The sequence below is a fragment of the Heterocephalus glaber genome, unplaced genomic scaffold (assembly GCF_053883595.1).
Source record: "Heterocephalus glaber isolate CG9 unplaced genomic scaffold, H.glaber_assembly_v1.0 deba00001790, whole genome shotgun sequence".
NCBI lineage: Eukaryota > Metazoa > Chordata > Mammalia > Rodentia > Bathyergidae > Heterocephalus > Heterocephalus glaber.
In genome coordinates this window covers 3,796,945-4,085,302 of record NW_028258473.1, presented here as the reverse complement: position 1 = coordinate 4,085,302, position 288,358 = coordinate 3,796,945, and the positions used below count along the sequence as shown (strand labels likewise).

Genomic DNA, 288,358 nt, shown 5'->3' with positions numbered 1-288,358 from the left:
ATGCAGTCAGCAGTAGGCTTGTCTTAAATGGCTTTTATCAAATTTGAGATAAGGTCTTCTTATTTTCTTCAGAGTTTTTATCAAAAATGGATGTTGGGTTTTTTCATAGGCTTTTTCTGCATCTATTGAGAGGATCGTGTTATTCTTGTCATTGCTTCTGTTATGCAATGTATTACATTTATTGCTTTGAGCATGTTGAACCCCTTGTATCCCTGGGATGAAACCTAGTTGGTCATGGTGCATGGCCCTTTTGATAATTTGTTGCATAGTTTTGATTTTCTCTTGTTGAGGATTTTTGCATCTATTTCATTAAAGAGACTGACCCCTAGTTCTGTTTTTTTGGTTGTGTCTTTGTCTGGTTTTAGAATAAGGCTAATGCTAGCTTCCAAGAATGACTTTGAAAGTACTCTTTCCCTTTCAATCACATTAAGGATTTTGAGGATTGTTGAGGTTAGATATTCCCTGAAGATTTTTTAGAATTTAGCAGTTATCCCATCAGGTCCTAGGTTTTTCTTTGCTGGTAGGTTTTTTTTTTAAATCATTCTTTCAATTTCTTTGCCTGTTATTGGATTATTAGAAGTTTTTATATCTTCTTGATTCAGTGTTTGTAATTCATATATATTTAGAAATCTATCCATTTCTTCTGAATTCTCTAGTTCATTGGAATACAGGTTTTTGAGGCCATTACTAATCATCTTGATTTCAGCAGTGTCCTTGTGATTTCAAACTTTTTTCATTTCTAATTGCATTTTTGGGGGTCTTAAGGGGGAAGACAGGCTAAGATTTGTTTCTTATTTTAAAGGACCAACTCTTTGATTTCTTGATTATTTTAGTCACAATCTCATGAATTTTTGCTCTGATCTTTTTAATTTCCTTTCTTTTCACTAGGTTTGCATTTGCATTGTTCTTGTTTTGTAGGACTTTGAAGTGCATAATTTGGTTATTTATTTGCACTTCCTCTGTTTTTTGATGTGGGCATTCACAGCTATAAACTGGAAACAGTTTTTATTGTGTCCCATAAGTTATGGTATGTTGTACTGGCATAATCATTTGATTCTAGGAACTGTTTAATTTTTTTCTTGAATTCTTCTGTGATCCCATTGATTATTCAAGAGTGTGTTGTTTAATTTCCATGTGTTTGCATAATTTTTGTGGTTTATTTTGCCATTCATTTCCAGTTTCATTGTCCTATGATCTGGTAATAGGAATGGGATAATTTCTCTTTTTTTTCTTTTTTATCTTTTTAGTTCTTTTATTGGGATATTTTAGGTATACAATTCGTTTACATTTATCATTGGGTGTTTGTACCTGTACACGATATATCTTGGTTCTTATTTTTTTTCCCCATTACCTGTGCACGGCCTGGGATAATTTCAATTCTTTTGCATGTACTTAATCATGATTTATAGGCTAGTATATGGTCTATTTTGGAGAAAGTTCCGTGTGTTCCTGAGAAGAATGTGTATTTTGTTGCTGCATGGAACACTGTAAATATCTATTAAGTCCATTTGTTCGAAAGTTTGTTTCAACTTTTATATTTCCTTCTGATTTTTTGTGGAGTCAATCTATTTGTGAAATGGGTATTGAGGTCCCTCACCATAGTTATGTTTATCTTATCTTTTATATGCAGTCATTTTTTTTTTATGAAGTGGGTTGTGCTGGTGTTTGGTGTGTTTATGTTTATAATTGTATCCTTTCTTGTTTAATTGTTTCCTTAATGAACATGTACTGACTTTCTTGGACTCTTCTAGTCAGTTTTGGCTTGAAGTGAAATTTTTCTGAAAATACAGTAGTTACCTTTGCTTGTTTGTGCATTCCCTTTGCATGGAATATTGTTTTACATTCTTTGGTTTTTTGTTTATGAATTTTTGGATTAAACGTGTGTCTCCTATACAGCAGATCATTGAACTTTATTTTTTTATCTTTTCTGCTAATCTCTGTCTTTTGATTGAGGAATTGAGACCATTCACTTTGAAAGTTATTACTGACAGTTAATGACTTATTCCTGTCATGTTATTATTCTCCTGTTGCTGACTACCTATATTCCCTTCTGCTTAACTCCTCACTTTGCCTGGTATATTCATTCTATTAGCAATTCTGACATTAGAAGCTTTATTTCTCTTTGAAACATATCCTTGATAATTTTTTGAAGTGCTGGTTTGATGGTCATAAATTTCTTAAGGTGTTTTTTGTAATGAAAATTACTTTATCAAATTTGAAAGACAATTTTGCAGAATATACCAGTCTGGGTTGGACCCAAATTTTCTAAGTATATAGAGAATCACTGAAATCCAAACAGAAGTTCAACTTTTCTCAAGGCAAAATGACCAACCAATAACTGATTTGGAACTGATTGCTTACTATAGAAAGGAAAGCCAGCAAGGTCAAAAGAGCAATCAAGAGACTCTGGACTTCCATGCAGATGCCTATAATTTCTTTTTGCTTAGATGTGATTTGTCCAATCTCCTATTCATATATTCCCACCTGCCACAGCCCCAGTATAGAACACATATGGCACTCTTAGCCAGTTAACTGAGTTGATTTCTGGCCCATTCATCTGCATCAGTTCCCCGTAAAGCACTTCAATTTTCTTTCATGTTCATTTTCTCTTCTATCTGGTGGAAACACGTAAGAATACTGAAGGGCTTTACTGTGTGTGTGTGTGTGTGTGTGTGTGTGTGTGTGTGTGTGTGTGAGAGTGTGTGTGTGTGTGTGTGTATGTGTGTGTGCTACAGGGAATTGAAACCAGAGCCCTCACACTGAACTACATCCTCAGCCTCTTTTATGTTTTATTTTGACACATGGTTTTGCTAATTTGCCTAGGCTGTGCTCGAACTTGCAATCGTTCTGCCTCAGCCTCCTAGAGACTTGAAATTACAGTATTACACCACTGCACCTGGTTTAATTTTTGGAGTGGATGGAAAAACTAAAGTCCTAGGGAAAGAAAGGATTTACCTAAGGCCACTCAGTAGAGGCAGAATAAGAACTCAAATGAAGTATTTTGAATATTAAAAGTCCTTTCTGCTGACACAGTGAAACAAGAGCCTTCATTGCTGTATTTAGAGGCTGGGTTAACTGCCCAGCCCTCACCCAGGTGGTGCTGTCAGACCTACTCTATCCATCACTCTAAAGCCTGGAATTCTCTGAGACAGTATACTTTTCTAATATTTCACTTTTTGAGAGTCTTTCTAAGTAATTTATAGGTCTGGGGACTGTTCTAAGAACTGAGGATCCTTGTCCTCAAGGAGATTACAATATTCATAATGTGGAAACAACAAAAATGGACACAATAAATTATACAGTATTTTAATCTTTCTAAACCACTAGTTTCTCCTTTGTAAAAGAAGGAATATTCAAAATAATGATTGTAAAATACCAAGAACAGAAGAAGTTGGTAAATGATAATTACTGTGTTAGTCCATGACTGCATGATGGTTTTGATAAACTTATCTTTTAAAGTCTTTTCTTACATTCTGGCCTTTCAGTTTCTCCCAAGTTCAATTTACAAGTTTTCTAAACTTGTCCTAGAGGAACAGTAATATAGCTGATTTAGAAAGAGCAATAACAATTGGATTTGGAGTCAAAAGACTGACTTTGAGTCTCAGTTCAGTCAATTCCTTGTTATTTTACCTTCAGCAAGTGATTGAAGTACTAATACTCCCTTATAGTGTTCCATAGGAATAAATAAGATCATAGTGTCAGGTACACAAGAACAAGTATGGTGAGGAAGAGTGCTTAAAAACCTCTTTTAACCATAATATTTAACCAGAAGAGTTCATACCCTGTTCATTTACCCTCATTTTCAGAGTCTTAATGTTCATTAAATAAATATTCCTGCATTAGTCAGTTATCAACTCAGCCTTTGTTTTTGCATTGAAATCACCCAAAAACAACCATAGTTGGGGGCTGTTTCTCACTTAAAACTAACAGTTAAATGGTCTCAAATATCAAAAAAAGCCTGTTTTTTACATCCATGAACATGTTCTCCAGGGGGCTAAGATGGTGAAACTATGCCTCTTCCAAAAGCCATTTATCAACCTGGCTTTCCACCTGTCTACCTCCTATATTCATGCATTCACTCTCTATACATATTCAATTTCATTTTTTTCCAGGGAACATTTATGTCACAGCAATGGCACTATTCATGGAGCAGAGGTTGCTGAGAAATAGTCAAAGGAAAACAGCTAGAATTATAATTTGTAAGTAGACATTATAGGTAGTTGGTGAGAGTTTGCCTATCTTTGTTCACTGAGAGAAAGAGAACAAGCATAAACCTGGAACTGCTGTGGACAGAGAGTGAGTATTTTAATATAATATACCTATAACTACTAAAGAGACCTAAGCAACCAAAAGTGGTTGCAATCATGCTCTGTGTGATGGGACTGGATGTATATCTCTCTTTCTTAAACTATTACTCCTAAAGCCAAAGTTGAGCCAATGCATCTGATGTGTTGCATAGAGACCAAAAGGCTATGAAACTTTTGACCTATGTATATAATGGAGATAAAGGGCCTCCAATGAAAAGATAAAAGATTAAGGAATATCAGAGTTATAGCAGCCATTTATTGCATTGGTGGATTAGCTCTGTGGTTGTTTTTGATTGGTATCACTGAGATTTTAGAAAACCCTATAAATAGTGTTGGACCATTTGCCTTCCAATCTCTGTTAAGGTTTCTCCCACTGTCCATGATTAAGAAAGACAAAACCAAAATACTTTTCTCAGCATGCTAACACTACCACAATACCAATCTTACAACCACATTACTGAAAGGATCTATATAGTCTCACTTTCCATTTGCTTACCTTTTTGTTAAATAGATATTCTGGTTTAATTTTAGTTATTTCTCTCTCACCTTGTTTTTTCATGGCCACCACTTCACATTTGTGCATCTTTCCATAAGTGTTAACTTCTCAAAGACAAAGGAAATAGATGTGAATTCCTCTATTAAATTTCTCTTTATTTCTTCAGCATTGAAATATGTGGATCTGCAAGTTAGTTTACTTGGTTATCATAAAGTAATCATTTCTCCAAAATACAGACACAAATTTGATTTACTCAAGCTCAATGTGGTCTAAACTGACATGGAGGAATGAAAAGTACAGGTTCAGACATACCCTTGAAATGCATTAGTTACAACTATTGTTCAGAGAATCTCTGGTCTTCCTTTCATGATTCACCCTAAGGGCTTCAGAATTTGCACAAAAGTTCCATTGTACCTGATGGGAATATCTCCCTCTGATGAGGAACAGCAATTATTCCTACTAATTTATTTATTCAAGTCTATTTCTATTATCTCCTAGAGAAAGGAAAGAAGCTTTTTTGATTGTCTTTAGACAGGAAAATGATGGTAGATATAATTTCCACACATTTTGGCTGTGCATGGTCTTACAAAATTCCACATATGAAAGACACAGTGAATAAAGTCCAAAGTGGAATGGAGACTCCACAGTCTGTCTGTATGGGTGAAAGTCATGTGTTCTGCAGTTAACAAAAATCAGTAAGCACTAGGCTGTAGGGATACATTGATCATGGGAGAGAGGAACACAGGCTAAGAGACAGATTTTAGAGCATATGCTAATCAAAGATAGTAGATGCTCATTCATTCAGTTATAAATATTTACTGAGGACCTATTCTGCATTGAGCACTGTTGTAGAAGTTTATGAAACAAAAGAGAACAAAATAGACAGAAATATCTGCCTTTCTGGAATTCACATCTCAGTGAGGAAGAAAGACAAGCAGTAAGTCTATAAAATAAGCATGGTATATCATTTAAGTGAAGATGATAAGTTATATGAAAACAGGAAAAATTTAGGGGATGGTAAAGGGCATCAGAAGTTCTGGATGTGGAGTCAATTTTCAGTATTAAATAGGGTGCTTAAGTCTGAGCAATTCATTTGAACAAATACTTGAATGAGAGGAAGAGGTGAGCTGCAAAGCCGTGTGAAGGAAGAATATTTTACAAAGAAAGACCTCTCGTGGCTAAGTTATGATTATGCCATTGTGTTAAAGAAATGAGGAGCAGGCCAATGTGGCTAGACTGGCAAGATTTAGGAAAATTGTACAAATCAAAAGAGCAAAGTAGGCAGGCATGGAAGCACATGCTTCAAATCCCAGCACTCAGGAGGCTGAGGCAGGAGGATCATCATGAGTTTGAGGCCAGCCTGGGCTACATACGACTGCAAGGTCAGGCTGAATGGCATAATGAGACTCTGTCTAAAAAAACAAAAAACAAAAAAAGTAAAGTAATGACAAAATGAAGGAGTGGATTTTGCCTTATATTCTAAGATGGGAGCCCTTACAGATTTTTGGGTAGAGGACTGTCTTCATGTGGGTTTTTCCCTTGAACCATTATGTGATCTTAGGTCATACCAGATCCATAAATTAAACTCATTTTCTTCACTTTTACAATGAGTGAGCTAGACAAAGCCATTTTTTTAACCTTTTCAAGCCCAAGAAATGTGTTTTATAACAGTTCCCTTTCCTTGTTTCTCAATTCACATGCAATAGAATATCAAAACCTTTAGTAGAAGTGTAGCACATAGAACAAGCAAAACTACTCTGGTTGAAGCAATGTGGAAGAGTGGAGGTGGAACATCACTTGCCCTTAATTCCAAAGGTACCTGGAGGTTATTTTCCAAAACTCAAAGATGTGAGGGTTGCAATTTTAAAAGTGTTATCTTACATCTCTGGCTTCCAAATAGTGATTATTAAAGGTTCATATCCAAAGAAGTATTGCAAGAGATTTACAAATAATTTGTTTGGGATCCTTTTTAAAAAAAAATACAGTATGTTTATAGCTATTTAAAAACTAATGACAGGATGAGCAGGCAGATGGTGAGGACCTCGGGCGCATGGAGCCCTGCTCCCTCCCCGGGCCCAAGCCCCCAGCTACCAGCTTAGCCACGTGGGAGCCTGCAGCCCCCCACCTCACGCCTCTGGTCTCCTGGCTGTCCAGATAACTGGTTCCACACTACAGAGGCACAGAGGGTTATAAAGGCCATTGTCCTGAGCTCCAGAAGATAGAGGAGAAGTGAACAACAGAAAGAGGACCTCTCTCAGGCTCCTTGGTGAAAATTGCAGCCCACTGGAAAAGTGAAGAGAATCTCTGCAATAAAGGCACACCAGACCACCGTATTTGGTAAGTTGAAGGGATCTTCACCTCCCATCAGAACCTGGACTAAGTCCAGGGGAAGGGCAGCTGAAACCTGCAGTAGAACCTTGCAGAGTTCAACCCTGCAGAAGGACAGGGAGTTCAACTTGGGACTTGCAGCCAGAAATCTGCCTGACTCTCACAGGTCTGCTACTGGCTTGCTGAGACTCATTGACTAATATCACCACCCTGCTGCCCACACTGTCTATTGTGACAGCAGAAGCATATCCTGAAGGAGGCCCTTCATTTTTATTTTTTATTTGTTATTTTCAAAATTATTTTTTTGTTCTTATTTTTAATTTTTATTTTTTTCTACTCTTTTCAAATTTTTCTTCTTTCTTCTTTTTTTTCTTTTCTCTTTTCTTTCTCTCTCCCACTCATTGCCTTGATGTCCTACATTGTTCTTCATCTCCCTTTTTGTTCCTGTTCTGGCCCTAATTCAGATTTCTTCTTTATTTTTCTTTTCTTTTCTTTTTCCTTCTCTTGACTGTCATTAACTTTAAAGGAAAGTAAATACAGTTCCTAGCCTCCCTATTGCTGTTAGGTTGTTCTGTTCTCATCTTTGTTCTTGCATTCTGTCTTTGCCTCTTGTCTTCAATAGTTCCTTAGAGTTTGCATTATCTTCCTGTGTCCTCTGGCCTCACTGCTAACCTTGCCCTATCCTTCTGCCTATCTATCCCTCCCTCCCTCCCCAACTTTTTCTGACTCCCTATCCCGAAGGGTAAATTTGCTATATTGAAGAGTTTATTCACTAAAAACATATGTTGGGCTGGTCCTCGATTTTGATTTAATTCACACAGTTAAAGGTAAGAGATCAATAACTACAACAAATTGTCATTTACTAAGCTGTGCTTGATTCTATGGTGTTGCTGATTGTATCACTTGGGCTAAGGTGTTGTGATTGATCTAATCAGTTGTCCTTCCTGGTATAATGAAAATGAGATAGCCTCAGAGTCCTTAGAGACTCAAAACCTAAAGAACTGCTATATCTGGAAGATACCTCTGAGAAATAATCATTCCATAAGGGTTCTAAACACAAGCAATAAAGATATTTACAATAAGTAATTTTGAACTATCATCCCAGGAATTAAACCAAGGACAGTACCAAAAACAAAAATGAGAAGACATTTAAACAAGGCACAACTCAGACTACTACCCCACCAAAGGAAAATTCTTGGGAAAACGAGGTGGAAAAGTCTGGTAGTCAACCACCTGGACACCCAGAATTGATAGGGCAGGAAGTAACAAAACAGATGAATGAGGCCCTACAAAAATTCAAAACAGAAATAATTTCCCAGATAACTACAAACATGGTGAGCAGAGTGAAAGACATGATTAGAGGCTCTAGAACAGAAACATAAAAAATAGATGAGCTCAGAAACTTGCTGGTAGCCATGAATCCCCAGCATAAGAAAGAAATGGAAACCATCATCACCCAACAAAAGAAAGAAATGGAATCCATAAAACAGATTCAATCAGATACCTAGGAGATTAAAAACAACAATGACATACTAGAACTGAACCAAACTTTTGAACAAATGGACTTAATAGATATTTACAGGGTGTTCCACCCCTGTATATTATCAGACCATAGTGCAATAAAATTGAAGATCAATAACAAAAGAAACCGCAAAACCCCCACAAACACATGGAAATTGAATAACACTCTCCTGAACAACCAATGGGTCACAGAGGAAATTAAAGAAGAAATTAGACAGTTTCTACAAGAAAATGATAAATCCAGGACAACATACAGGAATTTATGGGATAAAATGAAAGCAGTTCTAGGAGGGAAATTCATAGCAGTGAATGTCCATATTAGGAAAACAGAGAGAGTTCAAGTGAATAACCTAATAGTGAACCTCAAGCTCCTAGAAAAAGAAGAGCATGACAAACCAAAAGCTCATACAAGAGAAGAAATTTTAAACATCAGAGCAGAAATCAATGCAATGGAAACTAAGAGAATGATACAAAAAATCAATGAATCGAAGAGTTGGTTTTTCGAAAGATTAAAAAAAATCAATAAACCCTTAGCCAACCTTATCAAAACAAGGAAAGAAAAGGCTCAAATCCACGCAATTAAGAATAAAAAAGGTGAAGTCACAACAGATCCAGCAGAAATCCAGAGGATCGTGAATACCTACTTCGAGAACCTGTACTCTAAAAAAATGGAAAACACATAAGAAATGGACAGATTCCTAGATACATATGAATTGCCAAAGTTAAATGAAGAAGATATAGAAATTCTAAACATTCCAATTAAAATGAAAGAAATTGAAAACCCAATTAAAAATTTACCAACAAAGAAAACCCCAAGTCCTGATGACTTCACTGCTGAATTCTACAAGATATTTAAAGAAGAACTATTACCATTTCTCTTTAAACTCAAGAAAGAAATTGGAAGGGAAGCAATGCTTCCATATTCATTCCTGGAAGCAAGTGTTACTTTGATTCCAAAACCAGGAAACGACCCAACCAAAAATCAGAACTACCAGCCAATCTCCCTAATGAACATAGATGCAAAAATCCTCAACAAGATATTGACAAACAGAATACAGAGAGGGTCATCAAGAAGATTGTACACCCTGACCAAGTCGGATTTATCCCAGGGATGCAAGGATGGTTCAACATTCGTAAATCAATAAATGTAATGCACAATATTAATAGAGCCAAGGACAAAAACCATATGATCATCTCAAAAGATGCAGAAAAAACATTTGACAAAATCCAACACCATTCATGATAAAAACCCTACAGAAAATTGAAATAGAAGGTCTTTATCTCAACCTGATTAAGGCTAAGAAATAGCAACAACCAACATCATACTAAATGGTCAAAAACTATGCTTTCACGCTAAAATCAGGAACAAGACAAGGATGCCCACTATCAGTAAACCTATTCAATATATTTCTGGAAACCTTAGCCACAGAAATTAGAAAAGAGAAAGAAATAAAGGGAACAAAGATATTAAAAGAGGAAGTTAAACTGTTAAACTGTCATTATTTTCTGATGATATGATACTTTACATAGAAGACCCAAGAAACTCTTGCCAAAAGGCAAGACTTAATTGACAGATTCAGTAGAGTAGCCAGATACAAGGTTAACACAAAAAACAATAGCCTTCTTGTTCACGAATAACAGACTCACTGAGAGAGAAATTAGGGAAACAATTCCTTTCACAATAGCATCCGAAAAAATGAAGTATCTAGGAATCAATATAAGAAAGGAAGCAAAAGACCTCTACACAGAAAACTATAGCACTCTGAAAAAACAGATCAAAGAGGATATAAGAAAATGGAAAGGCATCCCTTGTTCCTGGGCAGGAAGAACTAATATATTGAAAATGGCCACATTTCTAAAACTGCTATAGAGATTTAATGCAATGCCGATTGAAATTCCTACAATATATTTCACAGAAACAGAGAAAACAATCCAAAAATTCATTTGGAACTAGAAGAGACCTAGAATAGCAAAAACAATTTTAGGCAACAGAGACATGGCAGGTTGTATCACAATTCCCAACTTGAAGCTATACTACAAAGCACCTGTGATAAAAACAGCATGGTACTGACAAAGAGACTCTAGGATCACTAGAATAGATTAGAAGATGCAGAAACAACTCCAGACATACTCAGCCACCTCATTTTTGACAAAGGAGCCAACCAACCTCATTGGATGAAAGATAGGCTATATAATAAATGGTGTTGGAAAAACTGGATTTCAACCTGCCAAAGATTAAACCTAGACCCATATCTATCACCATGCTCTAAACTAAGATTGAAGTGATTAAAGATGCAAATATTGAAACAGAAACACTAAATTTGTTGGAAGGTAAGTTCGGTACAACTCTTGAAAATATTGGCATATGAAAAGACTTTTTGAATAAAACCTCAGTGGGATGGGAACTAGCACAAAGAATTAGCAATTCGGATCTCATTTTATTAAAAAGCTTCTGCACTGCAACAGAAGCCACCAACAGAACTAAGAGACAACCTACAATGTGGGAAAAAATGTTTAGCAGCTGTACCTCAGACAAAGGACTACTATCTAGAATATATAAAGAACTGAAAAAAAATGAGACCCTCAAAATTTAAACACCCAATTCAAAAATGAGCATCTGAAATGAACAGACATTTCTCAGAAAAAGAAGTAAAAGCAGCAAATAAACATATGAAAAAATGTTCAACATCACCGGTCATTGGAGACATGCAAATGAAAACAACACTGAGATTCCACTTCACCCCAGAAAGAATGGCTTCTATCAAGAAATCAACCAATAACAAATGCTGGCAGGGGTGTCAGGAAAAAGGAACCCTTCTCCATTGTTGCTAGGAATGCAGGCTGGTGCAACTACTGTGGCAATCAGTATGGAGATACCTCAAAGAACTAGGACTAGTGGTCCCATTTGACCCAGCTATGCCCCTGTGTGGTATCTTCCCAAAAGAATTAAAGGAATCATACCACAGCGATATATGGTAACCCATGTTCATAGCAGCACAATTTGTAATAGCTAAAATTTGGAATCAGCCCAAATGCCCATCAACTGGAGACTGGATAAAGAAAAAGTGTTTTTTTAATATATAAAATATAATACTATTCAGCCATAAAAAATGAGAAATTAGAGATATTTATAGCTAAATGGATGCACATTGAGGCGATACTCTTAAGTGAAATAAATAGGACACACATATGTAAATACCAAATAGTTTCTTTGGTGTGAGAATCTGAAAGTGCAAATAAGGAATATAATGATTAGAATGAATAAGTGATAATTTGAAATAGGCAGAACAGGTCCAAAGGCGTATGGGAAGTGGGAGGGGAATGGGAAAGGAAAGAAGGAAAGGAAAAATTATGAGAAAAGGGAAAAATGGAAACAAAGTCTTTGTAAATAGGGAGGGGTGGAGAGGGTGAAGGGAGGACAGGTAATGGGGAAAAAGGAAGAACCAAGATACATCATGTAAAGGTACAAGTACCCAATGATAAATGCAAATGTATTGTATACCTAAAATGTACCAATAAAAGAATTTAAGCAAGAAAAATAAATAAAAATAAATAAATAAAATAAAAACTAATGACAATATTAAGCAAATTCAAATTTTTACATTCTCACTTTATTCTGCAACAAAAGTTTTTTTTTTAAATGTCAGAACTCTATTCTATTTGTTTCTGATCATTCTGGCATGAGTTCTCACATGTTTTTTGTTAAAATCAGCTACCTTACTGTTCCAGTGCTCTTTAACCACTTCTTGGAGTCTCAGCTAAGAACGCCTGTCTCAGCTTCCTTGGAAATCTACCGGAGGAGCTTGCTGCCCCTGAGAACACCTTGGGTACAACTGACACCCCAAAGCATCAATAATCAGGCTGTGGCTGGGCGAGGTGGCACATGCTTTTCATTCCAGCACTGGGAAGGCTGAGGCGGGAGGATCACCACAAGTTTGAGGTCTGCCTGGGCCATCTGAGTTCAAGGCCAGCTCTTGGTTTTCCAAGGAGGCTGTCCTTTTACATTTCACTTGGACTTCCATCTCTGGCATGTGCTGCTCTGTAGTTCTTCTCAGGTGTAAGCGATCCCTGGCTCGCTCCCTTTCCTTGCTGCCTGCTTCTCACTGCTCGGTGCCAGGCATCCAAATGTTTTTTCTAATTGATTGACTTTATAATATGTAAACATTATCTATTTGAAATTAAGTGTGTGATAATAAAATGCCATTTTATATTTTCATGTATCTATTGGGCATCTTTATAATAATAATTTTATAAGGGATTTCACTGCCATAAAAACAAAAACAAAACAAAACAACCAAACTTAATCTTTGCATTTATTTTCTCACTGGATTCTTTCAGTTCTTATAAAAAAGCAATAGAAACAATAATCAAAGTTATATCTCACTAGTGACAGGCAGTGGGCTCAGTACTTTACATCCTTCAGGCCAAATAATTACCAGAGTTCCCTGCATTTGGTTAGTGAATAGGTGCAAATGAGATGTAAATAATGTGTCAACATGCTGAAATGATAATTAGGCCCACAGGTCCCAAAAGATCCTTTGTTTTGATCCTGCTTTGATCCTCTCCTTGAAGTAGGTGAACCTTTCTGCTTTATCTTTCCTCTATACTGCCAGCTCTACAGCCAGGAAGATTTTCATCTGCAGCCACAGAAGACCAGCTATTATGGAGAACATCCCCTTTTCCCTCATAAGTACTTCTTGTTTGTGAGCATAAGTGTCATTCTTTCCTTTCACCAGGTTGTTTCTATAAAATGTTCTGTTTGTTGTCAGATTCTTGCCAGCTGCTTTAGTCATTCTACCTGCCTAAAAGACTACTTCTAGTCTCACAGGTGGGAAGCTCTCTTTCTTGGGAGCAAAAAGGCCAAATTGGCTGCTTCTGGGCGGCAGTGCCTAGCTATAACAGGAAGATTAGTAATGAGACATACTGGAGGTAGGAAAACAGGTTATGGTTGATTTTGATGACTTTGTAGATACCTCAAAGGCCATCAACATGTTAACACTTCTTGCTTGCATATTATCTTAGTACCACCAATGACCCTCCCATCTCATTCAGCAAAATTCAAAGGTTCTACCCTATTGATCTCTTTTTTTTTATTAGTACATGATTGCAGTACATGGAATCTACAATCATATTGGGGAGTGGGTACATGTACATAATACAACTTGTTACTTTTTTCAGTTCCCTTCCCTTTCCTCTCCATTCCCTCCCTCCTCCACTAATTCCCCTTTTCCTATTTTCATTTGTGTTGATAGCTCACGTTTATGGCATGTAATGTTTACACTCACTGAGATTATTAGATTTCTGTACATGTCATATCTATATTCTACTTATTTCTCCTTCCCCTCCCACTCCTCACCTGTAGTCTCTTCAATCCCTTCCCATTGACAAGGGAATTTCCTTCTACCCATTCTTTATTAATCTCTTTGTTTATCCTTTCTCTTATTCAAATTAGAGATACAATATGGTATTTAAGCTTAGGTGTCTGATTTTTCTCACTCAACATTGTATTTTCCAGGTGCAACCTACAAAAGTTTCCAAACTGTCCTTCTTTATAGCCAAGTAGTATTCTATTATGTATAGAAACTACATTTATTTACCCAGTTATCTGTTGATGCCTACCCTATTTGTATATTTTACCAACTTATCTCTCTAGAGTTATCTCCAAATTCTTTCTCTTTTGCTCCTCCCCAGTTACTGCTTTTCTATCTGTTCTTCAACACTCAAGACATGTTCTCATCTCATGCAGTCAGGGTTTTTCTCAGGTATCCACTGATACCTTACCACTGCTTTGTAAATTCTGCCTTTTTGCTTAATCCACTTAAAATTGAAATAAACCACCCACTAGAACTTCTTATCTGTTTCCACTTTATTTTTCTTAATCACATTTAAAATCAAATAACATACTTTTATTCATTTATGTATTGTTTTTTTTCAATCAGAATGTAGACTGTATGAAGGCAGAAACTTTGTTTTGGTCAGTGCTCTTTTCTCAGTATATATTAGTGGAGATATTTTGGGTTTCATAAGTAAAGGATCATGTCATCTGCAAATAATGATATTTTCATACATCCTTTCCTATACATATCCCTTTTATTTTTTTTTCTCTTGCCTAAGCATCCTTGTTTTTTCCTGATTTTAGAGGGAAGGCTTTCATTATTTCTTTATTTAATATGGTGTTATCAGTAGGTTGGTCAGAAATGGCTTTTATCATGTTGATATAAGGATGGGCTCTATTATTTATGACTTTTATCATGAATGTATATTGCACTTTGTTAAATGCTTTTTTTGCATCTATTGAGATGATCATGTGATTTTTGTCTTTGCTTCTATTTATGTGATCAATTACATTTATTGATTTGTGTATGTTGAGCCATCCTTACATCTCTGGGATGCAGCCTATTTGGTGAGGTGTATGAACTTTTTGCTGATTTGTTGCATTCTGTTTGTCACTATCTTGATAAGGATTTTTGCACCTATGTTCATTAGAAAAATTGTCCTATGGTTCTCTTTTCTGGTTGAATCCCTTTCTGATTTCAGGATCCAGATAATGTTAGCTTCTGAGAATGAATTTGGAAGTACTCCTTCCCTATAAGTTTCATTAAAAGATTAAAGACTGTTGGTGTTAGGTGTTACTTAAAGTTCTTGTAGAATTCAACTGTAAATCCAACGGGTCTTGGGTTTTTCTTAGTTGGTAGTTTTTTGTATTACTACTTCAATTTCATTGTCTGTTATTGAATTGTTCAATATTTCTAAGTCTTCTTTTTTTAGTTTTGGTAATTCATATGTGTCTAGGAATCTTGCCATTTCCTCTGAGTTCCCTCATTTTTGACATACATGTTTGTGAAGGAATTGCTAATTAATTTCTGGATTTTGGCAGTGTCCATTATGATTTCAACTGTTTCAAATCTAATTTCATTAATTTTTGTCTCTTCTTTCCTTTTTTGGTTAAGATTGGCTAAGGGTTTGTTGATTTTGTTTATTATTTCAAAGAACACTGCCTTTGGTTCATTGATTTTTTATGTTTGTTTAGCCTCCATTTTATTAATTTCTAATCTTACCTTTCCTTCCCTGTGCAAACTCTGAGTTTGGATTGTTCTTGTTTTTCTAAGAACTTGAGATCAGTATTAGATTATTTATTTGGGTTTGTTCTATTTGTTCCATGTGAGGATTCACTGCTATAAACTTCTCTTGTAGGACAGTTCTTATCATGTCTCATAAGTTCTAGTATGTTGTACTGGCATTACAATTTAATTCTAGCAATTCTTGTAATTGTCTTACTTTTCTTAATGTTCTCTGTGACTCATTGATTATTCAAGAGTGTGTTGTTTAACTTCCATGAATTTCCATAGCTTCTGTGGTTTCTTTTGCTACTAATTTCTAGTTTAATTGCACTATGATCTGATAATACACAGGGTAAAAATTTTGATTATTTTGAATTTACTTGGGCATGCTTTATTAGCTAGTATGTAGTTTATTTTGGAGAAGTTACCATATAATGTTGAGAAGAATGTGTAGTCTGTTGTTGCTGGGTAGAACACTCTGTGTATATCTATTAAGTTCATTTCTTCAGAGGTTTGGCTCAACTCTGATATTTCTTTGTTGATTTATTGTTTACTTACTCTGTCTATTTGTGATAGTGAAGTATTGAGGTACACAAGTATAATTGTATTGATGTTTATCTGATCTTTTTTGATCCATTAGAGCTTATTTTATGAAATTGGGTGTATCATTGTTTGGTGTATATATTTTCATAATTGTTACATCTTTCTGTTGAATAGTTCCATTAACCAATATGTGTTGTCTTTCTGTACCTCCTTTGATTAGCTTTGGTTTGAAATACATTTTGTTTGAAAATAGGATAGCTACACCTTTTTAATTTCTGTCTCCTGTTAAATGGAACACTGTTTTCCATCCTTTGAATTTTAATCTATGAATTTTCTTTTGGTGTTAAGTGTGTTTTCGTACATAGAGTACAATTGGTTTTTGTTTCTTGATATACTCAGCTAGTTGGTATCTTTGAACTAGTTAGTTGAATCCCATTTACATTGATCATTATAGTTGATAGGTATTGACTCACTCCTGTCATTGTATTTTTTTTTGTTGTTATTTTGCTTTCTTTCCCTTTTACTTGTCAGCCCTATCTGATGTATTCATTTTATTAGGGTTTTTGGCATATTTAGCTTCACTGTCTCCTGGGATATTGAGAATTTTTTTGAATGATGGGTTGGCGGCCATGAATTTCTTTAAATTTTCTCAATCATGGGTGTAACTTATTTCTCCATCAATTTTGAAAGATAATTTTGCAGGATATAACAATCTGGGTTGGAAGTTGTTTTCTTTAAGGGCCAAAATATTTCATCGCATGCTCTCCTTGACTTTAAGGTTTTGATGAGAAATCTGTTGTAATTCTGATGGCGTTTCCTTTATAGATGATTCATTGCTTTTCTCTAGAAGCCCTTAAGAATCTGTTCTTTTGTTTTATTTTTGGTGTTTTTATTGTTATGTGCCATAGACTCATATTTTCTGATCATGGCTGTTTGTGGTTCTATAGGATTCCCTTATTTGTATGTTAAATCTTTTTTCATATCTGGAAACTTTTCTAATCTTACTTGTGTGAAAAGGTTTTTTTAACCATTTGTGTTGTCTTCTGATTTTTCACTAATTCCAATTTCTCTTGTACTAGTCCTCTTGGAGTCAACTAGGAGTGTTTGGATTGAGTTTTCATGTTGCTTTGTTGCTTCTAAGGCATCTGTAATTAATTGATCACTGACCTTAGCCCTGTCCTCTAGGTCAAACACTTTTCTTCCCATTAGCCACTTCTGCTACTTATACTTTCAATCATGACTTTAATCTCCTGAATTTCTCTTTGGACATCTCTTATGGACTCCCATTATTTTCTATGCTGGGCATGCATGCTTTGCATCTCTTTCTTTAGCTCCACTAACTATTTCTTAGTTTCTTCTCTAGACTTGCTGATCATTTGTTTCATTAGGTTCATTATCTGATGTTATATCTTTTATTTCAAATTTCCAGTACATTATTGATCAGTTTTCCCTCCGTTTGTACCTTCAAATCTATCTCCTGTGTTGATTATGATTTCTTCTTCCTCAATGCCCCCTGAATTGGCTTTGGAGGAGTTAGGAGTTCTTGGAGGCATTTTGTTACCTTGTCTTTTCATGTTTATGTTTTTCTTTGTTTTTGTGCTGGGGTTTGCAAAGTTTTGGCCCACAGCTCTTTTATTCAAAAGTGAGCAAGACTATTATTTATAATGCCTAGGCAATGCAGATATTGGCATATAGAGAAGACCAATTGCCAGCCACTACTGTGTTTTGTCGATTATAGTAGTAAATTCAATGAGGGCAAGGTCATCAAACTGCAACTGGATATTGTCAAACCCTAAGAACCACTCATGAATACTCCTAACCAAAACAAACTGTGATTTAATTGAAGACATTTATCTGCCTCCTTTTATGGACCTACGTAGTTCAGACTACTAATTGCTGCTGGATGTCGGTAGCAGTGTCACAGTGCAAATATACCACTAGGCTAAATGTCTTTTGCTTCATGACTGAACTATCTGGGGATTATTCCCATTGAACCTAGCCTCCCACATCATAATTAAGGCCCTGTGATCTCACTGGTATGATTTTAGACCTTCCAGGGGATGTCAGAAAATGCTTATTTAGCTGTCACCATCTCCAACCCTATCTCCCAAGGCTGTCTATCACCTGGTCTCTGAAATAGGATATCAGTTCAGTCCTTAAGTGAAACTCTCCTCCTGGGTGTTGGTCTCTTCTTAGATCAAAAGTGTTGGTTGTCACTTCTGTAACCCTGTGCAGTGGAGAACCCAGGGGCTGGAGATACAGAAAGACTTTATCTCAATTTGATAAAAGCTATTTATGACCAACCTACTGGCAACATCATATTAAATGAGGAAAAATTGAATGCTTTCCCTCTATAATCAGGAACAAGACAAATATCTCCACTATCACCTTTCCTGTTCAATACAATCCTTGAAATTTTAACTAGAGCAAGTATGTTACTTTTCTCATGCTGCTGAGAAAAAACACCTGACACTCAAAGTAAGAGGAGAAGGGGTATATTTGGCTTACAGTTAGTAGAGGTTTCAGTCCATAATTTGGTGGCTCCAAGGCAGGGATGACAAACATGCATTGCAGAGGAGAAACAACATGGCACCCACACAGTATGAAAGGCAGTGAGAGACCTTCACTGTATCTTTCTGCCTCTATTATTCCCATCCAGACTACCTGAATTAGGGCAGTGCTAAACCACTCACTCACATGCAGTGGTTTAGTAATCCCACACCCTTTATCCCAGCATCACACATTCCAGATTCAGCTACCTCTGATGGAATGAGGCTTTGAGGGGGTCATCCAGACCCAAACCATAACAGGAACTAGACCAGAAAAGGAAATAAGAGGGATATGCCTAAGAAAGGAAGAGGTCAAACTACCATTATTTACAGATGACATGATCTTTTACTTAGGAGACCCAAAACATTCTACCAAAAGACTCCTAGAATTAATAAACAAATTTAGCACTACAGTAGGATACAAAATAAACACACAAAAAGCTATAGCATTTCTATACACTACTAATGACCTCAGTGTGAAATAAATTTGGAAAACAATACCAATCAGAATAACATCCAGAAAAATTAAATATTTAGTAAATAATCTAACCAAGGAAGTGGAAAAACCTCTACAATGAAAATTACATCACTATGAAAAGGGAAATTGAGGAGGACATCAGAACATAACAATATATTCCCTCTTCATGGATAGCTAGAACCAACATATTCAAAATGGCTATGGTTCCAAAATTGATATCTAGGTTTCACACAATCCCAATCATAATACCAACAATATTTCCCACAGATTTAGAAAATCAATCCTAAAATTCATATGGAACTAGCAGAGACCCAGAATAGCAAAAGCAATACTGTGTTTTAAAAAAAAGCAGGCAGCTCCCAGCACAGAGGGGTCTTCCAGGTCAGTGTGCCAAGCTCCCAGCTCAGAAGAGGCTTCTGGGTCAGCATGCCACAGCTCCCAGTGCAGAGGAGGCTTTTGGGTCAATGTTCCACAGCTCCCAGCTCAGAGGAGGCTTTTGCATCAGCATGCCACAGCTCCCAGTGCAGAGGTGGCTTCTGGGTCAGCATGCCACAGCTCCCAGCACAGAGCAGGCTTTGAGGTAGGCATACCACAGCTCCCCGTGCAAAGGAGTCTTCTGGGTCGATGTACCACAGCGCTCAGTGCAGAGGAGGGTTCTGGGTCAGTGTGCCACAGCTCCCAGCACAGAGGAGGCTTCCAGGTAGGTATACCACAGTTCCCAGTGAAGAGGAGGCTTCAAGGTCAATGTGGCACAGCTCCAAGTACAGAGTAGGAGGCTTCTGGGTCAACCTACCACCACTCTCAGCAGAGAGGAGATGAGCTGCATGGGCACCAGCAGCACCCCCCTACCCCTTGGAAATGAGAAGACATGTAAACAAGCCTCAGAACCAGACTTCCAGATCACCTGCAGCAACCCGAAAGGGAAATGAGATGAAACACTCTGATACTCAACCACCTGGTCTCCCTGAACTAGTAACCAAAAGAGGATCTGGAAAAAATGAAATCAGAAATAATTTCTCATATAACAGCAGTGACTGTGCCCATGGTGCAAGACATGATGAATAAATCTAGAGGTGACACAGAAAAAAAATAGAGGAGCTGAGGAACATGATGGAATCCCAACATAGGAAACAAATGGAATCCATAAAACAGATGCAAACAGATTTGCAATAGATTAAAAACTCTACTGAAAGTCTACACAGCAGAATGAGCCAATGTGAAGACAGAAATTCAGATATACAAGATAAGATCACAATTAGTGAGCAGGAAAAGAAAAATTATTTTAAAATTATAAAGGACCATGAGAAACCAATCCAACAGCTGCTAGAAGATGCAAAGAATAACATAAGAATGAATGGAGTCAATGAAGAAATAGGAGAGAGTGAAGATGACCTAAAAAACTCTTCACAGAAGTGATGGCAGAAAATTTCCCAAGCAGGGGAAAAGAACTTGACATACAGATAAGTGAGGCATATAGGACTCCAACTAGCCTTGATCAAAAAAATCTACATATAGGCATATAATTGTTAAAATTCTAGAAACCCAACAGAAAAACAAATTTCTACAAGCAGTTAGAGAAAAGAAAGAAATCATATACACAGGATAGCCCATCAGAATCACAGCACATTTCTTGACACAAACCCTCAAGGCCAGAGGAGCTCGGAGTGATGTGTTTCAAGCCTTAAAGGAAAACAAATTCCAACCCAGATTGATGTACCCTGCAAAACTATCTTTCAAGATTGATGGTGAAATAAGGGACTTTCATGACAAAGAGAACCTTAGGAACTTCATGAATACCAAACCAGCACTCCAAAAATTTTAGACAATATCCTAGGAAAGGACAATGAGGATCATAACCCCAGGAAGCCCAGCAGAATGAATCCATCAGGCAAGACAAGAAATTAAATGCAAATGGGGAGAATCCAAAAAAAGAAAAATTCATGACAAGGATAAGTCAATATGTATCAGTTATAACTATCAATGTTAATGGTCTCAATTCATGAATCAAAAGAAATAGACTAGTACAATGGGTCAAGAAGCAAGACTCAACAATATGCTGCACACAAGAAACACACTTAATTCAAAAAGAAACTCATAGAGTGAAAGTTAAAGGGTGGAAAACAATACTCCATGCGACAGAAACCTGAAAAAAAGCAGGAGTAGCTATTCTCTTTGCAGACAAAGTGGATTTCAAACCCACATTGATTAAGAGAGACAAAGAAGGGCACTACATCCTTGTAAAGGGAACGGTCCAAGAGAAAGAGATGACAATCATAAATAGCTATGTACCAAACACTAGTGCACTCAACTATATAAAACAAATACCAACAGACATGAAAAATTATATAAGCGCTAATACAGTAGTAGTGGGGGACCTCAATACCCCATTGTCACAAATAGATAGATGAACTAGACAAAAAATAAACAACAAAATACTAGAACTCAGTCAAACTCTTGAACAAATGTACTGAACTGATGTGTACATAATGTTTCACACCACAAAATCAGAATACACATTCTTTTCAGCAACACATGGGTCATTCTCCAAAATAGACCATATACACACTCATAGAATATATTTAGGTAAGTGCAAAGGAATTGAAGTTATCCCCTGTATATTATTGGAACATTGTGTGATGAAATTGGAGATCAAGAGCAAAAGAAACCACAAGAATTTCATAAACACATGGAAATTGAACAACAGACTTCTGCATAACCAATGGGTCACAGAGGAAATTAAAGAATAAATGAGACAGTTCTTCAATTAAATGACAATGACAGTACAACATATCAGAATCTATGGAACACAATGAAAGCAGTCTTACAAGGGAAATTCATAGCAGCGAATACTCACATTAGGAAAACAGAATGAGCCCAATTAAACAACCGGATGCTGAACCTCATGCTTCTAGAAAAGGAAGAGCAGGACAAACCCAAAGCTCATAGAAAAGAGGAAATTATAAAGATTAGGGCAGAAAACAATGCAATGGAGACTAAGAAAACAATACAAAAAATCAATGAAGCCAAGAGTTGTTTCTTTGAAAGAATAAACAAAACTGACAAACCCTTAGCCAATTTTATCAGATAAAGTAAAGAAAAGGCCCAAATCCATGCAATTAGGATGAAAAAGATGAAATTACAACAACCAGAAGAAATCCAGAGGATCATCAATACCTACTTCCAGAACCGATATGCCAATAAGAACAAAAACACAGAAGAAAAGGACAGATTCCTAGATATGTATGAATTACCAAAGTTAAACAAACAAGACCTAAAAATTCTAAACAACCCATTATCAACCAATGAAATTGAAAATGTAATTAAAAACTTACCAACTAATAAAAGCCCAGGTCCTGATGGCTTCCCCGCTAAATTCTACAAGACATTTAGAGAGGAACTACTGCCACTACTCTTTAAACTCTTCAATGAATTTGAAAGGGAAGCAATACTCTAGAATTCATTCCTAGAAGCAAGCATCACCTTGATCCCCAAAGCAGAGAAAGACCCAACCAAAAAAGAGAATTATAGGCCAATCTCACTAATGAACATAGATGCAAAAATCCTTAATAAGATACTGGCAAATAGAATGCAGATGATCATCAAGAAGATCATACACCCTGGCCAAGTGGGATTAATCCCAGGGATGCAGGGATGGATCAACATATGCAAATCAGTCAATGTGATATACTATATCAGTAGAGCCAAGGACAAAAACATATGATCATCTCAATAGATGCATAAAAAGCCTTTGACAAAATCCAACATCCACTTATGATAAAACCCTACAAAAAATTGGAATATACAGTCCCTACCTCAATCTGATAAAAACCACCTATGAAAAACAATCAGCCAATATCATACTAAATGGTCAAAAACTTAAAACCTTCACACTAAAATCAGGAACAAGACAAGAATGTCCAGTATCACCACTCTTGTTCAATATAGTTTTGGAAACATTAGCCATGACAGTTAGACAAGAGAAAGAAATAAAAGGAATAAAGATAGGAAATGAAGAAGTCAAATTGTCATTATTTGCAGATGACATGATACTCTATACAGAAGACCCCAAGAACTCCACCAAAAGTCTTCTAGACTGAATAACCAAGTTCAATAAAGTAGCTGGATACAAGGTCAACACACAAAAATCAACAACTTTCCTCTACACAAAAAACAGACTCATTGAGAGAGAAATAGGGCAAACAATTCCTTTCACAATAGCATCCAAAAACTGAAATACTTAGGAATCAACCTAACAAAAGAAATCAAAGACACCTTCTCTGAAAACTATAGCACTTTGAAAAGATAGATTGAAGACAATATCAGAAAATGGAAAGACATCCCTTGCTCCTGGGTAGGAAGGATGAACATAGTGAAAATGGCCATACTTCCAAAACTGCTATATAGATTCAATGCAATCCCAAATGAAACCCCAGTAGCATACTTTAAAGACCTTGGGAAAACAATCCAAATATTCATTTGGAACAGGAAGAGACCCAGAATAGCAAAAGCAATTCTAGGTAACAGAGACATGGAAGGGGGTATTACAACCCCCAACTTGAAAGTATACTACAAAGTTACTATGAAAAAAACAGCATGGTGCTTGCAAAGAAACAGACCTAAGGACCAGTGGAACAGATTAGAAGATGCAGAAACAACTCCAGACACACTCAGCCACCTCATATTTGACAAAGGAGCCAAACACTCTCACTGGAGGAAATATAGCTTCTTCAATAAATGGTGCTGGAAAAATTGGGTTTCAACTTGCCAAAGGCCAAAACTCCACCTATATCTCTCACCATACACTGAACTAAAATCGAAATGGATTAAAGATCTAAATATTAAAACAGAAACACTGAACTGGCTGGAACAGGGTTTAGGTAGAGCTCTTGAAGACATTGGTGTAGAAAAGATTTTATGAACAAAACCTCAGTTGCCCATGAACTAGCATAAACAATCAACAAGTGGGATCTCTTCTTACTAAAAAGCTTCTGCACAGCAAGAGAAACCACAAGCAGTGTGAAGAGACAATCCACAATGTGGAAAAAAATTTTCACCAGTGATCCCTGAGACATAGGTCTAATATATCAAATCTATAAAGAAATTTAAAAAATCAGACCTCCCAAATTTAAAGACCAAAATCAAACATGGGCATCTGAAATGCACAGACATTTCTCAGACAAAGAATTAGAAATGACAAATAAGCATGTGAAAAAATGTTCAACCGCACCGGTCATTTGAGAGATGCAAATGAAAACAAGGCTGAGATTCTATCTCATCCCAGAGAAAATGGCTGCTATCAAGAAATCAACCAATAAAAAATGCTGGCGGGGCTGTGAGGAAAGAGGAACACAGCTCCAGTGCTGGGCAGGAGTGTAGACTGGTGCAACCACTGTGGAAATCAGTATAGAGATACCTCAAAGAACTAGAATAAGATTTCTCATTTGACTCAACTATTCCCCTGCTGAGTATCTTCCCTAAAGAATTAAAAGAATCATACCACAGTGATATATGTGCACCCATGTTCATAGCAGCACAGTTTGTAATAGCTAAAACTTGGAAACAGCCCAAATGCCCATCAACTGGAGACTGGATCAAGAAAATGTGGTTTTTTAAAATAAAATGGAGCACTGCTCAGCCATAAAAAAATGAGAAATTAGAGACATTTATTGCTAAATGGATGCACCTTGAGGCTATACTCTTAAGTGAAATAAATAGGACACACATGTGTAAATACCGAACAGTTTCTCTAGGGTGAGAAACTGAAATTGTAAATAAGCACTAAAAGTTATAATAGATAACGTGAAATAGGAAGAAAAGGGGCAAAGGGGAAGTGGAAGGGGTAGGGGAAAAGAAAGAAGGGAATGGAATTAATATGAGAAAATGAAAAAAGGAAACAAAGTCTTTGTAAATAGGGAGGGTAGGGGAATGGGGATAAAATAAGAACCAAGAGAGATTATGCAAAGGTGCAAATTTCCAATGATGAATGTCATTATACTGTATACCTAAAATGTAGCAATAAAAGGATATACAGTTTTTAAAAAAGGAAAAGTCATAAAAATCCTAGGTTTGAGGTTATACTACAAAACCATGATACTGGCACAAAACCAGGCATGGACATCAATGGAGCAGAATCAAAGGAGCAGAAACAACCCCAGGTACATTCAGATATTTAATTTTTTACAAATGGTCAAAACGTACACAGTGGAGTAAAGATAGCCTCTCTTTAAAATATGGTTCTGGGAAATCTTTGTAAGGTGTAAAGTAAAAATAAATGATAGGGCTGACTTCATCTAGTTATTTTTTTCTCTCACTGTTTATGTTTTACTCTTCATGCTCAGAGTTTTTCTCGCTCTTTCACATATGAAACTTATAATCATTTTGCTTTTTTTCTCCCTTCTGTTAATTTTAGCTCTCTTTAAATTCCATGATTCCCCTTTTTGTGTGTGTTTTTGTTCTTCTCTTCTTCTTGAACTTTTCTTCTGATATAGTTTATAGATTGTTATACAGATTCAATGCACTCCCAATCAAAATACCACAACATAATTTACAGAATTAGAGAAAACAATACTAAAATTTATAGAGACTCAAAATAGAAAAAGCAATTTTGGGCAACAAGAGTGAAGCAGGAGGCCTTGTAATACCTGACTTCAAGGTATACTTCAAATCAATAGCAATACTGACAGCATAGTACTGGAACAAAAATAGTTACATGGATCAGTGGGACAGAATGGAGGATACAAAAACATCCTCAGATACATTCAGCTATTTCATCTTTGAAAAAAGTGAAAAGCATACATTGGAGGAAAGTCAGCCTATTATTCAATATGTGGTGCTGAAACTGGTTATTTGTTTACTGAAGATTGAAATTGGACTCTTACCTCTCACCATATACTACATTAAAATCAATATGAATCAAACATCTAAACATTAAAACAGAAACATTAACCTACTGGATGATAGAATAGATAAAACAGTTGAAGACATAGGTGTAGGAAGGACTTTCTAAACAGGATATGAATTGCACAAAAAATAAAAAAACTCATGGAATTATATTAGATCAAAAAGCTTCTGTAGAGTATATCAGTCAGTTGAGCAAAGCTGCAACTTATAAACTGGAAAAAATATTTACACGCCACTCCTCAGACAGAGGACTATTATCTAGAATATATAAAGAACTCAAAAATATTAAACCACCTAAAATTAAAGACATGGAGAAATGAACAGACACTTCACACATGCAAATGTTCAACAAATGTATAAAAAAATGTTCTGCATCTCTGGCTATTAGAGAATTGCAAATAGGAGCAATGCTAAGATTTCTACTCCAGAAAGAGTGGCAATCATTTACAAATTAAACAATGACAAATGTGGGTGTGGCTGTGCTGAAAAAAGAAAAGAAATTCCTCCATTGTTTGTGGGAATATAAACTAGTACATTCATTACAGAAATCAGTATGGAGATTTCTCAAAGAATTGAAATTAGAAATGCCATATGACCCAACTATTCCTCTGCTAGATATTTTCCCCAAAGAGCTTACACATACAGCAATATATGCATACAAATGTTTATAGCAGCATGATTTGTAATAGCTGTAATCAGCCTGTATACCCATCAACAGATGATTGGAAAAAGAAAAAGTGGTATCTATACATAATGGAATACTACTTGATTATAAAGAATGACAAATTTGAGACATTTACAGGAAAATATATGCATATTAAAATATAATATTTAGTGACATAAACCAGAGACACAGCTTAAATATCATATGATATTTCTCATTTGAATGAAGCAAAGTACAAAGAGAATAATAAAGGATGGATAGAAAAGGACAAGGGGATGGATCTCTTGCAGTAGAAAAGTGGGCCAAAGGAAAAAGAGTGAGATGTTAGGAGGAAGGGCATGGAAAATGAGTAGAATAAAGATGTGCCATGTACAGCAACCTAATATTCTCAATGAATGTAAATATTATATGACATAACATGAACTAAGATTAATAATAACATGAATGAAAATTGGATAGGGGAGTTAGAGGAGAAGGGAGGGAGGAGAGAGAGAAGGGGAATGAGATTTTTAAAAAGTAACAAGCTGTAGTATGTATATATGCCTGCAAGATGATTATCAACTACATGCACTGCCAATTTGTACCAATAAAATAAAATACCTGAAGGTGTGTGGCGAGAAAACTGGAGGTCGAAAAATCTGTCTTTCAGTTGAGTCCTTAATGATGAGTAAGGAGTTCACATTGAAAGGAAAGGAACAGATTTGTGGCAGAGACATGAAAAGACTTGGAACATCATGAGTTGAGTGATAATTTCAGTGTGGCTGGAGGGTAGGGAGTGTGGAGTGAAGGAGTGGTAGGAGATGAGTTTGACAGATAAGTTGGAACAAATTATGAAAGGTCTTACATGACATGAAGTACAAACTAAGGTCTCATGTGCCTGAGTTATATCTACAATATTTGTGTGTGGGAATAGGCTTGGAGTTGAGACTTGGGGTAGTGCAGAGACAGGAGTTAGATATTGGGAATGAAGAGAAAAGAATAGCTTCTGAATACCTGGAAAACAAAAGTGTCATATTTCATATCAGGAGGAAGAAAGAATTCCCTTCTTTTTTTGTTTTTAAGATTCCAGCAATCTCTGTCTTTTTTTAAAAAAGTCAAAAATAATTAAGTAAATGCCAACCTATTGATTAGTCAGAGGGAAAACCCTACCTATTCAACAGGGAAGTGGAGGCTATCACAGAAAAGTATTAGTGCTGAATAAAATTTCAACCCACTGAGCTTTGAACAAACTCCTCAGGCATACTATTGAATATACTATGAAAACTTGCACACATGCTTAAAGATATAGCATGGTGGAATTAAACAATCATGGATGCAAAATTTTAAAATTCCAGGGTTGAATCCTGTCTTCTCATGTCTCCAAATCTGAATTACTTCATTAAATTTTCAATTAACAAAATATTTGTACATATTTAGAGGATACAGAATGATAACTTCATATGTGTATACAATGTATAAGGACCAATAAGTATAATTATTATTTTAAACTACTCATATTTATAATTTCTATGTGTTGGAAAACTTCAGACTTCTAGTTATTTTGAAATATATTATAAATTGTTGTAGACTATGCTTATCCCACTCTACAACAGAATCATAGTCTGCCTCTCTCAATCTCCTTGGAATTCTGGTGAATATAGTTTGTTATTTCTTGCTGTAAAACTTGTTACCTTTTCCTCCCTTAGAAAGAAGAGTTTGTAGTTTCTGAGATGAATAGAGTGTTGATTAAACTTAAACAAAGTGATGGTAAGTTACAGTCATGCTAATACTAAGACGAATTGGGAAAAGCATCTCTGCTGGCTTAAGCTATTCCTCTCTCTATTTATTCTGTTCTTCTCAGTATAGCAAAGAAATTCTAGTGATTGAGATAAACACATCAAGAAAAATATGCATATAGTGTGATAAGTGAAAAAATGAAATTAAGTATAACATCTTATGAGACCATAATTAAACACAGCCCAGAGTCAATGGAAGAGAAAGAAGAATGATGTATGAGTTTCAGGACTATTTGAAGGAAGAGAAAAAATTAACAAATCATGAGGGCTGTTTCAAACTAGGTTGGGGTACCAGCACACTAGCTTTGGTATAGACTAAGCAAAGGGATATATCAAACAGATATTCTAGAGTTAAACCAATGGGAAGATGAAGTAAGAAGAGACCTGGAGGAAAAGAATATCCAGATGAAGTAAATAATTCTAAGTTATGCCAAGAAATCCAGAGCTATAAGGAACCAGAATAATCTGTTAGAAGTATAGTATGTATAGCTGTGAGAGAAAATCAACAGCAAGGGAATTGTTTTTTCATTAATTTTTAAAAAGTTTTTTATATATTGTGAATAGTAAACCTTTGACAAGTGTATAGTTTGTGAATATTATTCCCATTCTTAGATTGACTCTTCACTCTATCAATTGTTTCTATTTTTGTAGAGGGGCTTTTTGTTTGATGTAACACTACATTTCTTTTTTCTTTTGTTTCTTGCATTTTTGGGATCTCATTCAAAGTTTCCTTACCCATTCCCATATCCTGAAACTTCTACTAGTTTCATAGTGAGGGGCATGTATTTTAGTACTGAATCTGTTTTGAACTGATCTTTGTAACTGGTAAGATACAAGTCTATCAGGGGCTGCCTGACCACCTGATTGAGGACATGGTGAAGGATAAAACATAAAGACAAACAAAGAGAAAAGATTGTTTTTTATGGGCATCTAGAATGGCCTAAGCTCTTATCCAGCTAAGACTGTGAGGCTTGGACTTGTCAGTATTCACTGATTGCACAATATAGCAGGGGAATAAAGGCAGATGTAGGGAACAGTGGGACTAAAGTGCTGATGAAAGCCAGGCTTGTAAAACAAAAGAATGATGCAGTCCTGCAGGTTGTAATTAATGAGTAACCTGCGTTATCTTTTGTTAACATTTAATCTGGGAGAATGCACAAGAGTCATAAATCCTCAGCTACAGCATCATCTTGCTTTCAGAGGCATCACAATGTTACTGAACATTGAGATCTTAATTGTGACCATTGGCATAGAGAGTTCTGTTCCCTTATGCCAGATGAAGGTTCATCTAGCAAGTCACATAGGCCTAGGATAGACTTACAGTTTTCATCAATAGATAATTCATAAGCCAATTTAATATGTTTTAGCTTGCCCATTGCAGTTTCAAGTTGGTCTCATGAACAAATCTACTTTCATTTTTCTGCATTTGAATTTCTTTTTAAAAATTTTATTAGTATATGTTTACAGTTCATGTATTTACATTCATCCTGGGGAATGGTTACATATACATACTACAGTTTGTTTTTTTAAAAAAAACCTCTTCCCTTTCCCATCCCATGCTCACTCTCCTCTCACTTCTCCTCTAACTGTCCCATTCTGATTTTCATTCCTGTTTACATTATTTTTTTGTTTTGTTTGTTTTTTTTGGTACCAGGGATTGAACTTGGGACCTTGCACTTGCAAGGTAGGCGGTGGAACCACTGAGCTAAATCCCTGGCCCTCCTGTTTATATTATTAATCTCAGCTCATGTTATTGCATATGTTTACATTAATTGAGGTTATTAGGTTCTTGAACATGTCATATCCCTAACTCCTCACCCCTTGCCCTTCTCCCCTTGGACCACTTCCCTATTGGAAGACATCCATCCACTTCTCCCTTTCTATAAATCCTTTACCATTCTCTTTGTTTTTACTTTGCCTCACTCAAATAAGAGATACCATATACTATTTAAGCATGTGTGCCTGGTTTATTTCACTAAACATTACATTTTCCAGATAATGGAGTGTTCTGTTTTCACTACAGCCATGCCAGCATTTGTTATTGATTGATTTCTTAGTGATTGCTAATTTTTCCAGAGTCAGAGAGGATCTTAGCATTGTTTTAATTTGCACTTCTCTAATGACCAGAGATGTTGAACATTTTTTCATGTATTTGTGGACCATTTATATTTTTTCCTCTGTGAAGCATCTGTTCATTTCTCTTGCCTATTTCATAACTGGATATTCTCCATTTGAATATACAACTTTCCAAGCACTATACATGTTCTTAGCACCTTTATTGAAAATGAGTTGTAAATGTGTGAGTTCACTTCTAGGTTCCCAATTCTGTTCTATTTGCTTATGTGTCTATTTTAGGCTAATACCATGCTGTTTTAATAACTATCATTTTGTAGTATATTTTGAAGTCAGGTAGTGTAATACCTCCTGTGTTTTTCTTTTGCTTATGATCACTTTAGCTATTCATGGCCTCTTGTATGCTACATAAAGTTTAGAATTGTTTTTTCTAGTTCTGTGATATTTTGATAGAAAAAATGGATTCTTATGATCCATGAAAATGGGATATGTTTCTACTTCATTTTTTATTCTTACATTACTCATATGTTAAAATGTTCTGGAACTTTCCTCAGTAGAGTCTTCAAATATATTCTCACAATTTTAGATGCCTCTCTCAGTGAAGACAGTTTTGCTAACACAAAGCTTGACTGTAAGACTGAATTAAAACATTTAGATAAAGCTTGTTTGTGTTGGCTGCAAAACATTCTGTACCCATCCCTGAACTTGCTTCTTACTACACACTTTTAACTATGACTGTCTGGGATTTTGGATTTCTTGCTTTTTTTGTAATTATTTCCTAATCTCCCTTGATTCTAGTGAGCCAGCTTTTGAAACAATCACGAGATTTTGAACCTGACTAACCTTTCCTTGAATTTGTGGATCCAGTCTGAAGCTATTGGAACTTCTTCCCTGCCCATCTCCATCATATCTATCATTTGAGGAAAGAGGCTGTTTACTGGACAAATTCTATTTTAAGGTGAACTTCAGAGGTGGCAGTACCAGGTTTTTGAAGTGTTATGGTTTGGGTCTAGATGTCCCCCCAAGTCTCATATGGTCATAGGATTGATCTAGAATGTGTGAAGCTGGACTTGATTCATGATGTAATGCTAGGCTCAAGGGCACTAGGATTAAGGGTGTGTGTGCTATCCACCATAAGTAGTCTGGATAAGATTAAAGGGGCAGACAGATACTGTTAACTCTCTTGTTACCTTTGCTGCCTTGTGTATACCATGTTGTTTCTGCTCTGCCATCCTTGTTTGTTGTCCCTGCTTGGAGTTGGCTAATTATGGACTGAAATCTCCATGAACTGTAAGCCAAATAAACCTCTTCCCCTTTAACTTTGTGTGTCTGACATTTTGTCTCAGCAATGAGAAAAAAGTAACTAGCACATGAAGTGATCTTGGTATGTATATTTCTTAATTTAGTCATTTTTCAAAAACTTATTCTAGGGCTGGTGATTTAGCTCAGTGGTTCTCCCGCCTGCCCCGCAAGCACAAGGACCCGAGTTCAATCCCCGGTACCAAAGAAAAAAAAAAAAGAACAATTTATTCTACATTGGGCACCATTCTAAACTCATTAAAAATTAAGTTATTTAATCTGAACCACAATCCTCTCTAATAAGTATCATAATTTCAATTAAAATAACTGATACAGGTTAATTAGTCTGACTATGTAACTACCAGGTAACAGAAATGAGATTTAAATCCAGGAAATTATTAGCTTCTTTTGTTATCCTCTCAGTGACTATGCCATGTTTCTGCCCATAAGACTTTATGATATGAGAAACATCTACTCAATCTATAAGGCCTACTTTAAATAGCGCCTCCTGGGCTATAAACATTCCTTTAGCTAGGCTTCTAAAGCTTTATAGTAAACCACTGGAGGATTTTGAATTCAGAAGTTAGTACTCTGTTTCTCTCACTTACAATTTACGTGTCGTTTGGCAAATCTGTTCAGTTATTTGTGTCTCAATTTCCTTATCCACAAAATTGAATGCAAAATCATTGTAAGTTTGTTGTAAAGATTCAGTGAAGTCACACCTGGCCCAGCATAGGTATTTAAACACCAGTTCTTCACCTTGTGTAATATTTGCATGATGTGAGGGAGGTTCATAGGAGAGGGAATATGAATGTCTAGGCCTGATTACAGATGGATTAAATCAGCATTTCTTGGGATGAAGCCTAAATACTTCTAGTTTCTCAAAATCTTTAGAAGATTCTGACAGGCATTCAGTCTTGACCATTACTGACATAATATATGTATTTAAGACTGACTCCAATATTGTGTTACTAATTTTGGCTAAAATTTTGAATTCATATTGGGATCTTTACTAAGAATATTAATTTTAGCACCTTTTGCTTTCTATTTTTGGTCACTGTAGCCTGGCAATGTAGATGCTGAAGTTCATGATGTGAGTGGTTGGACTGAGATCCTACTAGGCAGGAATTAGGACCAAGAGTGGCAGGCCATATGTTTCTTCATCTTTTCTTAATATCTTCATCCTTTTTTTTTCATAATATCTTCATCCTTTTTTTCATATCCTTGTCCTAAGTTTTACTATCAATTTTTCCTCAGGGCTGGCCCTGCCTATCCCCTCAACTGGATAAAAATGTTAAAACTTCAACTTCCCAACTAGGGGTTGTCAAATAGTACTATCTCTTTCCAAGAGAGTAAAACTGGGGATTACACAATTACAATGATTTCCCAAAGCTACAATGTGAGGAAATACCAAAGCTGAAATTTGAGACCAGATATATATGACTCAAAAATTTTCAAGTTACTTCTATTTTTTGGCACTGTACTATATCACCAAAAGAAAACTGAAAAGGAAGAGCTTCCTAGTCAACAAACATTTATTAACCGCATAGTATAAGCCTTGCATTTGGACTGTTTTACTTATATTTTTAGTGTTCATGAAAACTGAAGTGAGGAAGGTGCTATCATTTTCTACCTTTAACAAGCAAGGTAATTGCTTCATTTTATTCAGTCACTCTAATTTTCTTGTTGACATGACTACCAGAAATTAATTTCCGTATTTGTTAAAGGTGTAAACCACTCAAAATATTAAAGGTATCACCAAGGGCCAATCTCACCTTTACTCTCCCTTGCTTAAAACATTTCAGTAGCTCAACATTCCCATTAAGATTAAGACTGTACTCTTGAATGTGGTTTGCAATGTCATTGAATATTCAATCCCTGTCTCATTTTCACTCACCCTTGTTTTCACAGTAACATGCTATAGTGAAATGGAACTATATGTAGTCCACTCAGTGTTCTCTTTCATATCTGGGTCTTTGTAAGTGCTGCTTCTGTTACTTGGATACTTTTTTCAATATTTTTTTACTAGTTCCATCATGTCTAAAATTCATCCATACATCCATTCATTCATACATTCATTCATTCATTTGATAGGTAAGTACTGAGGTCTAAGGATATGGTACTGGAATAGACTGATATATTAATCAATTTCATTCTACATACATAGAAACATATTTGCAAAATGTATAATAATGTAAATATATGATATTATTACATGTTATGAAGTTAAGTGAGACAGGAATCATGTAAAGAAAGTAAAGTTGCAATTTTAGATAGAGGTCCTGGGAAAGGCTTTACTTGATAAAATGGTATGTTCATAAACAGTAGAAGAAATTGAATGGGCAAGCTTTTGCAGATATTTGAGGAAAAAACATTTCAGGTAAAGCAGATAACCAAGTGGAAAATCCTTGAGTGAGGAATTTAATTGGTGTGTTGGAGAACAATCAGACTAGTGTGAACAGTTTCAGGACATGATCTTGAAGTAGAAATAGGAGACTGACATCATGCAAGGATATATATGAGAGTATAAAGACTTTAGCTTTTACTCAGAATAAGATGAGAAAACATGTCAGCATTTAAAGCAGAGGAGTGACAACCTGAAAACTTAATAAGATCCCTCTATTATTGGTTGATTTCTTGATACCAGCCATTCTTTCTGGGATGAGTTGGAATCTCAGTGTTGTTATAATCTGCATCTCTCGAATGACCAGTGATGTTGAACATTGTTTCATATGTTTATTTACTGCTTTGTCTGAGAAATGTCTGTTCATTTCGGATGCCATTTTTGAATTGGGTCTTTGAATTTGGGGGTCTGATTTTTTTCAATTCTTTATATATTCTAGATAGTAGACCTTTGTCTGAAGTACAGCCGCTAAAAATTTCTTCCCATAGTCCACCAGCCACCAGGACAGGATGAGGAGGACCCCCTGGGCAGGCTCACCAGCTGACCGCTGGGCTGAATGGAGCAGGCATGGCCTAGTGGGGCCGCACGGTTTCAGGATGACCAGGACCTGCTTGCTCCGGCTTGCTCCACCAGCTTTCCACCAGCCACCAGGACAGGGTAAGGAGGACCACCCCCCCTCAGCAGGCCCACCAACTGAGGGATGGGGCATGCGTGCGCCTCCAGCAATACAATCCCCCCCACCCAGACTCTGGCCTTTTGACTATGCAGCTCCTTGGTTACACACTGGAGGGGCACAGGGGGACAAAAGCCATTGTCCTCAGCTCCAGAAGTGAACAACAGAGAGAGTGCCTGTCTCAGGCTCCCTGATGAAAACAAGCCCACTTGAAAATTGAAGGGAATCTCTGTAATAAAGCCACACCAGACCACCGTGATTGGTAAGTTGGAGGGATTATCAGCTCCCATCGGAAACTGGACTTTGCTCAGGGGAAAAGCAGCTGAAAACTGCAGTAGAAACTTGCAGAGTTCAACCCTGCAGGAGGACAGGGAGCTCAACTTGGGACTTGCAACCAGAAATCTGCCTGAATCTCACAGGTCTGGGACTAGCTTACTGAGACTCATTCACCTATAACTGCACACTGCTACCCACGTTGTCAATTGTGACAGGAGAGACACACCTTGAAGGAGGCCCTTTATTTTTTAAATGTGATAGATTAATAACTACCACAAATTGTCATTCTTTAAGAGGTATTTGATGCTATGGTGTTGCTGATTGTATGACTTGGGCTAAGGTGTCATGATTGATCTAAACAGTTTTCCTTTCTGGTATAATGAAAATGAGACAGCCTCAGAATCATTAGAGACTCAAAACCTAAAGACCAGTTATATCTGGTAGACACCTCCGAGAAGCAATCATTCCATAAGGGCTTTAAATTGATCAACAAAGATACTTACAATAAACAACTTCATAATATCAACCCAGGAACTAAACCAGGGACACTACCAAAAACGAAAATGAGAAGGCATTTAAGCAAGTCACAAACCCAGACTCCCACCCCACAAAAGGCAATTTCTCAGGGAAATGAGGTGCAAAAGTCTGATAATCAACCACCTGGACACCCTGAACTGATAGCACAGGAAGTAACAAAACAGATGAATGAGGCTCTAGAAAAATTCAAAGCAGAAAGAATCTCCCAGATAACTACAGAGATGGTGAGCAGAGTGAAAGACATGATTAGAGGCTTTAGAACAGAAACTGATCAAAAAAAAAAAGATGAGCTCAGAAACATGGTGGAAGCCAGGAATGCCCAGCATAAGAAAGAAATGGAAACCATGATTGCCCAACATAAGAAAGAAATGGAATCCCTGAAACAGATTCAAACAGATATTCAGGAGATTAAAATCTCCACTGAAAGCATGCAGAGCAGATTAAGAGAATCTGAAGATAGAATATCGGATATAGAAGACAGGATTGCGGTAAAGGACCATGGAAACAGAGGTTTCTTAAAAATAGTAACGGAACATGAGAAATCAATTCAACAGCTGCTAGATAATGCAAAGAAGAATAACATCAGACTGATAGGAGTCCACGAAAAAACAGGAGAAAGTACAATTGACATAAAAAAACTGTTCACAGAAGTAATAGTAGAAAACTTCCCAGACAGAGGAGGAGAATTGGACATACAGATAAGCCAGGCATATAGAATTCCACCCAGCCATGATAAAAAAAAATCTACACCTAGACATATAATAGTCAAGATCCCAGAAACCAAACAGAAGAAGAAAATCCTACAGGCAGTTAGAGAAAAGAAACAAATCACCTATAAAGAAAAGCCCATTAGAATCAGAGCAGACTTCTCAACACAAACCCTCAAATCAGGGAGAGCCTGGAGTGAAGTATTTCAAGACCTAAAGGAAAATAACTTCCAAACTAGACTCTTGTATCCTGAAAAATTATCTTTCAAAATTGATGGGGAAATTAGATACTTCCATGACAAAGAACACTTGAGGAAATTTCATGAACACCAAACCAGCACTCCAAACAATTCTAAACAATATCCTAGAAAAAGGCAACGAAGGTCAGAACTCCATGAGGCTCAACAGAGGGAAGCCACCAGACAAGGTAAGAAACTAAAGGGAAAGGGGGAAAAAGAAATAAGAGCCAACAACAGAAAAACATCATGACAAGGATGAGTCAGTATCTCTCAATTATAACTATCAATGTTAATGGGCTCAATTCACCAAGCAAAAGAAATAGACTGACAGAATGGATAATGAAGCAAAATCCAGCAATATGCTTTATACAAGAAACACACCTAATTCAAAAGGAAATTCAGACTGAAAGTAAAAGGATGGAAAACATATCTCCATGCGACAGGAACCCAGAAAAAAGCAGGCACAGCAATCTTATGTGCAGACAAAGTAGATTTCAAACCAAAACTAATTAAGAGAGACAGAGATAGTCACTACAACCTTGTGAAGGGAACAATCTAAGAGGAAGTGATGACAATCCTAAATATATATGCACCAAATATGAATGCCCCCAACTATACAAAACAAATACTAATGGACATGAAAAATCAAATAAGCACTAATACAGTTGTAGTGGGGGACCTCAATACCCCACTATCACAAATACACAGATCATCTAGACAAAAAATTAACAATGAAATTCTAAAACAGAACCAAGCTATTGAACAAATGGACTTAATAGATACAGAGTGTTCCACCCCACAAAATCAGAATACACATTCTTTTCAGCTGCACATGGGTCATTATCCAAAATAGACCACATGCTAGCTCACAGGACATGTCTAAGCCAATGTAAAAGTATTGAAATTACCCCCTGTATATTTTCAGACCATAGTGCAATAAAATTGGAGATCAATAACATGAGAAACTGAAAAACTCCCACAAACAACTGGAAATTGAAAAACACCCTCCTGAACAACCAATGGGTCACAGAGGAAATTAAAGAAGAAATTAGACAGTTTCAGCAAGTAAATGATGATGCCAGTACAACATTTAGGAATCTATGGGACACAATGAAAGCAGTTCTACAAGGGAAATTCATAGCAGTGAAAGCCCATATTAGGAAAACAGAACTCAGATAAATAATCTAATGCAGAACCTCAAACTCCTAGAAAAAGAAGAGATTAAGAAACCCAAAGCCCACACCAGAGAGGAAATTATAAATATCAGAGCAGAAATCAATGCAATGGAGACTAAGAGAAGGATACAAAATATTAATGAATCAAAGAGTTGGTTTTTTGAAAGAATAAATAAAATTGATAAAACTTTAGCCAACCTTATCAAAAAAAGGCAAGAAAAGACTCAAATCCATGCAATTAAGAACGAAAAAGGGGAAGTCACAACAGAACCAGCAAAAATCCAGAGGACCATTCATACCTACTTCAAGAAACTGCACTCTAATAAAATGGAAAACACGGAAGAAATGGACAGATTCCTAGACACATATGAATTGCCAAAGTGAAATGAAAACGATAAAGAAATTCTAAACACCCCAATTACAATGAGTGAAATTGAAAGTGTAATAGAAAATTTATCAACAAAAAAAAGCCCAGGGTCTGATGTCTTCACTGCTAAATTCTACAAGATCTTTAAATAAGAACTAATGCCATTACTCTTTAAACTCATCAAGGAAATTGAAAGGGAAGCAATACTTCCAAATTCATTCCTGGAAGCAAGTGTTACTTTGATTCCAAAACCAAGAAAAGACCCAACCCAAAAAGAAAACTAGATGCCAACCTAATGAACATAGATGCAAAAGTCCTCAACAAGATACTGGCAAACAGAATACAGAGGATCATCAAGAATATCATACTCCCTGACCAAGTCGGATTTATTCCAGGGATGCAAGGATGGTTTAACATTCATAAATCAATAAATGTAATACACTATATTAACAGAGTCAAGGACAAAAAACATATGATCATCTCAATAGATGCAGAAAAGGCATTTGACAATATCCAGCCCGATTCATGATAAAAACCCCACAGAAAATTGGAAGAGAAGGACTTTATCTCAAGCTGATTAAGGCTATCTATGAAAAACCAACAGTAAACATAATACTAAAGGTCAAAAACTGAAAACTTTCACTCTAAATTCAGGAACAAGACAAGGATGCCCACTATCACTACTCCTGTTCAACATAGTTCTGGAAACATTAGCCATAGCAATTAGAAAAGAGAAAGAAAGAAAAGGAATATAGGTAGGAAAGGAAGAAGTTAAACTCATTATTTGCTGATGATATGATACTTTACATGGAAGATCCAAAAAGCTCTACCAAAAGACTTCTGGACTTAATGAACAGATTCAGTAGAGTAGCTGGATATAAGGTCAACACTCAAAAAACAATGGCTTTCTTATACACAAATAGCAGACTCATTGAGAGAGAAATTAGGGAAACAATTCCTTTTACAATAGCATCCAAAAAAATGAAATATTTAGGAATCAATCTAACAAAGGAAGCAAAAGACCTCTACACTGAAAACTACAGCACCTTGAAAAAGGAGATTGAGGAGGATATAAGAAACTGGAAAGACATCACTTGTTCCTGGGTAGGAAGAATCAGTATAGTGAAAATGTCCATACTTCCAAAACTGCTATATAGATTTAATGCAATGCTGATTGAAATTCCAACAATATACTTCACAGAGCTAGAGGAAACCATTCAAAAATTCATTTGGAACCAGAAGAGACCTAGAATAGCAAAAGCAATTCTGGACAACAGAGACATGGCTGGGGATATCACAACACCCAACTTGAAGCTATACTACAAAGCTACCGTGATGAAAACAGCATGGTACTTGCAAAGAAACAGACCCAAGGATCAGTGGAATAGATTAGAAGATGCAAAAACAACTTCAGAATACTCAGCCACCTCATTTTTGACAAAGGATCCAACCACCCTCATTGGAGGAAAGATAGCCTATTTAATAAATGGTGTTGGAAAAACTGGATTTCAACCTGTCAGAGATTAAAAGTAGACGCATATTTTACACCATGCACTAAACTGAGATCTAAGTGGATTAAAGATCTAAATATTAAGACAGAAACACTAAACTTGCTGGAAGATAAATTAGGTAGAACTCTTGAAGATATTGGCATAGGAAAAGACTTTATGAACAAAACCTTAGTAGCACGGGAACTAGCAGACAGAATCAACAACTGGGATTCCATCTTATTGAAAAGCTTCTGCACTGCAAGAGAAACCACCAACAGAGCTAACAGACAACCTACAATGTGGGAAAAATTTTTTAGCAGCTGTAACTCAGACAAAGGGCTGCTATCTAGAATATATAAAAAACTGAAAAAAATCAGACTCCCCAAATTCAAAGACTCAGTTCAAAAATGGGCATCTGAAATGAACAGACATTTCTCAGACAAAGAAGTAAAAGGAGTAAATAAACATATGAAACAATGTTCAGCATCACTGGTCATTCAAGAGATGCAGATGAAAATAACACTGAGATTCCACCTCACCCCAGAAAGAATGGCTGCTATCAAGAAACCAACCAATAGCAAATGCTGGTGGTGGTGTAGAGAGAAAGGAACCCTTCTCCATTGTTGGTGGGAGTGCAGACCGGTGCAACCACTATGGAAATCAGTGTGGAGATACCTCAAAGAACTAGGGCTGGAGGTCCCATTTGACCCAGCTATTTCCCTGCTGGGTATTTTCCCAAAAGAATTAAAAGAATCATACCATAGAGATATATATATACCCCTGTTTGTTGTGGCACAGTTTGTAATAGCTAAAGCTTGAAACAGCCCAAGTGCCCATCAACTGGAAACTGGATAAAGAAGATGTGGGTTTTTTTTTATAAAATGGAGTACTACTCAGCCATAAAGAATGAGAAACTAGAGTCATTTATAGCTAAATGGATGCATATTGAGGCCATACTATTAAGTGAAATAAATAAGACACACGTGTAAATACTGAATAGTTTCTCTAGTGTGAGAAACTGAGAGTGTAAATGAGGACTAAAAGGATTAGTAACTAGTAATTGATACTTTGAAATAGGAAAAGGTCCAAAGGGGTAAGGGTGGTGGGAGGGGAGGGGGAAAAGAAAGAATGGAAAGGAAGTATTATGAGAAAAGAAAAAAAAATGGAAATGCATTATGTAAATAGGGAAGTGTTTAGGGGTGAAGGGTGCACAGGTAATGGGGAAAAATGAGATCCAATATACATCATGTACAGGTACAAGCACCCAAAGATAAATGTAAATGTATTGTATTATACTCAAAATGTACCAATAAAAGAATTTAAGAAAAAAAATTTCTTCCCATAAATCTGTATGGAGATACCTCAAAGAACTAGGACTAGAGGTCCCATCTGACCGAGCTATTCCCCTGCTGGGTATCTTCCCCAAAGAATTAAAAGCATTGTACCACAGCGATATATGTTCACCTATGTTTATAATGGCACAGTTTGTAATAGCTAAAGTTTGGAAACAGCCCAAGTGCCCATCAACTGGAGACTAGATAAAGAAGAAGTGGGGTTATTTTTGTAAAATGGAGTACTACTCAGCCATAAAGAACAAGAAACTAGTCATTTATAGCTAAATGGATGTATATTGAGGCCATACTCTTAAGCGAAATAAATAGGACACACGTGTAAATACCGAATAGTTTCTCTAGTGTGAGAAACTGAAAGTGTAAATAAGGATGAAAATGATTAAAATCAATAATTGAAAATTTGAAATAGGAAAAGGTCCAAAGGAGTAGCGGTGATGGGAGGGGAAGGGGCACGGGAAGAAGGGAAAGGAAAAATTATGAGAAAGAAAAAAAATGGAAACAAAATCTATGTAAATAGGAAAGGTTGGTAGCGGTGAAGGGCACATAGGTAATGAGGGGAAAAATAAGAACTAAGATACATCATGTTCAGGTACAAACACCCAATGATAAATGTAAATATATTGTATACCTAAAATGAACCAATTAATCTATAAATAAAAAAGATCCCTCTAGCTGTTGCTATACAATGGATTTATTAAAGAGCAAGAGTGAAACACAAAAACCAGACAGTAGGCACAGCATCCAGTTGGTAGCAATAGTGGTAATAAGAAGTGATCAAGGAGTCAGGAAGTCAAGATGGTGGATTGAAAGAAGGCAGCACTTTCAGCCTCTCCAGGGATAGTAATCAAAAGAACTAGAAAGCAGTTATTCAGTGAAGTGGGTGTCAGGAGGAATGCCCTGAAGTTCATGTTGTACAGTCAGAAATCAAGAAAGCTCAAGTGATCCTGGTCATTAGAAAAGAATCTGAGGAGAAACATGTAAGTGCTGAGTCTATGGCAGTGGCGTTAATACAGTGTATTAAACTGATTGATTTGTGTATGTTGAACCATCCCTGAATCCCTGGGATGAATCCCACTTGGTCAGGGTGTGTGATCTTCTTGATGATCTTCTCCATTCTATTTGCCAGTATCTTATTAAGGATTTTTGCATCTATGTTCATTAGTGAGATTGGCCTATAGTTCTCTTTTTTGGTTGGTCTTCCTCTGCTTTTGGGATCAAGGTGATGCTTGCTTCCAGGAATGAATTTAGGAGTATTGTTTCCCTTTCAATTTCATTGAAGAGTTCAAACAGTAGTAGCAATAGTTCTTCACTAAATGTCTTGTAGAATTCAGCAATTGGGACCTGGGATTTTTGCCATTGGTAAGTTTTTAATTACATTTTCAATTTCATTGATTGATATTTGGTTTAGAATTTTAGGTCTTCTTTGTTCAACTTTGGTAATTCATATGTATCTAGAAATCTTTTCATTTCTTCTGTGTTTTCTATCTTATTGGCATATAGGTTCTTAAAGTAGGTATTGATGATTTTCTGGATTTCTGCTGGGTCCTTTGCAATTTCACATTTTTCATTTCTAATTGCATGGATTTGGGCCTTTTCTTTTTTTTTTTTTTTTCCTCATAAGCTTGGCTAAGGGTTTGTCAGTTCTTTCAAAGAACCAACTCTTTGCTTCATTAATTTTTTGTATCCTTCTCTTAGTCTCCATTCCATTTATTTCTGCTCTGATCTTTATAATTTCCTCCCTTGTATGAGCTTTGGGTTTGTCCTGCTCTTTTTTTACTAGAAACTTGAGCTTCACTATTAGGTTGTTTATTTAAGCTTGCTCTGTTTTTCCTGATAGGAGAATTCACTGCTGTGAATTTCCCGCTTAAGACTGCTTTCATTGTGTCCCATAGATTCTGATATGTTGTATTGGATTTATGATTTAATTGTCAAAACTGTCTTATTTCTTCTTTAATTTCTTCTGTGATCCATTGGATGTTCAGGACTGTGTTGTTCAATTTCCATGTGTTTATGAATTTATTACAGTTTCTTTTGATATTGAACTCCAATTTTATTGCACTATGATCTGATAATGTACAGAGGATATCTTAAATTCATTTGCACTTACTTCAACATGTTTAATGAGCAATTATTTAGTCTACTTTGGAGAATGATCTCTGTGAAGCTGAAAATAATGTGTATTCTGATTTTGTGGAGTGGAACACTAAACATCTGTCAAGTCCTTTTGTTCAAGAGTTTGGCTGAGTTGTATATTGTTGTTTATTTTTTGACTAATTAATATATCTATTTGTGATAGTGGGGTATTGAGTTCACCCAATACTATTGTGTTATTGCTTATTTGATTTTTTGTGTCCATTAATATTTGTTTTATGTAGTTGAGTGCACTAGTATTTGGTGCATATATACTTGTGATTGTCATAACTTCCTCTTGTATTGTTCCCTTTGCAATGAGGTAGTGGCCTTCTTTGTCTCTCCTAATTAGTGTTGGTTTGAAATCCATTTTATTTGCAAATAGTATAGATACTCCTGCTTTTTTGGGGTGTTCCTGTCCATGGAATATTGTTTTCCAGCCTTTAACTTTCAGTCTATGAGTGTTTTTTTAAATTAAGTGTATTTCTTGTATGAAGCATATTGTTGGATCTTGATCATTGACCCATTCTGGCAGTCTATTTCTTTTGATTGATGAATTGAGACCATTAACATTGACGGTTATAACTAATATGTATTGACTCATCCTTGTCATGACCTTTTCCTGTTGTTGAATTCTCCCTCTTTGCATTTAGTTTCTTGTCTTTCCTGATGAATTCATTCTCCTGGTCTTCATGGTGATGTGACCCTTATTGTCTTTTCCTAGGATATTGTTTAAAATTTTTTGGAGTGCTGGTTTGGTATTCACAAAGTTCCTCAGGTGTTCTTTGTCATGAAAGTATCTTATTTCTCCACTGATTTTGAAAGATAGTTTTGCAGGGTACATCAATCTAGGATGGATGTTGCTTTATTTTAGAGCTTGAAATACTTCACTCCAGGCTCTTCTTGACTTGAGGGTTTGTGTTGAGAAGTCTGCTGTGATTCGGAGTGGTTTGTATGTGATTTTTTTCCTCTTATCTGCTTGTAGTATTTTGTTATTCTGTTTGATTTCTGGAATATTCACTGTTATATTCCTATGTGTAGATTTTTAAAAAATCATGGCTAGTTGACATCCTATATGCATCACTTATCTGTATGTCAAATTCTTTCCCCCTGTTTGGGAAGTTTTCTGCCATTACTTCTCTCAACATGTTTTTATGTGGTTAGCACTATCTCCTGTTTCTTCATAGATTCCAATCAGTTTTATGTTATTTTTCTTTGCATAATCTAGCAGCTGCTGGATTGATTTCTCATGGTTCCTTACTACTTTTAAGAAATCTTTCTTTTCCTGTTCTCTAATCACAATCCTGCCTTCTGTAGCTGATATTCTGTCCTTACATTGGCTAATTCTGCTGCATAAACTTTCAATAGTATTTTTAATCTCCTAGATATCTGTTTGCATCTGTTTCATAGATTCTGCTTGTTACCTATGCTGGGATTCCATCATGTTCCTCAGTTCCTCATTTTTTAAATCTATGATTGCTCTAGAGTTATTAATCATGTCTTTCTTTTTTTTTTTCTTGGATGCTGGAGACAGACATCTTTATTAAAGATACTACCAAAATTTTGGCAAACATTTCAAAACAGATTTGTAAACATAATGCTTCCCTTTTCAACTGGCAGCACTTTGAAAAGAATATGATAAGACAACACAACTTGAATCAACATTAGTTCAAAATCCTTTTGTTTTGACCACATAACTTATGTTCCCACATGATAAAACAAGTGATAGTTTAAATCAGCGTCAACAGATAAACTCCATGAAATGAAAGTTTGTGCTATTTGATGAATCACAGGCTGCTTCTCAGCCTTTTGGCTAAGATCAAGTGTAGAATCACAGTATGCTATGGTTAAATATATCCACTTTTTAATATTCCTGGCAGCCAGGATGAAAAAAAATCTTTAAATTTACATCTCATGTAGATAATAGCTTCTTTGCATATCTCTCTTCAAAAAATACTTTATAGCAGTATATAAATAGGTTACCTACACATTTAATTTTATAATTTTGCCTCAAAACTATAGATCTGTTTCATTTCTATAATATCAGTTTTTGTCCAACATTTATAAAGCTGACAAACTGTTGAAATGGAAATGCTTTTGTCTTCCATAATAGAAGTAGCAATTGACAGGAAAAAAAAAAAAAACCTACAGTAACACTCGTCAGTTGTTTAACCTGAGCGTTTGGCCTACTGAGAGTAGCAGCTTTGTCCTTCATACACGCTCACATCCACATCACCTCTGCACACACATAGGTCGGGCACATGCTTTCAAACACCGGTAGGCCACAGTGTGCTTCCCATTGCTCAACTCACAGGGAAGCATTTCAGCTAATAATTAACCACACTATGTACATGACTAGCAAACACCTTAAGGCAACCATTGCAATGGGGGGTTAACTTACAGGGTGGATTTAATAGTCTAGATCAAGTCAGCCTATATATACATATACATAGAAAAATCTATACACATACACAGTCATACGACTATTTTTAACCCTCCAAAACAATGTTTTAATTTTTTTTTGTATTTTGGGCACATTTCTAAATATTCTACCATTTAAGGCAAAGAGTTTGCATTAAGAAAGGTCAGAAAATAGGCTTATGTTTATCCAAGAGCATTGCACCTTACACATTACATTACTGTTTTTTTTTTCTAAACACATACAAGTTTTAAGTGTGGACATTGGATCCCCAATATCTAAAAAATCATTTCTAATGACAAACACAAGTTTTTAAGGAAAAAAATGATTTGAAGTATATAAACACTGAATCTCCAATATCTAAAAAATTATTTCTATTAACAAACACAAGTCTTGAGAGGAGGAAAAAAAAGGACCAGCCAAAGCAGCTTCAAAATGCAGGGGAGCAAAGTAAAATGAAAAAAAAAAGGAACTCAAATTTACTAATACTGATACTTCCAACAGGCAAAGTTTCATCTTTTTAGGATCTAGAGCAACTCATTTGGAATTTTAAATAAATAAGCTTAAGTTTATTCACATTTTCTGGTCCAAGCAGAGTTTTAATGCCATGATTCTGCTTGCAGTTGGTCAAATTCACCTATTAGTCTTTTGATGTGAGCCAGCTTGTTATGAAGATACTCGCATCTGTATTTTTCTTCATGGTAATTGGGCCTGGACTGCATGATCTTCTGATATTCTTGTAAGATTTCTTCATGAACATTCTGATCCTCTTTAGAGCCTGGAGAAAGGCATTTTCGTTGTGCATCCAGTTTGATAAATCTTTGAGCTACAGTCTCCATTCTGGCGTGCAAAGCCCTGTATTCATCATACTCAGCATTGAAGTCATCCATGGAATTCTGGCGGTGCTCATAGGAGACAATAGTGATATGTTTTATCAAATAATCTGGGAGTTCAATTGTTGAAGACAGCTCCATGGAGGCAGTGCAACCCTCTTTAACTCCTTCATTGGAATTCAGACTGGAGTTATTCAGCTTGGCAATTTCCTCTTCTCTTTGAATGTCTTCTTCCTTTTCCTCAATAGTCTCAATGTCATGCTTTTTTATTTGGTCCTTTTCCTTGTGTTTTTTAGATTTCTTTTTGGACTTTTTGTGAGACATTGAATGGTTTTCTTCCATAGGCTTTGGACACTTTACTAGAACTGAACCAGGGGATAAGGTTTCCAGAGAAGTCCTAGAGGTATATTTGTCTTGCTGGTCCTCATAGATGCTACCATTTTGACTAAAACTGTCAACAGGTAGGTCTTGAGTTTCCTCACCTTTTGGAGTGCTAGGGGAATTGGAGTAGAGTTTACAGTCTGCGGAGGGTTGGAGACAGGCAGGTGGGTCAAAGGCAGCGGTGGAGGAGTGGGGATGGCAGTGGCTATGGGGAGTGGAGGGAGGCCAGCAGTGGATTTCTCACTGGTGGGATTCAAATGACCATTTAATATCGGGGGCACTCTACTGGTCAGGTGAGATATGCGAGCTTTTTTATTCTTTAAAGGATCAACAAAATCTGAATCCAAAGGCCGTTTCTGAGGAGAGGAGGCAGCATCTCTACTAGAACATACGGGAGATTCTGAACGGCTGGTGCCAGCAGAATTCTGAGATGGATTTAGTTTTCTAGCAAACACCGACTCTAATGACAGCCTGTCTGTTTCACTGTAGCCTGACCAGTCTCGCTGTAGCTCCTTGAACACATAATCCTTTAAAGTATAGGACAGGTCCTTAGGTTTCAGATTGGCTACCTGCTGCAGAATCGCTCCCAGGGAGTTCTTGTCTTTCTGATTGACACCATCTCTCTGCAGTCGGGCCAGCAGCTCAGGTTTCTTGTAGGTCTTGAGAGCCAGTAAGTGACTCACTCTGTCCCTATAAGGCCGCTGAAAAACACTGCCGCTGCCATGTGTCTTTCGAATTGTATTGGCAGGGTTCATGGGGGTTGACCTTTTCCTCTCAGGCACTGCATCTGAGATGGCTTGAGGTGCTTTCCGAATCTGCACTCTTTTCCCTACATGTGGTCCACCGGGTTTGATAACTTTTGTGCTTCGGTTGCGGGATTCCTCCTATGCCTCGGTCATTCTTTCTCGTGTCATCTGATATGAGTCGTTTGTTGCACACTGTAATTTTATCTTGGATAAATCCCAGGCAATTGAGCTGGGAGGCTCCAGAGCTGGAGAACGTTTGCTGGATGCAGTCAAAGCTGCCCTGAGGGTTGTCTTTGCCCACATTTGACAAATAGAAGTTAAAGTTATGTACCTCATTGAGGGGATCATTTTTGGGAATTTTGACAAGCCCCTGAAGCCCTTGGAACTGAACTGAAGGTCGGAAAGGAATTAAATTCTTGTGGCTCTGGTAAGTCTCGAGCGCCCGGATCGCCATCTCGGTGGGCTTCACATGCAGCACTGTGATGTTGTCCTGCCCCAGCCACCTGCAAGACAGTCCATAGCCCTGCTCCTCCCGCAGGCCCACTGTACCCCCTGCCTCCGTCTTAAACTCCCAGGGGTGCCGCCACCGACTCTGCTAGGGCTCTAGCCTCCACTGCGGCCGCAGCTGTTCGGGCTTCTGCAGCTGCCACCACAGCTACGGCCATCCCGCTGCTGACGTACTGCCATAGACCTTAATCATGTCTTTCACTATGAACATAATCTTTGTTGTTATCTGAGAAATTATTTCCAATTTTATTTTTTCTAGATCATCTTTTGTTGGCATTTCAGGGACACCAGCTGATTGAGTTTCAAATCATTCTATTTCATTGCCCCTTAGGGTTGTGTTTGTTGATTTGTAAGTCTGGTTTTGAGTCTTCTTTAGGTGTCTCTTCTGATTTAAAGCAATGCAGTCTGCTGCACCTTTATTGAGTTGACTTTGCTCTCCCATTGAGCTTCAATTCTCAACAAGCCTCAGAGATAGATGCCTTCTCTCTACTGCTCACCACTGTACCAATTCTGATGGTATCTGGGCAGGCATCTAATTTGGGCCTGCACATTTTGGCCACTGTTGTCCTGGTAGGCTTCTGGCTGGGGCCAGCCTGCTCAATCCACTGGTATCTGGACAGGTTACTGCCTGGGTCCTGTGGGCCCACATTGCTTCTGGATGAGGTCTGCGTGCACTTTTACATAATATCTGAGTAGATTTCTGGCTGGAGCCTGTGTGTACCTGCACTACTGTTGTCTGGGCAGGCTTCTCTGCATGTACAGTTTTGATTCTTTTGCATTTACTTAAGCATGGTTTATGGGCTAGGTTGTGGCCTAGTATTAAAAAGTCCCATATGGTGCTGAGAGGAATGTGTAGTGTGCATCTTTTTGATGAGACACATTGTAGATATCTGCTAAGTCCATTTGTTCAAGTTTTGATTCAACTCTAGTATTTTCTTTTTTATTTTCATCTGCTTGACCTGTGCATTTGACAATGGAGTACTGAGTTCCCCCATTATATATATATTTTTTTCTAATCTCATTAGTTTTTGCTTGAAGTCTACTTTGTCTGAAATTAATATAGTTACTTCTGTTTTCCTAAGGTTTCTATTGCATGGAATATTGTTTTCCTCCATGTGATTTTTATACCATGGATTTCTTCTTGAATTAAATGAGCTTTGTCTTTAATGCATAACGTTGGGCTTTCTTTCTTGATATATTCTGTCAATCTGTGTTTTTGTATTGTGCCATAGAGACCATTTGCATTAAAAGGTATTATTGAGAGTTATGTACTGGCTCCTGTCAGAACTTATTTTCGTGTTACTCACATTGCCAGGTGTAGGGGACAGGGGAAGGGGACGTTACCAGAACCTCTGCAGTGAGTCCTGGTCTCCTGCAAGCCACGGCAGCACACGGTGAATTACAGGAAAGGTAGAAAAATGAGACTGAGAAGAAGCTGAGCTCTGGGTCTGATCAGTGCTGCTCTGGGCAGCAAAGACCAAGCCCCCAGCTTACCACACCTTTTATTCAGTACATCAGGAGAAACAAATGTAACAAATGACTTGCAGAGAGTTCAATAGTTCACATTGGGATAAACAAGGTGTAACGGAAGGCTTGCAGAGAGTTCAGTACATCTCCGGCAAACAAGATGTTAATCAGTCCAAGAACAATGAGGAACTGAGCAGATGTTTGTTCTCCCAGGATGTTTCTTGTCCTGGAGAATCACAGCATCACTGGATCACTGAAGTCTCAGTTGTGACTGGAGGCCAAACTGGAGTTATTCTGTAGCTGGGCTGTAGGCAAGAGAACTAGGCTAACCAAATGATTTATCCCTAGAATTATGTAGCATTGCTCCCAACATATCTCCCTTTCTTTTTGTTTTATGTGAAGGAGTTTTATGAAAAGCAAGCACACCCAACAATGGCTTGTCCCTATGTTGTGTGAGGATCTATAGTTTGACTGGCTTAGCTGTCTACAATAAGCATAATTTTTCTTAATTGGGCTTGTAAAAGGATTTAAAAAAATCTAACAATTTGTTTTTAAACATTGGGTTTAAAAACTTAAAACTTTTGTTGAACTCAAATAACTATTGTCTTTAGTTATACTTTTCTACTGGGTGTTTAAGACCAAGTTACAATGAGACCTATATTGAATAAAATCAATCTCTTGTTATCTAACAAGGTCAATTAAGTCTCCACAGGCACTATCTCGGAACCATGCATAGAGCCTCTTAGCTCCTCTGTCAGTGTCACCCATCAGGATATGTCACGGCCTTGCTTGACCATGTTGCTTCCTGCGAAAGCATGGGAGATTTTTTTTCCTCCCGGTGACATTCCTTTGGCACACTTTTTGTTGGATCTTTACTGTTTTGGTGTTCAGCAACCTCCCTGCTCAGGAGGTTGGATGACTCACCAAAAATGCAGGATCTCAGAGATGGTTCCCTCATGTCCTGGATCTTTTTGTTATTGTTGTTGACCTTGGAGGGCCAGGGCCAAAATATTGGCTGCCTTCTTAGCCCAAATACCTCTTCAGTTTTGGTCTCTAAACTTTGGTTGTTGAACACCCAGAAGAGAAGATCAATAACATTAGCATTTGTAAGAGGAGTAGTGAACTCAACTATTATAATTTTACCTGGATATAAGCATTTTGGAATAAAAATATAGTTAAACTGTTATTATTGCTAATGATAGTTGCTGTTGTGGTTGGATCCCTGAGTAGCTATCCTTTTATAGGATGTCATCTAAGGAAAATATATCAGCCTACAAGTGTGCCTATTTTCATAGGTGGCTGGAGCATAAGAGAAGGGCAAATACCTGAATCAAAAGGTTATTACCATAAACAATGTTAGAAGACCCATACAATTAGAGGGCATGAATACATTTTGTACACCAGAAAAGGAGCAGTAATAAATATCACAGTTACATAAAACCTTATGTTCTTCACTGTGATTTGGTACCAAAACCATCTTTCTAATAACACTCTTGTTTATGACACAGAAATTAAGCTTTTGAAGATGACCAATGCGGACATATTACAATAACATATTCAGAACGTAACCAATGTAAACATTTTACAATCACATATTTAGCGCTTAAACATCAATGATAACCAATGTAATCAATTTATAACATATTTAGAATTTAAACTTCAGTGATAACCAATGTAATCAATTTATAATAACACATTGAGACAATATTTGTTGTGGTGTGTCTCCAATAAGATTATAAAAATTACTAGGGGGTCCCTTTAGTGAATTAAGATCAGAATAATTATTTTCTGGGTGGCCACTTCTTTATTCACCAAAGGGAGTACCCACAGTCTCTATTTTGACAAAGAATAAGAATATATATATCTTCCTATTTTACAACTGCTTATTGCAATTTGATTATTGCATGTAGGTGACAATATACATTACTTTTATAAAATAAATCTCGGTGGCACTTTGATCAGTTAGCAACCTGGGAAGGAAGGCATGCCTTTAATTTAATAACATTTATCTGTAAGCGAATTTAACAATAGGTGAATATCTTTTTAAAAAAAAGTTTTTTCAAAAGGTGAAAAGGAAAAGAGAAAAAAAAATTGAGCTCAACTGTACAAACAAACAACAGACAACAGACAAACATATAAGACAATTTATAAAATTAGAGTGCACTCAAATATATTTAGCCAAATTGAATCGTAATATCCTTTTTATGATTATTAGATTTATAATTGTATGACTGGTCAAAAACTTTGGAATAGTCAATTAACAGAGATCTCGAGATTAGAATCAGAAGGAATGAAAGCGTTTTTATACCTGTAAATATAAAAAGAGCATTTTGAAGTTGTCCCCCACCTTTATAAATTTTTTTACCATAAATCTATAATTATCATTCCTCTGGGGGCATCATCTCAGTCCTGGACCCTGCCATGGATTTGTTGGTTGTCGCTGGTGAGGTGGGTCCCTGAGGTGTAGCTGGCTCATCGCTTTCAGCCAGGGTGCTATCACTCATTCTGCGAGATGTTGGCGGTTCCACCAGTGTGACCCACGGTCTCACGTTCCGGGAGGGTAGCCATAAGGTTTTCTCATTATCTGTTAGGACACAGGCGAAACCTCTCCCCCAAGTTATTAAGGCAGTGGGGCCATTCCACTTACCTGTTTGGACATCTTTCCAAAGGACTTGTGGTTTTTGAGTCTTAATCATGCCATCCATTTGCCAATGGAGCATAGCAGGTGGTTGTGTGGAACCTGCTACAGGATTTAAAAAATTGAGTACAAAAATGGCTAAATCTAAATGAGCTTGTGGAGGCAGCTGATTTCCTTATGATTGTTTAAGCAATTGATGTTTGAGGGTGGCATGGGCCCTTTCTATTATGGCTTGTCCTTGTGGATTATATGGGATACCAGTACTATGCTTAACATGCCAAATAAGAAAGAATTTTTGGATAAATTTATTAACATATGATGGACCATTGTCAGTTTTAATATTTTTGGGCACTCCCATGGCAGCAAAGGCAGACAAGCAGTGTTGTTGAACATGGTGACCTTTCTCACCAGAGTGACACGTGGCATGTATCATGTGTGAAAATGTATCTATAGAGACATGTACAAATCGAGACTTTCCAAAAGAGGGAACATGTGTCACAACCATCTGCCAAATCATATTGGCGGCTAGGCCTCGAGGGTTAGTTCCCTCAGGGGGAATGGGCCGTGGAATCTGCTGGCAACTAGGACAAGCCATAACTATCTGTCATGCCTGAGCTCGAGATAGCTGAAAATCATGTTGTAGTGCCTTGGAGTTTTGATGGAAATAACTATGTGATTCCTTAGCCTGATCAAAAGCAGCAAGGAATCCTATAAGCTGATCTGCTTGTGCATTGCCATAGGAAAGTGGCCCAGGAAGGTTCGTATGTGATCGAATATGTCCAATATAAAAGGGAGCAGTTCTTTGACATATGGCCTTTTGTAATCTTAAAAACAGGTTTAAAAATTTGGGTTCTAAGGTAGAGCGGACCATAGCTCCTTCCAATCTTTGAGTCAAGCAAACTGCATAAAAGGAATCACTTAAAATATTGAGAGGTTGGGAGGGAAAGTTTTCAATCACAAATAAAATGGCTAGCAACTCTGACCGCTGAGCAGAGAGACCAGATGTAGGCAACACATAACTAAAGGAAGAGCTCCAAATTGCTGCTTGGCCCTTAGAGGAGCCATCAGTGAAATAGGTTGAGGCACCTTGCAATGGCTGAAATTGAGTAACCTTGGGGAGAATAAACTCATGTCGTAAAAAAAGCTGAAACAGAGGATCACTAGGGTAATGATTATCTATATGTCCAATAAAATCTGCAAAGGCTACTTGCCAATATAAAGCAGTCTGTAGCAGCATCTGCATTTGATCCTTATCAATTGGGATAATGATGAAATGAGGGTCAGCACCAAATAATTGTCGGGTATGATTACGTCCCGAGGAAACTATTTTTGCAATTTGTTCTAGATATAATTGTAGAGATTTCACTAACTGGTTAGATAAAAACAACCATTCCATGGGAAAGACCTGTTTTTCATACCATTGCCCTATTAAGCCTGTAGGTGAGTGGGGGGTGTTAAGCATAAACAAATAAACTGGATAATTAGAGTTGATACGAAAAACCTGATGGTTATGTATGCTTTGTTCTATTAATTGTAGCTCCTTTTGTGCCTCCAGAGTTAATTTTCGAGGGGAATTAAGATCAGAATCTCCCTGTAATATTTTGTATAAATTTTGCAATTGAAAAGTTGCTATCCCTATCTTAGGCCTAATCCAATTAATATCACCTAATAATTTTTGAAAATCATTTAATGTTTTTAATTTGTCTGTCCTAAATTGTATCTTTTGTGGCTTAACCGATCATTCTGATAACAAGGTACCCAGATAAATATAAGGCTCAGATAGTTGAACTTTTTCAGGTGCTATGCACAATCCAAAACGCACTAAATCCTTCTTTGCAACAGCAAAGGCCTTTAAAATAGCTGTTGTGTATTTGCAGAGATTAGTATGTCATCCATATAATGTGTTAAATATACAGTAGAGAATAATTTACGAGTAGCTTGAAGAGCCTGTGCTACAAAAAGCTGACACAATGTGAGGCTGTTAGCCATTCCTTGAGGCAACACAGTCCACTGAAAGCGCTTCATTGGTTCTTTAAAATTTGTGCTAGGTACCGAAAAGGCAAATCGAGGCCGGTCACTTGGCCACAAAGGAATGTTAAAGAAGCAGTCTTTTAAATCTATAATTATAAGCAGCCACTTCTGGGGGATTGCCACTGGGTTCGGTAAGCCAGGTTGCAGTGCCCCCATTGGAATGAGGCTTGCATTAACTGCACATAAGTCCTGAAGCAAACGCCATTTGCCTGACCTTTTAGGAATAACAAAGATAGGTGTGTTCCAAGGGCTCACAGATGGTTCCAAATGCCCCTTGTTAACTTGTTCTAATATGAGTTGTTGTAGAATGGTTTCTCCTGTGGTAGGGGCCATTGATTAACCCAAATGGGATCATTTGATTTCCATTGTAAAGGCAAGGCTGCCTTGGGTGGAGAAACTTCCTCAATAGCCCCAACTAAAAATTTTGATCATATCCAATTCCAAAGCGATTATTTTTTTGTTTCTGTTCTATAGGCTGTGTTGTTCCCTGAAGTTGCTTGCCCAATCCTTTTCCTGGTTCATATCCCATTTTAGACATCATCTGTTGGTCCGGTGAAGTTTCAGGTGGCAAAGTAGTCACTACAATTCTCCATTCTTCCAACAAGTCTCTGCCCCATAAGTTTACAGGTATGGGAGCTATGTAAGGACAAATATATCCCAATTGACCATCAGGCCCTTCATAAGGCAGAGGAATGGAGCTTTGTAAAACTTGATGGGGGGTACCAAGGCCTACCAGAGATGTTTTAGTTGGGTTTTCCCCCCAAGATGATGGCCAAAAACATGTGCCAATCACAGACACATCTGCACCTGTGTCTATCAATCCTGTAAAGAATTTGCCATTCAATTTAATTTTGCACATGGGGCGGTTTTTGGAAATCTCTTGGGTGAAATAAATTTCTTTTTGAGGAATTTCTGGCTGAGGACCCTCTTGGGAATTTTTAACGCTAACATTATTTAATTGTGGTTTAGGCAAGAGCAACAATTGTGCAATATAATCTCCTTGTTCTATTACCCAAAGTCCTGTGGAGCTAACAGGAACACACAATTCTGAGGTACAATCAGAATCAACAATAGCTGGAATAACAGTAATGCCTTTCAAAGTTAGAGAGAATTTTCCAAGTATCAAGCCAATGGTTCCGGGGGGTGGGGGGGGTCCATGAATTCCTGTGGGGACAGATACCGGAGTCTCACCTCCCAGCAGGTGAACTCTCTGAGCAGCAGAAAGATCTATTCCTGAGCTTCCCAGTGTTCCCCTGAGGAGGGAAGAAATGTCCCTCTGGACACCCTTGCTGTCTGATTTTGTACTTGTGCACGGGTCTGAACTGGGTACTGCTGACTCAGGGGGACTGGGGCCCCCTGGCCCTGATCCCCTATTGTTTCCCGAGCCCGGGGAAGGGCTCGATTTCCGTTTCCCGGCAGCAGTGCACCATCCCTATCATATTTGGAGCGGCAATCTTTAGCCCAGTGAATGCCTTTTCGGCATCGAGGGCAAAGGCCAGGCGGTACCTTGTTTTCTCTGGATGCCTGACTCAGTGGCCCTGGTTCAGCTTGTAAAGCCACTTTTATTTTACAGTTTTTTCTGAGATGCCCCATTTCTCCACAATTAAAACATTTTAAATCACTGTGTGTACCTCGTAAATGTTGGGAGATGGCTTGAGCCATCAGAGTTGAATTGTATAAAGGAGACCCAATATTCTGGCATGCCTTAATATAGGCTCCAAGATCTTTAGAGGAGCGAACAGGATTTATTGCCTGTTTGCAATCCATATTAGCATTTTCATAGGCTAACTGTAAGATCAGGATGTCTGCTGCCTGGGAATTAGAAATCTGTCTCCTAACAGTTTGTTGTAATCTTGCTACAAATTCTGTGTAAGTCTCCACCGGCCCTTGCATGATTTGAGTAAAAGATTTCATTGGCGCACCCTCAACTGGCACAGAAGCCCAAGCCCTCCGCAGGAGGTCCTCTAGCTGGTGGAAGAGTAACGCTGGGCAACAGGCCTGCCTGCTTAAATCCGAAAAGTCACCTGTGCCCAATAACATGTCCATAGTAACTTCTCTCGACTGAGCATCTCCCTGAGCATTTTTATGAGCCTGTTCCCTGATTAAAGAACGAAGTTCCACCTCAAAGTGGAGATACTGAGCTGGGGATAGGCACGTTTTTGCAAGATGAAAAACATCATGAGGAACCAGAGAATAAGTCTGAAGTACATTGTCCAACAAACCTACTGTATAGGGGCTTTGGACACCATTCGTTAGCACGCTCTGCCTGAGGTCCTTTAGAATATTAAAATCAAATGAGGCATGAACATACATGTCCACCTCTGAGTTGTCAGGATCAGGCAAAACTGAGACAGGAAAGCACAAAGGGTCTCCCATTGCCTTGCCTGATGTCATAGCCTTTTGCAAGGCACGGTGACAGGGAGTGGCCCCAGAAGAGGGCTTTACAAGAGGGGCAGCTAGACCTCTGCGAGATGGCTGAGGGGCTAGAGAGTTAGGGTCTTCCTCAGCACGCTGTGGCGGTGGAGCAGAAGCCGCAGTGAGATGAAAGCAAACCGAAGAAGCCGAACAAGCGGAAACCTGGACAGAAGGGTTGGTAGGGGGGAGGGGTAGCCAAGGTTTCCTGAACTGACTGAGAGAATTTGAGAGCAGAGTGGACTAAGGCCCAAGTGGGGAGTGTTCGGGGGGAGAGACGATCACCCCTTCGCTGAGCCTCACGGAGAACGGTACCTACACGTTCCCATGCTATTAAGTTAGTTGTCCCTTCCTGGGGAAAGGATGGGACATATATTTGCATGTCTTTTACCAAATCTATCACAGCACCCTTAGGTACTGGGTACATAGCTTGTTTTAATAGCGACTTAAGTAATTTGGCAAAGTTACGCTGTTCTGTTGACAGAGACTGACCCATAGTTATAAATCAGCAAAGATAGAAAATTACCCCCAGCTGGACACACCACCAGTATCCCTCGTCCTAGTCCGGAAATCGTCCTGGGAGATCCGTGTGCTGTCTCTCTTACTCCAAGTTTGTCTCACAGGCGAGTTCACCCCTGGATCCGATTCACATCCACGTTGGGCGCCAAATGTAGGAGACAGGGGAAGGGGACGTTACCAGAACCTCTGCAGTGAGTCCTGGTCTCCTGCGAGCCATGGCAGCACACGGTGAATTATAGGAAAGGTAGAAAAATGAGACTGAGAAGAAGCTGAGCTCTGGGTCTGATCAGTGCTGCTCTGGGCAGCAAAGACCAAGCCCCCAGCTTACCACACCTTTTATTCAGTACATCGGGAGAAACAAATGTAACAAATGACTTGCAGAGAGTTCAATAGTTCACATTGGGATAAACAAGGTGTAACGGAAGGCTTGCAGAGAGTTCAGTACATCTCCAGCAAACAAGATGTTAATCAGTCCAAGAACAATGAGGAACTGAGCAGATGTTTGTTCTCCCAGGATGTTTCTTGTCCTGGAGAATCACAGCATCTCTGGATCACTGAAGTCTCAGTTGTGACTGGAGGCCAAACTGGAGTTATTCTGTAGCTGGGCTGTAGGCAAGAGAACTAGGCTAACCAAATGATTTATCCCTAGAATTATGTAGCATTGCTCCCAACAGCCAGGTGTATTCATTTTATTTGACTTACTGACATTTTTGGCTTCATTGTATTTTTCCAGAATAGCTTTGAGAATTTTGTGTAATACTGGTTTCTTGGTCATGATTTTTAAGTGCTCTTTTTCATGGAAAAGACTTATTTCTCCATCAATTTTGAAGGATAGTTTTGCAGGATATATAAGGCAGGGTTGGATGATCTTTTGAGGCTTGAAGCACTTCATTCCAAGTCCTTCTGGAATTTAAGTTTTGCATTGATAAATCTGCTCAATTCTAATGGGTTTAGCTTTATAAGTGATTAACTGCTTTTCTCTAACAGCTTTTAAGATTTTTCCCTCAGTTGGACTTCCTGTATGTTAATTGTAATGTGATGTGGATGTTCTTATTGATCACGACTTTGTGAGGTTCCATATGCTTCACTCATCTGTACGTTTATTTATTTACCTATACATTTGGCAAATTTCATGCTATTAATTCTGTAAAGTTGTTATGTCATTTGTGGTGGCTCCTGACTTTTCATTTATTCCAGTTAATTTTAAATTAGTCTTCTTTGTATTGTCTAGTTTTCTATTGGATGCTTTTTCATGTTCCCCTGTTGTTTATGCATTGTCTTTGAATACTTGACCATCGAATGAATCTCTGTCATTTCATTTTGAAATTCTGTCCTCATATTGGTAGCTTCTGCCAACCAATACTTTTAATATAATTTTTAGTTTCCTTGATTTATTATTCAAAGATTTCCCAGACTCTACATCTTTGGAAAAACTGGTAATTTCCATTTGGTATTATTTTTTAGCTTACTTAGCTTTATATTAGAGTCTTCTGAAAGTTCCTTGAGTATTTGATTACTTCCATTGTCTGTTTAGTTATACCTTTCGTGATCCTGCAAAGTACCTCTTTCATCTATTTTTTTAATTACTTAAATTTTTTTATTGGTACATTTTAGGTATGCAACACATTTACATTTCTCATTGGGAACTTGTACCTTTACATGATGCATCTTGGTTCTTAATTTATCCATATCCCTGGCCCTCCCTTCATCCCTTTCACCCTTCCTTATTTACAAAGACTTTGTTTCCATTTTTTCAATTTCTTATAATGTTTCCATTCCCTTCATTCCTTTCCTCTGCCCCTCCCACTAACCTTACCCCTTTAGACCTTTTCTTCCTATTTTGAAATATCAATTAATCATTCAAATCATTGGTACATTTTAGATATACAATATAATGACATTCGTCATTGGAAATTTGCACCTTTACATAATCCCTCTTGGTTCTTATTTTTTCCTCATTCCCCTGCCATCCTTTCAACTGCTCCATTCCTCCATATTTACAAAGACTTTTCTTCCATTTTTTCATTTTCTCATATTAATTGCAATCCCTTCTTACCTTTCCCCTACTCTTCCCACTTTCCCTTCCCCTTTGCCATTTTTCTTCCTATTTCACATTATCTATTATACCATATAGTACTTATTTACACTTTCAGGTTCTCACACTAGGGAAACTATTTGGTATTTACACATGTGTCCTTATTATTTCACTTAAGAGAATTGCCTCAATGTCCATCCATTTAGCAATAAATGTCTCTAATTTCTCTTTTTTGATGGCTGAGTAGTACTTCATTTTATTAAAAAATATATTTTCTTGATCCAGTCACCAGGTAATAAGCAATTGGACTATTTACAAGTTTCAGCTATTACAAATTGTGCTGCTATCAACATGGGTCCCCATATACCACTGTGGTATGATTCTTTTAATTTTCTGCCAAATATACCCAGCAGGGGAATAGCTGGGTCAAATGTTCCTCTTTTCCCACAGCCCCACCAGCATTTGGTTTTGGTTGATTTTATGATAGCAGCCATTCTTCCTGGAGGGAAGTGGAATCTCAGCATTGTTTTCATTTGCATCTCTCTAATGATCAGTGATGTTGACCATTTTTTCATGTATTTATTTGCTATTTCTACTTCTTTGTCTGAGAAATGTCTGCTCGTTTCATATGCCCATTTTCAGATTGGGTCTTTAAATTTGGGAAGTCTGATCTTTTTAAGTTCTTTACTGTTTTGAGATAGTAGACCTTTGTCTGAGGAGCAGCAGTTGAAGATTTTTTCCCACATTGTGGGTTGTTTCTTTACACTGTTCATGGTTTCTCTTGCTGTGCAGAAAATTTTTAATAAGAAGAGATCCCATTTGTTGATTGTTTGTGCTAGTTCACAGGCAACTGAGGTTTTGTTCATACAATCTTTTCCTACACCAATGTCCTCAAGAGTTCTACCTAAACTCTGTTCCAACTGGTTCAGTGTTTCTCTTTTAATATTTAGATCCTTAATCCATTTCGATTTTAGTTTAGTGCATGATGAGAGATATAGGTCTACTTTTAATCTTTGGCAAGTTGAAACCCGATTTTTCCAGCACCATTTATTAAAGAGGCTATCTTTCCTCCAAGGAGGGTGTTTGGCTCCTTTATCGAAGATGAGATGGCTGAGTGTGTCTGGCGTTGTTTCTGCATCTTCTAATCTGTTCCAATGGTCCTTAGGTCTGTTTCTTTGCCAGTACCATGCTGTTTTTATCACAGTAGCTTTGTAGTAGAGTTTCAGGTAGGGAATTGTGATACCTCTGGACATGTCTCTGTTACCTAGAATTGCTTTTCCTATTATGGGTCTCTACTTGTTCCAAATGAATTTTTGGATTGTTTTCTCAAGGTCTGTGAATTATGCTGCTGGGATCTCAATTGGAATGCATTGAATTTATATAGAAGTTTTGGAAGTATGGCCATTTTCACTATATTAATCCTTCCTACCCAGGAGCAGGGAATGTCTGTCCATTTTCTGATATCATTTTCAATTTTTCTTTTCAGAGGGCTATAATTTTCAGAGAAGAGGCCTTCCATTTCTTTCATTAGGTTGATTCTTAGGTATTTCAGTATTTTGGATGCTATTGTGAAAGGAATTATTTGCCCTATTTTTCTCAGTGAGTCTGTTATTCATGTTTCCATGTGTTTATGAAACTTTTCCAGGTTCTTTTGCTATGGATCTCCAATTTCATCCCACTATGGTCTGATGATATACAGGGGGTAACTTCAATTCTTTTGCACTTACTTAAACATGTTCTATGTGTGAGTATGTGGTCCATTTTGGAGAATGACTCATGTGCAGCTGAGAAAAATGTGTATTCTGATTTTGTGGGATGGAACACTCTGTAAACATCTGTTAAGTTCATTTGTTCAAGAGTTTGATTGAGTTCTAGTATTTCATTACTTCTTTTTTCTCTACTTGATCTATCTATTTATGACTGTGGTGTATAGAGGTCCTCCATTACAATTGTATTAGTGCATATATGACTTTTCATGTCCATTAATTTTTGTTTTATATAGATGGGCGCACTAGTGTTTGGTGCATAGATATTTATGACTGCCATCTCTTCCTGTTTGATCATTCCCTTTACAAGGACGTAGTGCCCTTCTTTGTCTCTCTTAATCAGTGTTGCTTTGAAAATCTACTTGATCTGCCAAGAGGACAGCTACTCCTGCTTTTTGGGGGGTTCCTGTCACACGGAGTATTGTTTTCCACCCTTTAACTTTCAGTCTATGAGTTTCATTTTGAATTAAGTGTGTTTCTTGTATGCAGCATAGTGATGGATTTTGCTTCTTGACCCATTCTGCCAGTCTGTTTCTTTTGATTGGTGAATTAAAACCATTAACATTGATGGTTATAACTGATATATATTGACTTATGTTTGCCATGACTTTTTCTTTTTGTTGAGTTCGCTCCCTTTAGATGTAATTTCTTTTAGCACCCAATGGGTTCATTCTGCTTTGCTTCCTGGGGTTGTGATCCTCATTGTCTGTTCCTAGGATATTTTCTAAAATTTTTTAGAGTGCTGGTTTGGTATTCATGAAGGTCCTATTTTGCTCTTTGTCAGGAATGTATCTTATTTCTCCATCAATTTTGAATGATATTTTCACAGGGTACATCAATCTGGGTTGGAGTCTGTTTTCCTTTAGGGCTTGGAATACATCACTCCTAGCTCTCGTTGCCTTGTTGCTTTGTGTTGAGAAGTCTGTGATTCTGATAGGCTTTCCTTTGCATGTGATTTGTTTCTTTTCTCAAACTGCTTGTGGAACTTTGTTCTTCTGTTGAGTTTTTGGAATCTTAACAATTATATGCCTATGTGTAGATTTTTTTTTGTTGAAGGCTATTTGGAGTCCTATATGCCTCACTTCTTTGTATGTCAAGTTCTTTTCCCTGCTTGGGAAGTTTTCTGCCATTACTTCTGTGACCAGTTTTTTATGTCATCTGCACTTTCTCCTGTTTCTTCTTTGAATCCAGTCAGTCTTATGTTATTCTTCTTAGCATTGTCTAGCAACTGGTGGATTGATTTCTCATGGTCCCTTACAATTTTGAAGCACTTTTTCTTTTCCTGGTCACTAATTGCAAACTTATCTTCTAAATCTGAAATTCTGTCCTCACATTGGCTCATTCTGCTGTGTAGACTTTCAGTGGAGTTTTTGATCTCTTGGAAATCTGTTTGCATCTGTTTTATCGATTTCATTTATTTCCTATGTTGGGATTCCATCACATTCTTCAGCTCCTCTCTAGATTTATTAATCATGTCTTGTACTACAAGCAGAATCTCTGCTGTTATCTGAGAAAATATTTCTGATTTCATTTTTTCCAGATCCCCTTTTGTTGCCAGTTCAGGAGGTCTAGGTGGTTGAATATGAGTGTTTCATCTTATTTCCCTTTGGGTTTGCTTTAGGTGATCTGGAAGTCTAGTTTTGAGACTTATTTATGTATCTTCTCATTTCAACCCGGGGTGGGCGGGTGCTGTTGGCATCTGTGTGGCTCACCTCCTCTGAGCTGGGAGTGGTGGGTCAGCAGCCCAGAGGCCCCTTCCTCTGGGCCAGGAGTGACAGGATGCACAGCAGCCCAGAAGCCCATTCCTCTGGGCTGGGAGCAGCAGGACAGGTGGTGCCCCAAGCCCCTTCCTCTGGGCGAGGAGTGGTGGTACAGATGGTGGCCAGCAAGTCCCTTCCTCTGGGCTGGGAGCAGTGGGCTCTTTCATCTATTTTTATCCTTCTGTTATTATTTCTAATAATTCAAGTGTGTATCTTTTGCTGTTATCTCCCTCATTCCCCCCTAGATTGGCTTTGTGAAATTTGAGAGTTTGGGGAGGCATTTATGCCTTGTCTTGTCAAGTTTCTATTATTTTGTTCATTTGTTTGTTTGTTTGCTGATGTTTGTGGACATTTAAAATGAAGACTTTTTTGCTAGTATGGAGGTCTCCTTCATCTGTTTTCAGTGAAGTAATTTTGCTGTGACTAACAATAGTTCTTTCCCTCTGCCCCAAGATCCAACACCTGTATCAATCTGAGAGGAATGGACATAGTGCAATTGCCCACTCAGTGATCTGGAAATAGATTTCAGTATTGTTAATGTCACAAAGGTAATCTGGATATTACCTTGGCAATATCTTGTGTGACCTTGGCAATATCAAGCAAACCCTCTACAATAATATTTTGCAAGACAAATTGGATATTAGCATACTATAACAACTAATACTCTACCTTAGCCATAGAAAAGGGTTCACCAATTATATCATGAATACTAAGACAAACTAGAATTGATATACAGCTAATATATACTGAGTCCCACATCTGTATATCTACTAATGTTAGCAAATAATTTAATAGTAATTATATGAATTAAATAATTACCTAAAGATTAATAATGTTTAATGGTTATACTGTTAAAGATATGGGCATTTGAGAATGGGAGAGTGCAAGAAAGAAAATTAGAAAATTTAAACTATAGGAGGTGAGAAAGATGAGAGAGAATTCAGAAAAGAATCCTTTAAGGGAGTAGAAACATATTTATAAAATTAGAAAAAGGTAACAGAAAAAAATAACAGAAATAAGGAAAAATAGAAGAAATAACATGCAGAATAAAATAAAAATAATTAAAGGGAAAAAAGAAAGGAAAAGAGAGGATAAATAAAGAATTAAGAAGAAAGAAAAATAATAAAAAATCTAAGGAAAACAGATGAAGGACATTATCCCAAACCCCCATAAACAAGTGAATGAAAAGAGTAAAGAAATAAAAGGTCAAAAAATTTTATCTGTGTTTTTCATGGAGTGACTTCCTTCCAGGGTCCATAATTTCTGAGGCTAGCAAGTCTTGGTTTTCTCTACTTAATGTTAAAGTCTGTGGGTTTTCAATGCATCCCCTTGCATTCCACAGGCCACTCTGTTTATGTGTGCTATGGCAATGTCCAAACCAAGACATGTCCCAGCTCATGCCAGTAGATAAGGAAGGTAGTCAAACTCCAGGTCCATGCCAAACGCTAGCAATAATGTTAGGGCTTGAACATTCAATGATAACACTTTCAAATCCAATGCAACTGAAGCCTGGCCTCTGGCCATGGGGTGGATTGGGCTTGTGTTCTTCTTGGATCATCTCTTTCCAGCTTGCTCCCTCTCTATGACTCTCTCCTAAGCTGTCCCTCACCCAGTTAGTGTGAGAGGGTAACACTGGGAAACCTGAAGTGAATTTCATAGATGTCCTGAGTACCAGGTTAAAATGCTCAACCCTTTCCTGGAATGGCACCCAACTCCACACTGTCTCTGGAGATATAGTGGGCACTTGCACTGGATCCATATTCAGCTGTTGCATGTGGAAGGAATCCCATAAGACTGATACCTCATGCCATCCCTCCAGATCATAACAACTGCTGGCTCACTCCACTGTTGATTCTTCCTGGAGTCCCATGCAGACCCCAGTACTCACCTGCATCAGCAGAGTCAGGCTGGGGAGAAAGTCCAGACTATTTTATTCTCTTCTCTTCATTGTGGTCTATCTTATCAACTTCTCTGTATCTTTTAATTTTCCTGTCAGTTCCTTCACAATTCCCAGGGGTCTATGTCTCTGTTTTAAAAATCTTCCTCAAATTGATATTTTCCAGTGTTTGAAGTCCAAACTTCAGAGAGGTTGAACTGATGCCACTAACTACTCTGTCATTTTGAAAACTCCTGATGCACATGATATTGATGGTTCATCTGGCTTTGAAATTCTGACAGATAATTTTCAAGGCATCGTGTGTGATTGGCTGTGTTTACTCCTAGAACTGGGCCTGCTTCTTGACCATGCTTTCTCCCACTATCTCTTTACATATTTTAAATTAATTTAACTAATGTTATCCCTGTCTGCACAATTACTTTTTGTGATGGTGTAGTCATATATTGCCACCCTCAAATCCCATGTGTTCAAAAGTGAGACTTTTGGAAGGAGATTGGATCATGCAGGCAGTATACTCATCAGTGTGTTAACCCATAACTGAATATGGTGTTAGGAAATGAGGCTCAAAGGGAGGAGGTGGACCACTGAAGGTATGCCTTTAGAGGGTATATCTCTCACTCTGCCTCTTCTCTTTCTGCTTCCTTGCTGTAATGAATGGTGATTTCCTCTACTAGGTCTTTCTACAATGTCATTTATGCATTGGAGCCAGCTGATCATAGGCTGAACACTAAAACTATGGGCCAAATCAACCTTTTTGATTTTTACTTGTGGCTCTTGGGTGAGGGTGCAGCCCTAGCAGTGAATATGGTGATTAATACACTGTTATTTTTCTTACTGTTAGAGTTGTGGATGTCACGGTTGGTACTTGGTTTGTATCTTATTGCTGTAACTGTCTCACTGCTATGTTATTGTAACTGTCATTTATTTCCTCCTTTTTACATAGTGTCCACACTATGTATAGCATAGTATAGTACAACATTTTAAGAATATTGTGTAGATATTGTATATAACTAGAGAAACAATTTATATGTGAAGTAGATCTCACTAAATTACAGAGCCAATTCCAGGAAGTACTAAAGCCCTTTAAAAATTATCTGTACAATGAATAATGGACTCACTGAGAGAGAAATGGGGGAAACAATTCCATTCACAACAGCATTCTCAAAAAATGAAACCCCTAGGAATCAATCCAATGAAGAAAGTAAAACACTACTACTTTGAAAACTACAGCATGCTGAAAAAAAAGATTGAAGAGAACATCAGAAAATGGAAAGACATCCCTTGCTCCTTGGTAGGAAGAACCCACCTAGTGAAAATGGCTATACTTCCAAAACTGTTATATAGATTCAAGGAAGTACCAATGGAAATTCCAACATCTTTCAAAGCACTAGAGAAAAGAATCCAAACATTTATTTGAAACAAGAAAGGACCTAAAATAGTAGAAATATTTCTAGGCAACAAAGACAAGACAGGTGGTACCACAATCCCTACCTTGAAACTATACTACAAAGCTGTTGTAATGAAACAGCATGATACTATTAAAGAAAAAGACCCAAGAATCAATAGAAAAGATTAGAAGATGCAGAAACAACTCCAGAATACTCAGCCACCTCCTCTTTGATAAAGGAGCCAAGCACCCTCACTGGAGGAAAGACAACCTCTTTAATAATTGGTGCAGAGAAAACTGGGTTAGAACTTGCTAAAGGTTAAAACTAGACCCATATCTCTCACCATGCACTAAACTAAAATCAAAATGGATCACCCAAGTTTGATCCCCAGTACAAAAAAACAAACAAACAAAAATAGATCAACGATCTAAATATTAAAACAGAAACACTGAACCTGCTGGAAGGTAGGTTAGTTAGAACTCTTGAAGGCACTGGTGTAGGAAAAGTCTTCATAAGCAAAATTTCACTTTCACATGAACTAGCACAAAAAAATCAACAGCTGGGATCTCATCTTATTAAAAAGCTTCTACACAGCAAGACAAACCACCAACAGAGTGAAGAGTCAACCCACTATGTGGGAAAAATTTTTTACCATCTGTTCCTTAGAAAAAGATAGCTGTTCTACTATCTAGAATATATAAGGAATTTAAAATATTCAGACCCCCCCAAATTTAAAGACCCAATTCAAAAATGGGCATCTGAAATGAACAGACATTTCTTAGACAAAGGAAGTAGAAACAGAAAATAAACATATGAAAAAATCTTCAACATCACTGGTCATTTGAGAGATGCAAATGAAAAGAACACTGATATTCCACTTCACTCCTGAAAGAATGTCTACTCTCAAGACATAAACCAATAATAAATGCTAGTGGGGTTGTGTGGAAAAACCAACACTTCTCCACTGTTGGTGGGAGTGTAGACTGCTGCAACCACTGTGGGAATCAATGTGGAGATTCCTCAAAAAACTAGGATTAGAGGTCCCATTTGACCCAGCTATTCCTCTGCTGGGTATCTTCCTGAAAGAATTAAAGCATCATAGTACAGTGATATATGAGCACTCATGTTTATAGCAGCACAGTTTGTAATAGGTAAATCTTGGAAATAACCCAAATGCCCATCAACTGGTGACTGGATAAAGAAGATGTTTTTTGGGTTTTTTTTTTTGTAAAATGAAGCAGATCTCAGATATAAAGAATGATAAACTAGAGACATTTATAACTAAATAGATGCATATTCAGTCCATACTCTTAAGTGAAATAAATAGGACACACGTGTAAATATCAAATTGTCTGTCTGGTGTGAAAAACTGAAAGTGTAAGTGAGGACCAAAATATATACTACATAATGTGAAATAAAAAGAAAAAGTTCAGGGGGAAGGGGAAGTATGGAGGATGGGAAATGGTAAGAAGGGAAAGAAAAGAATGTGAGAAAAGAAGGAAAATACAGGAAGAAAGCTTTTGTAAATAAGGGAAATGGAGAGGTGGAAGCAGGGGAAGGAGAATGGGAAAAAAGAAGAACTAAGATATATCATGTACAGGTACAAATTCCCAATGATGGATGTGATCATAATGTAAACCTAAAATGAATGTACCAATAAACTTAATTTTTAAAAAAGTATTTGTACAGGTCTATTTCTCTATAGCCAATTCTGGTACCAAAATGTGTATGTGTCAGTGGTCACTGGAGATTTAATGTAAGATATATGAATATGTAAGAATTGATAAAATAGGCCTATAATGGGATCCCACAGAGTCATGTGTGGAAGAATGTAAAAGAACCATCTGCTCACTTGAGAACCAAATGATCCAGTTAGAGGTTGAAAGCTTAGAATTCACTGTAGTGTCCTGTCCAGGTCTGTATCTGGAGGCCAAATGGTCTGTGATGGAAGACTGAAGGGTCTGTGTGAGAAGGCTCAAGATTCTGTGTTTGAAGCCAGGAGACAGGTTGTAGTGGCAGTTAGAGGAAAGTATAGGTAGGGATGATATAGGACACCTGGGTGGATGATTATTTTATATTTACCATAAACTTATTGTACAATATGCACTTGAGGAAGCTAGTTCTTGTGAAATTATGACATGTACTCACTATATGCCCCTTTAGCTCCTTGACCTTTCTTCAACACAGAAACAAGAGGCTAAGACCCTTATTGGCTTAGATTACACCAATCAGTGAAATGGTCATTTTAGAAAAGAGTTTACCCCTGTAAGTATGAATATAGTGGTCCCCTGACCATTCGGAAACTGAGAATAATTCCTCCTGCCTTGTAGCACTTCCTGTTGCTTGGCAACTGTTTCTTGCATTCATGCCCTTATAAATAAACTGCTTCACTTTACTTTTGCTTCTGACTTCTTTCTGTGCAGGACCTGAGTTCCTCCTTCTCTGCTGGGGTCCTTTAGATTTGGGTCAGCCTTGCTTCACTTTCCTCTTCACTGAAGTGAAGGTGAAGGACCCAGAGATACCTTGGGAGACACGAGCTCAATGAAGACCCTTGGCCCCTGAAAGACCACCTGCCTGATGCTACAGTGTGAAGACTGTAGCTCCTACTAAGAAACAGAAACAAGTTAGGCTATAAGCCTATTGGTTGGTGCCACTCAAACTCAGGTTGAATCTTATGTCTTCAGTAAATCATTTCAGCCACACAAGAACTATGCTAATCTAATTTAGTTGGGTCTTTCTTACTCATCTTTACACAATCAGTTAAGTATCACACTCACTCTGCCAGTGAACTACAATCCCAGAACATCTTAGTGACAGTACACCTTTCTCCACACACAACTGCATCCTACATAAACTTTGGTGAATAATTTAACTCAAAGAAGAAGGGAGGTTGAATTCCCCTGTTGATGATCGAAACTAAGTAGAAATGGCTAAAAAGTACCTGAAGACTCATTCTTGTACATATACCACTACAGCAAATATAATGTGCACACCACACCTATGTGGTTTCCTCCTCATAGGTTGAACACACATCTCTGCAAAATATATATTGTTGACAGTAATAAATGAAAAATCAAAGAATGTGTACCTGATTGTATTAGTTTTCCCTTTGCTTGATAAATTACATAAAAATCACAATTTAAAGGAGAGAATATTTACTTTTGTCTCACAATATCTGAGTCCATGATGAGCAGGCTCCAACACAGCAACATTATGTGGGAAGAGCATGGTGGAGAAAATCTGCTTATTTCACTGTGACCAGGATGCAAAGAGAGTAGTAGGAGGAAGACAGAGAGAGAGAGAGAGAGAGAGAGAGAGAGAGAGAGAGAGAGAGAGGAGAGAGAGATCTTCTAAAGGCATACCACCAATGACCTACATCCTCCAACAGCACATTCAGCTATGAACTCATCAAAGACTGAACCACTTTTGAGTGTAGTGTCCCAGGATACAGTTGATACAGTCACCTTCTGAAATCCTAACTTCTGATATATAAGACTGTTGGTGAGCATTTTAGATCTAAACCACAACATTCATATATTCTACTCTCCACAACATAATTACTTGATGCACTATAAGGACTCCATTTTCAGGAAAACTAGAGAGAAAGTAAGACTCTCAGGTGCTGATGGTACACAATGTGTAAGAATCCAATAATCACCACCAAAAAAAGGAACAGAAAAACTATTCAACAAATCTCACTTGAAAATATATTCAAAACTTTGAAACAATCCAAATAATGCAGAACACAAGGGTGTTCCCTAGAAAGGTCCTCAAGTAAAAATGGAAGAGATATATAACAAAACAGATGTGTAAATCACAGCATAAGGATACACAAAATATGAAAAGGCAACATGACTTCTACAGTAGTTCATATTCATCTAGCAACAGACTCTAAAGACATTGAAATGAATAAAATACTAGATAAGCAATTCAGAAGAATAATGATAATGAATTTCTTGAGATCACAGAAAAACAACTGGACAACTTAAGAAAGACAACATAGGACATAAATGAAAAATTCAATAAAGAGAGATTTTGAAAGAGAACTAAACAGGTTACAAGAATGGCAGGCCATTGTAAAATTTCCCAAAGAGTTTTTATGAGCAGTCCACAGGGAAAACATTGTGTAAAGGAACTGAAGTAACGCTTGGATACCTTTGAGTTCTCACCTTCACACCGATTCTCCACACCTCTTAGGCATGAAGTATCATAGAATTCTGAGCCACAGAGAAAGGTTAATAACACAGTGCCAAATTTCTTCATGGCTGCTCAGAGGCAGCAGTACTTAGAAATAGTGGAGGGGACAAATAAAGACAGGAAACAGGAAGTAGAATCTGTGAAGATGTGAAGGAGATCTGGGAAGGAGAGAGAGGGAAGGGAGGGAGGAAAATTGATCAATATGAGATATGTACAGTACATGTATCAATTCCTCAAGATGAATACAATTATTATGTATAGCAAATATATACTAATAAAAAGCAAAAGAAGGAAACAGAAATCTTGGAAGAAAAAGTCACAGGAGGTCAAATAAAAAAACCTCACTGAAAAACCTGAATATGATCAAGCACAAGGTAGAATTTCAGAACCCGATGAGAAGGTTGGTGAATTATCATATTCAGGCAGTAATGAAGAAAAAAATAAGAAGTTAGGTATATAATATAAAAATAGTACAGCCCAGTACCAAAAAACTAGGTGGTAAGCTAAACAGGCTGCAAGCTTTCATCCCTAATAAAGAGAAGAGGTAGAATCCTGAAACAGACTCAAAGGTCAAAACCCAACTATGCCTAGAAGACATATCTAAAAAGCAGTCATGACATAAGGAGATCTCCATACTAGTAATACGTCTACCTACCATAAGCAATTTACATGCCTCAACACAGAAAACAAATAAACAAAAAAAAGAAAAAAAAGAAAATTAGAAAATACAGAAGCAAGATACATCCCCAAATCCTTAACTCACCCAAAACAAATCCAGGGGGCATTGAGATGAAAGAAATCAAGTCATTCAGCTGAGCTTTCTGAAATGGTAGCAGCAGAAGTAACAATGCAGATGAATAAGTCTCTTGACAAAGATAAAACAGAAATAATTCCACAAGTAATTAGATGATGACTATAAAGAAGGAAACGATTATTGAATCTAGAGTAGACAAAGATAAAAAAAAGAGATGTTTAGGAAAGACATGAAAGTCCAATGTAGAAAAGAACTAGATTCTGTAAAACTGAATTAAACAGAAACTCAAGAGATTAAAAATTTTATTGAAAGTATACACAGCAGATTCAACCAATCTAAAGATAGAATATCAGATCTAGAGTATAAGGTTGTGGTTGGTCATCAACCAAAGAAAGATTTCTTAAAAATACCAAGGGGTTAAAAAAAAATCAATCCAGCTACCACACAATGTAAAAGATACTAATATAAGATTAATTGGAATCAGTGAAAAATGAGAAGATAGCACAAAGCGCATAAAATATTTGTTCACAGAAGTAATACCAAAAAACTTCCCAAGCATGGAAAAATAATTATACAAACATATAAGTGAGAAATATAGTACTCCAAATAAGTATGATCATAAAAAATCTACATGAAGGTATATAATAATTGAGACTCCAGAAATTCAACACAAGAACATAATATTAAAAGGAAGATATTAAAGAAAATAAACAAATAACCTGTAAAGGAAAAAGCCCATTAGAATCACAGCAGACTTCTCAACACAAAAATCTAAAGTCAAGGAGAGCTTGGAGTGAAGTATATCAAGCCTAAAAGAGAACAACTTCCAACAGTGATTGGGGTACCCTCCAAAATTATTTTTCAAAATTGATGGAGAAATAAGATTTGTTTACATACTGACTATTCCAAGTGTTAGGCAGGTTTCATTTCACTTAGTTGTCTCTTGTATTGAATAAAATTGATAAAATTGTCATTTTTATATTTCCATTTGTATTATTTTATAAAACTAACAAAAATGAAATTTTTGGTCATCTTGTATTTAAATAATTAGATTGTTAAGTGACTAAATAGAAGAGGAAACAGAGGGAACCAACAACAGGAAAATAATATAATGACAAAAATATGTCAATAAATGTCAGTTATAACCATCATTGTGAATGGTCTCAATTCACTGATGAAAAGAAATAGATTGACTCAATCAATCAAGAAACAAAATCCAACAATATACTGCATACAAGAAACACATTTAACTCAAAAATAATTCATAAACTGAAAGTCAACAGGTTAGAAACAATTTTCCATTCAACAGGTACCCAGAAAAACCAAGAGTAGATACTTTAATTGCAGACAAAGTGAATTTCAAACCAAGATTGAATAGAAGAAACAAAGAAAGTAACTACGTACTTAAGGGAATAATCTAAAAGGGACAGATAATAATCATGAATATATATGTGCCAAATACCAGTGCACCCAATTATATAAAACAAACACTAATGCATATAAAAATAGATAAACATTAATACAATTGTAATGAGGGACTTCAACACCCCACTGTCACAGATAGATCAACTATAGAAAAACATAAACAAAGACGTATGTGAGTTGAACCAAACCTTTGAAGAAATGCACTCAGTAGGTATCTAGGGGCCGGGGATTTAACTCAGTGGTTCCGCAGCCTGCCTTGCAAGCGCAAGGGGCAAGGTCCCGAGTTCGATCCCCATTACCAAAAAAAAAAAAGGTATCTACAGAGCATTGACCCAAAAACAGAGTATACATTCTTCTCAGCAGCACGTGGCACTTTCACTAAAAGAGATCACATGCTAGCTCATAGAACAAGCTTAGTTGAAAGCAAAAGAATTGAAACTTCTGTGAACAGTTTTTTATGCCCTTTGTGCTATCTTCAGATTTTCACTGATTCCAGATAATCTTAGATTAGTCTTCTTTGCATTGTCTAATAGCTATTAAATTAATGTTTCATTGTCCCTTTTATTTTTTTTATTTTTTTTAGTTCTTTTATTGGTACATTTTAGGTATACAATTTGTTTACATTTATCATTGGGTGTTTGTACCTGTACATGATACATCTTGGTTCTTATTTTTTTACCCATTACCTGTGCGCCCTTCACCCCTTCTGCCCATCCCTATTTACATAGATTTCATTTCCATTTTTTTTCTTTTCTCATAGTTTTTCCTTTCCCTCTTTTCTTTCCACTTCCCCTCCCTTCACTCTTTTGTCTTTGGACCTTTTTTCCTGTTTCAAATTATCAATTATTCATTTTAATCATTTTAACCCTTCTTTACACTATCAGTTTCTCACACTAGAGAAACTATTCGGTATTTACACATGTGTCCTATTTATTTCACTGAAGAGTATGGCCTCAATATGCATCCATTTAGCTATAAATGACTCTAGTTTTTCATTCTTTATAGCTGAGTGATATGCCATTTTATAAAACAACCACGTTTTCTTTATCCAGTTTCCAGTTGATGGGCACTTGGGCTACTTCCAAGCTTTAGCTATTACAAACTGTGCCACTATGAACATGGGTGCACATATATCACTGTGGTATGATTCTTTTAATTCTTTTGGGAAGATACCCAGCAGGAGAATAGCTGGATCAAATCAGACCTCTAGTCCTAGTTCTTTGAGGTATATCCATACTGAGTTCCACAGTGGTTGCACCAGTCTGCACTCCTACCAACAATGCAGAAGGGTTCCTTTTTCCTCACAACCCTGCCAGCATTTATTTGTTGATTTCTTGATAGCAGCCATTCTTTCTGGGGTGAGGTGGAATCTCAGTGTTGTTTTCATCTGCATCTCTCAAATGACCAGTGATGTTGAACATTTTTTCATATATTTGTTTGCTGCTTTTACTTCTTTGTCTGAGAAATGTCTGTTCATTTCAGATGCCCATTTTTGAATGGGGTCTTTGAATTTGGGGGGTCTGATTATTTTCAATTCTTTATATATTCTAGACAGTAGTCCTTTGTCTGAGGTACAGCTGATAAAAGTTTCTTCCCATATTGTAGGTTGTCTGTTAGCTCTGTTGGTGGTTTCTTTTGCAGTGCAGAAGCTTTTTAATAAGATGAGATCCCAGTTTTTGATTCTTTCTTCTAGTTCCCATGCTGCTGAGGTTTTGTTCATAAAGTCTTTTCCTATGCCAATGTCTGCAAGAGTTCTACCTAACTTATCTTCCAGCAAGTTTAGTGTTTCTGTCTTAATATGTATATCTTTAATCCACTTTGATCTTAGTTTAGTGCATGGTGATAGGTATGGGTCTAGTTTTAATCTTTGGCAGGTTGAAATCCAGTTTTTTAAAAAACCATTTATTGAATAGGCTATTTTTCCTCCAATGATGGTGGTTGGCACCTTTGTCAAAGATGAGGCAGCTGAGCATGTCTGGAATTGTTTCTGCATCTTCTAATCTACTCCATTGATCCTCAGGTCTGTTCCTTTGCCAGTACCATGCTGATTTTATCACAGTAGCTTTGTAGTATAGTTTCAAGTTGGGGATTGTGTTACCCCCAGCCCTGTCTCTGTTGCTTAGAATTGCTTTAGCTATTTCAGGTCTCTTATTGTTCCAAATGAATTTTTGGATTGTTTTCTCTAGTTCTGTGAAGTATATTGTTGGAATTTCAATTGGCATTGCATTGAATCTATATAGTAGTTTTGGAAGTATGGCCATTTTCACTATATTGATTCTTCCTACCCAGGAGAAAGGGATGTCTTTCCATTTTCTTGTATCCTCTTCAATCTCTTTTTTCAGAGTGCTCTAGTTTTCAGTGTAGAGGTCTTTTGCTTCCTTTGTTAGATTGATTCTTAGATATTTCATTTTTTTGGATGCTGTTGTAAAAGGAATTGTTTCCCTAATTTCTCTCTCAGTGAGTCTGTTATTTGTGTACAAGAAGGCTATTGATTTTTGAGTATTGACCTTGTATCCAGCTACTCTACTTAATCTGTCATTTAATTCTAGAAGTCTTCTGGCAGAGTTTTTTGGGTCTTCTGTGTAAAGTATCATATCATCAGCAAATACTGACATTTTACCTTCTTCTTTTCCTATCTTTATTCCTTTTATTTCTTTCTCTTTTCTAATTGCTGTGGCTAATGTTTCCAGAACTACATTGAAGAGCAGTGGTGATAGTGGGCATCCTTGTCTTGTTCCTGATTTTAGCGTGAAGGTTTTCAGTTTTTTGACCATTTAGTACGATGTTGGCTGTTGGTTTTTCATAGATAGCTTTAATCAGGTTGAGATAAAGACCTTCTATTCCAATTTTCTGTAGCGTATTTATCATGAATGGGTGCTGGATTTTGTCCAATACTTTTTCTACATCTATTGAGATGATCATATGGTTTTCGTCCTTGACTCTGTTAATATGGTGTATTACATTTATTGATTTATGAATGTTGAACCATCCTTGCATCCCTGGGATAAATCTGACTTGGTCAGGGAGTATGATCTTCTTGATGACCCTCTGTATTCTGTTTGCCAGTATCTTGTTGAGGATTTTTGCATCTATGTTCATTATGGAGATTGGCCTGTAATTTTCTTTTTGGGTTGTGTCTTTCCCTGGTTTTAGAATCAAAGTAACACTTGCTTTCAGGAATGAATTTGGAAGTATTGCTTCCCTTTCAATTTCCTTGATGAGTTTAAAGAGTAATGGCATTAGTTCTTCTTTAAATGTCTCATAAAATTCAGCAGTGAAGCCATCCAGACCTGAGCTTTTCTTTGTTGGTAAATATTTTATTACATTTTCAATTTCTCTCATTGTTATTTTGATGTTTAGAATTTCTATACCTTCTTCATTTAAGTTTGGCAATTCATCTGTATCTAGGAATCCGTCCATTTCTTCTGTGTTTTCCATTTTATTGGAGTAGAGGTTCTCAAGTAGGAATTGATGATCCTCTGGATTTCTGTTGGATCTGTTCTGACTTCAACTTTTTCATTCTTAATTGCATGTATTTGTGCCTTTTCTTTCCTTTTTTTGATAAGGTTGGCTAAAGGCTTATCAATTTTATTTATTCTTTCATAAAACCAACTCTTTGATTCATTGAGTTTTTGTATTGTTCTCTTAGTCTCCATTGCATTGATTTCTGCCCTGATCTTTATAATTTCCTCTCTTGTACGAGGTTTGCATTCGTTATCCTCTTCTTTTTCTAGAAACTTGAGGTTCTGCCTTAGATTATTTATCTGAGTTTTCTCTGTTTTCCTAATATGGGAATTCACTGCTATGAATTTCCCGCATAGAACTGCTTTCATTGTGTCCCATAGATTCCTATATGTTGTACTGGCACTTTCATTTACTTGTAGAAACTGTTTAATTTCTTATTTAATTGCTTCTGTGACCCATTGCTTGTTCAAGAGGGTGTTATTCAGTTTCCATGTGTTTGTTGTGGTTTTGCAGTTTATGTTATTGATCTACAATTGTATTGCACTATGGTCTGATAATATACAGGGGGTAACTTCAATTCTTTTACATTTACTTAGACATGTCCTATGAGCTAGCATGTGGTCTATTCTGGAGAATGACCTGTGTGCAGCTGAAAACAATGTGTATTCCAATTTTGTGGTGTGGAACATGCTGTAAACATCTATTATGTCCATTTGTTCAATAGCTTGATTCAGTTCTAAACTTTTGTTGTTAAGTTTTGGTCTAGATGATCTGTCTATTTGTGATAGTGGGGTATTGAGGTCCCCCACTATAATTGTGCTAGTGTTTATTTGGTTTTTCATGTCTATTAATATTTGTTTTGTGTAGTTGTGGGCATTCGTATTTGGTGCATATATATTTAGGATTGTCATCTCTTCTTCTTGGATTGTTCCCTTTGCAAGGAGGCAGTGACCATCTTTGTCTCTCTTAATTAGTTTTGGTTTGAAATCTACTTTGTCTGCAAATAAGATTGCTACCCCTGCTTTCTTCTGGGTTCCTGTGGTGTGGAGAACTGTTTTCTATCTTTTTATTTTCAGTCTATGAGTTTCTTTTTGACTTAGGTGTGTTTCTTGTATACAGTATATTGTTGCATTTTCCTTTTTATCCATTCTGCCAGTCTATTTCTTTTGATTGGTGATTTGAGGCCATTAACATTGATGGTTATAATTGATAGATATTGATTTATTCTTGTCATGATGTTTTACTTTTGTTGGCTCTTTTATTTCTTATTTTTCCCCTTTCCCATTAGTGTCTTACCCTGCCTGGTGGCTTCCCTTGGTTGGGCCTCATGGAGTAGTGACCTTCATTGCTTTTTATCTAGGATATTGTTTAGAATTGCCTGTAGTGCTAGTTTGGTGTTCATGAAATTTCTCAGGTGTTCTTTGTCATGGGAGTATATAATTTCCCCATCAATTTTGAAAGATAATTTTGCTTTTAAGGCTTGGAATATGTCACTTCAAGCTCTTCTTGCCTTGAGAGTTTGTGTTGAGAAGTTTGCTGTGATTCTGATGGGCTTTCCTTTATAGGTGATTTGTTTCTTTTCTCTAACTGCTTGTAGAATTTTGTTTTTCTGTTGGGTTTCTGGGATCTTGACTATTATATGTCTAGATGTAGATTTTTTAAAATCATGGCTAATTTGAGTTCTATATGCCTCACTTATCTGTATGTCCAATTCTCTACCTCTGTCTGGGAAGTTTTCTACTATTACTTCTGTCAACAGTTTTTTTTATGTCAATTGTGCTTTCTCCTGTTTTTTCATGGACTCCTATCAGTCTTATGTTATTCTTCTTTGCATTGTCTAGCAGTTGTTGGATTGATTTCTCATGATCCCTTACTATTTTTAAGAAATCTCTATTTTCATGGTCTCTAACCATGATCCTGTCTTCTATATCTGATATTCTATCTTCAGAGTCCCTTAATCTGCTGTGGATACTTTCAGTGGAGTTTTTGATCTCCTGAATATCTGTTTGAATCTGTTTCATGGATTCCATTTCTTTCTTATGTTGGGCAATCATGGTTTCCATTTCTTTCTTATGCTGGCTATTCATGGCTTCCAGCATGTTTCTGAGCTCATCTATTTTTTTATCTGTTTCTGTTATAGAGTCTCTCATCGTGTCTTTCACTCTGCTCACCATCTCTGCAGATATCTGGGAGATTCTTTCTGCTTTGAATTTTTCTAGAACCTCATTCCTCTCTTTTGTCACTTCCTGTGCTATCAGTTCAGGGTATCCAGGTGTTTGGTTACGGGACTTTTCCATCTCATTTCCCCCAGTATTTACCCTTGGTGGGGTGGAAGTCTGAGTTTGTGCCTTGCTTAAATATCTTCTCATTTTTGTTTTTTGTACTCTCCTTGCTTTAACTCCTAGGTTGATAGTTTGAAATTGCTTATTGTAGGTATCCTTGTTTCTTGTAATTAGAACCCTTATGCAATGATTGCTTCTCAGAGGTGTCTTCCAGATATAGCTGGTCTTTAAGTTTTGAGTCTCTAATTACTTTAAGGCTATCTCATTTTCCTGGAGGTTCATTGACTAGATTTTTTTTAATCATTTCTGGATTTTTAATTTATTAAAAGTCATGTTCACAGCACACTCCAAGCAACGTGTTGCTGCTTTTTGTCAAACAGCGTATGTCAGAAAACAAAACAAACAAGTTTTAAATGATTGTTTTAAAAATTAGTTCTCTGAAATTTCTATCAATAATTACCTGCCTTGTAAATCTGTTTCAGAGTCGTCACCTTAGCCCGAATGTTACAATCAGCAACACCATTGCATCAAGTACATTTTTGAAAATGACATTTTGTGGTAGTTATTAATCTATCACCTTTAGCTGTGTGAATTAAATCAAGATGGAGGACCAACCCAATATATAGTGAATAAACTCTTCAATATAACAACTTTACCCTTTGGGATGGGAAGTTAGAAGGGGTTGGGGAGGGAGGGACAGACGGGAAGAAGGATAGGGGAATGTTAGCAGTGTGGCCAGAGGACACAGGTGAGAAGGAAAAAGAGAATAATAGGAAAATAAAGAAGAAAGCTGAATGAGGACCAAAACAGGGACAAAAAGGGAAGATGAACAATGTGGGAGAGCAAGAGAGTGAGTGTAAGAGAGAGAGAAAAGAAAGAAGAAAAGAAAAGAAAAGAAATGAGAGAAAAACAAATATTTACAAAGAGTAGGAAAAAAATTAAAGATAAGAGGAGCAAAGGAAAAGAAAAGAGAAAGAAAAACAAACTAATGATACTAATTTTGGGAATAAAAAATAACAATGAAGACGAAGGGCCTCTTTCAGGATATGTCTCTGCTGTCACAATAGAGAATGTGGGTAGCAGTGTGCCGATATGTCAATGAGTCTCAGCAAGCTGGTCGCACACTCATTAGATTCAGGCAGATTTCTGGCTGCCAGTCCCAAGTTGAGCTCCCTATCCTCCTGTAGGGTTGAACTCTGCAGTGTTGTATTGCAGGTTCCAGCTGCCCCTCCCCTGAAGATAGTCCTAGTCCTGATAGGAGGTGAAGATGACTCCAACTTACCCAGTACAGTGGTCTCCTGGTCTGGTGTCCTCTGTGTCTTTGTACTGTGGAACCAGGTGGCTGTACGGAGAAGAGGCCAGAGGAGTGGGGGGGTGTAGGGGGTGTCCAGTAGATTGCTGCTGGGGCGCAGGTTGGTTCAGCATGTTCTGCATGACTCGCATCCTTGTTATGGTGTTCGCAGACCTGCCTGTCTGCAGCTGGCTGATTTGGCGTGTTCCGCGCTACTCGCAACCTTGGTATGGTGTCCACAGACCTCATCCCTTTTTATTTTTTAAAAATATCTTAGTTGTTGATCACCAGCCACAACCCTGACTTCTATATCTGAAATTATGTCTTCATATTGGTTGACTTTATTGAATATATGTTCAATAGAATTTTTAATCTCCTAGATTTCTGTTTGGTATTGTTTTATGGAACCCAGTTGTTTTCTCTGTGGGGTATTCATGCTTTCCACACTGTTCTTTAGCTCTCCTATTTTTTTTTATCTGTATCTACTCTAGATTCACTAACAATTTCATTATGATCATCTCTTTAATTATCTGTGTAATTACAGTGTTACTTCAGTTAATGAATGCTTTTGTTTTGGAATACTTTGTTTTGCAAACAGAAGCATTTGGCAAAAGTTATTTTATTAGTACATGTTTGCAATTCATGCAGTTTACAATCATCTTGGAGAGTGGTGACATATACATATTACAGCCTTTTTTCTAATCCCCCTTTTTCCCCCTTCTCCACCTCATCTGGTTTCTCTATCACCTCTTTCATACTTGTTGATAATATTTGTCTCAGCACATGTTAGGGCATATAATGTTTACATTTATTGGAGTTACTAGGATACTGTACTTGGTATATTGTTATTCCTCTCATTTCCCCTACCACTCCTCATCCTCCTTGTTCCCTTGGACCACTTCCCCTTTGGACTAGATCTGTCAACTTTTCCTTTTCTATCCATCCATCACTTTTTGATTGTACTTTGCCCCACTCAAATAAGAGTTATTATATGGTATTTAAGCTTATGTATCTGATTTATTTCACTCAACATAGTATTTTAAATGTGCATCCATTTTCTTACAAATGCCTCTTATTTTTCATTCTTTACAGCCAAATAGTATATGTACTAATATACAGATACCACTTTTTGTTTATTCAATCATCTGTTGATGGGTACACAAGCTGCTTCTAGAATTTAACTAGTATTAATTGTACTGCTATAAATATTGGTAAACAAGTAACCCTGTAGTATGCTGATGTAAACTCTTTGAAGAAGATACCTACCAGGGGGATAGCTGGGTCATAGGGAATTTCTAATTTCAATTCTCTGAGAACTTTCCATACTGATTTCCATACTGGTTGTACTAGTTTGCATTTCCACCAACAATGCAGGAGGATTCCTTTTTTGCAACACCCATGGCAGCATTTATTATTATTTGATTTCCTGATCATTGCCACTCTTTCTGGAGTAAGGTGGAATCTTCATATTGTTTTAATTTGCATTTCTCTAATGGCCAGAAATGTTAAACATTTTTTCATACATTTTTGGACCATTTATATTTCTTCCTCTGTGAAGTGTCTGTTCATTTCTCTAACTCATTTCTTGACTGACTCTTTAATTTTTGTGGTTTAATTTTTTTTACTTCTTTGTATATTCTAGATATTACTCCTCTGTTTGAGGAGTAGTTGGCAATTTTTTTCACATTCTGTAGTTTGTCTGTTCAGTCTACTGATTATTTGCTGTGAAGAAGCTTTTTAGTATAATTCCAGTTGTTGATTCTTGCATGACTGTTTAAAATATTCTTCCCTACACTTATGTCTTCACATCTTTTATCTATTTTATCTTCCAGAAGTTTTAATGTTCAGATCTCTGATCCATTTTGGTTTTATTTTACTATGTAGTGAGAGATAAAGGTCTAATTTCATTCTTCTACAAACAGATAACCAGTTTTTCTAACACCACTTGTTAAATAGGCTGTCTTTCCTCCAACATATGCTTTTGGCTGCTTTATCATAAATTAAATATTTGAATATGTCTGGGGAAGTTTCTGCATCCTCAATTCTGTTCCATTGATCCACATATCTGTTTTTTTCTAGTACTATGCCATTTTTATCACTATTGCATTGTAATATAGCTTGAAATCTGGTATTGCTATGCCACTTGCTTTGTTATTATGGGCCAAGATTTCTTTTGCTATTTGGGGTCCCTTCTGCTTCCATATCAATTTTAGGATTGTTTTCTCTAGATCTGTAAAGTACGCTGATGATATTTTAATTCAGACTGCATTGAATCTGTATAACAGTTTTGGAAGTATGGAAATTTTGACAATATTTATTCTCCCTATACAGGACTAAGGGACATCTTTCCATTTTCTGATGACCTCTTCAATCTTCTCCAGATTACTGTAGTTTTCTTTGCACAGGTATTTTACTTCCTTGGTTAGGTTAATTCCTAGATATTTCTTTTCTTTCTTTGAAGTGACAGGATGGTATTGTTTTCATAAATTCCTTCTCATCCTGTTCATTGATTGTGTACACAAATGCTAATGATTTTTGTGACTTTATCTTGTATCCTGCTACTTTGCTGAAATTGGTCGTCTAACAATTTTTGGTAGAGTTGTTTGGATCTTCTATGTAGACTATCATGTTTTCTGCAAATAATGATAATCTGAGTTCTTCCTTTCCTATATGTATCCATTTATTCTATTTATTTTTTTCTCTTGTCTAGTTGCTTTGGCTAATATTTCAATTACTATGTTGAATAGTAGAGGTGAAAATGGATATCCTCATCTTGTTCCTGATTTTAGGAGGAATGCTTTTAGTTTTTTCCCATTTACTATGATGGTGGCTATAGTTTTGTCATAAATACCCTTTATCATATTCAGGTAAGGTCTTCTTATATGTGTTTCCTGTAGGTTTTTTTTTTTTTTATCATGAAGCAGTCAAAAGCCTTTTGTCAAAAGCCTTTTCTGCATCTTTTGATATGATCATTTTATTTTATCTTGCTCATATTTATGTGATGTATTACAGTTATCAATTTATGTATGTTGAAATACCCTTGAATCTTTGTGATGAAGACTATTTGATTATGGTGTATGAGCTTGGTCTACAGTTTCCTATTTTGTTGGGCCTTTTTCTGGTGAATTTAGGAGCACTCCATCCCTTTCAATTTCTTTTAAGGGCTTGAGGAGCATTGGTGATATAACGTCCTTAAATGTTTTATAGAATTTAGTATGAATTCATCACGTCTTGGGCTTTTTTTTGCTAAATTTTTTATTACTGAGTCAAATTCATTGCTTGTGATGGGGTTGTTGCATATATTTGTGACTTCTTGGATTCATTTTTGTAGCTTATATGGGTTTAGAAATTTTTCCAATTCTTTAAAATTTGCTAATTTTTTGGAATATAATTGTTTGAAGTCATTACTAACAATATTCTGGGTTTCAATCATGTCTGTTGTGCTTTCAACTTCGTCATTTCTTATTGCATTGATGTGAGTTTTTCTCTTTCTCTTGGAGAATCTTGCTAAGGGCTTTTCTATTGTATTTATTCCTTCAAAGAACTATCTCTTTGATTCATCGATTTTTAAAAACATTTTTAGTCACAATTTCATTTATCTCTGCTCTCATCTTTATAATTTCCCTTTTTAGTTTTGATTTGGAGCTCATTTGTTTTTTTTTTTTTTAATATCTTAAGAATTCCCATATGATTATTTGGGATTGCTCTAATTTCCTAATGTGAGCATTGGTTGCAATGAATTTTCCTTCTAAAGCTGTTTTCAAAGTATCCCAGTGGTTTTGTTGAGTTGTACAGTCATTGTCATTAACTTCCAGAAATTTCTAAATTTTTTGTTTGATTTTTTCTGTAGTATATTTGTTATCTAGGAGTATGTTGTTAATTTTCCCCAAGCTTTTGTATTTTTCAAAAAAAATTTTGTCATGATTTCTATTTTCATTGCAGTGGTTGGATAATATGCATGGGGTTATTTCAATTCTTTTATGTTTATTTAAACAGACTTTGTGGGCTACTATGTTATTTATTTTTGAAAAAAGTTCATGTGTTGCTTAAAAGAATGTACAGTCTGTTGTAGAGGGGTCGAATACTCTGTATATATTTATTAAGTCATATGTTGAAGTGTGTGGTTCAGCTCTGAGATTTCTTTATTGTTTTTGTGTTTAGTTGATCTGTCTGTGAAAGCGGGGTATTAAAATCCCCTACTATAATTGTGCTGTTTATTTGTTCTTTTAATTTCAGCATTTTTAATGAAGATAGGTGCTCCAGTATTTGGTACATATATGTTTATCAATGTTATCTGTTCTTGTTGGATTGTACCTTTATGCAGCCCTTCTTTGTCTCTTCTAATCTGTTTTATCTTGAACTTTACCATGTCTGTTATTAGAATTGCTATTCTTGCTTGTTTTGGGGGGTCCTTGGTACATGAAGTGTTCTTTTCCATCCTTTAGTTTTAGGCTGAGAATATCTTTTTGGATTATGTGAATTTCTTGAATGCAATAGATTGTTAGATTCTGTTTTTTGATCCAGTATTCTAGTCTGTGTTTCTTGACTGGAGAGATGAGGCCATTGAGAGATATTACTGAAATGTGTTGTTTATTTATTATCATTGCCTTCTTTATCTGTTGCTATATCATTTAATTTTTCCTGATGTTTTTAGTTGTTGTTTACCTACTGACCTCACTAGTTTCCCTGTGTTCTTAGGTGTGCTCAACCCTATGTTTCTGTGAAGAATATTCTTGAGTATTTTCTGTAGAAAGAGTTTAGCACTCATTTATCTTCTAAGCTGGTCTTTTCATGAAAATAACTTATTTCTCCATCTATTTTGAAGGATAGCTTTGCAGAGTAAGTTAGTTCTGGTTAGAAATTACTTGCTCTTAGGGCTTGAAATACTTCACTACAAGCTCTTCTGGCTTTCAGTGTTTGTGCTATGAAATCTGCTGTGATTCTAATTGGTTTACATTTATATGTGATTTTTTTTCTCTGGCTGTTGTTGAGATTCTGAGTTTTTCCTAGATATCTATGGATTTAAAGAGGACATGCCTTGGTGAACTTCTCTTTTCATCATTATCATTTGGAGTACTATAAGCATTCCTTACTTGTGTTTTAAAATCTTTTCTTATTGGCAAAATTTTGTTGTTGTTTGCAAATTCTTCTTTGAGTGATGAACATGACTGTAGCCATCTTGAACACATAAACATTAATGTGGCCATCTTTTCCAGAATCATGGAATAAATTATTTGTGAACAGAGGTACCACTGTATGTTTTCTTTGAATTCATCAAGACTGTTATTCATCTGTTTTGTTACTTCTACTGCTACCATTTCAGAAATGTCAGCTGTGTGACATTTGTTTCATTTCTCCTGAATGCCTCCTGGATTAGCTTTGTAGGTACTAGGAGTTTTATGGTGCATTTTCATTAACTTTTTTCCTCATTTTCTGTTTTTTTGTTTCCTTTCTGTGTTGAAGCTTACGAACTTCTTATGATGAGTAGCTATGTTACTAATATCAAGACCTCTTTAGGTAATGACTACTTTTCAGATATGTCTTCTAGGCAAGGCTGGCTTTTGGCCACTGAGACTGTGCCAGAACCCTACCACTTTTGTTTCTTAGGAATGAAAGGTTGCAGCCTGTTTGGCTGAACATCTAGTTCCTTGGTACTAGACTATAATATTGTTTATAACCCTCAGACAATATAAGTTTTGACATACAAAGAAGACTGATTGATCACAACAAATATGTCACCTGGCTAAAATAGTAAAATCAGCAATAAGAATAGAATCAAGTACTAACTGGATAATGTCAAACTATAATGACTAACACTTTGCCATAAATACAAGATCTATAGTTATAGAACAAAATTTAAGACAATTCAAATAATTATAAATGGTTAACATCTAAAGAAGGTAACTACCTCTTTTCATCATAAAGCATTTTTTCAGCTATAGAAATACATACTGTAGTTAACTACCTACAGATATATGAGGGTAAAGGAAAAGGAAATAGATTGTGAAAAAATAAGCAATGGAGGAAGATGTGAAGAATGGAGTGAAATTGATGTAAAGGTTCCTATTAATGAACAAACGGAAATTAGTAGTAGTAGATAACAGTAGCAGAGAAACTGAACTAGGAAAAGGATAAAAAATAGGGAATGGAGATTAAACTAGAAGTAAACAAAGTAAGATAATGTACTAAAAGAACAAGTTAGAGGAGAGAAAGTACAAAAAAGGGAGAGAGAAAGGAGAACAAATTAAAAAAAAATAAACAAAGTAATATTACAAAGGTCAGTGGAATAAAAAAAATGGGTGGTAAAATTCCAAGGTCCACCAAAAGAAAATAAATGGTAAAAAATGAAAAAAGTTTCAATAGAGAAGTAAAGAAAGAAACAAAAAGATTGAATTGAATGGATATAAAAAGGAGAGAGAAAAAAGTTCTTATGCATTTTTAGAAGTGTTTTCTTCCATGCTCTGTAGTATTAACTCTACAAGTTACATTTTTCTTTGCCTCTATTTAGTCTGTGAGTTTCTATGGAGGTTACTCAGTTCATGGGAATCCCTCTCCATAATTTCCTTTTTGTGGCAGCTGTTCAAACTGGGGTATCAGACCAGGGCAGGTGTGGGACTTTGGGTTCTTAAGCTCCTGTTGTGAATTTCTTCTGGTTTGCGAATAATCCTGGGTACAGGTTGTACATTCCAGTGTCCATGAGACACCAGGCAGAGGCTCATGTCACCTTTGGGTCCCCAGAGGAGACCCATGTGTGCCCACGACTAATGTGGGGAGATTCCACCAGGCCAAGTAAGGGACCAGGACATAGGTGGTTCTTATGGGTGTCTGGAACATAATACAGATGTTTAGCCCTTGCTGCCAACCAAGAAAAAGACTGGCCTAATGCACTGGATAGGGACTCTGCCAGGTCTCTGATGATGTTTAGGGTAAAGACTCTAGTGCACTCAGTGTATCTAGTACTGAATGGGTGCCAATGGAATTTAGGTCCATCAGGCAGAGACTCACTTGAGATTGGAGCTGCTTGGGAATCCCAGGCTGCCCAGGACTGGCAATAGGCATTAGACATACTTTCTGGAAGTTTACAAATGGTGCAGGGCCATGGGAGCTGGGAGTGTACTCAAGAGACCCCAGGATGCTGGGCATGGTTGAAAATCAGACCAGTATTAATACTGTGTGCCAGATGAATGTCCTAGTTGGCATGGGACAAACTTGAAGCACTTGGTGGTAACTCAGGCATGCCCTGGGTCTTATAGTGATAATTTCAGAAACAATCAGCTTTCACTTATTTATTCCTTGAGATCAGGTGGATGGGAAGGGAGTAGGCTGCTGCCCACTCCATGTTTGGAGAGAGGGAAATGAGATGAGAAGAAGTCTCATAAATTCCCAGTCAGTCCTGTGAGGCTAGACTCTGCCTCACTGCTTGCATCCCTCCAGCTATGCAGAAAGTTTTCAAAATGGCTGTTCCCAGGATATGTGAGAGTGAGGATGCAGTGGACTGACCTTAACATACCAATTCCTCTCTTTTTAACTCCTATGTTAAAGAAGATCTACAGGTATCTTCTTTCAAATTGATTCTTTGTACCAGGTTGTATTTCCCTCTCCTGCTTAAGTTACCTGTGTTTCCAGTTGATGTTCTCTCTGCATGGCTCTTTCACTCCTAAACCATGGTGGATCTCTAATGATTTATTATCTTGATTTTGTATCTTCCTACTTTATTGAATCCATTTATAATTTCTAACTGGCCTTTGATGGAGTCTTTATGCTTTTATGTGTGTAAAATCATATCATCTACAAAGAGTGATAATTTGATTCCCTCATTTCATATTTGTATTCCTTTTACTTCTTTCTGTTGCCTAATTTCTCTGGATAGATTTTATAGTAATATATTAAATATAAATGTTGAGAATGGACACCCTTATCTTTTTGCTCAACCTAGATGATAGACGTTCAGTTTTTTTCTATTTACTAGGCTGTTGTTAATATTTACATTGAGAATGTCTTCCAAACCATCATGTACTCATGTGCAGAGCTTTGAAAGAGTATTGGACCATGGGGGAGCTATAGTTTACTTGCTATTAGGAGGTAGGGCCTGATTAGAAGAGGAAGGTCACCAGGAGCACAATTTGTATGGGCATATCTCCCTCATCAACTCCTCTTTTCTCTATCTGCTTCTTGGCTGCAATGATGTGAGCAGCTTTCTTCAATTTATGACCTTCCACCATACCAATTCTGGGTTTCAACCTGACAAACAAAGACTAAAACTTCTAAAATAAACTTCAAAATAAACCTCTCCTCCTCTAAGTTGTTGGTGTTGGGTATTTGTCTCAGCAAGGAAAGTGACTAAAAGATTTTGATAACAGGAGTAAGATTGTTGTTGTGAGTACCTGACCATGTGGCTTAAAATCGTGCGGAACTGGTTTGTGGGAGGAGTTTGGAACATTTTGGGAATGTTATATGGAGAATGCTATAAGCTGAATTTCATGGGAGATTCTGGTTGGAGCTCAGAAAACCAGAATGCTATGGTAAATATCAGGCTCAAGAGGATTCATTTGGGAATAAGTACTCCATTGGAAGTTAGACTTGAGAAGATATGTGTTGTGGCTTATGTCTAGATGTCCCCTCCAATGGCTCATGCAGTCTTTTTCAGTGATGGTTGAATCTGGAATGTGTGATGCTGAGAGTAAGGGCATGTGATTACTAAACCACTACACATGAGTGATTGGTTTGGCACTGCTCTAATCCCGGTAGTCTGGAAGAGCTAAAAGGGGCACAAAGACATTGTTAAGGTCTCTTGTTTCTTTAGCTACCTTCTGGTCACCATGAACTCTTTCTCCTCTGTCTGCCTCTCTGCCACACCACCTTACCTTGGAGCCAGCCAATTATGGACTGAAACCTGTACAAAGAAAGCCTTTGGGTTTATTTAACCCCTTCCTCTCTAACTTTGGGTGTCATGTTTTTTCTCAGCAGTGAGAGAAAAGTAACTAACACAATATGTGTTATGCTCGTGCAGAAAAATTGTCCTCATTTTGCTCATGTCCTGAGTATTTGTGAGAGACTGAGATTAAGAACTGTGGACTAATTAAACTACTGGAGGAAATTTCAAGGCTGCCCAGGGTTCAGGTAGTGACATGTGTACTGTTGACACCTTTTAGCCAGCTCTACACTGAGAATCAAGAGCAAACAGCACAGCTGAGTTTATTTTTTTCATTTTATTTGAAAATTTTTCTGTACAGATGTATGTCATAACTGACTCTTTATCAGGAATTCAGAAGCTAGTACCTTTCTTCTTCCCTTGTACTCTGCCTTCCTTGCCCCCTTTCATCCTTCCTCCTTCCTCCCTATTTCCCTGTCATCTTTTTTCTTTCTTTTTTGTTTTCTTTTTTTATTAGTACATATACTTTACATTCAACTTGGGCAGTGGGTACATTTACATAACACAGTTTGTTTATTTTAAAATCCCCTTTCTTTAATCGCCTCCTTTTGTATATTAAATCCCCTTCCCCATTTTCATTATTATTATTGATTTTTAGACTTAGCTAATGTTTATGGCATGTAATGTTTATGTTCATTGAAGTAATTAGGATCTTGTACATATCACATCTTAATCTTATTTCCTCTTCCCCTCCTACTCTCCCCTTGGGCACCTTGACCCCTTTTCATTTACAAGAGAACTATTCCTTTGTTTCCTTCTATTCTTCCTTTATTTTGCTCTTTATTTGTTCTTTGCCTTACTCAAATGAGAGATATCACATAGTAGTTAAGATTGTGTGTCTAATTTAATTCACTTAACATTATATCTACCAGGTACATCCTTTTTTCTACAAATATATCAAACATATTCTACTTTATAGCTGAATAGCATTGTTATGTATAGATACCACATTTTTTAAATCATTCAGCTGTTCATGGGCATACAGGTTGCTTCCAGGATATAGCTATTTTGAATTGTGCTGCTGTAAATATTGGCATGCATGTATCACTGTAATATGATGTCTTTAATCCTTTTGGAAGATCCCTAGAATTGGAATAGTTTGATCAAATGGAGTTAACAAATTTAGTTCTTTCAGAAATCTCCAAACTGATTTCCAAAATGATTGTACTAGTTTTACATTCCAACCAACAAGAATGAGGGTTCCTTTTTCACTGTAACCATGCTAGAATTTACTTGATTTCTTGATGATTGCCATTTTTCTGGTGTCAGAATAAATCTTAATGTTGTTTTAATTTGCATTTATCAAATGGCTAGAGGTCTTGAACTTTTTTTTTCCACATGCTTATTGGCCATTTTTAATTCTTCTGTGTATTCACTTCACTTGCCCATTGTTTATTAGATCTTTTATTTTGGGTGGTCCACTAATTTTGAGTTCTTTATATATTTCAGATATTACTCTTCTGTCTGAGAAATTGCTGGCAAATTTTTTCCCATTCTGTAGGTTGTCTTTTCACTGTACTGATTCATTTGATGTACAGAAGCTTTTTAATTTGATGTAAACCCATTTGTGGAATCTTGTTATTAATTCTTGTGCAAATGGATTTCTGTAGAAATTATTTGTCTATGCCTATGATTTCTAGTGTTTTACCTACTATGTCTTCTACTGGGTTGAATATTTCTGTTGTAGTGTTTAGAAACTTGTTCCAGTTTTGACTTTAGTTTAGTCCATGGTAAGAGATATGAATCCTGCTTCAGTCTTCTGCAAAGAGGCACTTTTCCCAGAATCATTTTTTTGAATGGACTATCTTTTCTCCAACATATATTTTTGGCTCCTTTGTTAAAAACAAAATAGCTGAATGTGTCTGTGGATATTTTTGTGTCCTCATTTCTATTCCATTGATCCACATGTCTGTTTTTGTGGCACTACCATGCAGTCGTTATCATTGTATTGTATTATAGATGGAAGTTACATATTTTGATGCATCCTACTTTGAACTTGTTGCTAATGATTGCTTTTGCTATTCTGGGTCTCTTTTGCTTCCAAGTGATTTAGGGAATTGTTTTCTCTAGTTCTGTGAAGAATAATGTTGGAATTTTGATTGAGATTACATGAGTCTGTGTAACAACTTTGGGAGTATGACCATTTTGACAATATTGGTTCTTCCTGTCCAGGAATAGTGGACGTCCTTCAGTTTTCTGATGTCCTCTTCAATCTTTATTCAGAGTACTATAGTTTTCATTGTAGGTCTCCTTCACTTCCTTAGTTAGGTTAATTCCTAGGCATTTAACTTTTCTTGATGCTACTGTGAATAGTACTGTTTTCATAATTTCTTTCTCATTGAGTTCATCATGGTATGAACAAATGCTATTGATTTTTGTGTATTGAATTTGTATCCTGCTCCATTGCTAAATTTGGTTATTAATTCAGGGTTTTTTTGTTGAAAATCTTTCAGTCTTCTATTTAAAGTATCATGTCAGCCCAGGGATTTAGCTCAGTGGTTTTGCTCCCTGCTGCGCAAGAGCAAGGACCCGAATTTGATCCCCGGTACCAAAAAAAAAAAAAGAAGTATCATGTGATCTGTTAATAATTATAATTTTAGTTATTCCGTTCATATATATGTGTATGTATATATATACACATATATATCCCATTTATTTTTTTCTCTTGCCTGATTGCTCTGGATTTTGTTTCAAGTACTAGCGTAAATAGAAGTTTTCAGAGTGGACATACTTGTTTTGTTCCTGATTTTAGAGAAAATTACTTCAGCTTTTCCCCATTTAATATGATGTTGGCCATTGGTTTGTGATAAACTGTTTTTATCAATTTCAGGTATGGTCCTTCTGTAACTCTTTTCTTGAGGGTTTTTATCATGAAGGAGTGTTGCATTTTGTCAAAAGTCATTTCTGTGTCTACTGTTATGATCATGTGCTTTTTTTACTTGCTTCACTTTAAATGGTTTATTGCAAATATTAATTTGCATATGTTGGACCATTATCACTCCTCTAGAATAAAACATATTTGGTTATGATATAGGATCTTTTTTATGGTGTGTTATATTCTATTTAGTGATATCTTGTTGGGGATGGTTGGATCTATGCTTATTAAGAAGATTGGCCTGCAGTTTTCTATTTTACTTAGATCTTTGTCTGCTTTGTTGATCAGATTGATGCTAGCACACAGGATTGAGCTTGGAAACACACCAGCCCTTTCAATTTCAATTTTGAAGAGCTTGAGTATTAGTGATATAACCAGCTTAAAAGTTTTGTCGAATTCAGCTGTGAATACTTCAGCTCCTGGACATTTTTTAGTTGGTACATTTTTTATTATTGTCTCAGTTTCATTGCTTGTTATTGGATTGTTCAAATTTTTATATCTTCTTGGGCTAGCTTTGGTAATTTGTATTGGTATAGGAATTTGTCCATTTCTTCAAGATTTTCTAATTTATTGGAATACAATTTGTATAATAGTAAACAAATATCATCTGGATTTTGATGGTGTGTGTTGTGATTTTGCATTTTTCATTTGTAATTGCATTGATGTGAGTTTTTTCTCCTTCTCTTGATGAGTTTTCCTAGGAAGTCTATTTTGTTTATTCTTTCAAATAATCACATTTTTTTTTTTTTTGGTGCCGGGTATCAAACTTGGGTCCTTGAGCTTGTGCAGCAGATGGCAAAACCACTGAGCTAAATCCCCGGCCCAACATTTTTTATTCATTGAGTCTTTGTACTGTTTTTTAGACTCAGTTTCATTGATTTCTGTTCAAACTTTATTATTTCCTTCCTAATTTCGATTTGTGCTTTTATTATTGTTCTTCCCAAAGTGTATATATATATATTTTATTTTATTTTATTTTATTTTATTTTATTTTATTTTATTTTTTGTACCAGGGATCAAACTCGGGTCTTTGTGCTTGTGCAGCAGGCAGAGAAACCACTGAGCTAAATCCCCAGCCCTACCAAAGAATTTTAAAGTTCCACATTACTGTATTTACTTGAACTGGCTCTATTTTCCTAATGTGAACTTTGGTTGCAATGAACTTGCCTCTGAGAACTGCTTTCATTGTGTACCATAGTGTCTTAATTACTTTTCTCATTGTGGAGACCAAATACCCAACACCCAAAGATAAAAGAGGAAAGGTTTATTTGGAAAGGTCTCAGTTTGTAAAGGTCTCAGTCCATAGTCAACTGGGTCCAAGGCTGGGTGGCATGGCAGAGGGGCACTGCAGAGGAGAAATAGTACATGTCACTCAGTTGGGAGCACATTAGCACTCTTTGGTCCCTTATATTTTAAGCAGGCTACCCAACCTAGGGTGGGTATAGCTTTCACATCCTTATAGCCAGAACTATATGCCAAACTAATCAGTGAACTGATTAAGTAATTACACACCCTTGGTCCCAGCACCACACACTCTAGATCCAGCCAACTCTGAAAGGCTCCTTCTCATGACTGCATGATGATTTGGGGAGACATCTAGACACAAGTCATAACATTCCACCCTTGACCCCCAGAGACTCATACACACCCATTTATGCAAAAAGCATTTAGTCCATCTCTAAGAGCTTCTAAAGTCCTAACATTTTCAGCATTGCTGAAATGACCAAGTCCAAAGTATCCTCTTAGATTTAAGGCAAACTCTTTGCTGCAAGCCCCTGTACAAATGAAAAGAAAGTTAAATATTTTCAACATTCAATAGTACAAGATAGATATTTCCATTCCAAAACATACTAATACAAAGCAATGAGACCAAACCAAGTCCAAAATCCAGTGGGGGTACACATTAATTCCTGGAGTTCCATGTCCAGAATTTGAGTCAATCCATGGCAAGATGCAAACTCTAAAGGGCTTGGGTGACTCTGCTTGTATGTCATTGCCAGTGGTTGTAGCTCCCATGGGTTTTCTCTTGGACTGGCTCTGCTCCCTCCTTGCAATTTTCCTCAGACTGTCCTTGTTCCTGGCTTCTCCAAACTTCTAGGGTCTCCACAGCACCTTCAGCTTCACACTCATAGCTTCATACACTGCTCTCTCAGGGGCACACTGCCTAGCCTCTCAGGACTTTTTTTGAAATCTGGATGGAAGCCTTCCTGACCCAACAACTCTTGTATTCTACATGCATCTAATACCAGCATCACATGGATGATGCTAATGCTTTCTTCTGTTTTGGCTGTAGGGTTTGAGTGCCTGTGAACCAAATCCTGAGGAAAAACTACCATTGGCTGCCACCATTCTGGACTATGGTGCTCTTGAGGCTCTCTTCTCAAAGCAAAATCTTTCACCTTTGCAACTGAGGCTGCAAAGGCTGGAGTGCTGCTGGTGCTTGTGATGTCCTCAGGTTATTTTTTCTACGGTCTTCTGCTGAAATAATTGGCATTTTTTACTAGTCTTTTCAGTGACCAATTTCTCCTTTATTTCATCTTTGTAGGCTGCAACTTTATCGGATCTTCTTTTCTGTCCAAACTCAAAACATTTTAAATCATTCTGATGGGCTCTTTGTTCTTGATTCTCAATATAAATCTGGCTAAAAGCCCCCAACAGTAGCCATGCCACTGCATCAACATTACACTGCTTTCAAATTTCTTCTGTTAGATTAATTAGTCTGCCACCCTTAATCTTAGTCTCAGGCAGTCTCTGGAAAGGAGCAGAATGCAGACAAACTTTCTTCCAAGGCATAACACACATCATCTGCAGTACAACAGCCAGTGTGGTCCTTCTTCCCTCAGAAACCTCCTGAGCCTGGTCTTTACCAGCAAAATTTCTATCAGCATTCTTGCCTTCTGATCTCTGAATATAATCTCACATAAAGTATAGTTTAAGGTGTCCCAGTCTTACTTTTTCAGCCAGTATCTCCAAATCTTTCCTAACTCTTCCCCTTTCCACAAGCTGACTCCAAGAGTTCTCAAGCCACATGGTCAGGTACAGTCACACCAAAGAGCCCGCTTTTCTTGACCAGATTCTGTCTAAGTTACTTTTCTTATTGCTGAGAGAAAATACCCAAAACCCAAAGTTAAAGTAGGAAACATTTTTTGGCTCACAGTTTGTACAGGTTTTAGTGCATAGTCAGCTGGCTCCAAGGCAGAGTGGCATGGCAGATAGGAATCCCAGAGTAAAAACAGTTCATGGTGGGCAGAAGATAGCAAAGCAAGCAAGGAAGGACCACAGCTCTTTGTGTCCTTTATAGCTTATTCAGGCTACTTAGGGAAAGTAGCACTCACATCCTTATTACTAATGTCCTTGATCCTAGCATTGTACCATGAATTAATCCCAGTGTCACACACTCTAGATCTAGCGAACTCTGAAAAGGGCTTACCTATGACCTCATGAGGCTTTGGGGAGACATCCAGACACAAACCATAGCACATAGGTCTCAATGTGTTGTACCAGCATTGTCCTTAACTTGCAGAAATTGTGTAACTTCTTCCTTCATTTCTTTTATGACCCATTGGGTATTCAAGGGTGTTTCATTAAGTTTCTAAGTGCCTCTAAACTTCCCATGGCTTCTTCTGTGGTTGATTTATATTTTCATTATTGGATAGTAAGCATGTGGTGAATTCAATTCTTTTATATTTATTTAAATAAGATTTATGGACTAGTTTGTGATCTACTTTGGAGAAAGTATCAAGTGCTGCAGAAAATGCATACTCCCCTTTAGTAGGATGTAATACTCTGTAGATATCTATTAGGTCCATATGTTCAAGGGTTGGTTCATCTCTGATATTTCTTCACTGATTCTTTTCTTAAATTGATCTATGATTTTGTAAAGGTGGAGTACTAAGATCCCCCATTATGATTGTGTTAGTGTTTATTTGATCTTTTATGGTCAGTAGTATTTGTTTATGAAGATAAATGTTCCAGTATTTAGTGAATATTTATAAATGTTAATTGTTCTTGTTGTATTATTCCCCTAACTAGTATGTAGTGGCCTTCTTTGTCACTTCTAATCAGTTTTATCTTCAAGTTTTCACTGTCTGTGATTAAAACTGCTATCCCATCTTATTTTCAGGGGACTGGTTCATGAAATATGTTTTCAGTCCTTTGAATATTAGTCTATAAATGTATTGTGAGATTAGGTAAGGTTTTGAATGCAATTGAAGCTGGATTATGATTTTTGATACAGTCTGCCAATCCATGTCTTTTAATTGGAGATTTGAAGATATTAACATTGAGAGATATTATTGACAGATGTTGACTAATTACCATTGTTGCACTCATTGTTGGGGCTCCTTTTCTTTTTCTTTTTCTTTTCCTGACATTTTTCTTCCTGTTGTTTATTCTTTGACATTGCTTGGCCTTTTCATTCCATCTAGATTTTTGGCTTTAGTACTTCACTGTTTCTGATTAGGATATTTTAAATATTTTCTAGAGTGCTGAATTAATGTTCATAAATCTCTTGAATTGTTCTTTTTCATGAACTGTCTTGATTCCATCAGTTTTGAAGGAAAGTTTTGCTGGGATATGTTAATCTGGTTTGGAAATTGTTTGATGTTAAGAGTTGGACTACTTTAATCTATTTTGGTCTTCAACATTTGTGTTAAGAAATCTTCTCTAATTCTAATGGTTTACCTTTATATGTGGTTTTACCATTATTTTTGTTTTTCTCTGACTTTTAAAATTCTGGTGGTTTTGTTGCTTTTGGACACTTGGTAATTTAAATGTGATATGTCCTTGTGAGCTTCTTTTTTTATCATAGTTATATGGTGTTCTGGAAGCCTTGTCTACTTGTATTTTGAACTCTTTCTTCATATTTATAAAACTTTCTTTAATGATTTCTGTAAATAAATTAATAATTACATCTATGTTATTTCTAGTTTTCCTATAATTCCAGTTTCCTTCAGTTGGTATTCTTGGTGTCGTCTAGTAGCTGTTGGATGATTTTTTTCTTATTCTCTTGTCTTTTTGTGACTTTTCTCAGTATTTTATCATAATTTACTATTTTGTCCTCAATTTTAGGCACTTCATCTTCACATTGGTCATTTCTTCATTTTATAGACTTTATACAGTTTTTTTTTCTGGTATTTCTGTATAATATGTATTTGTGGATTCCATACCTTTGGTGAATTTGTCATTCATATTTGGAACTGTTTTGGTAAACACTTTTAATTTTTTATTTGTTTCCCCCATATACACATTGGGCATTTTGAATGATAATTCCATAAACAGTTTGGTCAGGTCCTCTTTAAACTCACCAAATTTATTTATCTCTTCTTTAAACATTTTTGTAGTGTTCTACAACCTGGATTGTTCTTTCCTCTTAATTTGTGTCCCCTTGATCTGCCTTAGGAGAGTAGGGAAAACTTGAGAGTCTTCTGTTGACTTCTTTTCCTATGATCATGGGTATGTATAACTGTTATTTTAAAAATATTTCCCCCATTTTTTGTTTTTGGTAATGTAGGTTGAGATCTCTTAGGTTAGGGAGAGCTTATAGTTTATATGAAGATAATTAGTAAGATACTATATTTTTATTATGTGTTTTCTGATTTATATGTCCAGAGATAGTATTTACCCCTTCAGTTATTTAATTTAAGTGATTTAGACTTTGTACTTATATTTTGAGGCTCAGATTATTTTTGTCTATAACAGCATCAACATCATAATATTTTTTATTATAAAATATACATTGCACTTACATCTTTATTCTTCACCAATAATCTACATAGCCTGTGTTCAATTATTATTAGCAAGTATTCTGCAATTTGTCGGGAGAATGGGAGATAAGAGATTAACTGATGTATAAAAGAGGAGTTTAAATCAGTAAGTAGGGGGAGCTGGTGGAAGGATAGTTATAAGTTAAAAAAAAAGAAAATTTGACATGGGGTCAGATTCTGTTGAGTACATTTGGTTGGGTTGAATGGTTAATGTTGAGCATTTAAAAAATCTGTGGGGTAAAAATGTTATATAGGAGGAGAGGGTGTACTTTGCAATTAAGAAAATCTATTATACATTTAGTCCTTATTTACACTTTCAGTTTCTCACACCACAGAAACTATTTGGAATTTATTGATGTGTTTCCTATTGATTTCACTTGATAGGAAGAAAAGGGGCAAAGGGGAAGGAAGAGGGAGGGCTAGAGGAAAGGATAGAAGGGAATAAGATTAATATGAGAAAATGGAAAAATAGGAACAAAATCTTTGTAAATAGGGAGGAATGGAGGGGTTGAAGGGAGGGCTGGGCAAGGGTGAAAAATAAGAACCAAGAAGATTATGTAAAGGTGCAAATTTCCAATGATGAATGTCATTATATTGTATACCTAAAATGTACCAATGATTAGAATGAATAATCGAAAATGTAAAATAGGAAGAAAAGGTCCAAAGGGGTAGGGGTAGTGAGAGGGTCAGGGGAAAGGAAAGAAAAGAAAGGAAAAATGCTGAGAAATGGAAAAAATGGAAATAAAGTCTTTGTAAATAGGGAAGGGTGGAGGGCATGAAGGGAGGGCTAGGAATGGGGAAAAAATAAGAACCAAGATACATTATGTAAAGGTACAGTTCCCAATGAGAAATGTAATTGTGTTGTATACCTACAATGTACCAATAAAAGAATTTAATTTAAAAAAAAGAAAATCTATGTGGTAGTTGGAACATTTTGGTACATTGATATGCCTGTAAGGTAGAAAAGAAATATGAGAGGATAGGGATCTAGTTAAGAAACAGAAACGGAAAAGGAATATGATGAGAAGGATAGAAGGTTAATATAGGAGAAGATAGGAGTGACTGGGAGAGAGCAGAATATAGCAAATTAAGAACATGAGAGGAGGAGTTTAAAAAGTGGAAAAAAGAAATAAGAAATGGGACATTAATATGGCTATGGGAGCTTGAGTTCACATGTAGGTGGGGAGATGAGAAGAGAGAACATAAAAACCAATGAAATCAAAGCAAATAGAAGAAAAAATAACCAAAACCAAACCAAACCACCACCACCACCACCACCACCACCACCACCAACAACAACAACAACAACAACAAAACCCACAAGATATCCAATATGAACTCAGTTCAAATATTCCAAGAGAATGTATATGTGATTCACACAAGACTACTTTGCCAAAAAGCCTGGGTATTTACACAATTCCTTTCTTGTATTGATTGTAGCATGATTATCTTCAGCCTAACCAATATCACCTCTGATATTTCTACAGCAAAACTAGTTAATCCAGTCCCAGGACTTCATTTTTCTGGCTTGCAGGCATACAAGTAGAGTCTGACACTGACCTAGTTCTTGGATTAGAAACTCTTCCCTCCCTATCCCCTAGGCATGATGGCAAATTTGGCAGTTGGGTTTAGTGGCAACTGAGGGATCACCAAGTCAGGGCTAGGCTCACTCTCTGGTCAGTGTTCTCAGGGGTCTGCAATTGCTTTCACACAGCCACTTGGAATTCTCCAGGTAATGTCAATCCCTGGAATGCAACCACTTAGCTCTTTGCTTAAAGTAGAAGTCTGAAGATTTGTTAGGGCATGTGTGTCCAACCTCTGAAAGCTGCAGTCCCTGCCATTTCATGCAAGGTGTAGGTGATATTCCTTTACCCTTAATGAATACTGGTGGAGATTCTGCAAGGGATGGCACAAAGCACAATTTCTTCTTGGCTGCTATGTCATAACACCTATGTGTCTGCACAATTCCCTTCTTGTCTTAGTTGCAGTCTGGTTGTATGTGGCCACCTGTGTTCTCCATAGATAGTCATATGCTCTGGTGACTGCGGTGGCACAGTAGCATACAAAGCAGGAACAGAGGTGAGTCAGCCTGTGGTTGGGTGTGGTTGCCTGTGACTTGGTGGTGCAGCAGACATACAAGATTCCTTCTAGGTGGTTCAGATGCACTGCCTATGACTCTGCTGAATAGTAGTTGTGCAGAGCTAGCACCAGGTGGCCTGGGTGTGCTTTCCTGTGACTCAGCAGTCAATGTGAACAACAGGTCTATTTAGGTGAGTTCTGGGCCTGTACATGCACATGCTGGTGAATCAACTAGTGATCTGGACAGGTAAGCTCCTGGACTTCATTTTCAGAGAGGATACCCTTTGCTTGTGTATCCTCTCTTTGAGCTGAATTTGGTAGAGGAAGGGATCCCCAGCCTGAAGTACATGTTGGAGTGGAGAACAAAGGAATTCAACATTTCTCAGAGTTTAAGAGGGGGCTATGTGCTGGAGGGGCATGGTGAATGCAAAGTCTGTCCCAAGAACATGATCCCTGCAGCACTAGACCAGTGCCTCAGGCTTTTACCCTTATTATCAAAATGTCTGCTCCGTGGTGCAGTGGCGTGTGAGGTGGGCATAAGTGCTGCAGCCACCAATTCTTTTTCAGTTGTATGTTTGATTTGATCTATATACATAAGAATTCTTATTAATTTTCTCTTTCAGTATGAAAGCCTCTCCACCCTTCAGAATACATACTTTCTTTTCAGTTAATCTTCTCTGAGGTTCTCTGATGTGACTTCTCCTTTAGTTAGCCAGTCTGAATCTCCCCACAGCTGAGTAATTTCAAAAGTTTTCAGTTTCACCAAGAAGGAAGCTCGTTTAGAGTTTAATACTCTAAAGTTTAGGCCAGGTAAATCTTGGTTGCTGAAAAGATTAGCATTTAAAAGAAGCCCAGTACCTTGTATTGTGACAATAGGTAATCTTCTTGGAAAGCATCCAGGGAATCAGAAAGACCCCTAACTACCAGACACAGGTTCCAATATTGAAAGCCTTTGTTTTGAGAAGAGATTTCCATAGAATTCAACTCATTAATGGCCAGGTAGGAAAGAATTTCCTGGAGTTCAACAATTGAGGCACTCAGAGGCCTTTGCAGCCATGATCAAATAGAGCTTGGTTACACATTGAGCTGGTTGGAGACCTTGGAATCATCTACATTTTGCTGGTTTAACAGGCATACAGAATACAAGAGTTGTGGTGCTGTGAAGGCTTCATTTGTGATTTCAGAAGAGGGCCTGGGAGATCAGGTAGTGTGGCTCTGAGGGGATAGTGTAAAGCAGTAAGAGTAAATCTGGAAGTACAGTGGAGACCCCAGGATTTTGGAAATTTTAGGAATATGGAACACTGACTGAGCAGCAGAGGGTGAGCATATGTCTTGCAACCATCAATTCTATAAAGGTTTGGCCACCCAAGACATTTGGAGTTAATATCTTTCCCTCAGATTCTGGACACAAAACCACATAATTTAATGTTTGTCCTGTTTCATTTCAGTATTACTTTAGTCACATTGTTTTCTACCCCCTTATTTTTCTCCTTTGGAATGAAAATCTTTACATTGTGCCATTTTATATTAGCAATGTTTAACTTTCTGTGTTAGTTACTTTTCTATTATTGCTGAGACAAAATACCCAACACCCAAAGTTAGAGGAGGAGGGGTTTATTAGGTTTACAATTCATGGATGTATTTACAATTCAGTCCATAATCGGCTAGCTATGAGGCAGAGATGGCAAAGCGTTATCACAGAGGAGAAACAACATGGTTTGCACAAGGTAGTAAGGCAATAAGAGAGCTTCACTGCATCTTTCTGCCTCTTTTAGTCCAAACTACCCCAATTAGGGTGGTGCTAAACCACCCACTCATGTGTAGTGGTTTAGTAATCAGATGTCCTTAATCCCAGCATTGCACATTCCAGATTCATCTACCTTTGACCAAATGAGGCTTTGGGGGAACATCAAGACCCAAACAATAGCATTCTGACCCTGGCCACCAAAAGACTCATGCATATACCTTGATGCAAAAGGCATTTAGTCCATCTTTAAGAGTTGTCAAAGTCCTAACAGTTTCAGCATTGCTGAAAAGTCCAAGTCCCAAGTCTCCTCTGAGATGTAAGGCAAATGTTTAGCTGCAAGCCCCTGTAAAAATGAAAAGAAAGTTAAACACTTCCAAATTTCAATGGCCCGAGATAGACATTTCCATTCCAAAAGGTACAAATAGGGGGATACAAAGGAATGGGAGCAAAATCCAAAATCAAGCAAGATGTCTCTCATTTGAGGTAGTCTGTGGCAAGTGGTGAACTCCAAAGGGCTTGGGTGGCTCTGTCCCCAAGGCACTTCTGGTAGTTGTAGCTACCATGGCTTCTCTCTTGCAGTAGCTCTGCTCCCTCCTTGCAGTTTTCCTCAGGCAATCCATGCTTCTGGCTACTCCAAACTTCTGTGGTCTTCATTGCACCTTTGGCTTCACCCTCACATTTTTACAGACTTCCGTCTCAGGGACAGACTGCCTGGTCTCCCAGGCCTTCTTCTGAAGTCTGGGTGGAAGCCTTCCTAACCCCACAATTCTTTCATTCTGCATGTACCTAAAACCAGCACCATGTGGATGATACCAAGGTCTGCTGGGAGCTGGAGCAGTAGTATCCAAGCTTCCTTCTCTCCTGGCTGTATGGGTTCAGTGCCTGGATCACTGAACACTCGGAACCCAATCGTGAGGAACAAATTCTCTAGGCTGCCACCATTCTGGAACATGGTGCTCTGAGGCTTTCTTCTCAAAGCAAAATCTTTCACCTTTGCAACTCTTAAGACCGCAAAAGGTGGAGTCCTGGTGCTTCCTGTGATGTCCTCAGGCCATCTTTTCTAATCTCCTGTTCCTTCTCAGCAATCAAGATCTCCTCTGTTCTATCTTTGCAGTCCACAGATTCACTGGAGCTTCCTTTCTGGCCAAACTCAAAATATTTTCAATCATTCTGTGGGGTTCCTCACTCTGGATTCTCCATATAGATCTGGCTAAAAGCCCCCAGCAGTAGCTACACCACTGCCTCAATATTCGACTGCCTTGAAATTTCTTCTACAAGATTAAGTAGTTCACTGCCCCTAATCTCAGTCTCAGGCAAAGTCTCTGAACACTAACAAAATGCAGACAAACTTTCTTCCAAACCATAACACGCATCATCTGGAGTTCAACTGCCAATGCAGTCCTTCTTTCCAGCAGAAATTTCCTGAGCCTGGTCTTTACTGGCTTTCTGGTCTTCTGAGCTCTGAGCAGAATCTCCCATACAGAACAGCCTAAGGCATTCCAGCTCTACATTTGTAGCTAATATCTCTAAATCTTTCCTAACTCTTCCTCTTCCCACAAGCCAGTTCCAAAGGCTGTTGAGCCACATGGCCAGGTAATGTCACAGCAGCAACTCCACTTGTCTGGTACCAAAATTCTGTGTTAGTTACTTTTCTCTCATTGTTGAGACAAAATACCTGACATGCAAAGCTGAAGGGGAAAGGGTTTGTTTGGCTTACAGCTCATAGAAGTTTCAGTCCATAATTGTATGGCTCCAAGGCTGGGATGGCAAACAAGCATCATAGAGGAGGAAAAAAATGGCATGCACAGGCAGCAAAAATAACAAGAGAGAATCACCATATCTTTCTGTCACTTTTATCCCATCCAGACTCCCGGTATTGGGACAATGCTAAACCACTCACTCATGTGTAGTGATTTAGTAATCACATGCCCTTAATCCCAGCATCTTACATTTCAGATTCAGCTACCTCTGATCAAATGAGGTTTTGGGGGTGACACCGAGACCCAAACCATAGCACTTTCTTTTGATATTTATAGGTCCTCACTGCTAAAAGTTGCCTTAAATCTTTGGACTTGGACTTTTCAGCAAAGCTGGTATTGTTAAGACTTTGGCGACTCTTAGAGATGGAGGAAATACATTTTGCATAAAGACATGTAAGTGAGTCTTCTGGGGTTCATGGATAGAATATTATGGCTTATATCAAGAATGTCCTGCAAAAGCCTCGTGTGCTTATAGGCAGTTCTTTTGGAAAAAGATTGAACCATTAAGGTGCTATAGGCGACATGTTAAAAGGTGGGTCTTCCAAAAAACTCTGCCAAAATACTTCTAGACTTAATTGACAGCTGCAGTAGAGTACCTGGATACAAGGTATCACTCAAAAACAACACTCAAAAAACAACAGCCTTCTTGTACACAAATAACAGATTCACTGAGAGAGAAATTAGGGAAATAATTCCTTTTACAATAGCATCACCCAAAAATAAAATATGTAGGAATCAATCTAACAAAGGAAGCAAAAGACCTCTACACTGAAAACTGGAGCACTCTGACAAAAAAGATCGAAGAGAATATAAGAAAATGGAAAGACATCCCTTGTTCCTGGGTAGGAAGAACCAATATAGTGAAAATGGCCATACTTCCAAAACTGATATATAGATTTAGTGCAATGCCAACTGGAATTACAACAATATATTTCACAGAACTAGAGAAAACAATCCAAAAATACCTTTGGAACCAGAAGAGACCTAGAATAGCAAACACAATTCTAGGCAACAGAGACATGGCAAGGGATGTCACAACTCCCAACTTGAAGCTATACTACAAAGCTACTGTGATAAAAACAGCATGGTGTTGGCAAAGAAATAGACCTGAGGATCAGTGGAATAAATTAAAAGATGCAGAAACAACTCCAGACATACTCAGCCACCTCATCAATGACAAAGGAGCCAGCCACCCTCATTAGAGGAAAGATAGCCTATTTAATAAATGGTGCTGGAAAAACTGGATTTCAACCTGCCAAAGGTTAAAACTAGACCCATACCTATTATCATGCAGTAAGCTAAGATCGAAGTGGATTAAAGATATAAGTATTAAAACAGAAACCCTAAACTTGCAGGAAGATAAGTTAGGTAGAACTCTTGAAGACACTTGCATAGGAAAAGACTTTATGAACAAAAGCTTAGTAGCATAGGAAGTAGCACAAAGAATCAACAGCTGGGATCTGATCTTATTAAAAAGCTTCTGTACTGCAAGAGAAACCATGAACAGAGCTAAGAGACAACCTACAATGTGGGAAAAAAAAATTAGCAGCTGTAACTCTGACAAAGGACTACTATCTACACTATATAAAGAATTAAAAAATCAGAACTCCCAAATGTAAAGATCCAATCCCAAAATGGCCATCTGAAATGAACAGATATTTCTCAGACAAAGAAGTAAAAGCAGCAAATAAACATTTGAAAAAATGTTCAACATGACTGGTCATGCTAAAGATGCAGATGAAAACAACCCTGAGATTCCAACTCACCCCAGAAAGAATGGCTGCTATCAAGAAATCAACCAATAACAAATGCTGGCATGGCTGTGGGGAGAAAGGAACACTTCTCTGTTGCTGGTAGGAGTGCAGGCTGGTGCAACCACTGTGGAAATCAGTATGGAGATACCTCAAAGAACTAGGACTAGAGGTCCCATTTGACCCAGCTATTCCCCTGCTGGGTATTTTCCCCAAAGAATTAAAAGAATCATACCACAGTGATATATGTCCACCCATGTTGTAGTGGCACAGTTTGTAATAGCTAAAGCTTGGAAACAGCCCAAGTACCCATCAACTGGAAACTGGATAAAGAAGATGTGTTTTTATTTTTTTATAAAATGGAGTACTACTCAGCCATAAAGAACGAGAAACTAGAGTCATTTATAGCTAAATGGATGCACATTGAGGCCATCCTCTTAAGTGAAACAAATAGGACACACATGTGTAAATACTGAATAGTTTCTCTAGTGTGAGAAACTGAAAGTGTAAATAAGGATTAAAATGATTAAAATGAATAATTGATAATTTGAAATAGGAAGAAAAGTCCAATGGGGTAGGGGTGATGGGATGGGAAGGGGAAAGGAAAGAAGGGAAAGAAAAGTTATGAGAAAAGAAAAAAATGGAAATGAAATCTATGTAAATATGGAAGGGTGGAGGCGGTGAAGGGCGCACAGGTAATGGGTAGAAAATAAGAACCAAGATACATCATGTACAGGTAAAAGCACTCAATGACAAATGTAAACATATTCTATGTCTAAAATGTACCAATGTACCAAAGAATTTAAGAATAAAAAAAAGTTTTTGCATTTATAACCATTAGGTATGTCAGGCTATAATTTTTGTTCTTCTTGTGCACTTGACAAGTGTCGATGACTGGTTTATAATGAGGATGAATAGTATATAGGATGAGTATGAAAAATGTCTCACACATTCAGCTCTACAAAATAGCTTGAGATGCATAGATATTAGTTCATATTTTAAAGTACAGAAAAATTTAGCAATGAAATCCTTAACTGCATAGGACTTTTTTATTGGAAAATATTTTATCACTAAACTTTTCTTTACTTGTAATTGGCATGTATAGTTACATTAATATCTTTGTAGCTCAGTTTTGTTATGTCATATGTTATACAAAATTTTGTCCATTTGTAGGTATTCTATTTATTATATAATTTTTCAACATATTCTCTGTTGATCTTTCAAATTTCTGTGATACCAATTGTTATGGGTCCTTTTTATCTCTTATTTTATTTTCATCTTTTCCTAGTTGGTTAGTCTAGGTAAAACCTTGTACATTTTATCTTTTGAAAGAGCAACTTTTTGTTTTATTGATTCTTTGTATTGCACTCTTAGTCTTTATTTCACGTAATTTCATTCTGATGTTCATTATTTCTTTCCTTCTACAGAGGTGTTCTTTATATTCTATAAGACATTGTGATGCATGATTAGGTTTTTGTTTTAAATATTTCATTTTAAAATGTAAACACTTATTGCTGTAATTTCCCTCTTAGTTTTCCTTTAAACCACAGGTTTTGGCATTATATATGTTTATTTTCTTCTTCTTTTGTGTCATTGTGTTACTGGGGATTTGGCCTTTACACTAATTTCTTTTGAGATAAGATTTCCTAAAGTCACTAAGTTGCCCACGCTCAGCTCAAACTCTTCCAGAGTACTAGAATTGTATGCATGCAACATCATTACCAGGTTCCATTTTCATTTTATTCATGGGATTTTTATTTTTAATTTCATTTTAATTTAATTCATTTTATTTTATGTTAACAATACATGCATTTTACAATTATCTTAGGAAGTTAGTACAGGTACATAATACAGCTTGTTTCTTTTTAAAATTTTTTCCCTCCCTCCTTTCTCCCTCCTCCTCTAGTTCTCTCCCCCTTTTCATTCTTGTTTGTATTGTTAATCTTAGTTCATGTTTATGGCATATAATATTTACATTCATTGAAGTTACTAGGACTGTATGACTATCTGAAAGAGATCCATCCCCTTGTGTCATTCTATCATTCCTTTATTTTTGTCTCATATTTAAATATTGCATTGTTTCTCTGATGTGAGAAACTGAAAATGTAAAGAAGGACCAAAATGTATAATAGATATTGGGAAATAAGAAGAAGAGGTTTAAACAGGAAGCAGAACAAGGGAGAGGGAGGGGGAAAGTAAAAGGAAAAAAGAGAATAGAAGGAAAGATGGAAACAATGCTTTTCTAAATAAATAGGGGAAGAGGGATTGAATGGAGTGCAGAGGATTGGGGAAAAAAGAATCAAGATACATTATGTACAGTTACAAATTCACAGTGATGAACGTGATCTTTATGTATATCTAAAATGTACTAATGAAATTAATTTTAAAAAGAAAGAGAAGCCTTGGGCACTACAAACACTAGAAGTGCCATAGGGGCAGAGCCTCCCAATCACTTTGGAGTTCAAAGCTTGCCACAGATTGCTGGGGATGCTGAATGTGCCACTACAGTATTTAGTGTTGGGTCTGCTAGAATTTGGTGCCAATTTATTGCCATTCCTTTCCATCTCCCTATTTGTACCTTCTGGAATGGTAATGTCTGTCTTGTGCCATTGTATGTTAGAGGTGTTTAACTAACTTTCATTTAATTTGTACAGGGGCTCACAGGTGAGATTGCCTTAAATCTCAGAGACTTGATTTAGACTTTTTAGTAATGCTGAAACTGGCAGGACTTTGGAAACTCTTAGAGCTAGAGTACCCAGCATAATGGTGCATGCCTGTAATCCCAGCACTTGGGAGGCTGAGGCAGGAGGATTGCCATGAGTTTGAGGCCAGCCTTGGCTACATAATTCAAGACTAGCCTGAATTTTAGAGCAAGATTCTGTCTCAAAAAAAAGGAGCTAGACTAAATGCCTTTTGCATAAAGGGATGTTCATGAGTCTTTAGGGGGCAAAGGGTAGAAAGTTATGCCTTGTGTGAAGATGTTCCCCCAAAGTCTCCTGCGGTCCTAGATGGTGTTTTTCAGAGATGGTTAGATCTAGAATTTGTGCTTCTGGGGTCAGGGAGTGTGATTACTAAATTAGTCCATGGATTGGTTTGGCATAATTCTGGGAATGGATAGTGTGAAGGCCCTCCCTGTGTGTGAGTGCTACCAACCCTTAAGGTGGATAGCACAGATAAAACATAAGGGACAGAAAGAGGGCTGCTGTTGTACGCTTGCTGCTTGCTACTTCTATGCTTTGCTGCCTTCTGCCTGCCATAAACAGTTTGTTCTCCATGACGTCCTTCTGCCTTGATACCCTGTCTTAGACCTAACCAACTATAGACTGAATCTTCTACAAACTGAGTTATAATAAAACTTTTCTCCTTTAACTTTGGGTATCAGATGTTTTATCTCAGCAATGATAAAATTAACTAAGAGATTTAGTCTGCTTTTGAAGCTTTCAATTGATTTTTTGACAATTATAACACTGTGTAGTTCAGGCTGGCCTTGAACTCACTATGTAACCTCAAACTCATGGTCAAACTCATGGCAATCCTTCTACTTCAGCCTCCAGAGTGCTGGGACTACAAGTATCAGCCACCATGCCCAGCTTTCAACTGATTTTTATTGTCTGACTTCTTGAGCTCTTTATTTATGAAATTTCTGATAGGTTCTTTCTCAAAATCTCTCACTATGCTAAATTTCTTATTCATATCTTTCATTGCCTTCCTAATTTCATTTACTTGTTTATCTGCATTCTATTGGGATTATTAAGCTATTAAGTATTATTCTGTTGTATTCTCTAGCTGGTCTTGCATCTGCTTCAACATATTTAATATTTGTTATTAAAGTAATGATCATTAAAAGATATCACATTAGTTTTTCATAATTCTTGTGATTCTATGCTGAAATTTGTGTATCTGGTGAAATGGATATCTCTAACATTTTTATGGTATGGCCTTCTGAGTAAGTGGTTTTCTCCTAAAAGTGTGCATGTTGTTGATCTTTTTTGTTAACACCTGGGAAATTAGTAAAGCACACTTCTGGGTTTTTGTCTGTGAGGATGTTTCTAGGGATGAATGGCTGTAGGATAAATAGCAAACTGTTGGTAGAGGCGATTTGTCTTGAAGCCAGATGACACCACCCAATGTCTCACAGACTGGGGTCCCAGATAGAAGAAAATCACAAGAGAAATGCCCACCAGCAGCACAAGAAATATCTCTTTCTCTCTCTCTCTGTCTGTCTCTGTCTCTCTCTTTCTCTCTTTCCATGTCTCTTTCATTCTCTCTGTCCTTTTGCCTACATCTATATCTATGTTTGTATCCTTTTTCTCTCTTTTTCTGACTGTTTTTCTACCTGTCTCTCTGTCTCTGTCTTTCTCTCTCTCTCTCTCCTCGCCTTCCTGGTTGCCATGGAGTGAGCATGCTTATACTGCCATGCATTTTTAAGTGATATATTGCCACACCACAGGCCCAGTAACAATGGAACCAGCAGATCATGAATGGAAATTGTAGAAACTATGAGCCAAAATAAGTCTTTTTTTTTACAATTATTATTCCCAGATATTTTGTCACAGTGATGGAAAGCTGAATAATACAGTGTATTTTACAATATTAATTTGTTATGTAATGTTGAGTTTATTTCCAACTGGGCAACATATTGTAATCTTGGTGTAGCTTCTATAGCTGTAATCAGTGAGTTTGGGCACACTGCACACTGCATTAGAGTTAGAGAGACTTACTGTTTCTGTGGGTAACAAAAGAGAGGAGACATTCTAGCAGAACAGGGAAGTGTGGTGAAGCCAACAGTGTGGTGTTCACCTTGTGTGTTTACTCTTACAATGAGAGTCATGACCCAAAATCAAGTAATAGGCATTTCCTATGATACTGTTGATTTTAGTTCTGTTACTTGAAGGGATCTCTGACTCTGGTTTCTCCCTCTAGTAGTGGTAAGGGAAATGTTGTACTTGTCTTCTGATTAAACACTGGTGTAGGTGCAAATGTTTCATAGGGAGAAGGGCTCCAAGCACCTCTAGTGTGGCATTCACATCACATCTTGTCAGCAGTGCATGATCACTCAAGGTGCAGGAGTGAATTATGCAAGAGACTTACATACATGTAGCTGTGATTAAAACTGTGTGCTTCCTCTCTGCTGTTACTATGGGAATGCCTTCACAGAAATAATACTTCAGACTCCCAATCCAGCTGTGCACATCTAAGGATGAGGCTACAGCTATGGGTTTCCCCCATTTCTTCCAGTTCATGGCTGAACCTGGACAATATTCTTCTCAGTTGAGATGTTCACAGGAAACAAGTCAGAGCAGATTAGAGATGGCATGGAGTCAATTTTCTTGATGGATCTTATTCTGTTAACTCCAGTGATTGGCTAACAGCCAAAGTTTTGGTAGTATTACTTCTGTCCATCCCAGCACAATTCTGAGGTGAAGGATCAGTGGAACTGCAGAGTTCTGTCTTCACAATGTTAACAAGTGCCCATGTGTAGTGCTTCAAGAGGAATGACAGGAACATTGTGGGTATCTACCTTGAGTCCTGGCACCCAGGCAAAGCTGGAAACTGTTGGCAAATCATTCAGTCCTGGAGAGAAAACCCCTCAATCCTGTGGTTCTTGAGGATTGTACCCTCCACTCTCCTCCATTTCACAACACCTATTTCCCACATTGTAGTACTTTGAGCCAGGATTTTTTCAGTTACTCTAGTGAGACAAATTTGTTTTGTGAAGCCGCTATCGACTGAGACAGTGCAATGGAATGTGTACAGGGTCTATGGCATGTGAACATGCAGGGATTTCTGGCTTCTAGAGCAGTCAAATTCAAATAGTAGGTTTCTTCTGAAGATGACATCTGGCTATAACAGCTTGGTGATTCACTGAGAGATGAAGTAAATTTTTTTCCAAAGCCAGGCTACCGTGTAGATTTCAAGCCTCTTATCTATTTAGGCTATAAGCCTATAAAAGTTGTGAAACTTCGCAATAGCTAGGATTGCCAGTTCTGAGAATTTTGGGGCCTCTCTTTCTTTTACCTTTACCCCTGCAGAAGGGAGACACCCTCTCTCCCAGCAATGTAGCTGACACAACAGGTATTAGGATAATTTGTTTCTCTGGCTATGCTGCTGCTCCAGATCTCTGTATTTTAGGTAATATCTATTTCTTGCTGTTGAATTTCAATGTTGTCCTGAAGTCTCTATTCTCAATATGTAGCTATAAAACATTGTTTTGTTTCTTTTTAAAATAAACAGGTGAGAGGTAGACACCTATATTCAGCCATATTGGTGATCTTTCCCTCTTATTTATTTCTGTTGCTTAATTACTTACCTAGAATATCCAGTACTACTCTAAATGGAAGTACTGAATGTGCATATCATAGTCTTGTTACTGACCAAAAAGCAACAGTATCTAGTTTTTCATCATAAAATAAGTTACCTGTGAACTTTTCATAGTTATCCATATCAGATTGAGGAAGTTCCCTTCTCTTCCTATGTTTTAAAGTTTTTGTCATGAAATAGTGTTAATTTTTTCCAAAAGCTTTCTCAGAAACTACTGGGATGATCATATAATTTTTGGTTTTTATTCTATTTTAGTCTATTGAAATAATGTACTACAGTTTTTAGATGGTAAGACAACTTTGCTGAAATAAATCCCATTTGATTATGACATATAATACTTTATATGTTCTTGGATTCCATTTGCTAGTGAAATTGCGAGTAAATTTTATTTTTATAATCATAGTTTTGAATTTCCATTTCAAACTCTTTTTATTTTTTTGTCTTTAAATTTGGGAGGTCTGATCTTTTTAAGTTCTTTATGGATTGGAGATAGTAGGCCTTTGTCTGAGGAAGAGCAAGTGAAGATATTTTACCACATTGTGGGTTGTCTCTTCACACTGCTGCTGGTTTCTCTTGCTGTGCAGAAGCCTTTTAATAAGAAGAGATCCCACATGTTGATTGTTTGTGCTAGTTCACAGGCAACTGAGGTTTTGTTCATAAAACCTTTTCCTACACTGATGTCTTCAAGGGTTCTACCTAACCTCTGTTCCAACTGGTTCAGAGTTTCTATTTTAATATTTAGATCTTTAATCCATTTTGATTTTAGTTTAGTGCATGGTGAGAGATATAGGTCTAGTTTTAATGTTTGGCAAGTTGAAGCCCAATTTTTCCAGCACCATTTATTAAAGAGGCTATCTTTCCTCCAGTGAGGGTGTTTGGCTCCTTTATAGAAGATGAGATGGCTGAGTGTGTCTGGCGTTGTTTCTGCATCTTCTAATTTGTTCCCCTGGTCCTCAGGTCTATTTCTTTGCCAGTACCATGCTGTTTTTATCACAGTAGCTTTGTAGTAGAGTTGCAGGTTGGGGATTGTGATACCCCCTGCCATGTCTCTGTTACCTGGAATTGCTTTCGCTCTTCTGGGTCTCTTCTTGTTCCAAATGAATTTTTGGATTGTTTTCTCGAGGTCTATGAAGTATGCTGCTGGGATCTCAATTGAAATTCCATTAACTCTATATAGCAGTTTTGGAAGTATGGCCATTTTCACTATTAATCCTTACCCAGGAGCAGGGGATATCTGTCCATTTTCTCATATATCTTCAGTCTCTCTTTTCAGAGTGCCATAGTTTTCAGAGAAGAGGTCTTTGATTTCTTTCATTAGGTTGTTTCCGAGGTATTTCAGTTTTTTGGATGCTATTGTGAAAGGAATTATTTGCCCTATTTCTCTCTCAGTGAGTCTGTCATTCGTGTAGAGGAAAGCTATTGATTTTTGTGTGTTGCCCTTGTAACCAGCTACTTGACTGAATTTGATTATTAAGTCTAGAAGACTTTTGGTGAGTTCTTGGGGTCTTCTATATAGAGTATCATGTCATCTGCAAATAATGACAATTTGACTTCTTCATTTCCTATCATTATTCCTTTTATTTATTTCTCTTTTCTAATTGTCGTGGCTAATGTTTCCAGAACTATATTGAACAAGAGTGGCAAGAGTGGACATCCTTGTCTTGTTCCTGATTTTAGTGTGAAGGATTTCGGTTTTTGACCATTAAGTATGATATTGACTGTTGGTTTTTCATAGATGGCTTCTATCAGTTTAAGGTAGAGATCATCTATTCCAATTTTTTGTAGGGTTTTTATCATAAATGCATGTTGGATTTTGTCAAATGCATTTTTGTGTCTATGGAGATAATTATATGGTTTTTGTCCTTGGCTCTATTGATATAGTGTATTACATTGATTGATTTGCATATATTGAACCATCCCTGCATCCCTGGGGTGAATCCCACTTGATCAGGGTGTATGATCTTCTTGATGATCTTCTGTGTTCTGTTTGCCATTATCTTATTAAGGATTTTTGCATCTATGTTCATTAGTCAGATTGGCCTATAGTTCTCTTTTTCAGTTGGGTCTTTCTCTGCTTTGGGGATCAAGGTGATGTTTGCTTCCAGGAATGAATTTGGGAGTACTGCTTCCCTTTCAATTTCATTGAAGACTTTAAACAGTAGTGGCAGTGGTTCCTCTCTAAATGTCTTGTAGAATTCAGCAGTGAAGCCATCAGGGCCTGGGCTTTTCTTAGTTGATAAGATTTTAATTACATTTTCAATTTCATTGGTTGATATTGGGTTGTTCAGAATTTTTAGGCCTTCTTCGTTCAACTTTGGTAATTCCTATATATCTAGGAATCTGTCCATTTCTTCTGTGTTGTCCTTCTTATTGGCGTATAGGTTCTGGAAATAAGTATTGGTGATCCTCTGGATTTCTGCTGGGTCTGTTGTCATTTCACCCTTTTCATTCCTAATTGCATGGATTTGGGCCTTTTCTTTCCTTTTTCTGACAAGTTTGGCTAAAGGTTTGTCAATTTTGTTGATTCTTTCGAAGAACCAACTCTTGGCTTCATTGATTTTTTTGTATTGTTCTCTTAGTCTCCATTGCATTGATTTCTCCTCTGATCTTTATAATTTCCTCCCTTGTATGAGCTTTGGGGTTGTCTTGCTCTTCTTTCTCTAGAAGCTTGAGGTTCAGCATCAGGTTGTTTAATTGGGCTCTTTCTGTTTTCCTAATATGCATATTCACTGCTGTGAGTTTCCCTCGTAAGACTGCTTTCATTGTGTCCCACTGATTCCGATATGTTGTATTGTCATTGTCATTTAATTGAAGGAACTGTCTGATTTCTTCTTTAATTTCCTCTGTGACCCATTGGTTATTCAGAAGTGTGTTGTTCAATTTCCACGTGTTTATGAAATTTTTTGAGTTTCTTTTGCTATGGATCTCCAATTTCATCACACTATGGTCTGATAATATACAGGGGATAACTTCAATTTCTTTGCACTTACTTAAACATGTTCTATGTGTGAGTATGTGGTCTATTTTGGAGAATGTCCCATGTGCAGCTGAGAAGAATGTGTATTCTGATTTTGTGGGGTGGAAAACTCTGTAAACATCTGTTAAGTTCATTTGTTCAAGACTTCGATTAAGTTCTAGTATTTCATTATTATTTTTGTCTAGTTGATCTATCTATTTGTGACAGTGGGTTGTTGACGGCCCCCACTACAATTCTCTTTGTGCATATATGAATTTTCATATCCATTAGTATTTGTTTTATATAGTTTTGTGCAGTAGTGTTTGGTGCATAGATATTTATGATCGTCATCTCTTCCTCTTGGATTCTTCCCTTTACAAGGATGTAGTGTCCTTGTTCATCCCCCTTAATCAGTGTTGGTTTGAAATCTACTTGATCTGCCAAGACGATAGCCACTCCTGCTTTTTTTTGGGTTCCCGTCACATGGAGTATTGTTTTCCAACCTTTAACTTTCAGTCTATGAGTTCCTTTTTGATTTAAGTGTGTTTCTTGTGTGCAGCATATTGTTGGATTTTTCTTCTTGACCCATTCTGCCAGTCTATTTCTTTTGATTGGTGAATTGAGACCATTAATGCTGATGGTTATAACTGAAACGTATTGACTTGTCATTGCCATGACTTTTTCTTTTTGTTGGGTTCTCCCCCTTTACATTTAATTTCTTGTCATGCCAGATGGGTTCATTCTGCTTTGCTTCTTGGGGTTGTGATCCTCAATGTCTGTTCCTAGGATTTTGTGTAAAATTCTTTGGAGTGTTAGTCTGGTGTTCACGGAGTTCCTAAGGTGCTCTTTGTCAAGGAAGTATCTTATTTCTCCATCCATTTTGAAAGATAGTTTTGCAGGGTACATCCATCTGGGTTGGAGGCTGTTTTCTTTTAGGGCTTGGAATATGTCACTCCAAGCTCTTCTTGCCTTGATGGTTTGTGTTGAGAAGTCTGTTGTGATTTTGATGGGCTTTCCTTTGTATGTGATTTGTTTCTTTTCTCTAACTGTTTGTAGAACTTTGTTCTTCTGGTGAGTTTCTGGAATCTTAACAATTGTATGCCTATGTGTAGATTTTTTTGATCAAGGCTATTTGGAGTCCTACATGCCTCACTTATCTGTATGTCAACTCTTTTCCCCTGCTTGGGAAGTTTTCTGCCATTATTTCTGTGAAGAGATTTTTTATGTCATCTGCACTCTTTCTTGTTTCTTCATTGAGCCCAATCAGTCTTATGTTATTCTTCCTTGCATCATCTAGCAGCTGCTGGATTGATTTCTCATGTTCCCTTATAATATTGAAGCAATTTTTCTTTTCCTGGTCACTACTTGCAATCTTCTCTTCTATATCTGAAATTCTGTCCTCACATTGGCTCATTCTGCTGTGTAGACTTTCAATGGAGTTTTTCATCTCCTGGAAATCTATTTCCATCTGTTTTATGGATTCCATTTGTTTCTTATGTTAAGATTCTATCATGTTCCTGAGCTCCTTTCTAGATTTATTAATCATTTCTTGCACTAGGGTCACAATTTCTCCTGTTATCTGAGAAATTATTTCTGATTTCATTTTTTCCAGATCCCCTTTTGTTGCCAGTTCAGTGGGTCCAGGTGGTTGAGTATCAGAGTGTTCCATCTCATTTCCCTTTGGGGTTGCTGTAGGTGATCTGGAAGTCTGGTTTTGAGACTTATTTATGTGTTTTCTCATTTCAACTGGGGCAGGGGTTCTGTTAGCGCCTGCACGGATTACCTCCTCTGAGCTGGGAGAGGTGGGCCAGGGGCCAGGAGCAGCAGTAGGGATGGTGGCTCAAAAGCCCTTTCCTGTGGGCTGGGAGCAGTGGGAGTGATGGTGGCCAGGAAGCCCCTTCCTCTGGACCAGAAGCAGTGGGATGGCAGCTCAGAAGCCCCTACCTCTGGGCTGGGAGCGGTGGCAGGGATGGTGGCCTGGAAGCCCCTTCCTCTGGGCCAGGAGCAGCAGGACTGAAGGTGGCCCAAAAGCCCTTTCCTCTGGGCTGGGAGCAGTGGGAGTGATGGTGACCGGGAAGCCCCTTCCTCTGGACCAGGAGCAGTGGGACGATGGCTCAGAAGCCCCTACCTCTGGGTCAGGAGCAGCGGGAGTCACTACCGTGGTCTGGTGGTCTGGTGGTCTGGTGTCCTCTGTGTCTTTGTAGTGTGGAACCAGGTGGTTGTCCGGAGGAGCCGGGGCGGGGTGGGGGTGGGGCTGCTTCCAGTGGATTGTTGTGAGGGTGTGGGCTGATTCCGAAAGTTAGTTTCTTTGGTCTGAATTTTTTTCCTTTGTGTATGGACATACTAACTCTACTTCTTTGTCAGACATTGCTGGCTGAGGAATTAGATGTGACTGGTTAATTAAAATATCCTATGGCACATGGAAAGAACAGTTCCCAAAGGCTTGCCCATGGACTTCTCATGAAAGCTTTTCAATAGATTGTCCCTGACCTGATGTTAGCCTGAGGAGTGGGTGATACAAAAATGAAAGTTCAATTTGAGATTTTGCCACTGTGTCCAATCTTGCACTGTGGCCCACCTTTGCACGGTAGGGTCTACATTTTTTCCTACTTTTATTTGGCCCAAAGTGGCTCTGCAGAGCCTGCTTTTTTCCCTACCTTTAATAAAAGTTTACTACTATTTATGCTTATCTTGACCAATTCTTTTCACAGGACAAAAAGAATCTAGAAACTACCTCCAGAAGGAGACTCCAATATCTCAAAACCCAGTAATATAATTCATGAGCCAGCCAGAAAATCAGGTAAGGACCTTTGGAAACATTTCTTTGTTTCTCTTTCAGCTATTAAGAGGCCTACAGGTCTGCCTCAAGTTTCTTTCCCCTTTCCTTTCTTTTTCTCCTTTGTGGCTACTTTGTGAGTATGAGTTAAATAGCCAGAGACCCTGTTATTATGCCCTTTTGTCCTCATATTTTTAAATAGACTTGTTCTTTGTGATACTTTGCTCAGCTTTCACATTCTTTGGGGGAAAATAGTTGTTGGTAACTTGGTACTCTGCCTGAATAGCCACTTATGCCAAAGGTTTGTCTGTGCTTTTCCCTTAGACGGAGTTTTCTTTCTCAGGGCATTATTGTATCTCAATTCCATTTTGGTTTGTTGCATGAATCAGCCAGGTGGTTTCAACCATCTTTGTTTTCAAGTGGCCTGATGGTCACCAGAAAATCTCACCCATACAGATAAGAGTTAAACCTCTGATTTAAATGAACATGTGGGCTTCCCCCTTCTTTTCTTTTGAGTTAGGCTCGATCTTTCCCTTACTTCATCTAACAAAATGCAGGTAGTTGAGTAATGTATACCTGACAGCATGTGTAGAACCAAAGAATAGCCAGTAAAGCTTAATTCAAGTGACAGTGAATCAAAGGTAGAATAATCCTTGTTTTTAAGATTTTTACTTCATTTTTTTTAATGAAAAGAGACTTTTCTGTCTTCATTGCCTTAAACAAAACACCAAAGTTTTTACTATTGGGGTAAATGCAAGAGATACTGTTTCTTGAATGGCTCCACCTTGCTTAAGTAGAGCCATCAAGTGGCTCAAAGTGCCCAAGGCAGTCACAAAATACTGTTTCTCAAGTGGCTCCACCCTGCTTTAGTAAACCATAAAGTAGCTCTACAGTTGCTAAAGGAATCCCAGTTGTGAGGGATTCCACCTTGATCTCATGGCAGTTTAAAGGACTAGATAGAACATTAATTGGCTCAACCCCCATCACTAAGGAGGCAGAGGGCTCTACATAGAGGCAAAAAAAAAACCCTCAGTAGGGCTTTCTTTATGCTTCTATGCAAGATTCTGTTTTCATTCTAACTTCAATGAGAGACATCTGTCTAGTGAATACTTAAGTCTCAGATGAAATGCTTTGTGGGCTCCCAAGGTCTCCTTCTGCATGGGACACCATATTTACCACCTGAATCCTAGTTGTGTCTCTCTATAGGCCTCAAAACAACCTCATTAACCATGCCATGCAGATTTCACTAACTTCACTACTTGATCAGTGGGAAAGGTTTGACCCTGCCAATTTAAAAAGGAATGGCTTATCTAATAATGCAACACAGTTTGGGTTCAGTATTAACTAGGAAATAGGTTGAGATGAGTACACAGGTTAGCAGTTTAATTTATGATACCACTTTTCATTAAAATGTTTCTGCTTTAAGCATAGAAGTTGAAATGAAATCCATTATATTAAGGCTTTTGCGACTCTTTATCTCAGGAAAAGCCAAGAAATTATGCTATTTAGAGTGGGGCTCAAGGAAGAGAGAGATATCATTGATGATCCTGTCCTCAGACCCACATCTGTCTCTCCGGGCTATATGGTTCTCTCCTATCTGTTTAATGAAACTTCAGATGTGATCCCAGGCAAGTATGACTCAATTGCTCTACATGGCCTTTTCCATGCTCAACAATTGATATCTGTAGGAGGATTATAAAAGCTAGAATTATAGCTGTTGCAACTGGCAATGCTTTAAACTCACCCAGATCATCTAAGAGAAAACCTAATGATGATCAAGGACAAAAAGACTGAACACTGGGCATGTGATTTCATCAAGCCACTGCCTGGGTCGTGCTCTGTGTGTGAGGCAGCCAATGTGCCTGACTCATGACAATAGATGTTTGACTGTCCCTGCCCTGAAAGAGGGGCTAATCCAACCAAAACCCTCATTTTCTCCTCTGATGAGTCCCAAGGGAACTTACAGTGCCTTGCCTATGGATATTACCATCCCTTACATGGAACACTTGGTAGTACTGGATGTCTTGGATGAGCCGATTCAATTACTTCATTCTAGTTTGACTTACTTCTCTGGAAAACCTGTCTCTAGGTTTCTAGCCATAGTTGGATTTGAGAGAATCCATAGTAAGAAATTCTTTACTCCTGCTCTGACATGTCACTTTAAAGGTCAAATGTTTAACCATGTGTTTCTAATTGTTCTACAGTGTCCTAATCTTTTGTTAGAAAGACATTTACTAGAAAAATTGGGGGTAATTCTCAAATTAAGGCAAAAGCCAAAATGGATATTACCTGTTGGGACTACACCAGGTCTCTCTGCCCAAATTAACCAAGAGGTGGATCCTGCTGCATGGTGTAATAAAATACCTGATTTAAGAAAATCTTTCTTCCTCTACATATAAAAAAAGAGAAGAATTGTTTTGGTTGCTTTTACCCAGAGGCTAGGCCAGGAGTTCTGCACAGTGGCATACTTTTTAAAAGTTAGATGGAGTGGCTGCTACATGAACACCCTGCCTGAGAGCAGTAGCAAATATAGCTATGTTTACAGTGAAAGCTGCAAAACTAATTTTAGGACAGAAACTAGAGGTCCTAACTCCCCATCAGGTCACAGCATTTCTTGAGACCCAAAGGTTACTTGTGGTTAACAGAGGAATGGGTTTCCAAGTATCAGGCTATTCCCCGAGATACCCCAAGAATATTTTTAAATGAACTACTCTTAATGCTGCCTATCTGACTGCTACAGGCACAGAAGTTGGCCACTCTTGTGAACAAATGATTTCCAAGACCTAAGCAAGCATGAAAGACATCAGTGATATGCCCCTCCAAGACTCTGAGGATGTGTGGTTCACTAATGGAGAAGCTTTGTTCAAGAAGGACATCAAAAGGCAAGTTATGCAGTTGTCAATTCACAACAGGTCATTGAGGCTAGTTTTTCCAAAGGTTCTTCTCTCAAAAAGGCAGAGCTCATAGCTTTTACTCAGGCATTGATACTTAGAAAAGGCAAGAAGATATATATCTATACAGACACAAAATATGCCTTTCTGGTGCTACATGTTCATGAGGCAATCTGAAAAGAAGAAGCTTGCTGAATAATAAGCACTACAACCCTTAGAAATAGTCTATCTTCCCAAGCTGGTTGCGGTCATTTATTGCAAGGGATCCCAAAGAGACATATCTAAAGTCTCCTTGGAAAATGAAATGGCTGATAGGGTTGCAAGAAGGGCAGCTCTACAGGCTCTAAAGACCCTAGCCTTATTCCCATTTCCTGAGGAACCATTATGGTCCTCCCTTCAAGAGACATCCTGACACCTTAAAAATTCTACATGAAAAATAGTCACCAGAATTTTCAAAAGAATAGGAATAAAGCTATTTCTGAGGACCTCTGGAAGACCTGAGGATTCTCTTTAGAAAGCAAGACTCCAGTATTTCTATAGGTAAAGATAAGTGGAGTCCAGTATGTGGGTAATCTTGCAAAGGCTATGATTCTCAGGGTCTACATAATTTATCTAACCATACTCTCTGGCATACTTTGTTCTCCAATAGATACATGAAAATCTGGCCTCCTCCTCAGATTTTGGTTCTACATCCCCAACACAATAGTAAAGTTGCTTTCTTTCTCTCAATAGTCACTAACTTATTCCATTGTCTTCTCTTTCTTTTTCACTTTCTTAAATTCTTTTATTGGTACATTGTAGGTATACAACACAATTACATTTCTCATTGGGAATTGTACCTTTACATAATGCATCTTGGTTCTTATTTTTTCCCCATTCCTAGCCCTCCCTTCACCCCCGCCACCCTTCCCTATTTACAAAGACTTTATTTCCATTTTTTCCTGATAGGTTTATTTTCTTCAACCCAGTCAGTGAGCCACAATACCACAAAGTAGATGGAGACCACATGATCCCCAGTAGATAGTGTCTACCTTCCCTTCCATCCAGAATAATCTATTGAAGACAGAGACCTCTATTCTCTCAGCACTCCATCAAGTATTATGGGGCTATATGTCTCTCAGGGGGAAATGAGACAGTGTGGCAAACCTGGCTGGGGTAGTAGGCATGACGAGCTATTTACAAAATCCCAGGACATATGCAGAGAATAGTTCCCAAAGCCTTGCACATGAAATTTTCATGAGAACTTGAGCAAGTTTTCAACAGAATGACCTCAACCTGATGTCTGGCTGAGGAGTGACTGATACAAAAATGAAAGTCCACATTGAGTTTTTGTCACTGTGTTCAAACTTGCATGGTGCCACACTCTCACACTGTAAAGTGTACTTCTTTTACTACTTTTATGTGGCCCAAACTCACTCTGCAGAACTTGTTTCTTTTCCAAACTCTAGTAGAACTTTGCTACCATTTGCACATTTCTTGACCAATTCTTTGCTCAGGACAGAATGAGACTCTAGCACACTGAAACTCAGTACATTTGCATATAACTTTTATTCTTTTTGCTTAAATTTGGGGATAATAGTATATTAACTAACTCTAAATACTGACCTTAGCCAATATACCCACCCTGGTTATTGATTATTTATTTTTTGTCATTTAGTTGGTAGTCAGTTGAATCACTACCCTTTAACATTAGATCTGTGTTTGTTGACTGGGGGTTTCTATCATAATTCAGAACATTTATGTGAATATTTGTTGTTTCTCTTTTTGCCCCTCATTCAACCAGGAGATTATAGCTAGAAGGTTTTATTTCTAGTGTCTCCAGATGGAGTGCAGTCTTGGACTTGCATATAGTTTTTCATACTGCCAGTGATAAATGTTATGTCATTTTCAGCCTTAATTCTTAGGAGTCCTTTCTAAAGAGTAATTTCTTGTTCATTAAATACTTTTTCAGAAGTTTCATTTGTGACAATGAAGCATTTTCCCTGTATTGCCAAGAAATGAATATAAGTTGGGCAAGTTAGTCTCATGTCCTGCTCTGATTGCTCTTATATGTTGTAGCATAGAGTATGCACATAGTCTTTTTAACAGAGTTGACTAGTCTTTGAGAAGCATAGTTCTTAATGACTTCTTTCTCTCATTCTGCTATTCTTCTGGCTCTGTTATTTTTCTTTTAGTAAAGGAGCTTCCAGCCAGGTTCCTTTTAATTGTTCATCAAATACGTATTGAAAGTATTATTTATCGTTTGACCTTTAGATGACTTTGAGAATGATTGGTATTAGTTATGTAAATGTGTTGTAGAATAGAGCAGTGAATCCATCTGATCCTGGGATTTTCTTCGAGGGAAACTAAATCATGTATCAGTCTCCTTATTCTTTATTGGTCTGTTTAGATGTTGTTTCTTTATTATTCAGCCTTAGTAGCTTGTATATATATATATATATATATATATATATATATATATATATATATATAAAATTATATATTATATATTTTATATATTACTATATAGTATAAATTATATATATATATATTATCCATTCTTCTAGGCCATTCAATTTGGTGATGTATAATTGTTCATAATATTCACTTATGCATCTTTGTATTTTTGTTGTATCTGTTGTAATATTTCCTAACAAATTCTAATTTTAATGAATTGAACCTTTTTTCATTTTTAAATTAATCTAGCTGAAGGATGGTTAATGTTTTTTTATCTTTTAAATAAAATAAATTTGCATTTTATCACTTTTTTTCTAGTCTTCATTTCATTTATTACTGTTCTGATACTTTTATTTCCTTTTTTTTGCCTAGTTTTTCTTCAGTTGTTCTTCTTTTGCAATTTTGCAAGTTCCTTGAGTTATCAGAAATAGGTTGTTTATCTGAGCTCTCTCTCTCTCCATATATACGTATATATATAATATATATATGTTTTTTACCCAGTACTGAATATGTGTATATATATATGTGTGTGTGTGTGTGTGTATGTATTGTTACAGAAATCATAATAGAAAACATTGTAAATATGAGAAAAGTGTTCAAAATACAAGCAAATCTTACACACCAACTAAATACAATGAAAAAAAGAATCATCCAAGAACACATTAAAATTAATATTCCAGGTGTTCAACAGAGGAAATAAAATTATAAAAGTGGCCAGAGAAAAGCAAAAAAGCAGAGATAAAGGTAGATAGATAAAAATTACTGTGAATTTCTCAACACAAAATTTACAGGCCAGAATAGCTTGGAGTAAAGTATTTTAACCTTAAAAGCAAACAATATCCAACACTAATTAAGATATCTAGCAAAATTTTCCTTCAAAAACAGATGGAGAAATAAGGACATTCTATGAGAAGGAACAATTGAAGAAATTTATAAATAGCAAACAAGAACTCCAGAAAATACTCAAGAATATCCTAGACAGATATAATGAAATCAACAAAACCAAAAATTCAGATGGAATGAGTAAACTAAGCAATCAGATAAACAAGAAAGGAATAGAAAAACAAATGTATAAAGAGAGAAATAGTGCAATGTTAGGGATAAATTAACACCTCTCAGTAATAGCTCTCAATGTTAATGCCCTTGATTCCCCAATTAAAAGACACACACTGGTAGACTGGATCAAAAAATACAATCCAACAATCTGTTGCATTCAAGAAACACATCTAATCCAGAAAGATATTCATACTTGTCCACAAAGCCTCATTAAATAAATATAAAACAATCAGATCACCCATGTTTACTATCAGACTATTGTGCAATGAAACTAGAAATCAATCACAGAAGAAAACACAGAAAATTTGGAAACACACAAAAACTTAAACATCAAATAAGAAATTAAATAATTTCTGGAAGCAAAGAAAAATGTCAGTGCAATACACCAGAACTCATGGGACCCAATGAAAGCATTCTTAAAATGAAAGCTCATTGAGATCAATATTTACATTAGAAAATAAAAGAGTGGCCAGACACCAGCACCTTGGGTGCACAGGACCCAGACAAAGGCCAACCTGGAAAACAGCTGAGCAGGTGTGTAGGACCCAGCCAGAAGCCCACCCAGACAACAGCCCAGTGAGGAGATCCAGAAGGCCATCCTTCTGAACCCAGGAATTGATGCAGTGGTGAGCAGTGGAGAGAAGGCCCCTCTGAGGCTTGTTGAGATTTAAGCCTGCTGGGAGAGCAAAAAGTCACCTCAATAAAGGCACAGCAGACTTCATTGGTTCAGATGAGAAGACACCTAAACAAGACTCAAAACCAGAATTCCAGATCACCAAAGGCAACTGAGGAGACAGTGAGATGGAACAATCTGAAATTCAACCAGCTGGACACACTGACCTGGCAACGAAAGAGAATCTGGAAAAAATAAAATCAGGAAAATTTCTCAGATAACAACAGAGATTCTGTTCATAGTGAAAGACATGATTAGAAAAAAAGAGTGAGCTCAAATAAATAACCTAATGAAGAATCTCAATAAACTTAAGAAATAACACTAATCCTAGCCCAAACTGCAATTAAGCTCAAACTGAACTCACAAATATTGAGGGAAAATTAATGAAGTTGAGACCACAAAAGCAATACAAAGTACAAATAAAATGAAGAGGTTATTCTCTGAAAGAATATACAAATAGATAAACCCTTATTCCATTTACCAAAAGAGACAAAAGTCTTACATCAATGCATTTAGAAATGAAAAAGGTAAATCAAAGAAAACACCATCAAAATCCAGAAGATAGTTACTACAAGAAAAATTATATTTCAACAAACTGGAAAAACTTAAAGAAATGGACATATTTCTACACTCATACAGATTACTCAAACTAATTCAAGAAAATGTAAAATACTGAATAATTCCGTAACAAGCAGTGAAGTTGAGAAAGTAATAAAACAGTGTATCAGCTAAAAAAAGCCAAGGACCTGGTTGATTCACTACTGAAATCTACAAAATATTTAAGAATGTTATATCACCAATACTGCTCAAGCTACTCAATGACATTGAAAGGCAAGGAGATTTTCCAAACATTTCTGAAAGCCAGCATCACTCTGATCCCCAAACCAGACAAACACCAAACTAAAAAAAGAAAACTACAGGCCATGCTCCTTAATGAACATATACATGCAAAAATCTTTAAAAAGATATTAATGAATAGAACACAACATATCATCTAAAGGATCCTATATCATGACCAAGTAAGTTTTATTCCAGAGTTGCAAGGATGGTTCAGCATACACTAATCAATAAATGTAATATTCCACATAAACAGAAACAAGGTTAAAACCCACATCATCATTCAATTAGATGCAGAAGAAACTTTTGACAAAATTAAAAAACCTGTCATTTTAAAAACCCTGAAGAAAGGAGGTGTAGAAGAAATTTACCTGACTCTGATACAAACTGTTTATGACAATAGCATCATACTAAGTTTCAAAAAACTGAAAGCTTTCCCTCTAAAATCAAGAACAAGATAAAGATTTCCACTGTCTCCACTTCTGTTCAACATACTACTTGAAACATTAACAGAAATCAGGCAAGGGAAAGAAATAAAAGAGATTCATATAGGCAAGGAAGAACTCAAATTATCATTATTTGCAGATGACATGAAGAACCAAATACATAGAAAAACCAAAGAATTCCATTGAAAACTCTTAGAAGTAATCAAGATACAAAATCAACACACAAAAATCAATAGCATTTCTTCATACGAATGATGAACTTAATGATAAAGGAATTAGGAAAAAATACCACTCATAATAGAATCAAGAAAAATGTAATACCTCGGAATTAACCATATGAAGAAAATGAAATACCTCTATAATGAAAAATGCTGTGCTCTGAAAAAGGAAATTGAAGAGGACATTAGAAAATGAAAATATGTCCCCTGTTACTGGATAAGCAGAACAAATATTGTCAAAATGGCCATGTTCCCAAAACTGATATATAGAATCAATACAGTCCCAGTCAAAATACCAACAGCATTTCTCACACAGTAAGAGAAAAAAACCTTCACATTCATATGGAGCCAGAGAAGACTAGAACAGAAAAAAAGAGTCTTTGCAAAAAGAGCAAAGAAGGAAGCATTAAAATATCAATAGAACAGAATAGAGGATACATAAATATCCCTAGACACATTCAGTTACTTGATCTTTGACAACAGGCTCCAAAAATACATTGGAGGAAGAATAGCCTATTCAACAAAAGGTGCTAGGAAAATTGTCTATTTATATGCAGAAGATTAAAACTGGACTCATATCTTTCACTATGCACTAAACAAAAATCACAATGAATCAAAGATCTTAACATTAAAATAGAAATATTAAACCTAAGGGAAGGTAAATTGGTAAAATATTTGAATTTATATGTGTAGGCAAGTACTTTCTAAAGAGAACTACAATTGCACAAGAAATAAATGCAAGAATTAATAAGTGGAATTATATAAAGGTAAAATGCTTCTGTATGGCAAAGGGATCTATTAGTAGAGTGAGGAGACAACATACCCAACAGGAAAATTCTTTACCAGCTATTTCTCAGAGGACTAATATATAAATCATGTAAAGAACTATAAAACTCAGACCACTCAAAATAAAGAACAATCAAAAATTGGGCAAGTGAAATGAATAGGCACTTCTCAGAAGAATTGAAAATGACTGACAACATGAAAAAATTTTCAATATCTCTGGCCATTACAGAAATGCAAACTAAAACAATGCTACTCTTTCATTTTAAACCAGAAAGAATTTAAATCATTAAATCAAATAGTAAAATGCTGGCTTGACTGCTTTGAAAAAGGACACCTCCTACATTGTTGGTGGGAATGTATACCAGTACAACTATTATGGAAATCAATATGGAGATTTCTCAAAGAACTAACTTTAGAAATTCCATTTTACTCAGTTATTCCCCTTCATGGTATCTTCCCAAAAGAGCTGAAGACATTGTATTACAATGACATCAACATGTGCCAATATTTATAGCAGCACAATTCATAATAGCTAGAAACAGCCTACACGACCATCAACAGACATATTGAGAAAGAAAACGTGGTATCTATGCACAATGGAATTTTACTTAGCTATAAAGAATAAGTTTGAGACATTTGTAAAAAAATGGGTGAACCTGGAAAATATAAATTTGAAATAAATCAAACATACTAGTTTAAATATCATATGGTATCTCTCATTTGAATAAGGCAAATTACAGATGATTAGCAAAATAAAGGATTTATTGAAAAAAAACAGAGAGATAGAACTTTTCTCAAATGTAAAGGGGTCCAAGAGAGTGAAGGCAAGAGGAGGGAGGTCAGGGAAGTTGAAGTAAAAATATTTAAGATGTGTCATGTGCATGTACCAAATATCTACAGTGAATGCAAGCTTTATATATCATAACCATGAACTACAAATAATACTAGCAACAATGAAAATAAAAATAAAAAGGGAGATTTAGAGATAGAGGGTGGGAGGTGGGTGGGTAGAATTAAGGGATTAAAGAAGAAGACATATCATGGGCATGTACTTACTCCTTCAAATGAATGTAAACTTTATGTACAGAGAACACATACTAATAAATTACAAGTTTAAAAAATATTAACATTATTTTAAACTTCTAAAATTTGTTAAGACTTACTTATTGTCTTAACAAATATAGTCTGCTTTAGATAACATTTTGTATGGACTGGAGAAGAATGTGCATTCTGCTGTGGGTATATTGTTATTTATGTCTGTTAAGGCCATTTTTTCTAAAGTATATCACAAGTTCAATGTGTCTTTATTGATTTTCTTTCTCAATTATCTGTTCATTGTTGACAATACAATAATGAAATTCATGAATACTATGATATTTCAATCTGTTTCTCCCTTCAAACTCATTTTAGTACATTTATCTGCTTCAGTGTTGTGTACACATGTTGTTATAATTGTTATTTCCTCTTGAAAAATTGATCTTTTAATCATTTCACAGTTTTTGACTTAAGATCTATTTTATCTAAATTTAGTTACTCCTGCTCTTTTTTGGTTTCCACTTACAGAGCGTATACTTTTCAAATGTCCTTATTTTTAGTCTATGCCTTCTCTGACAGGTAAAATCAGTCTCTTATTAATGGCATACTCTATATGGTTTAGTATTCTTGTTTATCCAGGGTCACACTATGCCTTTTGATTGAATAATTCAATCTATTTACATTCTATGCAATTGTTGATATTTAAGAATTTACTACTGCTAGTTTGTTAGTTTCTTTTATGTTTAATTGAGCCTTTGTTCATTTATTCCTCTCTTTTTGTCTTATTTGGAAATTAACTGATTATCAATATGTCTTGATTATTTTGTAACCTTTTGTATTTACTATCGCTTTTTCTTTGATTAATATGAGGCATACAGAAAATATCTTAATTTTAGCACTGTATTTTAAGCTAGTAATGGAATTTTAATCACATACACACCCTCTGTACTGTTACTATACCATTAAGCTGCAAATTTAAGTGTCAGTTATAGCTATTATTATTTTTCATATTTTGTTTTTAAAATTTCATACTAAAGATATTATTATAATATTAGAGCATTTTGAATTTGACTGTGTGCTTATGTTTGTCAGTAAGTTTTACGCTTTTATATGTTTTAGTGTTATCAATTACCATCTTTTTTTTCTCAGCTTGAAAACTGTAACACTTCTCATAGGATAGTTCTGGTGGTTTTGAATTCTCTTGCTATTTCCTCATCTTGGAAAACATTTAAAATATTTTTCTATCATTTCTGAAGGACAGGTTTTCAGGAAGTATACTTGGTTGGAAATTTCTCCTCAAACATTTTGAATATCATCCCATTCTCCCCTTGCTTATATGATCTCTGGTGAGAAATCCATTGCTAGCCTCATTGCAACTACTTAAATATTATTGACATCCGTATATTTACCGATTTATGAATACTCTTTGTTCGTGAGTTTTGACAATTTGATTTATTATGTCTTCATGTAGTCATGTTTGAATTGAATCTGATGGAAGAATATTTGACCCCTTTGTACCTAAATATTTATAGCTTTCTCCAAATTTGGAAAGTTTTGTACTACTATTTTTTTAAATGAACTTTTTTCTCCTTTGTCTTTCTCCTTTCCTTTATGAACTCTTACAACTTAAAAATTCTTTTTATACTGTCCCAGAAACTTCACAAACATTCTTCAGTTCTTCTCATTCTTTTTTCTTTTCTTCTCCTCTCTCCATATATTTTCAAATAACCTGTCTTTGAGTGCACAGATTCTACATTCTGCTTGATTTATCCTGTTGTAAAGGTACTATATTGCATTTTAAATTTCATTTATAATTTACCTCCATCTGAATTCCCACTTCCAGTGGGGCTATATCTGGAGTAAGGAAATAATTAAGGTTTTGTGAGGTCATAGAGATAAGGCTTTCAGTTGATAAAATTAGTTTTCATAAACAAAGACATCAGAGAGCTCACTCCTCCCAAAACTCCCTGTTTTAGCTGCTGTCTGGTACTGTAGCAGAATATTCCAGATTGGGTAACATAAATATACAAAATTTATTTCTCATAGTTCTGGAGGCTAATAAGTCCAAGAGTACATTGATGCCATCTGGAGGAGAGTCTTCTTACAGTATCTTCAAATGCCAGATGAAAGAAGAGAGAACGAGAGAGAGAGAGAGAGAGAGAGAGAGAGAAAGAAAAGAGGTTGAATTCATCCTTTTATAGGGAAATAACTCCTGTGATAATTGACCTTCTTCTGCAATAATCATCTTCCTCCTTTCATCAAGGCAGTGCCCTCCTTACCTATTCTTCTCTGAAAGGAACCAATTACTAGTATTACAGTGCCTATTAAATTTCAACATGAGTTTTCAGAGGACAAACCGTAGAACCTCCCCATCTCTCCCATGTGTTTATACTCTGAGGAAAGTCCATAAGAGGACATTATGAGAGGATGCCAATCTGAAGGCTAGGAAAAAAGCCCTTGTCAGATGTGAAAAACCCCGGCACCCTGATTATGAATATATAGCCTAAGAGAAAATAAACTTCTATTGTTTAATTTACTCATTCTGTAGAATTTTGTTAATGGCAACTTGAATACACTAATATACCACCTTATTCAATTTCTTCTGTGTGGGCCTCAGCTTGTGTCTCTCTTAATATGTGAGATCTACAACTATTCCTATGTTGTGGATCTGGTGAAGAGAAAAGAGAGTCAGATTATCCGTTTTGGTAATTAAATATTTTTGATATTTTATTGGTACTTAATTCACAGTCAGCTTTCCTGACACATTTCAACATGTCTATCCTAAATGGCCACCACTTTTCCCTTTTCTAATTCAAAGATAGCTATGCCACTCCCTTCTGTGTTCTACTCCTACTCCAGTAGTTTAAGAAATATTTTAAAAATATTTTTGCAATAAATATTATTATATGCCAGGCAGTACTCTGGGCACTTGAGATAGGATCCTGAATAAGGCAGACATTTTGCTGTTCTGCTGGACATATACACTAGTGGAAGGAAATAGATAATGAAAAGCTATTTTCTTGCCTACTGACAAGGAACAAACTAATACTTGGCTGAACATAGTCTCAAACAGAAGGCGCAATACTCCTACCTCAGAACCCACCCTAAAAAAGAGTTCTTCCCAGATTTGTAGGAGCCAAGGTTTTCCCTGCCCCCAAATAACTTTGAATTTTCAACGGGGCTACAAAGTAAGGGATAGAAGCCAGAGTTCTGCAGGAGCCACAAAAACTTTGTAGAGCTTAAGGTTTGGGGAAAACCAGGCTAATAAAGTGAGCATGAGCCTCGTAGGAGTTTCTCATAAAAGGCTCCAAGTCTTCTGGGATGGAAGCTCCAAAGCAAAATGTTGCTATTGTTTTCATTAATAAAACAGTACAATAAATTAATTAGAGACATTCCTGGCCAGCTCTGGTGTTTATGGAAAATTTTGACCTATTTTCCAAATGTTTGGGGTTCAATGTAAGCCAATCTCTTATCCTCAGTATTTTACTCTGTATTTGTAAGTGGAAAGCAATGCTTATGTATTTTTGCAAAATGCAACACACATGATGTTGAATTCATCTGCATTTAAATAATGGAGACTAGTTTATAAGACTATTTTGGTTCCAGAATCCTTTGAGCAATTTAAACAAGGTTTTTGAATATCTTTTCCTTTTCTTTATATACAAGATCTGTCCTCAACTGGGGACCAGTACTGGGATAGTGTGAGTGGGAATGAGAAATGTTACTATATTTTGAAACTTGACCCTGAAGGAAAATAGGAACTCTTCTTCCTGTTAAACTTCGAGGAGCCCAGGGCTGCCCACACCCTACTGAGGTCCCCAGTCACTCAGAACACACGCCAAATCAGCCCACTGCAGACAGGCAGGTCTGTGCATGCCCTACCAAGGTCCTGAGTCATGCGGAAGACACCAAATCACCCCGTTGCAGACAGGCAGCCACCTGATTCCACACTACAAAGACGCAGAGGACACCAGACCACCAGACCAAGGTACTGAGTCCCTCTGTTCCCGGCCCAGAGGTAGGGGCTTCTGAGCCATTGTCCCACTGCTCCTGGTCCAGAGGAAGGGGCTTCCCGGTCACCATCCCTCCCGCTGCTCCCAGCCCAGAGGAAAGGGCTTTTGGGCCACCTTCTGTCCCGCTGCTCCTGACCCAGAGGAAGGGGCTTCCAGGCCACCTTCCCTCCCACTGCTCCTGGACCAGAGGGAGGGGCTTCTGAGCCACCATCCCACTGCTCCTGGTCCAGAGGAAGGGCTTTCCTGGCCACCACCCCTCCCTCTGCTCACAGCCCACAGGAAAGGGCTTTTGAGCCACCATCCCTACTGCTGCTCCTGGCCCCTGTCCCACCTCACCCAGCTCAGAGGAGGTAATCCGTGCAGGCGCTAACAGCCCCCTGCCCCAGTTGAAATGAGAAAATAGGTAAATAAGTCTCAAAACCAGACTTCCAGATCACCTACAGCAGCCCCAAAGGGAAATGAGATGGAACACTCTGATACTCAACAACCTGGACCCACTGAACTGGCAACAAAAGGGGATCTGGAAAAAATGAAATCAGAAATAATTTCTCAGATAACAGGACAAATTGTGACCCTAGTGCAAGACATGATTAAGAAATCTAGAGAGGAGCTCAGGAACATGATGGAATCCCAACATAGGAAACAAATGAAATCCATAAAACAGATGCAAATAGATTTCCAGGACATGAAAAACTCCATTGAAAGTCTACACAGCAGAATGAGTCAATGTGAGGACAGAATTTCAGATATAGAAGAGAAGATTGCAAGTAGTGACCAGGAAAAGAAAAATTGCTTCAAAATTAGAAGGGAACATGAGAAATCAATCCAGCAGCTGCTAGATGATGCAAAAAAGAATAATATAAGACTGATTGGGCTCAATGAAGAAACAGGAGAGAGTGCAGATGACATAAAAAAATCTCTTCACAGAAATAATGGCAGAAAACTTCCCAAGCAGGGGAAAAGAGCTTGACATACAGATAAGTGAGGCAAATAGGACTCCAAATAGCCTTGATCAAAAAAAAAATCTACACATAGGCATATAATTGTTAAGATTCCAGAAACACAACAGAAGAACAAAGTTCTCCAAGCAGTCAGAGAAAAGAAACAAATCACATACAAAGGAAAGCCCATCAGAATCACAGCAGACTTCTCAACACAAACCATCAAGGCAAGAAGAGCTTGGAGTGACATATTCCAAGCCCTAAAAGAAAACAGCCTCCAACCCAGATTGAAGTACCCTGCAAAACTATCTTTCAAAATTGGTGGAGAAATAAGATACTTTCATGACAAAGAGCACCTTAGGAACTTCGTGAATACCAAACCAGCACTCCAAAGTATTTTACACAATAGCCTAGGAACAGACATTGAGGATCACAACCCCAGGAAGCAAAGCAGAATGAACCCATCTAGAATGACAAGAAATTAAATGCAAAGGGGGAGAACCCAACAAAAAGAAAAAGTCATGGCAATGACAAGTCAATATGTTTCAGTTATAACCATCAGCATTAATGGTCTCAATTCACCAATCAAAAGAAATAGACTGGCAGAATGGGTCAAGAAGCAAATTCCAACAATATGCTGCATACAAGAAACACACTTAATTCAAAAGGAAACTCATAGACTGAAAGTTAAAGGGTGGAAAACAATACTGCATGTGACAGGAACCCGAAAAAAAGCAGGAGTAGCTATCCTCTTGGCAGATCAAGTAGTTTTCAAACCAACACTGATTAAGAGAGAGGAAGAAGGACACTACATCCTTGCAAAGGGAAGAATCCAAGAGGAAGAGATGACAATCGTAAATATCTATGCACCAAACACTAGTGCACCCAACTATATAAAACAAATACTAATGGACATGAAAAGTCATATATGCACTAATAAAATTGTAGTGGGGGACCTCAACACCCCACTGTCACAAATAGATAGATAAACTAGACAAAAAATAAGTAATGAAATACTAGAACTCAATCGAACTCTTGAACAAATGAACTTAACAGATGTTTACAGAGTCTTCCACCCCACAAAATCAGAATACACATTCTTCTCAGCTGCACATGGGACATTCTCCAAAATAGACCACATACTCATACATAGAACATGTTTAAGTAAGTGCAAAAGAATTGAAGTTATCCCCTGTATATTATCAGACCATAGTGTGATGAAATTGGAGATCCATAGCAAAAGAAACTCAAAAAAATTTCATAAACATGTGGAAATTGAGCAACACACTTCTGAATAACCAATGGCTCACAGAGGAAATTGAAGAGAAAATCAGACAGTTCCTTCAATTAAATGACAATGACAATACAACATATCGGAATCTATGGGACACAATGAAAGCTGTCTTATGAAGGAAATTCATAGCAGTGAATACGCATATTAGGAAAACAGAACATGCCCAATTAAACAACCTGATGCTGAACCTCAAGCTTCTAGAAAAAGAAGAGCAGGACAACCCCAAAACTCATACAAGGGAGGAAATTATAAAGATCAGAGGAGAAATCAATGCAATGTAGACTAAGAGAATGATACAAAAAATCAATGAAGCCAAGAGTGGACATCCTTGTCTTGCTCCTAATTTTAGGGTGAAGTTTTTTTTTTTGACCATTTAGTATGATTTTGGCTGTTGGTTTTACATAGATAGCCTTTATCAAGTTGAGATAAAGATCATCTCTTCCAATTTTCTCCAGAGTTTTTATCATGAATGGGTGTTGAATTTTGTCCAATGCTTTTTGTGCATCTAGTGAGACGACCCTATGGTTTTTGTCCTTGACTCTGTTAATATAGTGTATTACATTTATTGATTTACTTATGTTGAATGATACTTGCATCACTGGGATAAATCCAACTTGCTCAGGATGTATGATCTTCTTGATAACCCTCTGTACTCTGTTTGCCAGTATCTTGTTGAGGAATTTTGCATCTATGTTCATTAGGGAGATTGGCCTCTAGTTCTCTTTTTTGGTTGAGTCTTTCTCTACTTTTGGAATCAATGTAATACTTGATTCCAGAATTGAATATGGATACATTGCTTCCCTTTCAATTTCATTGAAAGTTTAAAGAGTAGTGGTGACAGTTCATCTGTAAATATCTTGTAGAATTCAGCAGTGAAGCTATCAGGACCTGAGTTTTTCTTTGTTAGTAAATTTTGAATTATGTTTTCAGTCTCCTTGATTGTAATTGGGCTATTTATAATTTCTGTATCTTCTTCATTCAACTTTGGTAATTCATATATATCTAGAACTCTGTCCATTTCTTCTGGGTTTTTGATTTTATTAAAGTACAGGTTCTCAAAGTAGGTTTTGATGATCCTCTGGATTTCTGCTGGATCTGTTGTGACTTCACCTTTTACATTCGTGATTGCATGGATTTGAGCCTTTTCTTTCCTTTTTTTGATAAGGTTGGCTAAGGGTTTATTGATTTTATTTATTCTTTTGAAGAACCAACTCTATGATTTATTGATTTTTTGTATCATTCTCTTAGTCTTCACTGCATTGATTTCTGCTCCGATCTTTATAATTTCCTCCCTTGTATGAGCTTTGGGTTTGTCTTGCTCTTCTTCCTCTAGGAGCTTAAAATTCAGAATTAGGTTGTTTATTTGAGCTTGCTCTGTTTCCTTCGTGTGGGTATTCATTCTTATGAATTCCCTCATAGAACAGTTTCATTGTGTCCTATAGATTCCTCTGCATTATACTAGCATTATCATTTAATTGTATAAATTGTCTAATTTCTTCTTTAATTTCCTCTGTGACCCATTTGTTATTCTGGAGATTGTTGTTCAATTTCCAGATTTTTGTGATGTTCTTGCAGTTTCTTATGGTATTGATCTCTAGTTTAACTGCACTATGATCTGATAATTTGCACGGGATAATTTCAATTCCTTTACATTTACTTAGACATGTTCTATGAGCTAGTATACAGTCTATTTTGGAGAATGACCCATGTGCAGCTGAAAAAAATGTATATTCTGATATTGTGGGGTGGAACACTCTGTAGACATCTATTAAGTCCACTTGTTCAAAAATTTGGTTCAGTTCTAGTATGTCATTGCTTTTTGTCTAGATGATCAGTCTATTTATGACAGTGGGGTATTGAGGTCCCCTACTACAATTGTATTAGGGCTTATTTGGTTTTTCATGTCCATTAATATTTGTTTTGTATACTTTGAGACATTATTATTTAGGGCATATATAATTATGATTGTCATGTCTTCCTCTTGGATTGTTACCTTTGCAAGGTACTGGTGATCTTTTTGTCACTCTTTATTAGTTTTGGTTTGAAATCTAATTTGTCTGCAAATAAGTTTTCTACCCCTGCTTTTTTGTGGGTTTCTGTTGCAGGGAAAACTGTTCTTAATCCTTTTACTTTCAGTCTGTTAGTTTCTTTTTGAACTAGGTGTGTTTCTTGTATACAGGATATTATTGGATTTTGTTTCTTAATCCATTCTGCTTAGTCTATTTCTTTTGATTGGTGAATTGAGGCCATTAACATTGATGGTCATAACTGATATGTATTGACTTATCCTTGTCTTGTTATTTTTCATTCTGTTGTCTCTATTTTTTATTTTTTCCCCTGTCTAATTTCTTGCATTGCTTGATTGGTTTGTTCTCTTGAGCCTCATGGAGTTGTGACCTTCACTGTCTTTTTCTAAGGTACTGTTTAGAATTGCTTAGAGTGCTTGTTTGTTATTTGTGAAGTTCCTCAGGTGTTCTTTGTTATGGAAGTATCTTATTTCCCCATCAACTTTGAAAGATAATTTTGCAGGATACATCAGTCTAGGCTGGAGTGTTTTTTTTTTTTTTCTTTTAGAGCATGAAATACCCCCTCCAGGCTCTCATTGACTTGAGGGTTTGTGTTGAAAAGTCTGCTGTAATTCATATGGGCTTTCCTTTGTATGTGATTTGTTTCTTTTCTCTAACTCCTTGTAATATTTTGTTCTTCTGTTGGGTTTCTGGGATCTTCTTTATTATATGTCTAGGTGTAGATGTTTTTATCATGGCTAGTTGTAGTCCTACATGCCTCACTTATCTGTGTGTCAAATTCTTTTGCTCCGTTTGGGAAGTTTTCTGTAGTTCATTCTGTGGAGAGTTTTTTATGTCATTTGTACTTTCACCTGCTTTTTAATGGACTCCTACCAGTCTTATATTATTCTTCTTTGCAACATCTAGGAGCTGTTGAATTGATTTTTCCTGGTCCCTTACTATTTTTAAGACACCTCTTTCTTCACGGTCACTGATCGCCATCCTGTCTTCTATATAGGATATTCTATCTTCAGATTGGCTCAGTCTGCTGTGTATACTTTCAGTAGAGTTTCTAATCTCCTGGATATCTGTTTGAATCTGTTTCATGGTTTCCATTTCTTTCCTATGCTGGGCATTCATGGCTTCCAACATGGTCTTGAACACATCTGTTTTTTTTTGTTTTTTTTTTATCTGTTTCTGTTCTAGAGTCTCTAATCATGTCTTTCAGTCTGCTCACCATCTCTGTAGTTATCTGGGAAATTATTTCTGTTTTGAATTTTTGTAGAGCCTCATCCATCTGTTTTGTTACTTCCTGTGCTATCAGTTCAAGGTGTCCAGGTGGTTGATTATCACTTTTCCACCTCATTTACCCCAGAAGTTTCCTTTGGTAAGCTGGAAGTCTGGGTTTGTGCCTTGTTTAAATGTCTTCTCACTTCTATTTTTGTTTTTGATACTGTCCTTGGTTTAATTCCTGGGTTGATACTTTGATATTGATTATTGTAAATATCTTTGTTGCTTGTATTTAGAACCCTTATGGAATGATTGCTTCTCCATGGTGTCTTCCAGATATAGCTGTTCTTTAGGTTTTGAGTATCTAATAACTCTGGGGCAATCTCATTTTCATTATACTGGGAAGGGTAACTGGTTAGATCAATCACAACACCTTAGCCCAAGTGATGCAATCAGCACCAACATTAGCATCAAGCACAGCTTAGAAAATGACAATTTGTGGTAGTTATTAATCTATTACCTTTAACTGTGTGAATTAAATCAAAATCTAGGACCAGCCCTAAATATGTTTAGAGTGAATAAACTCTTCAATATAGCAACTTTACCCCATTGGATGGGGACTTAGAAGGAGTTGGGGAAGGAGGGATAGATAGGTATAAGGATAAGGAAAGGTTAGTAGTGAGGCCAGAGGACACTGGAAGATCACACAAACTCTAGGGAACTGTTGAAGACAAGTTGAAAAGATAGAATGAAAGAACAAGGACAAGAACAGAACAACCTAACAGAAATTGGGAAGCTGGAAACTATATTCACTTTCTTTTGAAACTAAAGACAATTGAGAGAAGGAAAAAGAGAAGAAAAGATAAAGAAAGAAGAAATCCAAATTACAGCAGGAACAGGCACAAAAAGGGAGATGAACAATGTGGGAGAGCAAGAGAGTGAGAGAGAGAAAGAAAGAAAAGAAAAAAAAGACATACAAGGATAAAAACATTTTAAAAGAGTTAAAAAAATAAAAAATAAGAGAAAAAATAATTTTGAAAATGAAAATTAAGACCCTTCTTCAGGGTATTTCTCTGCTGTCAAATGGACAACATGGACTGCCATGTGCAGATCTAAGTCAATTATTCTCAGCAACGCAGTAGAAGACCCCTGAGATTCAGGCTGATTTCTGGTTGCAAAGCCCAAGTTGAGCTCCCTGACCCCCTGCAGCATTGAACTCTGTAAGGTTCTACTGGAGGTTCCAGCTGCCATTCCCCTGAAGATAATCCAGGTTCTAATGGGAGGTGGTGATCCCTCCAACTACGGTGGTCTGTTATGCCTTTATTGTAGAATTCTCTTTACTTTTCCAGTGGGCTTCAATTTTCATCAAGGAGCCTGAAAGAGGCCCTCTTTCTGTTGTTCACTTCTGCTCTATCTTTTGGAGTTCAGGACAATGCCCTTTATGACCCCTTGTGCCTCTGTGGTGTAGATCCACTTACCAGGGTAGCCAGTAGGTCAGAAGTGAGGGGGGGCACTGGGGTGGTTCTGCAGGCACCCATGCTGCTCTATTCCTGGCTGGGAGGCCCAGGTGCAGAAACCATGTGATTTTTAACTTTCTGTATCTGACATTTTTTTTTAACATATGGTCACAAGATCTATGAATTTTGCTACAAATGACTCAAATTCATCCTTCTTTATGACTGAATAAAATTTCATTATGTACCACAATTTCTTTATTCATCCACTGATGAACATGAGCTTAGCTATTGTAAATTGTGCTGCTATAGACATAGACATGGATGTGTAACTGAGCATATCTTTAACTCTGAGTATATCAGAGTATATCTTTAACTCTTTTGAGAATACACCCAGGAGAGATATAATTGGATCAAATGGCAATTTAACATTTAGATTTTTTGGAAATTTCCATACTGATTTTCATAGCAGTCCCCATCAACAATGTAGAGTATTCAATTATTGCCCACATCCTCATCATCCTTTGTTGTTTTTTGCCTTTTAAATAACACTCATTCTGGCTAGTGTAAGATGCATTTTGATTTGTTTTAATCTCCATTTCCCTTATGACTAAAGATAATGAACATTTTTTCATGAACTTATTAGAGATCTGTATCTTTTCCTTTGGTAACTATTCCATTCATTTTGTCATTTTTTTTGCTTAAATTCTTTTATTGGTACATTTTAACTATACAATACATTTACATTTACCATTGAGGATTTGTACCTGTACATGATGTATCTTGGTTCTTATTTTTTCCCCATTACCTGTACGCCCTTCACCTCTCCAAAACTAGAAACTAGAGTCATTTATAGCTAAATGGATGCATATTGAGGCCATATTCTTAAGTGAAATAAATAAGACACACGTGTAAATACCGAATAGTTTCTCTAGTGTGAGAAACAGAGTGTAAATAAGGATTAGAAGGATTAATAATAATAATTGATACTTTGAAATGGTCATTTCTTATTGGGTTGTTAATTTTAGGGGATTTACTTGTTTTGAGTTCCTGATTTCTTTCTTGTTTGATTCATTATTGGTATACAAGAATTTCATTTATAATTTTGCATTGACTTTGTTTCCTATCACTTTCATGAATTTGTGCATAAGTTCTAAAGATCTTCAGATGGGGATTTTTTAGTCTTCTTATAAAGGATCATATTATCTGTAAAGTCAGTTTATTTATTTTTTTTCTGTTCTATTGATATCTGTGCTATTCTCTTGCTTGATTTCTTTGGCTAATGTGTCATGTCATTTGAACAGGAGTGATGAGAGTGGACACTGTTTCCTCATTCCAGACTTTTGATGGAATTCTTTCCATTTTTTATCATCAGTTTGATAGATATTGGCTGTGGATACAGCACAGTGGTACCCCTGTTCATGAACACTTTTGTTTAAAGACAATTTGTTTCACAAATAGAAGCATTTGACAAAATTTTGTTTTCATTTGTGAACTCTGCATTGTGGTGCCAAACACAACCATGGCCATCTTTCCCACATGAACAGAAATGTGGCCATCTTTTTTGCATAAACACAAATGTGGTCATTCTCCCCAGAATAGGAAGAAATGCAGTTCATGAAGCAAGATACCAGTGTATATGGATTTTATCATTTTGAGACAAAGAGCTTCTATACCGACTTTCTTCAGAGTTTTTATCATGAAGGGGTATTAGATATTGTGATATGCTATTACTACATCTTTTGAGATAATTATGGAATTTTTATCCTTGATTCTTTTTATATGGTATATTACATTTTTTAAATTAAATTTGCTGGGCTGAGGATTTAGCTCAGTGGTTTCGCCACCTGCTGCACAAACACAAGGACCAGAGTTCCATCCCTGGTAGCAAAAAAACAAAAATTAAATTTGCTGATCCCACCTTGCATTTCTGGTATGATATGCAGCTAAATTAGGAAGAAATTACTATATAGTCAGAAAGGGACTGGACTCTCAAAGAAGTCAGTGAAAATACAGATATCATAATTGTGGCTGGAGGCACATCTGAAAAAGGCAGAGCCTCAAGATAGTCACAATGACCAGATTTGCACACTTTCCTAAGGGATAAGCGAAACTTGAGACTGCACTATATATACTTATAGACCACCCAGTCTATAAGTCCAGATATGCATCAGACATCCAGGTGGGTGACCAGAGCATCCAGACTAATCCCTTCCCCAAAATGCCTTTATTATTTCCATGTACCATCACTATGTGACCCATTTTCATTTTGGATTAACATTAGCTAAGCAGGTATGCTTGTAATCCTGTAGGTTAATTATAGTTTGACTCAGGTTGTACCCACATTTTGGCTTTGCCGTATAAATTACCCCCCAAAAAGGATCTTGGTGACAATCCACTTCTACACCTCTTATCTCTCAGGAGGTATTTCTCAGTAAACCTTTCCTACTCTTAACCTCCTTTAACTTCTGTAATTCATAATTTGATTTCAGGGGGCATGAACTTAGCACATCTGACATCTAGCAGGTTGGGGGTTACATTTATCCTATAGCACTGTGATGATGCTATCTTGGTCATTGTATTTTCCATTACTGGAACAAAATACTGACACCCAGAACTTAAAAGATGAGAGTATTATTTGGCTCACAGTTTCGAGTAGATTCAGTCCAAAATTGGCTGACTCCAAGACAGAAACTGCATGTTGGAAGGGCCTGGTGGAGGACAACTGCTCACTTCATGGTAGCCAGAAATCATAGAGAGAGAAAGAGCTGGAGGAAAGAATACATCCTTCCAGGTCACACCCTGAATGACTACTCTTCAAATAGGCCCCACCTTCTAAAAACACATTTAGATACTGACTTGATCAATGAGTAAATTTACTGATGAGTATAGGGCAACCATGCTCAAATTGGTTTCCCAACACATGAGGCTTTGGAGTATATTTTATGTCTAAACCATAATTATCATGGTGTGATATCTTTATAATGATTTGTTGAATGCTGTTTGGTAGTATCTTATTGAGGATTTTTGCATCTATGTTCATCAAGGATATTGACCTGTAGTTTTATTTTCCTTCTTTTGAGTCTTTATCCATTTTTATTATCAGTATAATTCTTTTTTTCATAGAAATATTTTGGCAGCATTCTTTTCCTTTCAATTTTATGGAAAAGTTTAAGGATTATTATCATCAGCTCCAAGTTTAATGGCAGAAAGTCCTGGTAGTTATGGACTGGATGTAATTCAAAGGAAGAAAACCAAAGGAGTTGCAGAGTATAACAAAATAATGCTGAAAGTTAAACTAGGAAACAACCATTCTAGCAATTCTTATGCAACTTTTGAAAAGAATGAATCAAATTTATATATGTGCAGACATGACAAAAGTTAAAAAATATAATTTTGTTAATGAATTATGTCACAGAACAATGCATAAAATGACTCCAAATATAGATTAGATTTATATAGTACTATAAACAAAATGCACAAAATGCTGCAAAAGAGTACTTGTTAAGTTTAACACTGTTAAAATTAAAATACAATAAAACTTAAAATACACCTCAAAATACAATAGTTGATTAGGATGGAATTTGTAAGGAAATAATGGACTGGGAATTAGAATTGTCTGGATATTAATCTTAGATCCCCTGATAATTCAGTGTGATTTAAAGCAATTCCTACCTTCCTTCTAGAGTCAGTTTTCCTGACCTGTAAAAAGAGGGGTTAAGCATATTTCAATGTAAACTTCTTTCCCACTCCATTATTCTTACTCTATCCTGGAGTTTTCTACTTCTTTAACTTGTATAAGTAAATATATAGGCTAAATTTGAAAGTTAACATGCATGACTTAAATTTCCATATTTCTTAATTTCTTATCATTCTGGTCTATTATTTGAGATAATTTTAAAATCATGAGTATTTATTTTATGGCATTAGCTTTGGGTTATCTGGAAAATATATATGCATTTCTTCTTTGACATTATTTTCTATTTAAAAACACTAAACAAAACACGACTTAGTCGATTCTTCCACATTGAATAAAACTAGCACTCAGTACAGCTTTGGACAGCCCAGTTCTCTAAAAACTTACCACAAAATACTCTCATTGTGTGCTTCTTTCAATATTGTACCCAGTGAAAATAGTATAGTAGGAGAATTTGACAGGCATATGGTTGAAATCGAGATGACAAATCCCTTGATATATTGAATACATTTGTAAATCAGACAATTAAAAAACTAACAACAGATATTATAGCAGCACATTTCAGAATGGCATGGCAAAGGATGCTAAGACAAATCCTCCAGCTACCCTTGAATAATTTCAGTTGCTTTCAAAATCCATAGTTACTTGGAAGCATTCCCTTTGTCACAAAATAACTCTTATAATCCCTAAGAGCAAATGCTCCAACTGTTAGGGAATGAATTGTGATGTACCTCCCTCTCATATGGGCAATTCTATATAGCATGTTCTAGGAACTTCAGAGATTTGAAATAGAATGAAAAAAGTGATCTATAAAGAACTTTGTATCAAAGTTAAAAATTATAGTTCCTTATTAATCATTATAAATGAAAGCAATAATATAAATCTGGAAATGATTATTTTATTGGTTCTATTAAAAATTTTAACAAGGTTCTTAATATCTCAGCAACACCAGTTAAAACAGTAATAAATATAAAAGTTAGACACAATGCATCAAAAACTCAGCAAAAGCACATAAACTATTCACTATAGAATATTTTCTATATGGTACATATTTTTTCTGATATTGCTCATCTGGCAATCTTGGTGGCTCATTTAAGTAAACACATGCAGACTAACTTCAAAACAGACAAGAGTGAAACTACCACCTTATTGAATACTGACACCTTTAGAAGAAGGTTAAATATGAAGTGCAATCATGACGGGCTTTATTCCAATGTCTACATGAAAAAACGTGTTAACCTCACATTCCAAATTAATACATAACTATTGTGGAAGACTCCAAATTTAGTATGTTACATATTTACATACTTTTGTATAAATTCTATTTTTATTATAGTTATTTGAAACACTGTATTAGTCAGCCTACTCATCACTAAGACAGAATACTCAACACACAAAGCTTGAAAGAAGAAAGCTCATGCTTTCATGAGATTCAGTACATGGTAACCAGGCTACAAAGCAGAAACTTTATGGAAGATTGGAATGATGAAGCAGAGCTTCTTAGCACGTGGTGGCTGGAAAGTAGACCAGGGGAACAGTACCAGGAGAAATGGGGAAGGGACTACATATAGTACCGAAGATCATGCCTCTATGTTCCACCCAGACACTAATTGCATGCTTTAGGGGTCTGCTAAGCATTTCTTAATCCAATGAGATTGACATAATAGGATTTATAGTCACAATACATCTGTTGTCATTTTAACAGCAAAATATAGCTCCTTAAACCATACTTAATCTCCCAATAAAGACAATAACAAGTTCAACATTTCATTGAACATAATTAATGTATCCTACATGCAACTGGAAATGCAATAATCCCTTCCCCCAAAGCCTCAACAGTTTCAGCATTTCTCAAAGGTCCAAATACCTTCTTATACTCAAGGCAAACCTTGGTGCAAACCAAAAGCAAGCCACATAATCTCATTGTACAATACATCAGAGTGAACATTCCCATTGTAAAAAGGGAGAGATGAGGGATAAAAAAAAATCAGATCAAATCAAGACCAAAATGCAGCAGCAAAAACATTAAATTCTGCAGCTCCACTCTTGGTTTCAGCTTTCCTTGGCAAACACTCCATTTTCCAGGCATCTCTGACTTCCTAGGATCCTTGCTGCACAGCTTCATTCACTATCCTCTCAGGGGCTCCTTGCTTGGTATTCCAAGCCAAATTCCAAGGCAGTCCTTGTCCCAAAATGAAATGTCCTAATTTTAGCTTTTACTGTCCACATTCCTATCAGAATTCTGGTCTTCTGAGGACTAAGCAAAATCACTCATCAGGTTCTGTTTAATGCTTTCCAAAGCATTTTTAGCTCACATCTCCAAACTCTTTCAAACTCCTCCAGCAACCCAGTTCGAGTAGCTTCCAATGAAGTGAGCAGGTTCAGTTACAGCAATGTCTCTACTCCCTATAGCAATTTTCCATGTTAGTTAACTTTACTGTTTCTCAGGTACAATACTTTCCAGCCATAGATTAATCCAAGAAAGGTGTAATTTAGCTGACAAAATTAAGAGATTCATTATGTGGTAGCCTGTCTCTAATGCACAAACCTCATGGAGGAAGGCCATGGCATAGCAAATTTGCTTAGTTCGTGACTCTGGGAAGCAGAGCAAGGAAACAGTGCCAAAGAAGAATGGGCAAGGGACCATATATAGCACTCAAGTTCATGCCTCCATGATCCACCCGGACACAGTCAGGAGCATGATTTAATAATCTTCTAGATTTTTTTAATGCAATGAAGTTGATATACAAAGATTAATGGTTCAAAACACCCTTAAGATATACTTTTAGCATGAAACTAATATCTGTGGATTTTTAAAAATAGTTCCTTATAAGCTTAAAAAGTAAACAGTGATGGCAGAAATGATCTCACATCCTTTAAATGAGTGCTTCTCAAATTGTGGTTAATCATTCAGGAGAGATGAAATTAACTTAATGAATATATTCACACCAATAGTGTGACACATATACATAATCAACAGTATGTATATATTCCTATATAAGTATATAACTATTTGTTATATGTAAATATATTAAATATACATATATATGTCATTTATACCCATCTATCTATGTCCTATGTATCAGATTACATCACACCATTAAATCTTTAAAGTAAAATGTTTTGGGACCGGGGTATAGAATAGTGATTATGCACTTTCCTAGAATGTGTAAAAGTTCTGGGTTTCAGCCCCACCACTGTTAAAATTTTTGTTTTGAAAAATTTTGGCTTGGATCATACAAACACACACATCACTCCAAATACTTTACTGTGGGCCTCAGACAAAATGACTTGAAAAAATTTACCTGAGCTTCCCCTTTTTTTGGTATGCAGAAGAACTTCAAAAGTCCTCATTTGTTTCTTAATCTTTTTCCTTCTGTGTTGAATTCATTAGCCACTTTATTTTGATCTTTTTAAAACTAAAACTATCTCAAAATTTTTGCTTGAAAGACATTGACTGGGTTCATTGTCTTTGGGCTGCTGATCAGACCCAACCCCACACAAAACATAATACTTTCTACTTTTAAGGCTTTTGCTTCTCCAAGTTCTCTTGTTTTTAGTATCATTTACTTTTTCTGTACCTATCCAATTCCAATTCCTATTTGAAGATACAGAATAAGTGAGACTGCTCCTATGAAGGTATCTCAGATCCTCCATTCCTATTGGCATTAACATTTCTTTCCTGTCTTTCTGCTTTGACCAAAATACTTATATTTCATGCCTTATATGTCTATACTTGAAGAACAGTGGGAATCTCAGAACTAAGAGTGATTTGAAAAGATTTTAATTGTTCACTAAAGGTGATGCAAGCCCAAACTATCTGCCAAAACCCTCTCAAGAGTGTATTCCAGGAAGTGAACCTTCAAGCTGCCATACCAATGCCCCAAGTGCAGAGGAGCAGAGCTGCCCCCAGTCCAGAGGAGGTGAACCTTCGGAGCCCCCATACCATTGCCCTGAGCACAGAGGAGCAGAGCTGCCCCTAGTACAGAGGAGGTGAACCTTCCAGGGCATCATACCACCACCACAAGTGATGTGGAGGTGAGCCACATGAGCGCCAGCAGCACACATTCTCCCTGCCAGTGAAATGAGAAGACACATAAACAAGGCTCAAAAACAGACTTTCAGATCACCTAAAACAACCCCGAAGGGATACAAGATAGAACAATCTGATACTCAACCACATGGACTCCCTGAACAGGCAACAAAAAAGGATTTGGAAAAAATGAAATCAGAAATAATTTCTCAGGTATCACCAGAGATTGTGTCCATAGTGCAAGACATGATTACGAAATATAGAGAGGACACAGATAAAAAAATAGAGGAACTCAGGAACATGATGGAATCCCAAAATAGGAAGCAAATGGAATCCAAAAAACAGATGCAAATAGATATCCAGGAGAATAAAAACTCCATTGAAAGTTTATGCAGCAGAATGAGCCATTGTGAGGACAGAATTTCAGATACAGAAGATAAGATTGCAATTAGAGACCCAAAAAGAAAAATTTCTTTAAAGTAGTAAGAGACCATGAGAAATCAATCCAGAAGCTGCTAGATGATGCAAAGAAGAATAACATAAGACTGATCAGAGTCAATGAAGAAACAGGAGAGAGTGCAGATGACATAAAAAACTGTTCACAGAAGTGATGGCAGAAAGCCTCCAAAGCAGGGGAAAAGAACTTGACATACAGATAAGTGAGGCATATAGGATTCCAAATAGCCATGATCCCCAAAAAATCTGCACATAGGCATATAATAGTTAAGATTCCAGAAACCCAACAGAAGAAGAAAATTCTACAAGCAGTTAGAAAAAAGAAACATATCATATACAAAGGAAGCCCATCAGAATCACAGCAGACTTCTCAAAGCAAACCTTCAAAGCAAGAAGTGTTTGGAGTGACATATTTCAAGCCCTAAAAGAAAAGAACCTCCAACCCAGATTGATGTACCCTGCAAAATTATTTTCAAAATTGATGGGGAATTAAGATACTTTCATGACAAAAAGCACCTTAGGAACTTCATGAATACCAAACAAGCACTCCAAAAAAATTTGGAAAATATCCTAGGAAAAGTCAAGGAGAGTCACAGCCCCAGAAAACCAGAAGAATGAATCCATCAGGCACAACAAGAAATTAAAAGCAAAGGGGAGAATCCAAATAAAAGAAAATGTCATGACAAGGATAAGTCAATACATATCAGTTAAAACCATCAATGTTAATGGTCTCAATTCATCAATCAAAAGAAATAGACTGGAAGAATGGGTCAAGAAGCAAGATCAAACAATATGCTGCATACAGTAAAAGCACTTAATTCAGAAAGAAACCCATAGACTGAAAGTTAATGGGTGGAAAACAATACTCCATGTGACAGGAAAACAAAAAAAAAAGCAGGAGTAGCTATCTTCTTTTCAGATCAAGCGAATTTCAAACCAACACTGATTAAGAGAGACAAAGAAGGACACTACATCCTTGTAAAGAGAACAATCCAAGAGGAAGACATGACAATCATAAACAAATATGAACTAAACACTAGTGCACCCAACAATGTAAAATAAATACTAATGGACACAAAAAGTCAAATAAGCACTAATACAAAAGTAGTGGGGGGAAAAGCTGGCTACCAGTGACTGGCCCTGGTGAGACAAGGCAAGCAGCTTGAGGTTCCTGCGGCCGTCCAGGTCCAGGGCCACGCCCACAGCACAGTGAGGTCTGCTTAGCTGTGCAGGCGCCTCCAACGCTCAGTGTCCCCCCCCCCGCCCCCGCGTGCACCGCCTATCTTCTGGCTTTACTGGTACCTGGTCCCACACTACAGAGGCACAGGAGATTTTAAAGACCCTTCTCCTGAGCTCCACAAGATAGAGCAGAAGTTAGTAACAGAAAGAGGGCTTCTCAGGCTTCTGGAAGAAAACTGAAGTTCAGCAGAAAGTAAAGAGAACCTCTACAATAAAGGCACATCAGACCACTCTACTTGGTCTGCTGCTGGCTTGCTGAGACTCATTGACTTGTGTATGTACAGGGATTCCTACGTTGCCTACTGTGACAGCAGAGACATACCCTGAAGGAGGCCCATAATTTCTATTGCTATTTGCAAAAAAGAAAAAAAAATTCTTATTTTTAATTCTTAATTTTTACTTTTTTTCTACTCTTCAAAGTTTTACTTTTCTTTCTTTTCTTTCTTTTGTCTTTTCTTTCTCTCTCTCTGTCATTCTCTCACTGTCCCAAATTGCCCCTCATCTCCTCATTTGTTCCTTTCTGCACTGAATTCGGATTTCTCCCTTATTGTTCTTTTCTTCTGTTTTTCCTTCTCTTGATTATCATTAGGTTTAAAGGAAAGTAAATTTGGTATCTAGCCTCCCTGTTGCTGTTAGGTGGTTCTATTCACATCTTTGTTCTTTCATTCTGCCATTTTCTCTTGCCTTTACCAACTTCTTAGAGTTTGTGTGATCTTTCTCTGTCTTCGGGCCTCACCACTAATCTTACCTGTTCTTTCTACCTGTCCCTCCCTCCCCAACTCCTTTTAGTGCCCCACCCCAAAGGGGATAGATGCTATATTGAAGAGTTTATTCATTATAAACTTATGCTGGGTTGGTCCTTGGTTTTAATTTAACTCACATAGTTAAAAGTGATAAATTGATAACTACCACAAATTGTCATTTTCTAAGCTGTGCTTGATGCTATGTAATTTGGGCTAACATGTTGTGATTGATCTAATTAGTTCTCCTTCCTGGTATAAGAAAAAATATAATAGCTTCAGAGTGATTAGAGTCTCAAAACCCAAACACAAGCCATATCTAGAACACATCTGAAAAACAATCATTCCACAAGGGTTTTAAACACAAGCAACAAAGATAGCTACATTAAGCAATCTTGAAATATCAACCCAGGAATTAAACCAAGGACAGTACCAAAAACAAAAATGAGAAGACACTTAAGCAAGGCACAAGTGCCAGCTTCCATGAAACAAAAAAGAAATTCTGGGGGAAATGAGGTGGAAAAGTCTGATAAGCAACCACTTGGACACCCTGAACTGATAGCACAGGAAGTAACAAAGCAGATGCATGAGGCTCTAGAAAATTTCAAAACAGAAATAATCTCCCAGATAAATTCAGACATGGTGAGCAGAGTGAAAGACATGATTAGAAGCTCTAGAGCAGAAACAGATAAGAAAATAGATGAGATCAGAAACATGCTGGAAGCCATGAATGCCCAGCATAAGAAAGAAATGGAATCCATGAAACAGATTCAAACAGATATTCAGGAGATTAAAAACTCCACTGAAAGCATGCAGAGCAGACTAAGAGAATCTGAAGACAGAATATCAGACATACAAGACAGGTTTGCAGTTAAGGACCATGAAAACAGAGATTTCATAAAGATATTAAGGGACCATGAGAAATCAATCCAACAGCTGCTAGATGATGCAAAGAAGAATAACATAAGACTCATAGGAGTCCATGAAAAAACAGGAGAAAGTACAACAGACATAAAAAACTGTTCACAGAAATAATAGTAAATAACTTCCCAGACAGAGGTAGAGAGTTGGACGTACAGATAAGTGAGGCATGTAGAACTCCATCCAACCATGACAAAAAAAAAAAATCTACACCTGGACATATAATAGTCAAGATCCCAGAAACCCAACAGAAGAACAAAATTTTACAGGCAGTTAGAGAAAAGAAACAAATCACCTATAAAGGAAAGCCCATCAGAATCATGGCAGATTTCTCAACACAAACCCTCAAATCAAGGAGAGCCTGGAGTGAAGTATTTCAAGCCCTAAAAGAAAAAATTTCCAACCTAGACTGTTGTATCTGGCAAAATTTTCTTTCAAAATCAATGGGGAAATTAGATACTTCCATGACAAAGAACACCTTAGAAATTTCATGAACACCAAACCAGCACTACAAACAATTTTAAGCAATATCCTACAAAAAGACAATGAAGGTCCCAACTCCATGAGGCCGAGCAGAAAGAAGGTACCACACAAGGTAAGACACTAAAACAAAAGGGGGGAAAATAAGAAAAGAGCCAACAACAGTAAAACATCATGACAAGGGTGAGTCAATATCTCCCAATTATAACTATCCATGTTAATGGCATCAATCCACCAATCAAAAAACATAGACTGACAGAATGGAGTAAGAAGCAAAATCCAACAATATGCTGTATACAAGAAACACACCTAACTCAAAAGGAAATCCATAGACTGAAAGTAAGAGGATGGAAAACAGTTCTCCATGCAACGGGAAGCCAGAAAAAAGCAGGCGTAGCAATCTTATTTGCAGACAAAGTAGATTTCAAACCAAAACTAATTAAGAGAGACAAAGATGGTCACTACATACTTGTGAAAGGAATAATCCAAGAGGAAGAGATGACAATCCTAAATATGTATGCACCAAATACAAATGCCCCCAACTATACAAAACAAATATTAATGGACATGAAAAACCAAATAAGCACTAAAACAATTATAGTGGGGGACCTCAACACCCCCCATCACAAATATACAGATCAATTAGGAAAAAAGTTAACAATGAATTTCTAGAACTAAATGAAGCTATTGAACAAATGGACTTAATAGATGTTTACAGAGTGTTACACCCCACAAAATCAGGAAACACATTCTTTTCAGCTGCACATGGGTCATTCTCTAAAATAGATCATATGCTGGCTCATAGGGCATGTCCAAGTAAATGTAAAAGAATCAAAGTTATCCCCTGTATATTATCAGACCATAGTGCAATACAATTGGAGATCAGTAACATAAGAAACTGCAAAACTCCCACAAACACATGGAAATTGAACACCCTCCTGAATAACTAATGGGTCACAGAGGAAATTAAAGAAGAAATTAGACAGTTTCTACAAGTAAATGAAAATGCCAGTACAATATACAGGAATCTGTGGGACACAATGAAAGCAGTTCTATGCGGGAAATTCATAGCAGTGAATGCCCATATTAGGACAACAGAGAGAATTCAGTTAAATAAGTTCATGTAGAACCTCAAGCTCCTAGAAAAAGAACAGCATAACAAACCCAAAGCTCACAAGAAAGGAAATGATAAAGATCTGAGCAGAAATCAATGCAATGGAGGCTAAGAGAACAATACAAAAAACTCAATGAATCAAAGAGTTGGTTTTCTGAAAGAATAAATAAAATTGATAAACCTTTAGCCAATCTTATCCAAAAAAAAAGGAAAGAAAAGGCTCAAATACATGCATTAAGAATGAAAAAGGTGAAGCCATAACAAATCCAGCAGAAATCCAGAGAATCATCAGTACCTACTTTGAGAACCTACACTCTAATAAAATGGAAAACACAGAAGAAATGGACAGATTCCTAGATACATATGAATTGCCAAAAATAAATGAAGAAGATATAGAAATACTAAACACCCCAATTACAATAAATGAAATTGAACATGTAATAAAAATCTTACCAACCAAAAAAAGCCCAGGTCCTGATGGCTTCACTACTGAATTTTACAAGACATTTAAAGAAGAACTATCACCATTACTATTTAAACTCATTAAGGAAATTGAAAGGGAAGCAAGGCTTCCAAATTCATTCCTGGAAGCAAGTGTTACTTTGACTCCAAAACCAGGGAAAGACTCAACACAAAAAAAGAACTACAGGCCAATCTCCCTAATGAACCTAGATGCAAAAAATCCTCAACAAGACACTGGCAAACAGAATAGAGTGTCATCAAGAAGATCATACACCCTGACCAAGTCAGATTTATCCCAGGGATGCAAGAATGGTTCAACATCCATAAATCAATAAATGTAATACACTATATTAACAGAGTCAAGGACAAAAAACACATGATCATCTCAATAGATGCAGAAAAAGCATTTGACAAAATCCAACACCCATTCATGATAAAAATGCTACAGAAAATTGGAATAGGAAGTCTTTATCTCCACATGATTAAGGCTATCTACGAAAAGCCAACAGCCAACATCACACTAAATGGTCAAAAACTGAAAACTTTCACGCTAAAGTCAGGAACAAGACAAGGATGTCTACTATCACTACTCCTGTTCAATATTGTTCTGGAAACATTAGCCATAGCAATTAGAGAAGAGAAAGAAATACAAGGAATAAAGATAGGAAAGGAAGAAGTGAAACTGTCATTATTTGCTGATGATATGATACCTTACACAGAAGACCCAAAAAACTCAGTCTAAAGTCTTCTAGACCTAATTGACAGATTCAGTAGAGTAGCTGGATACAAGGTTAACACTCAAAAAAACAATAGCCTTTTTATATGCAAATAGCAGACCCACTGAGAGAGAAATTCGGGAAATAATTCCTCTTACAATAGCATCTAAAAGAATGAAATATCTAGGAATCAACCTAACAAAGGAAGCAAAAGACCTCTACACTGGAAACTACAGCACTCTGAAGAAGGAGATTGAAGAGGATATAAGAAAATGGAAAGATATACCTTGTTCCTGGGTAGGAAGAACCAATATAGTGAAAATGGCCATACTTCCAAAACTACTATATAGATTCAATGCAATGCCAATTGAAATCCCAACAATATACTTCACAGAACTAGAGAAAACAATCCAAAAATTCATTTGGAAACAGAAGAAACCTGAAATAGCAAAAGCAATTCTAGGCAACAGAGACATGGCTGGGGGCATCACAATCCCAAACTTGAAAGTGTACTACAAAGCTACTGTGATAAAAACAGCATGGTACTGGCAAAGAAACAGACCCAAAGATCAGTAGAATAGATTAGAAGATGCAGAAACAACTCTAAACATACTCAGTCACCTCATCTTTGACAAAGGTGCCAACCACCCTCATTGGAGGAAAGATAGCCTATTTAATATATGGTGATGCAAAACTGGATTTCTACCTGTCAGAGATTAAAACTAGACCCATACCTATCACCGCACACTAAACTAAGATCAAAGTGGATTAAAGATCTAAATATTAAGTCAGAAACACTAAACTTGCTGGAAGATAAGTTACGTAGAACTCTTGATGACACTGGCATAGGAAAAGACTTTATGAACAAATCTTCAGTAGCACAGGAGCTAGCACAAAGAATCAACAACTGGGATCTCATCGTATTAAAAAGCTTCTGCACTGCAAGAGAAACTATCAACAGAACTAACAGACAACCTACAATGTGGGAAGAAATACTTAGCAGCTGTAGCTCAGACAAAGGTCTACTATCAAGAATATATAAAGAACTGAAAAAAATCAGACTTCCCAAATTTAAAGACCCAATTCAAAAATGGGCATGTGAAATGAACAGACATTTCTCAGACAAAGAAGTAAAAACAGCAAGTAAATATATGAAAAAATGTTCAACATCACTGGTCATTCGAGAGATGCAGATGAAAACAACACTGAGATTCCACCTCACCCCACAAAGAATGGTTGCTATCAAGAAATCAACCAAGAACAAATGCTGGCATAGGTGTGGCGAGAAAGGAACCTTTCTCCATTGTTGGTGGGAATGTAGATTGGGGCAACCACTGTGGAAATCAGTATGGTGATACCTCAAAGAACTAGGACTACAGGTCCCATTAGACCCAGCTATTCCCCTATTGGGAATCTTCCCCAAAGAATTAAAAGAATCATACCACAGCGATATATGTGCACCTATGTTTATAGCGGCACAGTTTGTAATAGCTAAAGCTTGGAAACAACCCAAATGCCCATCGACTGGCAACTGGATAAAGAAGATGTGTTTTTTTTATAAAATGGAGTACTACTCAGCCATAAAGAATTAGAAACTAGAGACATTTATGGCTAAATGGATGCATATTGAGGCCATACTCTTAAGTGAAATAAATAGGACACACATGTGTAAATATTGAATTGTTTCTCTAGTGTGAGAAATTGAAAGTGTAAATAAGGATGAAAATGATTAAAATGAATAATTGATAATTTGAAATAAGAAAAGTTCCAAGGGTTTGGGGATGGTGGAAGGGAAAGGGGAAAGGGAAAAAGGGAAAGAAAAATATTATGAGAAAAAAAAATGGAATCAAATTCTATGTAGATAGGGAAGGGTGGAGGAGGTGAAGGGTGCACAGGTAATGGGAATAAAAATAAATCTAAGATGCATCATATTCTGGTACAAAGACTAAATGTAAATGTATTTTATACCTAAAATGCACCAATAAATATATATATTTTTTTAAAAAAGTAGTGGGGGACTTCAAGACCCCAGTGTCACAAATAGATACATCAACTAGACAAAAAATAAGCAACAAAATACTAGAACTTAATTAAACTCTTGAAGAAATGAACTTAGCAGATGTTACATAGTGACCCATCCCACAAAAACAGAATGCACATTCTTTTCAGATGCACATGAGTCATTCTCCAAAATGGACTACATACTCACTTATAGAACATGTTTAAGTAAGTGCAAAGGAATTGAAGTTATCCCCTGAATATTTTCAGACCATAGTGTGATGAAATTGGAGATCAATAGCAAAAGAAACCACAAGAATTTCATAAACACGTGGAAATTGAACAACACACTTCTGAATAACCAATGGGTCACAGAGGAAATTGAAGAAGAAATCAGACAGTTCCTACAATTAAATGACAATGTCAGTACAACATATAAGAATCTATCAGAAACACTGAAAGCAGTCTTACGAGGGAAATTCATAGCAGTGAATACTCATATTAGAAAAATAGAGTGAGCCCAATTAAACAATGTGATACTGAACCTCAAGCTTCTAGAAAAAGAAGTGCAGGCCAAACCCAAAACTCATACAAGGGAGGAAATTATAAAGATCAGAGGAGAAATCAGTGCAATGGAGACTAAGGAAACAATACAAAAAATCAATGAAGCTAAGAGTTGTTTCTTCGAAAGAATAAACAAAATTGACAAACCCTTTGCCATCCTTATCAGAAAAAGGAAAGAAAAGGCCCAAATCCATGCAATTAGGAATAAAAAGGATGAAATTACAATGGACTCAACAGAAAACCAGAGGATCATCAATAAACTACTGTGAGGACATATATGCCAATAAGATGGAAAACACAGAAGAAATGGACAGATTCCTAGACACCCATAAATTACCAAAGTTGAATGACAAAGATCTAAAAATTCTGAATGACTCAATATCAATCAATGAAATTGAAAACATAAATAAAAAATTACCAACTAGGAAACTCCTGGGTCTGTATGGCTTCACCAGTTAATTTTAAAAGACATTTAGAGAGGAATTACTGCCACTACTCTTTAAATTCTTCAATGAAATTGATAGTGAAGCCATACTCCCCAGTTCATTCCTAGAAGTAAGCATCATCTTGATCCCCAAAGCAGAGAAAGACCCAACCAAAAAAGAGAGCTATAGGCCAATCTCACTAATGAACATAGATGCAAAAATCCTTAATAAGACTGGCCAAGCCCATGACACAGTGGTGATCCTCTTAGCCCAAGAGAGAGAGAGAGGTCCTGAGTTGTTGGGACCCCCACTCCATCCAGCCAGTGCAACACACACTGGAGGGGACCAGCCAGAAAGTTAGGACCCCTCGCCACTGGCCACACCCAGGGCAGTGATCCACTTAGCTGCTCAGGCACCTGCAGGACACCTCCCCACACTTCTCACCTCTGGTCTCCTGGCTGTACTGTTACCTGGTTCCACACAACAAAGACATAGGGGACACCAGACCACCTTACTTGGTAAATTGGAGGGATCATCACTTCCCACCAGAGCCTGGACTATCTTTAGGGGAAGGGCAGCTGGAACCTGCAGTACAGCCTTCCAGGGTTCAACCCTACAGGAGGACAGGGAGCTCAACTTGGGACTTGGTGCCAGAAATCTGCCAGAATCCCACAAGCCTGCTACTGGCTTCGTGAGACTCACTGACTTATATCTGCAAACTGCCACCCACATTGTCTATTGTGATGGCAGACACATACCCTGAAGGAGGCCCTTCATTTTCATTTTTATTTTTTATTTCCAAGATTAACATTATTGGGGATTTTTATCTTATGTTCAATTTTTTTCATACTATTTTCAAATAATTATTTTTCTCTTGTTTTTTTCTTTTCTCTCTGTCTCTCTCTCTCACACACTCACTCTCTTTCTGTACCCCATTGTTCTTCATCTCCCTTTTTGTTACTGTTGTGGCCCTTATTCATATTTCTTCTTTATTTTTTATTATCTTTTTGATTCTCTCATCTGTGTCCTCTGGCCTCACTGTGAACCTTCCCCTATCCTTCTATCTATCCCTCCCTCCCCAAATCCTTCTAACTTCCCATCCCAAAGGGAAAAGTTGCTATATTGAAGAGTTTATCGCTATAAACATGTGTTGGGTAGGTCCTCTATTTTGATTTAATTCACACAGTTAAAGGTGATAGATTAATATCTTTCACAAATTGTCATTTTCTAAAATGTACTAGATGCTATGGGGTTGCTGATTGTATCACTTGGGCTAAGGTGTTGTGATTGATCTAATCAGTTGTCCTTCCTGGTATAAGGAAAATCAGATAGCCACAGAGTAATTAGAGACATAAAACCTAAAGACCAGCTATATCTGAAAGGCACTTCTGAGAAGCAATCATTCCATAAGGGTTCTAATTACAAGCAGCAAAGATACTTACAATAAGAAATTTCAAAGTATCCACCCAGGAATTAAACCAAGGACAGTACCAAAAACAAAAATAAGAAGACATTTAAGCAAGGCACAAACTCAGACTGCCACCCCACCAAGAGTAAATTCTGGGGGAAAAGAGGTGGAAAAGTCTGATTATCAACCACCTGGAAACCCTGGACTAATAGCATAGGAAGTAACAAAATATATGAATGAGGCTCTAGAAAAATTCAAAGCAGAAATAATCTCCAGATAAGTACAGAGATGGTGAGCAGAGTGAAAGACATGATGAGAGGCTTTAGAACAGAAACTGATTTAAAAAAAAAGATGAGCTCAGAAACATGCTAGAAGGCATGAATGTCCAGCATAAGAAAGAAATGGAAACCATGATCACCCAACATAAGAAAGAAATGGAATCCATGAAACAGATTCAAACAGATATTCAGGAGATTAAAAACTGCATTGAAAGTATGCACAGCACATTAAGGGAATCTGAATATAGAATATCAGATATAGAGGACAGGATGGTGGATAAGGACCATGAAAACAGAGATTTCTTAAAATAGTAAGGGATCATGAGAAATCAGTCCAACAGCTGCTAGATGATGCACAGAAGAATAGCATAAGACTAATAGGAAGCCACAAAAAACAGGAGGAAGTACAATTGACATAAAAAACTGTTCACAGAAATAATAGTTGAAAACTTCCCAGACAGAGGTAGAGAATTGGACATACAGATAAGTGAATCATATAGGACTCCAACTAGCCATGATCAAAAAATATCTACACCTAGACATATAATAGTCAAGATCCCAGAAATCCAGCAGAAGAACAAAATCCTACAAGCAGTTAGAGAAGAAAAAAAAACCAAATCACTTACAAGGAAAGTCCATCAGAATCACATCAAACTTCTCAACCCAAACTCGCAAGTCAAGGGGAGCCTGAAGTGAAGTATTTCAAGTACTGAAAGAAAATAACTTCCAACCTAGAGTGTTGTATCCTGCAAAATCATCTTTGAAAATCGATGGGAAAATTAGATAATTCCACAATAAAGAACACCTGAGAAATGTCATGAACACCAAACCAGCACTCCAAGCAATTCTAAACAATATCCTAAAAAAAAAAAACAATGAAGATCACAACTCCATGAGGCCCAAGAGAGGGAAGCCATCAGGCAAGGGAAAAAACTAAAGGGAAAAGGGGGAAATAAGAAATAAAAGAGCCAACAAAAGTAAAACATCATGATAAGGATGAATCAATATCTATCAATTATAACTACCAATGTTAATGGTTTCAATTCACCAATCGAAAAGAAATAGACTAGCAGAAAAGATTAAGAAGCAAAATCTAACAATATGCTGCATACAAGAAACATACCTAATTCAAAAAGAAATTCATAGTCTGAAAGTAAAAGGGTGGAAAACAGTTCTCCATGTGACAGGAACCCAGTAAAAAACAGGGGTAGCAATGTTATTGCAGACAAAGTAGATTTCAAACTAAAACTAATTAAGAGAGAAAAGATGGTCAGTACATCCTTGCGAAGGGAACAATCCAAGAGGAAGAGCTGACAATCATAAATATTTATTAACCAAATATGAAGGCCCCCAACTGCACAAAACAAATACTAATGGACATGAAAAAGCAAATGAGCACTAATACAATTTCAGTTGGGGTCCTCAATATTCCACTATCAAAAATAAACAGATCATCTAGACAAAAAATTGACAATGAAATTCTAAAACTGAATCAAGCTATTGAACAAATGGACTTAATAGATGTTTACAGAGTGTTCCATCCCACAAAATCAGAATACACATTTTTTTGGCTGCACATGGGTCATTCTCCAAAATAGACCACATGCTAGCTCATAGAACATGCCTAAGTAAATGTAAAAGAATTGAAGTTACCCCCTGTATATTATCAGACCATAGTGAAATAAAATTAGAGATCAATAACATAAGAAACTTCAAAATCCCAACAAACACATGGAAACTGAATAACACCCTACTGAACAACCAGTGGATCATAGAGGAAATTAAAGAAGAAATTAGACAGTTTCTACAAGTAAATGATAATGCCAGTAAAACATAGAGGAATCTATGGGACATAATGAAATCAGTTCTACACAGGAAATTCATAGCAGTGAATGCCCATATTAAGAAAACAGAGAGAACTCAAATATATAACCTAATGCAGAACCTCAAGCTCCTAGAAAAAGAAGAGTACAACAAACCCAAAGCTTGCACAAGAGAGGGAATTATAAACATTTCAGCAGAAATCAATGCAAGGGAGAATAGGAGAATGATACAAAAAATCAATGAATCAAAGAGTTGGTTTTCCAAAAGAATAAATAAAATTGATAAATCTTTAGTCAACCTTATCAAAAAAAAGGAAAGGAAAGGCTCAATTCCATGCAATTGAGAATTAAAATAGTGAACTCACAATAGATCCAGGAGAAATCCAGAGCATCATCAATACCTACTTTGAGAACCAGTACTCTAATAAAATGGAAAACACAGAAGAAATGGAGAGATTCCTAGATACATACGAATTCCTAAAGTTAAATAAGAAAGATATAGAAATTCTAAACACCCCAATTACAATAAGTGAAATTGAAAATGTAATAAAAAATTTACCAAGAAAGAAAAGCCCAGGTCCTGATGGCTTCACTGCTAAATTCTACAAGACATTTAAAGAAGAACTATTGCCATTACACTTTGAAATTATCAAGAAAATTGAAAGGGAAGCAATGCATCCAAATTCCTTCCTGGAAGCAAGTGTTACTTTGATTCCAAAACCAGAGAAAGACCCAACCCCCAAAAAGAACTACAGGTAAATCTCTCTAAAGAACATAGATGCAAAAATCCTCAACAATATACTAGCAAACAGAATACAGCAGGTCATCAAGAAGATCATACACCCTGACCAAGTCAGACCTATCCCAGGAATGCAAGGATGGTTCAACATACATTAATCAATAAATGTAATACACTATATGAACAGAGTCAAGGACAAAAACCATATGATATTCTAATAGATGCAGAAAAGGTATTCAACAAAATCCAGTGCCATTCATGATAAAAAAAAAAAAGCCGTACAGAAAATTGGAATACAAGGTCTTTATCTCAACCTCTTTAAGGCTATCTATGAAAAACCAACAGCCAATATCATAGTAAATGGTCAAAAACTGAAAACATTCATTCTTAATTGAGGAGCAAGACAAGGATGCTCACTGTCACTACACATGTTCACTTTAATTCTGGAAACATTAGCCACAGCAATTAGAAAAGGGAAAGAAATAAAAGGAATAAAGATAGGAAAGAAAGAAGTCAAACTGTCACTATTTGCTAATGATATGATACTTTACAAAGAAGACCCAAAAAACTCGGCCAGAAGACATCTAGACTTAATAGACAGATTCAGTACAGTAGCTGGATATAGGGTCAACAATCAAAAAGCAATAGCCTTCTTATACACAAATAGCAGACTCACCGAGAGAATAATTAGGGAAACAATTCCTTTTAAAATACCATGCCAAAAAATGAAATATCTAGGAATCAATCTAACAAAGGAAGCAAAAGACCTCTACACTGAAAACTGCAGCACTCTAAAATATGAGACTAAGCAGGACATAGGAAAATGGAAAGACATCCCTTTCCTGGATAAGAAGAAATAAGATAGTGAAAATGGCCATACTTCTGAAACTACTATATAGATTTAATGCAACGTGGATTGAAATTTCAACAATATACTTCACAGAAGTAGAGAAAACAATCCAAAAATTCATTTGGAACCAGAAGAGACGTAGAATAGCAAAAGCAATTCTAGGCAATGGAGACATGGCTCAGAATATCAAAATACTCAACTTGAAGCTATACTTCAAAGCTACTGTAATAAAAACAGCATTGTAGTGGCAAAGAAACAAACCTAAGCATCAGCGGAATAGATTAGAAGATGCAGAAATAATTCCAGACATAATCATCCACATTGACTTTGATAAAGGATCCAAAAACCCTCATTGGAGGAAAGATAGCCTATTTAATAAATGGTGTTGGAAAAACTGGATTTCAACCTGCCAAAGATTAAAACTAGACCCATACCTATCACCATGCAATAAACTAAGATCGAAGTGGATTAAAGATCTAAATATTAAGAGAGAAATACTAAAGTTGCTGGAATATTAGTTAAGCAGAACTCTTGAAGATGTTGCCATAGGAAGAGACTTTATGAACAAAACCTGAGTAGCATGGGAACTAGCACAAAAAATCAACAACTGGGATTTCATCTTATTAAATAGATTCTGCACTGCAACTGAAACCACCAACAGAGCTAAGTGATAACCTACAATGTGGGGAAAGTTTTTTAGCAGCTGTACTTTAGACAAAGGACTACTATCTAGAATATATAAAGTACTGAAAAAAATTAGACCACCCAAATTCACCAACACAATTCAAAAATGATCATCTGAAATGAACAGACATTTCTCAAAGAACTAAAAGCAGCAAATAAATATATGAAAAAATGTACAACATCAATGTTTATTCGAGAGATGCAGATGAAAACAACACTGAAATTCTACCTCAAGCCAGAAAGAATCGCTTCTATCGAGGAATCAACCTATAACAGATGCTGGCAGAGGTCTGGGGAGAAAGGAACCCTTCTCCATTGTTGTTGGGGGTGCACACTGATGCAATCACTGTTGAAATCAGTATTGAGATACCTCAACGAACTAGAGTCAGAGCTCCCATTTGACCCAGCTATTCCTCTGCTGGGTATCTTCCCAAAAGAATCATACCACAGCAATATATGTGCACCCATGTTTATAGCAGCAGAGATTGTAATATCTAAAGCTTGGAAACAGCCCAAGTGCACATCAAATGGAAACTGGATAAAGAAGATGTTGGGGTTTTTTTATAAAATGGAGTACTACTCAGGCATAAGAATGAGAAACTTGAGACATTTATAGCTAAATGGATGCATATTAACATCATATTCTTAAGTGAAATAAATAGGAGAAACGTGTAAAACTGAAAGTTTAAACAAGATTCAAAATGATTAAAACAAACAATTGATAATTTGAAATAGGAAGAAAAAGTTCAAAGTGGTAGGGACGGTGGTAGGGGAAGGGGAAAGGAAAGAAAGGAAAGGAAAAATTATGAGAAAAGAAAAAAATGGAAATGAAGCCTATGTAAATAGGGAAGGGTGGAGTGTGTGAAGGGCACACAGGTAATGGGTAAAAATAAGAACCAACATACATCATATACAGGTACAAGCACCCTATGATAAATGTAAAGGTATTGCATACCTGAAATGTACCAATATAAGAATTTAAGGAAAAAAATCCTTAAAAAGATACTGGCAAATAGAATGCAGAAGATCATCAAGAATGCAAGAAGATCATCACCCTGACCAAGTGGGATTCATCTCAGGGATGCAGGGATGGTTCAACATAGGCAAATCAATAAATGTAATACACTATATCAATAGAGCCAAGGATAAAATCCATATGATCATCTCAATAGATGCAGAAAACACTATTGACAAAATTCAAAGTGCATTTATGATAAAAAAAACTCTACAAAAATTGGAATAGATGGTCTCTACCTCAATCTGATGAAAGCCATCTATGAAAAACCAACAGCCAATAATATAGTAAATGGTCAGAAACTGAAATCCTTCACACTAAAATCAGGAACAAGACAAGGATGTTCACTCTCACCATTCCTGTTCAATATAGTTTTGGAAACATTAGCCACACCAATTAGACAAGAGAAAGAAATAAAAGTAATAAAGATAGGAAATGAAGAAGTCAAATTGTCATTATTTGCAGATGACATGATACTCTATATAGAAGACCCCAAGAACTCCACCAAAAGTCTTCTAGACTTAATAACCAAATTCAAACAAGTAGCTGGATACAAGGTCAACACATAAAAATCAATAACTTTCCTCTACATGAACAATAGACTCACTGAGAGAGAAACAGGTCAAATAGTTCTTTTTGCAATAGCATCCATGAATCTGAAAAACCTAGGAAACAACTTAACAAAAGCAATCAAAGACCTCTTCTCTGAAAACTATAGCACTTTGAAAAGAGAGATTAAAGCCTATATCAGAAAATGGAAATGTATCCCTTGCTCCTGTGTAGGAAGAATTAACATAGTGAAAATGGCTATACTTCCAAAACTGCTATATAGATTCAATGAAATCCCAATTGAAATTCCAACAGCATACTTCACAGACCTTTAAAAAACAATCCAAAAATTCATTTGGAACAAGAAGAGACCCAGAATAGCAAAAGCAATCCTAGGCAACAGAGACATGGCAGGGGGTATCACAACCCCAAAATTGAAACTACACTACAAAGCTACTGTGATCAAACAGCAAGGAACTGGCAAATAAGCAGACTTGAGGACCAGTGGAACAGATTAGAAGATGCAGAAACAACTCCAGATGCACTTAGCCACCTCATCTTCAACAATAGACCCAAACACCCTCACTGGAGTAAAGATAGCCTCTTTAATAAATGGTGCTGGGGGGCCGGAATTTTGGCTCAGTGGTTCTGCCACCAGCCTTTCAAGCCCAAGGTCCGAGTGTGATCCCCAGTATGAAAAAAAATGGTGCTGGAAAAATTGGTTTTCAACTTGCCAAAGATTATATCAAGATCTATATCTCTCAACATGCACTAAACTAAAATCAAAATGGATGAATGATTTAAATATTGAAACAGAAATGCTGAACTGGCTGGAACAGAGGTTAGGTAGAACACTTGAAGACATTAGGGTATGAAAGATTTTATGAACAAAACCTCAGTTGCCCATGAACTAACACAAACAATCAACAAGTGTTATCTCTTCTTATTAAAAAGCTTCTGCACAGGAAGATTAACCACCAGCAGTGTGAAGAGACAACCCACAATGTGGGAAAAAATTTTCACCAGCTGTTCCTCAGACAAAGGTCTACTATCTAGAATCTATAAAGAACTTAAAAAAATCAGACCTCCCAAATTTAAAGACCTAATCCCAAAATGGGCATCTGAAATGAACAGACATTTCTCAGACAAAGAAGTAGAAATAACAAATAAACATATGAAAATGTGTTCAATATCACTGGTTGTTCAAGAGAGGCAAATGAAAACAATGTTGACATTCCACCTCACCCCAGAAAGAATGGCTGCTATCATGAAATACACCAATAACAAATGCTGGCAAGGCTGTGGGGAAAGAGGAACCCTGCTCCACTGCTGGTGGGAGTGTAGACTGATGCAACCACTGTGGAAATCAGTATGGTGATACCTCAAAGAACTAGGACTGGAAGTCCCATTTGACCCCGCTATTCCACTGCTGAGTATCTTCCCCAGAGAATTAAAAGAATCATACCACAGTGGTATATGGGCACCCATGTTGATAGCAGCACAATTTGTAATAGCTAAAACTTGCAAACAGTCCAAGTGCCCATCACCTGGAGACTGGATCAAGAAAATATATTTTTTTAATAAAATGGAGTACTACTCAGCTATCATAAATGAAAAATTAGAGACATTTATTGTTAAATGGATGGACATTGAGGCAATTCTTTTAAGTAAAATACTAAGGACACACGTGCAAATGCCAAATAGTTTCTCTAGTGTGAGAAACTGAAAGTGTAAATAAGTACTAAATGGTATAATAGATAATGTGAAATAGGAAGAAAAGTGACAATGGGGAAGGGGAAGTGGGAAGAGTAGGGGAAAGGTAAGAAGGGAATGGAATTAATATGAGAAAATGAAAAAATGGAAGCAGTCTTTGTAAATATGGAAGGATGGAATGTTTGAAAGGAGGTCAGGGGAATGGGGGAAAAAGAAGAACCTAGAGGGATTATGTAAAGGTGCAAATTTGCAATGATGAATGTCATTATATTGTATATCTAAAAATGTACAAATAAAATTAATTTAAAATGAAATGTGGTGTAGCTCAGCCCAAAGGGCCTGCAAAAATGAAAGCATGTATTCCAAATGGAGGTGTCTCAAATATTTTGAAACAGAATCTTGGGGTTAACTTTAGGGTTTACATATTCACAATTGCTGTTTGAGGAATATGATGCGCTCAAGTTTGAGATCTGAGGGTCTAATTTGATCTTCCACTTAGTCAGGCACTGTTGCTTTTCCCATTTTCCTGGAAGAAGCCCAAGGTCACTATTTTCATTAGTATTCATTCCTTTCTTTCCTGGCATTGTGTAGCCGAGTAATAGGGGTTGCCATCTTTCAGATTTATAGACTAAGAACAGAACTGTGCCCACTAGGAAGGAGGATTGAATGAAAACACTTATTCTCTTACTTTCTTGTTGCTGGAACACAATACCCAAACACTGATAATTTAGGGGTGATGATGTTTATTTTGTTTAATGCTCGAGAAGTTTCAGTCCATGTTCTGTAGACTCAAACAAATACATTGCATGGAGGAAGGTCATGTGAGGAAACCTGCTCACATCATGGTGGTCAAGAAGGGAGAGAGCCAGGAGGAGCCATGGAAGTAGACATATTCTTCCAGGTCATGATTCCAGTAACCTGAATCTTCTGAGCAGACTCAGCAAGACTAGGTCCCCTAACAGCAAATCATGTATATCATCCCCATGATTTAATATCCTTTCAAAAGTCCCACCTATGAGTTCATGAAGCCTTTGGGGACATTCTTGATCTAAACCATAACACCTCCATAAGACCACAGGGAGATAGCTATTAGGATCCCCAGTCCCCACACACAGGACTTTGTGCCTGATTCTTTAAAATGACAGGGTAATTTCTATTGCTGTGTATCAAGAGGTTTAAAATATTGTCTCCATGAACTCATCAGTATAGACATAAGTAAAGTTTCTCAACATTTTAAGTGCTTTAACCTGAGTTTTCACATCCGAAAATGGAGTATTGACTTCACAGGTAATGTGAAAATTAAAGCAATGAAATAGAAATTGGTAGTCATAGAGGAGAGGCCCAATAAATGATGATGGTTGTTATTATTCTCATGATCTCTGTGGTTGTAAATGGACTTCAACCATTATTTTATCATCCAGGATCAGCATATAATTAATTCTAAGGCATAAGGAAATCTTTACTGGGGTCTATGAAGGTTGAATGGCTCCAACCACTATACACCAGTTCTCAGAAAGCAACAAAACTTGATTCCCCAATGAGGCTGAATATAAGGCTACAGATATGAACAGGGTCTGATCACCAAAAGCTCATATGACAGACTTGAAAATCACAGTTGGGAAAACAAGTTGATGTCGGAGAAGTTGGTGATGCACTCTGAAGCCTTTTTCAAACATATTTATGGCTCCCACTATGCCTTGGCCCCAGGTAGCTGGTTGAGACAGGGATGTATTGGAGACTAGGGAATGAAATTGGCTTGGACTGTGGATACCTCCAGGGAGAAGTGGTAGCCTGGCAAGAGAGAGGAGAGAGCCTTGTTCAGGGAGAGCATGGAGCTTACTTGCTTGTAGTGGGGACAGAAGAGAGGGAGAATCAGGGCAGGGAACAGGTACCAGTTTGGTGACAGGTGTGGGGGTTTAGGCAGGAGTGTCACAAGAATCATGTTAATTCAGCCTTTAGAACCCAGGCACCCAGAAGACCCCAGAGCAACAACTTTCGAATCCCACAATTGAACTTCTGTGACTTTGGTTTGGGGTATGGTGAGTGAACAAGGGACTCTTCTCCCAGCAAACAACCACAACCTTACATTTCATTGTATGGTTCTAATATTTGGGTGCTATGGTTTTGTCTGAAGGAACAGTTTTACTGGCTTAAAATGAAGGGAAAAGAACACCATGCTGAGGGACCATAGGAAAAGGGTGTTGTAAAAGTTTCATGGGGCCAGGTCCAGAGCCAGAAAAGGAACTCAGTCTTTGTAACTACCAGTCCAGTTTTCTATAACCCCCTCACTTCTAACCTCAGTATTAATCAGCCAACTCTCAACATGCTGTTGCCCAAAGTAAAGTTAGAATCATTTGTGGTCACTTGCTAGAAATTCACATTTGAAGTCCCACATCTCCTAAATTTGAACCTGGAAGTGAAGGCCTGGGAACCTGTGATTCTAAATTATGATATGTTAACTTGACTTGAATAAGAACCACCTAGCAGATTAGTACGGTTCTGGAAATATCTGTGGATGATTGACATGCAGGCCAGCAAACTGAGGGAGAATTCACACCTCAGATGTTGGTGACAGGAAGAATAGGTTTATAGCCTGAATGGAATGAAAAAGGAAAGAAGAAAAGAATGTTTCTTTTTGTAGAAAAAAAGATTTTTCTTGATCTTCACCATTACCTTTGGATATTAGTCTCCATTTTCTTCAGCATTCTAGCACAGGCTATTCAGACTCACACTGGTAATGCTACAGTGAGCTTCCAGGTATTCAAACTTAAACTGCTGCTAGACTCTCTAGCTCTTCAGCTGCTGATGGCAATTTTGCATTCTTCTTCCCCTGATTCCACAGATAGCAACTGTGACTATTATGCTTTGTCTACCTAATGAATCCTTTCTATAAATATAAATATATTTTATATGGTTTCTGTTCCTCTAGCTAACTAATACAGATTTGAATATTAGAGAATCATTTGAACTAACTTACATAAGGAATTTGGAAAGGTTTGAAGATTCCAGCTAGAAATGACCTAGAATGCTATAAACCAAACTTGGTGGGAGATTCTAGTCAGAACTAAGAAGAGAAGAATGGTGGTAGAAATCCAGACAGTACAGATCAGGCTCAGGAAGTTTGAATTGGGAACCATGACTCCATAGACATTGAATGAGAAACTATATGTGCTATGATCTGGTAGAAAATTTGTTTACATTTTGCTCAAGACTTGATAATTTGCAGAAGACTGAAATTAAGGACAGTGGACTAATTAATGCAGTAAAGGAAATTTCAAGGCTGTGGCATGGGAATGGCTGGGAGCTTTCTGTCAGATATATAATGAAAAGCAGGAGCAAAAACCAGAACGGAATGATGTGAAGCTTGGCCAGAAAGGAGAAACATCAAAAATTGGTGTCCTCAAGAGCAAGGATGTTGAGAATATTGCTATTAAAAAGAAGCCATGTACTTTATATCAGGGAAATAGAAAAGATGACTCAAAATTATCTCAGGAATCAGCAAAACCCCACCCTTTCCAGGCTCAGGGATGTAAAAGTGAAAGGCTTTGCTTTGAGAAGAGAATCCTAGGGTACCCTGCCCCAAAAAGGCTGCCTTGGTAATTGATTCCCTAGGATTCTGTTTACAGTGCTTACTCATTGAGGCACTCAGAGGCTACTGCAGCCATGATGCAATGGGGCCTGGCTAATGCTCTAGCTGGCTGCATACTTAAGCATCATCCATGTGATACTGGTTTTACAGGCATATGAGATAAAAGAGATGTGTGTTCATGAAGACTTCTACTTAGATTTCAGAATAATGCCTGGGAACTCAGGTAGTGTGTCCCTGGAAGGTAGTGCATAAAGCTGTGAGAGTGAAATTGAAGTACAATGGATACTCCAGTGAGTTAGAAATGCTAGAAATATGGAGCATCAGTTGAAGGACATCGCAAACAGTGAGTAAAGCTATGCCAAGAGAGAAGCCAACATGCCTTTGACTAGCAATTCCATTGGGTTGGAAATGCCCAAACCCTTTGGAGCTTGCACTTGGTCACAATTTGCCCTGGGTGCTGGACATTCACTATAGTATTTAATGTTTGCTGTGCTGAATTTTTGTCTTGCTTTGGTCCCATTCTTTTGTATCCATTTATTTCTCCCTTTTGGCATGGGAGATTTCACCTTGTGCCATTGTATGTTGGCAATGTTTAACTTTCTTTTGAATTTTACAATAGCACCAGCTAAAAGCTTGCCTTGAGTCTTAGAGGAGATTGGACTTGGATCTTTCAGTAATGCTGAAACTGTTAAGACTTTAGTGACTCTTAAACATGGACTAAATGCATTTTTCATGAGATAAACGTACCTTTTGGGTTCTTGGAATAGTATGAATTAGATGTAATTATCTCCAAAATTATCAAATATAGGGAAGATTATTGGATTATGGGGGTGCTATACTTATCAGTGGATTCATCCACTGATCAATGCATAGCTGAATATGCTGTTAGGAGTTGAGGAATCATCAGAAGAGTTGAGTCACTTTGGGTGTGACCTGCAAGGGTATATATCCCTTTCTTCTCTTAGTTCTGTCAAAGAACCAAGAATAATATTAATCACTTTTCTATAACTTTCATTTATTTGCATTACTTGCATTCACCACTAAAAATTTAAAAAAACTTCCCACAATTGCAGTAAAAACTATAAAAGTGTAAAACAATATTTTACCTTTACTAAAAATTCACCATTTTGGGAGTCTGTGTAAACCAGAGCTCAGCAGGTTTGTGTAGGTCCCAGCCAGGACCCTGGCTAGACTCCAGGAGCTTGGGTCCACAGGCCCCAGCCAAAAGCTCACAAGGAAAAGAGCTATGTAGGTGGGCAAGCAACAGGCAGAAGCCCACCCAGATACCATTGCTAAGTGTGTGCAGACCCCAGCCAGAAGCCTGCTCAGACACTAGCATCTCCTGTGCACAACCCCAGCTAAAGGCCCTCCCAGACAAGAGCTACACAGTAAGGCAGGCCCCAGCAAGAGGCATGCCCAGATACCAAATGAAGGATGCACAGGACTAAAGCAGAACCCTGCCCAGAAAACAGGGAAGCTCAGGAATCCAGAAGGCTACCTCTCTACACTCAGGAATTGGCACACTGGTGAGCAGCAGAGAAAAGGTATCTCAGTGGCTTGGTGAAAACTGAAGACCATTGGGTGAGCAAAAAGCCACCTTAAAAGGTGCAGCAGACTGCATATACTTAAATGAGAGGACACGTAAACAAGTACCAAAACCAGACTTCCAGATCACCTAAGGCAACCCCAAAGAGCAAGGAGATGGAACAATATGACACTCTACCACCTGTACTGCTTGAACTGGCAACAAAAGAGGATCTGGAAAAAGGAAATGAGAAATAATTTATGAGACAATAACAGAGATTGTGTGTATAGGGCAAGACATGATTAATAACTTTAGAGCAGACACAGATAAAAAATAAAGGAGCTGAGGAACATGATACAATCCCAGTATAGGAAACAAAGGCAACCCATAAAACAGATGCACACAGATATTCAGGAGATGAAAAACTCCATTGATTGTTTACACAGCAAAATGAGCTAATGTGAGAACAGAATATCAAATACAGAAGAGAGGAATGTAATTAGTGGCCCAATAAAGAACAATTTCTTAAAAATAGAAAGGGACCATGAGAAATCAATCCAGCAGCTGCTAGATGATGCAAAGAAGAACACCATAAGACTGATCAGAGTCAATGAAGAAACAAGAGAGAGTGCAGAGGACATAAAAATAAACTGTTCACAGAAGTAATGGCAGAAAACTTCCCAAGCAAGGGAAAAGAACTTGACATACAGATAAGTAAGTCATATAGGACTCCAAATAACCATGATAAAAAAATCTATTCCTAGGCATATAGGAGTTAATATTCCAGGAACCCAAAGGAAGAACAAAATTCTACAAGCAGTTAGAAAAAAGAAACAAATCACATACAAAGGAAAGCCCATCAGAATCACAGCAGACTTCTCAACACAAAGCCTCAAGGTAAGAAAAGCATGGAGTGAAGTATTTCAAGCCCTAAAGGAAAACAAAATCCAGTCCTGATTCATGTACTCTGCAAAATTATCTTTTAAAAATTGATGGAGAAATGAGATACTTTCATGACAAAGAGCACCTGAGGAACTTCATAAATACCAAAACAGCACTCAAAAATATTTTAAACAATATCCTAGGAAAAGACAATAAGGATCACAACCCAAGAAGCCCAGCAGAATAAATCCATCAGTCATGGCAAGAAATTAAATGCAAAGGGGGAGAATCACACAAAACAAAAGGTCATAACAAGGATAAGTCAATACATATCAGTTCTAACCATCAATGTTAATGGTTTCAATTCACTAATCAAGAGAAATACACTGGTAGAATGGGTCGAGAAGCAACATCCACCAATATGCTGCATACACGAAACACACTTAATTCAAAATGAAACTCATAGACTGAAAGTTAAAGGGGGAAAACAATACTCCATGGGAAAGGAACCTGAAAAAAAGCAGAAGTAGCTATCCTCTTTGCAGATCAAGTGGATTTCAAACCAACACTGATTAAGAGAGACAAAGAAGGACAGTACATCCTTATAAAGGGAAAAATCTAAGAGGAAGAGATGGCAATCATAAATATCTATGCACTAAATACTAGTGTGGCCAACTGTATAAAACAAATATTAACGGATATGAAAAATCAAATAAGCACTAATACAATAGTAGTGGGGGACCTCAATACCCCACTGTCACAAATAGATAGATCAACTAGACAAAAAATAAACAACAAAATACTAGAATTCAATCAAACACTTGAACAAATGGAATTAACAGATGTTTACAGAGTGTTCCACCCCACAAAATCAGAACACATTCTTTTCAGCTGCACATGGCTCTTTCTCCAAAATAAACCACATACTAGCTCATAGAAAATTTTTAAGTAAGGGAAAATGAATTGAATTTATCCCCTGTATATTGTCAGACCATAGTGTGATGAACAGGAGATCAATAGCAAAAGAAACAGCAAGAATTCCTTAAACATATGGAAATTGAACAACACACTTCTGAATAACAAATGTAATAACAGGAAATTAAAGAAGAAATCAAACAGTTTCTATAATTAAATAACAATGAAAATACAAAATATCAGAAAATATGGGACCCAATGAAAGCAGTATTACGAGTGAAATTTGTAGCATTGAATATTCATATTAGGAAAACAGAGCAAGTTGAAATAAACAACCTAATGCTAAACCTCAAGCTTCTTGAAAAATATGAGCAGGAGAAACTCAAACCTCACACAAGGTGGGAGATTTTAAAGATCAGAGCAGAAATGCAATGCAATGGACACTAAGAGAATGACACAAAAAATCCATGAAGAAAGAGTCGATTCTTCAAAAGAATAAACAAAATTGACAAAGCCTTAGGCAACCTTATCAAAAGAAGTAAAGGCCCAAGTCCATGCAATTAGGAATGAAAAGGGTGAAATTACAAGGGACTCGGCAGAATACCAGGCAATCATCAACACCTACTTTGAGAACCTATAGCCAAGAACGTGGAAAACACAGAAGAAATTGACAGATTCCTAAATACATATGAATTACCAATGCTGAACAAAGAAAACTTAAAAATTCCAAACAACCCAATATCAAACAATGAAATTGAAAATATAATTAAAAACTTACCAATGAAGAAAAGCCCAGGTTCCAATGGCTTCACTGCTGAACCCTACAGGACATTTAGAGAGGCAGAATTGCCAATATTGTTTAAACTCTTCAATGAAATTGAAAGGGAAGCAGTACTCCCAAATTCATTCCTGGAAGCAAGCATCACTTTGATCCCCAACGCAGAGAAAGATCCAACCAAAAAAGAACTATAGGTTAATCTCACTAATGAACATAGACATAAAAATCCTTAATAAGATACTGGCAAATAGAATGAAGAAGATCATCAAGAAAATCATACACCCTGACCAAGTGGGATTCATCCCAGAGATGCAGGGATGGTTCAACAGATAAATATCAACAAATGTGATACACTATATTAATAGAGCCAAGGACAAAAACCATATGATCATCTCAATAGATGCAGAAAAAGCATTTGACAAAATCCAACAGATATTCATGATAAAACCCTGTAGAAAGTTAGAGTAAATGATCTCTATTTCAACCTCATAAAATCTGTGGAAAACCAACAGCCAATATCATACTAAATGGTCAAAAACTGAAATCTTTTACAGTACAATCAGGAACAAGTCAAAGATGTCCACTCTCACCACTCCTGCTGGAAATATAAGCCACAGCAATAAGACAAGAGAAAAAAAGAAAAGGAATAAAGACAGGAAATGAAGAAGTCAAATTGTCATTATTTGCAGATGACATGATACTCTATATAGAAGACCCCAAGAACTCCACCAAAAGTCTTCTAGACTTAATAACTTAATTCAATTAAGTAGCTGGATACAATGTCAACACACAAAAATCAGTAATTTTCCTGTACATGAACAACAGACTCACAGAGAGAGAAGAACTGGAGAAGCAACTCCTTTCACAATAGCGTCCAAAAAATTGAAATACCTAGGAATCAACCTAACAAAGACCTCTACTCTGAAAACTATAGCACTCTGAAAAGAGAGATCAAAAAGTATATCAGAAAATAGAAAGACATACCTTGCTCCTAGGTAGGAAGAACGAATATAGTGAAAATGGACATACTTCCAAAACTGCTTAATAGATTCAATGCAATCCCAAATAAAATTCCAACAGCATATTTCACAGATCTTGAGAAAAAGAACCAAAATTTCATTTGGAACAAGACAAGACCGAGGATAGATAAAGTAATTCTAGACAACAAAGACAAGGTAGTGGGTATCACAATCCACAACTTGAAAATATTCTACAAAGCTACTGTGGTAAAAAACACATGATACTGGCAAATAAACAGACCCCAGGACCCAAGGAACTAATTAGAAGACACAGGAACAACTCGCAACACAATCAGCCACGTCATGTTCAACAATGAGCCCTATAATCTTACTGGAGGAAAGATAGCCTATTAAATAAACGGTGCTGGAAAAATTGGGTTTCAACTTGCCAAAGATTAAAACTATAACTATACTTGTCACCATGCACTAAATTAAAATCAAAATGGATTAAAGATCTATATATTAAAATAGAAACACTAAACCAGCTGGAGGAGAGGTTAGGTAGAACTCTTGAAGATATTGGCATAGGAAAAGATTTCATGATCAAAACCTCAGTTGCCTGTGAACTAGCACAAGCAATCAACGAGTGGGATCTCTTCTTATTAAAAAGCTTCTGCACAGCAAGTGAAACCACCAGCAGCATGAAGAGACAACCCACACTGTGGGAAAAAAATTTTACCATCTCTTCCTCAGACAAAGGTCTACTATCTAGAATATATAAAGAATTTTAAAAAATCAGACCTCACAAATTTAAAGACTCAATCTCAAAATGAGCATCTGAAATGAACAGACATTACTCAGACAAAGAAGTAGAAATAGTAAATAAACAAATGAAAAAAATGTTCAACATCACTGGTCATTCGAGAGATATAAATGAACAAAATGCAGAGATTTCACCTCATTCCTGAAAGAATGGCTGCTATCATGACATCAACCAATAAAAATGCTGCTGGAGCTGTGGGGCAAAAGGTACCCTTCTCCACTTTTGGTGGGAATGTAGAGTGGTGCAACTACTGTGGAAATCAGGATGGAGATTCCTCAGCGAACTAGGATTAGAGGTCCCATTTGACCCAGCTATTCCTGTACTGGGCATCTTCACAAAAGAATGAAAAGAATCATACCACAGCAATATATGTGGACCCATGTTCATAGCAGCACAATTCGTGATAGTTAAAAGTTGGAAACTGCCCAATTGCCCATCAACTGGAAACTATACAAAGGAAATGTGTTTTTTTTTAATTAAATGGAGTAACAATCACCCATAAAGAATGAGAAATTAAAGACATTTATATCTAAATGAATGCACATTGAGGCAATACTCTTAAGTGAAAAAAATAGGACAGAAATGTGTATATACTGAATAGTTTCTCTGGTGTGAGAAACTGAAAATGTAAATAATAATCAAAAGACTTAATAGATAATGTGAAATAGGAAGAAAAGGTGCAAAGGGGAATGGGAAGTGGGAGGGGTTTGGGAAAGCCAAGAAGAGAGTGGAATTAATGTAAGAAAATGATAAAATGGAAGCAAAGTCTTTATAAAAGGAGGGGTGGAGGAGTTGAAAGGAGGGGATGAGAATGGGGAAAAATAATACCAAGATATGTTATGTAAAGGTTTAAATTTCCAATGATGAATGTCATTACATTGTATGACTGAAATGTCCCAATAAAATAAATTTTTTTAAATATCATTATTTGTATACAGATTTTTGAGTTCCTATACTCATATATATTCATGTAAGCATCATGATAATCATGACACGGTATAGATCCAGTGGCCCAAAGAATTTTGTTGCATTACCCTTTTTATTACATTCTCTCCCATTTCTAACCTTTGGTGTGATGGTTAAACTGGATTATTGATTTAATTGGCTTATGAGCTACCTGGAGGATTAGTAAAGCACAGTGGTAAATGTGTCTACCTTGATCATGGAGGCATGCATTGTCTTAGGTTCTGTGTCTGCTCCCTGACCCCTTTGCTCTGGCACTGTTGCCCCACCCTGTTTCATGGCCTCTATGAAGGAAGAAGCAACTTTCTTCTGCCATACCTTTTGAAGATGTTTTTTCAGTCTTGGAGCCAGCCCACCATTGAATGAACCCTCTGAAAACATCAAAATAATCCTCTACACTTTTCAATTGTAGGTGTCAGGTATTTTGCCCAAGCAATGGGAAAGCTGACTAATACACTCTGGCAAAATTTATTCTGTTATTATAGTTTTGCCTTTACTAAAATATCATGTAAATGCAATTGTATTATGTGTCATTTTTTGCCCCTGGTCTCTTTTATGTAGCATAATAGTTTTGGAAATTAATTTACACTGTTACATGTGTGAGTACATAGTTCTTTTCCATTGGCTGTATCAGTTTTTATCCATTCAACTGTTGGTGGACATTTGATGTTATCCACTTTTTGTGATTTTTGAAAAGGGCTGTTTTAAACATTCATATGGAGATTTTTGTGTGAATATAACTTCAATTATTTGGGTCTAATACTTTGAAGTGTGACTTTAAGTCACATGACAAGTGCAATTTTAACACTTGGAGGAGAGTACTAATTATTGAATTCAGGGCCTTCACACTGAGCTACATCCCTATCCCTTTTTATTTTTTAAATTTTGAGAAAGGGCCTGGCTAAGTTGCCCAAGCTAGGCACAAACTTGTTATTCTTCTGCCTCAGCCTCCCAGAGTGGTGGAATCACAGACATACACCAGCATCCCTAGCCTAAGAAAGTGCCAAACTTCCCTCCAAAGTGGTTGTATCATTTTACACTCATACTAGTGAACTTGTTTTTGTAAATGAGGATTGAGGCATTTCACTCCTACTAGTTAGTATCCAGGGGCTTTGTCTCTATATACTTCCTAGTAAGTACCTCGGGAGCAGGCATAAAGCAGGTATTTGTTGGATGCCATTTATGGCATTGTGTTTTCCTTCCACCTTTCACACATGTACTTACAAATTTATTCTGCTTAACAGGTCCCTTGTAACTTGTAAAATAAAAACCAAATGTTTCATAGTCTCATTCAAAGTCTTTCATAAGCTGATTTTCACATTGGGTTTTTAACTCCATCACCATATTATATAATACTTATCCTAGTGATATCAGAAAATTCAGTTCATTTCTCTCACCTGCAATATCCCCTCCATCTCATTCTAATTCTATTGTGAATAATAGCAGCTATATATATTAAGTATTTCAAGCTAATCTATGTACTAGCTGTGTTTATTATATTGTTATATTAATTGTATTATATTCCCCCACAGTAGTTTATTTTCATTTCCATTTTACAAGTAGGCAAACAAGAGTTCAGATAAATTCAGTAATTTGCCCAGGGTCATTCAGCTAGTGAGTTCCAGAAGCAGTAATCAAAAAAGATAGAGCCCCAAATACTTACTATGGTATTGAAGGTTCTTAATAATCTTCTTTCTGACTTTGTTGAAAAGTAAGGTACTGTAGAGGTTAAGAGCATGGATTTTGTCTGGATCCAAACTTTCTGAGTTGAAACCTTGACTCTGCCACTTACTGAGTGTGGCATCTTGAGCAAATTATTTGACTTTCATAGGCCTCACTTTCCAAACTGTCAAATGGAGATGATCATGAAAATAATATGAACGGATATTGTAGGTTTAATATATTAAATAATGTTCAACTCAAAATTTTTTCTGACTTATGATAACTGATCCTAAAATATTAAGTATTAATATAACTTTATATTATCATCTTTCTCTCTCTCATCAATACATATTCTGTATTCTTCATTATCCTGCCTTCATTCATATATCCATGCTCTTCTCTGAATATCGTCTATCTGTGTGTTAACCCAATTCATTTTTTTTCGGGCCTAGGTCAAATATTTCCTACTATGTATAAATGTATTGGACTCCTCCAGCTAGAAGCTACCCCTCCCTCCTCATTACTCTCAGAATAGTTTCTTTGTGCCTCTGTCATTATAGTGCTTATGAGTTGCTGCCTTTGATTAAGTTTGGAAGGAGCCTGTTTCTTCCATGACTCCCTATGTTCAAGAATGTCAACTTATTCCTTTTTTCTGTTGCTTAGATTACTCTATTCAGCATGATATATGGAACAAGACCTGAAATGCAGTAAATTGCTATTGAATTGCATTCATCTTTTTCTTGTTACTTTCAGCAATGCCAGCTGCTGCCTAGAACCAACTGATGGGAGATTCACTCTGAAATTAACCCAGCCATGACTTTCATCTCCTCTTTGCAACCATTTTATTTTGTGTTAATATTTTCCATGTGAGTATCTTTGAACCAAATCCTTACAGGTGGGGGTGGCTAGAATAGGCCAACCCAGGCAAGTTACCCTGTAGTTAATAGTAGTTGTGCTACATTTTGGGGTTTTCTCTTTCAGTAGAGGTGAGGGTAATGTGTACTTCTCAATTCTTGACATTGGTATAGACATTGATTCTGAAGGCACCAAATGTGCCCCCAAAATTATATAGAGCTGTGGCTCTCCATATCCCCAGGATCCATGATAGCTTCCAAATTGGACTTGTTTTTATCCGGGCTCAGACACACATATTTCCAAACCTAATTTCATGTAATTTTCAATCTTCTTTCTTTGTGAGGAATCAGGTAGGAGATGTACCTCCCAGAATGGCCAGTCTTCTAATTTCTGATGGTATGAGAATAAAGAATCAGGAAATAGGCAAGGTTGGGAATGAAAAGAAACCAAGACTTCGAAGAATCATATATCTAATACTTCTATCCCAAAACACCCAGAATGACCTCAGCAGAACCATTGTTTACTGACCCAGTTGCTCTCCTTTTCTCCTTTGGACTCATTTTAAAAAAAGAGAAAACTAATAGGTTTGAATTCAAGTCACCTAAGTATGTTGTCCTCTAACTTTTTTGTTCACTATCAACTTCAAATTTCCTGATCAGTCTCTATCATCTGGTATAGACATTGTCTTCTTTCCTTCCATCATCCTGAATAGTTCATCTAACATTTGGACTCTTGGTCCTTTGACTATTTTTTCTGAAGTAAATATGTTTATTAAATTTTTTCAGACACCTGGTTATTGAAATCACCCAGAACCACTCCACTCTTGAATTATTACACTCAAACATCCAGTCACTATCACACATCTGTCCAGTTATATCTTCAGCTACTCTTCAGCAACCTCCTGTATCCTCCCTCTTTTAATCAGACTCTTCATGTCACACAATCTCATTTATGATGTCTCCAAAAAGCAGAGACCAGGTCTTCAGTCCTTCCTTCTTGCCCATCTCCATCCTTAGTATACTCTAGTAGAAGCGCATAATAAAATACAGTGGACACTCAAGTTACAACCAGCCTGACACACCAACAACTTGGGTTAATTAGGTTAATGGAAGATTGATCTGCCTTTTGTTATGTATAGTATGTGGCCCTGTAAATATCCAAATCTCAGCTGTATTGACATAACCGACTCTCTCTCAGGACTTGATCAAGTTCATAAGTCAAGGGTCCACTGTATACTTCCTCCTCAGACTTAGAAAAGATTCACAGACTAAATCACCATGCCCATATACTGCCATCCATTGTCTTACTAAGATTTGAAGAGTTGTTCTGCTTAAAATTAAAATTAACAGCACTAATCTCTCAGCACTATAGGTAGAATTTGGCATATGGCTGTAGTCATCTTATTTTTTGAAAGGGATAAATCATTATAATAACTTGTAGAAAGTCATCTTTGGGGACTTTAGAATCACAAACAAATGACTTTTCCAAATAAGAATTTCTGTCCTTTGTCATCACAGATTTCCTTTAATGATGTGAAGCTTGTAGGCTGTAAACAAAAAGAAGACCAAAAAAATACTATTTGATTAAAACACAGAAATTTGGGGCAAAAACACTATATTTCAAGTCTAAGAGTGGCTTTTAGCAATGCGATTAAAAAGAGATGGTGAATTACTAGACCCTTGGGAACATAGGTCCTGAATATCTGGATACACTTCGTAAGAGTTGTGACTCTGGTTGATTTCTTGATAGCAGCCATTCTTTCTGGGGTGAGGTGGAATTTCAATGTTGTTTTCATCTGCATCTCTCAAATAACCAGTGATTTTGAACATTTTTTCATATGTTTATTTGCTGCTTTTACTTCTTTGTCTGAGAAATGCTGTTCATTTCAGATGCCCATTTTTGAATTGAGTCTTTTAATTTGGGGGGTCTGATTTTTTTCCATTCTTTATATATTCTAGATAGTAGTCCTTTGTGTGAGGTACAGTTGCTTAAAAATTTTTCCCACATTATAGGTTGTCTCTTAGCTCTGTTGGTAGTTTCTTTTGCAGTGCAGAAGCTTTTTAGTAAGATGAGATCCCAGTTGTTGATTCTTTGTTCTAGTTCCAATGCAACTGAGGTTTTGTTCATAAAGTCTTTTCCTATAACAAATGCTGGCCGGGGTGTGAGGAGAAAGGAACCCTTCTCCATTGTTGGTGGGAGTGCAGGCTGTTGCAACCACTGTAGAAATCATTATGAAGATACCTCAAAAAACTAGGACTAGAAGTCCCATTTGACCCAGCTATTTCTCTGCTGGGTATCTTCCCAAAAGAATTAAAACACAAACTCCAATTTTTATAATTAATTTTTCTCTTCTTACTCTAAGTACTATAAATGTTGAAGATGGGGGGGGAGATACAGACAAAGGCAGCAGTAAGGGAAGAGGAAATCAAACTGATTAACTTTTCTAGAGAACACAATGTCGAATTTCATAGAGGAATTTAATTCCTACAGTAGAAGGATGTCATTCATTTAGATTTGAGTTCTTTTTATTTGACAGTACAAAATACTAGAGACTTCAAAATTAAAAGTACAAGGCAATTATGTAGCATAAATTGTTACATATCTTTGTTATCTGTGTTTACTAACTTATACTTAATACAAAAATAATGATATTAAAAGGTCAAAACAGCAAGCAGTAACCAAAAATCCTGACAGCATTGAGAGGCTTTATCCTTTATAATATTACTAATATATATATGAAACTTGAACTTAATTTTTTTTGAACTTAATTTTTTAACATGTTTAATCAAATTTCACCTTTGCTACCAAAGATCTGTTAAGTTCCCAGACCTCTCCAAATGTTCAGGTCTCAGGAAGGCATCAAATTCTAAAACCATCTGCTATTTCTCAAATTTATTTTGTAGAAAGCATGTAAACTGCATCCTTATTGTTTAAATTACAATGATTAAGTAAAAAAAACAATTTATTTAGCACCCTATGAATTAAAGTTATACATAAAAGCACCTACAAAATTTTAAAAAACAAGATTCACAGTGATATATGCCCACCCATGTTTATAGCAGCACAGTTTGTAATAGCTAAAGCTTGGAAACAGCCCAAGTGCCGATCAGCTGGAGGCTGGATAAAGATGTGGGTTTTTTTTATAAAATGGGATATTACTCAGCCATAAAGAATGAGAAACTAGAGACATTTATGGTTAAATGTATGCATATTGAGTCCATACTTTTAAGTGAAATAAATAGGACACACGTGTAAATACCGAATAGTTTCTCTAGCGTGAGAAACTGAAAGTGTAAATATGGATTAAAATGATTAAAATGAATAATTGATAACTTGAAATAGGAAGAAAAGATCCAAAGGGGTAGGGGAAGTTGGGAGGGGAAGGGGAAGGAAAGAAGGGAAAGGAAAAATTATGACAAGAGGAAAAAATGGAAAGAAAGTCTTTGTAAATAGGGAAGGGAGCACAGGGAATAGGGAAAAAGGAAGAACCAAGATACATCATGTACAGGCACAAGCACCCAATGATAAATGTAAATGTATTGCATACCTAAAATGTACCAATAAAAGAATTTAAGCAAAAAAAAAGAAAAAAAAAAGAAGAGTTGTGACTCTATCCAGGATTTTCTGTCTAGTAAACTCTTAAATAACAAGATAAATATCCAGCATCAGACATTTTTAAAATTCTTCATAGAGCCTTCCATTTGAATTCTTTCTATAAACAAAGAAGGCAGACCCAGGTGTTTGCAGATCTGCAGAATATTAAAAATTATGTTTACCACCATTTTCTATAGTCTGCTTGAGATAATCTTTGTTTTCTCTCCTATGGTCTAGAGAAGTCACTGCAAAACTTACCTTTGTTTTATTCACTTGTTTGCAACCTGTGCTTTCTGAATAAAGGCCCACTCATTTAGAAGAGGGAAAAGTTCTACTCTTATTACTACCAGTAGAAGTAAAAACTTGGTCATATCTGGATGAGGATAGATGTAGGAGGGGCAGAATTAGGAGGACAAGTGTAACTGGTTCATAGTAAGAGGTACCTGGACAATCATTGGCATGATGGGAAGAGATCTAGGGGCTCAATTCACTGTTTCAGTCAGAAAATCTTTTTCAAAATATCATAATGTAGTAGAATAGAAATTTCTCTATCATCATAACACTTAGGTTTAAAAACCTTAATTCTATCACTTCCTAGTTGTGGAAACTTGGTCAAAACACTACCTTTTACATTTCTCCACAGAATCTCCATCTGCAAAATGGAGATAGTATCTTCCAGTTTAAAGTGAATTGTAAATGAAATGATAGAATGGAAATATTTGAGTTGTTCATTCATCCAAGATATCTGTAGAGTGCAACAACTTTTTCTCTTGGTAGCAATGTATCTAGAGACCCAAAAGTAGTAGAAGAAACAGGTGGAGATGAGTCCTCTAGGGCACTATGCCATGTGGTCTGATCTCCAAGGATAGATCAAGTAGTACTTACACAAGAAACCATACATTTTATATCCCCAGGCTGGAGTAAGCTTTTCCTTCTCAAGATCTAGAAGTAAAGAGAGTGGACTTAGGAATTATAAGCATTGGATTCAAATTTTACTCCATCACTTTCTAACTTATCCAGATAAATTTCTTGGTCCTCAGTTGGTAAAATGGAGATTAGAATGGAGTCAATATATTGATAGTACTTAAAACAGTAACTTACACATTATAATTAGTAAAGAAGTTATTTATTTTATTACCATGATCCCACTGCTAGTCAAAAATGCACTGACATTTTCTGTTATAATTTCATGACTTACACACCAATATCTCTAGGAACTCTTCCAATAAAAATAACACATACTCATTGTAAAAATTTCAAAAATTAGTACATATTTCACCCTAGAGATAACCAGTTAAGTTTTGTTTTGGTTTGGTTTGATTTCTTGAGACAGGATCTCACTATATAGTTCAGGCTGGCCATGAATTCATGGCAATCTTCCTGCCTCAGCCTCAGCCTCCTGAGTGCTGGGATTATAGGCATGCGCTACCATGCTACCATAGGCATGCGCTACCATGCTAGATGATAACCAGTTACCTTGCATGAATATATATATATATATATATATATATATATATATATATATCATGCAGAGAGAGAGGGATTGAGAGAAAAGAGAAAGAGAAACATCTCTTGCTTACCGTTTTTACATAAAAAAGAACAAAAAACATGAAAATTTTTCTCATACACTCTCCTTTTTTAGTTTCAAAACCTCTGAATCACTCATAATATCATTGTTAATATTTTATCATGGAGTGATTGAAAAAATACTTAAATACTATGTCATACTGAATGAATTACAGTCATATCTATTTTTTTAAAAGTATAGCTTCTTTATATGTGAGAAAAACTGTTCAGACTAGAAGTGTACCTAAGCATTAAAAGATCTCAACAATATACCTAGGGTGCAACAGGGATTGATGACTCTCATGAGAGAAGTGTGTAAGGAGCTTTACAGATCTTGCAGTATCTTACTTTAAGTAGGACTGTATATATTGGTGGGTCCCAGAACTTCATCTTTTGCTAATAAACCTCTTGAACTGACCTTGGGTGCCAAGTAAAACTGTTATAATTTCAGGAAGAAGTGTTCTATCTGGGCCAAAGACTTGGGAGAAAGAGAGCAAGGCAGTAAAGGAAGGGATGGAGAATACAATCACCCCAGTAGTTCGCTAGAACCATCAAAGCAAATCTGTTGTCAAAGAAATAATGGAGGAGTTAGAGATGGGGAGGAGGTATTTGAACCCTAAAAATTTTGTGGTTCCAGCTGAGGCATGCAGAGATCATTGTTAAAAGATTATGCAATGTTGCTTTTTTTTCTTTCATATTTAATGAAAAAGTAATAAAATAAAAATTTACAAATCAAGATATTCTTAGATATCATAGACATGTGTTGTTAACAAAGCAAAAGAAGCTGTGATTCATACTTATTCTGTTTTCAGGTCCAAGGAAGAAATCAAAAGGTCCTGGATACTAAAAGTCCCATCAAGCTCTCTAGTTCAGAAAAACTCAACATGGAAATCCCTGCCAGGGTGACAGCCTTTCCCAATGAAATATATTTTCTTGAAAGAAGAAAATATTCAAAAGGTTATCACCTAATCACTTACTTCTTTTGACAAGTAAGGACATTAAAATAACAATAAGGTTACTCCCACTGATTCTCCATTTCTTAAAATAATGGACATTTTGACATCAAAAATTTACATATGTATAACTCCAGTACAGTCAGGTTTTTTTGGTTTTTTTGTTTTTTTTCTTTTGGTACCGAGGATCGAACTTGGGACTTTGCGCTTGTAAGGCAGGTGGCAGAACCACTAAGCTAAATGCCGGGCCCCAAGTACAGTCAGATTTGTAACAAGATAAGGTTAGCATTTTTATTTTTATTTATTTATTTATTTATTTTTAAATCCCTGGCCCAGGCTTTATTCTTTTTTTTTCAATTTTTTGGGTACATTTTATTGGTACATTTTAGGTATACAATTCGTTTACATTTATCATTGGGTGTTTGTACCTGTACATGATATATCTTGGTTCTTATTTTTTTCCCCATTACCTGTGTGCCCTTCACCCCCTCCACCCTTCCCTATTTACATAGATTTCATTTCCATTTTTTTTCTTTTCTCATAGTTTTTCCTTACCCTCTTTTCCTTTCCCCTTCCCTTCCCTTCACTCCTTTGTCTTTGGACCTTTTTTCCTATTTCAAATTATCAATCATTCATTTTAATCATTTTAACTTTTGTTTACACTATCATTTTCTCACACTAGAGAAACTATTCGATATTTACACATGTGTGTCCCATTTATTTCACGCATATGAAATGAACAGACATTTCGCAGACAAAGAAGTAAAAGCAGCAAACAAATATATGAAAAAATGTTCAGCATCACTTGTCATTCGAGACATGCAGATGAAAACAACACTGAGATTTCACCTCACCCCAGAAAGAATGGCTGCTATCAAGAAATCAACAAATAATAAATGCTGGCGGGGTTGTGGGGAGAAAGGAACCCTTCTCCATTGTTGGTGGGAGTGCAGACTGGTGCAACCACTGTGGAAGTCAGTGTGGAGATACCTCAAAGAACTAGGACTAGAGGTCCCATTTGACCCAGCTATTCCCCTGCTGAGTATCTTCCCAAAAGAATTAAAAGAATCATACCACAGTGATATATGTGCACCCATGTTCATAGCGGCACAGTTTGTAATAGCTAAAGCTTGGAAGCAGTCCAAGTGCCCATCAACTGGAAACTGGATAAAGAAAATGTGTTTTGTTTATAAAATGGAGTACTACTCAGCCATAAAGTTTAGCATTTTAAAAACTTACTGAGTAATTATATTTTCTCACTTCACTATGGGCTAGTACAAATATAATCATATATGCCTTGGGTTCAAGCTTTTGGAGATATCAGTTTAAATTGTGTCCTTAAAAATCCTACAAATCAAGTCAGACAGATCACTTTTCTCCCTACAATAATGATCTTCTATAACAGGCTCTGGCTTTTACTCCTTTTTCTAACCTCAACGGAGATAAATATTTGGCCTTTGCCATCCTCAGGGTAAATTTTCAGATTCAAAGTATTGTGAATTTAATATAAAAGCTATTTATAGAAGATGGAAACTAGGAAACATAGAACATTATGACTAAAACAGTAGGGTGTACATCCACTCCCCTAGGCTTGAAAAAGTGAAAAGGGTCACAGTGAGGATGCAGCTCAGCTATGGAAAAATTCTTTTGTCCAAGGGAATAATGGGGGAAATAAATGTCCTAATGTCACTATTTTCTCTAATATTGCCTTCCAGGATGCTCCATTGGCCAATCTAACCAGGAACTCCATTCTGGTATGGGTCCGCATTACAAATGAGGGTGGAGCCTATCTCTGGAGAAGCAAACAGAAGGTATCTACTCCATTACATGCTAAATTTCATTTTAATTCTTAGAAAATAAGAGTTAGAGGAGGTTTGAGGCCAGAAATTTTTCTATGGAGAAACTAAGAAACACAGCAGGAATATTACTGGCCCAGTGTTATACAAAATCAAGTGACAGACCTAGGGAATTGTTTCATCTTATCTAATAGATTCCATTTCAACCTTTTTGGGTCATGTTAGAATTGCTATTTTTTTTCAACAATTGCATATCATTTTCAAAATAAATACACCAAAAGAATAGTACAGAGACAAAAAACAGATCTTAAAGACATGGTTCACTTTAAGGAAAGGAGTGTTAGAGACAAAAACTCATAAATCAAATTTTATTTACAATTGAATTCTACCAAATAATTGAAGTTATACTTTTATTTGCAATTACTTTGCATATCAACTTTGTAGCAAAGATAAATATCATGTTACAAAAGATATGCAAAAATATAATTTTAAAAGACTAATAAATATAATCATACCATAATTAAAATTCAAAATGCAGTAATAGAAAGTATAAACCATAATGACAATAAATACTATGTTTAAAATAGGTTAATATTTACAAACACAGAAAACTTTTTCTAATGACATATTTAAAGGAAAATTCAACTTTCTTTAAGCATTCATTTTCAAAATATTAAAAAGAACAAATATCAAAATGAAAATATAATGGAAATTGAACTCCTTCAGAATGATAGGCATGATGGCTTCACCAGTGAATTCTAGAAGACATGTAGAGAAGAAGGACTGCCACTACTGTTTAAACACTTCAATGAAATTGAAAGGTAGCCAATACTCCCAAATTCATTCCTGGAAGCAAGCATCACCTTGATCCCCAAAGCAGGGAAAGACACAACCAAAAAAGAGAACTATGGGCCAATCTCACTAATGAGCATAGTTGCAAAAATTCTTAATAAGATACTAGCAAACAGAATGCAAAAATCATCAAGAATATCATACACCTTGACCAAGTGGGATTCATCCGAGGGATGCAGGGATGGTTTAACATACACAAGTCAATCAATGTCATACACTATATCATAGAGCCAAGGACAAAAACCACATGATCATCTCCATAGATGCAGAAAAAGCATTTGACAAAACCCAACGCACAATTATGATAAAAACCCTACAAAAAATTGGAATGGATTGTCTCTACCTCAATCTGATGAAAGCCATCTATGAAAAACCAACAGCCAATATCATACTAAATGGTCAAAAACTTAAATTCTTCCCACTAAAATCAGGAACAAAAGAAGGATGTCCACTATCACCACTCCTGTTCAATATAGTTTTGGAAACATTAGCCACGGCAATTAGACAAGAGAAAGAAATAAAAGGAATAAAGATAGGAAATGAAGAAGTCAAATTGTCCTTATTTGCAGATGACATGATATGCTATATAGAAGACCCCAAGAACTCCACCAAAAGTCTCCTAGACTTAAAAACCAAATTCAACAAGGTAGCTAGATACAAGGTCGACACAAAAATCAATAGCTTTCCTCTACATGAATAACAGACTCACTGAGAGAGAAATAGGGCAAACAATTCCTTTCACAATAGCATCCAAAAAACTGAAATACCTAGAAATCAACCTAACAAAAGAAATCAAAGACCTCTTCTCTGAAAACTATAGCACTCTGAAAATAGAGATTGAAAATGACATCATAAAATGGAAAGACATCCCCTGCTCCTGGGTAGGAAGGATCAACATAGTGAAAATGGCCATACTTCCAAAACTGCTGTATGGATTCAATACAATCCCAATTGAAATCCCAGCAGCATACTTCATGGACCTTGAGAAAACAATCCAAAAATTCATTTGGAACAAGAAGAGACCTAGAATAACAAAAGTGATTCTAGGTAACAGAGACTTGGGAGGGGATATCACAACCCCCAACTTGAAACTATACTACAAAGCTACTGTGATAAAACAGCATGGTACTGGCAAAGAAACAGACCTGAGGACCACTGTAACAGATTAGAAGATGCAGAAACAACTCCAGGCACACTCAGCCACCTCAACTTTGACAAAGGAGCCAAACACCCTCACTGGAGGAAAGATAGCCTGTTTAATAAATGGTGCTGGAATAATTGGGTTTCAACTTGCCAAAGATTAAAACTAGACCTATATGTCTCACCATGCATTAAACTAAAATTGAAATGGATTTCAGATCAAAATATTAAAGCAGAAACACTAAACTGGCTGGAACAGAAGTTAGGTAGAACTCTTCAAGACATTGGTGTAGGAAAATATTTTGTGAACAAAACCTCAGTTGCCAGTGAACTAGCACAAATAATCAATACATGGGATCTCTTCTCATTAAAAAGCTTCTGCACAGAAAGAGAAATGACCAACAGTGTGAAGATACAACCCACAATGTGGTCAAAAAATTTCACCTGCTGTTCCTCAGGCAAAGGTCTACTATGTAGAATCTATAAAGAACTTAAAAAAAATCAGACCTCCCAAATTTAAAGACCCAATCCCAGAATTGGAATCTGAAATGAACAGACATTTCTCAGACAAAGAAGTAGAAATAGCAAATAAACATAAGAAAAAATTTTCAGCATCACTGTTGAATCTAGAGATGCAAATGAAAACTATGCTGAGATTCCACCTCACTCCAGAAAGAACGGCTCCTATTTCGAAATCCACCAATAACAAATGCTGGGGAGGCTATGGGGAAAGAGGAACCCTGCTCCACTGCTGGTGGAAGTGTGTACTGGTGCATCCACTGTGGAAATCATTATGGAGATACCTGAAAAATAATAGACCTGGAATTACCATTTGACCCAGGTATTCCCCTCCTGAGTATCTTCCTCAAAGAATTAAAAGAATCATACCACAGCGATATATGTGCACCCATGTTCATAGCAGCACAGTTTGTAATAGCTAAAACATGGAAACAACCCACATGCTCATCAACTGGAGACTGGATAAAGAAAATGCGTTTTTTTTCTTTTATAAAATGCAGTACTACTCAGCCATAAAAAAATAAGAAATTAGAAACATTTGTAGCTAAATGGGTACACATTTAGGCGATAATCTTAAGTGAAATAAATAGGACACACATGTGTAAATACTGAATAGTTTCTCTAGTGTGAGAAACTGAAAGTGTAAATAAGGACTAAAAGGTATAATAGATATTATGAAATAGGAAGAAAAGGGGCAAAGGGGAAGGGGAAGTGGTAGGGTAGGGAAAGGAAAGAAGGGAAAGGAATAAATATGAGAAAAGCAAATAATGAAAACAAAGTATTTGTACATAGGGAGGGATGGAGGGGTTGAAGGCGGGGCAGGGCAATGGGGAAAAAGTAAGAACCAAGAGAGATTATGTAAAGCAGTGAATTTCCAATGATGAATGTCATTATATTGTATATCTAAAATGTACCAATAAAATTAAATTTTAAAAAAAGAATGATGGGCATGTATTGTGCATGCTATCCAGACTTTTACAATTTGACAATTATTCCCCTATCACCAGATAAATATCCCATCTCAAAACAACAGGCATTTTCTCATTCTTTTTGAAAAAGATTATATTCTAGGAAATTTTTAAATTCCTGGTATTTTTCATTTTACATAAGAACAGTCAATTCTCCATGTGTTTAGGTAGTGTACTTTGCAGAATTCCATGGTGATATTATCACAGTTCATTGTACTTACCATTAAATAGATAATTCCCAGGTTAATTTGTGTTCCTCTAGGTCACACTGAACTTGAATTATACATAATAAGCCATTTCTCCAGTATTCTTCCTTGCCTACTCTTTAAGGGCATCACGTTCTTTTCATATTTGTTATTGATTTTTTAAACTTTATTCATTTATTTTTATGCATTACAGAATTTATAAATGAGTGTAGTGCAATTGAGAAGGGCCTGGGTTAAATCTTGGCTTAACTACCTGCTGGCTCTTGACCTTGACCAAGTTACTTTTAATTTCTCTGAGCTTCAATTTCCTAACTGTTAATAAATGAACTATTTTCTGCAATTGTTTCGTTTATTGAATGAGTTAATATATATATATATATATATATATATATATATATACAAGCTTCCAATACAGTTCTTGGTATGTGAGAAGTGCTTGGTAAACTTTCTATTATAATTTTGCTATCATATGTTTTTTGTACACAATGTTCATATTCCTTTTAGGCATTTGGTACATGTACATAATACATTTTTATTCCTTTTTTACTTTCTTTTCTTTTTTTCTGATACCAGGGATCAAACTCATGACCTTGCACTTGTGAGGCAGGCGCAGTGCCACTGAACTAAATTCCCAGCCCTCCTTTTGATTTTTCTTCATTAAAAGAGTTAAAGAGCAAGATCAAATGTTTGAGCCTCTATGGGATAACGAAGTTTCCACTTTCTATGATAGAATACATCAGACGTGCTGAAGTCAAGCTATATATGTTGCCAGCCAGTAAAGTCTTCTATTGTTGAATCTGAATGGAGATTGTCAATCAGAAAACCACAGTTCTTTTAGCAACTCCAGACTGTAGAGCTGGTGACACTCCACAACCACTATTGGCTCTTCAGCAGCTGAAGCTAACCCTTGGCTACTATCCAGAGTACTTCTGATCAACCTCCGCTTTTCTCCATTGATCTCTGTCAGACATTGTTGGTTTCTGCCAGTTAATATCACTTTCCAACACTGGTAGTTGGTGCTAGTCATCACTGCTGATAGACTCCAGTTAATGCCAGTTGCCCTAGCTATTCCAAGATGATGGTTTCTGGTAATTTTTGATGGTTCAAGAAGATACTTGTCTCTGGAACTCTTCAAAGTTCTCAATCCCTAGGGTTTATTCTCTCTCTCTCTCTCTCTCTCTCTCTCTCTCTCTCTCTCTCTCTCTCTGTCTCTGCCTTCACACTGACCTATATCCCCAGCCATTTTAAAATTTTTTCTCTTGAGATATAGTCTTGGAAAGTCGCAAATTTGCCCAGGCCAGGCTCAAACTTAAGGTCCTCTTGTCTCAGCCTCTCAGAGTGCTGAGATTATAGGCATGTGCTACAACAACTGGCTAGTTCTTATCCTTTTTCTAAAGCAACTCACGCACTTCACCCTCCATACTCATAGTAAGAATCACAAGTATATTTACAGGACCTTTCCAGCTCACACGACCTGAGAAATTAATAACAAGCAGATTTACAGGACTACCAAAGCAAAGCTATATTTCAACTTAATATGTGCTGCAGCAAAGGAGGGTAAGTACAAGTACTGTATACCAGAGTAATCCTAGACTAGTCTGAGGATTGTGAGGAGAGTGCTGCTGATACAGAGCAGCAAAGGAGCAGAATCTTCTTGCAATGGTCGCAATTTAAAGCTACTGATTTATTCAAATTCAATCCTGTAGAGGTAAACTCAGACATCTCCTGAAGTGGATGTGATGTATCAAGGACTGTTGCAGCTGTAGCTATCAATCAAAGAATACTCTCTTCTGTTTGTCAGTGGGAAAAGGGAAGAATCAGGCCATTTTCTATCTCATATGTAAGCAGAAAAGAGCATATATTTTCACTCTTTTGTGTTACTCTTTATCATATTTGGCATTGTCTTTTCTTCAGAGATTTCTGTTAAAACATTTATTTCATCATTGTTTTCACAGTTTCCTGTCATAGGGACTTAGAAATGAGTGCATGAATTTCTGGAGCATGTGACAAATACAAATTACATTTATCATCCTGTATTTAATATTATTCCTTCTCTCCAGTTGAGATATTGTTATTAAGCCAATTTTTCTCAACCCTCTCTTCTTTTTACTTATTTTCCAAGAGCAATCATTTGTTGTTTATATGCAAAACAAATGTTTCTGGTAGGCTTATCCTATTTTCAGTAATGACTGAACCTCAATGATGAACTCACAATTGAAACTTAAATCTATGCTATTGGATAGAATGCTAACCTAACCCCCATTATCTATTCTTCCTTCTTTGCTTTTAGAAATAGTATCATGTCTATTTTTCTCAGTATGTTGGCATCCCTGTAGAGGTTACACTTCCACCCTAACTTTCAGCTAAGTATAGCAATGAAATTAAATTTTAACCAATAGACTGGAAGTGAACATGCTATAGGCAACTTTCTGATCATATTATTAGATGAAACTATTTTTCATACACTTTCTCTTACTCTCCAATCCACTTGAAATAGATGTCGATAAGTTATTTAAGCCACTTAGATGAAGAAAATATTCCAGGAGATAGTGGAACTAGAAAGAATGCTCCAAGTCTGTCCCCAGAAACTGGCTCACAGTTTATGTTCATCCTATTCATTTCACCACTTTAGAAAATTTCCTGTAGTTAAATTTATGGACAAAATCTTCTTCATTAGCCTTGAACACTCACCTCTGGATGGTTACTGGGGAAAAGCTTCTGTCTTAAGCCTCTACACTGTGACATCTCTTTGTTATAGTAGCTACTTATGTACCTGATCTTTTCTAATACATGGCTATACTTTCAATTTTATGTGAGCCACATAGTGGTTTGCTTTAGTTCGGAGCATATTTGTGATTTATATTTTTATACCTAGACAAAGCTTATATTGTTATCTCAAACACAACACTTAGCAAGGGTCAGGGACATGAGGGAAGCCTTCTTCAGAGGTCAGTGTTGTGGTGCATATACTACCCGCCCCTCTGGGCCATTTCCTGGGTATAGATCAAGTTGGACCTGAACTCATGATTTATTCACTGTAGCCTAGACCTTTAAAAATCAGCAGTGTGAGCTAAAATTCTCTATCCCCTGTTTTACTTTAGACATTATATAATAGGATGGATTTCCAAGTTCTCTGAGACACAAAGAATGAAGTTAAATTTGTCCTTTCACCAAACCTAGTGGCTCAGTACACAACAGGCAGTAGATGCCAGACTGCCTGGGTTTGATTCATTTTTGATCCTTGGACATACCAGCTCTGTGACCTTGGATAATTAACTGGTTTTGCCTGAGTTTCTTTCTATATAAAATGGACATAATTATGGTACATTATTATAGATTTATTTTGTTAGTCCACTAAAAGAATTTCAAGTAGTACCGTTAATATCATTCTACTATGGCAAGTGAAGTAGTCTTGGGGCTTACAGTTTACAAGCTCATTCCCTATCCCCTGAAATATCATTTGTCTACTCTACATACACACCACTGTTTTACCTCCCTCCAGGTTCATAAAAATATGAAAAGAATCAGGAGTTTTCCAAACAAATGTGCACCAAGAGTAAGGAGCACATTTTATATCTTAGTAATGATGCATATTGGAGCAATATTTCAAGAAGCAAAAGCACTTAACTACAGGTCAATCTCTTTCTTAATCTGTTAACAATTAAAGCTTGTTTATAAGGTGAAACCTCCTTTTCTCTTATTATAAAGACAATGTTTGTTCATTGTAGAAAAATGCTAAATGACATAGACATGTATAAAATACAAAGTGAATATCTTCTACAAGTCTCATAGTCACTGCAAAGACAATAATATTAACTATTATATATTCTTTTAGAAATTTTCTACTGATATAAAATGTATATGCAAAAAATACATGTCTTTCTTTTTAAAAATATGCACCACTTAGTACATACAGTTTTCTGTGGGAACAATGAAATGAAACTTAATTAGTCTTAAATCATTCACCAGGCATTTAGGAGCTCCTATTTTTGCATCAGTAATGCCTGGCATGTAATAAATCTTCCATAGCATTAACCAGTTTAAAGATCAAAAGGATCTCTGCAAGTAAAAATAAATTAACAAAAATAATTGTTTTTAAAAGCATATGTTTTTAAAAGACCAGAGACAATATAGAAAAAGTCATAATCTAATGTCATAATATCTTTGAAAAATGGTTCTGGAGAAAGAATCACAACATACTCGAGGCAGCTATTGATTGAGAAAGAGGAGGTAAGCAGATAACCTAAAAAAATCTCAATTGTCAGGGCTGGGGATTTAGCTCAGTGGTTTCGCTGTCTGCTGCGCAAGTACAAGCACCCAAGTTTGATACCCGGTACCAAGAGAAAAAAAAAAACTCAATTGTCAATTTCAACATGAAAAATTAGGTAAATATATGTAGGTACATGTCCAAAACTTTTAAAAATCGAGATACCTCCTTGTATCATTCTGTTTCAGTAGCTCAGCAAAGTTCTGCCATTATCATTTTTCCTAGGTAGAAGGAAACATAAGGATAGAAAGAACAATGATTACAGTCACAAAGAGATAATTAATTCCAACAATGTTTGAAGATTTATCAATCCAGAAGAGAAAATAAATAAATAAATAATACAAGATTATCCAAAGAAAGGAACAGGTCAGGGATAGGATTCACAGGAATAACGCTCCCTCCATAGATCAAAATGATCTAATACTGTCTAGGCCCAAACTATGGCTTTTACTTATCTTTCCCTCTACTTTTTAGAAGGACAGTGAATATGGTTATTAGGGAGAAGAGGAAGGAGTACAGGAAGTAAGAAATGTGACCTACTGTCTTTGTTGGAGTCAAAGGTTCCAATGCTCTATAATGAATTGAAACAATGATTTAGAGTCAAGTGTTACCCTACACATATAGCAATAGGGTACTTCTTGCCTTGGTGGAGTGAGTTTGAGAAGAAAATAGATATCAAATGTACATAAAAGAGAGCAAGGTCCAGGCTCTTGAATTAAAATTGTTCACAATTTCAACTGAACCACTGCACTTAAAACTTAAAGCCACAGAAAAGCAGATGTAATAAACAATAGCCAATGCTTAAATAAAAGTTCTGAGGAAAAATAGACCCAGATGCTGTGGGGCAAAAATGAATGATTTACCCATATTGTGTCTTAGCAAATATAATACTTGATTAGACTACTCAATGTGAATATCTAAACAATCTAAAGAAATATTTAGACAAGTATGTAAACATACTGCATCCATACAAGAAAAAGAAGAACAAAGGGAAGATACTACTAGATATGAAGAATCTACTCTTGAAGGAACAAAAACTGGAATAAAATTTATAACAATATATTAAACTGCAGAAATATTTACAGAGAGAAATGACCCAATAAGAAAAAAACAGTATGACTAGATGATAAAATGTGTGATGAAAATAAAGATTTCAGACCTAATTGAAAGATTAAAGCAATAACTTTGTAGAAGAAATAAAGTTAGAAACACTACCCAAAACAAAACTCAAAAAAACCCACAACATACATGGCTGATGACTTAGAGGAAAGAAAATAATGGTGCTTAAAATATGTGTGATAAAAATATTCAGTGAATATTTCAATTAAAACTTTTATTACTATAAAAACAGATTGCAATTAATCTGTCTCAAAATACTTCCTTTCACTTCAAGCAAACTAATTCCATCATTCTTGCCAGTTTATGTTTATCTTTATACCAATTCATCTGCAAAGTATGATTTTAATAAATCCTTTTTATTTTTAGTATATGTATTTGAAAATATTAACATTCATCTTGGGCAAATGGTACAAATCCTTATCATATCTTGGTCTTTTCTACTCTCTTTTCCCTTTTATCTTAACCACTTTCTGGGGCCTGAGGCAAAATACTGAACACCTGTAACTTAAATGAGGAGAGATTTATATTGGCTCTCAATTTCAGAAGTCATAGTCCAGGTATGGTCAGCTGGCTCCAAGGGAAAAAAATGGCACAGTGAAAGAGTCTGGCAGAGGAAAGCTGCTCACACCATGGCAGATAGGAACCAGAGGAAGAAATCAGGATGTAGGGAGGGAGATCATATTCAACATAGGGAATTTGTACCTGTACACGATATATGTTCGTTGTTGTTTTTTCCCATTCCCCTTCCCTCCCTTCAACCCCTCCACCCCTCTCTATTTAAATAAACTTTATTTTCATTTTTTTCATTTTTTCTCCACTTCCCTTCCCCCCCACCCCAGTTCCCTTTCTCCTTTGAACATTTTCTTCCTATTTCACAATATCTATTATACACTTTGGTCCTCATTTACATTTTCAGTTTCTCACACCAGAGAAACAATGTGTCCAATTTATTTCACTTAAGAGTTTGGTCTCAAGGTACATCCATTTAACTATAAATGTCTCAAGCATATTTTTCTTTATGGCTGAATAGTGCTCCATGGTATGAATAAAAACCACATCTTCCTTATCCAGTCACTAGTTGATGGACATTTGGGCTGTTTCCAAGATTTAGCTATTACAAACTGTGGCGCTATAAACATGGGTTTACAAATATCACTATGGTATGATGCTTTTAATTCTTTTGGGAAGATACCAAGAAGGGGAATTGCCCAGTCAAATGGAACTTCTAGTTTTAGTTTTCTGAGGAATCTCTACACTGATTTCCACACCAGTTGCAGCAGTCTACACTCCCACCAACAGTGGAGAAGGGTTCCTTTTCCCCCTTAGCCTCACCATCATTTGTTATTGGTTGATTTCTTGATAGCAGCCTTCCTTTCTGACGTGAGATGGAATCTCAGTGTTGTTTTAATTTGCATCTCATGAATGTCCAGTGATGTTGACCATTTTTTCATGTATTTATTTGCTGTTTCTTCTTCTTCATCCGAGAAATGTCTATTCAATTCATATGCCCATTTTTTGATTGGGTCTTTAAATTTGTGTGTCTGACTTTTTTTGAGTTCTTTATATATAAATTTTTTTCCCACAGAATGGGTTGTCTCCATTCTGTTGGTGGTTTTCCTTGCTGTGAAAAAGCTTTTTAATAAGATAAGATCCCAGTTGTTGATTTTTGTGATAGTTCCCATGCAACTGAGGTTTTATTCATAAAGTCTTTGTTTATGCCAATGTCTTCAAGGGTTCTATTTAACCTATCATCTAGCAGTGTTAGTGTTTCTGTTTTAATATTTAGATCTTTGATCCATTTTTATTTTAGTTTAGTGCATGGTGAAAGATATGGACCTAGTTTTAATCTTTGGCAAGTTGAAACCCAGTTTTTCTGGCTCCATTTATTAAAGAGGCTATTGGACATGTGGCATTTAGCCTAGGATTAAAGAGAAGAGCTCAAGCCAAGACATGTCTCTGCTGATGCTGGAAGTCTAAGATGGCATTCTACCCCTAGAATACTGCTGGGTGGAGACATCTGCGTACACTGGGAACAGTGTGCCACTATGACCATCCATACCTGTGTAACTCATACTGAACCTGACCTCTGCCTACGCAAGCTGGATTCATCTTCACCAGCTTCAGCCCTTCAGTGGGACTCCTTCCAGCCTGTTTCTCCAACTGCTGGCTGATTCCCATGGCTGTCCTTCCCTCATCCACTTTGGGTACTTGACAGTGGTGTGTGGCTTTGAGCTAGGGGCTGTTCTGGGATCCAAGTTCAAACACTGAGCCCTTCTCTACAATGGTATCCCTGCCAGCTCTCATTTTGCAATTGTGGTGGTGGGTGCTGGACCAAGGTCACTCACAAACTCTTGATTGTGGAAGGCCACTTTGGAAACAGTATCTCACATTTCCCTTACAGGTTCCAACTGTTGCTGATTCTCTTGGTCCCAATGTATTTCTCTGTGAGTGAAAGTTTTAGTTTCACTTTATCTCCTGGATGGCAGCTTACCATTTCTCAGCTGCACACCATTTGCAGAAGTTTCCCCTCTCTCTTTGTGTTCTATTTCTTCTGTATCATTTATTCCATTTGTTCCTATTTGTCAGTTTCCTCCCGGATCCCTGGTAACCTCTTTTCACTTTTATTCCTCTCCAAAACACTGTCTTCTAGAATCTAGACACTTTGTCTGGAAGAAGCTGAGTCTGGCACCCAGTGCTCCACCATATTTTCTTTTACATTACACATTTTCTTTACCCATTTATCTGATGATGGACCTATAGGTTAGTTCTATCTTTTTATACTATAAATTGTGCTGCTATAAATATGTGTATGCATATATCACCCTAAAATGATGTGTTTAACACTTTTGTGAAGATACTAGAGGAGGTATAGATGAGTCACACTAAATTTCTAGTTTTAGTCTTTTGACCAATTTCAATACTGATTTCCATAATGATTGTACTAATTTACTTTCCAGCCAACAGTGCAGAAGTGTTCCTCTTTCCTTGCAACATTGCCAGCATTTGTTGTTTTTGAGTCTTTGATGATAGCCATTTTTACTGGAGTAAAATGGAATCCTAGAGAGCAAGGCCAACATCACCAAAGACCCCAAAGTAAAGAATACATCTCACTGGAAAAGTAGTAAAAATAAGAGGAATGAAAAGAATTGTCATCAGAAATATAATACAATGAAAGGATTCGAGAGATACCTTTCGACAATAGCACTCTATGTCAATTGTCCTGAATACTCAATTAAAAACACAAACTGGCTAGTTTGTAATAGCTGAATCTTGAAAACAACCCAAATCCCCATCAACCAAAAAAATGGATAAAAATGATGTGTTTTTTTATACAATAGAGTACTACTCAGTCATAAAGAAAGATAAAGTTGCCACATTTATAGCTAAGTGAATGCAACAAAATTTCTTAAGTGAAGTAAATCAGACACACATGTGAATATTGGATTGTCTCTCCAGTGTAAGAAACTGAAAGGGTAAATAAGGACAAAAATGTATAATAAATAATATGAAATAGGAAGAAACTGTTGAAAAGAAAAGGAAAACTGAAGGAGAGGGGGAAAAGAAAAAAATGATAAAAGAAGGTAAAAATGGATGCAGAGCTTTTGTAAATAAGAAGGGGTAGGGAAATTGAAAGGAGGGGAGGGGATTAGGAGAAAAAGAGGAATCAAGATGTATCTGTACAGGTACAAATTCCCTGTGATGAAAGTGATTACTATGTGTATTTAAATTGTACCAATGTAATTAATTTTTTTAAAAAGACACAAACTGGCTAAATAGATCAGCAAACAAAACTCAGTCTTGTGTTGTCTGCCAGAGACACACTTCATCCTTAAAGAAACATATTTAAATCAATATGGTGTAAATTCATACTCAATATAACTGGAAACTGAAAGCAAGCTGAAGCAGTTACTGCATTTTCACACAAAGTGGACTTCAAGCTAAAACTCATCAGAAGAGAAAAAAATGTAATCACATATGATAAAGAAAAAATTCAACTGGAAGAGTTAACAATTGTTCCATATATGCACTCAGTGTCAGCCCACTCAATTTCACCACAAAATCCGCTGGGCATAAAAGAATAGATCAACATAGGGCCGGGGATTTAGCTCAGTGGTTCCGGCACCTGCCTCCAAGCACAAGGTCCCGAGTTCGATCCCCTGTACCAAAAAAAAAAAAAAAAAAAAAGAATAGATCAACATTCCAATCATTGGGAGAGGACTTCAATACTGCACTTGCACCAACAGACAGGTCAACCATATCAGAAAAATCAATAAGTATCAAAGTTGAACCACTTCACTGAACAAATAGCATTAACAAATATCTACAGAGTGTTTCACCCACCTACAGCAGAATTCACATTTTATGAAGCATTACATAGAATTTTCTCTGAAATCAACCATATTTTGAGCCATAAATAGAGTATAAATAAATTTAAAAATTGAAATAACATATATCTTCCATCATATTGGATCAAAATGGCACAAAACTAGAAAGCAATAGCAAAAGAAACCACAGAAAATTCAGAAATACATGAACATTTATGCATTCAAATAATCAATGGGTCACAGATAAAATCAGGGCAGAAATTTGAAAAGTTCCAAGAATCAAATGAAACTGGAAGCACAACATACAAAAATCCAATGAGACACAATGAAAGCAGTTACCAGAGGTAAATTTATAGCTCTGGTTGACCACATTAACAAGTAAACATTCACAAGCAAATATCCTGGTGATGCATCTAAAAGTTCTAGAAAAACAAGAGCAATCCAATCAAAAACTCATAGAAAGGAAGACATGAAAACGATCAGACTGGAAATTAAAAAGTATATTAAGGATCAATGAATCAAAGTGTTGATTCTTTGAATGAATAAAATGATTGATAAGAACTTAGCCAAAGTTAGCAAAAATGGAAAGAAAAGGCTTACATTAATGAATTACAAGTGAAAAAATATAATATTAAAATGGAAACCACTAAAATCCAGTGAATTATAAGAAGCTAATTTTGAAAACTTATGTTCCAATAAATTGGTGAATCTAGAAAGAATGGACAATTTCCTGGACAAAATTAAATTATTAAACTTGATCAAGAAGTTATACAAACCCACAATATACCAGTAACAGACAATAAAATTGAGGCAGCAATAAAGTCCCTACAAAGTAAGAAAAGCCAAGGACCTGATGGACCTGATGGATTCACAGCAGAATTTTATCAGAACTTTAGGAGAGATCTAATGTGAATAATTCTCACTATCTTCCATGAAATTGAAGGGGAAGAAACACTGACAAAATGAGTTGCTGAAGCTTACATGACCCTGATATCAAAACAGGAGGATTTAACAAAACAAAACAGAAAACAAAGCAAAACCAAAAACCAACAAAAAAAAGAAAAGAAAAATGAGTCCAAAGATTTCTTCCATGTGTTGGTTATTTGGGTATCCTTGTGCATCATTAAACTAGATATTTAATTCTCTCCCTAGATTTGGAAAGATTTTTGCTATATTTGTTGTATTTTCTGTAATTTCTTTACAGAGCCTGTAGTATTTGGCATCCACCAGGTATGGGGAAGGGTAGTGAGTCACAACTAGGGCCTATTTTGTTGCCATACCACGTGCGTGTGTGTGTGTGTGTGTGTGTGTGTGTGAATGTTGAGTCCTGCCTCATCTCTCTTGCTGAGGAAAGTTAATTAATGGAGTAGTTTCTGCCCTAGGATTGTATTCACTCCAGTGATTCTGTGTCATATCGTGCCCCTACTTGTAACAGAAGTCCTTTGCCCCTTGCTCTGGAGGCCCTACTGTCAATACACTCCAGGGTATGGTAACCATGCAAAATGAGGCATATTTTTTTCACCGTGGCATATGGGAAGAACAAACATACCACCAAGCTCTGTGCTGGACAGTGGCAGTGAGAGGATCACGGAGTCCTCTGGGCTTAATGCCACAATTTCAGACCCATTCCCCTCAGAAAACCACTGATTAGTCTAGCTTCTCACCCTGGAGGAAGAGACCATTGTGTTCTTACTGTACTAAGATAACCACAGGAGGTCTGTGGTTATACTGCACTTTTTCTGCTTTTTAAATTTTCTCTTGTGCAGTATTTCTGGGACTTTGACTATGATGTCTAGTGGAGAAGTTGGGGTTTTTTTTAGAAGTTGGGTTTTTTAATGGTTATTTGGGGTTCTTTGTGCATCATTTATCTAGATATTGAATTCTTTCCCTAGATTTGGAAAGTTTTTTGCTGTTCTTTCTGTGAATTTTTTAAATATATTGAGTTTCATTATCTTTTGATCTTCTCTAACTTTTATAATTCTTAGGTTAGTTCTTCTGTTGTTTTTGAGTCAAAAAGCAATTGTAGGATCCATCTTCCATGACATTTTGTTCTTTTTATGGTAACATCAATTACATGATCTACTATGCCAACTTTATCTTCAAGTTTTGATAGACTCCTTTATATTGGTCATTCTTATTTCTTATAATTCAATTGAGTTATTCATATTGAGAATTTATGATTTATTATCACAATCTCTAATACTTAAGCAAGGTGTGGTGTTGCATGCCTGTAATTCCAGATCTCAGAGGGCTAAGGTAGGAGAATTGCTGCCCATTCAATGCCAGCCTGAACTATATAGTGAGTTCAAAGCCAGCCTCAATTACATAGTTAGATTCTGTCTAAAAAATAACTTAAAAAAATCTCTAATTTTCTTCCTTAATTTTTATTTTAACATAATACATGTAGATAATAAAAAAGAAAACAAAAATACTCTTCTTACTTCTATGAAAAAATTCATAACAAAACAATGACAACATTTAAAATACTATGTACTACAATCTTAAAAGGATGACCAGAGTGTTGTACAGAGTACAAGTCATAGACAAAAAAGGCTCTCTTACAAAAAAGAGACTTAGCAGAAATATTTCTTTCCAAAGAGCTAAGAGAAACTAGCAGTATAAATGAAAAGAATTAGCATATATATTGAAATAATTTTGAAACAATAGAATAAGAATTTGTGAAATTATTTGAATTTCTTCCTGCTTCCTGTGTTTTTTTTCTTTTGCTCTTTACTTTTATACACATATATGTTGAGCTTCCCATATAAGAGAAACTATGTGATATGTAAGCTTGTGCTTCTGATTTATTTCACTTAACATCATGTTCTCAAGTTGCATCCATTTGCCTTCAAATGTCTCAAGTTTATCTTTCTTTATTGCATAGCAGTAATCCATTGTGTAAAAATACCAATTTTCTTTGTCCATTCACCTGTTGATGGGCACATTCATTGCCTGCAAGATATAGCTATTACAAATTGTGTTGATATAATCATAGTTATGCATGTATTCCTGTGATATGATGACTTTAACTCTTTTGGGAACATAACTAGAAGGAAGAGAGCTGAATCAAATGAAATTTCTTTTGCAAGATTACTTTAGCTGTGACATTTTTTATTTTATGAAATCATAAAACAAAACATCATAATATTTTAAATTTTTGAGAAACCTCCACCCTTATTTCCATAGTGGTTGTACTAGATTACATTCCCAACAATTTATAACAGTTCCTTTTCCCCCAGTCTCACCAGCATTTGTTATTAGATTTTTTGATGATAGCCATTCTTTCTAGAGTAATATGGTATCTCCATTTGCATTTCATTTATAGCCAGCAATGTTGAACATTTTTTCATGTATTTATTAGCCATCTGTATTTCTTCAAACAAGTGTGTATTCATTTTGGTTGCCCATTTTTATTGAGTGTTTTATTTTGGAGGATATATATATATTAGATATTAGTGTTCTGTCTATGGAATAGCTAGCAATAATTTTTCCCATTTTGCAGGTTGTCTGTTAATTCTGTTGGTTATTTCCTTTGATGTGAAGAAGTTAATTTGATATGATTCTATTTGTTGATTCTTGGTATTATTTCTTGTGGCATTGGAGTTCTGCTCAAAAATTTCTTGCCTAACTTATGTCTTCAAGAGTTTTACCAATTTTACCTTTCAGTAGATTAAGTGTTTGTAACATTTATATTTTTGATCCATTTTTATTATAGTTTAGTACATGGTGAGGTATATGGGTAGTGTGGATACTAACTTTCTCAGCACGACTTAATAAAAAGACCATCTTTTCTCCAGTGTATTTTTAGCCCTTTTCAAAGATCAAAATTTGAATGTGTGTGAGATTGTATCTGCCTCTTCTAGTCTGTTCCATTGACCCACATTTATGTTGATGTACCAGTACCGTGCTGTTTTTTCTTTTATCACTGTAGCTTTATAACATAACTTCAAATCAGGGATTGTGAATGCTCCTGCTTTGCTATTCTTACCTAGAATTGCTTTTTTTCTATATTGGGTCTTTCTGATATTATTCAAATTTTAGGATTGTGTTCTATTGATTTGTGAAGAATGCTGTTGGTATTTTCAATGAGATTGCAGAAAATCTATATATCAGTTTTGGAAGTATAGCTATTTTGATTGTTAGTACTTCTTATCCAGGAACATGGGACATTCTTCCATATTCTGATGTCCTCTTCAATCTCCTTTTTCAAAGAGATGTAAATTTTGTTGTGGAGGTCTTTCACTTCTTCCATTTGGAAATTCCTAAGTATTTAATTTTTAATGCTGGTATGAATGATATTGTTTTCACAATTTATTTCTGTGAGTTCATAATTTATGTATAAAATGTTATTAATTTTTGTGTGTTTATTTTGTATCCTGCTACATTACTGAATTTGTTTATTAATTCTACAAGTCCTAAGGTAACATATTTTCTGTCTTATTGGTATAGGATCTTGTTATTTGCAAGAACTGATACTTTGACTTAGTCTTTTCCTGTATATATCCCTTTTGTTTCTTTTGTGCGATTGTTCTGGCTAATGATTTGAGGACTATATTAAACAGGATTGGTTATAGTGGACATCCTTGTCCTTGATTTTCAGGGTAAAGCTGTCAGCTTTTCTCTCATTTAATATGATTTTGGCAGTATGTTGGTCAAAAATGGCTTTTGTTAGATTGAGATAAGGTCCTTCTATACATATTTTCTTCAGGCATTTTACCATGAATGGATATATGCTTTTGTGAAATACTTTTTCTGTTTCTATTGAGATGATCATGTGATTTTTGTCTTTGCTTCTGTTCATGTGATGAATTACATTAATTGATTTGCATATATTGACTCATCCTTACATTCCTGAGATGAAGCCTACCTGGTCGTGGTGTATGATCTTTCCAATGCTTTGTTGCATTCTATTTGCCAATACCTTGTTGAGAACTTTTGGATATGTTCTTCAGAGAGGTTGCCTTGTAGTTTTCTTTTTTCACTGGATCATTGTCTGGCTTTGGGATCAGGGTAATGCTAGCTTCCAAGAATGATTTTGGGAGTACTACTTTCTTCTCCATTTCATTAAAGAGCTTGAAAAAGAGGATGTTAGATCTTCCATGAAATTCTTGTAGAATACAGCAGTGACTACATTGAGTCTTATATTTTTCTTAATTAGTAGGTATTTATTATCACTTCAATTTCATTGCCTGTTTTTAAATGGTTCAGGGAAAACTGGGTTTCAACTTGCCAAAGATTTAAACTAGACTCATATCTTTCACCATGCACTAAATTAAATCAAAATGAATCTAAGATCTAAATATTAAAACAGAAACCATAAACCTGCTGGCAAATAGGTTGGGTAAAACTCTTGAAGACATTGGTGTAGAAAAAGACTTTACAGGGGCTGGAGATTTAGCTCAGTGGTGCTGCCTCCTGCCTCACAAGTGCAATGTCTTGAGTTTGATCCCTGGTACCGGAGGGGGAAAAAAAAAAAGACTTTAGGAACAAAACCTCAGCTGCACGGGAACTAGCACAAAGAATCTACAACTGGGATCTTATCTTATTAAAAAACCTTCTGCACTTCAATATTTTAACTCTTCTCAGTTCAGTATTGGTAATGTATCTAGCAATCTCTCCTTTTCTTCTCAGTTCTCCAAATTTGGGGGATCTAGGTCTGTGAAGTAGTTAGCAATAATTTTCTGGATTTTGGTAGTGTCCATTGTGATTTCAAATTTTAAATTTGTAATTGCATTGATTTTTGTCTTTTCTTTCCTCTTTTTTGTTCATATTGACTAAGGGTTTGTCTATTTTGTTTATTCTTTCAAAGAACCAGTTCTTTAATTCATTGATTCACTGTATTTTTTTTTATTCTCCATTTCATTGATTTTGGTTCTAAGCTTTATAATTTCCTTGTATAAGATCTAGATTTGGATTTTTCTTTTTCTTTCTAGGACCTCAAGAAGCATCATTATATTATTGGTTTGGGCTCACCTTTTTTTCTGATGTGAACATTCACATCATATCAACTTCCCTATTAGGACTGCTTTTGTTGTGTCCCATAAGTCATGGTATGTTGTACTGACCCTATTACTTAGTTCTAGGAACTTTCTATATTGTCCTTAATGTCTTCTGTGACCCATTGATTATTGAGGGATGTGTTTTATAATTTCCACACATTTGCATAGTTTCTGTGGTTTCCTTAGCTATTAATTTCTAGTTTCATTGAACTGTGGTATGATAATATGCAAGGGGCAATTTTAATTATTTTCCATTTATTTGAGCATGCTTTATTAGCTCATGTGTGGTATATTTTGTAGAAAGTACCATGTGCTGCTGAAGAGAATGTGTATTCTGTTGTGTGGTACACTCTGTATACCTCTATTAAGTCCATTTATTCAAAGGTTTGGTTACAATCTAATATTTCTTTATAGATTTTTTTTATTTAGTTCATTGGTCTATTTGCAATAGTGAGGTATTGATGTCCCCCAATATAATTGTATTGATATTTATCTGATCTTTTATCTCCATTAGTGTTTGTTTTAAGAAGTTGTGTGCACCATAGTTTGGGGCATATATATTCATAGTTGTTATCTCTTTTTAAATAGTGTCATTTACCAATATAAAAGGTCTTTTTTAGCCTCTTTGGGTCAGCATGGGCTTAAAGTCCACTTTGTCTGAAAATAAGATAGCTACTCTTGCTTGCCTTCAGGTTTCCATTACATGGAACATTTTTTTACATACTTTGAATTTTAGTCTGTGGATTTCTTTTGTGTTAAATGTTTCTTGTATACAGCATATCACTAAATTGTTTTCCTCATTCATTGGGTAGATCTGTGTCTTTTTATTGAGTACATTCACATTGGTAGTTTTCCTCTCTCAATGCCCCCTGGATCATCTTTAGCAATTTTGAAGTTTTTGGAGGCATTTTGTTGCCTTCTTGTCTCATGCTTCTTTTTTGTTTGTTTATTTATTGTTTTCTGTGCAGGGCTTTGCAACTTCTTTAACCATATGCATAGTTCTTCAAGAATGGATCACAGTGTTATTTATAAACCCCAGGTAGTCCAGACATAGACATACAAAAGGAACCAATCAAAATCAACAATGATGTCAGTTTGGCTATAATAGTAAAAACAGCAACAACAATAGCATCAAATATAAACTTGATATTGACAAACCCTAAGAACAACCCATGAACAACCCTTCACCAAACAAAAGGTCTATGATTTTAGTATAGGCACTTAGGCACCCCAGATATTGAACTTTAGTATCTTAGAGTACAAATTTTGGCTGGATGTATACAGTAGTACAGGAGTTGAGACAAAACCACTGGACTGAATTATGCCTCCTTCAGATCCACCTCCTCTGAAGGGGGTGGACAAAGCCTGTCCTCTTGCCACTGAGTATAGGCCCTATGATTCCTGAGGTCTTAGCTTCAGCTTCTCAAGGAATCTCAGATCTCTGCCTAGCTCCCACCCTCTCCATGCTTATCTCCCAAGGCTGTCTCTCACTCAATCTCTGTAGAATGTTACCACTTCATTCTTAGAATGCAACTGTCATTCAGAGTGTGTTCTCATCCTCAATCATGTCTGTCTTTTGGTTTTCACTTCACTTGCCCTGTGCTGAAGAGAAACAAGGTGTACACCTGCCCAGGATTTGGTAATTTGTCCTTTCTCCTCCTCTACTACTCAGTTTGAGGCACAAGGCACCTGGAATCAGTGGCAATAATATTAATGGAACTGAAAGACATTAAGTGAAATAAGATAGATGCACAAAGAGAAATATCACATGTTCTTTATCATCTAGAATCTTAAAAAGTTGATCATGAGAGTAGAATAGTGATCACTGGAACCTGAGATATCAAGAGGTGAAGTTTTGTAAACAGATATGTTGTTACAGTTAGATAGAAGAAATAATTTTGTTGTTTTACAGCACAGTAAGGTGACAACAGTTTACAATTTACTATATATTTCATAAAGAGCTATAAATGAGGTGTTTTATTAAAAATGATGTAATTTGATGGAATGCTAACTAATCAGATTTGATTATTGTATCATTTATACCTTTATCAAATTATCACATTGTACTCAGAAATCTATTTGTATATGTCAATGAAATTTTTTCATATGAGAATTATATCTTTAATTTTCTGATAAATTTTCATTTGTTTTCCATAATGACAGCAGCAACTTACATTCCCATCAATAATGCAAAAATGTTTCTCCATGTAATTGCCAACACTTATATTTTGTATTTTTTATTTAAAAAGTCATTCTAACAGGTGTGAGGTGATACTTCATTGTAATTTTGACTTTCATTTACATTATTTTGTTATTGTTTTCTGGTACCAGGGATTGAACTCAGGACCTTGCATTTGCAAGGCAGGTGCAGAGCCATTGAGCCAAATCCCTAGCCCCACATATACACATGATTAATGATTTTAAGCACCTTTTCATATACCCATTTTACATTTGCATATCTTCTTTGGAGAACATTTTTAAATTTTCACTTTTTTGTTTTCTATTGAGTTGCAACAATTGCTTATATATTTTGGTAGTAACCTTTTATGTATTTTGTTTTCACATATGTTTTACCATTTCATAAGTTGTCTTTTCATTCTATTGATTATTTTCTTTACCATTCAGAGCTCTTCAATTTGCATTATCCCCTTTGTCCATTTTTTCTTTTGTAACCTATGTTTTGGTGACATGTCATAGCCAAGAAATCATTGGCAAGACCAATGTCAAGAAAAGTTTCCCATTTGGTTTCTCCTATGAGTTTTATAACGTCTGGTCTTACATTTGAGTCTTTAATCCACCTTGAGTTACTTTTTGTGTATGATGTAATTAAGGGTCCAATGTCATTCTTTCCCATGTGGATATATGAATTCCCCAACACCATTAATTACAGAAGCTGTCCTTTCCCCATTGTGTGTTCTTCACACGTTGTCTAGAATGAATTACTGTACATATTCACATTTTCATTTCTCTGGGCTATTTTGTTCCTTTGACCTATGTGCCTGTGTTTATATATCAATACCTTATTGTTTTGCTCACTATATGTTTGAATCAGTATCTCAAAGAGATATCTGTACTTTCATGTTCATTATAGCATTATTCAAAATAAAGAAAAAATTGAAGAAATTTGAATGTCCATAGATGGAAAAGTTGATAAAGAAACTGGATGTATATACATACAATGGAATATTAGCCTTAAAAATTCAAGAAATATGTTATTTGTAATATAGATGTACCTAGAAGGCATTATGTTAAACAAAATAAGACAGACATGGAAAAACAAATACTACTTAATACCCTTTATATAAGAAATTCAAAATAATCAAACTTGTAATAGAAGAGAGTAGGCAGTAGTTATGCAGTGCTAGAGGAAGGAGGGAGTGGAGAACTATTTATTAGTCTAAGGGTACAAAATTTCAGTTATGCAAGATAAATAAGTCCTACAGATCGCCTATATACTAGGGCAGATGGAAACTTTTGGAAGAGATGGATATACTTATGGCATAGAATTTAATGACTTCACAAACGTAAAATTATCTCTATACTCACTAAGCTGTATACATTAAATACATATAGCTTTTGATATGCCAATCATACTTCAACAAAAGCAATACTGTTGTTCTTATTTAAACCAGAAACTTCTCGGTCTCTAATTGACAATTTAAAGTATGTGTTCTTCCCCAAATTAAAATTAAATAATATCACTAATTTATTCATCAGACTGTCTTTCTTTTTTCTTCTTCATTCCTTCCTTTTTGGGGGTAACAATGGGGAGCAAACCCAGGGACTTCTATAAACAAGTCAAGTGTTCTATGACTGGACTACATCTCCAGCAATTTCCTTGTCCCAGTTCACATTTCTGATAGCAATATATTGCTAAGAGAGTAAACCATGCTGTACAAAAGCAAATACAAATGCCTTTTGGTTGTAGGTTATGTTTTGCTGTATATAGAGAAGAAAAACTTACTGGAAAATAGCAAGATAGACCTTTTGCAAATGGGAAAGAGACTAAGAGATGGAGGGAAGGAGGGGAGGGTAAAGTAGTGAAAAAAGAATTATGATGTGTTATGTACATGTACCACCCCCCCGCAAGCAATGTAATTATTATGTACTGGAAACGTACTAATAAAAAATAAAAATTGAAAAAATACATAAAAACAAGACTGTCTCTTATGGGAAAGAAGTTAGGCAGCTGCTAGTTCAATAGTATCACTCTGTCATCAGGTTTTCTCTCTCTCTCTCTCTCTCTCTCTCTCTCTCTCTCTCTCTCCTGCCATTCTGAATTTCATTCCATCCAAGATGGCTGTTGGAGCTCTAGCCATCATTTTCTTACTCCAAGAAGTAAGCAAAAGGATTCAGGTGAGAAAAAAAATAGGATTCTGAGTCTTTCCCTTTTAAGAATCCTTCCATGATTTTTACCCAAAACTTTTGTTTAACTCTCATTAGCTAGAACTTAATTATCTGGAAAATTTTAGCTATAAGAAGAGGCTAGGAAATGTATCATTTTGGTTAGCATGCTATCCAAGATTTGATATTAATAAAGAATGTGGAAATAGATATTGAGAAGCAGTTTTCAATTCTTCCAAAATACTGTTGATAGTTTTTTGGAAAATCACAAATATATTGTGAATAAAGTAACATGGAATTGGCTTTTACTCTTTATAAATAAGTATTTGAAAACACATCACTACCCAAAATCATCCTTCTCTGTGAGTATGTATACATTGGACAACTTACAATCTGGAGAGTTTGTATGTACGTTGTCCACCTGGTTTTCTTAGCTTTTCAAAATTTTTACTTATATATATTTGTAATACATACTACATATATATTTATCTTGGAGTATTGGTACGTGTTCACATTGAATTTTGATCCTTTATATTTTGTTTGCTTCTTGTCTCCCCCATTTCCAATCCTCTTCCCTAGCTGATAAAAAAAATTTGCAAAAGGTATATACTGAGTTTGCAAACTCTTTCTAAAAGTAGTTATCATAATAATTAAAGTAATAATAAAGTTTAAAATGTGAGAAAACAAAGTAAAAAGTGTGCTAATAAGCTCATTTGAACAAAAATGATCAAGAAATAATGTCTATAGTTGATAAATCAATAAAATAGTCATATATTGTCTAAAATTATAGCTGTAGAAGAATAAATAAAGCTGAAATATGAACTTTCCAAATGGCTGGAAAGAAAACACACCAAAAGCCCAAGAAAAGATAATCTATAATACAAAAGATAACAAACAAAATGAAGCATTAAAAAGCAAAAACAAATTGAGTTTTATTGTTATTTCAAAATGAAAAATAAGTAAATAAATCTTTATCAAAATCTAGTCTTTCTACTTCACTGATACATGCTGGCTTGTGTTTGTAGCAGCACAACTCAAACATCGAAGTCATGGAAGCATTCTATATGTCATCAACAAATGAGTGGAGTGGAGAAAAAATGGGGTATTCATACACAATGGAGTACTACTCAGACATAACACTGGATAAATTTGAGACATTGTAGGAAAATGAATGGATCTTGAGACCATAATGCTAAATGAAATGTTAGTCACAAAGGTTAAATACCCAATAGTATCTTTAATATGAGAGGCTCAAAATAAAAATAACTGAAAGAGCAAAATAAAGAACCACATTAAACATCCAGGAAGCAGAAGTTGTAGAGATGGAAAGAGGTTCTGAGGAAGGAGGGAGAGGGGAAAGGAGGGAGGCAGGGAGAGTAAAAATGACCCAGATGCAATATATATATATATATATATATATATATATATATATATATATATATGTCAAACTCCCAAGGTGAATGTAAACACTATGTATCACAAATATATACTAATAAAAACAATTAAATGAAAATGAAAAAACTACATACAATAGCCTATAGGTATATGAAAAATTCTGTTTCACTGATCATCAAGGAAATGCAAATCAACACAACAATGAGATATCACTTCACTTAAGTAATAATGTCTATAATCAAAAACTAAAGTTAATAAAAGTTGAAAATGTAGAGAAAAGGGAACCCTGGGAAACTTTTGAGGGGGATGTATATTATCATAGCCATTATGGAAAATAGTATGGAGGTTCCTAATAAAACTAAATATAGAACTACCCTAAAATCTACCAAGCCTTCTGCTGGGTACATATCCAAGAAAAATAAAATAGATATGTTGAAGAGGCATGTACACTTCCATGTTTGCTGCACATTATTTACAATAGTCAAGAAATGCAAGCAACATAAGTGTCCATCACAGGTGAATGGATAATGAAAGTGTTTTAAATATACACGATGAAATACTATTCAGCTACAAAAGTGAATGAGTTCTTGTCATTTCTGAGAATATATATGAAACTGTACATCAATATGTTAAGTCAAATAAGCCCAGTACAGAATGACAAATACTACAAGATCTCACTCATATATGGAATCTAAAAGAGTTTGTCTCATATAAGCATAAAAAGAATGGTGGCTACCAGACTCTGAGGAGATTAAGGGTTACTAAAGAATGGAGAAATGTTGGTCAATTGGTATTAAGTTATAGGTAAATAGAAGCAAGAAGTTCTACTATGTTATTAATCATTAAATTGAGTATAGGTAATGATAATATACTCTGTATTTCAAAAAGCTAGCAGAAAGGATATTAAATGTTTTCATACTGAAAATTAGATGTTTAGACACACATATTTATCCTGATTTAAACACTACATGGCATATAAATATATATCATTAATCATTATATAAATATAACTAACCATCATATGGTAACCTATAAAAATGTATAATTTTATATTTTATGGATCAAATAAAATGAACATAAATAAAACTTACAATAGTGAAACAAAATATAATCATTGAAATAAAACAAAAATATGTTCCATCAAAATATACAAGTGGAAAAAAATCCACATAACAGAATGACTACTATAACATAGATATCAGTTTATATTATTATCAAGAAATACATCAAAAGAAAAATGCAAAGTGTCAAAGTAAAAAAATGGCAATGGTATTCCAAAAACTACAGCTAATGTTACATTATTAATACTAGGCTAGTTCGAATTGAAGACAAAATGTTATTAAAAACATAAAAGGGGAAGATTATGATAACAAAGGTAGAATCTACAGTACAGGTATATATGTAGTATATATAGCTATATACATATATGTGTGTATTATATCATAACATATAAACTACAAACCTTAGAAAGTTCAAGGACAAATTAGCAGAAGACATAAGTATTAGAAGACTTTAAATAAACTTATTTGGCCTATGCTCAAGCAAGTAAACTAAAAAGAGTCAATAAACACTGTCAGATTCTAAACAATATTAATTAAGTTTACCTAATGAAGATATACAGCACATTACTATGAGTGCAAAATAATATGTCGTTTTCAGGTTCTATGGAGCAATTAAAAGAATTGCTCATAGATTAGGTCACAAGGAAAAGAATATATTTTGTATAGCTCACATTCTCTAATCAAAATGTAAGCTAAAATTATTTTTTAATTAATTTTATTGATACATTTTAGGCATACAATATAATGACTTTCATCTCTGGAAATTCACACCTTTACATAATCTCTCTTAGTTCTTATTTTTTCCCCATTCCCCTGCCCTTCCTTCAACCCCTAAATCCCTCCCTACTTACAAAAACTTTGTTTCCATTTTTTCATTTTCTCATATTAATCCCATTCCCTTTTTCCTTTTTTCTACCCCTCCCACTTCCCCTTCCCCTTTGCCACTTTTCTTCCTATTTCACATTATCTATTTTACCTTTTAGTCCTTATTTACACTTTCAGTTTCTCACACCAGAGAAACTATTCAGTATTTACATGTGTGTCCTATTTTTTTCACTCAAGAGTATCACCTCAATGTGCATCCATTTAGCTACAAATGTCTCTAATTTCTCATTTTTATGGCTGAGTATTACTCCATTTTATAAAAAAACACATTTTCTTTATTCAGTCTCCAGTAGTTGAGTTCCAACCACTGTGGAAATCAGTATGGAGATACCTCAAAGAACCAAAATTGGAAGTCTCATTTGACCCAGCTACTCCCCTGCTGGGTATCTTCCCCAAAGAATTAAAAGAATCATACCACAGTGATATATGTGCACCCATGTTCATAGCAGCACAATTTGTAATAGCTGAAACTTTGAAGCAGCCTAATTGCCCACCAACTGGAAACTGGATAAAATTATTTTTAAGTAGAATAAAATACATAAATTAATGAAAACACAAATGTGTTTTCATGTAATCAAACAAATGTGTGTGTGATATCATGGTATTAACCTAAACTTTGTACATAGTAGGCAAGCATTGTACCATTGAGCTACACCCCAGCCATTTGAAAACAGATGCCTGAAAAATTTAGTAAAATGCATACTTTCTAAATCAATATCAGAAAATAAAAGGAAAATTTGAAAAGTAAGGCTAAAATTAGGTAAAGTTTACATATAAAATACTTGTATATGAATACTTTGATAATTCTCTGCCAATTAATTTGATTAATCAGAAGGAAATTGATGAGGTCTTTCTATGAAAATATAAGTCAAAATAATGATCACTTGAAAATATTACAAATTTATGTAGACTGAGTATCGAAGAAATTGAGAAAGTTATAAGTAGGCTTTTCCTAAATGAGGACAACCTCCAAATTTTTATAGAACAGTTATAAATGATGCAAGCATTTAAATAATACCATTGGTTAATAGAATGAAATAGTATTAAAAGAATACAAAAATGTTAAATCTGTTAGAATAACGTATTATGTTAAGTGATCAAAGAGAAAATAAGGTCTTCTTAATTAATTTCAAACAGGCACTTCAAAAAATGCAATATCCATTACTGATTTGAGGCTTTTTACCATTTCTTTTCACTGCATAGCAGAATACATTGGTAGTTCTTTAAAATGTTAAAGTTTCTTAAACTAAAGGAAAGATTTTAAGACTGAAAGAAAAGTGCATTTTTATGAAAGTTAGTGATAATAATCAAATTTCTATCATATGTTTTTCTTAACAATATTTTGTAAATAGCCAATTATATTTGACAAAAGAAAAATAGAAGCTCATTATTTTTTTTTTTTTTTATTTTTGGTACCATGGATCAAACTCAGGTCCTTGAGCTTGAGAGGCAGGCGGCAGAACCACTGAGCTAAATCCCCAGCCCTGAGGCTCATTATTTAAAAGGAGGCAAAAATTGGACTAATTGTAAATTAATGGTTCTATACTTAAAATATCCACTAAGAAACTAAAAAGAAAAAAACTGTAGAAACAAAGTGAATTTGGCTATTTATAGCATTAATATACAAAATAACAGGCTCTCTCTTCTTGGGAAAGCATAGTAGTGAGACTTAGAACAGGAAAGGGAAATTATGAAGCAGAACAGTAAGATATATAAATCTTGTTGCCACAGCTGAGCACAAAACATTGGAGTCTGAACCTCTGCTTTGAGCAGACACCCACACATTTGGAATAGAAAAGAGAAAAGCAATGGCCACTCATTTTGCACATATACAAGTCCTCTACATCCTTTCCAGCTTCACTTCATCAGGTCACTTAGGGCTGACAGCCTGGAGTCTCACAGAGGGAGAGTTGTCATTCTGGATCACACTTCTCTGCATGAATTACCTAGATCAACATCAGTGTCCAATCACAGAACAAGATTTTCGGGCTTTTGAACAACTATAGCAAACATCATTCTTACGAGACCTGCAAATCTGAGTCTGATGTGTTCTCTGTGCCCAAACTATGAATTACAACTAAAGAACTTAGAGTGAGATTACACTATATTCTCCAATTAGAAATGACCTCAACATTATACACACTAAAAATGACATGCCAGGACACATCACCAGAAAAGACCTAATAACAAAATGGCAATCATCATAAGTGAAAATTATATCTATCCAAACAGATGGACAAATATCAGCAAAGAAACACAGCAAACATGAAAATTAAGGCAATATGATACTTCCTACTGTTTATAGTTCTCTTGAAACAGATTACAAAAACATCAAAGTGGATGGCATGTGATACAAAACTCAAGATGATACGGAAAAGTTTTAGGTAACTTAATAGATTGAATATTAAGATAGTTGTAGAAGCAAAATAAGTAATGTGTTCTTTTAAGATTTGCTTTTCCTGTAACTCCTTGTTTAAGGTGAGGATAATCTGACTCTAACCAGTAACTTCATTAACCTAACAAAGTTACCATGCCAGGGTAAATTTACAATGTATATGGCCTATCTTGTGTCTGTAACTTGTAAAGAGGAACTGGAATTGTGTTTACATATCAAAGACCACTAGGGATGAGATAATGGCTAAAAAGGATATAAAAAGGGAAATGTTGAACAAAGGGGGCATGGATATTGACCAGACTGGTTTCTGGCATTCCCATTTGCTCACCAGAAGAAATTTTATTATTTTATCTGAATTCTGTGTCTCTGTGTATTTCTTTCTGATATTTCTGCAACAAAGATAATTATTTTTTCTTGAGCATAATGCAATTGAAGAGAATGCAGATAATAGTTGAATTAATAATTTTTTTGTATTAAATTCTTTTATTGGTACATTGTAGGTATACAACACAATTACATTTCTCATTCGGAATTCTACCTTTACATAATGCATCTTGGTTCTTATTTTTTCCCCATTCCTAGCCCTCCCTTCACGCACTCCACCCTTCCCTATTTACAAAGACTTTGTTTCCATTTTTTCCATTTCTCATCATTTTTTCCTTTCCCTTCTTTCCTTTCCCCTGTGCCTCCCACTATCCCTACCCCTTTGGACCTTCTATTCCTATTTTACATTATCGATTATTCATTCTAATAATTGGTACATTTTAGGTATACAATATAATGACATTCATCATTGGAAATTTGCACCTTTACACAGTCTCTCTTGGTTCTTGTTTTTTACCCTTGCCCAGCCCTCCCTTCAACCCCTCCAGCCCTCCTTATTTACAAAAATTTTGTTCCTATTTTTCCATTTTCTCGTATTAATCCCATTCCCTTCTATCCTTTCCCTTAGCCCTCCCACTTCCTTCCCCTTTGCCCTTTTTCTTCCTATTTCACATGACCTATTATACATTTAGTCCTTATTTACACTTTCAGTTTCTCACACCAGAGAAACTATTCGGTATTTACACATCCATGTCCTATTTATTTCACTTAAGAGTATTGCCTCAATGTGCATCCACTTAGCTATAAATGTCTCTAATTTCTCATTTTTTATGGCTGAGTAGTACTCCATTTTATAAAAAAGGAACCAAACGCCCTCACTGGAGGAAAGATAACCTCTTTAATAAATGGTGCTGGAAAAATTGGGCTTCAACTTGCCAAAGGTTAAAACTAGACCTGTATCTCTCACCATGCACTAAACTAAAATCAAAATGGATTAAAGATCTAAATATTAAAATAGAAACTCTGAACCAGTTGGAACAGAGGTTCGGTAGAACCCTTGAAGACATCGGTGTAGGAAAAGATTTTATGAACAAAACATCAGTTGCCAGTGAAGTAGCACAAACAATCAACAAATGGGATCTCTTCTTATTAAAAAGCTTCTGCACAGCAAGAGAAACCACCAGCAGTGTGAAGAGACAATCCACAATGTGGGAAAAAATCTTCACCTGCTCTTCCTCAGACAAAGGTCTACTATCTCAAATCTATAAAGAACTTAAAAAGATCAGACCTCCCAAATTTAAAGACCCAATCCAAAAATGGGCATCTGAAATGAACAGACATTTCTCAGACAAAGAAGTAGAAATAGCAAATAAATACATGAAAAAATGTTCAACTTCACTGGTCATTTGAGAGATGCAAATGAAAACAATGCTGAGATTCCACTTCACTCCAGAAAGAATGGCTGCTATCATGAAATCAACCAATAACAAATGCTGGCAAGGCTGTGGGGAAAGAGGAACCCTGCTCCACTGCTGGTGGGAGTGTAGACTGGTGCAAGCACTGTGGAAATCAGTATGGACATACCTCAAAGGACTAGGACTGGAAATCCCATTTGACCCTGCTATTCCAGTGCTGGGGATCTTCCCCAAAGAATTAAAAGAATCATGCCACAGTGATATATGTGTTCATATATATATATATATATATATATATATATATATATATATGTTCATATATATATATATGTTCATAGCAGCACAGTTTGTGATAGCTAAAACTTGGAAACAGCCCAAATGCCCATCAACTGGAGACTGGATATTGAATTAATAATTGAATACAATGAAGTACATTAAAGAAAGACAAAAGAAAAAAAAGAAAATGGAAGAAAAATGGAAACAAAACTGATTTAAATGGGGAGGGCAAGAAGGGGTGAAGGGAAAGGAGAATTGAAATAAAAGAATTACAATATATTTGGTACAGGTATAGATTCCCTATGATGAATGTGTTCAATATGTATAATAAACATGGAATAATAAAAAATGAAGTAAAAAAAGAAATTCAGCACATAGAAATTTTGAAAAAAACATAAATATTGAACATTAAAAGCTCAATATATCAGTTTTTTAAAACTCAGTTGAAAGGCTCAAAAACAGACTACATCAAGCAGAATAACTCTCAGACCTTGAAGACAAGTTGTTCAAAACATTATATTTAGAAAAAAATAAAGTAATAAGAAGGAATGAAGAGATACACAATATATCTGGGAGACCATTAAATATCAAACATCCAGATCATTGGCATATGTGAGAGATAAGAACTATAGGTTGAAGGCATAAAAACATCTTTAATGAAATAATAGCAGAAAACTTATAAATACTGAGAATTATGTATCTATCCACGTAGCAAAGGCTAAATAACCCTAAATTGACATAACCATAACAATCTCTTCATGACATATTATAATTAAAGTCCCAAAATATAGGTCAAAAATTGAAGAAATTCCAAGTAACATCAAAAGGTAAACTAGCAGATTTAGTTACAGAAATTCTAAGGGCCAGGTGAGAAAATAGTGTTGTATTTTGAATCCTGAATGAAAATAACAGCCAAGCAAGATTAATATATCCAGCAAGACTATCATTCCAAAAAATAAAAATCTGCTGAAAGAAGCACAAACTAAAAGAATCCATGATCAATACATGATCACTACATCCAGAAAGACTTTCTTCCCCCAGAAATAAAAATCTAAAGAAGCATAAACTAAAAGAATCCATGATCACTACAGAAATTATTTCAGGGAAATGTCTACCTAGAAAAAAAGGAATGGTTAACACAATTGTGAGAGCACAGGAAAGAATTAATTTTATTAGAAACCTAGATATATGAGTGAAAAAAAGGGAAAGAGTCAAACATTGTTAACACCATAAACCATCAAACTTCAAAGTTGAATAAGGAGAAAAAAAAAATTTCAAAACAATCGGAAGAAAATCATCAAGAAACTAGTTCATACATTTTAACTGTAATCATGAATGTAAATTATCTTAATTCTCCATTTAAAATATGCAGACTCATTTAATGGATTATAAAACAAGATGCAAAAGTACACTACATACAAGAAACTCTCCGTATTAGTAAAGACACACCCAGACTAAAAATGAAATAATTGAAAATGATACTCCAAGCAAATGGAATATAAAAGCAAGCAGAAGCAGCTGTACTTGTAAATAACAAAATATAGTTTAAGATAAAATCAGTCAGAAGGGACAAAGAATGTAACTATACATTAAGCAAGGGAGTAGTTCATCAAAAAGATATAGTGATTACAAATTTATATACTCCAAATATAAGACCATCCAATTTATATAACAAAATACTTGATATAAAGAGGGAGGTAGTCAAACACTGGCTAACTTCAGTAGCTCACTTCCATCAAAGATAGATGATCTGAGAAAAAGAATCAATAAATAAATGGAATTAAATTACACTAATGTTCAAATGGACTTAAAAATATTTGCAAAATACATATCTTTCCTCAAAGTAGCCACATTTTCTAAAATAGATCAACTAATAGCTCACAAAAAGTCTTTAAATTTCAAAAATATTGAAATAATATCCTGCATCTTCTTTGATCACAACAAAATGAAACTAGAAGTGAAAAAGAGAAACTAAAGAAATTCTATCAACCCATAGAAATTGAACAGCACATTTTTGAGTAAACAGCGGGTTACTGAACAGGTTAGAAAGAAAAATTTTAAATTCTCTGAATCAAGCAAAAGTGAAAACAGTGCATAACAAATCTTGTGGGATACAACAAAAATAGTAGCAATAGGGAAGGCTATAAATATGAGTGCCTAGATCAAGGGAAAAAAAAGAGACAGACAGACAGACAGAGAGACAAAGAGATCTCAAAATAAAAACCTAATAATGGATCTCAAGATCTTCAAAAAACAAGGACAAATTACTAGAAGGAAATAAATAATAAAGAGTGGCAATAAATGAAATAGCAATTAAAGGAACAATATAAAGGGTCAATGAAATAATTAGTTGGTTTCATGAAAAGATAAACAAAACTGAAAAACTTTTAGATAAATTAATGAAAAGAAAAAGAAAATACACAAATAAATAAAATTAGAGATTGAAAGAGACAGATTATACTTTACACAATAGAAATATAAAGAATATGTAGGAAAAAATTAAAGTGTATGCCAATAAGCAGGAAAATCTAGAAAAAAATTAGAAAGATTTCTAGACAAATGTGACAATAAAATTGAAACAAGATGATGTAAAATTCCTAAATAAAGAAATAACAAGATTTGATCAGTAATAAAGCATCTCAAAAAGAAGAGACCAGGCTTGGAGAAGCCCATGAGGACCAGAAAGGCCCAGTTGCAGGCAGGTCCAAGCCAGAGCCCAGCCCTGACCCCTGCAGCTGGGACTCACAGGCACAGCCAAAGGCCCACCTGGAAAAGAGCTGCACAGGTGCACAAACAACAGCCAGAGGCCCACATATCATTGGTAAGAACTTGCAGACCTGAGCCAGAAGCCTGCTCAGACACCAGCAACTGGGGTGCACAGTCCAGAACCAAAGGCCCTCCCAGATAACAGATATGTACCAGGGGAGACTTCAGATAGAGGCATGCCCAGATATGATCCCAAGTGTGCATAGGCCCCAGCCAGAAACACTCCTGGAGAATAGGGCAGCACAGGGATTCAAAAGGCCACCATCCTGAGCCTAGGAATTGGCACAGGGGTGAGCAGTAAAGAAAAGGCCACACAGTGGCTTGCTCAGAATTGAACACCACTGGGTGAGCAAAAAGTTGCCTCAACAAAGGCACACAAGGCTGCATCTATAGAAATAAGATGTGTAAACCAGTCTCAAAACTAGGCTTCCAGATCACCTAAGGCAATCCCAAAGGGCAATGAGATAGAACAATCTGGCACTCAAACATCTTGACTCCCTGAACTAGCAATGAAAGAGGAGCTGGAAAAAATGAAATCAGAAATAATTTCTCAGATAACAACAAAGATTGTGTCCATAGTACAAGACATGATTAATAAATCTAGAACATAGATTAAAAAAACTGAGCAGCTGGGGAACATGATGGAATTCTAACTTAAGGAACAAATGGAATCCATAAAAAGATGCACACAGGTATCCATGAGATTAAAAACTCCCGTGAAACTTTACACAACAGAATGAGTCAATGTGAGGACAGAATTTCAGATACAGAAGACAAAATTGCAATTAGTGGCCAAAAAAAAAAGTTTCTTAACAATAGTAAGGGATGAAGAAAAATCAATCCATCAGCTGCTAGATGATTCAAAGAAGAATAACATAAGGCTGATTGAAGTCATTGAAGAAACAGGAGAGTGTACAAATGACATAAAAAATGTTAAGAGGAGTAAGGCCAGAAAACTTCCCAAGCAGGGGAAAAGAACTTGACCTACAGATAAGTGAGGCATATAGGACTCCAACAAGCTGTGATAAAAAAAATCCACACATGGCTGCAGACAGGCAGGTCTGCCCATGCCCTACTGAGGTCCCAAGTGGCACAGAACACGCCGAATCAGCCTGCTGCAGACAGGCAGGTCTGTGCACACCCTGCAGAAGTCCCCAGTCCTGCTGGAGACGATGAGTCACCCCACTGCAGAGAGGCAGGTCTGCCCACGCCCTACCGATGTCCCCAGTGGCACAGAACAGGCGGAATCAGCCTGCTGCAGACAGGCAAGTCTGTGAGCACTGTACTGAGGTCCCGAGTCATGTGGAAGATGCCGAATCACCACGCTGCAGACAGGCAGCCACCTGCTTCCACACTACAAAGACGCAGAGGACACCAGACCAACAGACCAAAGTAGTGAGTCCCACTGCTCCCAGCCCAGAGATAGGGGCTTCTGAGCCACCATCCCATTGCTCCTGCTCCAGAGGAAGGGGCTTCCCGGTCACCATATCTCCCGCTGTTCCCAGCCCCAAGGAAAGGGCTTTTGGGCCACCTTCTGTCCCACTGCTCCTGGCCCAGAGGAAGGGGCTCCCGGGCCACCATCCCTCCCGCTGCTCCCAACCCACAGGAAAGGGCTTTTGGGGCACCATCCCTACCACTGCTCCCGGCCCATGTCCCACCTCTCCCAGCTCAAAGGAGGTAATCTGCGCAGACACTAACAGCCCCCCGCACCAGTCGAAATGAGAAAACATGTAAATAAGTCTCAAAACCAGACTTCCAGATCACCTAGAGCAACCTCAAAGGGAAATGAGATGGAACACTCTGATACTCAACCACCTGGACCCACTGAACTGGCAACAAAAGGGGATCTGGAAAAAAAGAAATCAGAAGTAATTTCTCAGATAACAGGAGAAATTGTGCCCCTAGTGCAAGACATGATTCATAAATCTAGAAAGGAGCTCAGGAACATGATAGAATCCCAACATAAGAAAAAAATGGAATCCATAAAACAGATGCAGATAGATTTCCAGGACATGGAAAACTCCATTGAAAGTCTACACAGCAGAATGAGCCAATGTGAGGACAGAATTTCAGATATAGAAGATAAGATTGCAAGTACTGACCAGGAAAAGAAAAATTGCTTCAAAATTTTAAGGGAACATGAGAAATCAATCCAGCAGCTGCTAGATGATGCAAAGAAGAATAACATAAGACTGATTGGAGTCAGTGAAGAAACAGGAGAGAGTGCACATGACATAAAAAATCTCTTCACAGAAATACTGGCAGAAAACTTCCCAAGCAGGGGAAAAGAACTTGACATACACATAAGTGAGGCATATAGGACTCCAAATAGCCTTGATCAATAAAAATCTACATAGAGGCATATAATTGCTAAGATTCCAGAAACACAACAGAAGAACAAAGTTCTCCAAGCAGTCAGAGAAAAGAAACAAATCACATACAAAGGAAAGCCCATCAGAATCACAGCAGACTTCTCAACACAAACCATCAAGGCAAGAAGAGCTTGGAGTGACATATTCCAAGCCCTAAAAGAAAACAGCCTCCAACCCAGATTGATGTACCCTGCAAAACTATCTTTCAAAATGGATGGAGAAATAAGATACTTTCATGGCAAAGAGCACCTTAGGAACTTCATGAATACCAAACCAGCATTCAAAAGAATTTGACACAATATCCTAGGAACAGACATTGAGGATCACAACCCCAGGAAGCAAAGCAGAAGGAACCCATCTGGCACAACAAGAAATTATATGTAAAGGGGGAGAACCCAACAAAAAGAAAAAGTCATGGCCATGACAAGTCAATACATTTCAGTTATAACAATCAATGTTAATGGTCTCAATTCACCAATCAAAAGAAATAGACTGGCAGAATGGGTCAAGAAGCAAAATCCAACAATATGCTGCATACAAGAAACACATTTAATTCAAAATGAAACACATAGACTGAAAGTTAATGGGTGGAAAACAATACTCCATGCTACAGAAACCCGAAAAAAAGCGGGAGTAGCTATCCTCTTTGCAGATCAAGTAGATTTCAAACCAACACTGATTAAGAGAGACGAAGAAAGACACTACATCCTTGTAAAGGGAAGAATGCAAGAGGAAGAGATGACAATCATAAATATCTATGCACCAAACACTAGTGCACCAAACTATATAAAACAAATGCTAATGGACATGAAAAGTCATACATGTCCTAATAAAATTCTAGTGGGGGACCTCAACGCCCCACTGTCACAAATAGATAGATCAACCAGACTAAAAATATGCAATGAAATACTAAAACTCAATCGAACTCTTGAACAAAACTTAACAGATGTTTACAGAGTCTTCCATCCCACAAAATGAGAATACACATTCTTCTCAGCTGCACATGGGTCATTCTCCAAAAGAGACCACATACTCACACATAGAACATGTTTAAGTAAGTGCAAAGGAATTGAAGTTATCCCCTGTATATTATCAGACCATAGTGCAATGAAATTGGAGATCCATAGCAAAAGAAAACTGGAAAAATTTCATAAACATGTGGAAATTGAACAACACACTTCTGAATAACCAATGGGTCACAGAGGAAATTAAAGAAGACATCAGACAGTTCCTTCAATTAAATGACAATGACAATACAACATATCGGAATCTATGGGACACAATGAAAGCAGTCTTACGAGGGAAATTCATAGCAGTGAATACACATATTAGGAAAACAGAACGAGCACAATTAAACAACCTGATGCTGAACCTCAAGCTTCTAGAGAAAGAAGAGCAAGACAACCCCAAAGCTTATACAAGGGAGGAAATTATAAAGATCAGATGAGAAATCAATACAATGGAGACTAAGAGAATGATACAAAAAATCAATGAAGCCAAGAGTTGGTTCTTCAAAAGAATCAACAAAATTGACAAATCCTTAGCCAACCTTGTCAGAAAAAGGAAAGAAAAGGCCCAAATCCATGCAATTAGGAATGAAAAGGGTGAAATGACAACAGACCCAGCAGAAATCCAGAGGATCATCAATACCTACTTCCAGAACCTATACCCCAATAAGATGGACAACACAGAAGAAATGGACAGATTCCTAGATACATAGGAATTACCAAAGTTGAACGAAGAAGACCTAAAAACTCTGAACAACCCAATATCAGCCAATGAAATTGAAAATGTAACTAAAAACTTATCAGCTAAGAAAAGCCCGGGCCCTGATGGCTTCACTGCTGAATTCTACAAGAAATTTAGAGAGGAACTGCTGCAACTACTGTTTAAACTCTTCAATGAAATTGAAAGGGAAGCAATACTCCCAAATTCATTCCTGGAAGCAAGCATCACCTTGACCCCAAAGCAGAGAAAGACCCAACTGAAAAAGAGAACTATAGGCCAACCTCACTAATGAACAAAGATGCAAAAATCCTTAATAAGATAATGGCAAACAGAATGCAGAAGATCATCAAGAAGATCATACACCCTGATCAAGTGGGATTCATCCCAGGGATGTAGGGATGATTCAACACACACAAATCAATTAATGTAATACACTATATCAATAGAGCCAAGGACAAAAACCATATCATTATCTCCATAGACGCCCAAATGCATTTGACAAAATGCAACATGCATTTATGATAAAAACCCTACAAAAAATTGGAATAGGTGGTCTCTACCTCAAACTGATGAAAGCCATCTTTGAAAAACCAACAGCCAATATCACACTAAATGGTCAAAAACTGAAATCCTTCACACTAAAATCAGGAAAAAGACAAGGATGTCCACTATCACCACTCTTGTTCAATATAGTTCTGGAAACATTAGCTACAGCAATTAGACAAGAGAAAGAAATAAAAGGAATAAAGATAGCAAATGAAGAAGTCAAATTGTCATTATTTGCAGATGACATGATACTCTATATAGAAGACCCCAAGAACTCCACCAAAAGTCTTCTAGACTTAATAACCAAATTCAGTCAAGTAGCTGGTTACAAGGGCAACACACAAAAATCAATAGCTTTCCTCTACACCAATGACAGCCTCACTGAGAGAGAAATAGGGCAAATAATTCCTTTCACCATAGCATCCAAAGAACTGAAATACCTAGGAATCAATCTAACGAAAGAAATCAAAGACCTATTCTCTGAAAACTATGGCACTCTGAAAAGAGAGATTGAAGATGATATCAGAAAATGGACAGACATCCCCTGCTCCTGGTTAGGAAGGGTTAATATAGTGAGAATGGGCATACTTCCAAAACTTCTATATAGATTTAATGCAATTTCTATTGAGATCCCAGCACATACTTCATGGACCTTGAGAAAACAATCCAAAAATTCATTTGGAACAAGAAGAGACCCAGAATAGCAAAAGCAATTCCAGGTAACAGAGACATGGCAGGGGGTATCACAATCCCCAACCTGCAACTCTACTACAAAGCTACTGTGATAAAAAAACAGCATGGTACTGGCAAAGAAACAGACTTGAGGACCAGTGGAACTGATTAGAAGTTGCAGAAACAACGTCAGACACACTCAGCCATCTCTTCTTCGATAAAGGAGCCAAACACCCTCACTGGAGGAAAGATAGCCTCTTTAATAAATGGTGATGGAAAAATTCGGTTTCAACTTGCCAAAGATTAAAATTAGACCTGTATCTCTCACCATGCACTAAACTAAAATCAAAATGGATTAAAGATCTAAATATTAAAATAGAAATTCTGAACCAGTTGGAACAGAGCTTAGGTAGAACCCTTGAAGACATTGGTGCAGGAAAAGAGTTTATGAACAAAATCTCAGTTGCCCGTGAACTAGCACAAACAATCAACAAGTGGTATCTCTTCTCATTAAAAGCCTTCTGCACAGCAAGAGAAACCACCAGCAGTGTGAAGAGACAACCCACAATGTGGGAAAAAATCTTCACCTGCTTTTCCTCAGACAAAGGTCTACTATCTCGAATCTATAAAGAACTTAAAAAGATCAGACCTCCCAAATTTAAAGACCCAATCCAAAAATGGGCATCTGAAATGAACAGACATTTCTCAGACAAAGAAGTAGAAATAGCAAATAAATACATGAAAAAATGTTCAACTTCAGTGGTCATTTGAGAAATGCAAATGAAAACAACACTGATATTCCACTTCACTCCAGAAAGAATGGCTGCTATCATGAAATCAACCAATAACAAATGCTGGCGGGGCTATGGGGAAAGAGGAACCCTGCTCCACTGCTGGTGGGAGTGTAGATTGGTGCAAGCACTCTGGAAATCAGTATGGAGATACCTCAAAGAACTAGGACTATAAGTCCCATTTGTCCCTGCTATTCCACTGCTGGCAATCTTCCCCAAAGAATTAAAAGAATCATACTACAGTGATATATGTGCACCCATGTTCATAGCAGCACAGTTTGTAATAGCTAAAACTTGGAAACAGCCCAAATGCCCATCAACTGGAGACTGGATCAAGAAAATGTGTGTTTTTGCTAAAATGGAGTACTACTCAGGCATAAAAAATGAGAAATTAGAGACATTTATAGCTAAGTGGATGCATATTGAGGCAATACTCTCAAGTGAAATAAATAGGACACACATGAAAAAATACTAAATAGTTTGTCTGATGTGAGAAACTGAAAGTGTAAATAAGGACTAAATATATAATATTTAATGTGAAATAGGAAGAAAAGGGGCAAAGAGGAAGGAAGTGGGAGGGCTAGGGGAAAGGATAGAAGGAAATGGGATTAATATGAGAAAATGGAAAAATAGGAACAAAATCTTTGTAAATAGGGAGGAATGGAGGGGTTGAAGAGAGGGCTGGGCAAGCGTGAAAAATGAGAACCAAGAGAGATTATGTAAAGGTGCAAATTTCCAATGATGAATGTCATTATATTGTATACCTAAAATGTACCAATTATTAGAATGAATTATCAATAATATAAAATAGGAAGGAAAGGCCCAAAGGGGTAGGGTTAGTGGGAGTGGTAGGGGAAAGGAAAGAAGGGAAAGGAAAAATGATGAGAAATGGAAAAAATGGAAATAAAGCCTTTGTAAATAGGGAAGGGTGGAGGGGGTGAAAGGAGGGCTAGGAATGGGGAAAAAATAAGAACCAAGATGCATTATGTAAAGGTAGAATTCCCAATGAGAAATGTAATTGTGTTGTATACCTACAATGTACCAATAAAAGAATTTAATAAAAAAAAAAAGAAAAGAAAGAGGAAGCTCTCATTTTAGTCAATCAGCAATTATTTGACTACTTGGAGACCTGCCTTGTGCTAGTGGTATCCATTTAGCACTAGCTAGGCAGATCTCACGTGTGATCTTACAGAGCTTATTTTCTACTGGAAAAGAGGAACATAAATTTCATTGCAATTGTTGGGAATTCTTTGAAGAAAAAATATACAGTGTAAGAGCATTTATTAAGTGGATTGGATTGAGAACTAGGTTAACACTGAGCCTCAGAAGAGTGAACAGAATTTGGTCAGGCCCAATTGACAGAAAGGTGTTGTGAGACCTGGGCTTGGGTGGGAGAGGAAAGAGAGGGAAGATGAGAGGATGGGTAGTCCAGGCAGTGTGAACAATGATCCTGTACAGAGGTGCTGCTGGAGATTGGAGGTGGGATAAAGCCTCAGAACAAAAAAGAAATGAGGTTGGTATTGAGATGGAAGCCGGGTAGGCTGAGGGGAGAGTAGCAGGTTTACCTGGCTCACATTTTGTAGAGGTTTCAGTCCATAGCTGGCTCCAAGGCAGAACAGTATGGCATGGTGGGCAGAAAGCAACAAAGCAGTGAAGAAGTGAGGAAGCAGCAAGCAATAACAGGAGCCCTCTTTCTGTCCCTTATATTCTATCCAGCTACATGCCCACAGAGCAGGTAGTATTCACACCCAGGGTGGGCCTTCTCCATCTTCACTCAGAACTGTGCCAAATCAGTCAATAGATTTTTTTGGGGGGGTACCGGGGATTGAACTCAGGACCTTGCACTTGCTAGATAGGTGCAGTGCCACTGAGCTACATCCCAATCTCCCAATCAATGGATTAATTTAGTGACCATACACTCTTAATTCAGCATCACACACTTAATTCTAGCATTAGACACTCTAGATCCAGCCACCTCTGAAAACCCCCACCTACAACCACATGAGGCTTTGGGAAGACATCTAGACACAAGCTATAACAACCTGTGAAATATTTTCAGTGATTAGCTTGTGATTGGTTGGATGAACAACTATTATATCTTCTTACAGCTAAAACTAGAGTGACTTGTGACAAAGAAATATTGGATTTATAGAAAACTTCCATCTATAGAGAGATCTAGGAGCCAGCTGATTGACTGTGGTCTGCTCTACACCAACCCTTATCAGCTTGAAGCAGCTAGATTGAAACTATGTCCATTATCCCTAACCATAGTTAGGGTTAGCTGTTTGGTGGGGGTGGGGGTGTTACAGGCAGCTAAGTTAGATAGAAATTAATATACAGTCAGAGAGGTACTGGACTCTCAAGGAAGTCAGTGAAAAATAAAGACATCAGATTTGTGGTTGGAGGGCACATCTGAAGAAGGCCGGGGCTCAAGATAGAGATACAAAGGCCAGGCCCACATGCCTGCCTAAGGATAGACAGTAACTTGAGATTATACTGTAATTAGCACAACTTGGTCCAGAAAGTCTATATAAGCATCAGTTTCCCAGGTGGGTGATCCACCAGGGCATCCAGACTCATCCCTTCTCAAAAATGTCTTTGTTCTTTCCATGTATTATGTGCTATGTGACTTGTTTCCCTATTGGAACAATATTAGTTTAACAGCTATATTTGTCTTCTGATATGTTGATTGTAGCTTGACCCATGTTGTACCCACATTGTGACTTTGCTGTATCAACTATCCTTGACAAAGGGCCTCAGTGGCAACCCACTCTTGAGGGCCCTCCAGTCTCTCAGGAGCTATCAATAAACCTTTCCCACTCAATAAAAAAAAAATCCACACGTAGTTATATAATAGTTAAGATTCCAGAAACCCAACAGAAGAACCAAAGTCTATGGCAGTTAGAGAAAAGAAACAAATCACAGAGGAAAGCCCATCAGAATCACAGCAGACTTCTCAACACAAACCATCAAGGCAAGAAGAGCCTGGTGTGAAGTATTTTAAGCCCTAAAGGAAAACAACATCTAACCCAGAGTGACATACCCAGCAAAAGTATCTTCCAATAATGATAGAGAAAAAAGATACTTTCATGACAAAGAGCACCTGAGGAACTTCATGAATACAAAATTAGCACTACAAAAACATTTAAACAATTTTTCTAGGAAAAGACAATGAGGATCACAACACCATGAAGCCCAGCACAATGAACCCATCAGGCACAATAAGAAATTAAATGCAAATGGGGAGAATCCAACAAAAAGAAACAGTTATGACAAGGATAAGTCAATACATATCAGTTATAACCATCAATGTTAATGGTCTCAATACACCAGTCAAAAGAAATATACTGGCAGAAGGGTCAAGAGGGAACATCCAACAATATGCTGCATACAAGAAACACAATTCATTCAAAAAGAAACTCATAGACTGAAACTTAAAGGGTGGAAAACAATACTCCATGCAACAGGAAACTGAAAAAACAGCAGGAGTAGCTATCCTCTTTGCCGATCAAATGGATTTCAAACCAACACTGATTAAGAGAAACAAAAAAAGGATACTATATTTTTGTAAAGAGAAAAACCCAAGAGGGAGTCATGACAATAATAAATCTATATGCACCAAATACTAGTGCACCCACCTATATAAATCAAATACTAATGGACAAGCAAAATCAAATAAGCACTAATATAAAAGTAGTGGGGGACCTCAATACCCCACTCTCAGAAATAGATTGACCCACTAGACAGAAAATGAACAAAGAAATACTAGAACTCAATCTAACTCTTGAACAAATGAACTTAACAGATGTTTGCAGAGTGTTCCACCCAACAAAATCAGAATAAATATTCTTTTCAGCTGTACACAGGTTGTTCTCCAAAATAGATTACATAATTGCTCATAGACCCTGTTTAAGTAATTGTAAAGGAATTGAAGTTATGCCCTATGTATTAACAGACGATAGTTAAGTGAAATTGGAGATCAATAGCAAAGAAACCCCAAGAATTTCATAAACATATGGAAATAGAACAACAAATTCTGAATAATCAGTGGATTACAATGGAAATTAAAAAGAAATCAAACAATTCCTATAATTAAATGACAATATCAATACAACATTCAGAATGTATGGGACACTATGAAAGCAGTCTTATAAGAAAAATTCATACCAGTGAATACTCATATTAGGAAAATAAAGCAAGCTCAAATAAACAACCTGAAGCTGAACCTCAAGCTTCTAGAAAAAGAAGAGCAGGACAAACCCAAAGCTCATACAATGGAGGAAATTATAAAGATCAGAGCAGAAATTGATGTAATGCAGACCAAGAAAACAATACAGAAAAAATGAAGAAAGAGTTGCTTCTTTGAAAGAATAAGCAATATTGAAAAACCCATAGCCAACCTTATCCAAAAAAAGAAAGAAAAGAACCAAATCCATGCAAATAGGAATGAAAACAGTTAAATTACAACAGACCCAGCAGAAATCTATAGGATTATCAATACCTACTTCAAGATCCTATACACAAATAAGATGGAAAACAGAAAAGAAATGGACAGATTCCTAAATATGTATGAATTACCAAAGTTGAACAAAGAAGACCTGAAAATTCTAAACAGCCCAATATCAATCAGTGAAATTGAAAATATAATTAAAGACTTACCTACTAAGAAAAGCCCAGGCCCTGATGTATTCACTGCTGAATTCTACAAGACTTTTAGAGAAGAACTATTGCTGCTACTGTTTAAATTCTTCAATGAAATGGAAAGGGAAGAAATACCCCCAAATTCATTCCTGGAAGCAAGCAACACCTTGATCCCCAAATCAGAGAAAGACCCAACCAAAAAAGACAACCATAGGCCAATCTCACTAATGAACATAGATGCAAAATTCCTGAACAAGACACTGGCAAACAGAATACAGAGGATCATCAAGAAAATCATACACCCTGACCAAGTGAGATTCATCCCAGCAATGCAGAGATGGTACAACATACACAAGTCAACCTGATAAAAGCCATCTATGCAAAACCAATAGCCAATATCATACTAAATGGTCAAAAACTGAAATCCTTCACACTAAAATCAGGAACAAGACAAGGATGTCCACTATCACCACTCTTGTTCAATATAGTTCTGGAAACATTAGCCATGGCAATTAGACAAGAGAAAGAAATAAAAGGAATAAAGATAGGAAATGAAGAAGTCAAATTGTCATTATTTGCAGATGACATGATACTCTATAGAGAAGACCCCAAGAACTCCACCAGAAGTCTTCTATACTTAATAGATGAATTCAGTAGAGTAGCTGGATACAAGGTCAACACACAAAAATAAAAAGCTTTCATGTACACAAACAACAGACTCACTTAAAAAGAAACTGGAAAAGCAACTCCCTTCATAATAGCATGCAAAAAATGAAATATCTAGGATCAATCTAATCAAGTAAGTAAAAGATTTCTATTTTGAAAGCTACAGCACTCTAAAAAAAGTGATCAAAGAGGATATCAGAAAATGGAAAGACATCCCTTGCTCCTGGGTAGGAAGAATGAATATAGTGAAAATGGCCATACTTCCAAAACTGCTATATAGATTCAATGCAATCCCAATTGGAATTTCAACGGCATACTTCAGAGAACTTGAGAAACTATTCAAAAATTCATTTGGAACCTAGAGTAGCAAAAACAATTCTAGGCAACAAAGACAACGGGGTGTCAACCACCAACTTGAAACTACACTACAAAGTTACTGTGATAAAAAAGAAAACAGCATGGTATTGGCAAAAAGTAGACCCCAGGACCAATAGAACAGACTGTAAGATGCAGAAACAAGTCCAGACACACTCAGCCAACTCATCTTCAGAGGAGCCCTACAAGCTTCACCAGATAGCCTCTTTAATAATTGGTGCTCAAAAAATTGGGCTTCAACTTACCAAAGATTAAAACTAGACTTGTATTTCTCACCATGCCTGAAACTATAATCAAAATGGATTAAAGATCTAAGTATTAAAACAGAAACACTAAACCAGCTGGAAGAGAGGTTAGGTAGAACTGTTGAAGACATTGGCATAGGAAAAGATTTCTCAAACAAAACCTCAGTTGCATGTGAACTAGCACAAATAACTTTCATATTAAAAAGCTTCTGCACAGTAAGACAAACCACCAACAGTGTGAAGAGACAACCCACAATTTGGTAACAAATTTTTACCAGCTGTTCCTCAGACAAAGGTCTACTATCTAGAATATATAAAGAATATTAAAAAATCAGAACTCTCAAATTCAAAGATCCAATATGAAAATGGAAATCTGAAATGAACAGCCATTTCTCAGACAAAGAAGTAGAAATACAGCCTGCGACCAGCAGGCTCCTCTCTGGACACAGAGGGAAGTTCCTGCCAGTGCTCAACTTGCCCATCCAGCCTGCACCCTGGCAGCAATCCATTGGATCACCCTCCCCGCTCCTCTGGTCTCTTACATCTGGTTCCACACTACAAAGACACAGAGGACACCGGAGCACCAGTCCACTGTACTGGGTAAGTCGGAGTGATCATCACTTCCCATCAGAATCGGGACTATCTTCAGGGGAAGGGCAGCTGGAACCTGCAGTACAACCCTGCAGAGTTTAACCCTACAGGAGGACATGGAGCTCAACTTGGGACTTGCAGCCAGAAATCTGCTGGAATCTCATGGGTCTGTGACTGGCTTACTGAGACCCATTGATTTGTATCTGCACACTGCTACCCACGTTGTCTATTGTGACAACAGAGACATACCCTGAAAGAGGCCCTTCATTTTTATTTTTATTTTTTTTCTAAAATTAGTATTATTGGTTTTTTTCTTTTTCCCCTTTTCTTTTTTTCCCTCTTATTTTTAATTATTTTTCTCTGCTACTATTTACAAATTTTAGTTTTTCTCTTCTTTTTTTCTTCTTTCTTTTCTCTTTCCTTACTCTCTCTCTTACACTTACTCACTTGCTGTCCCTTATTGTCATCTCCCTTTGTGTCCCTGTTCTGGCCCTCATTCTGAGTTCTTTATTTTTCTATTATTCTCTTTTTCATTCTCCCCTGTGTCCTCTGGCCTCACTGCTAACCTTCTCCGATCCTTCTACCTATCTTTCCCTCCCTCCCCAACTCCTTCTAACTCCCCATCTCAAAGGGTAAAGTGTTATATTGAAGAATTTACTCACCATAATCATATGTTGGGTTGGTCCTCGACCTTGATTTAATTCACACAGTTAAAGGTGATAGATTAATAACTACCACAAAATGTCATTTTCTAAGAAATACTTTATGCAATGGTGTTGCTGATTGTATCACTTGGGCTAAGGTGTTGTTATTGATCTAGTCAGTGATCCTTCCTAGTATAATGATAATGAGATAGTTTCAGAGTCATTAGAGATGCAAAACTTAAAGACCAGCTATATTTGGAACTCACCTCTGAGAAGTAATCATTCCATGTGTTCTAATTATAAGTAACAAAGATACTTACAATAAGCAATTCCAAAGTATCAATCCAGGAGTGAAACCAAGGACAGTATCAAAAACAAATGTGAGAAGACACTTAAGCAAGGCACAAAATCAGACTTCCATCCCACCAAGGGTCCTGGGGAAAACGAGGTGGAAAAGTCTGATAACCAACCACATGGTCACCCTGAACTGATAGCACAGGAAGTAACAAAAGAGGTGAATGTGGCTCTTGAAAAATTCAAAGCAGAAATAATCTCCCAGATATCTGCAGAGATGGTGAGTAGAGTGAAAGACATGATTAGAAGTTGTACAACAGAAACAGATAAAAAAAAAATAGATGAGCTCCGAAACATGCTGGAAGCCAAGAATACGCAGCATAAGAAAGAAATAGAAATGATGATCACCCAACATAAGAAAGAAATGGAATTCATGAAACAGATTCAAACAGATATCCAGGAGATTAAAAACTCTACTGAAAGTATCCACAGGAGATTAAGGGAATCTGAAGATAGAATATCAGATATAGAAGACAGGATTGCAGTTAAAGACCATGAAAATAGAAATTTCTTAAAAATAGTAAGGGACCATGAGAAATCAACCCAACAGCTGCTAGATGATGTGAAGAAGAATAACATAAGACTGATAGGAGTCCATAAAAACAACAGAAGAAAGCACAATTGACATAAAAAACTGTTCACAGAAATAATAGTGGAAAACTTCCCAGACAGAGGTAGAGAATTGGACATACCGATAAGTGAGGCATATAGAACTCCAACTAGCCATGACCAAAAAAAGTCTATATCTAGACATATAATAATCAAGATCCCAGAAACCCAACAGAAAAACAAAATCCAACAAGCAGTTAGAGAAAAGAAACAAATCACCTACAAACAGAATCACAGCAGACTTATCAACACAAACCGTCAAGTCAAGGAGAGCCTAGACTAAAGTACTTCAAGCCCTAAAAGAAAATAACTTCCAACCTAGACTATTGTATCCTGCAAAATTATCTTTCAAAATTGATGGGGAAATTAGATACTTCCATGACAAAGAACACCTGAGAAATTTCATGAACACCAAACCAGCACTACAAGCAATTTTAAACAATATCCTAGAAAAAAACAATGAAGATCACAACTCCATGAGGCCCAACAGAAGGAAACCACCAGTCAAGGTAAGAAACTAAAGGGAAAGGGCAGAAAAAAAAAAGAAAAAGCCAAGAAAAGTAAAACATCATGACAAGGATAAATCAATATCTATCAATTATAACCATCAAAGTTAATGGCCTCAATTCACCAATCAAAGGAAACAGACTGGCAGAATGGATTAAGAAGAAAAATCCAACACTATGCTGTGTACAAGAAACACACCTAACTCAAAGAGAAACTCATAGACTGAAAGTAAAAGGATGGAAAACAGTTCTCCATGCCACAGGAACCCAGAAAAAAAGCAGGGGTAGCAATCTTTTTTGCAAACAAAGTAGATTTCAAACCAAAACTAATCAAGAGAGACAAAGATGGCCACTACATCCTTGTGAAGGGACCAATCCAAGAGGAAGAGATGACAATCCTAAATATATATGCACCAAATACAAATGCCCCCAACTATACAAAACAAATATTAATGGAAAGGAAAAAACAAATAAACACTAACACAATTGTAGTGGGGGACCTTAATACCTCACTATCACAAATAGACAGATCATCTAGACAAAAAATTAACAACAAAATTCTAGAACTGAACGAAGCTATTGAACAAATGGACTTAGTAGATGTTTACAGAGTGTTCAACTTAAAAAATTGGAATACACATTCTTTTTGGCTGCACATGGGTCATTCTCCAGAATAGACCACGTGCTATCACATAGGTCATATCTAAGTAAATGTAAAAGAATTAAAGTTACACCCTGTATTATATCAGACCATAGTGCAATAAAATTAGAGATCAATAACATAAGAAACCGCAAAACACCCACAAAAACATGGATATTGAATAACACCCTCTTGACGAACCAATGGGTCACAGAAAAAAATTAAAGAAGAAAGTAAACAATTTCTACAAATAAATGAAAATGCCACTACAACATACAGGAATCTATGGGACACAATGAAAGCAGTTCTACTTGGGAAATTCATAGCAGTGAATGCCCATATAAGGAAAACAGAGAAAACTCAGATAAATAACCTAATGCAAAACATCAAGGTGGTAAAAAAAGAAGATTATAACAAATCCAAAGCTTGTACATGAGAGGAAATTATAAAGATCAGGGTAGAAATCAATGCAATGGAGACTAAGAGAACAATACAAAAAAATCAATGAATCAAAGAGTTGGTTTTTGAAAGAATAAATAAAATCAATAAACCTTTAGCCAACCTTATCAAAAAAGGAAAGAAAAGGCACAAATACATGTGATTAAGAATGACAAAAGGTGAAGCCACAACACACCCAACGCAAATCCAAAGGATCATCAATACCTACTTTGAGAACCAGTACTCCAATAAAATGGAAAACACAGAAGAAATTGGCAGATTACTAGATACATATGAATTGGCAAAGTTAAATGACAAAGATATAGAAATTCTAAACACCCCAAATACAATGAGGGAAATTGAAAATGTAATAAAACTTACCAACGAAGAAAAGCCCAGGTCCTGATGGATTCACTGCTAAATTCTACAAGACATTTAAAGACAAACTATTGCCATTACTCTTTAAACTCATCAACAAAATTGAAAGGGAAACAATACTTTCAAATTCATTCCTGGAAGCAAGTGTTACTTTGATTCCAAAACCAGGGAAAGACACAACCTAAAAAGAGTACTACAGGCTGATCTCCCTAATGAACATAGATGCAAAAATTCTCAACAAGATACTGGCAAACAGAATACAGAGGGTCATCAAGAAGATCATAAACCCTGACCAAGTTGGATTTATCCAAGGGATGCAAGGTTGGTTCAACATTCATAAATCAATAAATGTAATACAATATATAAACAGAGTCAAACACAAAAACTATATGATCGTCTCAATAGATGCAGAAAATGTCCACAGAAAGGGGCATAATGGCCACCATCCCTCCCACTGCTCCTAGCCCAGAAGAAAAGGCTTTGGGACCACTGTCTATACTGCCACTCCTGGCCCAGAGGAAGGTGCTTCTGAATCACTGTCCCACTGCTCCTGGTCCAGAGGAAGGAGCTTCCTGGCCACCATACCTCCTGCCGCTCAAGGCCCAGAGGAAGGGGATTCTGGGCCGCCATCCATCCTGCCACTCCCGGCCCAGAGGTAGGGGCTTCTGAGCTGCTGTCCCATGGCTCCTGGTCCAGAGGAAGGGGCTTTGCGGGCACCATCCCTCCCACTTCTCCCAGCCAAGAGGAAAGGGCTTTTGGGCCACCTTCTGTCCTACCTCTCCCAGCCCAGAGGAAGGGGCTTCTGGGCCACCATCCCTCCCGCCACTCCTGGCCCAGAGGTAGGGGCTTCTGAGTCACCATCCCACTGCTCCTGGTCCAGAAAAAGGGGCTTCCTGGCCACCATCCTTCCCGCTTCTCCCAGCTCAGAGAAAAGGGCTTTGGGGTGGCCTTCTGTCCTGCCTCTCCCAGCTCAGAGGAAAGAGCTTCAGGGCCACCATCCCTACTGCTGCTACTTGCCCCTGTTCCACCTGTTCCAACACAGAGGACGTGAGCCGCATGAGCAGCAACAGCACCAGATGTGCTCCCACCCCAGTCAAAATGAGAAAACACATAAATAAGGCTCAAAACCAGACTTCCAGATCACCTACAGGAACCCCAAAGGGAAATGAGATGGAACACTCTGATACTCAACCACCTGGACCCACTGAACTGGCAACAAAAGGGAATCTGGAAAAAATGAAATCAGAAATAATTTCTCAGATAACAGGAGAAATTGTGCTCCTGGTGCAAGACATGACTAATAAATCTAGACAGGAGCTGAGGAACATGATGGAATACCAACAGAGGAAACAAATGGAAACCATGAAACAGATGCAAACAGATTTCCAGGAGAGGAAAAACTCCACGGAAAAACTTCACAGCTGAATGAGCCAGTGTGAGGACAGAATTTCAGATATAGAAGATAAGATTGCAATTAATGACCAGGAAAAGAAAAATTGCTTAAAAATTATAAGGGAACAAGAGAAATCAATTTAGCAGCTATAAGACGATGCTAAGAAAAATTACATAAAACTGATTGGAGACAATGAAGGAACAGGAGAGAGTGCAGATGACATAAAAAAAATCTCTTCACAGAAGTAATGACAGAAAACTTCTCAAGCAAGGGAAAAGTACTTGACGTACAGATAAGTGAAGCATATAGGACTCCAAATAGCCTTGATTAAAAAAAATTTACACATAGGCATATAATTATTAAGATTCCAGAAACTCAACAGAAGAACAAAGTTCTACAAACAGTTAGAGAAAAGAAACAAATCACATACGAAGGAAAGCCCATCAGAATCACAGCAGACTTCTCAACACAAACCATCAAGGCAAGAAAAGCTTGGAGTGACATATTCCAAGCCCTAAAAGAAAACAGCCTCCAACCCAGATTGATGTACCCTGCAAAACTATCTTTCAAAATTGATGGAGAAATAAGATACTTTCATGACAAAGAGCACCTTAGGAACTTCGTGAATACCAAACCAGCAATCCAAAAAATTTTACACAATATCCTAGGAAAAGACATTGAGGATCACATCCTCAGGAAAGAAAGCAGAACGAACCCATCTAGCACAACAAGAAATTAAATGTAAAGGGGCAGAATCCAACAAAAGAAAAAGTCATGGCGAAGACAAGTCAATATGTTTCAGTTAGAACCATCAACGTTAATGGTCTCAATTCACCAATCAAAAGAAATAGACTGGCAGAATGGGTCAAGAAGCAAAATCCAACAATGTGCTGCATACAAGAAACACTTAATTCAAAAGGAAATTCATAGACTGAAAGTTAAAGAGTGGAAAACAATACTCCATGCATATGGAACCCCATAAAAAGCAGGAGTAGCTATCCTCCTGGCAGATCAAGTAGATTTCAAACCAACACTAATTAAGAGAGATGAAGGACACTACATCCTTGTAAAGGGAAGAATCCAAGAGGAAGAGATGACAATCGTAAATATCTATGCACCAAACACTAGTGCAACAAACTATATAAAACAAATACTAATGGACATGAAAAGTCATATATGCACTAATACAATTGTAGTGGGGGACCTCAACACCCCACTGTCACAAATAGATGGATCAACTAGACAGAAAATAACTAATGAAATACTAGAACTCAATCGAACTCTTGAACAAATGAACTTAACAGATGTTTACAGAGTCTTCCATCTCACAAAATCAGAATACACATTCTTCTCAGCTGCACTGGGTCATTCTCCAAAATAGACCACATACTCACACATAGAACGTGTTTAAGTAAGTGCAAAGGAATTGAAGTTATCCCCTGTATATTATCAGACCATAGTGCAATGAAATTGGAGATCCATAGCAAAAGAAACTCAAAAAATTTCATAAACACGTGGAAATTGAAGAACACACTTCTGAATAACCAATGGGTCACAGAGGAAACTAAAGAAGAAATCAGACAGTTCCTTCAATTAAATGACAATGACAATACAACATATCGGAATCTATGGGAAACAATGAAAGCAGTCTTACAAGGGAAATTCATAGCAGTGAATACACATATTAGGAAAACAGAACGAGCCCAATTAAACAACCTGATGCTGCACCTCAAGCTTCTAGAAAAAGAAGAACAGGACAATCCCAGAGCTCATACAAGGGAGGAAATTATGAAGATTGAGGAGAAATCAAGGGAATGGAGACTAAGAGAATGATACAAAAAAATCAATGAAGCCAGGAGTTGGTTCTTTGAAAGAATCAACAAAATTGATAAACCCTTAGCCAACCTTATCAGAAAAAGGAAAGAAAAGGCCCAAATCCATGCAATTAGGAATGAAAAGGGTGAAATTACAGCAGACCTAGCAGAAATCCAGAGGATCATCAATACCTACTTCCAGAAAATATATACCAATAAGATGGACAACACAGAAGAAATGGACAGATTCCTAGATACATAGGAATTACCAAAGTTGAACGAAGAAGACCTAAATGTCAACCAATGAAATTGAAAATGTAATTAAAAACTTATCAACTAAGAAAAGCCCAGACCCTGATGGCTTCACTGCTGAATTCTACAAGACATTTAGAGAGGAACTATTGCCACTACTGTTTAAACTCTTCAATGAAATTGAAAGGGAAGCAATACTCCCAAATTCATTCCTGGAAGCAAGCATCACCTTGATCCCCAAAGCAGAGAAAGACCCAACCGAAAAGGAGAACTATAGGCCAATCTCACTAATGAACATAGATGCAAAAATCCTAAATAAGATACTGGCAAATAGAATGCAGAAGATCATCAAGAAGGTCATACACCCTGATCAAGTGGGATTCATCCTAGGGATGCAGGGATGGTTCAACACACACAAATCAATCAATGTTATACACTATATCAATAGAACCAAGGACAAAACCCATATGATTATCTCCATAGATGCAGAAAAACCATTTGACAAAATCCAACATGCATTTATGATAAAAACTCTACAAAAAATTGGAATAGATGGTCTCTACCTCAAAATGATAAAAGCCGTCTATGAAAAACCAACAGCCAATATCACACTAAATGGTCAAAAACTGAAATCCTTCACACTAAAATCAGGATCAAGACCAGGATGTCCACTATCACCACTCTTGTTCAATATAGTTCTGGAAACATTAGCCACTGCAATCAGACAAGAGAAAGAAATAAGAGGAATAATGATAGGAAATGAAGAAGTCAAATTGTCATTATTTGCAGATGACATGATACTCTATATAGAAGACCCCAAGAACTCCACCAAAAGACTTCTAAACTTAATAACCAAATTCAGTCAAGTAGCTGGTTACAAGGGCAACACACAAAAATCAATAGCTTTCCTCCACATGAATGACAGTCTCACTGAGAGAGAAATAGGGCAAATAATTCCTTTCACAATAGCATCCAAAAAACTGAAATACGTAGGAATCAACCTGACGAAAGAAATCAAAGACCTCTTCTCCGAAAACTATAGCACTCTAAACAGAGAGCTTGAAGATGATATCAGAAAATGGACAGACATCCCCTGCTCCTGGGTAAGAAGGATTAATATAGTGAAAATGCCTAATATGGGCATTCACTGCTATGAATTTCCCATGTAGATCTGCTTTCATTGTGTCCCATAGATTCTTGTATGTTGTAGTGGCATTTTCATTTATTTGTAGAAATTGTTTAATTTCTTCTTTAATTTTTTTCTGTGACCCTTTGGTTCATCAAGAGGGTGTTATTCAATATCCATGTTTTTGTGGGTGTTTTTTGGTTTCTTATGTTATTGATCTCCAATTTTATTGCATTATGGTCTGATATAATACAGGGTGTAACTTTAATACTTTTACATTTACTTAGATATGACCTATGTGATAGCATGTGGTCTCTTCTGGAGAATGACCCGTGTGCAGCCAAAAAGGATGTGTATATCGATTTTTTAGGTTGAACACTCTGTAAACATCTACTAAGTCCATTTGTTCAATAGCTTGGTTTAGTTCTAGAATTCCCAAAACTGCTATATAGATTTAATGCAATTCCAATTGAGATCCCAGCAGCATACTTCATGGACCTTGAGAAAGCAACACAGAAATTCATTTGGAAGAAGAAGAGACCCAGAATAGAAAAAACAATTCTAGGTAACAGAGACATGGCAGGAGGTATCACAATCCTCAACCTGCAAATATACTACAAAGCTACTGTGATAAAAACAGCATGTTACTGGCAAAGAAACAGACCTGAGGACCAGTGGAACAGATTAGAAGATGCAGAAACAACATCAGACACACTCAGCCATCTCATCTTAGATAAGGGAGCCAAACACCCTCACTGGAGGAAAGATAGCCTGTCTGATAAATGGTGCTGGAAAAATTTGGTTAATGTGCCAAAGATTAAAAGTAGACCTATATCTCTCACCATGCACTAAACTAAAATCAAAATGGATTAAACATCTACATATTAAAATAGAAACTCTGAACCAGTTGGAACAGAGGTTAGGTAGAACTCTTGAAGACATCAGTGCAGGAAAAGATTTTATGAACAAAACCTCAGTTGCCCGTGAACTAACACAAACAATCAACAAGTGGGATGTCTTCTTATTAAAAAGCTTCTGCACAGCAAGAGAAACCACCAGCAGTGTGAAGAGACAATCCACAATGTGGGAAAAAATATTCAACTGCTTTTCTTCAGACAAAGGTCTACTATCTCGAATCTATAAAGAACTTAAAAAGATCAGACCTCCCAAATTTAAAGACCCAATCCAAAAATGGGCGTCTGAAATGAATAGACATTTCTCAGACAAAGAAGTAGAAATAGCAAATAAATACATGAAAAAATGTTCAACATCACTGGTCATTTGAGAGATGCAAATGAAAACAACGCTGAGATTCCACCTCACTCCAGAAAGAAAGGCAGCTATCATGAAATCAACAAACACCAAATGCTGATGGGTCAGTGGGGAAAGAGGAACCCTGCTCCACTGCTGGTGGGAGTGTAGAATGGTGCAACCACTGTTGAAATCAGTATGGAGATACCTCAAAGAACTAGGACTGGAAGTCCCATTTGACCCTGCTATTCCACTGCTGGGGCTCTTCCCCAAAGAATTAAAAGTATAGTACCACAGTGGTATATGTGTGCCCATGTTCATAACAGCACAGTTTGTAATAGCTAAAACTTGGAAATAGCCCAAATGCCCATCAACTGGAGCCTGGATAAAGAAAATGTGGGTTTTTTTTTTTAAATGGAGTGCTACTCAACCATAAAAAATGAGAAATTAGAGATATATCTATAGCTAATTGGATGCACATTGAGGCAATACTCTTAAGTGAAATAAATAGAACACACATGAATAAATACCGAATAGTTTCTCTATTGTGAGAAACTGAAAGTGTAAAGAAGTACTAAAATGTATAATAGGTAATGTGAAATAGGGAGAAAAGGGGCAAAGGGGAAGGAAGTGGGAGGGATAGGGGAAAGGATAAAAGGGAATAGGATTAATATGAGAAAATGGAAAAGTAGGAACAAAATCTTTGTAAATAGGGAGGAATGGAGGGGTTGAAGGGAGGGCTGGGCAAGGGTGAAAAATGAGAACCAAGAGAGATTATGTAAAGGTGCAAATTTCCAATGATGAATGTCCTTATATTGTATACCTCAAATGTACCAATGATTAGAATGAATAATCAATAATGCAAAATAGGAAGAAAAGGTCCAAAGGGGTAGGGGTAGTGGGGGTCAGGGCAAATGAAAAAAGGGAAAGGAAAAATGCTGAGAAATGGAAAAAATGGAAATAAAGTCTTTGTAAATAGGGAAGGGTGGAGGGGGTGAACGGAGGGCTAGGAATCGGGAAAAATAGTAACCAAGATGCATTATGTCAAGGTACAATTCCCAATGAGAAAAGTAATTGTGTTGTGTACCTAAAATGTACCAATACAAGAATTTAACAACAACAAAAAATATAGATGCATAAAAGGAATTCAACAATATCCAACACCCATTAATGATAAAAACCCTACATAAAATTGTAATAGAAGGTCTTTACCTCACCCTGATTAAGGCTCTCTATGAAAAACCAACAGCTAACATCATACTAAAGGGACAAAAACTGAAAACTTTCATGTTAAAATCAGGAACTAGATGAGGATGCCTACTATCACCACTCCTGTTCAATACAGTTTTGGGAACATTAGTTAAAGCAATTAGAACATAGAAAGATATAAAAGGAATAAAGTAAGGAAACGAAGAAGTGAAACTGTCATTATTTGATGACGATATGATACTTTACATAGAAGACCCAAAAAACTCTACCAAAAGACTTCTAGACCTAATTGACAGATTCAGTAAAGTTGCTGGATACAAAATCAGCACTCAAAAAACAACTGCCTTTTTGTACACAAATAACAGACTCACTGAGAGAGAAATTAGGGAAACAATTCTTTTTACAATAGCATCCAAAAAAATGAAATATCTAGGAATCAGTCTAACAAAGGAATCAAAAGACCTCTACACTGAAAACTACAGCACTGTGAAAAAGGCGATTGAGGAGGATATAAGAAAATGGAAAGATATCCCTTGTTCCTGGGTAGGAGGAACCAATATAGTGAAAATGACCATACTTCTAAAACTACTATATAGATTCAATGCAATGCCAATTGAAATTCCAACAATATACTTCACAGAACTAGAGAAAACAATCCAAACATGCATTTGGAACCAGAAGAGACCTAGAATAGCTAAAGCAATTCTAAGTAATGGAGACATGGCTGGGGGAATCACTATTCCCAACTTGAAACTATACTACAAAGCTACTGCAAAAAAAATAGCATGGTACTGGCAAAGGAACATACCTGAGGATCAGTGGAATAGATCAGAAAATACAGAAACAACTCCAGACATACTCAGCCACCTCATCTTTGACAAAGGAGCCAACCACTATCATTGGAAGAAGGACAGCCTATTTAATAAATGATGTTGGAAAAATTGGATTTCAACCTGCCAAAGATTAAAACTGACCCATACCTATCACCATGCACTAAACTAAGATTGAAATGGATTAAAGATCTAAATATTAAAACAGAAACACTAAACTTGCTGGAAGATAAGTTAGTTAGAACTCTGGAAGACATTGGCATAGAAAAAGACTTCATGAACAAAACTTCAGTAGTGCAACCACTGTGGAAGTCAGTGTGGAAATATCTCAAAGAACTAGTACTAGAGTTCCCATATGACCCAGCTATTCTCCTTCTCTGTATCTTCCCTAAAGAATTTAAAGAATCATACCGCAGTGATATATGTATACCCATGTTCATAGAGGCAAAAAAAAAAAAAAAAAGCTTGGAAGCAACTCACGTGCCCATCAACTGGAAACTGGATAATGAAAATGTGGTTTTTTTTAATCAAATGGAGTACTACTCAGCCATAAAGAATGAAAAACTAGAGTCATTTATAGCTAAATGGATGCATATCAAGGCCATACTCTTAAGTGAAATAAATAGGACACACATGTGTAAATACCAAATAGTTTCACTAGTGTGAGAAACTGATAGTGTAAACAAGGATTAAAATGATTAAAATGAATGCTTGACAATTTGAAGTAGGAAAAAAGGTCCAAAGACGAAGGAATGAAGGGAGGGGAAGGGGAAAGGAAAAGAGGGAAAGGAAAAACCATGAGAAAAGAAAAAAAAATGGAAATGAAATCTATGTAAATAGGTAATGGTGGAGGGGGTGAAGGGAGCACAGGTAATGGGGAAAAAATAAGAACCAAGATATATCATGTACAAGTACAAACACACAATGATAAATGTAAATGAATTGTATACCTAAAATGTACCAATAAAATGTACCAATAAATTAATTTTTTAAAAAAAGAATATTTAATGTCAATGTTCCTAAAACAATTTCATCAAGTAAAATGGAAGTAACCCTTCCAAACTCATTCTACAAAACAAGAATTACTTTGCTGCTGAACCATTACAAGGAGACTACAAAAAATACTATAGGCCCAAATCCCTAAAAAAAATAGGTGCAAATATCTTCAATGACAAAATACTTCAAGAGTACATTTAAAAGTTCATAAAGCATAATCGAGCTTGTTTCAATACAAGAATACAAAGAAAATTGAACATACACAAAACAATATACATGATAGATTACAAAAATGGCAGAATGCTACTAATTACATAATGATTTTAATAGATGATAAAAATGTTTGATAAAATCTACAAGTGGAGAAGATAGGAAATAGTGATTGAAATTGATTAAAAGATATTAAATGCATGCACTAACTTCCCAAAATACATCCCATCATGTAATATTAACATGTACTAATAAATTTAAAAATTCAACGTGTGTTTATGATAAAAACCCTGAAAATTACATAGAAAAGAATCATATATCAACTTAAAAAATATATGTAACTAACACACATGGAATGATGGAAAATGCAAATCAATTCCTCTAAGATATGGAGCAGGATGTGATGGTGATCTGGCTGCAACATCTGTCACCCCATTGATTGCCAGGGTTGAGTCACCTGATCTGGCTGGCTAGGTGGGTGTCCTCTTCCTCCCTCACCACTCCATATGCATCCCTCCCGAAGCTGTGAGCTCGGTCAAAGAGGATGACCACCCCTGATAGAGGAGGACCTTTTCCTCAGTCAAGGGTATATGAGTAGCTGTGCTCCCCTGCTAGAATCGCCAAACAAGCTCTTAAGATATGGAGCAAAACTCTCATCACACTTATTTAATATAATACTAGAAATTTTATCCAGAACAACTAGGCAGGAAAAAATAAAATGTATAAAATAGGAAAGGAGGAAGTCAAATTATCCCTGTTTGCACGATGTGATTGTGTATGTAAGAAATCCTAAAGACTGCATCAATTTATCATTAGAAATTTTAAGCAATTTAAGCAGTGCAGTAGGATGAAAATTCAACATAAATATCAGTAGCTTTTCTATGCAGCAATAATAAATGCACTAAGGAAGAAATTAAGATAGTAATCTGATAACAATAATCAGTAAAAGGTAAGATACTTAGAAATGTACCTAATTGTGAGTGGGACCAATCTTTAAAATTAAAATTTCAAAGCTTTAAAGAACAAAAGGAACAAAAGAACTAAAATATGGCAAATCCACTCATGTTTATGGATTTAAAGAATTAATATTGCCAAATAGCCATAATATTCAAAGTAATGTACAGATTAAATGGCCCATTTAAATACCAATGACTTTCCCCACAGAACTAGAAAAAATACTAAAATTCATATGGGAACACAAAAGACTTTGAATAACCCAAGCAATTCTGAGTCAAAAGAGTAAAGCTGTAAGAATCACTATGATTTTAGGTTGTACTACACTGCCATATTAAGAAAAAGGGAATTGCATTTGCAGAAATACAGACTTGCAGACCAAAAAACCAGAGTAGATGATAAAGAAATAAATCCAGATATCTTCTGCCAACTAATTCTCAGTAAAGTTGTCAAAAATATATGGTGGTGAAAGAATAGTTCCTCAGAAAATTGGTACTCAGAGCAACCCCACCGGAGCCAGAACCATTGCACAGATGTGAGCACATCATATGGAACACCCCCCCCCCCCAAAGCATGCCACACATTATCTGAATCCACACTGCAGAGGTCCCGGAGCAGGGGGTGCATAAAGGCCATGGTTATGAATCCCAGAAGATGGAGCAGAAGTGAACAAGAGAGAGGATCTCTCTGAGGTTCCTCAATGAAAATTGAAGCCCACTGGGAAAATGAAGAAAATCTCTGCAATAAAGGCACAGTGGACCACTGTGGTTGGTAAATTGGTGGGATCAGCACCTCTCATAGAAACCTAGACTTGTGTGGGGGGAGGACAGCTGGAAACTGCAGTGGAACCCTGCAGAGTTCAATCCTGCAGGAGGTCAGGGACCTCAACTTGGGCCTTGCAGCCAGAAATCAGCCTGAATCTCAGTAGACTACAGCTAGGTTGCTGAGACTAATTGACTTTGACCTGCAGACTGCTACCCACATTGTCTGTCAGGACAGCAGAGCCATATCTGGAGGGAGGCCCTATATGTATTTTTTTTCTTTTCTGTTTTTTTCTCTCTCTCTCCCTTTTTGTTCTGCATTTCTCTTCCTCTTCATTCCTGTTCCTGTCCCTTTGAATTGTTTCTCTCTCTGTGTTCTTCTCTTGACTGACACTATTTTTATAGAAAGGTTAATACAGTTTCTACCTTCCCTATTGCAGTTATTTGGTTCTGTTCTTGTCTCTGTTCTTTTGCTCTGTTTTTATCTCCTGTCTTCAACAGTTTCCCACAATTTGCATGGTCTTCCAATGTCCTCTAGCCTCACTCCTAACCTTTCCCTCTCCTTCTACCTCTTTATCCCTTCCTCCCCAACCCCTTCTAAATCCTTATCCTGAAGGGTAAATTTGCTATATTGAAAAGATTATTTGCTACAAACATATTTTGGTCTGGCTCTCAATTTTCATCTAGCTCATGCAGTTAAAGGTGATAGATTAAATGCTACCACAAATTATCATTTCATAAGTGGTGTTTGATGCTATTGTTGATGCTAATTGTGTCAGTTGGGCTAAGGTGTTGGTACTGATCTAATTGCTTGTCCTCCCTGATATACTGAAAACAAGATTGCCTAAAAGTCTTTAGAGACTCAAAGCCTAAAAAGACCAGCAATACCTGGAAGATATCTCTGAGAAGCAATCACTGCGTAAGGGCTCTAAATACAAGTAATAAAGATACTCACAATGAGCAATATGGAAGTATCAGCCCAGGAATTAAAGCAAAAAAGAGCACCAACAAGAAAATTAGAAATAAGAAGACACCTACACAAGGTGCAAAACCAGACTTCTAGCTCACCAAGGGCAAATTCTGGGGGGAAACAAGGTGGAAAAATCTGACAATCAACCACCTGAACACCCTGAACTAATAGCACAGGAAGTAACAAAACAGATGAATGAGGCTCTAGAAAAATTCAAAACAGAAGTAATTTCCCAGATAACTACAGAGATGGTGAGCAGAATGAAAGACATGATTAGAGACTCTAGAACAGAAATGGATAAAAATAAATAGATGACCTCAGGACCATGCTGTAAGCCATGAATACCCAACATAGGAAAGAAATGAAATCCATGAAACAGAGTCAAACAGATATCCAGGAGATTAAAGACTCCACTGAAAGTATTCACAGCAGATGAAGTGAACGTAAAGGTACTTTATGAGATATAGAAGACTGGATTGTGGTTAGTGACCATGAAAAGAGAGATTTCTTGAAAATAGTAAGGGATTATGAGAAACCAATCCAGCAGCTGCTAGATGGTGTAAAGGTGAATAAGGTAAGACTGATAGGATTCCCTAAAAAGCAGGAGAAAGTACAAATGATATTAAAAAATGTTCACAGAAGTAATAGTTGAAAACTTCCCATAAAGAGGAAAAGAATTTAACATACAGATAAGTGAGGCATATAGAACTCCAACTAGCCATGATCGAAAAAAATCTACACCTAGAAATATAACAGTCAAGATCCCAGAAACCCAACAGAAGAACAAAATTTTACAAGAAGTTAGAGAAAAGAAACAAATCATCTACAAAGGAAAGCCCATCAGAATCACAGCAGACTTCTCAACACAAACCCTCAAGTCAAGGAGAGCATGGAGTCAAGTATTTCAAGCCCTAAAAGAAAATAAATTCCAACCTAGAATTTTATATCCTGCTAAATTATCTTTTAAAATTGGTGGGGAAATTAGATACTTCCAGGACAAAGAACACCTGAGAAATTTCATGAATACCACACTAGTGCTCCAAACAACTCTTAAACAATATCCTAGAAAAAGACAATGAGAGCCACAACTCCATGAGGCCCAACAGTGAGAAGCCATCAGAAAAAGGCAAGAAACTAAAGGGAAAGGGGGAAAAATAAGAGCCAACAACAGGAAAATGCTATGACAAGAATGAATCAATATGTATCAATTATAACCATCAATATTAATTACCTCACTTCACCAATCAAAAGAGACTAGCAGAATGGATTAAGAAGCAAAATCCAACAACATCCTGCATAAAAGAAACACACCTAATTCAAAAAGAAATCCATAGACTGAAAGTAAAAGGATAGAAAACAGTTCTCCATTCAAGAGAAACCCACAAAAAGCAGGGGCAGCAATCTTATTTGCAGACAAATTAGATTTTGAACCAAAACTAATTAAGAGAGATGAAGAAGGTCACTACTACCTTGTAAAGGGAATAATTCAAGAGGAAAGGATGACAATTATAAATATATATGCACCAAATACTAATGCTCCCAGTTATACAAAACAAATATTAATGGACAGAAAAAAACAAATAAGCACTAATACAATTGTAGTGGGGGACCTCAATACCCCACTATCACAAATAGACAGACCATCTGGACAACAAATCAAAAATGAAATACTAGGACTGAACCAAGCTTTTGAACAAATGGACTTAATACATGTGCACAGAGTGGTCCACCCCACAAAATCAGAATATACATTCTTTTTGGTTGCACATGGGTCATTCTCCAAAATAGGCCACATGCTAGCTCATAGGACATGTTTAAGTAAATACAAAGGAATTGAAATTATCTCTTCTATATTATCATCCATAGTGCAATAAAATTGGAGATCAATAGCATAAGAAACCACAAAAACCCCACAAATATAGAAATTGACCTACACTCTCCTTATCAACCAATGGGTCACAAAGGAAATTAAAGAAGAAATTAGGCAGTTTCTATTATTAAATGATAATGCCAATAAAACATACAGGAATCTATGGGACAGAATCAAAGCAGTTCTATAAGGGAAATACATAGCAGTGAATTACCATACTAGAATAACAGACAGAGGTCAAATAAACAACCTAATGCTGAACCTCAAGCTCCTAGAAAAAGAAGAGCAAGACAAACTGAAAGCCTGTACAAGGGAGGAAATTATAAAGATCAGAGCAGAAATCAATGCATTGGAGACTAAGAGAATGATACAAAAAATCAATGAATTGATGAGTTGGTTTTTTGAAAAAATAAATAAAATCAATAAACCCTTATCCAAACTTATCAAAAAAAGTAAAGAAAAGGCTCAAATCCATGCAATTAGGAATGAAAAATGTGAAGTCAAAACAGATCCAGGAGAAATCCAGAGGATCATAAATACCTACTTTGAGAACCTGTACTCTAATGAAATGGAAAACACAGAATAAATGGACATGTTCCTGGATTCATATGAAGTACCAAAGTTGAAAAAAGAAGCTAAGAAATTCTAAACAGCCCTATTACAATCAGTAAAATTGAAAATGTAATTAAAAATTTACGAAAAGAAAGTCCATTTTCTGATGGCTTCAGTGCTGAATTTTCAAGACATTTATAGAAGAAATACTGCCACTACTCTTTAAACTCTTCAATAAAATTGAAAGGGAAGCCATACTTCCAAATTCATTCCTGCAAGCATTACGTTGATCCCAGAGCCAAGGAAAGACCCAACTGAAAAAGAGAATTACAGGCCAATCTCCCTAATGAATATAGATGCAAAAATTCTCAACAAGATACTGGCAAATAGAATACAAAGGGTCATCAAGAAGATCATATACCCTGACCAAGTCAGATTTATCCCAGGGATGCAAGGATGGTTCAGTATATGTAAACAAATAAATGTAATACACTATATTAACAGAGCCAAGGGCAAAAATCATATGATCATCTCAATAGATGAAGAAAAAGCATTTGGCAAAATCCAAAACACATTCATGATAAAAACCCTGCAGAAAATTGGAACAAAAGGTCTTTATCTCAATCTGATTAAGGATATCTATGAAAAACCAACATCCAACATCATACTAAATGGTCAAATACTGAAAACTTTCACGCTAAAATCAGGAAGAAGACAAAGATGTCCAGTATCACCACTCCTGTTCAATAGAGTTCTGGAAAAATTAGTCACATCAATTAGGCAAGAGAAATGAATTAAGATATGAAAGGAAGAAGTTAAACTGTCACTATTTGCTGATGATATGACTCTCAACATAGAAGACACAAAAAACTCCAGCAAAAGACTTCTAGACTTAATTGACAGGTTCAGTACAGTAGCTGGATAGAAGGTCAACACACAAAAATCAATAGCTTTCTTGTAGACAAATAACAGACTCAGTGAGTGAAAAATTAGAGATTCAATTCCTTTCACAATAGCATCAAAGAAAATGAAATATCTAGGAATCAATCTAATGAAGGAAGCAAAAGACCTTTACATTCAAAACTACAGAACTCTGAAAAAAGAGATCAAAGAGGATATAAGAAAATGGAAAGACATCCCTTGCTCCTGGGTAGGAAGAACCAATATAGTAAAAATGGCCATACTTCCAAAACTGATGTATAGATTTAATGCAATCCTGATTGAAATCCCAACAGTATATTTCAAAGAACTAGAGAAATCAATCCAAAAATTCATTTGAAACCAGAAGAGACCTAGAACATCAAAAGCAATTTTAGGCAACAGAGAAATGACAGGGAGTATTACAATCTCCAGATTGAAACTATACTACAAAGCCACTGCAATAAAAACAGCAAGGTACTGGCAAAGAAACAGACTCAAGGGTCAGTGGAACAGATTAGAAGATACAGAAACAACTGCAGACATATTCAGCCGTCTCATCTTTGACAAAGGAGCCAACCATCCTCATTGGAGGAAAAATAACCGCTTTAATAAATGGTGTTGGAAAAATTGGATTTCAACCTGCAAAGATTAAAACTAGACCCATAGCTATCACCACACACTAGACTAAAATTGAAATGGATTAAAGATCTAAGTGTTAAAACAGAAACACTAAACTTGCTGGAAGATAAGTTATGTAGTACTCTTTTTTTTTTTTTTTTTTTTTTGAGTACCGGGGATCGAACTCAGGACCTTGCTCTTGCGAGGCAGGCTACAGAACCAGTGACCTAAATCCCTCGCTCAGTTAGGTAGAACTCTTGAAGACATTCGCTTAGGAAAAGACTTTATGAACAAAACCCCAGTAGCAGAGGAATTACCACAAAGAATACACAACTGGGATATCATCTTAATAAAAAGCTTTTGCACTGCAAGAGAAACTGCCAACAGAGCTAAGGGACAACCTACAATGGGGGAAAAAAATTTTACCAGCTGATCCTCAGATAACGGACTACTATCTAGAAAATATAAAGAACTCAAAAAAAATCAGACCCCCAAATTTAAAGACCCAATTCAAAAATGGGCATCTGAAATGAACAGACATTTCTCAGACAAAGAAGTAAAAGCAGCAAATAAACATGAAAAAATGTTCAACATCACTGGTCATTCAAGAGATGCAGATGAAAACGATGCTGAGATTTCACCTCACCCCAGAAAGAATGGCTGCTATCAAGAAATCAACCAATAACAAATGCTGGCAGGGTTGTGGAGAGAAAGGAACCCTTCTCCATTATTGGTAGGAGTGCAGACTGGTGCAACCACTGCGGAAACCAATATGGAGATACTTCAAAGAACTAGGATTAAAGGTCCCATTTGACCCAGCTATTCCCCTTCTGGGCATCTTCCTAAAAGAATTAAAAGAATCATACCACATTGATATATGTGCACCCATATTTATAGCGGCACAATTTGTAATAGTGAAAGCTTGGAAACAGCCCAAGTCTCCATCAACTGGAAAATGGATAGAGACAATGTGTTTTTTTTTTTTTTATAAAATGGAGTACTACTCAGCCATAAAAAAATGAGGAACTAGAGACATTTATAGCTCAATGGATACATATTGAGGGCATCCTCTTGAGTGAAATAAATAGGACACATATGTGTAAATACCGAATAGTTTCTCTAGTGTGAGAAACTGAAAGTGTAATTAAGGATTAAAATGATTAAAATGAATAATTGATAATTTACAATAGGAAGAAATGGTTCAAAGGTGTATGGGTGGCAGGAGGGGAAGGGGAGAGTTCATACTTACAGGCTGGAATCTGGAAAGAGTTCATATATAGATTGTGTTCAAAACAATAGGAAGAGATGTAGATAGAGACTAGGCTGGAGCTCATCAGTGGGTTGGGAAGGAAGAGTCACTGAGATCAAAGGAGAGAAGGGTGTGTTTCCAGAAGAAGCACATACAACTATGTATACTACACACTACTCGATAGTGTGATAAATGACTGTTACTGTTTTATGTATTTATCATAACATGCTGTGCTTTTCATCCTTTAGAGCATAATCCTACTAATATAAAAGAGTTTACTGTAAAACAGTGTGCTGCTATGCCAATCATAGCCTCATGTATCTCGTGTTTAACTGCATATTTGGATAATATCAAGGGGCCATCACAGATGATTAATGTATACTTTTCAGTTTGCACTTAGAAGTTGGCACTCTGTGTGGTACTTTGTGATACACATGGATGAAATTGCTTAATAACATATTTCTTAGATTATATTTCCATCTTGTGTCATATGACTGTATTGAAATTTAAATATAAAAAATTTGGCCTATGTGGAATCTACTAGCTAATTAGATGTTTTTCAGACCACTATTTGTTCAATATTAGTTTTGAAAATCTTTCTAAAACAAATCACATCCTTTGATGTCTTGTTAATGCTTGAGATTTTTTTAATTATATGGAAAAATGTTTAAGTACTTTACAGTTTTGCTTTAGTTGAGTTCTATTATATCTGATTATTATAGTTTTTTCCCTTGCATTGCTCTTCTTGGAGTAATTCTAATTTTTGTATATATGTGTGTTTAGTGAATGATAATAAAGTTATACATTTAAAAAACACTCCACTTTACACCTGTGAGTGTATGAGATGTGTGGGAATGCATCTAGATATAAACCATACTACTCTATGTTTACTTTTTCTACCATTAGCTTGTGAACTTCTTAGCCAGGTACAGGATATGGTACTTAGTAGGCACTCACATCAGTATTTATTGAAATGATCTTGAATTCTTTCTTACTCCATGTGTAAAATTCTGGGTCTCTGAAATGTCTTGCTCTCAAGACTAAAAAAGCAAAGGGGATTCCATTCTTAAGTAACATTTTGTTTTATATCTAACCCTCTCAGAAATGAAATAAGGGCTAGTGGCAGTAAGCGGTAGGCAGAAGAGGTAGCAGCTCTGACAAGGGAATGTCTCTTTGCATCTTCTGCCATTAAATTTTTTAGTTTGTAGATTATCTCAGCAGTTTGAGCTGCAATTTCCTTTTATCCTTTCTAAATTTTTTTTTTCTTTTTTTGTCGAGCAAGCGGGAATCTAACTTCTGAGGGTGCCCATTTGGCATTTCTCTTTATTTTTCCTTATAAATCCCATTCCTACCAATCAATTCATGTCATGTATGGAGGCTTGTTATTTCTGTACCTCTTTCCTTGCTAAAGCAAGGAAGATTCTCTCTTCATTGTCTTTTCTGGTTCAGCCTGTATCCAATCTAACATCAGTATTTCTTTAAGATGCATGTTCCCAGGCTTGCATATGCTCCATGCTCTTTTTGAGATTCCAGATGTAAATCAAATGGTGACAGCAGCACACTTCTTTTTTTCCATTAAGTTTATTGGTACATTATAGGTATACAATACAGTTGCATTCATTGTTGGGATCTTGTACCTTCACATGATATATCATGGTTCTTATGATTCCCTATTCCCCTGTCCTCCCTTTAACCCCTTCTCCCCTCCCTATTTACAAAGACTTTATTTCCATTTTTTCCTTTTCTCATATTTTTTCTTTTCCTTTCTTCCCTTTCCCTACCCTTCCCACTTCCCCTACCCCTTTGGACCTTTGCTTCCTATTTCACAATATCAATTATACAATTTGATCCTTATTTACACTTTTAGTTTTTCACACCAGAGAAAATACTCTGTATTTACACGTGTGTCCTATTTATTTCACTTAGGAGAATGGCCTCAATGAGCAGCATAGTTCTTTGTATGATGGGATCTGAATGAAGCTGGGAGAAATTTCATTTACATTTAGACTTGTTGGAACCACAAAATTAAAAGAAGAGTAAATAAAGATGGAAGGGGAGAGGCTAGAGAGTACAATTCAGTGAGAAAAATACTTCAAGTTTGTTAGATTTCCAGTTTTTAAGTCTTACCTAAATGATAAGCTTCTACTACCCTTCCTGAATACTGCACAGTGGGAGAGGGATGAAATCTCATCATAATTAAGCCACAAAATTGGTGATCAGGTATTAAAACAAACTAAGGCAGCATCAGAACCAAAAGGTGAGGTTAGTAAGCTGTGTTTTTTTTTCTGTCTCTATGGTGAATATACCTGTGAACATAAAGTAGGATTTCACAAAAAGTCTTCTTTAGATGGAATATTTTTATATATGCCCTCTCTTTAAACTTCCAGACTCTCCACACAAGAAGAGATCTCAAAGATCATCTATGCTGTTTCTGCATGTTGGTAGTTTGGATATGCAATGAAGTCTTTTCTTCATAAGAAACTGCACAAGGAATAAAAATTTTACAAGAAAAAAAGAAATACTCTGAAAGAGTGAGAATATAGGCCCAGAGCCCAATTTTTCAATCTCCTTTTGCAGTATGTTCTTTAGGGCCCCAAGGAACACATTTTAAAAACTACCAGAATAGTCCAATTCTTTCTTGATGAGAAAATTTAGACCAAATGTCACTCTGAAGTTTAGTTTAAGATCTAGAACCCAGGTTTTCTGATTACTAACCCATGGGTGTCCTGTAATTTCATGCTGCAGCTTCTTATAAACTTATCATTAAATTCCAATACAGGTTAATATATAGACTTAATATATCTCTCCATGTACAATGGAGATTTTTGTACATATAAAAGTGAGACATTCCCTGAAAACAAGCTATGATGCATCTTTTGGAGCAAAAATTAAGATAAGACCCAGTTCTATCTTCAGAGAAAAACAGCAGCAGTCAATTTGTTATGAAGAGTGAGGGTAGGAAGGAGTTCATGGTAGATATTTCAAGTCTAGGCCACTAAATGGATAGAATGGATTCAAAGACATTAATAATTATGATTACTCATATCACTTCCTGTAGAACCATTGATCCCAATCGCTCATGTCTAGCAATAGAGCTCTCCTTAAATGGGCACTTCTTTTCCACATAGCCTGCTCATAGTACATTCTCAACACAACTGTCAGTGATTTTATCCTATGAATTCTTCAATCAAGTCATGACCTCTTGCAGGCTAGACTTCACAACGTTTACATTAAATTTTTAATTGAAGACTTATGAGACAAGAATGGTAAGAAAAATGATGATAGTGAAAAATGAAAGTCCACACAAAAGTGATGAAATCTTGCAGGCACCAAAATTCAGAACGTTTCTTTATTTCACATGAATGCATTAAGTATATCAATTACAACACACAATATACTGAATTATGAATATTCATATTAGACCCTACCACATCTATTTGATATCAAATGCTCAGCTTATTTGTGTGCTATGTCTGTACTCTGATTGGTCGTTCAGTAATATGTCTGGAGTTTATCTGTTTACATAAGTCTTTATCTCTTCTCCAAAAGTGCATAACTGTGTAATTACAAATACTTGATTATTATTCATATTATTTACTTTAGGTAAAAATGTCAATAATATTGTTTATTTATATTCAATTTAATATTAATATTAATTTTATAATTCAGTAGGTCCAATGGGTTATAACAGACAACTAAATGCATGTGTGTCTGGCTGGCAATCTTAACTGAGACTTATTTTGGGGGTGGGACTTATAAGCATCCTGAAAAATCATGCTAAGGTTATTTTTCTAGTTCTGTCTTACTTTGAGGGGGAAAACAACAAGTCCTGAATTATATTAGGTAAAACTATATGCAATTTCTATTTCTGTACTACAGAAAGAGTTGGATATCAGTCACTTCATATCATTCAACCTAATACCTTTCCAAGATTTCACAAATCTCTTTATTATTTTCTATATTAAGACATTAGACCTTGACTTTGTAAGTTGGTCTTGTAACTGGTGTTCCTAATCTCTTATTCTCTTTCCTACACTGATCTTCTTTACATACATACCTTTGATGGAGTCATAACTCTAAACTTACTAATCATTCTTCATCTTGATCAGAGGCCACCAATTGGTTCCTACTGATCATGAATCACTTTCCCCATATCTGACATATCCAACAGGTAATATTCACATGTATGTTTTCTTCTCATGGATGTATGCAACTTGGGGGATTATTGCCAAATAAATTGTGTGGGGAAGTGAAGCACATTCTATGTAAAACCTTTTGATGTGTTATTTGTAAAAGCATTTTCCAAGACTGTGAATAATGAAATCAAATATTTAAATTAACTAGGCAATTTTGAATGTGCTGAAAGATATTTACCCGATAACTTTACATGTTTTAAAATCATTTTCCATGATTTTATTTATTTATTTATTTATTTTTTGGTACTGGGGATCGAACTCAGGCCCTTGCACTTGCGAGGCCAGCAGCAGCACCACTGAGCTAAATCCCTGGCCCATGATTTTATTTTTTAATGAGAAACAAAACTGATGGAAGCAACTGGCCAGCTTTTGGCCAACTTTTTCTTAATTTGAAATGAAATGTCTGTTTACCTTATTTGAAACCATAGATCAAGTTAATCATAAGTAAACACTAACCTCAACAAGGTATTGTGGCTTGCAATTATTTTTCTCACCATTTCAATTGAGCCTAAAGTTTATAAAACACTTTTTGTACTTATAATAATGTTTATTGCTTATACCCATTGAACACTAACTATAAAATAGGCACTGTGTTCTTTGGTAGTCTCAACAGACATCTTAATTTCTCCTCATCATTCATGGACAGAGTAAATATAAGACATCCTTTATTTATGTCTTAGCCTTCTTCCTAATATGGATGTGCCTATATGTGAGAAATACATATACACATATATATATATGTATATATATGTATATAAATAACTACAAAGTTACATCTTATATGCCCTATGTCTTTCAAGTCCTTACAATCACAATCACTCATTACAGAATGAATCAGATATAAGACTGGGTAAAATGTAAAGTTAAATGTTTTATAAGTTTTATGTAACTCTCAGTAAGTATCTTACAACCCTACCAAACCTGCTTTCCTACTCAAGAAAGCACATTGAAAAAAACTTAATAAAAATGGTCTTATTGTAGGATAACCTTGAGTCTACTTTACTTAATTTTTGTTTTAAGTAAATCATTTGCAAACATTAGTACTTTAACTCTTATGGGTAACAGATTACTTTTGACACATCAGTGCCTTGCAACAAGTGGTCTGGTTTTTCTGAATAAAGTCCAGAGCCTTTTGGCTGGCCTTCAAGAGTGACTGTACTCTGGCACTCATCTTTTATTTTGTACCTTTCCATATGCAGTGTTTTAACCAAATGGATCTCTTCACTAGATTTCTCCCTAGTTGCAACAGGGCACAGTGTTTTCTCTTAATATTATGAACTAATATAGGAGCCAGAATTCAATCTCAGGCAGATATTTTGGTTCTAAAGTCCAGACATTTGACCATTACACTCTAGTGCTTCATATATAGTTCTTATATTAGAGCACTTGCCATCTACTTGGAAGGGAGGCAGAATGTCTCTTGCTTGTGCATTTGCATGTTCGATGGAAAATTGCTTGTAGTAAATATATCCAACTAATGTATTAAATCAATACTCTAGCTTGACAGTATGGTGAAAAAGAAGTCAGCATTTAAAAATAAATATATTAAAGTTTAGGGAAGCTATGTTAAAATTGTACACAATGTATTTTTGTATCAGACTGTGGCAAACCCAAAAGACTATTGGAGATCAGAAAGCAAACTACGTCCTGTGATTTCCATAACCTAAGTCCCTATCAGCTATGAGAATAAAATTTACTGCTTACTGCTTCACAAATATTACAGACATCTGGCATAGCTACTCTTTCATGTTTAAAAGTTAAAAGTTCTAAAACTGCTAGGCAATTTACAAAGCCATTTGTGTTATTCAGCTTTATGTCACTGTGACCAAATACCTGAGAACATCAACTTAGAGGAATAAAATTATTTGGGGTTCTCAATTTCAGAAGTTTTAGTCCACAGTCAGCTGGTTCTATCACTATTAGTATCGTGGCAAGTCAGAACCATCATGGCAGAAAGGCATGGCGGAAGAAGTATGCTGACCTTGTGGGGGCCAAGAAGAGGCTAGGAGAGAAAAGAAGAAGTAAAAAGAGGAAAGGAGAAGAGAGGAGAGGAGAGCAGTAGAAGAAACCTCAAGAGGAAAGAACCAGAGATAAGGTATAGTCTCCAAGGTCATGCCTGCATGACCCACTCCATTCAACTAGGCCCAAACTTCTTCCTAAATTTCTATTACTTTCTAGTGATGCCATCAAATTTTGAGCTCATTAATGAATTAAGCCAGTGATGACTTAGAGTACTCATGATTCAATCATCTTCTGAAAGCCCCACCCTTAAACACATGAGGGACATTTAGATGTAAATCATGACACCACTTCATTGGTATGTTAGTGCTTCATATGTAAAATTCTTTGTCTCTTCCATTTACTATGTATTTATAGTTGGGTGAATTGAAAAATCTAAACCTGGTCTCTTCATATGTAATATAGTAATGTGTTCTCCAATGGTGGTTGTAAGGACTAAAACATAACATATATAAATTACATAGCGTGGTGCTTGGCATCTACTAGGGTTCACAAATGAATTACTTTTTACCCTGTTTTATCCTTTCTGTCAGATAATAAATTCCTTGGATGGGACAATTACAAAACAAGATTACAATATATTCTAGGATACATAGATTCTGGCCAGTAGCTTTGGGAAAACAAAGTCGACACCTGGAGAATTTAAGCAGCAATGCAATGTATGATTTGTTTCCTGAAATCTGCCAATTGTCACCATATACTAATTTACTAACTCCTCACACTAAACAGCATACAAAATATTCTAATATTTCACTTCCAAAATATATAAAATTTGTCCCATCATTTGTAACTTTCACTATCTCTCACCCAGATGGCTGCAACAGCTTCCTAATTGGTCTCTATTTACTCTTGACTCATTTCAATCTGTTCTCTCCATTGTTTCCAGAGTAAACTTTCCGAAGTGTAAATCAGATAATGTCATTCTCTGGCTGAAAATATTTCAGTGGTTCATAATGATGCACATGGTACAATAAAAGGAAAACATCTTAACATAGCTTACTGGTCAGTTTTTGTCTAATTCCTGCCATCCTCTTCAGTCTTATCTCTAGCTATTTCCCATATACAAACTGTATACTTCTGTAAAATTGAACCTCTTGAAATTTTAACCACAATTTATTCTTTGTCCTCCTCCTCTTCCTCCTCCTTCTCTCCTCTCCATCTCCCTTTCCTTTTCCTTCTCATTCTTATTTTTCCTCTTCCTCTTCTTCTCCTCCCCTCTCCTTCTCTTCTCCTTCTTCTCCTCCTCCTCCTCCTCCTCCTCCTTCTTCTTCTTCTTCTTCCTCTTCCTCTTCCTCTCCTCCTTCTCCTCCTCCTTCTTCTTCTTCTTTTTCTTCTCCTTCTCCTTCTCCTTTTCCTTCTTCTTCTTCCTCTGTCTCTCTCTCTCTCCCTTTTGTACCTATTCTTTAACACTTATACAAGTAGTGAAAGACCATACATCTCTTTGCTTCAGCCACTGACTTCCTTTGCTATTACTTCAATATGTAAAATACCCATTTGGCTTAGAATCCACACAATTGCTGTTCCCTCTTTCTGAATTACTCTTTCTCCATATATATACATGGATTCCTCCATTTTCTTCACAGCTCTGTTGAAACATTCAAACAATTCTATCTATATTATATCCCAACCACATCATTCTTTCTTTTTGCTCTGGTTACTTTTCTTTGTACACAAAATATATATGCATATGTTTATGTGTGTATCCTCCCAGAATATTTGCTATAAGAAAAAATAAATTTTATCTTTTATTTACTACAATGTATAGGATGAAAAAAGTGCCTTCCATAAGATAGGTATTCAATAAATATGGTTCACATCAATGTATGAACGCTTCCTTCTGTTTCAAAAATTTTACTTTCCTACATTTTCAACATTTGTGTAGGTAATATTTATTTAGTCTTCAGATTGCACTTTCTTTACATTAAGCAGCTAGTTTAGGCACACTTGTTCTGTCCTTCCTCATCTCCCTATATTTTCTCTTATGAGAATAGATTATTACTTTGTGGAAAGAGTGAATGAGCACAGATTGCAGCAGTCATTGAATACCATATTGGATTGTCTAGACTTAATTTTGTTGGCTATAGAGTCATTTAAAAATTATTCAGGGTAATATTACACTTCAAAAGAATATATTAGGAAGATTACTTTGGCCACAGTGTGTAGGATATTTTTAACAAAATAAGTGCAGGGATCTCTTAGATGATGGATACAAAGACTCAAACAAGGAAACAAATATGAAGCATGAAAAATTGAAAACCAGTCTGAAACTGTCGTGAAGGAAGAATAAACAGGACTATATGACAAACACAGTGGAAGGTACAAACCATGGCAATGACAGTCCCAAAGCATTGGCTTTCCATGAGTATAAGTTGAGTTGGAGTGATTTAAGGGGAAATATAAGTGGAAATAATCATCAAGCTGTTGGAAATTTGGTCACCAAAAAGCTAAAGATATGTTGAAAGATGAATTTGTTACCCTTGTTAGAATCCAGACTGTGCTCCTGAGTAAAGACAATGAAGAATGAAGAAGCCTCAATTTAAGGTGTTAATTCTATGATGGTATCAGAAACCAAAGTGGGTTGCTCATTACTAAGCTTAAAAGAAAGACATCACCAAAGAAAACATTCTAATGGCAATGAAGCTTTGCATGTATGCTATGGAAGGGTTACAGAAGTCATTTGATCATCACAACAAACCTGTGCACTATGTTATGTCATTCCCACTTTACAGATAAAGAACAAGGCTTAGCAAAGTTTCATACATCCATCAAGTGGTTCAACTTATAATGGAACTCAGGTATTTGTGATTTTTTTCTACTGCATCACCTCCCAGAGAACAACCATCATCAATACACATATGAAGAACATTAAAATTACTATGCCCACATCATAAATATTTAAGGATTTTTTAAAATTTTATTTATTTTTTGGTAGCAGGGATTGAACTCAGGACCCTGCGCTTGCTGAGGCCGGTGGCAGAACCACTGAGCTAAACCCCCAACGAGGATTTTTAAATGACATAACTGATGGGAAAGATTTTCCTGTGATGTATGTGTTGTAGGAAAAAGTCTCTGTGGTTTCCTTTGAAATGGTAAGGGTTAATGAGATTACCGAGCTCTGTGGCAGGCTGCCCACTTCTCATTTTCTATTGTTACTACTAGAGTGAAGGAACATCCTGAAGCATCTTTTTCTAGAAATTAACTTCAGTTTATGGAAGCCCATATAGAAAAAAAAAACTAACTTCAATTATTTCCTAGTTCTTTATAGTACTAGAAATATAAGTCTAAAATCAAATTTTATAGATGGGTCTTTTTTGAGGGAAAAATACCCAAAAGAACCTCATAGTTATGAAAATTTAAAATCATGATCTTAACCTGGAATAAACCAAGAAAAAAACTAAACTTTAATCCTCTTCCATTTGTTTGTGGGGCTTTTGGACTAGCTTCTTCTGTTTGAGTTTAGAGGGTGGATTTAGGTTACTAATGGGGCTTACAGAGTCAGACAGAAGCACTATCTGATAACCTGAAGTTGAGCTGAGAAAATGGAGCATAGCAGATAGCCTCCAGAAGCAGTCCTCTGTAGTATCCAGTAAAAGAGTTTTCTTTTCCACATTACAATTCCTTTCAGGGAAGTTTGTAAGTAATCACAGACTGGTGCTGCCTGTATTTTGATTAAGAAGGAAGACACCTGCATCTACTTTGGGGGAATGGGATACAGAGAATAGTAGCTGCCTGGTAAAGTGATGGTTAGGAGACAACTTGAAAAGATAGGCAGAGATATCTGGGATTATAGATGAAAAAAAAAGACCACAAAGAAAGTTATGTGGCAAATATACACTCACCAAGATTCTCTAAAAGAAGGAGATTCAGTAACAGTGGGGTTTCTTCTGCCACCTAAAATTCCCCTACCATTCCAGCAAACTGGGCCATTCTGTAGCCCAGGAGGTTTTGGCTTAGTCTGGAGTCTACCTCATTTTCCTGAAGTTGTCTTCTCTCCAGCCCTGCCAGTTTCCTTCTTCTGTTTCATTTAGCTTTTCTGGTGGTAGAAAGGAGAGAAGCTTTTGGAGTTATCAAGCCTACATCATCATTCCTTCCCTCCCCTTCCCCCAAGGAACCTAGAGCAGAGAAGGAAAAAGTTGCAGGTTAGAACAGCAAACTACCTACCCGCAGGCCATGGTGAGGAACTGGGTGCCTTTGATCAGTTCCCCGTTACTGGGCTGATTTCCTCATGTCCTTTTCTTTCTTTCTTTTTTTTTTTTTTGGACTTTAAAATTTATTTTTTTTTTACCCATTTGGTTTGTGCTGAGCAGACATGATTAGCTACCTAAAGGTCAGTAGGATGGAACAATTTGGCCACAGCCCAATGTTTCAGCTTTACCAAGAATACACTGTTCTACTGTATGAACCTTGGCACTGTTAAAAACAGCCGATTCAAGCCCACGTTACTTTTCTTTCCTTCCTTCTTTTTCCTTTTGTTCTTTTTTCATGTCCACTTTTTTCCCCATGTGTCCCTGGATTTGGTTCACTTACTTAAATTGACCTGAAGGAACTCCTCATAACCAGTGGAATATTTCTGACCCTGGGCATAAAATAGGTAAGGAAGAGAGCACTGTATTATTTTCATTTTCAAAGTGGAATTTAGATTAGGCTATTGATAGTGTCTTGGTGAAATACTGAGCTGAGACAGAAGAGATGGGAGAATCACCTTGCAAGGGGATCTTACATGAGAAAATACTGAGGACACATGTAGTCTATCAAATAGGGAGATTAGAAAATATATTTTTGGGAGTAAAGTAGACTGAGTTCAGATATTTGAGTGGCTTTGGCACAATTTGACATGATTTTCTTGGTGACACAATTTTCCTTCCTATCTTCCATCCTTTCCCCTACTTCATTCCACTGTGTTTCCTCTATCACCATGACCACCTTTACTAACACCACTCAGCCCATGGCTTATATCTCAATTTCTTCCACACAAGTCTCCTGTCAGGCCTCTTTTGAAAACTCTCCCAGCTCTTATGGGACTGCCTTTGTATTATTGCCTTGGCATTCTTGTTTATTGCTATTCTTAATTAGAAAATGTATGAGATAGCATGAAAATGAGGGTAGGAGAGTCCTTCTTAAATTCAAACACATAGGTCCACATTCCAGTTCCCAAAACTAGGGAATCTTTTCCTAGCCCGTTCTTCCCATGGGCATCAGGACTCTATTATAGGGCTCTACTTCTGTCATCCAAGAGTATGTCCATGTAGGTGATTTAAACTATCCTGAACCAATGAAGCCTAGATTGAAAGACTAGGAATTGTTTCTTCTGGATAGTTAGACTATATGTAATGTAAGAGGAAAAGTATCTGAATAAAAATGGCCACTAGTTCATATGCATCTCAATGAAGATAAGGAGAGGTCAACAGATAAGATAACAGCTGTAGGCCATATAAAACAGAACACTTTCCAATACTGTGGGCTCTTAGTAGCACAGGTAACTTAAAAGTTGCTTCATTCTTCCCAAAAGATACTCAAGAATGTCTGGTTTGGATAGATGAATGTTGTATTCCATGGGAGTCCTACAGCTAGTTCTGAGCTCTAAATTTATTAAAGATATTGACATACTGAACTTTGGCAAGAGGAATTTGAACCACAAATTAAGCTATGGCTGAGACAATCTGGGAAAAAAATTGGTTCCTATAGATAAGAGAAGAATCATAGATTTTTTCCTTCAAACACTGATGCTCTAACATGAAGGAATAGGACTGACTATATTGCCTGAACCCAGGTCTATACCTGGGATGAATAAGATTACTTTTATGAGAGTCTGAAAAGAGGGATACTGAGTGAAGTTTAGGGGAAGCAGAAACCTAGTGTGATCCCACCTTGTTTAAACACTCTCAGAAAAGTAACATAGGAAATACTCAGTGTCTGAGAGCCTCTATCTACTAACATATAACCTGTGAAGGCCTTAAAGGACTAGAGAAAAAAATTTCATAGTCAGACTAAAGAAGATTTAAAAATTCCTGTAATCCCAGCACTCAGGAGTCTGAGGCAGAAGGATTGCTGCAAGTTCGAGGCCAGCCTGGGCTACCTAGTGAGTTCAAGACCAGCCTGAACTGCATAGCAAGACTCTCTTAAAAAAAAAAAAGATTTAAAAATTATAAGTGAATGTGCCCCAACTCTCTTTGTAGATAGAATGGCCTTTGAAACCAGACCCACTGGATCCTCATTTCTCTAGCCTCTTGATGTTATTTTCATAGTCCTTTCAAGCTATAGCCTAGCTCTCAATCATTGAGGAGGCATCAATAGTTTCCACCAACTGATGCTTTTTCACTTCTCTAAAACAATACATTCTACTTTAGATAAAAGAAGAAGAACCTTGAATGATCCTTCCAACCCTGAAATTCTGGGAAATCTGCTCAGTATTCACCTACTTGTCTTCATTTCCTATGTCAAGTCCTGACCTTCCCCTGGGAGGCAGTGTTGGGTAATTCAAAGAGCAAAAGTTTTAGGTCCTATGAGAGGAAAATTCAAATTCCAACTCAACCTCCACTGCTCATGCAGTGACTAAGTTACCTCCTTTCTGGAATTTTTACATGTTCCATTCATAACATGGAGACAGTGCATACTAGTAGTGCTGTGAGAGCTAATGACATAACTATGTGAAGTAGTTAGCTCAATGCTTGAAAAATAGGTATTTTCAAGTAATTATTTTTATAAACAAAATTGCCTCTGACTCTTCTAGAATTCTGATTCTAGTACATTGATTTGTTCTGAAATTCCCTTAGTATTTGTGTAAATATAACACATTACAATTACTTGTGTCTTAGTATGGTTGTATGATTATCTACTCTGGAGAATCTCTATGTCACCCTAAAGATACACCATGGTGTCAAATTTAAGGGGCACAGTAACTTGAAGGGAATTGAGATGAAAAGAAATAGAGCAAAAGTGTTAGAAATAATAACATGAGTAATAGGTGTCAGTGCTTGAACTGCTTAGGCTGGAAAAAATTATTAATAAAAATAACTTTTCAAATATTTTAGGATAGTCACATGAAAGAGGGATTTGTCCTGCTGTGTGGAGATTCACAGCAACACATTAAGATCATAATGGACAAGGAGATTTAGGGTTCAAATAAATAACAAACTGCCTATGCAGTGATACTTTCCTTAGTACACGAAAAAAGATGTTAAAACACCAACTACCATAGATATCATGCCATGAAGCTACTCACTAGGGTAGACAAATAGCTTTGGTTAACTTCCTTTACAGGACAAAGCACCCAATGATAAATGTAAACGTATTGTATACCTAAAACGTACCAATAAAAGAATAAAAAAAAAATTCTGAGATTTAACAAGATTCAAATCCAAGTAATTAATAAAGTCCTCAAACAGGAGAATTTCTCCATGAGGGCTGAATGGGAAACATTAGCACTTTATTTCTTTAACTGAATATTGATCATACATTTATATATGACCATCTTGAAACCTAAGTGACATAAGCAAAAACACACTTAATTATGATTTCATGCAAATTTTACCTTTATAGATTATGTAGCCATTGTGTGGACTATCAATATTAGAAAAAATATAATGCAAGTCATATGACTTGTTCTAAGTATTCTAGTAGCAACATTTTCAAAGACGAAAATAAAAGAACTTTATTTCCACAAAAATGTATTCAATTTAATCCAACAAATGAAAAATACTATTTCAACACATAATAAATATTTCAAAGTATTAGTAAGATTTTATGACATCATATTATATTCCCCAAATCTGTTATATATTTATACCTACAGTACATTTCAATTAAGAACAGCCATATTTCAAGGACTCAATAACCCTATTTGTTGACTGGCTACTATATTAAAAAGTATAGACATAGAAAACAAATTTAAAAATCTCTACAAAAACAATGCAAACTGTATGAACTTGCCTGAAAAGAAGTATGGTAGAACCTCAAAGAAAATATACGAACATGATATTATTATGAATAAAACATGAGTACTTGTTTGATAAGATTAGTTATCTGGTTTCTCTTAACATCTTTTTATTTCTGCTTTAAATCAATGGTTTTCAAACTTTATGGGTAAACATACATGGTATGTTTTAAATCTGAAAGACTCAAGTATTGAAAATTTGCTCTCCAATGTAACAAAGCACACAGGTGGGTCCTAAAGACATAACTGGATCATAAGGGCACTAATTTTATCAATGGATTAAATCCATTTTTAATTTATAGCTGAAAAGGCTTATTAGGTGGGGTTCAAGTAGAGGAAGTAGGTCACTGGGAGTATGTTTTTCAAAGTTGTATCCTATCCCTAGCACATTTTTTTCAGGCCTTTTGTGATCTCTGTGTATCCTGGATTCCAGCATGTGAGTAGCCTTCCTTTGCTATGCCATTTCTGTCTTGTAGCCAGCTGACTATGGACTGAAACCCTCAAAACCATCAGTCAAAACAAATCTTTTTCTCCTTTACATTGTACATGTCAGGAATTTTATCTCAGCAATAAAATGGTGTCTAAAATGATAAATCAAAGTAATACTTTTATAAAAGAATATAAATCTTTAGCATATAATATACCTTCTGATATATCTTTTTCTTCCTTTTCCTTTCTTCCCCACTGTACTTTAAAAAAAACCTACCAGTTGAGCCACCCCAAGCAAAGAGAAGAGGCAGCTGTGCCACAGGATGTAGGGGACAGGGGAAGGGGATATTACCAGAACCTCTGCAGTAAGACCTAGTCTCCTGCGAGCCATGGCAGCACAAGGCGAATTACAGGAAAGGTAGAAAAATGAGACTGAGAAGAAGCTGAGCTTTGAGTCTCATCAGTGCTGCTCTGGGCAGCAAAGACAAAGAGCCCCTAGCTTGCAGCACCTTTTATTCAGTACCTGGGGAAACAAATGTAACAAGTGAAATGCAGAGTTCAGTACTTTACATTGGGATAAACAAGGTGTAACAAAAGACCGAGGGGCAGTGGAAATCTAAGAACAATGAGGAACTATGCAGATGAAGATTTGGTTCCTCCCAGGGTGTCTCCCACAAGTGTGGTCTGTCCTGGAGCATTACAGCATCATGAGATCACTGAGGTCTCAGTTGTGACCCAAGGCCAAAATGCAATTATGTCTGGAATGCATGCCATAGCTGGCCTGTAGGCAGGAGAGCTAGGCCTACTCAGATGATTTTTCCCTAGAATTATGTAGCATTGCTCCCAACAACAGGACAGATTCTATGGCCTGGCCATGAATACCCACCAAATCCTGGCCAGCCCTGCATTTTGTTTCCCTTCACCACAGGGCCACAGAAGAGATAACCAACTGACTGACCTGATCATGGATGAGGACAAGGCCCTTAGAGAGAAGTGGGAAAATCTGAAGTCTTCTGCTTTTCATTCTAAAGAGTCATAAAAATAAGAGATCTACACAAGAGGAGCAGTACCCCTCTCCCACACAAGCATGTGTTTGTCCAATGCCCAGAGTCCCCTGATGCAAGGGTATGACCACCCACCAACTCTGAGCCAGCTTTGCATCCCCATGACAGGGAGCAGCAAAGGTGAAATCTAATGCACTAAACTAATCCCAGATGAAGACAATGCTAAGGAGAGAAGGGAGCAACCAGATCCCACACCTGCAGACATTAAGTTCAACAGCCCATTTGAAGCCCCTGCCTGCAGCTTACATTCAGCAGAAAGCAGAGGGATGATCACATTTCCCATCTACCTACAGGATCAAGGCTGTATCCTGGCTCGGATGATAACAATAATCTATAGGGAATGGACAGAATAACTCCAGTGCAGGGAGAACACCTCAAAACGCAACTGAGCCTATAACTAAGCATAGAAAGTCATGACTGGCTGGATCCAAGACTGAAGATCTTGGATAGAAACCATCCATTCAATAACACAGGATTGTTTTCTTTGACATAATGTGGGGTTTTTTTTTCCTATTTAGTATTATTTTTGTTTTTCTTTCATTGGGTTTTGAGGGGATTTTTTTTTGTATTAAATTCTTTTATTGGTACATTGTAGGTATACAACACAATTACACTTCTCATTGGGAACTGTACCTTTACATAATGCATCTTGGTTCTTATTTTTTCCCCATTCCTAGCCCTCCCTTCATGCCCTCCACCTTTCCCTATTTACAAAGACTTTATTTCCATTTTTTCCATTTCTCATCATTTTTCCCTTCCCTTCTTTCCTTTCCCCTGCCCCTCCCACTACCCCTACCCCTTTGGACCTTTTCTTCCTATTTTGCATTATCGATTATTCATTCTAATCATTGGTACATTTTAGGTATACAATATAATGACATTCATCATTGGAAATTTGCACCTTTACATAGTCTCTCTTGGTTCTTATTTGAAACTTTTTCTTCTTTCTCTCTCTCTTAGTTTCTTCTGTCTCCCTTTCTCTTTTTCCTTTTCAGCTATTTTCTTTTTCTTTCTTTCTTTCCTGTTTTTACTGGGTTTTTCTTTTTTCTTCTCTTTCTTGCTCATTTTTCCTTTTACTGTTCTCTATCAATATTAATTAATTTTCACTCCTCAATAGAGCTCTTACTTCACTTTTTTCTCCTCATACATCATTGATTAAATTTTCATATTTTGCTTTTTGCATTCACTGGTTCTCCACCTTCTTTACCTTTATTAGTATAAATACTGAACTTTAAAAATCCCTAGCTAGCTCATTAACTTTATGCTATTGCTTTAAAATGCTCTTTTGTCATTAGTGAAGGTAATGTTCCACTTAGTAGATATTTATGGTAGGTCAATATTTGGTTTGTTTTGGTGTTCATACTATAATTATAGATCTCTTTTGCTTTTTCAGTTACCAGAAATCAAACTCAGGACCTTGTGCTTGACAGGCAGGTACAGTGCCACTGAGCTACATCCCTGTCCCTCATAGATCTCTTTTCTATGGTTAAGTGTTGTACTTTATTCATCCTTAGGGATTGTCAATATTCAGTTTTAATTTGATATTATAATCAATGCTGATTCATAACTATAACCAAGGTGGCAGAGCTATTCCTATGAGCTGGGTTTTTTTAAATGAAAATATTTGGATTAGCTTGGGATCATTAACAATACTGTGGGCTATATCTGAAAAAGTGTGTAGTGGGCCAAATAAGCTGCAACCTCCCAGCTCAAATAAGAGGAAATAGTTGAATCTAAACAGAAGCAATGGCCAGTAGTTAACCATTCCCAAAAGAGACCACTGAACATTAACTAAAGATATCTCCATACTAGAAACAAAGCATTCCACTACAAGCAACTTGCAAGTCTCAAAAAAAACACCAAAAACAAATGAAAAACAAAATAGAAACATGAGAAGACAAGTGAATAAAACAACTACAAATACTCTCAACTCACACAAAGCTGATCCATGTGGCATCGAAGGGGAGGAAACCAAAACCCACACACCCAAATTATTCAAAATGATCAAAAGTGTTTAATAGGAGGAGAGTGTCAGAACTAGAGGACAGGGATCCTGTCAGTGAACAATTACTGACAGGTATCTTAAAAACAAAAGAACATGAAACATGCACCCAATAGATCCAAGGTGATGCAAAGAAGACTAATCTAAGATTATCTGGAATTAGTCAAACATCTAAGTAAGTACAAATGACACAAAAACATGTTTATTAAAATAATAACAGAAAACTTTCCAAATAAGGGGAAAAATAACATAGAGAGAAGTGAGGCATGTAGGACCTCAAATAGGCATAATGAGAAAAGAATCTCTCCATGACAAATCACAGTCAAAATACCAGAAGTCTAACACAAGCACAGAATTTCTAAAGAGGTTAGAGAAAAGCAATTACTTATGAAGGAAAACCCATTAGCATTATAGCAGACTTTTCAACACAAATCTTAAAGGTCAGGAAAAACTAAAGTAAAATGTTTCAAGCCATAAAGGAAACAATCTCCAACTTTGGCTAATGTATATTGCAAAAATATCTTTCAAAAGTGATTGAGAAATAAGATACTTTCATGATAAATAGCACCTAAAGAAATTCATGACCAGCAAACCAACACTCCAAAAATTATCAAGGGTATGCTAAAAAGAGATAATGAAGCTAACAATGACAAACAGTCTAACAAAATGAATACACAAGGTAGGAAGGGTAGACTAAGCAGTTAAATAGAAGGGGAAGATAAGGGACCAGTAACAGGAAAATAAAGCAATGATACCAATAAGTCAATACCTATTGGAAATAATTCTCAATATAGATGGTCATAATTCCCCAATCAAAAGATTCAGACTAGCAGAATGGATTAAAAATCCAACAAAATCCAATGGTATGTTGTATGTAAGAAACACAAAGACTAAAAATCAAAACTTAGAAAAAATATTCCATGAACCGGGAACACACACAAAAAAGCAGATGTGGTAGCTATCCTATAGTCAGACAAATTGAACTTTAAGCCAAAACTGATTAAAAGATACAAAGAAAGCCATTACATTTTGGCTAAGTAAACAATTAAATAGGAAGAGATAACAATTATTGACATATATGTACTGAACAACTGCACACCCAACTTAATAAAACAAGTAATACTGGACAGATAAGTATAAACACAATTAGAGTGGGGGACCTCAATACTCCACTATCACAAATAAAGAGAATAACTACAGAAAATTTAACAATACAATATCAGGATTGAGCAAAATCTTTAAACATATAGACAATAGATATGTACAGAGTATTCTACCCAACAACAGAATACACATTCTTCTCAGCAGCACCTGAAACTTTCTCCAAAGTGGATCACATAACAGTGAATAAAGCAGGGTTAAGTAAATGTAAAAGAACTGAAATTAGACCAAGCATATTATCAGATCATAGCACAAATAAAATAATCTAGACATGAACAGCTAAAGAAAACACAAAAATTATGCCAATGCATGGAAACTAAACAATACAGTCTAAAATAAACAAAGGTTTACAGAAGAAATAAGACAGGCTTGACAACTAAATAAGGAACCCAGTAGAACATACCAGATACAATGGGACACAATGAAAGCAGTCCTAAGAAGGAATTTTATAACAGTGAATAACCATATCCCAAAAACAGAGTGAGGCCACATAAATAACCTAATGTTGCCCTTCAAAGTCCTAGAAAAACAAAACAGATTCAAACTCAAAGATAGTACACAGAAATAAATTATAAAGATTAGAGCAAAAATCAATGAAATTGAGACAGAGGAATCAATGCAAAGAACTAATGAATTGAAGAGCTGTTGAAAGAATGAAAAAATAGATAAACCCTTAGCCAATCTAATTAAAAAAGGAGAAGAGAGACTCAAATAAATAAAATTAGACCTGAAAAAGGTGAAATAACAATAGATATTGCCAAACTAAAAAGGATACTTAACAACTACTTTGCAAATCTGTATGCCAATGCTGCACATTGGAGAATTCAGGAGAAGCAGAAAGATCACTAGATACCCAAATTGAATTACCTAAACTGAACCAAGAAGATTTGAAATCTCCAAATAATACGATAAGAATCAATGAAATTGAAGAAATGGTAACTAAGAAATGTTCCATTCCAGGCAAGTTCACTCCTGAATTCCACAAAAATTTCAGGTTAGCTCAAACATCAATACTCGTCAAAAATTTTAATGAAATTGAAAAGGAAGGAATACTCCCAAATTCATTCATAGAAGTAACTATAACCATGATTTCAATTCCAAAAAAGGGTCTAACCAAAAAAAGAGAACAATCAACCAATCTCTTTAATGAAAATAGAAAAAATCCACACACATACAAAAAAACCTGGCAAAGAGAATGAAACAAATCATCAAAATATCAAACATCATGACCAAGTAGGCTTCATCCAACTACTGCAAGAATGGCTCAACAAACACAAATTAATAAATGTAAAACATCACATAAGCAGAATGCCAGAAATCACACAATCATTTCAATAGACACAGAAAAAGCTTTTGACAAAGTCCAACATCCTTTTGTGATAGAAAAACACTTTAAAATTAGGTATAGAAGGACCTTAATTCAATCTGATAAAAGCCATTTATGATATACCCACTACCAACATCATAATAAATAGGTAAAAACTGAAAGCTTTTTCTGTGAAATCAGGAACAAGGATGTCCACTATCATCACTCCTGTTCAACACAATACTTAAAACATTAGCAGAAACAACCAGGCTATCAAAAGAAATAAAGCTGGGCATGGTGGTGTGGTGTGTTCCTGTAATGCCAGTACTTGGGAGGCTGAGGCAGGAAGATTGCTACAAGTTCGAGGCCAGCCTGAACTACAAAGCAAGACCCTGTCTCAAAAAAACTGAAAGAAAACTAAAAAAAGAGAAAAGTTGAAATTATTGTTATTTGCAAAGGCATGATACTCTACATAGAAGACTCAAAACTTCCACAAATATTTAACAGTAATAACCAAATTCAGTAATGTATCAGGATACAAAGTAAGCACACAAAAATCAATAGCATTTCTGTACTCTTATAATGAACCTATTGAAAAAGGAATTAAGAAAAATTTACCATTCTCAATAGCACCAAAAAATTATCTACTTGGGAATTAACATAAGGAAGTGAAAGATATCTACAATGAAAACTACAGCATTCTGAAAAAGTAATTAGAGAAGACTTCAGAAAATGGAAAGATCTCCACTATTCCTTGATTGGAAGAATCAATATAGTCAAAATTGCCATAAGTCCAAATTTGATATACAGATTTAATGCAATCTCAATCAAAATTCCATGGCATTCTTTTTAAAAATTCAAATAAATATCCTTTATTAAAAAAAGGAATAATTTTAAGCACCAAGACTGTATGTTATTATATTGCATGTACAATAAGAGAAAGATGATTGCAATACTTGGTGTACAAGTACTTAACTCTGAAGTCATGAGTGTAAAAAACATGAAATACAAAGCAATACAATAATTACAATGCAGAAAATTTGCACTAATGAGCAAAAGGCAACAGTCAAAACAATTACTGTAGATGTCCTAGTATTGCTATAAATGCTTGCTTAGTGTTTTCTTTGTACTTTTAATACTTTAGAACATTACTTGAGCATATTTCTTGTAAATCTGCAGAAGTTACACTTACATTCCACTATGCACACTGTCTATTTAATGTTATAGTGAGAAAGCCATCCATAAAACCAAGCACAATGTGCTAGTGTTTCTGCTTCTACTTTTATAATATTGCAAAAAGCTAGTAAATGGTGAATCAGCTTGCCAGCACAATTTTTGTGTACCCAGAATGTCTAGAAACATGTCAGTTTTGTTAGCTCTAAGAGACTTTATTCATACAAAATGACCTGCGGCCTTTGACTTTTCTTGAACTACATCTGGCTCCACACTTGGCAAGACACACAGCACAGTGAGAAATCCCATGAGCCAGTGGGATTTTGACAAAACCGCAAAAACCAGAGGTCACTGGGTTGCACTGTCTACCCATCTTGAAAATGCCACCTTGTGATTATGGAGATTTAAAAATAATGAGTGCTGGGGAAAGCTGGAATAACTAGTTACATTCTTTGACAGTTAACCATAGAACACGCAAGTTAAAAAAATGTCCTTGTTAAAACTGAACTCTGTAACCCAATGCCATAAGTTTTTACATCTAAACATCACTTTTCATCTTTCCTATGCGCCCGAACCTCTCCAACTGAGTCACTCTTTGTTGCAAATGAATTAAGAAAAAACTTCCCCTAACTCTCAAAACATGACTTCTTTGAGATTCAGTGTGATCTAACATCCATAAACTCTTCAGTGTGTCAATCTTAGAGGTATTTTCTATACATGCACTTTATAGTGGTACAGTAATTGTTTGCAGAAGAGGGGAATCAGCTATACATTTGGAATTACATCCTACAAATGCAAATGTAATTTATTCTGGGAAAAACAGAAAATTTTAGAATAAAAACATACTTAAAATAATTAAATAGGCAAATATTCAATGTACACACACACATGCGCACGCGCACACACACACACACACACTGTCCTATCTCCAACCTCTAAAAAACTCTGCTTACAAGCATAATAGTTTGTGCGATGATATAAACTCATTTTGCAGGAAAACCTTTTTAAGTTACATTATGTTTATAGGATAAAAAATACCATTGCTTCATTTTACAAACCAATTAGACAGTTCCTTTTAACGCGCTCTGATGGGATCAAAGTGCCTCCCTTGCTGCTCAGCAGCCTGCGTATGTCCAGTGCTTATGCTAAGGTGCTTCTGCCTCTTGCCCTCCATCTTAAGTGAGTCTGCTGCCTCAGTCCTTTAACACTGAGCATAGCTCTTTTTATATACTAAGCAATTAATGGGAAATAAAATTTGTTTACAATTCATTTTATATTATTTATATTTAGTGCAACCATTAGGTAAAACTAAAGGTCTCTGTTTTCACTGGTTGCATTTTAACAAGGTGTCTGCAGTATTTTGAAATGTTTTGCAGTTGCTTGGTTTTTTAAATTTCTTTTTCTTTCTTTTTTTAACAAATAACTTGTTAAAGTGTAAGAAATCTCAACTCTCTGACAGGTCCAGTAAAGGATCCAATAGTACTACTTTACAGGTTGGTATCTGGTGTTAAGTGCATAATACTTAGATAACAAAGCTGAAAACCCATGTGTTTATAAAAAAGACTTTCTGTAGGCTAAAAGCATTGATTTAAATTAATACAAACACACTTAGTAAATGTAATTTGAAACTGATAGCAAGGAATATATAAAATTAAGTGTATTAATTGTATACTGATCCTATTTCATATAGAAAGGATGCTGCCCACTTGTTTGTGTTCCTCATATTTAAGAGTTTTAATTCTTGTGTCTACACTGGCTGAAGTATGCTTCACCATTTAACACATTTTTATGATATAATGTGGCCATGCTATGTGGTACCAACTCCTAGTTCAATTTCATAGAAACAAGGATCTGCCCAACCTAAAGAGAGGAAATGACAGTACTCTTGTAATGGGGAAGGCTCTGCATTTCCTCCATGGAAATACCACACCTCAGCCACAGCAGCATCTACCAGGACCCATAAAATTGCATTTTACAGAATGTTTCAGTTCCATAGTGAAGAACCAAAGAATTGTTTTTATGCTGCTCAAAAACTCAATAAGCCTTCAAAGAAACAAGACAACTGTTTATCCTTGAAAATCCTCACTGGCCAAGCATTTCCTCACTCCACTGTATGACAGACAACTTGGGTTGCAAACCAGTGGGGCCTTTTCCTACCCATGGTGTTGCTTATACAGACACACATTTGGTTGCAGTAGTAAGGAACTATTTTAAATTGACATTCAAGTGAGCAGTAACATTAACCTCAGAACATCCTCAAGTCATGATCTATTTGTTTTCCCATTTTATATATATTGCAATCAAGACCAGATAGGTAAATTTAAAATTCCATAGCATTCTTAACAGAACTGGAGAAAACAATCACAAAATTTATATGGAACCAGAAGAGAACCATAATCTAATTGCAAAAACAATCCTGGGTATTAAAGTAAAGAAGGAGGTTTAACATCCCAGAATTGAAGTCATACTACAGAGCTACAGTGATAAAAACAGCATGGTACTGGCATGAAATAAGACATGAGGGTCAATGGAACATAATAGAGCATGCATTAAAAAAACAGGCACATTCTGCTATTTGATCTTTGACAAAGATACCAAAAACATACACTGCAGGAAAGACAGTCTTTTAAAGAAATGACACAGGCAAGAAAATTTTGAGCAGTCCCCAATTCCACAAGAAATAGTACCAAGAATCAACAAATGATATTTTATCAAATTCAAAAGGTTCAGTACTACAAAACAAACAATCAACAAAGTGAAGAGACAACATGCAAAATGGGGAAAACCATCTGCCATCTATAATTTGGACATAATATTAATAATCTAAGTAAATTAAAAATATTAGACTCACCCAAAAAAGTGGCTAATCAAAAATAAAGCACCTGAAATGAGTACATAATTCTCAGAAGGACAAAAAATATGGAATTTATAATTCTTAGAATTAATAACAAATTTTAGCAGTGTAGGAGGATACAAAACCATCACACAAAAATCACTAGCATTTGTGTGTACCAAAAATGAACTCAATAAGAAAGAAATTATGAAAGCAATATCATCTACAATAGCATAAATAAAGAAACATCAAGGAATTAACCTAACTAAGGAAGTGAAAGACCTCTACAGAGAAAACTACAGTACTCTGGAAAGTGAGAGTAAGGAGGACATCAGAACATGGAAAGATATCCCCTACTCTTGCATAGGGAGAACCAATATTGTCAAAATGGCCATCCACCATAACTGATGTATAGTTTCAATGCAAACACAATCAAAATGCTAAGAGCATTACTCACAGAACTAAAAAAAATTTCTAAACTTTATATGGAACCAGAGGAGATGAAGAATAGCAAAAGCTATCCTGGGAAACAAGAGCAAAGCAAAAGACATTCATATCTGACCTCAAGTTATACTACAAAGCAACAGTAATTTTTAAAAATTGAGCATGGTATTGGCAAAGAAACAGATGTGTGGATCAATGGAACAGAATAGGGGATGCAGAAATATCTGCAGATGCATTCAGCTATTTGATCTTTACCCAAGGAGCCAAAAGCGTATGCTGAAAGAAAGATAGCTTATTCAACAAATGGTGCTGGTAAAACTGGCTATCTATATGCAGAAAATTGAGGCTGAACAAATATCTCTTAGCATCTACTAAACTAAAATCAAAATGCATCAAAGATATAAACATTAAAAAAGAAAAAATCAACCCACTGAAGTTATAATAGGTAAAACTCTTGAAGTCATAAGTGTAAGCAAGGACTTTCTGAACAGAAAGCCAATTGCACAATAAATAATAGTAAGATTCAACAAATGGGATTATATCAAACTAAAAACCTTCTACACAAACGAAACAACAGAGGGAAGAGACAAACTACAGAATGGGAAAAAATTGTGTGAGCCAACCTGCACTGAGGAGTAATATCCAGAATATAAAGAACCGAAAAGAATTAGACCACCTAAAATAAAAATATCCAATAAAAAACTTGGCGAGTGAAATGAATAGACACTTTTCAGAACAAGAAGCACAAATAGTCAATAAATATGTGAAAAAATATTCAACATCTCTGGCCATTAGACAAATGCAAATTAAAAAAACACTACTATTTCATCTTAAGCCAGAAAAAATGGCAAAAATCAAATAACAAATGCTGGTGTGGCTGCAGTGCAAATGAAATCTTTCTACTTGCTTGTGGGAATGTAAATTAGTTTAACCATTATGGAAATCAGTATGGAGATTTCTCAAAGAACTAAAATTAGAAATTCTATTTGACCTAGGTATTCCCCTTCTAGGTATTCCCCCAAAAGTGTTAAACACATCATATTATAGTGATACATATATACCAATATTTATAGCAGCACAATTCATAACAGCTAAATCCTGGAGGCAGCCTATATATCCACAGATGAATGGATAAAAAATGTTGTATGTATATATAATGGAATACTACACAGCTCTAAAGAAGGATAGATTTGAGACATATATAGGAAAATGGATACACTTGCAAAATATAATGTTAAATAAAATAAATCAGGCACACAAGATTAAACACCATACTGAACCTCTCATTTCAGTAAGGTAAAGGGTAAATAAAGAGTAAATAAAGGATTCATACAAGGAAACATGAAAATAGACCTTTTGCAAATGGAGGGATTCCAAAAGACAGAAGGAAAGGGGATAGGGGATGTTGAAGGGAAAGTATAATGGACTTTTGACTTATGAACTCATTTCATTCATGAGGACTGGTTATAACTCAAGTTGGTTTTAAGTTGATACTATTTTTCCTATTGGAAATAATAGAAATATCTGTAATGCATTCTGAGCCTTCCAAAGCACCTTAACCAATCTTTTCATAATAAAAAGGGTTGTATAATATACGTAATTGACCATAAACACCAATGATTTTCCTAGTGTGTTCACTAAAAATTTATAAAATGTACCTAGTTTACCAGAAACAACAATTTTGTACCATACTCACCATTCAAGTTGATACCTTTGGCTTTCAGGAAGGGAAGGTGAAATGGAAGGTGGATATTGTTTGGATGGAGAGTCGTCTTCTTATAAGAACATCAGGAATTTGTCTCTCTGGTATTCTTTTTCTCCTTGAGAGAGTCTGTGGTCTGCTAGGGGCTGCTTCTGGCTCACTAGGTCTCAAACTTTTCAGAACTAAAAATTGGTCTAAGATTGTCTATTTCTGTATTTTCTTTAACACTGTTCTGCAGTATGACATAACATTGTCATTAAGTGAGTGCAATGATTGACTTTTTCCTCTGTCTGGGTGGGTCTTCACTACAAATGTTTGTAGCACTGTTCACTTTTTCAGGATTTCCTTTATTTCAGAAGAATAACTTTGCTGCACTGATTGCTGATACTTCTCCTCTTCAGAAAGCTCCTCAGCTGCCATTCTCTGTTCCTCAGCCAGAAGTTGCTGAAGTTCCACTGTAGAGAATTCCTCTGAATGTTCCTCCACAAATTCCTCAACATCACCTGCACCTCAACGTCTACCTGCAAGACTTTGGAATCTGCTATAGTAAGAATTTCATCAACCACAGGGTCAATTGAAGGCTCAGGCTCCTCTACACAGCCTTCAAAATCTCTCTCCTGTGTAATTTTGGGCCACACTTTCTTCCACAAAGATCTCAGTGTCCTTAGAGAGACATTGGCCCAGGATTTCTCAATTCACCCCATACACAAAAAGATGTAATGTTCCTTCCAGAATTCTTTAAAGGTTAAATCTGTATCTGAGACCATCTGGAAACACTTCGGGAACACTTCCTCGGTATATAGCTTCTTAAATTTAGATATAACCTGCTGGTCCATAGGATGCAGTAGAGGAGTTGTATTAGGTGGGTGGAACTAGACTGAGAACCATGGAATTTTTAGCCAATTGTACTTACAAATATCATGGGTGAGCAGGAGCATTGTCCATGTTGAGGAAAGTTTTGAGTGTTAAACATTTGTCTTCTAGATATTTCTTAACATTAGGACAGAAAACCTCACTGATCAACTCAAGAAAAATAATTCTTGTTACCCAGGCTTTTGTGTTAGATCCCCACACAACCCCTAGCCTATTCGTGACTTTATGTTTTCTGAACACTCTAGGGGTCTCAGAGTGATAAACCAAGAGAGGCTTTATAATGAAGTTACCAACTGCATTGGCACATAGCAGTAAGTTTAGCCTATCCTCCACAGGCTTGTGGCCTGTCATTTTCTTCTCTTTCTGTGTAATGTTTTCTGGTCATTTTCTTCCAGAAAAGGCAAATTTCATCAAAGTTGAAAACTCGATGACAGCAAAAGCCATTTCTCTGTGTCATCATTTTGAAGTGGTGTATGGAATTTTCAGCAGCCCTTTTATCAGCACTGGCTGCTTCTCCATACCTAGTTACACTATAAACCTCAGTTCTCACTTTAAAATTGGGAAACCACCCATTACTGGAACAAAATATTTCATCATTATCACTCATTGCCAGATTATCCTTTATGAGAGCTGGACTTATAGCCCTAGCTTTTTCACAAATTATAGACTCAGGCTATAATCTGCCATCTGCCTTTTGCTTATCCACACTAATAATAACATTTCTACCTTGTCTAACACTGTTGACCATGACTTACTAATTTGAGTACCACTTTAGCAACACTAGCTTGCTTATACAAATCTTTTCTCTGTAAGATTGTCAAGAAGGTGGATTTTGACATGCTGTACCTAGTAGCGAGATTAGGCACACAAGTGCCACTCTCATATCTCTCCACAATTTCCTTCTTGCTTTCAATTGTGATTGCTTTCTTTACTTCCTTTTATTTCCTTAATTAATTTTCTGGCTTTTTGGGGGGCCATTTTAATAGCAGTAATCATAGCAATTATATAAATCATTGACTGAAATCATATCCACAAACATGCATCTGGGCTCAGCCTGACATGTCCACTTACATGCGCTTTTCTTGAATTGCAAGACTTTGTTTACAACCGCACAAGTAGCCAGCATTTTAGTCATACTTCAAGACTTTGGTTGTAAGTTTAAACTAAAATTCTGATTGTAATCCAAGTAACTCATTTGTGAGGCCAATCATAGCTCAAAGGTCCATTATAAAAAAAATTAAGATGTATCATATACATATACCAAATAGCCACAATGAATGTTAACATTCTATGGTGTAAGCATTAAATAAAAAATAATAATAAGGAAAGGGGATCTAGACACAGAAGGTGGGAGATGGGTTTAAAGGAAGGGAATAAAAAAGAAATAATAGGTGTTATGTACATGTACCTACTTCTGAATATGAAAGTAAACTTCATATCTTGAAAATATGTACTACAAATAAAATGTAAAATACAAAATTAAGTTTATATGAAAGCAGAATAGGAAAAGCAATATCAGGCACCAAGAACAAAGCAAGAGACATCCGAATCCTGGTCTTCTAGTTATATTATAAAACGACAGTGATTTTTAAAAAGCATGGTGCCGACACCAAAGCAGATATGCATGTCAGTGGCAATCTAATCTTTTACAAAAGGGGTAAAAATATGTGCTGGAAAATGATAGCTATTTAAACAAATGTTGATCAAAAATGGAGTATTCACATACAGTAGATTGAATCTAGATCCATATATCTCAGTGTGTACTAAAAATCAAAATGGACCACAAAACTAAATAGAGAAACACTGAATCTATCGAAAGATAAATTAGGCCTGGGGATTCAGCTCAGTGATTCTGCCACCTTCCTGGAAACCAAAAGGTCTTGAGTTAGATCCCCGGTACAAAAAACCAAAAAATGATAAATTAGGTAAAATTTCTTGAAGACATAGGCATAGTGAGAATTTTATGAACAGAAACCTATGGCAGTAGAAATTGCATTACTAATCAACAAATGAGATTATATAAAATTAAATAGCTTGTGCACAACAAAGGAAAAACCTACCACAGTCAATGAACAATCTAACAAATTGGAAAAAATATTGCCAGCTACCCCTGGAACAGAGGATTAATATCTACAATATATAAAAACTATGAAAATATTTGGAGCCCTCAAATAAAAAACCCAATTAAAACATAGACAACTGAAATAAACAGACACTTCACAGAAACATTGTAAATGGCCAATAAATGGATAAAAAAATGCCTAGCATCTTTGATCATTAGAAAAATGCAAATTGAAACAACACTAAAATTGCATTTTACTACAGAAAAATAGCTATAATCATTAACTCAAAGAAAAAACAAATACTGGTGTGGTTGTGAGGGGAAATGTATTTTTCTCCATTGTTGGTGGGAATGTAAACTAGTACTACCCCTATGAAAATTTGTTTGGAGACTCTTCAAAAAAACTAAATACAGAAATTACATCTGACCCACTTATATCTCATCTGGGTATCTTTCTGAAATAGTTAAAGACATCCTACTACAGTGATATATGAATACCCATGTTTGTAACAGTACAAATTACAATAGCCAAGTCTTGGTAATGAGCTATATGCACATTAACAGATGAATGGCTATAAATTAGTAACAACACATATATACACAATGCAATACCATTTGCCTATGAAAAGAATGAATTTGAATCATTGGTAGGAAAATAGTTGTGCATTAAGCCCATAATTTTAAGTGAAATAAATTAGACACAGAAGGTTAAATACTACATAGTTTCTATGATGTGATAGTTAATTACTTTTTTTTTTTTTTGTACGGGGATCAAACTTGGGACCTTGTGTTTGCAAGGCAGGCAGCAGAACCACTGAGCTAAATTCCTGGCCCATATGATGTGATAGTTAATTGTGATGTCAGCTCAAATAAGAAACACCTAGCTGATTGGTTTGTCATAGTTCTGGGTATATCTGGATGATGGACTTACTGATATGGGAAGACCCATGCTGAGTGTGGATAGCTTCAGTTTCTTCATCTACAAACTGGCATAAATAATAGTACCTACTTCATAAGATTGTTGTGGAAATTAAAAGAGGTAATTTTTATAAAATGTCTAGCATTGTTTCTGAAATATAGTAATCAAATATATGTTAACTATTATGCTTATTATTACAAATTTCAAAGGAGTGTGTCATATTAGAGTTTGTGGAAATACAAAGACTATGCCACTTTTCTCAAGGAAGGTTGGCAAGAGGATGCTTTTTATTTATAATATCAGATTTCATAGGTTAAACATAACAACCAGACTTATTAAAGGAGGATAAAGGCCCCAAAACAGCTACATACAATGGAAAACTACAAAATTTACAAGTTTTTATGTCTTGTTCCAAAAGCACATAACCATATAAACAAGACTTGGGTTTTTTTAAAAGGCCATTGGTTGAGTCTAATTACCCTGTTGCAAAGGTAGCTACTGTTATGGCTTAGATATACAATGTTCTCCCAAGGGCTCATATGTTCAGAGATAGAAATTTTGGAGGGTGATTTTTATCATGGAGCACTATACTCATTAGTGGACTCATCCATGGATAAGTTCATCAGCTAAATGTGCTGTTTGGAGGTGGAGCCTGGTTGGAGGTGAATCACTGAGGATGTGACCTGTAAAATGTGTTCTCATCCCTGGTGCCTCCTTCAGCCCCTGCTTCCTGACTGACATGAGTAGAACACCTTTTCTTGTGCCATACCCTTATGTCATGCTGTTTCTGCCTTGGAGCCAGTTGAACATAGAATGAAAATGTGAGCCAAAATTAACTTCTCCACTAAAATGCGGATGTTATATGCATTATGTTTCAGCAATACAAAAGTGTTTAGACATATTTTGGTCATGAGTGTGTAGAACCTTTTGAAAGTGTTTCAGAGGAACACTTTGGAAAGGTTTGGAGATGTCATCTAGAGAAGACCTAGGATGTGGTAAACAGAACTTGATGGAAAATTCTGGACAAAGCGTAGGTCAAAATGGTGATAGAAATGCAGACAGTAAAAGTCAGACCCTGAAGACTTCACCTTGAAACAAGGACTCCATGGCATTTGAACTGTAGGCCATATGTATAATACTCTGTCACTAAATCTGTCTACATTATTTTCATGTCCTGAGACTTAGCAGGGGACTGAGATTAAGTGCAGCAGATTAATTACTCTGGCAGAAGAAAATTTTTTAATTCTTTTATTGGTACATTTTAGGTATACAACAAAATTATATTTCTCATTGGGAACTTGTACCTTTACATAATGCATCTTGGTTCTTATTTTTTTCCCATTCGTAGCCCTCCCTTCACCCCCTCCAACCTTCCCTATTTACAAAGACTTTATTTCCATTTTTTCCATTTCTTATCATTTTTCCTTTCCCTTCTTTCCTTTCCCCTGCCCCTCCCACTACCCCTACCCCTTTGGACCTTTTCTTCCAATTTTGCATTGTCGATTATTCATTCTAATCATCGCTACATTTTAGGTATACAATATAATGACATTCATCATTGGAAATTTGCACCTTTACATAATCTCTCTTGGTTCTTATTTTTCACCCTTGCCCAGCCCTCCCTTTAACCCCTTCATTCCTCCCTATTTACAAAGATTTTTTTTCCTATTTTTCCATTTTCTCATATTAATCCCATTCTCTTCTATCCTTTCCCCTAGCCCTCCCACTTCCTTCCCCTTTGCCCCTTTTCTTCCTATTTCACATTACCTATTATACATTTAGTCCTTATTTACACTTTCAGTTTCTCACACCAGAGAAACTATTTGGTATTTATACATGTATGTCCTATTTATTTCACTTAAGAGTATCGCCTTAATGTGCATCCATTTAGCTATAAATGTCTCTAATTTCTCATCTTTATGGCTGAGTAGTACTCCATTTTATAAAAAAACCCCCACATTTTCTTCATCCAGTCTCCAGTTGATGGATATTTGGGCTATTTTCAAGTTTTAGCTATCACAAACTGTGCTGCTATGAACATGGGTACAAATACATCACTGTGGTATGATTCTTTTAATTCTCTGGGGAAGATCCCCAGCAGTGGAATAGCGGGGTCAAGTGAGACTTCCAGACCTAGTTCTTTGAGGTATCTCCATACTGATCTCCACAGTGGTTGCACCAGTCTACACTCCCACCAGCAGTAGAGTAGGGTTCCTCTTTCCCCACAGCCCCACCAGCATTTGTTATTGGTTGATTTCATGATAGCAACCATTATTTCTGGTGTGAGGTGGAAGCTCAGCTTTGTTTTCATTTGCATCTCTCGATTCACCAGTGATGTTGAACATTTTTTCATGTATTTATTTGCTCTTTCTATTTCCTTGTCTGAGAATGTCTTCATTTCAGATGCCCATTTGTGGACGGTGTCTTTAAATTTGGGAGGTCTGATCTTTCTAAGTTCTTTATAGATTCAAGATAGTAGACATTTGTCTGAGGAAAAGCAGGTGAAGATTTTTTCCCACATTGTGTGTTGTCTCTTCACACTGCTGGTGGTTTCTCTTGCTGTGCAGAAGCTTTTTAATAAGAAGAGATCCCACTTGTTGATTGTTTGTGCTAGTTCTCGGGCAACTGAGGTTTTGTTCATAAAATCTTTTCCTACACCAATGTCTTCAAGAGTTCTACCTAACCTCTGTTCCAACTGGTTCAGTGTTTCTATTTTAATGTTTAGATCTTTAATCCATTTTGATTTTAGTTTAGTGCATGGAGAGAGATATAGGTCTAGTTTTAATTTTTGGCATGTTGAAACCCAGTTTTTCCAGCACCATTTATTAAAGATGCTATCTTTTCTCCAGTGAGGGTGTTTGGCTCCTTTATCAAAGATGAGATGGCTGAGTGTGTCTGGCATTGTTTCTGCATCTTCTAATCTGTTCCACTGTTCCTCAGGTCTGTTTCTTTGCCAGTACCATGCTGTTTTTATCACAGTAGGTTTGTAGTATGTTTTCAGGTTGGGGATTGTGATACCCCCTGGCAGAAGAAATTTTAAAGCAACCAAAGGATTAGTCTGTAGTGTGAGTGCTGCTAGCTGGTTTTAGTGAAATCTACAGTGAAAATCAGGAGTAAAAGGAAACTGTAAAAAGTTTGCAGTATCATCAGAAAGGAAGTGCCTGCAAACTTGGAGTCATAAAGAGGATGGTTTCGGAAAATATTAACATTAAAAAGAAACTCAAGTACTTTGCATCATCAGAACTATAGGAAAGATAGGGTGAAGCATCCCAGGAATCAGTAAGATTACACCATTCCCTGGCTAAATTGTGCAAAACTATGAAGATTTTATTTGAGAAAAGAGCCCCTCATTCCCTTACTTGAGAAGGTCTACCTAAGAATTAATTCCCTGGAATTCATTTCACATTGCTCAGCTATCCAAGCACTCAGAGCCCTCTGCATGTATGATCTAAGGGAGCTTGGCTAACACTCAAGTTAACAGTGAACCTTGGAGTCATCTCCAGGGTGCTCAGTCTACAGTCATGCATAATGCAAGAATTGTTAGGTCAGGGAAGCTTCCATGTAGCATTCAAAAGTGGGGCTGGAAAGACAGCAGTGTGCCCCTGAAAGGGAAGTGAGTGAAGCTATGAGAGTGAAGCTGAAAATGTAGTGGAGAATCAAGAAATTTGGAGATGCCAAGAACATGAAATATGTCCTGAAGAAGGTCACAGGCAATGAGCAGAGCTATCCAAAGTTAGAGACCATGAGGGTTGCAACTAGCAAAGCTGTAGGGACAGGGCTGACCAAACCCTTCGGAGCTCACAACTTATCACAGCTTGCCTCAGGTTCTGTACACCAATCTACAAAATGTAATAGTTTCCTTGCTGAGTTTCAGTCTTGCGTTGGTCCAGTTTCTTTCTATTCCCTCATTCATTCCTTTTGGAATGTAAACCTCCTTCCTAGTTTTGCTACTTCCACTATTCTACTTCTATAATCTGCTTTTCTCACAGAAGCCAGAATAATTTATTAGCTAATGAATATCATTTCATATTTTTTTTCCATTAAAAACCTAATATAACAAAATTTTATGTTGGAAGTATTTAAATTTCTTTTGGATTTTAAAAGGTCTCACACATAATAGTTTGCCTTGATTCTCACAGGAGACTTTAGGTTGGACCTTTTAGCAATGCTGGGCTGCTAAAATTTTTATAATCCTTAGAGATAAACTAAACGCATTTTGAATAATAAAATGAACAAAAGTCTTCGAGGCCAGAAGTGTTATGATTTAGATCTAAAATATTCTCCCTAATTTTTATGTGTGTAGAAGGTGATTGAATCATGGGGACATTATACTTATCAGGAAACTCACCCATTGATGACCTTAGTAGATGAATGTGCTATTGAGAGATGAGGCCTAGTAGGAGGTTAGTCACTTAGGGCATGATTTGGAAGGGTATATACTTGTCATTAGCTACTCCCTTTAGTCTTTGTATCTTGGCTGTCATGGCTGAGCACTTTTTTGTCATGCTGTTCTGCCATCCTGTTTCTGCATTTGAGCCAGCTGACCACAATAAACCTATCTCTTAAATTGTGAGTTTTGAGTATTTTTTCCCCAGGTACAAGAAAGTGACTAAGTCACCTACTCAACGTTTCCCTCAAAAAAATTCATAGTAGGAGTTATAACCATGATGGAATCACTATTATCATTCTGCTGTTAAAATGCTAGAGGGTTCAGACTGAGGATAATGATCTTTTTTTGCATATCTAGATCAAGAAGAACCAAAGCTTGCTACTGGAATGAAATTGATCAATGGTTGTGAGCTTTTCTTTTTTAGACAATGGTAAAATGTGTCTGTCCTTTCTCCAAATAGCACGAGTTTGGTTTGCAGTAGAATACATAGTTTCTTGCATCACTCTTCTAGTCCTATCTGAAGGTTTCTTGCTTAATCTGGAAGGGTATTATCAGTTATAAATACATTCATAGATCAGCTAGAAGGTACAAATTTCCCAAATCCACAACTTATAAATGAAATATGAAAGAACTGTGGTCAATAAGAATGGAAAGAAGAAAAATTAAAGAGAAAATATTTTGAAGTCCTAGAAAGAACAAGGGAAAATGATTACTGACTTGACGATATTTGACAGAATGACAGGCAACTTACCATCCTTACAACCTGACTAACTCATCACTGTAAAACTGTAAGCAAAAATTGACCCCTGTATACCAATAAGAACATTGATAATTCATATATTAGATGCAGGGGTCCTTAACCCTACATGAATTTTGATGGAAAATACATTTTTTAAAATTTTGTTTCTATTAGTACATGTGTGCAGCATACGATGTTTACATTTTTTGTGGGGAGTAAGTACATGTAAATATGACATCTTAATCCTTTTTTAATTCCCTTTCCCTCTTCTCTGTCCTCAACCTCTCCATTTCTTGGTCCATTTTACTTTTGTAAAACATGTATCTCCTATTTCTCATTATCTATCTTTTATTCTGCTTTTTATTTTTATTTTGAGTTTCTCATATAAGAGAAACCATAGAATATTGAAAGTTATGTATCTGATTTATTTCACTTAATATCATCATCTTGAGATGCATCCGTTTTTCTATAATTGATTTAATTATTCTACTTTGTGGCAGAATATTGTATATAAATACCACATTTTGTTTATCCATTTATCTGTTTGTGGACAAATAGACTGCTTCTGAGATTTAATTATTGTGAATTGTGCTGTTATATACATGGCAAGCATATATCACTGTAATATGAAATCTTTAACTTTTTCAAGAAGATACCTAAAAAAGGAATAGCTATATTGAATAAAATACCTAATTTAGCTCTTTGTGGAGTCCCCACACTGATTTCCATAGTGATTGTACTAGATTACACTTCAAAAACAATATAGAAGTTTTTCTTTTTCCCCACAGAATCACCAGCATTTATTATTATTTTATTTTTTGATGATAACCATTCTTTCTAGAAGTGGAGGGAATCGCAATGTGATTTCAATTTACAGTTCTCTAATAGGCAGCAATGTTGTATATTTTATATGTGTTTATTGGCCATTTCTACTTCTTCTGAGATATCTCTTTTTATTTCAGTTGACTATTTTTTGATTGAGTATTTTATTTGGGGGGGGGTCTTAATTTTCTTGAGTTCTTTATATATTCTAGATATTAGCCTTCTGCCTGAGAAATAGCTGGGAAATATATTTTTCCATTCTGT

General features: G+C 36.3%; 1 long non-coding RNA gene and 3 pseudogenes across 1 annotated transcript; 1 reads left to right on the top strand and 3 right to left on the bottom strand.

The window, feature by feature from the left end:
• Positions 1-12,387: 12,387 nt before the first annotated feature.
• Positions 12,388-17,809, bottom strand: LOC101722326 (SNRPN upstream reading frame protein pseudogene; annotated as a pseudogene).
• A 27,328-nt stretch (positions 17,810-45,137) lies between these two features.
• LOC147820869 (U2 spliceosomal RNA) lies at positions 45,138-45,276 on the top strand (annotated as a pseudogene).
• Positions 45,277-46,303: 1,027 nt separating this feature from the next.
• LOC101721963 (RNA polymerase II elongation factor ELL2 pseudogene) lies at positions 46,304-86,700 on the bottom strand (annotated as a pseudogene).
• Positions 86,701-92,445: 5,745 nt separating this feature from the next.
• LOC147820868 (uncharacterized) lies at positions 92,446-262,560 on the bottom strand. The gene is made up of 3 exons (XR_015448091.1): positions 262,404-262,560; positions 262,082-262,275; positions 92,446-101,298 (listed from the first exon to the last, which is right to left on the bottom strand). It is a non-coding gene; the product is annotated as an uncharacterized LOC147820868 (long non-coding RNA).
• Between the last annotated feature and the right edge of the window lie 25,798 nt (positions 262,561-288,358).